A 267,912-nucleotide genomic window follows, 5' to 3' on the forward strand; every position below is an offset into this window, starting at 1 on the left:
CCCCACTTTTACTTTATAGTGTTTCTAAACATCGTTTGCCATCTTTTCATGGAATACAACTGGCAGGACCCCTTGAATTATGTGTTGTGTGTCTTTATAGTTTTAATTTGCTGTCCTTTTGCTCTTTCTCTTTAAGCTACTTTTTTTTTTGATCTACAAAGTAATGTATAAATGTCTGCACTAGCAGGACATAAATTGGAATTTGGAAGAACTAGACTGGCTGATTCCTATTTGCTATGTGACTATCACATTTGTTCTTTTTAACTGATTTAGTAGGTACTAGAGTATATTTTATTTTGTTGCATCAGCTACTAATGAATTCTTTGATAGTGGCTTTTTGTCATATACATCTTTCTTGGTTTAGGGAGCCTAACCTGTTGGAATATTCTGTTGAAGAGTTTGCTTTTATATCTAGGGACATTTATCATTATCTAAGGCCAGCTGCCTGACTTCTCTTCAGTGCTCTGTTTATGGGGTTTGAACATCTATAAATGGAAACACTAGCTAACCAGAAATTATCGCTAGGGCTTTCTGATAGTGTCCTAGGTTCTCACAACTTGGAATGTCCTGTAATATCTAACATGTAAGCAGGTCAAATCATTTTCTAGACAGAATCTGAGCCTCTGTGTCTCTCAGTCTCTCTCTCTCTCTCATTCTCTTTCAACATGGAATTTGAAAAGCATGAAAAAGGAAGCGTATTAAACAAGAATTTAGAGGAGAAACTGACGGTAAGACTTGTGAGATTTAGCACACACAGATTTATAATGAAATTGGCAGGGTAAAAGAGCAGCTGTCACAGATTGGAAAAGTTGTACTAGGCAGCCCATGTTTCCATGTTTGCTGGTCAACAAACTTGAAATAAATGAGTTCCATGGGCTTTCCTGAAAACAATGTAATAAAGTTACACGTAAAATTTCATCGCTATTATGTGGGTAAATTTGGTTAGTTAAATGATGTGGTTTACCTTCATTTTTAGAAACTGGAATCTATTTATTCTGAGCCCTTCTTGTGATTGTCTCAATACTGGAAGATTATTTTATTTATTAATATGAAGCTTAGCAAGTGTTCAAAGTCCAATTTCTCTTGCAGATACCAGAAATATGTGTCAAGGAAAATATATAAGTATCATAGAATATTTTAGTGTGTTATGAAGTAAGTTTAATGAAATTCTGTTATTAGGATAACGTTTACTCTTCAGAAAGTTTCTTTTATTTGTTTTTGCTGTAGAAGTTGTGGAAGTAACTTTGCCTTGATGCTAAACAAATAAATGTCAGTAAATAATAATGGTAACTTCTATTTGCTTGAACACAAAACGTACTATAATCTTGAGTAGAATGTGCTGTCCGTGGCTCATCTAATGGGTATAGGTGGCTAATTATGTTTGTAAATGTACTGTGATGACAGAGTTAACATTAGAACAGGGTATGACTAATTTTAATAGCAGTTCAAGTGGCAAAAGTAAAACTGTATTGACTATAAGACTGAACTCATGGGAATGCATTGTTCTGGATGTCTAAAGTGGAGGTTTATGTACTATTAATGATATCATAACTTGAAAAATGTAAAAATGAATCATACCAGGTTTAAAACACCTGAATATATTAGAATCTTGAGGTCTTAGAGAAATACATTGGATAAAATATAACCTTTTCTTAAAGGATTCAGGTCATCATTTTGACTATCAACTGTGGACTTCTGCTCTAGGTGATTGTCCAAACATGTAATGCCCACAGACTATTTTGCTTTTTGGCTGTTTTAAAAGGCCGTGTGTCACTGTAGAGCTAACCAAGGATTTTGAGTCAGACAGATCTTGGTGAAAATTCTCACTTTACAACTGCTAAACATAAGACTATAGGATTTTGTTTAGCCTTTCTGAGTCTATGTTAACTAATTTGTAAGATGGGGGATAGTGATACCTCATTTGAAGGCTTTTGTGAAGATTAAAAGCTATAATGCATGTGATGCCCCTAGCCTGAGCCTGTTTTCAAACTGGTTTTGGCCTGTTTTACTTAAAAAGGAAATACCCAAAGGATAATAAGAGAGAAAGAGAAAGTTGAAATGCATTTCGAAGTAAAAGGAAAACTCGGATATGCTAAGCATAGAGGCTGAGTTGTCATAAAACCTTTGTGGAACCAGATAGGGAATAAATAAATACACGAATGAAGAGTTGCTGTGAATTAGTGTGAAATTCAACCCTGAGTTTCCTGGCAATATTACAGGAAGTTTTGCAAGGAAACATAGTAGACACGGGGCAAGTGTGCAAAGTGAAGATGGTTTCTTATTGTTTGAAGTGATGTGATGTATTAACATTTCACTTTCTGGAAAGTCACTCATTCTGCATGCATGACTCTACCTTTAACACAGCTATACATCTAGAAGTGAGCAAAAACCTCTTAGGGGAGATAGGTGTCACAAAACTCAGGCACAGTGCTCTGTAGCAGAGGCCTAAGGGCAGCCTCTGTGGTCTGGAAGATTAGGGGAAAATGTGGTGGCAGATCAGAAGGCATAAGAACATCCGACTTACATTGAGAAGAGACCATTCTCAGTGAGGGAACACAGATTTTACGGGCAAATAGAGCACTGTAACTCACACCCTTTCACACAGGAGTTCTGATGATGCTGTGTTATCAAGAAAAGGTTAGCTTATGCTCAGTCTTTTCTATTTAAGAGAGCTGGAAAATATATATCTTTGAGAGTTTCCAGTAAAAATTATTTTAGTTAAACATGTTGGCTATTTATGTGAATAAGTATTCAAAAACTTCAATTCACAGAGCATTGTGTTTCACATTAATACCAATGAAATATAGTATGACTGGCTAGGTTGCTGAAGACCATTTAAAATGTATTTTTGTGGAATTCATTGTGTTCTGAAAATTATTCAATTTACTTATCATAAATAGTAAAGTTTGTAAAAGTATGATTTTTAAAAGAAGACAAAAATTTTAAATATGTGTACATTATGGTATTACCAAATTATAATATGTATGTTGTTCAAAATTAAAACTGCATTTCTCATAAGAATCTTTATAATGAACAGTGTTACAATATATGTCACAAAATGAAAGCAATACGCATGATTGGCTTTATTTGAAAAACATTTCTAAGGTAAGATCTATAGCAGACAAGAAAATCAACAGTCTGCAGAATTTTGAAATTCATCAGTTTATTCTGCCCAAAGAGAAAGACAAAAGTAAAATAGGATTCTTTGCTACACATCCAGTATAAATCTTACCTTACCCTGGCTGAGGGAATTGCTACTTTTAAGTATTGATTTTTTTGTGCTGAACTTTTTGGTGTTTGCTGATTAAAAGTAAAGATTCCTGGGTGCTCACCAGTTGAAGGTGCCTCTTGTATGTACATCTATTCATCATGAGATAATTAGAAAAAAAGAGTGACACTAAAATCCTTCAAAATTTCTTAAATCTACTAATGCCAAATGAAATTTCTCATAAGTTGGTTGATATGATCCCAATTTTTCAAACACAAAAAAGAAAAATGAACTAGCATGGACTTCAAAGGACATTTCCACCCCGTGAAAAACCAGCTATTAAGCCAGGTTGAATAGCTTAGTCATTGATTCTAAAAAACCAGATAATATAAAAGCTAATTTTTGTAGAAAGTAGTAGGGAGTGGAGGAAGGGAAGGAATAATTTTGTATAAGATATATTAGTTTGATTTGTTCCACAATAATTGGTGTCGAGATGAATCTTTTATTTTTCCTGTCATGTGTTTCCCAAACTATGTTCCTAGGAACTTCTGATTTTCGGAACTGCTCCACAAAAGTGGTTTCTGGTCTGTCTCTAGAACATTCAGGAAACACTGCACAGGGGATGCAGTAAGCAGTATATTATATTTCCCCTTGAAGACTCATATTAGTATTTTAACATACTGAAGGTTAATCTAGGGTTTCTTAAACTTACCTACCAATGCAATGCTTTTTAATGTGTGTGTGGCAACAGTGAGCATTCTAACCAACTAGTATTCTCTGGAACATATTTTAGGAAATGATGTGTTAACATATGAACTAATAGTCTGATTTTATTTATGAGTTACATTTTCAGACTAATGATACACAGAACAATAAATTCAAGCTGGTTGTCATTTGTATCTATAACATGAGGTTACTTCTGGAATAGTTTAAGAAATAAGTACTAGGTTCTATTTAGTATGTCGTAATAAATAAGTATTAATGAAACTAAGGCAACAAATCCTGACTACTTTTTAAACTACTTCTCTTTTAGATTATTAAATGCTTCAACAAAGAATTTCACATATATTTATCTTCAACTGAAATTTGATAATAAAAAGAAACAACTCATGTTAATACAGCAAAATGGTCATGTACCTCAGGACATTCTGGTATAAAAATAGTTGCTTTCTTGAAGAGATAAGAACGGACCTCATGCATAAATCTAATTATTTCTATTGCATTAGTATAATATGTCTCAAGAGACAATTTTATCTTTCCAAATAATGAATGTTTAATAATATAATAATAATAATAATAACAAGAAGGATATGTGATCCAACTGATTTTATATTAAAGCTTGGTAGAATCAAATCAACACAGTAGTCAATTTCTGAAAGTCATAAATATTGCTTCCTTGAGTAAAAGTAACTGAGATTGAGGAAGAGCATAGGTCATCTGACAATGAGTTGTTTTTTTTTTTTTTTTTTTTTTGAGACAGAGTGTCACTTTGTTGCCCGGGCTAGAGTGAGTGCTGTGGCGTCAGCCTAGCTCACAGCAACCTCAAACTCCTGGGCTTAAGCAATCCTCCTGCCTCAGCCTCCCGAGTAGCTGGGACTACAAGCATGTGCCACCATGCCCGGCTAATTTTTTCTATATATATTTTAGTTGGCCAGCTAATTTGTTTCTATTTTTAGTAGAGACGGAGTCTCGCTCTTGCTCAGGCTGGTCTCGAACTCCTGACCTTAAGCGATCCACCTGCCTCGGCCTTCCAGAGTGCTAGGATTACAGGCGTGAGCCACCTCGCCCGGCCGACAATGAGTTTTTTAACAGAAGTATCTGATGTAAGGAGCTGAAAACTTATATTTTATATAATTTAAATTATACTTTTTATATTAAATTGATTTTATGTTTTTTGAATTTGAGGATGAAAGACTTACCCAAGCATATGTAAATCTATTTGTGATTTCACAACAAAGCATTCTTCTCAATTTCAGAAAAAAAGTTTCATTCTGCTTATTTTTAAAAATAATAAAATAGAAAAGAGATTGAAAAAACCATTGGTAAAGCATAAAAATACAAAAATTGTACATTTTAAAATTCCATGATAATTCAGTGAAGGGTAGCTCTTTAAATAAGGTTAAATTAGTTATTAATTCATAGATTCATTAGTACATATAAAATTATTTACTTTCTAAGAAGAAATCTGTTGCAAACAGAAAACATGGGATTAGTGTTTGGTTGTGATTCCTGATGTCATTATTTGATGACAAGTTTGAGTTTTGGTGGTGAGCATCTTCAGAGATGCAACCTAGTGTCTATTAGGTAGAAATGTACACAGAAAAAACAAAAAGAGAATTTCAAATCAACACACTTTCTGAACACCTGTTTTGAACAAGATAGAGTACTGAAGACTGTAGTGGAAACACACATAGTGAAGAAAGCCCTAGCCTGAATGCAATTATTATGCTTTGATTATTTTTAAGAACTTTATAGAATAATAATAATAAGTTTTAATAGCTCAGAAATATCTAAGTATAAAAACCATACACATACCAATTTCTCACATAGACTATGGTGGCAAATCTATAATTACTCATCCAAATGTCTTGATAGGAATAATTGTAAAGCATTTTATGCAGTGACATATTTCATTCCATCATAATATCTACATATCTATTTAATATTTATTTTTCTTTCTAAGTATGCTTAACTTGAGTCATTGGTAACAGGCACTCTGTAGGCCCTGACAGACGTGAAAAAAAATTTATCCTGCTGATGTTTCTGATGTGTTATCTAGGTATTATTTTCAGTATGGCTTGAATATTGTTTCTGATCTATACATCTTTCCTTGTAAGGCAACTTCATATAATAAGTAACAAATTTAAGATAAATTTAATAATTGGTAAATGTCTGGAGGTAAAGTACTAGGTCTATGTATCTTTATAGCATAACTGATTGCATCAATTTTTAATAAGCTAATTTTGGTGATGATCAAAATGAATGAGAGATGAAAGCAAACAATAATATTTCATTTTCTTTGGCATTGGATTATTTATTTTGGAAACCTCCTTCCATTTTTATGCTGCTTGTAGAGTTGACCAATGACTCTTGTTGTGTTCTGGATTTGACTGGTAAAGTTGCCTTGTATGTTCTTTCTGTCTGAGTGATAATGTTGATAGTAGAGGAGGTGAGTTACTTTGCCTCCAAACCTTAACTCCCCTATTCTGCTGGCTCATGTTTGATTTTATGGATGACACTATCATGGGCAAAGGTAGGCTCTCCAGAATTTTTAAGAATACAGTTGTTCTCCCTGACATGTTTGTGTTGCCTGCTGTACATCATACCCCTCTACCTGGCACATTTCTCAAGGTGACCCATTCATCATTAGTTTATTTTAGATTTATTACCCACTTTTCTTCAGAGAGGACCAGAGTTCTCTAATAAGCTGACATCCAAAATACTCTGTGGAAGTTTCAAAAAAACAAATGGGGGGTAGAGAACAAAATTTTATGATAAGTTTCTCAGTAAGTATCCCTAAACTGGAAGGCAAATGGAGAGAATTCAGGATTCCCTGAATTTCTGAGCTCAGCGTCACTTCTGAATTTTTAGTAAGATTAATTAATTTATACCCATTTCTTAGGGAGACAAGAACTTTCTGAGAAGTCAATAAAGAAGTTGTAGGATCGATCTTTCTGTGCCAGATATTAGAGAGTTTACTGATTAAGACGATGTTTTCCAAAGAACTGAGACTTCTGTTAAGCATTACAAATAATAAAAAAAAATCTGGTTTGACCCCAGGTGAAGATGTATGGTTGTAAACAGGAACCATGAATCCTGATCGTTTGGCAAGCCAAAGTGAAAAGCTAAATAGTTGCTCTTAAATGCCTTTTGCATAAGAAATAATTCTACCCTAACCTCTTTCTGGCCTCCTCTCCATTGAGCCAGGAATTCCTGAAGAATCTGTAGCATGAAATAGAAAACTAAAGGAGAAGGGCGGTGAGATGCTGTAATGGTGGTGGACCATGGGGATCAATGGGAAATTACTAAGCAGTGAGAATTGAAGTCCTAATGCACATCGTTGTAGAATGAGGTGAGACTGGAAAAATGAATCAGGGGAGATGAGTGCATACAGGTGTTCTGAGTACCATCCTAAAATACCTATCAAAATCAAAATGAAAGATCTGTGTCTTTGGGGTGTGTGTGTGTGTTGATAGTGATGAAGACTCCTTATTCTAAAGAAGAGGCTTTCTCTCTCTAAGTGCCATCTAGTGTGGTGAAGAGCATGTTGGATCTGAGACCACTATTAAAGTTGTGTTTGTGTGGCCTTTGACAAATCACTTAACCTTTGGCTTCCTTTTATACAAAGTGAGAAGTTGGATTGGGTTTGCAAAGATTGCTATGTTCTCTAGCATTTTATAAGTCTACGAAAAATGTCCTCTGGCCGCAGATTTATTTAATCCCTTCCTTACCAAACGATGCCTATTTATTCAAACATTAGGAACCTTGAAATAGTTTATATTTTTATATCATCACTGATCAGATGTAAAACAGAAGTCTTTGTTATTAGATGAAACTTTCCTGTTACTATAGAAAATTCACAGTTTAGTACCTCAGGAATTAAATTGTATATTTTTTTCTACGTTTTCACTGAGAAACAAAGATTCAGGAGTTGGATCATGGGTGAAAATTGTGGAATAGTTTAAGAAAGTAGCATGTAAGTGCCTCAATATTAGTATCAAAATGTCAAAATAGCACATTCTATTTTCTTATAATATTACGTAAAATGAAGTGGGTGCCGTGGTTTCATTAGGAATAAAAATTAATATATGTATATACGTAAGATCTGTGTTTTTAATGTTCTCTCTAAAATGGTTTCTTCAGCTCTCATTCATTCCTTTTTGTAGTTCTTACCACTCTCTGCAACATACCTGACACAGATATCTTAGTCCCTTTGCAACCTTAATTTTAGCACTTTGGCATCATTGAAAGGTTGAGGAAAAAGTGGACGCAGGTGGATGGCAAAATTCTAGCCACCATTTTCATTTTCTTTCTTCCTTTAAGAAAAATGCGGGCTGTGTCAATTAGAACCCAGGGAAAGGGGCTGAGAGTTCAGAACTGAAACTGATAAAGATTCAGATTTCTACTTTACGGTTGAAATGAAGTTCTTGAAGCCATCCGGTCCTTTGAAAACCACTGCTAATTAAAGCAAGGGCTGCTGATAATGTGAGTCTGAGATGCACTGTTTGAATAGATCTTTTGATACAGCTTTGTGTGCTGGTGAATAACAGAAGGGAGATAGATGGATTGCAGGCTTTAACCGAGCCGTGCGTTCACAGTGACATTTATAACACACTACGTGCGGCGAAATATTGTCTAGGTTCTCATTGTGGGAATTACAATTACATAGCTAGTCTCTCTGTCCCAAGTACGGCTCCCCTAAGGGAATGACAAATAGACTGTTGTATTAGTGATGGAATTACATTAGAGCGTCATCTGCTTTCTTTTGCTGTGTGACCTTCCTAAAAATAAGGAGATGATTTTAAGAGAAAATGGTTACAGGATGTTTGTGGTTTAATTGGCGGTCTTTTGTTATTATTTATAATGTAAAAATTTCTCAAGGGTCCCTTCATCAATTTTCTTCTCAGTTAATGGTGTCTTCTTGCACGTGTAGCATCTGGGGAAGACATCACTCCCAGGTTGTTCTCCAAAATAGACCTAGCACCCTTGTGGCTGTCAGAATGTAGCAATTCAGAGACCACCTTGTGATTTTAAATACTAACTTGATGACATTCATCTTGAGAGCAGGTGAGAGAGCCCGTAGGATTGCTTTCCTGAACCTGTTATAATTTCTCTGGGGATATCAGGTTGCAGTGGGAGGCTGAAGGGAGAAAATGTCAGCATGAATTAATAAGCTTATCCAGAGAGTGGGGCGTTCTTTCAGAATGTGTGAAGGCAATATGGGAAATAAAAACTTTTTCATTCCTCTTTTGCTTTTCCAGTTGCACTCAGTTTTCAGTGTGGGAATTCCTGCATGTTTTATTGTTCCATCTGCTTCTGCTCGTTCATTCATTCATCCACCCGTTCAGCCTGGGAGTCCTCTGCATGCGGCTTGTTAACCCGGCTGCTGGAACTCCATTGAGTGGGGTGGGGAGGGAGAAGAAGGAGCTGGTTCTAAAGAGACTTTCAATGCATTCCCTTCTTTTCTGTCCCGCTTCACAGTCATGCCTTTGTGGAATTTGACTTCCTTGACTCTGGCCCTCTGTGCTTTGGAAAGGCATTTATTAGGGTCTCTTCCTGGCAGCTTGGCTTCATTTGGCAATCTACCTCCATCTCCTTTTCATCTTCCAGAAATTTACAAAGTACTTTTTCATACTGATTTTCCTCCCATGGGCAGATCTTTTATTATTGTGGGTTTATTCTTTGAATTCCTTTACTCTCATTTTAATGGGGTCAAGGGAAGAATAGGAGAGAAACATGAGTGTTCCATCAGCCATCTTGAACCAGAAGCCCCTCAGTTTATTTTTAAAGCTCTCCCTCCATGCTCTGTTTGTGTCGGAAAATCTTTTCAATAGGTGATGAGTGCTGTGGAGCATCGTTTATTCTTTGTTGAGAGATGCTACGGTCTGAATGTGTCCCTTAAAATTTATATACTGAAACTTAATCATCAGTGTGATAGTATTAAGAGGTGAGCTTTTAAAAGGTGATCAGTCGTGAGATTGGAGCCCTATTGGATGAGATTAGGGCCCTTATGAAAGGACTTGAGAAAGTAGGTTCATTCTCTTCTGCCCTTGTGCCTTGTGAGGACACACCATTCCTCCCCTTTTTGCTTTCTGTCACTTCCACCATGTGAAGACTCCTGGAAGGCACCATCTATGAGAAATGAGCCTTCACAGGACCCCAAAGCTGCTGGTACCTTCATCTTGGACTTCCCAGACATCTCCAGAACTGTAAGGGAATAAATATATGTTCTTTACAAATTATCCAGTCTCAGGTAGTTTATTATAGCACATGAATGGACCAAGACAAGATACAAATGGCACTATGTGAAGCTGTTGCATAAGCTATTTTACATGGCATGCCAAAAATTTTAATCACATAACTAATATTATGCCCTTTCTAAAGGTTTGAAAATTGTAGCCTGTCTGACAGTTGTAGTCTTTACTCTCTTTCTTTGTGCCATAGTGATTTTAGTGGTTAAAAGCAGGGGCTCTGGGTTCAGGATTCAAATCTTGCCTCTTCGGTGCTCAACCTAAATGAGCTGTAGTTTCCTCATCTGTAAAATGGGCTATGACTTGCCCCACAGAGCTGTCACATGGACTAAAAATGTGGAAATATTTGAAAAGCACCTATGCAGTTAGCACTCAATGAGTGGTAGCCATTAGAGAAATGAGAATCACAGTGGTGTACAAGTTGCTGCTTCTGTCTCTACAAACTCTGGGCTTATGACTGGGGATTGTTTTCTTCAGACAGAACCACGTGTGATTTCAAACTAACTGTTAAACCAGGGACAATGCTTACTTTCCCACTAGGAAGTGTGCCGTCATCGAAACTTTATCAAATTGTAATTTTATCTCTGTCCTGTGAAGAGTGACAAAGTTTCAAATATAAGAATGTGTAAAACGTGTCTATTTGGAATGACATTCTGGCCTAGTCCTAGTGGAGACTAATTATATTACACGAATGCAAGTATTATATAGAGATAAGAATAAATGGCTACATTGTGAGGTGCAAATAATGAGGGCCATGGCTAATATGCAGCTCATACAATTAATGAAAAACAAACAAACAAACCCAAAGCTGCTAGACTTAACAAGGTTGGATATTTGTAGCTCAGGAAGAATTTAAGTAAGTAAAGGAGAGTTAAGGAAAGCATACTGATGCATGTGTATGCCCATGGAATATTCAAAAGAAGAATATAAATAGTTATAACTATTAATGTAAATATAACAGCATGGTCTGATTCAAAGAAGTTCTAACCCCCAAACTATTTATTCTGCTCAGGATAGAATATATGCCTCTTACCTTCATCTGGCATTTTTATGCCTTGCACATCAGATATTTTCCTGGGAAAGCAGCACTCCTAGTAGTTAATTTTTTTATTTAAGAATTTTTCTATAAAATATAGTCTCATCTATTGCAGGTAGGGCTTACAAAGTGGTACAGATTTTCTGGAGTATAATATGTGTTGAGGCCTTAACTATTTACAGACCTACTGGCCAGGTAACTTTAAGAATTTCTAGGAAGCAAAGAATATACAAATATTTTGTTATAATGATTTTTATTGCAATATTTCTCATAAAATTAAAAAATAGTACACAGTAAGGGAATTAGTTACTAATATGATAACATGATATAAGGAAATTTAAAGGCATCGTATGATGGACAATGCATTGTTTATTTTTTTTTCCCTACAAAAGCACAGATGTTATGCAAAGTGGAATGGATCAGGCATGTGAGTAGAACATTAACATGTAAATCAGTGAATATATTTGTGCAGCATATCCCTATTAGTCACATCCTAGAATTTTAATAGCCCCAATAAAGGTAAAAATACTATGGGTTGAATTCTATTTTTCAGTTTTACCAAAATTTCAAATTGCTCAGAGTAATTTTTTTGTTTTGCAATACTGTAACCTCACATTTTTATGATCTTGGTGACTTGATGAGATTGGGTCAGAGAAGAATGCAATGTCGTCTGTTATTTGGTGCTTTATTCTTCATCTGAGAGCAGGTTTATGAAAACCGTGGCTGATTTCAACCTTTTACCTATTCAGTCTTGGTTGCCAGCCGATTGCAAGTTCCTTAAGGATCTGCATGGTTTTGGCACCTAGTGAGCCTGATATGTGGAAAGTGGCCCTCGACAAACCTTGTTTGAGCTGCATAGGTGTGTGGCTTTTATGCGTCTGAGTGTGTGTGTGTACACATGCATGTGTCATGCACTTTATCTGATTTGCTAAGTGTCAGAGATTCCAAGCTAAGCCTAAGCTGAATTCACCTTAGGATTTGGCCACATCTAGAGAGTTGGTATCATAGTTTGGCACTCTGCCAGGACTGTTTTCAAGAGACAAGCAAAGAGCCTCTCAGAAAGAAACTCATTCTGAGGGTATAGCCAGAGCATGTTCCAAGTTCTGAGAAGCATATAAAGCAACGTCCTTGCAGTTTTCACCACACCTCTAGGAGGCAGATGACACCATTCCCATTTTGCAGTTGAAGAAACTAAATCTTAAGTCAGTTGCCCAGGACACAGAGCGAGGAAGTGGAAGAGTTTGGCTTCAGGCCAGTGTAAGTCCAGATCCGCTCTCCTAACGGCACCTATACCCCTCTCATGGTAGACCTAGAACCTCAACTCCCCAGCACCCCTTCGTGATGATTTCCTGTTCCCTTGGAGCAAACACGTAGTTTGTGTTTACTCTGACATATAATCAAAGCTGACATTTACCTCATGAGGCCTTTATCATTTTATTCTTGAAAGATTAGACTAATGTTTAGCCATAGTGAAGTAGAATAAAATATTACTACTATATATACTAAATAAGTAATAGTACTTTAATATTCTCCTAAATTTACTTAATATAAGTTAAAACAATCTCCCTTTAAATATGGAAATATATTTGAATAACATATTGAAATTTCATTAGAAATACAATTAGGTGATAACTTTTATATCACAAGAAACTGTCAGCAAAATTTTGGGTACTTTTTTGGGGACCTAATCATTGGTCAACTATTACTGTCTGGTCTTAAATGCAAATCAAAAAACAAAAAAAGAGGATATCTAAAATAATTTCTATTCAGCTAATGTTAAATTGTGTTCTTTCAGATTTCTATTAGTGTATAAGCTCAGAGAATCATTTTGAAGCTTTTTTAAAAAACTTCAAAGGGTGCTGAATACATTTACATGTACTTAGTTGCCATCCATATATCTTTTTTGGTGAACTGTCTGTTCAGATCTTTTGTCCATTTTCAATTGGGTTGTTTGTGTTCTTCTGCTGAGTTTTAAGAGATTTAAAAAAATTTATTCTACACACTTGTTCTTTGTTGTATATGTGGCTTGCAAATATTTTCTTCCAGTTTGTAGCTGGTCTTTCATCCTTTTACAACAGGATCTTTTGCAGAAAAAAGTTTTTCATTTTGCTGAGGTCCAATTTATCATTTTTTATTATGAATCATGGTTTTGGTATCAAATACAATAACTCTTAACTTAGTCCTAGGTCTTAAAATATTCTCCTATTTTTTAAAGCTTTACTGCTTGTCATTGTACATTTAAGTTCATGATCCAGAATCCTCATCTATGAAATGAAGATAATAATAGTATCTATGTCAAAGGGTTGTTGTGAGAAATAACAAGTTAAAATCTTGACATTTTCTTTTCCTATAATTGCAGTCAGTCATCAAAGTTTTAATGGAAAAAATATTGGGATAATTGACTTGTATTTATGGAGTAGTCTAAAATGCTCCAAATATATTCACTTAGTTTAATAAATATCTATTTTTCTTTCACACAATAGCTATGGAAAGTTTCAGATTAGCCATGGAATGGGGAATGAGGGAAATAAGGTCTAGAATAGGTTCTACTCAGTAGCTACAAAGTGGAAATCAATACTTTGCTGCAGAGATATTGGGGTTAGGGGAGAAACACATATACCTTCTTGGGAACTTACAGACAATGCCAGGATGTAAGAAATGTTTCTTTAATATTATCCTTTGAGAGTCACACAAATACAGATGTTTGTGATATTTATTGATCTTGTCCTTGGTTGACACCTGGGACTATGAATAGTCAGTGTTTGGGCTGCCGGAAGGGAGTCTCTAATAGGTTGAATTTTTTTTTCCCATATCATTGACTACTTTTGTACTTTTTTGATTGATGATTCTGTGTATGCTCTGAAAAGGATTGGTGATAATGCTCATAATGCTTCTGTGATCCTAAGAAGCCGAGGACATGTCATACAGCTCTGGCTCCACATGCATAGATTGTACATACTTGGTATCTGGACTCTTGCCAATCTTCTGTGACTTTCCTGTATTAACCCTGTAACCCAGCATGATTAAGTGGGGACATATAGGGGATTTCATATTGAAGGATATTTACAAGACACCAAAACTGAGTGGATGCTTGTGTTTGCGCATGCGTGTGTGCACGTGTGTGTGATAGCAAGAGAGAGAGGGATGTCTAAAGAATGATGAAAGAGGCCTGGAAAGGTGTCTCCAAACAATAATATTGTCCTCTACTATAGTTTTGGGTAAAGGCATTGCTGTTGTAAAGTGGAGATATGTATTAAAAGGGGAGGAGTCGTCTGCATATCCTTGGAAGGTGTTGGTAAATTTGCAGAAGTTTATCAGATTTGTTGAGAAAGCAAAGGTCAGCAACCTAGAGTTACATTTTTATAGGAGAAAGATTATTCTGAAAAAGAGATACCTGGTCCTCACAGAGGAGGGTTGTGGGTAATGGTCAAAACCAAGTCACCAGTGCCAAGTGCTTAAAACATCATGTTTCATTCCATCTAAGATTGAATTCCAGTTCTGATACCTTCCAGCTATGGAGTTGTCTTTGGCAATTTGTTTTCAGTAATCCTCAGATTTGTTGTATTGTACTTGAGAATTGTAATTAATATCTACTGACAATATTTTTGTGATTTAATGTGAGATTAAATAATGAAATCACCTAGATCAGTACATTTGAGGTTCAGAAAATGCTTGCTCACACTTCACCTCACTCCTCAGTCCCCTCAGAGTTGCACCAGAGGTCAGCTCTGGTTCTAACGCGTGGTGTGAGGACCCATAAAAGTAACCTGAGTAAGGGGACATACTAGACTATTCCATGTGCCCTCTGATAACCCATCAGTGGACATTTGTTCTCTGATCTGACTCCGGTTTAAATTAAGGTTATTAGTTTTATAATGACGGTTCCTTTTACCTATGATTAGAAGACTTAAAATTCCTTGGAAAGAGATCTTTTAAGACAGAGAAAGCAGGTCTCAGAAGCGCCTTGTTCATTCATGGTGTTCTCTAGAAGACTGGATGCCAAAAATGGTTTGTGGGTTAGTGCTTGTTTGTGACAAGGTTTTACTCACTCTAGAGTAAATGAGAAAAATAAGAACAATGTATGTTTTTAATAAAATAATTTATGTTTATTTAATTTAGTAAAAGGACTGTCCTTTTTTGATATTATATACTTCCTCATGTTTTTAGTTTTAAAATTTCTTTTATATTTATGAGATTTTGATAATTCCTTAAAAACAATTACTGATCCATGAAGTCCAAAAGTCTGGAAAACTGCTCTTTCTGACATTTTGGTCTTTGCTTTCAGATGTTCTTTAGAAGCTCTACTGAACTTTTCTTTGTTCATTATCAACTGATTTCTTAGCATGTATTATATCTCATTTTCTTTTGCTTTTTTTAGGATCCTAATTTTATTATCCAGCAAACAAATCAGTTTTTGATATACACAATAATTCAAATTAAAATTGTTTTCCATTTTAGCATTTTTGTCACATGTGTAAATAAGTACATTTACTTTTCACATAAGGAAATTAGACTAAAAACTAGCAAAGATTTTGATCACATACCCACAAGAGACAAGCAGTCCCATCATCAAATTAATAGATGTAGAGTTTACTATTGGGAAATTTTTCTCTGGCTAGAGCAAAAGGCATATAATAACCATAAAAATCTATATAACCAGTTTAAATAATTTCTTAAGATTGATATCCTTTGGATCCTCACACAATAAAAGCTTCATTAATAAAAGATATGAGCAAAACTATAAGATCTTTGAAAATTGGTATTTCCAGTAATTTTAGATCATGTTATATAAAAAACCTTAAGTAATTTAAATTTCACTTTCATCTTGGTTTCCTGGGCAATTTGTTAGAGAAAGTGAAAATTGTGATGACATTTTATGAACTTTAAATCATTCTTCTCTGAAAATCATGCTGGGAGCTGCCATTTAAAAACAAACAAACACAAATAACTCAAGAGGAATAAATATGTTGGATTTAAAATGGGTGAATGTTGTTGAAGTGTATTAATGGCCAAGACTGATCTCAAAGCCAGAGCTCACTTGTCTTTCAAAATGAAAGATATCATGCACCTTTGGCATAGTGCAAATGTGGGCAATTTTGTCTCTCAGATTTAAAGATTGAATGAAATGAACATTGGCAACTAAAGCACAAATTAGAAAAGATTCTTAGGCATGGTGCTAAACTGTGAATCTGATTTCAAGTGAGTGAATAGGTGCTAGCTTCACGTGTGAAATTGTGTAATGTTTATTTACTCAGCGACCTAAACAAGCAAGTTATCAAATTAAGAACAACACTGTAGGTTAATTCTGCCCTAAAATCATTCAATATCTCTTGATCTTTTGAATCTATAAAATGAAGTTGAAAGAAATAGTGGTATATAATATGTGCAGAAAGCATCAACTATGTCTCTTTGCATGTGTTCTGTTTGTAGTGAGCTGTATGCTGAACTGTTCAGCCATGCTAAAATGTTAAACATCTTTAGATCAACACTGAATAATAGATAGCTAGAGCATTTAAAAGTCAGAAAATGCCTGCTTAGTAGACAGTTACTATGACTATGCAAACATAATACATTTGGCCTGAAAGAGGATTTGAAAACCCAGGTATTTTTTAACAAGTTGTATTTTTGTGATGAATATAATACAATCATAGAGGTTTAGAGATTGCCTCTCAGTTTTGAGCACTTAATGTGCATAAGGCTATTTACTTTCATTCATTAGTATTCTTTCATCTATTAGAAAATATCTTTTGAGCATCTACCATAGATCAGACATTATTCTAGGTGCTGAGGATATAGGAGTGGACATGACCAAGTAGATCACAGTCGTTGTGGGACCAGCATTAACGTGGGGGGTACTGAGAGGGCTCAGGATAATCCATTCAACAAATGAATAAACAAGGTAATTTCAGGTAACTGTAAACGTAAAAAGAAAATAAAACAGGATGAAGGAGTAGAGATTGATAGAGGTGAGAGAGTAAACAGTGACTACTCAAGAGTGTTCAGGAAAGCCTCTCTTTGGAGGTGATGTGTGATTAGGAGGAGACAGAGAAGAGCCTTTGCTGAAGAAAAGCATGCATGAAGGCTATTCAGCATCTTATTTTTACGTATGTCTCAATTTGCAAAGGAGGAACAAATTGTGCAAGGTCAACTTGTCCAAAGTAACACAGTGAGAAACCAGCACATTCTTTTCTTGAAGTCATGATTGACTAAGAGCTTATGTTTTTAGCTTTCATGTTATATTGCTTAGTGGAGACAGACTGTTGACTAGAGCTCTACTTACTTGATCTGGACGAACAAACAATTTTTTAAAAATTTAGTTCAAGGAATCTTTTGATTTCCCCTTAATTTCCTCCTTGACTCAATAATCGTTCAGCAGTAGGTTGTTTAATTTCCATGACTTTGTGTAGAATTGAGTATTTCTGTCGAAGTTGATTTCTAATTTTATTCCACTATGATCTGAGAAGATATATGGTATAATTTCTATTTTTTTGAATTAGATGAGACATGTTTTGTGGCCTAAGCATGTGATCTATTTTAGAGAATGTTCCATGTGCTGATGAAAAGAATGTATATTCAGTAGTTTTTGGGTAGAATGTTCTGTAAATGTCTGTTAGGCCCATTTGCTCTAGAGTCTCTTTTAAGTCCAGTGTTTATTTATTTTCTGCTTGGAGGATCTGTCCAGTTTTGTCAGTGGGGTGTTGAAGTCTCCAGCAATTACAATGTTGCTATTTATTGCTTTGTTTAAATCTAGTACAGTTTGCTTTATGAATCTGGGTGCACCTGTGTTAGGTGCATAAATATTTAGAATTGTTACGTCTTCTTGATGAGTTGCTTCCTTTACCATTATATAACATCCATCTTCGTCTTTCTTTAGTATTGTTGATTTGAAGTCTGTATTATCTGATATGAGAATGGCTATACCTGCCTTCTTTTGATTTCCATTTGCATGGAATATTTTTGTCCATCCCTTCACCTTGAGTCTGAATGAGTCCTTATGGGTTAGATGCATTCCCTGGAGACAGCAGATACTTGGCTTGTATTTTTTTATCCATTCAGCCAGCCTATGTCTCTCGAGTGGGAGATTCAAGCCATTCACACAGTAGACCTACCATGTGATCTGGCCATCTCACTACTGGGTATTAATCCAAAGGAAAAAGGTCATTTTATCAAAAAGACCCTTGCAATAGAATGTTTATTGTAGCACAATTCACAATCACAAAGATGTGGAATCAACCCAAGTGCCCATTAATGCATGAGTGGATTAATAAAATGTGGTATATGTACACCATGGAGTACTACTCAGGCATAAAAAATGAATTAATACCTTTTGCAACAATCTGGATGGAACTGGAGACCATCCTCTTAAGTGAAGTATCTCAGGAATGGAAAAACAAACACCACATGTACTCACTATTAAATTGAAACTAACCGATCAACACTCATGTGTTCACATGGAAGTAAAACTCAACGGAAATCATGAAGGCGGTGGGGTAGGGGAGGGTGAAATCATACCTAACGGGTACACTGTACACTATCTGGGTGATAGGCACACTTATAACTTTGACTCAAGCAGTACAAAAGCAATCCATGTAAACAAAACGTTTGTGCCCCCATTATATTCTGAAATAAAAAAAATAAAAAAATTTTTACTCTATTAAAATATTAGAATTAATTTAATTACAATAAGTCATCAATGATATGTTACTCATTGGAAAAAAGACATAAAAATCCCATTTTTATTAAAAATAAAAACAAAACATACATTTCAATATGTACTTGACATAAAGTGAAGCTTATTGTGAGGTGATTCTCCAGTTTTCTGAAGAGACACCCTAAATATTTTTTTGTGGCTAAGTTGAATTATGTAAATCTTTAGGAATATAGATAAAATAATCAACAGTCTAATCATAAACTATTCCTTTAGCTAAACATATATATTGCTTTCTCCAGCTTTATTGAAGTATAATTAACAAGTAGAAATTGTATATATTTAAGGCATGCAACATAACATTTTAATATACATATAGACTGTGGAATGATTACCATAATTAAGCTAATTAATATATCCATCACCTCACATCATTACCAATTTTTGTGTGTGTGTGGTGTGTGTGTTGTGAAAACATTTAAGATCTACATTCTCAGCAAATTTTAACTATGCAATAGAATATTGTTAGTTATAAGCACTATGCTGTATAGTGGATTTTCACAACTTATTCATCTTGCATAAGTGAAACTTTGTACACTTGGCCAAACATCTTTCCATTTCTCCCATTCCTCAGCCCCCAACAATCACAATTCTACTCTCTCTTTCTATGAACTTGACTTTTTTAGATTGCACGTATAAATGGGTTCATACAGTATTTGTCTTTCTGTGCCTGGCTTATTTCACTTAACATAGTTTCTTCCAGGTTCATTCATTTTCACAAATGAAAATATTTCCCTTTTAAAGGCTGAATAGTATTCCACTGTGTATATATGTACTATGTTTTCTTTGCCTATTTGTCTGTCCATGGACACTTATCTTGGCTATTGTAAATAATGCTACAATGAATGGGGGAGTGCATATATCTCTTTGACATACTGAATTCATTTCCTTTGGATATATACCCAGAAGTGGGATTGCTGGATCATCTGGTAGTTCTACTGTTAATTTTTTGAGGAACCTCCATACTGTTTTCTATATTGGCTGTATAAATTTACATTCCTACCACCAGTATACAAGGGTTCCCTTTTCTGCACATTCTCACCAACACTTGTTATCTTTTGTCTTTTTGATAATAACCATTCTAATGTGTGGGTATGTGGGATATCTCATTATGGTTTTGATTTGCATTTCCCTAATGATTAGTGATGTCGGGCACCTTTCCCTGTCCCTGTTTGCCTTTGTCTTCTCTTGAGAAATGTCTGTTTGGGTCCTTTGCCCATTTTTATATTGTTATTTGTTTTCTTGCTATTGAATTTTTTGAATTCTTCCTATATTTTGGATATTAGCCCCTTATCATGTGTGTGGTTTACACATATTTTCTCCTATTTTATAGGTTGTCTCTTCACTTTGTTAATTGTTTCCCTTGCTGTGCAGAAGCTTTTTAGCTTGATGCAATCCTATTTATCTATTTTTGCTTTTTTGCCTGTGCTTTTGGGAGCATATCTAATAAGTCATTCCCAGACCAATACCAAAAAGCTTTTCCCTTATGTTTTTTCCTAGTATTTTTACAGTTTAAGATCATATGTTTAAGTCTTTAATTTATTTTGAGTTGATTTTTATATATCTGTGAGATAGGGTTCAATTTCTTCTTGCGCATATCCACCTTTCTCAACACCATTTGCGTCTCACTTGATCGTGGTGTATGATCTTTTTAATGTGCTGTTAAATTCCATTTGCTACTATTTTGCTGAAGATTTTTGCATCTGTGTTCATCAGGGATATTGGCTTGTAATTTGCTTTTCCTGTGGTGTCCTTATCTGGCTTGGTATCAGGGTAATGCCAGCATTGCAAAAATGAGTTTGGAAGCATTCCCTCTTCAATTTTTTGGAAGTGTTTGAGAAACATGACATTAATTTTTCTTTAAATATTTAATAAAATTCTCCAGGGAAGCCATCAGCTCCTGAGATTTTCTTTGATGGGAGACTTTTTTTATTATATATTTAATCTTCTTACTTGTTATTGATCTGTTTAGATTTTCTATTTCCTCATGATTCATTTTTAGTAAGTTCTGTATCTACTGTAGGTTTTTTTCTACTACAGGTTTTTAAAATGTATTTACTACAGATTTTTTTCTGGGTCTGAGGAGACTGGTCTGAAGCCTGGATTCACAGAGGCTGACCCAAAGCCTGGGGCTATGAGGGCTGGCCTGGCACTATGGGGTTTGGCCTGGTGTTGGGTTTCACTGGGACAAGCCTGATGCTGGGGTCTGTGACAAAGTCAGGTTTTTACCTCATTTTCATTTCTGCATTGTGAGGGGTATCTCTCTGCATGCTGTGTTGCCTGGGCTTGGAGGCTGGGAGAGTGACATGGGTAATGTGAACCTTACTTTCCTACCTTCTTCAGTATGTCTTTTCTTTTTGTACTCCATTCAGGTGCTATAATCTCTCACCTGGATTCCTCAGCTCTTGTGGAGGTATTTTTGTGCACGGAAGGTTGTTCAAATTGATATTTTTGTGAGAGGAAAAGTACTGGAAACTCCTATTTTGCCATCTTGCTGATATCACTCTAAACATGTGTATTTGAAATCACATATATAAGATAATATTAACTTAGATTTATTTTTTCTACTCTTGCAGTTTATGACATATTATTCAAATCCTTGATATGTTATATATTACTTGAGATTATTTTATGCTAATACTTCTTCTCCTCAAAAACTGTTCATCTAAATAAACTTAGTGAATCAGTTTTAGTAGTTGAAAGACACTACAAAGGTATGGAATCTCCAGATGTTTTCAAGCAGTGGTATAGAAAAATCTGAGAGAGCATGGTTGCAGACTTTAAAGAAAAATAAAATCATTTCATGTCTGCATTCTACTGTGTTCAGTCAGGTCCATAAATTATATATATTCAGTATTTATATATGCATAAAAATATTTGGGAAGATATAAGCCAAGCTTATATCCAAGATTATAGTGGTTTCCCTGGGAGTTGGATTAGTTGTGGTTTCTTTGCTTGTGTATGTGTTTCACCACTTAGGTTTATTTTATACTTCTCTATCGTTGGACTGTGTTGCTATGTTGCATGGGCAAATACTACTTCTGTAGTATCAATAGTGTTAACTAGATAAAAAAATGAAAAATTCTGTCAGTCCTTCAAGATCCAGGCTTCCTTTTACTTGTGTACTCATTGTTCTAATCCAGAAATGACTTCTTCTACTCACATCTCCCAGTGGATTTTTCTGTCTCTCTTTTATGCACTATTACTTTTGAATAGATGCCCTTATCCTTTACTGAACAACTTTAATTTGTTCCTGACAACCCTGCCACAAAATGAAAAGCTTTTGAATTTATAGCTCCTGTAACTTTCTTATTTTAATTTTACTTTAAAGTTAATATACAGAATAGTCAACTGTTTTGTGCACAGTTCTATAAGTTTTAACACATATATAGGTTCATATAACGACCACTCTAATCAAGATACGCAATAGTTCAATCATGTTAAAAAATTCCCTTACGGATACAGAATGTACAATTTCAAAGCAAGTCTTTTTTAGTTACATCTTCTCCCACCTCCTAAGTCCTGGCAGCCACTGATTTGCTCTCCGAAACTATAGTTATGTCTTTTAGGGAGATCTCATCTATAGAATCATAAGTATGTAACTTTTGGAGAGTGGCTTCTTTCACTCAGCTTAATGCTTTTTAGATCCATCCAAGTTGTTGCATGCCTCAATAGATCAACACTTTGTTCCTTTATTGCTGAGGAGTTAATTCATTGTATGGATGTTCTACAGTTTGTCTAACCATTCACTCACTGAAGAACATTTGAGTTGTTTCCAGTTTTTGGCTGCTATTAATAGAGCTATTACACACACTAGTGTGTATAGGATTTTGTGTGAAGGTAAGCCTTCTTTTTTATAGGGTACATAACTAGGAGAGGGCTTTCTGGGTCATGTAATATATGTTTAACTTTATAAGAAACTGCCAAAACTCTGAAAACTGTTTTTCCAGAGTGATGAAAGCATTTTGTATTCCCACCACAATGTGTGAGTGTGTGAGTAAAGATGTTCTACATCTTTTACCCTCACTTGATATTTTCAGTATTTTTTATTATAGCTGTCCTAATAGGTGTGTGCTGGTATCTCATCATGGTTTGAATTTGCATCCCTAATGGCTAACAATGTTGAACATCTTTCATGTGCAGATTTGGCCTTTGTATATCATTGGTTAAGTATCTATTCAAGAATTTCTGCCATTGCCAGAGTATTTTGCCGTTGATTAGTTTAGACTAATGTTTTCCAACAAGCCCACCCTTGGTATTTTGGCTAGTACAATTCCTGGTTATAAAGGATGTCCTATTCATTGAAGCTTGTTTAGCTTCTGGGACCTCACGCACTAAATGCTCAAAGCATCTGTCACTGTGATGACCCAAAGTGCCCTCCCATATGTCCAAAACTCCATGAGGAGATGGAACCACCTAGTGAGAACCAGGTGGAAATTAGGACTTTTCCCTGTTACTGGGATCAGGTCAATTTTCCCCAATTCATGTAGAGTTTGTAGAGGTAGGGTGGATCCCTTAACAATATCAGGTTTTTCTACAGAAGAAGGGGAATAAATTCTAATCAGGCAAATGAGCAGCATCCACTCGAATTTAACTGTACTTCTTTCCCAACAGTCTATGCATTTTTTGGCTTTTATTCATTGCCTTTCTGTGAATAAAGAACTGACAGCACCATCCGTAGAGGTAATAAGTGTTGTCGGGACCGAGTCACTCCCATTACCTAAGGTGTTTCTTGTGACTTTCTAGCCAGAACAGGTAGAAGAGGGCTGTGACAGTTTCTATCTGCTTTATTCTTTTCTTCCTCCTCCTCCTCCTACTCCCTCCTCCTTTTTTGATTTTAATAAATATATTTGTGGATTTATGGCTGAGTTGTCAGCTTGTTTCCCTAGCAACTGATTTTAGGATCCTGAGCAAACTATTTTTTTAAGTCATGATTCTATGACAACAGAAGGTATAAAATTGAACCACTAGGATAACTGACGTTATCACTAGAAAGTCACAGTCTAATTGGAACAAATTGTGAAATTATATAAGACCATTTACAAAACATCTGTAAGCCAGTATTCTGTGATATATGCTAAACATGTTGAGGAAACAAAGGACAGGGAAGTTGTAGGCAAAGTCTTACTGGGAAAGGGCAGCAGATCTGAAGTCACAAGACTATCATCACCAGGAACAATTTACCTAATCTCTCTCTCTCTCAGTTTCCACATGTGTAAACTAGGAATAAATTTCCTCCTTTATAAATCTGACATGATCACTGCTAACGTCAATTGGATGATGCATATCGCAATGCCTTGAGATCTGAAAATGTAGGAATCTATTCACAGCACCACCATCATCAGCCCTTAGTAATGAATTTTTTGATGACTTGGGAGGTAGAGAAGGGACCATGAATAGGAAAGGAGACATAAATATAAAGGTGGTTAAGGTGACATCTGGGAACATTTGGACTCAGTTATATCTGTTTAGTGTAAACTGCAGGCAAAAGTCTCAAGACACTTGAGATTTTCTACCAGTGTGCTCTGAGATTTCTGCCATCATAGCACCTCACCACACTGCTACAATATCCTGAAAGACCCAGTGCTGCCCTCTTTGAGATGGGCAGAGGAGCAGAAACAAGTATTCCCAAAAGACTTTGGTATAACCTAATGCTATCTTCTCCAACCTGGACATTTTTAGAGAATGTCCTCATTTTATCTTAACAAATGAATATAGATTTTGTGTTTTACTCCATGCTATGTTTATATTTGTTTTAAAGTAAAAATGATGTTTTAAATTATAAGAACACTTTTTACCTATTCCCCTGTGACTAGCCAAGATGTAATGAACTGAAATGATCCATTTGAAAAACTGAGCTGAATTGAAGAAGCTAACACAGCATGTCAACTATGTAATTTCTCTTCTTGGTATTTGGGTTTATTCTAGATGTTTTTATTCTTGTCCACCCTCGACCCTCTCTAAGGAAGGCTACTCCCTATGATTTTTATATTTTGTGCCAAGTATGTTCTCTACTCAGCTCTATGTAAAGCTCACTGAGCCAGGGGAATCGGCCCACCCAGAGCAAGCACTGTGAATTATGTCTGGTGCAGAGAGGAGCTGGGCCCTCTTTTAGGATTAGGGAACAGGATGCCCATTAACGAGGGGAGTCAGGATGTACAAAGAAGGGAGGAGTCATGTGGGAAAGCACACCTTGGGTAAATAGTGGAAGCCCACAGTCTTAACTAATTTAAGGGAAAGTCAAGTGACCAAAATACTAAAGAGACATTGTAGAAAATTTGGCATGACAACAGTGTGTGAAATGGATCAAAAATGAGGAGAAAAGGAAAGCAGGGAGCAAGATGGAGCCTCTCTCAGCCCAAAAGTGTGAGGTGAAGTTGGACTGGAATGGGGTGTTGACCACGGAACCAAGATGGTTTAGATCTATGGGACGTTGTGGTTTGCTACTTTATCTTAAAGAGTTACCAAAGAGATGCTGATTTTAGTGCTTCTTTCTTCCTTTGCAAGTAGAGTAAAAGCCAAATTTCTCACATTTAAAAAAAAAAAACATATCATCATTCTGTTGCCAGTGCAGATTCAGTGATTCACAGCAAACACAGTTAACAGTCTGGTCATTTAAAATATTTAGTCCTTAAATTTGACAAATGTGCCAATTATCTTGATCTCTGCTTCCTGGTTCAAGAATTAAAAGCCACAATCAATTTTAAAAGCTGCCACAGTTCTTTAAGAGAGAATGAAAACAGAATGTCAAGCAGTCGTCCTTCACCAATTTGCCTTGAGTTGCCATCTCTAAACGTGATGGATTGGATGCTATTTGTGTGACGGGGAAGCACATGCTTTCCCCATAGAAGTCTGATTGATCTGGCTCAAATGGGACCAGGATCTTTCAATACTGTTTAAAAAATACACCTGAGCCTTTTAGTTTTAGTTTTTGCTTTTTTTTTTTGAAATACTGCAATGTTTAGGAAATATTTTAATCAAATAGGCCTGTGTTCATTATTGTTCAAACATGTAGGTAGGTCAAACACCTGGATACTTTTGCCAACTTTTAGATGTTTGAAAGTGATCTATTCCATTAGTGGTAGGCTTTTTTTTTTTCAATATCATATTATTTCAAACGAAGACCTTACGGTTTATTCTAAAACCATTACTCAATTTATTTCTACTATGAAGACTTAGAAGGTACTGAGTCAGTGAAATTAATGCCACATGTGTTAGGAGAGAAATAGCGGGATCTGACCAATGGAAAAGACTTGGGGAACCAAGAATTCTTACCTGAAAAGTTTTTCTAAAAGTTTTTCTCTAGCACACCTGAGGTGCATCAGCTTGCTTCCAGTCTGTAATAGGCAAGAACAGAGTAAAATTTCATATCAATGTTGCATAACAGGAAATAGTTTGTGGGATTACACATGCTATTTCACATATAGGAAATTCTAGATTTTTATTTATAAATGTTATATTTACTTTAAACATAGTTATTTTAAACTTGGATTCAAATTGTTGAATGATACTTCCCTCATTAGGAATTCATGAGGAAGAGTCGTACACTGTGCATGATCAAATTTTGAAAGATTTAAACTTCTCCAGGAATATGCTAGTGGCAAAAAATATAAATTTTATTTCCTTGTGAGTCATAATGGCCTGTTTTATTATGCAGGTAGAATTGCCATGGATGTTGAGAGAATAACAGCAAATTTGGCAGAAGCCTCTAATTTTTCATTCCTTTAAGGTCAGTTGTTTCTGGTGGCAGTTTCTGTCTGGGCAAGACTATTAAGTAGGAAGCTGGTATTTTTACCCTCCACTTTATTTGACCAGCCAAGTCACTGGTGACTATATTTTTCCTAGTTCTAGTATCTTCAGAAACACATATTTCCTCTTTTTTAAGGGTCTATCAAAATAGGCTTTCCATAAATGTTGAACAACCTAATTTATATTAACTTTAAATATTGACCAATAAAAGCTATCCTTAAAAGCATAGTTATTACTTTTGGACTATGTATAATATTAAGAAAACTCTTTTTCCCGTTTTGCAATTTAATACATTTTCATTGTAAAACATATAGAAAATACAGTTAAGCAAAAGAAAAAAATTCCCATGATTTCATCTAAGACTACCTCTGCTAATCTTGATGTAAAAAATTTAAATCATCCTGTGTACAAGTTTCAAACTGTATCTTTTCTCTTAATTTATATTTTCTATATCTTTAAACATACTGATAAGCCATATTTAATATTTCCATGGTTTTGCAATACATGACTGTCCCTTAAGTTATTTGAATAATTTACTATTACTTGGCATTAAGATTATGTTTATTACTTCACTATTATAAGTTGTCAGGATTAATATTCTTTTGTTGATTTCTTCAAATACCATCAGGATCACAGGAGTAATAAACTTTGCTGTGACATCTCATTGCCAGTGATCCAGGGACAAAGAAATTTCTTCTTCCTTAAAATCATACCTAGTTATTCAGAATTTTCTCTGCTTGTTGCTGAGGATAGCCTGGTTTGTCAGCACTTGGAAGTTAAAACTGAGCTAATTTGTCACTCACAAAGGGAGAAAAGTAATAGCAAATGGTTGAAAATTTGGAAGTGCTTTATATTAGGTTGAAAACAAAAAAGTAAATTATCTGACCCATATTCAACCCAAATAACACTGATATTTGGGAATATAGTGATAAAACCTAGTTTCCAGCATTTACAGTTAGATGCAGAACCTTTCATATGCAAGTTATTCATGGCTAAGATATTCCTGATTCTAGAGTGGTTTCTCTGAAGCTGTAATTCTTGGTCAGTGTCAAAGTTACCTGGTAGGTGGAGCAGAAGCTTTGCTTGAAACAAGTGCTGAGGAATTGGATAGAGAAAAGCACAGTGAATGGAAAGGAGATGGGTGTTACAGAGGCAAAATTTGTGGGTTTTGACACAATTGTCTACTAGGAGAGGGAGATGGGGAAGGGGATGCTACGCTATAAGCCTGGAGGTGGGAGGATGATTTTGTCATTTGCTGTACAGGAGCAAGTCCTGTGGACATGGGGAAAATTCTATTGCAGGCATTTAGCCGGAAATTCTGCCAATTTAACCATGTAAAGATATCCCAGCAGGGAATTGGAAATGCAAAATCAGAGCTAGAACAGTAAGTGTGTACGATGAATAGTTTAAAGCAACAGAAGTAACAAGTGCCCCTACAGAAAAAGAATGCCTATGTTTGAAAGAGGAGGAGGAGAGGGCAGTGTCAGGAGGGGCCCAGGAAGGATGGCCCTTTGGAGACAGATGGGGATTGAGACCTGCTGACCTATTGACTTGGTGTCACTGTAGAATTCTCCTGAGCAGATCCAAATGCATGTGGGTGCAGAAGCCAGATAATAATGAAAATTAATACCAACAGTAAGAAACTGTAACATGTATTAAGATTTACTATGTGACAGTAAGTTGATGCTAAACACATCAATTATATTATATCATTTAGTACTCGCAGCAATGGCTGTGAAGTAGAGGTTTTCATTGTCCCCCTTTTCTACAAAGTCTACAGAGATGAAATAAAATATTCTTTCTACGATCATGCAATGTACTATAGGTAGGACACAAACCCAGGACTGTGCTCTTAACTTCTCTACTGACTTTAATTATCTACACAGCCTCCAAGGGATAATATCATAAATGGTTGGTGAGAGAGTGGGGAGAGCACAAGGGACCCCTCTTTCAGGAAGCTTTGCTCTTTATTGAAGAAAACCACAAGAGAGTCCTGCAGGAAGAAAGGAGGTGGTAATGTAGAAGAGGTATTTCTAGATTTAGGCATTGAAAAAAAGCTGTTCCCAGGGAGAGTCCAAAGTATAGCGATGTCTGTCACTAGGTGGCTGAAGTACAGTGGAAATAAAAGCTATTTTTGCAACAAAGGTCATGTCCTACTTTGAGGCCAGGGTTCTGGAAAGGTTATCGGAATCAATACTAAAGGGACATAGAAGGGAATGGGTTGAGAAATAAGATGCTGACGTCATCACGGATAATGGCGATGTCCTGTGGCCAGGCGGTGACAGATCTGGGGCTGGGAAGAGGCAGTGCCTGGGGTGAATGTGCACTTTGAGGGAACAGAGGTTATTAAGAGATGGCAGAAAACAACGGTTGGAAAGGGTGGGATTGACGGGTGCTTTGACACGCTTCCAGTTTCCAGTGGGTGCGCTCCTGAAGGAGCGTGAGAGCTGCTGGGTTTTGTGCACTCTGTTAGAGAGATGTTTAAGGGAAAGGCCATGAGGGGACGGGGCAGCCTTCAGTAATTGGGGAGGAGGTAAAAGGAGTGATCAAGGCACAATCTGAGTCTATTTTCCCCTTCAAGAGAAGCGTGGTTCCATAGTGAAGGCTCTGGGCTGGGCCTCTGGTGGCCTTATTATGTGTGAAGTGTTTGTGGGTAGGAGATGGGAATAGACTGGTGACACCTGTTAGTGACAGGGAGCCAGTAGGAGGGGGAGGAGTCTTGTATTGGCTGAGTTTTAGACTGCAGGCTCCTCGCCGCAATTTCTAAGTGGGGTTGAATTTTTGGTGTTTGCAACCTGCTCTTCAACAGGAAGGACCCAATACTGAGGGCCTCTCCTAAGAGAAAGTCAGAGACAGGGAGGAAGGGTGAGGAGGCACACTGGAAATGGAAAACTGATCATCTGGGTGGTTTAGACTTTCCTTGAAAGTCTGTGAAATAAAATTACAAAATTTGTTAAGAGAAAAAGAAGACATTCATGCCTAAAATGTGGGTTTACATAGTTCTAACACTGAGTCAGGGTTCTCAAACTTGGCTATAGGCTAGAATCCTCTGGGGATGTTCAGGAAATACCCAGGGCCCCCCAAAGATCAGTGGAAAGCTAATCTCTGTGGGTGGGGCCCTGTTATTGATAGTTGAACAATATTCGTCAGGTGCTTCTGATGAACAGTGAAGGCTGAAAGCATCTGCTCTATGCAAAGAGCAGAAGACCGGGAGCACAGCCGAACAGCCCTTTCGTAAATGGGAACCCACCTCCCTGTGCACACACTTCTGCTGGGTCAGTGGTCCAGTGTCACTAGTAAGTCTTGGTGTCACTTACTGCTGGCTCATTATTAAGCTGCAGAAATACTGACACACATGCTGGGTTGGCGCTGGTAGTGTTTGTTTTACAATCAATATTACTCTATCTTTCATCTCCTACAAAGATAAATGTTAAGCGAAAGGAAGCAAATTGGGAAACGCCCTGTTTACTTGTGGTGAAAGGGTAAGGCGTGATGAAAATACAGGTGGCACACAGACAAGATTTTTACCCTATAAGACTAGATTCTGTAGTGCTTAGCTAAATATCACCACTCAACTAAGCCCTACCTTTAGGGCATTATTCAAATTTATGTAAATTGAGCTCTTTCATCATTTACATCTTACATATAATTAATAATTTAATGTAAATTATTTGTGGTTTCAATGAGGCCACCATCAAATAGTTTGGGAGTGTCATTGGGAGGTGACGTTCAAAAGAAATGGAAGAGTTTAATCCCTTCTTCCAGTTATTTAAAAAATATGTTGTGTGAAATGTTATTATGCTGAAATTCAACATTGCATGTATTCTGATTGAAATGTTGGTGATAGCTTAAGAATTGCCGCAGAATTAAACAAATAAATTTAAGTTTGATTAAAGGATTTGATTAAATTGCATAGTGGGTAGAGAGGCCTTTTCACATGGGAGCTCTTGTTTCAGACAAAGAGAGCATTCACTCATTGATTTATTCATTTTCTTTTTGGGTAAACATCTGAAGCCTAGTGTCTACTTTAAATTCACTTTCCCCCAGGTAAAGAATTAAGCCTTGTACATACATAAGTATATACATATACACATACATTTTTATTTTGCAAGAGTAACATACTTTCTGTAGTAAAATTTTAAAGCTCAAATAAGCAAAGGGTAGAAAATAGAAACACATAATATTTTTTACCTTATCATCTGGCAATAACCCTGGCTAGTGCCTTAGAGTATAATCTTCTTGCTTTACACACATGCACACACACATACACATACACATAAGGGGTTAATTCCTTATATAGTGTTTAGTACCTTTTTTCTCCCACTTAACAGCATATTTGAACATTATTGTACTCATTAAATATTCTTTTACCATGTGGACTTATCTGGATAGTATGCTGGTTTGGATATTATAATTTATTTGATAATCTGCTCCTAGACATTTAGATTGTTTATAATTTGGGTTTTTTCCTTTTTTTTAAATTTCCATCTTTCCTAATATAAACAGTGCTGGATTGAATACCTTTATAGTCAAATTCAAAGTTTGTAATGCTACAACATAAAATAGTGGAAGAGAAAGTTGTTTTGCCCTGATTGGTTAAAATAGGCATTGGAGTGCATTTTTCTGTATTCTGGCAAGTTGTATGGGCATGGTGGTATTATTCTCTGAAACTGAGATGCTGAGAATTCCGAAAGCCTATTGAAGACAGTAAGGTCTTCTCCTGATATTCCTCACCTAACACTCACTATTTTTATACACTTATCTCTCACATGAACTCATAGATCCATCTGTGCTTACGAAATATACGCTGAACTTTCTGTCCTCACACTGTTTACTGTGTCTGGAATGTTTTTGTCCTCCACATTTCCAATGCAGCCTTTTGAAATCCAGCGCTTCAGCAAAGCCAGCTCAGAGGGCACTTTTTCAAGGAAGTCTCCCCAGGTCCTCCAGGAATGATTTGTCTCCAATTTCTTGTGTTCCTTGCTCCACTCCCCTTCTCCCCACTCACACTCAGCCACCCTGTTGGGCCTAGTGCAGTCTACTCAGCAGAAATATTCCAAGAGCTATATCACGCAGCATGTTTTAGTCATGTTTGCTTTGTTTGTAATACATCTTGCGGTGCTTTTGGGTGCTCGAGATCAATGCACATTCTTTGAATTGAGTTGTTTAATAATTTTAATTTAAATAAGCCACTTTAAATATTGAATTATTTTCTTCTCTGTTTCATTGCAATGAAAAAGCAGGCCATGGGTAGTAATAACATAAACAGAAAATCCAAATTTACCGATTATTACCTTAATTTTGCCTGGAAAAAACTACAAAACCCAAAATGTACAAAATGCCCCTACACTCAGCTTAAAAGCAGGCTGTTCATTTTTTTCTCTTTCACTGTGCCTGAGATCTTTTTATGTCCCTCCTAGGCCTTAATTAATTCTGATAGTATCTATATTGTAGACAATTTTTTGGGAATATAACATGTAGGAGAAAGAAAATCTGGATTCTTATCCTATGTGCAAAATAAAGAGCAACTTGTGAGAAACACTTTAACCACCGGGGTCTCAGTTTCTCTAGGAAGTGAGGGAACAGGAATTGAAGAGTTTTATGACCTCATCTAACCATAAAAGTCTATTTTTTTAAAACACAGTTGAGTTATAAATATTAATAAAATTTGGAGCAATTATTATGAACTGGCATTATGCCAAGCATTTTATGTTTTTTGGTTGTAGGTAACAGAAATTCAACTGAAATTGATTTTAATACAAAGGAATTTATTGGTTGGGATAAGTAGAGGACCAAGAGTATATAGACATCAGGCACAGCTGAATTCAGGGCCTCAAATGATATAATCAGGGTTATGACTCTCTGTTTCATTGCTCTTCTGCTTTTCTTTCTCATCATCTTCTGGCTTCTCTGTGTTGGCCTCACTCTTAGACAGGCTCATGGATATGATGGAAAAGATGAATGGGGGCAGCCTTGAGCCAGAAAATTATGGGTGAGGACTCCAATTTGCTGAGTTTAGATCATAGGCATCACCCTTTGCCCAATTACTAGGTCTCGGGGAAAAAATATATGATCATCCTAGGCTGAGATGAATGTCTAAGTGGGTGGTTATGAGACAACTGTGATAAATAGGACCAAGACCAGTGAAATGAAGAAGGGGATAAAGGAAAAATGGCATCAGGAATGCATATTAAGCTCCTATCAAAATTATGGAACTCCTAGTGCAGAAGGAAACTTAAAAGTTCATCTTCTTTTGAAAAACTTCTGTTCATGTCTTTTGCCCACTTTTTGATAAGGTTTTTTGGGTTTTTTTGCTGATTTGTTTGAGTTCTTTGTACATTCTGGATATCAATCCCTTGTCAGATGTATAGCTGTGAATATTTTCTCTCATTCTTTAGGTTGTTTATTCACTCGATTGAATGTAAATTAAAACTACAATGAGATACCACCTTATCCCCATAAGAATGCTATTATTACAAAGTCAAAAAACAATAGATGATGACATGGATGCAGAGAGAAAGGAATGCTTATACACTGTTCGTGGGACTACAAATTAGTACAACCTCTATGGAAAACAGTGTACAGATTCCTCAAGGAAATAAATGTAGACCTATCATTTGATCTAGCAATCCCACTGCTGGGTATCTACTCAAAGGAAATGAAGTCATTATCAATAAGATACCGGCACTTGAATGTTTACCACAATACAATTCACAATTGCAAAGATGTGAAATTGACCTAAGTGCCCTTCTATTTATGAGTGGATAAAGAAAATATATAACACTATGGAGTACTACTCAGGCATAAAAAGGAATGAAGTAATGTCATTTTCAGCAACAGGAACAGGAGACCATTATCCTAAGTGAGGTATCTCAGGAATGGAAAACCAAATACCATATGTTCTCACTAATAAGTGGGAGCTAATAGATGGGTACACACATGCACAAAACAATACAGGGGACATGAGAAAGGGGGAGGTGAGAGGGTTGGTGTGGGATAAAAACTTACCTGTTGTGTACAACGAACTCTATTCTGGTAATCGGTACAGCAAAAGCCCTGACTTAAGCATTATACAAAATATCCTTGTAACAAAAACACTTGTACCCCCTTAATTAATACTTTGAAATAAAAATATAAATAAAAAAAATAAAGGCATTCCTCAAACACTAAAAAAAAAAAAGTTCATCTATCCATTGTTCAGCCATCCACTGAGAAAGCCTGTATTCATTCTGCAACTTTGGCAAGAAAAGATTTAGGTTATGTTTAATAACACTGATTTTAGAGAATTAATTAGCATTTTTGTTTTCAGCCAAAGTTCTAAAAGACACAGATAGATATCTATTTTTCTTTTATGCAAAATAACTGAAACAGTAAATAATTGTCTACATAAAAATAAACATTGTCAGAAATGTTTATATTAATATAATGTGCTAACAATCCCTGAGTTATAATCACATAATCATGAATGCTTTTCATTTGCTGTTTCTTTAGAGATAAATTATAAGGAAAAATTATACTTCATCCTGAAAAGGGGAGAGTGTGGTCTGAGATAGAAATATGAGAAAACATTGTAACAAATTGCAAGTAAAAAATTCTAGAATGAGGGAATAAATTAGAGTGCAGAACTGAATCTTTATTGTTTTCTATAGTAAGTCTGACATTTAATTTATGGAAAAAGGAAGAGTTGTGAAATGAGGGCTCATATTAATTGCTGTTCTACTTTGACTTAAAAGGTGATACAAGAGGAAGGTATGTGGATTGGGGGACTTGACTGATGGCTCAGTTTGAAAGTAAATGCCCACTGGGTATGTACCCAAAGGCAAAAAAGTTATTTTATCAAAAAGACACTTTCACTAGAATGTTTTTTGCAGTACAATTCACAATCACAAAGATGTGGAATCAACTCAAGTGTCCATCAATTCATGAGTGGATTAATAAAATGCGGTATATGTACACCATGGAGTACTACTCAGGCATAAAAAGTGAATTAATACCTTTTGCAACAATCTGGATGGAACTGGGGACCATCCTCCTAAGTGAAGTATGGCAAGAATGGAAAAACAGGCACCACATGTACTCACTATTAAATTGGAACTAACTGATCAGCGCTTATGTGCACAGATGGAAGTAAAACTCAATGGCAATCATGCAGGAGGGAGGGGGGATGGGAGATGGGTGACAATCATACCTAATGGGTACAATGTACACTATCTGGGTAATGGCTACACTTATAACTTTGACTCAAGCAGTACAAAAGCAATCCATATAACCTCTGCAATTAAAAAAAATAAAATTAAAATAAAATCCTGGGTTAAAGTAAAAAAAATTAATAAAAAAGAAAATAAATGAATGATATATATAGTGGTCATTTCAGAGCATTGTTGGCTGCTGACTATGGGACCAGTGCTCTAGTAAGTGCTCTGTGTACATCATCATCTTACAAAAGTGAGCACTTTTATTAGCTCCATTTTACAATGAAAGGATCTATGACTAAGAGGAACAATAATACGCCAAGGTCACAGAGATAGAAAGTAGCAGTAGCAGAACTTGAATCTAGGTCCACTTGGCTCTCTGATGTCCATACCTTAAGCATCGCTGTATTAGTTAATAGGTTGAACCATGTGGAATTTCCATTTTCATGATTCAAAACAATCAAATATTTGCTATTTCATAAGGTAAAAGAATATGCACAGCACCAGATTTTTTGAATGTTAAAGAGATGATCTATTTTTCTACCTTTAAAAACCTCATGTGAGAACGATGAGCATTCATGATGTCTCTTCTTTCATAGTTTAGAGAAATCATCTTTCTTTTCTCCTAATTCTCATTCCAGGCAAATCAATATAAAGTTTGAATTAATAGTCTTATTTACCATAGGCAGGGACTTGCACAGAAATCTCATTATAAAGTTCAAGTGACATACTAGGTTCTTGATTTACCATAGCAGGTGGTTGTGAAATCAAAATGAAATGAAGTAATGCCAAATTGCAGAATGCTATCACAATTACTAGTTTTGTGACCATAGGCAAGTAACTGTACATAATTTATTCATAATAATCTAATATACCTTGTAGAGTTATTGCAAAAATTAAATTAGAAAATACATGTAAAGGGCTTAGCACAGTGCCTAGCTGAGTAAATTTTCCCTGTCATTTTATTTCCAAATTTTTAAGTGTATATTTGAGAATGGTATGCATTAGGGATATTTGGCTAATACAAATGCACTAGTTGCTAATATAATAATACAGGAATGACTTGAAATGAAGAATATGCAAACACTCCCAAGCTGTTTAGACCTTAGTCTGCTATCTATGCCTATGGTGCTATTTATGGCCAAAGTTTAATCCAGAGTTTGAGTTTTCTTTAATGGAAACCATCCAACTTTGTTTTCTGAGCTGAAGGGAGAAATTTACCCATGTGTCACTCACTGATGCTCAGGAATGTTGCCTGTCTACAAGTTTGTTCTTTTCCACAAAAAGACCTAAGTGGTGGAAGTTCTTAGCAGTCATAGCAACCCATTAAAAGGCTCTCTTTCCTTCCCTTGCTGAAAGACTCCTTTATCAGCGCTTTCGCAAGAATTCACATCCCACTGTGAGTCACGCAGTAAGTTTAGTGCTTCCCGACAAGCAGCTTAGCGTCAAGTTCTGCAGCTATTCTTAGCTGCTCCACACCCTGTAATGGATGGAAGATACTGGATGAACTTGCAAATGACACATTGTACCGATGACAGACAGAGTGGATTGTGTCAGATTGAGCTTCTGAGTCTCTGCTTTCTTTGGTGTATTTAGGACAGTGGGAAAAAAAAAGATAAAAAAAAAATGATGGGTCTTCTTGAGATTTCACTACCGTAGCAGATACAGCACCATGTAATGGAATATGCACTGAAAGCAGAAGCAGACTTTTTTGCAATTCTCTGGATTTTCACACTGTTCCTATTCGTATTCAGGGCTAAAGATATCAAAGCACTAATAACCTATATTTCACTTGCAAGATCTCACTGTGATCATGAATAATATAGAAATTGGGGCTTTGCTTTTGAATGGTAAGAAGAAAATTGCATCATCACATGCATCACCAGAACATTTTCCCTGACAGCTTGATCATTAACAGTGTGCACATAGAAAGCACCTTTTCTCTAATGAGATAACTGTTTCCACCTTTTCCTACCCATTTCTCAAGAAGCCAGACCTTTCCTAAAGCAGAAGGAACCGACATTTGTATATCTGTTACAGTGCTTATTGTATTTTTATCATTGCTATCTTTTTAATGTTTGTTTCCTGAATATGCTTTTTCCCTCTATGTGTCCCCAGTATGTAACATGATCCCAGGCACACAGCAGGGATTATGTATCAACATGAATATATAAATATGTGTATATAAATAGAAAATGAGATTGTATTATATACATTTTCTCATATGACTTTCAAAATCTAACAAATGTGGTGGAAATTTTACATGCTATTGAATGCAGTCATGCATATTTTTAATATATTTCATTTCATGAAAGTATCATAATCTATTTACCCAGTCCCCTCTTATTGAACACATAGTTTGTAATTATTAGGAAAAAACTATATTTAAGTGTGATTGTTCGTGTTTTAATTAAGTCAACAAATATTAGTTGCCTTCTCTGTTTCATGTCCTGTTTAAACTCTGGGAATACAAAGCAAATCAACATTTGAGTGAGAGGAGAGAGACAATAAACAAAATAAACAAAAAATATACATATACATAATGTGGAATAAAGGTAATCACACATTTGCTACTTTTCTTAATGTATTCATATGGGGCACATGAATAAACGAAATTATTAAAAAATATATATACATGTTCAAAGGTGATCAGTACTATGGAGAAAATTAAATGGGAATTGTGGGAGGGAAATTTAAAGTAGAGTGATCAGGGACTGCCTGAGAAGGTGACATTTGAGTGAAGACGTGAAGGAGGAGTCCCCACTAAGCTCCTGAAGGGCAGGGATTGTGCTTCTCTCGCTTCGCCTTATGTGGAGATTCCTACTTTCCTGGAGCTTAGAATCTAAGGTCTAATGTTATGTGGTTTATCTGTAAATTGTGATACCTGGCTGGTTTTTGCACTTTATATATTTATGTATATTAATATATTTGACATTTCTTTCCTTTTTAATTTCAGCATATTATGGGGGTACAAAGGTTTAGATTACATATATTATTGCCTTTGCCCCATCAGGGTCAGAGCTTCAAGCGTGTTCATCCCCCAAGCATATGCCACTTTTATAATTTAAAAAATGATGTCTTAATTTAAAAACTATTTGCTTAAATAATTTTGTTAGAGTCATCGTGCTATGGACACATTGTGTATTTTAAAGCAACCTACCTCTCTCAGCCTTTGTATGTGAAATATTTGAACTAAGACTTATCTATCATGCACGTAGGCAATCATTTCTTTGACCTAAGTACAAGACTTTGCATTTGCATCCTTAAGTTTTGGCTCTAATTTGCCAAGTTTGGGGAATTGTAAAATTTCATTGAAACCTTGAAATAGGACAGACTGTACAGCAGCATGAACGTGAAAGGTCAAGCAGACCTTTGAGAGCAATTCATACAGCCTTCTGCTCATCTCTTCTATCTTCTCTCCCCAATTTTTGGGAAGAGGTTGCTTTCTCTTTTTGTTGGAGGTCATTCTGCTCTCTGCACCTTTGATAGATTGCTCTATGAATTGATGCACTAGGGAATACTTGCTGAAGTAAACAGTAGGAGACCTAGCAGTGAGAGACTTCTACTTCGGAGAAAATGCATTTACATTTTTGTGTAGTGTGTTTTTAGTTCACTCTCTATACTGAAAAAGCCCCAGTCTTCAATATGTAGAAAAATGCTGAAACCCATCTCTGGAAGCTTGCCTACAAGAATGCCTTTATTTCTACAGCTATTGTCTACGTTGATGTACAATTCCTAGCTCTTTTTAGTAAAAACATTTCTTTTACAGAGTGAAGAAGAAAGTTTAAACAGTACTTTCAGTTGAAGGAAGGAAGGAAGGAAAAGATTTCCTTAGCAGTTCATAATGAGTTTTATTTACTACTGGTATTTGTATATCTCTCCTGTAATTTTCACAATACTCTAAGGTAGTAGGGTTATTTTTGCTTTATAAATGAGAAAACTAAGACACAGAAAAGAAAAGAAAATTGCCTGCAGGCATAGGGTTAGCATTTATTGAGTGCTTACTTGTGTCAGGTATGGTTCTAAGTGCTTTATATGTAGTTATTCATTTACTCCTCAGAATTGCCCAGATGACTTTGGTATTATTTCTATCCCAATTTTTCAGATCAGGAGATAAGGCACTAAGAAGTTAAATGACTTGCCTAAGGATATGCACAGCCAGAGATGGCATTTATCCTCACCAAATCCTGGTTCTAACCCAGGACACTTAAAACACTATTCTGTGTGGCTTCTCCACTGCATAGATGGGAAACTGGCGTTGTAATCATAGAACCCAAGCTCTGAGAGTTCAGTGATTGTAACTGTGTTATGACTACTGCCTCAGGATGCAGAAGGAAACCCAACTTGTCTCAGGATATTCGTAACTGTTACAGTGAACTCACAACAAAATATATTTCTAACAATTCTATTGCATTCTTGTATCTACAAAGGATAATAAATTAATAAAATGCCTGCACATTTGCATTCAGGGAAATGACAGTTGCTTTTCTGTAGCAGAACCTGTATTCTTAGGAAATACTAAGAATACAGAACTCCTCAAACTTTTCTCCTTTGCAAAAATCTCCTTATAACATTCATGACAAACAGTAACCCATTCCTGCTTGATCATGTCCAGTCATGGCAAGTTCACTAACTTTTTGAGACAGTTTGTTCTATCTGGAATAACTACTTGTTGGGAATTTCTTTTCTTTTTCTTTTGAAATATTGGATTCCAATTTATTTCCTGAATGCAATATTATATTTTGCTTTAAGAATTCCAAGGCACAGTATGAAATCTCTGTGGTTACATAGAACTCCGGTTTTACCGAGGGAATGCAAGAGACCTTTACAAACTGTTCGGGTCAGGGAGGCAAAAATAGAGACTAAAGGTTTAACAAATATATTAATAGTATTTAACAGGAGAAGAAAATCTGACCTGTAATAATACACCATGTTAACTTGTTTAGTTTCTTCCACTTTACTTCTGAAACTTTCATTCTAAAATGAGGTTATAGTAGTCACACTAAGTAAATAATTTTGGATCACACAGGCTTAGAAAAAAAATTACACTGTGTGTGTATGTGCATATTTTAAGGAGGATAGAAAAGAAAAATGTAGGAAAATAAATTGGGCAAATCAATTGAAAAGCTGTATTTATAGTTGAGTCTTTCCAGTGTCAAAATTTTCAGTATCAAAATTCAATTTGATAAAGAATTATTAAGAATTTTCCAGGTGCTAGACTTTGTGTTAAGTAGTGGGGATACAGTGGTAAAAGCACAGAAGTGATCTCTGCCTAGGGGGCATGGTGTGGGGTTGTGCATGTTCACTGCCAAGAACTTGAGTGGGAATGAAATGCAGGCAGCATTCCACTTGATAAGCTGTGCACCGTGGTGCAGGGTTGCATCTGCCTGGGGAAAGGGTAACCTTTATCTAACCAGCACTGATGTGCTGCATGAGCTTATGGCCATCTTCTTACTTTTATAGGGCTCACATTCTAACAAGAAAGGCAGTCTTTAAACAAGTAGCTATGTGGTTAGTGTTACAAAAGGAAAGTGTAAGACAAAAAGTAATTTAGGTCAAAAGGCCTGGAAAAGCCTTCTTGAGAAAGTGCCATTTGAGACAAGCACTAAGCAAACAATGTCACTAGGAATTGAAGCCACATTGTTCCAAATGAAAACCAGCTCCCTTCTCGATGCCTCCTATAAGAAGTTGTTAGTGACAGTGGACCCTCAAACAAATATCAAATATCAACTCAAAGACTATTGTAATTCAAAGTTAGTGGGGGTAGGAACCAAATATATAGGGGGAGGATAAAGACAAACAGAGGGAGGAAAAGGAGGGGTTTCCGAGAAACTGACATGGACATTGACTTCCCTCCTTCTCCCGCTGCAGTAAATTCAAGTTTAAAGCTCTGTAGTTGAACCTGGATAGTTTTAACAACCACGTTAATCCTATAAGTCCATAAGGGTAGATCTGCTATACTATCAGTTAGAAACTGATACATTAGTTTGATATATGTTTTTAAGGCAGAGAAGAGAGAGAGAGAGAGAGAGAGAGAGAGATTGGCTTGAGATTTGAATCGGTATACTTAGGAGACCTTACTTAGGGAGCTGCCAAGCTTGCTTGCTTTTCTTTCTTCCCTACATTCCTTTCCACCCAAATGTGCTGATTCTACTTTTTTTGGTAAAGTAAAATATTATACTTAGGCCTCAAATTAATTCAGGCTTTTAATCAAAGCCTTTCACTGGGGAAGCTGGTGCTTGGGTAGTTATTAATAAAATGTTACTTTGATTTGTTTTTTGTGTGTGGATCTCTGAAAACTCCTGGAGTTGAGGTGACTGGCGAAACTCGGGCATTCCTGTGTGCCTCGCCATAATCCTATTACAGTACTGCTGCTAATTCCCCTTAATATTTCCATTTTATTCTCAAAATCAAGAGGGTGGAAGCTACTTGAGTAAATAGGACATGAATTAAAATTTGATAGCAGTTTGTAAAATTTTGGAATATGAGGATCAGAGGGAAATAATCATCTCCAAATTTCTCATTTTAGCAGAATGATATAGATATGGAGATACAAAACTCATACAGTTAATGAATATTGCTTTTCATATCCTGCTGATATAAATAACAAGGTTAGTATTATTGGCACATCTAAAAGCTAGCATTTTTTTTAATAGTGTTTGGTTATTTAGTTAATGGACATTTAGAGAATAAAAGCAGTGAATATGTCTAACTTTCCCTGTTATCTATTACTTTAGTTTATGAACAGAATAATCACTCCATTAGAATGGCTAAACTTAGTTTCATTTTTCCAATGGTTACTTCCTTTCTAGCTCTTAAAATGTTCTGAACCTTGATTGAAAATGAGATCTATTTCACTCTTAAGGGTGTGTATTGATTTGCCCCCAAATTTTGTCCATAAAAGTAGATTTTCGTTTAAAGATTTTTAAGACTGTAAATTTAATGCTCCTGTATAATATGATTGCACTCACTTTATAAATATATAGAGTAGTGGAAAAGTGGAAATGACAAATTACCGTGTGTCTGGAGAAATCTTATGTAGCTTCAAGTATTCTCCCTGAAACGCCTAGATACCTTCAGAGCTGCTGAAAGCTATAGTTATCACTCTTCTATTTAAAGATGACAATGCTATGTCTTAAATATATGGCATTCTTGCCAAAATTCTAAAGCGCTTCACACTTAAATGACATTTTTCTGAATCATAGTTATTTTAGCAACTCTTTCTTCTTAACAAGTTCAACTGAGATGTAAGAAACCTTAGCAGAGAAGTTATTTACCAGTGCTGTAATTTGGCCTTTCACTGTTAAAACCAATATTTCTAAATGTCTCCAAAGGGCCAGGTCAGAGAAAACAGGAAACAGATCTCAGCTGGGTGAGAATGTTTCTTGGCTACATGCTTAGTGATTACGTGCAGAGGTTAGAGTTGTAGGACGGGACTCCTACTGTGTATTCTGATGTAAGCTACGCTATCTCATTTATGATGCCTCCTGTCATTCAGCTAATACATATATCAATAATATTTAGATATCTTTAGATGAAAATGAAAATCTATAGAATGGGAATGGGAAATATTTTTACTATCAAAGGCAACAAATCAGTCAAGGGCTATATAAGGAATAATTGTTCTAATTTCTTATTTTAGGAACTAGATAACTGCAAAACAGAATAGAGAATAAAAAGTTTACATAGGAAAATAAATTGGCAAGAAGGGAGTTAGAAATGATAGAAAGAAGGAAGATCAATTGTAGTATGAGCATGGAAAACAGACAATAGAGAAAAATTTATATATATGTGTGTGTGTGTGTGTGTGTGTGTGTGTGTGTGTGTATATATATATAGCTATATATATATCTGATAAAGAAGACACGCAGAGACCAATGTTTACCTAACAACAATGCCTAGGTTGGAAATCAGATGGAAGCAAATAGGAAAGAGGTCCAGGGACCTTGATTAGGGACACAACAGAGGCTTTGACTTTTACCGATTTTTTGGCTAAAAATATTAAATCTGTGTTTCACAAGTCTAGTCATTATTGATGCAGACAATGGTGGAAAGCTTACAAAAGCTCCAAAGGGATTGCTGAGATATTTGGGAGATGTGTCCAGGATCCTAGAAGCTGTAGCCAACAATTTGTTAATTTCACTCATCTGAGCAGTTTTCCTGATTTGCTTTTGCTTGGTCGGTATCTCACCACGGTAGAAACACAACCGGCTCAGGAAGGGGATAGAAGCAAGAAAATGGAGATGGCTAGGTTCACCAAATGACTTTTCTTGAGGTCAAGGACCAGATCAGCAGTGGACAAAACTGTACCAGGGGAAAGCTGAGGGCTAGACCGTACTAACCAGCTATGTAGTCCTGAGATGGTTCTTTAAATTGTGAGCTCGTTTCCTTATCCACAAATGCAAATAAAACCTTGGTTCACTGTGTTGCTTTGAAGATTAAATGCAGTAGTGTATGTTCTTTCCTAACTGTAAAGTGGGTAAAATAAGCAAATAACCACTATTACTATTATTCCATTATGCTCAAGTCTTTATAGTAGGCACCAGGCTCCAAACTTTGAAGAATTTATATAATTCCAGAGGTAAAACATACAAATTGAATTTAAATGGTATTGAGTAAATGAGACCACTTAGGTATTAAACACTGTGCCAATGTTGAGATGCAACAATGAATATATTACCGATGCCCTCAGGGAGTTTACACCGAAGAGGGATTAGATTAAAAATGCATGCAAATTGTATTATAATAATATTAACAACGCAGATGTGAAAGACTAAAGAACGTATGAGGGTGTTATAGGATTTGACAGGAAAAATCTTAGAAAGGGTGAGGCGATAAAGCAAAGGTTAGTTTAGAAGTCTTAGTTGGGTTGTAGCTCCAGGGTTGCCTAGGGATTTGTGTCAATCCCATTACTTTCTCAAGTTGGTTATATATTTTTTTAAACTACTGCCTTTAAGTCTTTGCTTTGAAATGTACTTATTTTCGCTCTACACATTTTAAACATTTCATTTTAGGAGATTTCTGAAATCTTTTCCAGCTGACCTGATTTTACACTAGACACCTTCATGATCAAAAAGGTATTAGCGTACGGAGACGTAAATTCTAATCCTTCCCCCTCAAAGTGACAGGGGCAAAAGGACCAAAGCAGAGAGTCACTTATTTTCAATATTAGAACTATGTATTTTCTTTTTGTAGAGTTCCCTACTTCAGGTCCAAACTGTAATCCTAATTTATTATTTCTCCCCAAATGAGCTGTTCTTCCTTTCTTTTTGTGTTCAGGAAACCCTTCTTATCCCAATCTCAATGTTCCCTTTTCGCGTTTTCCTAGCTCTCACTTCCCCTATTGTTAAGTTCTGACAAAGCTTTCTGTAATGTGTTGTTTAAATTCAATTTATCTACTCTCCACACTAATATTTTGGGATATTTTGAGGGCCTTTTGCCAAGTATTCTCTGCATTCCCCTATGCATGTTATAGCCAGGTCAACAGCCCTCAAAACACCTTTGCAATAAATCAGGCTATTTCCTTATCTGAAAAGTTTCCAGGATCTCCTCCATGATTACGTCAAAACTCCTGTAGACTTGAACACTGTCTATAGTCCAGGCTAGTCTCTAATTGCTCACTCTTCTGAACTCTTTGCAATAATCTGATTTACTCACCTCTCCCATAAAGGAGGGCTCTGGCATTTTCTGTTCCCAGGAGTGTTGGAGGCTGAAGGGGAAAGAAGAGCGAGGTGAAGAACAGGAGATAATGAGGTGGTACTTACTCATCCCTCAACAGAATTCTGCCCTTAGCCTCTGTTAATCCTGGCTTAACTTTAGTATCTATTTTGTAGTTTTTTAAAAATAAAAAAAAAGAAAATTATCCATGGTTGTTGGAAAACAAAAGAAGAGAAGGAAAAAGTCAATTTTAAGATAGCCTTTTCATATATATTTTGAACAGAGACCAGGTCATGTGCCTACCACCTAGTTGCTGCTCAATAAATGTTTGTTGAATGAATAAATGAATGTGAAAGGCTACAATGAAAATGGGCAAATTGTAAGGTCTTTTTCTTCTTTTCCAGATCTCACAGTTCCTCTCCCTTTCCCCCATTACCTTGATCCTCTTTTAACCTGAGAACTCCTAATACTCTCTGCACCAGTGTGTGTGTGTTGTTGGGGGGAGTCTATGTGTACTTTTAAAAATTAATTGGAGAAAAAATTCCATTTGAAGCTCACTCATTTTGTAATATTTATAGGAAATATTTGCATTTGGTAAAGATTTATGACTGGCATATTTAACAATGGCATGCTAACTCTATACATATGATTAATTTTCTTGCTTATCATTTAAGTATAAATGTACCACAAATAGGCATTAAGCAATTTAAACCATTTGGTTTATCAGGTCAAATATGATTATGGTAAGTAAATTTGCTCAAGGTAAATTCATTCTAAAAAGTCTAAGCTTTTAAAAAATAGACATGATTAGATGGGATGGAATGGGGAGAGGCAGAACTAGGGCAATGGTGTATGTGTGTGTGTGTGTGTGTGTGTGTGTGTGTGTGTGTGTGTGTGTGTGTATTGGCTTTCTTATATGTAGTAATGAAAATCTGGTTCCCAATTGTATTTTGCTCAAGGCAGATATTTGTGGTTAGTGAATCCATTGTGTGCTTTTAGAATTCTATGCTGAAGTTAATTGGTACAATCTAAAGAGTTAGAAAGGACACTTATGATTTCAAATTAAATAATTTGTTTTATCAAAAACTTTCAATTAGTATTTAATTGAAAACAAGTTAAACCTGCTTGAGCAATTGTCCTTGTTTGGCCTTCCCTTGCTTGAGATTATAGTATTGATCAGCTCTGATTTTCCAACTACTAAAATTTGTTGGCTTTAATTTGGAAATAATTCAGATGTGTGGGGATAATTCTGATTTACAAGAATAGACAATCACGTAATAAAATAAGAAACTGAGAAATAATGGTGGATCCTGCTTAATTTTTTACTTATATGTCTGTTTTGTGTGTTTGGTTCCAATCAATCCCCAGGGCTAAGAGTTAACAAGGTACACATTTATTTGTAACCCAAGGCATGTGATTAGATTTATTCCATTCTGGGGAAAGGTGCATTAGAAGCTTGAAGGTTTTCCTAGTATTAGGCCACTGGCTGTTGATGATTAAAATATAGCAGCCTGGAGGTTTGTCGCCCTTCAACTTGCTCCCCTGAACCAGCAATGCCTGCAATATGCATGTTTAATTTATCAGTGCTGTAAGGAAGACTGTATGATATAAGAATTTTGAGACTCAAACATTCGGGTACAGGTGTCTTTTTTATAGAATGACTTTTGTTCCTCTGGGTAGATGCCCAATAATGGGATTGCTGGATCGAATGGTAGGTCTACTTGAATCTGTTTAAGGTATCTCCATAATGCTTTCCATAGGGGTTGCACTAGTTTGCAGTCCCACCAGCAGTGTATGAGTCAAAAGTCTTTTTCATAAGCCCCCCCCCCCCAAACTTTGGTAACTATAAGATAAACATATTTCCTCCTGTGTGAGTCAAGGTCAGCTTGCAGGCTTTTTTTTGAAAAAGGAATTTGAGGAAAAAGGCAATTCAGGAGAACCTAAGACAAAAGAGTTAATTTACACTAAGCCAAGTAGCTCATCTCCACCAGCTGATAACTTTTGAAGCATTAGGGAGTTTAATTGTGTACATGTACCATATTGTCACTTCTGAGTTCAGGTTTGGGAGAGTCTCGAATTACCAAGCAGCTGCTGAACAGGGAAGAATCTCCCTTAATATATATATCCAATGTTCCTAAGACTCATGATTTTAAAATTTCAGTATTTAAATTTTATAGTTCTCCTGGTTTTCAGTATAAGACTCATGAGTTTTTGACAGGAAGCAGTTGAGGGCTGGAGAGAGGCAGTATTGAATGTGACTGAGCGGCTCTTAATTTAGATAGTTGGTCTAAATCTCTGCTAGAACTACGTTGTAAAATCTTGGGCAATGAACTTCTTTGCCCCTTGGTTTCCTTACCTAAATAGGAGAAAAAACTACCTAAATCATGGTTGTTTTATGGCTAAAGTCAATTGTTCCATGCTAAACACCCAGAATGGTGCCCAATAAACGCATGTATTATGTGCTTACTCGTTATTAGGACTAAATTATAAAGAATTATCATTTCTGATTGCATTGAAGCCACCTCTAATTAAAAGGAATCAAGAATAGCTCTCACGAGGACTTCCAATACTATGTTGAAAAGTAATGGGGACAGTGGGCAGCCTTCTCTGGTTCCGGTTCTGAGTGGGAATGCTTTCAATTTCTCCCCATTCAGTATGATGTTGGCTGTGGGTTTGTCATATATGGCTTGTATCATTTTTAGGTAGGTCCCGTCTATGCCTATTTTATTAAGCATTCTTATCATAAAAGGGTGTTGAGTTTTGTCAAATGCTTTTTCTACATCTATTGAGAGGATCATATGGTCTTTATTTTTGCTTCTATTTATGTGGTGAATTAGCAATGTACACTGTCTGGGGAACGGACATGCTTGAAATTCTGACTTGAGGGGGACGATGGGGGAGGGGATGGGTGTGAACCTACATAATGAGTGCAATGTGCGCTGTCTGGGGAATGGACACGCTTGAAGCTCAGACTCGGGCGGATGGGGGGGCATGGGCAATATATATAACCAGAACTTTTGTACCCCCATAATAAGCTGAAATAAAAAAAAAAGAATCAAGAATAGAGTTCTTTTCTTTTAAAGAGGATTTAGATACATATTGAAAGATACTGCTAAATGTATAAAGGGATTTGCACCAAGGATAAATGCTAACTAAATAATTATTTCTACAGAACAGCAATTTACAAAAGTCTTAAATAGCAGGATAAAGGCATTTGAGAAAATATGAAGAAGAATATATCAGTGAGACTTATGATTAATTCTAAATGAGGTTATGAAATCTTTTCCTGTAAAGAAGATTCTTGCCTCTCTGGGATGCTTCAGGTGGGTCAACCTTGGACAGCATCTGCAATGATTTGGTGGACTGTGGTGCCCTCCACGCTCCTGTTTCCAGTCTTCCTCCCACAGGCCACCCAAGCCACCCTTGGAACATCAGCCTGGGCCACCCCTGACTTACCTAGTCAATCTAAATGTTCATTCAACTCCCCTTATGTCAAATTTTTTGTGGATTTAATAGTTTTTACTCACTTAAATTGTCTTTTCAATGGCAGCAAATGGATTTCTGACTATGATAACTGTATATGTCGTCATTTTTTGACAATCTATTTCAGTTTTCATGCAAATGAAATCGTATGTAGTTGTAATCAAAATGTATATATATTATATTTTATTTTGTCCACTCAACATCATTTTATCCTTTTTACATTTACCTTAGCTAGAATCATTCATCAAATTGCTGCATAAATCTTGTTGAGCAATTTTCCTATTATTGACTATTTAGATTGTTTTAATATTTTCTTTTCATATACTGTTATGACTGTTATGAATGTCTTTGAATTTTTTTAATTTTTCAAATTATTTACTTAGAATAAATTCCAAAATTTGAATTTTATTGGCTAAAAGACTTAAACATTTCTATGTATCAGGATACTCATGAGCATGCATGTGCACGCACATAGCCCGGGTGTCCTCAAAATAACAGGAAAATTTCTATTTCTATCAGCATTAAATATGTGCTGCGTTTTTCTCTCATAAAACCCTTATTATCCTAATTCCTGAGGCTCTAGGAAGTACATAATTTGAGTAAAGCGACTCAAATTGATGTACAAACAGCTGATGGACTTTTCCTTCCTCATTTTGGAAAGCAATTCTAAGCAGTAACCTTCTGAATCCGTGGGAGCAATTGGACTGTTTCTGGTATTTAGATCACACCGTATAACACAAAGCTAAATTTGCTTACTTAGGGAAGACAGTTTAAGCAGAGTTTAGGTAGATACTGACTGAGGGAAGGCAATGGATGTTTCTTCCAGCACTCTATTATTATAATTTAATGAGAAATAGAATGGTTTCACAGGTGATTTGTTTCTTCCACAAACACTAGGTGTAAGACACTCAGTGAGTTGCTGTGGCAGCTACAGGAATACATGAACCACACTCACAGTCCGCGTCCAGTCTAGTAAGGGAAATAACACATGACCACAAATCAATCTAATACTAACGAGAAAGTGATATTTCATCCAAAAAATAATATGGGAGATAAGTGGAAAACGAGATTACTTTGATGAAGTGATGATTTAGTTCAAACCAAACAAAATCATTATTCAACATGAGTAATATCCAAAGGAAAAAGTTCCATTTGCATTTCCATTTTAAGACCATGAGACTTACTTTCAAAAATAATTGCGTGAGCTATTTTGCCTTTATCAGTGACACTGACACACGAAAATATTTGGGAAACCTTATGAAATTCCAACACCCTTGTGGAAAGCAAACACACTGTAATTTATGGAAGGCATTTATTTCTCAAGGCATAAACTGTTCTGGAGAAGAAGGAGGTTGAGATTAATAGGAGAACTATCATGAATTTTTTAAAATTCATGAGTTGGCATTTGATCTTTAGCATGACACTAAGATTAATTCAGGATATTGTATGTATTTGCAGCTGAATTAATCAAATACACTGAAATTGATAAAAAGAAGACAGAAATTGACTTTGACGTTTTTTTTGATAGTTGCCATTAATTAAATGTCCAACAAGTTCAATAAAATATACACTCAGTGCAGAAATAAAACAAAGGGGAAAATCCAAAATTGACACTTTAATTCTTTCTTTTAGAAGTGTCCCTAATTAACCTTCTGCAGCTTCTGCAGAATCCTTAAAGTAGCATATTCTTTAGAAATAGACATAAAAGTTTCTCTTCTGTAAAATCATCAGTTCATTTCAATTCACTTTCCAGAATTAAATTTGATAACTTTCTCCAAGTTCTCCTAAATTTTACTGCTCTTTTCTAAACAGGCAGTCAGCATTTTGAGATTCTCTTAGGTTGAAGGGTTCATAGCCTGAAGTAAATTCTGTATTTTAATATTCACAGCACAAAGGCAGGGAACTTAAAAGCTGTCCTGTGTATACCTTGAACATTGTAGGTGGAGACTGAGGAAATCTAGAATCCAGAATGCCACAAAACTGCAGATGTCTTTGCCGTAGTAATCAGGACAGGGTGCAAATGAAAGGGATCAAACTTTATATACTTTCGGCTCAAACAGTGTTTACTAACACACACATCTAAGCCCCGATGGAAAATCCAGACCTCAGCTGAGCTAGGAATGTACAGACCTTCAGGAGCATTTGCAGCTGGGATTTAAAGCAGGCAGGTTATTCCTCAGAACCCATCTTTGCTTCTTTCTTCATGTCAGCTTCCTTCTTTCCCACTGAAAACCAGGGTTGCCATGCGGCTGAGAACAGGCTGCCATGGTTCTGAATTTTATGTTTTAACACATTGCCATCCAAAGGGGATGGGTTTCAACAATCCATTCTCCAATTTAAAAATCCGAAAGAAAGTTGTCATCGGTCCAGCTTAGGTCAGATGTTAATCCTGAACATGGACTAAGGAAATAATTAATGGAGCACTTCCTGTCAGACACAGTCTTCAACATTTCAAATGTGTTTTTAAACTTGTTTCTCACAATAACTTTTGAGATGGGAACTATAACTTTTATTTGATACATGATATAATTGAGACTTAAAGAGTTAGTTAACTTGCCCAGCTTCACCAGCTAGTAAATCTCAGAGCCAGGACTTGGACTCAGGATTTGATTCTGGGTCTCTCTTATTCCAGGGCCCCACCATCCTCCACTGTCTATTTCTGTGATTAATCACACCTGGGCCAGGTGTGCTTCTACCAGTGTGTTGCCAGGTGGAGGAGCTATGAAGGAACATCAACTCTCAGAGTAGTCAGGTGGGAAGACATCCTAGGAAAGAAGACAATGTTACAGGTGTGCTCTACATTCATACCACCACCTACAGAGATGTTGGTGGTATTTGTTACCCAGCTAGCGTCGATTGCCCTGACTAATACGGGGACTCTTCAGAAGGTCACCTCATTCATGTCCAATGGTGCTCTATGTGTCCTAACAGTTCTTGCTGTGTCTTCAGGTCTGCAATTCAGAGTTGCAACTTCACTTAAAGTTCATTTTATTTTTTAAACTATTGTATTTATTCACTTACTAATAGATCTAGGAGATATATTTATTTCTTCTTAATATAAATTTGAGATTATTCAGAGAATATTATCCTTTTCTTCCCAATTAAATGGATTAATCTTTCTTATTGGAAAGTTTACAGGTAACAAATAGAACAAATATATTAATATATACACGTTCAGCTGGAGACCTTTACAATTGCTTGATGATCAAAATAGTGCTTCTTATCTCAAAACTAAAGTACAGTCATCCCTTGGTATTTGTGGGGGATTGGTTCCAGGACCTCCTGTGGATACCAAAATCTGCAGATGTTCAACTCCTTTATATAAAATGGCATAGTATTTGCATATAATCTATGTGCATCCTCCTCTATACATTAAATCATCTCTAGATTACTTATAATACCTAATACAATGCAAACATTATGCAAAGAGTTGTTATACTGTATTGTTTAGGTAATAATGACAAGAAAGAAGGCTTGTATATGTGTAATACAGACACAATTTTTTTTTCAAATATTTTTAATCTGTAGTTGGTTGAATCCAGGGATGTGAAACTCATGGCTATGGATGGCCAACTTTACTGAAAAATTTAAGAAAATACGTCTTTGTAAAAAAAGCTCATATCAGCTAGATTTTTATTTCAGGCATAATATACTGAACCACAAAGCAAGCTTAAACCATTTCTTATTTCTCTTTGGTACTGTAATGTTTTATCAACATAATTCTTTGAAAGTTAAGGTGGAAAAACCTGGCAAAGTGTGAGGAGGTTATTTTGAGTAAGCTAAAGGTGATTCCTTTTGGTTTACTCAACAATCTGTTTTGCTAAGGATTTTTTTAATCTTTGTGACAATGTTTCCACTATACAGTTTCTCCCTTTGTTCCATTTTTCCCCCGTCTCTGTTACTTTTTGGGTTAAACTGTTAGGTAGATAGTGTCTCCGGCTCTTCTTGGGATAACGGTTCCCTGCTTTGGTGCTGTCTCAAGCAATTGCTCCACCTGGAAGGAAGGCTCAGGGTGAGCACTCGATTCTGGTGTTGCCCCACCCTTAATGCTGTCCTGAGCAACTGCTACACCTGGGCAAGGAGGGAATGCTTTATTACTCAGGTAATTCCCCAGCCCAGGTATGATAGGATTTAGAAAGTGACCTAGAGTAACCTAAGGGTAATTATTATGCCATTAGCTTGAATCTGCATTGTGGTTCATCCTCCCAAGTTGGCTTTCGGAGAGGGAGAGGGAGCTAGCTCGTGTATACCCAGATGGAATTTTGAGGACACCTGTTCATCATTTGATAACATCTCACAGCTCCTGAGAGCTGGGCTAATAAAAGGAAACAATCTGAGCATTCAGAGAAAGAGAGAGAAGAGAGAGAGAGAGGATGAGTGAGTGAGTCTGTCTGTCTGTCTCCCTTCACTTGTGGAGACAGATTCGTTTTGTTCTACAATAAAGAGCTGCTCGAATGAAACTGCTTCCTGCCTGGGGTTACTACAGAATATTGGTCCTGCTGGTGATTTTTCCAAGGTAATAGTTTGGACTTGACACTTTGGTGTGTCTGATCATTCTTTGGCCAAGAGCACACCAAGAACCCAGGGCAGACTGCCACACCAAATAATTGCTCTCTTTAGTGTGAAGTGTTAAAGCATGGGCTGTTCCTGATACCCATGCACAACTGCTTTGCTGCTTACTAAGACAGTTATCAACTTATCCCATAGCCAGTCTCTCTGCCTCACTCCTAATTTTTGTTGTTCCTCCTTCAATTTCGCGGTGACTTAGTATCATGCTGAATCTAGCACAGTTTGATACTATGTTAGATTTTTCATTTTTTTTTTCTTCCTCTCTCCCATGGTTAATATCCTAGATAATGCTAAATTGTTAAACTAGATTGCTTTAAGCATAGATTTTCTGCTTACGTTTTGGCCACAGAGACATACAACGTGTATCCAGCTAATAATTTCCAAACTTACAGCTTATGCAAGATGCCTCTAGAACCATGTTGCTGCTTTTGCTTCTGGAAAAGGTAGGATGTGTCCAATTTATTACATGCACAATTTGCCTTCTAACCTTGAGGAAAATTTTTCACAGATGTAATGGTATCCTGTGATTCTTTTGCTGCCCTGGTCATAGAGAAAATCAGTATAATAAATTAACTCATTATATAAGGCAAGGGTTCCTAACATTTTTTGAGCCTGAGATATTTAAAAAAATCATGATATAAGAATATGTGCTTTTTCATTCATGCATTAAAACAGCAAGATTCAGAAATAGTTCTAAGATTGTGATTTCAAAGCAGTGATAAAAACAAGTGATATTTTTCTATACCTGCAATACTTGTAGTGTGATATAAAATATCTTTGATTTTCATAGATATCAAAGTCACAGATAGTGCTAATTCTATAGAAGTTGGTTGATTGTATTTGTAATTGAAGGAAACATTAAATTTCAATGAGAGATTAATCAAAACAAAACTTAATATATTGTTTTTATGTACCCCTTGAATTCTATTCATGAACTCCTTAGATGGAATTAAGATGAACACTTTGGATAGAGTTAAGAGCCACTGCTATAAAATGTAGGTGACAATGTATTGTTTCTCTCCTGGGTATTTGTATTTTTATAAAAGACCTTGAGGGAGAAAGACATAATTTATACAAAATAATAAATTTATAATATTGAAATTTCAAGGACTGTATGGTCTTTTATGAGGATATATCTGCTTTGCTGTAACAGTTGTGTATGTTTTAATGAACATGACAGACTTGAATATGCACAAATGCTATCTCCCTTGAAATTGTTACCTTCATAAGCTGTAGTCATATTTGCATGGTATTGCTACTTCCAAAAACTTCTTGGAGAAGAACGTTTCATCTATTTTTTCCATATCTAGGGTCTTAATCTTTTAAGTCTATAATGAATCATTGTCTTTCAATAGAGAATGTTATTTTTAGAAAGAGTTAAAGGTAATAATGAGTTAACCTGCTTAGGATTTTTGAAAAGGTGTAAATTTAAGGCAATGGAACACATTTTTAAAATATAAATTGGGTTTAATTTATATAAATTTAGGTTAATTCCACAAGAGAAATTTCAAAAATATTTTGAAGGAATGGCAGAAACTTTAAATAGACATATAGACTCCCCAAGGTATCATCTTTGTAGGTGACAACATTCATATGAATATATGTTTGTTTTTTAAAATATCTTACTTCATGAGCTATGTTTCATAATTTGGAAGTGGAGGAACCTTCCCACTGAACTTCCAACCCCATGATTTAGGCATCTGCCTTTTCTGTTTCAGAATGAAGTTAGTTCTAGCTGCTTTAGACTCTGCCACATTGTGAATTAAATGAGGCGCTGTTTATGGTAGTGTCCATTCATATAAACAATAGTTTTCTGGAGTTTCCTAAGATTCTGCTGTTGAAGCATACTGTGGTTTTACATTGCGATACCTTTGAGACTTATTAAGCAGAGTAGAAACATGAAGACTTGTCTGAATCTGTCATCAGAAATAATCTTGCTCTCCTTCCTTCTGTGAATATTTTGTGTAAGTGTTTTGAGTCATCGATCAACTAAAGCTCTTCAGATTTCATTCTTCCCCGATTATACATGACAGAGGAACAAACAGTCCATAGATGCAAATAGATGCTTTTCAAACATTCCTTTTTTTTCTTTGTCAGCTTCTGCTGGGAACCAGTAGCCTTGAAATCCCTGGAGATTTTTGCCACCCTCTTCCCTCAACATGGCCCCACATTATCACAGGTCCAATGGTACCTGTCATCATTCACTCTCTTCTCCTGCCAGGCAGAACCCATTCTCAGCAACCCTTCCCCTGCATCCTCGCCCGACTTCCAAACTCTTCTGCACCAGTGGGGTTGGCCTGACAGTGGGGGTAGGAGGGGTGGGGGTGGGACTTAGGGTACCTTTTTGCAGTAGCAAGCTGAGCCTTCCTACATCTTAGTCATCCCCACGTTATCAGCTCTCAGGCTTCCATAGTTACCTTTTCCGGAAGGATGTTCTGTTAGGATACCTGTTAAATAGTGTTTTTTAGTATGATAGTTCTAATTTTATAAGTTGAATTGGCTTTGTGAATTAGACTGGGAATTTCAGTACCTTCATTTAGTATATTCTTATGGAAAAACAGCAACAAAATATTTTTCCAGTAAACTTTGAGTTTCTGCAAGTTGTGAATCGTAATTCACTTTTCCTTTAGTTAGTCCCGGATGCATGTATTTTTAACCAATTCTTGTAAACTAGGTCACTAAGTTTATGGATCCTAGAACAGTGGTTGTCAGATTTTAGAATTTCCTAAAGGCTTGTTAAAACTTAATCTCCTGGGCCCCACTTCCAGAGTTCTTGATTTAGCAAGTCTGGGGTAGGGCCTGGGAATTTGCAAGTCCAACGAATTCCCAGGTAATGCCATGCTGCTGTCCGGAAGCAGATTTTAAAAACCATTAGCCTAGAGGACAGGCCACAGATCTAAAATTACTGTTAATCTCTGCAATTCTGAATGTAATTTGAATCTCAAATTTTCACAAGAATGTGAATTTAAATTCCTCTAGTAAAGACACAGCTAAATGGAGGTGTATCCACATTCACTTATTTATATTTAATTACTTATTTTCAGGCTTGCTATTAGCTATTCATAGTTTATAATAAAAAAAATTCTTACAAGCTGGCAAGGAATGGACTAGTAATCATGAATTCACATTTTTAATCTGTGCTAAACCAACCCAAGTACATTTTTGTGATTGATTTTCCCTCCAGCCATTTGCTTTTGAGCCACACTTTCTTGGGTAATGCTTATCGACAGTTTTAAAAACTAAATTCCCACCAAGTTTGCTATCGTTTTAGGTTTGAAATTGACAAGGTTTTTTTTTTTTTTGAAGCACTATTGATGAATGGCTTCCAGTATGTTCCTGCTGCGATAGGTAGAAATATGTAATTGATTTTACAGTAGTGCTGAGTGTTCAGCTCTGGAACCCGCCTACACTTTGCAGATGTGTGAATTGAATTGGAATAGGAGGATTCCGTTGCTAAACACCAGAAGCCCCAACACTTGGTTTGGGAGCTGAATGAGCATGCGATCGCTTTGCCTTTCTTGAGGAAAAATGAAATCGAAGCCATAACATATTTTTTTCTGTTGGTTCCCATATTCTCATTTAAAAAAATAAATATCTTTTGATTATAGTGCAGGTATCTTAGAAGTGAAAATAGCCAGGGTTTGGGTTAATTTATGCAAATGAATGGGTATGTCTTCTTGTCCCAGTGTTTATACTGGAAACTTCTGCATACTACAAAACATTCACACAGCTGGGGAGGCAGAGTGGCATCAAAAATTAAACCAACCATGCGGTTATCACTCTTGAGTTCAAAGCACAAGTGTGTCATCTGTGAGTTATGCTATCTTGGGCAAAATATTCAGTCTCCACATCTATAAAATGGGGGAAATAATCTAATGCCTGCAGGCCTATGAGGTATTAGAGACACTAGATGTAAAACCCCAGGGACACTGAAAGCAACCGATTAATCGAAGTTATTATTATAGAGACAGAAATTCTTAAATTTGCTAATAAATCCCAAATTTTCTAACTTCTTCATTTGCAAAGGATCACCTACTATTTTTGTTTGAGAAAAAAAATTCCTTAAACCCTGAATAATAATGAAGGAAATGTCTATGTGCCTCATGCTGAATTTTTATTCAAGGTGATTTTATTCTTATTTGCCCTTGTATTTGTCTACTGTGGATTTTGTCCAGGTGGATTTGTGATTGGTTAGTTGCATTTTAATAACCACATGAGGACTTTTACCAATGTGATCAAATTCTTCAAAACAACTTTGAAATGTGCAATAATTACAAATAAGGTTGCTATTACGAGTCTGGTAAATGTCGAAAAGCCTTACCAATGCTGCCTAGCACACACCAATAAATACTAGTGATTATTGTAACTAATATTTAGAGATTCCATCACGCATCCTTCCAGATTGTAAATGTTCTAAAAAAGTGAAAGTACAGTTGTTTTTCTGACCACCACTTATATAGGTCTGTAGTCAAGATGCAAGTTAAGATACCATCTCAGAGATATCTCATATCTCACAAAAAGCAGTTTCCTATTATGCCATATTGTCTCCTCGTCTCTCCGGCCACCAAGGTAGTTTTCCTAATGACAGTGTCCAGCACCAAAGGAGCTGCTTACAAGGAACTTTCTTACTCTTCCAGGTAACACCCTCAAAGGTCAGTCCACAAAGCCAACCCCAGACTTGCATTTGTTGCTCAAATTTTGCTGCACTTAAAAGAGGATTTTGAATATGTAATATGTATATTTTATCATTACAGAGCCATTTTGTTTTCTTTTTATGGCTGACAAATGGTACAAAGAGCATGAAGAAGTTAAATTGGATCCCAATTAAGGCTGCTGTTCAATATTATGGTGAAACATTTCACTGGTTTTGAGCCTACTAAAGCCTAATGCTCTGGTGAGGATTAGAATGACAGATTTCTGATCTCTCTGGAGAAGCATTGGCCTCTCCCTGCAACACCTGCCCATTCCTTTTCCCAAGAACTTGGAATCAATGCATGTACCAAGGAGTGTGTTAGGATGAGGAAACCTAAGGTTCCTTACCATGATCTTCATTAACCTTCATAAAGCCTCCCCAAAGGTGCATAAATCTAACTAAAACTCATATGCTGAAAGTGCAAACATTGGCAATGTGTAGACAACGTGTAGGCCCAGTTCAAACCAGATCGAAGTCTCTAGGCTCTGTCTAAATAGAGTGAGCAGCATTTGTAGCCTTCGCCGCTCCTCCTTCCACAACGGTAGTGGGGAAGAGTCCGGACCTATAATTTGGAAAGGCTATTGGACCCGTTTCTGAACAAAAGTACCTCTAGGGGGCTGCAAGTAGGGCTTAATTAATAGAAATGCAATGTAATACACACATTTTCTGAAAGGTAGCATGCCTGTGGCCAATGTTTGCAGTGTTTCCTGTTGGAAATGGAGAGCAGCCCAGTAGATTGCCTCTGGATGGCTAAATTTTGCACGGCCTCCTGGAGGCACCACCAAAATCGAAGCCTGAATATGATTTCATCTGAAAAGACTTGCATAAAAAATATGTATCTTTTGTATGCCCAGGATGAAAGTGTACCAACTGACCATGGAGACTAGTTGGTATTGTTTCTAAGCTTGATTTAGGTTAGTGTTTTCTAGGGGAGGAATTTGGCTAGAGGCTAGAACTTTAAAGGATTTTTAGTTTAAAAAAGAAGAAGAAAAAAAATCAAACTGGATCATTATCCTGATTCTTATAGGAACTGGATAACTATTTTCTTGCTCTGGTCTAGGAGCAAAGGACTGAGGCGAATGATCCACTGAGAGTATCTTTTGTGTTAGAATGAATGAGAGAGCTCCTTTCATCCAATTTACTTTTTTTCATGTTGCTTTGCCAGACATTTTCCCATTTTTTCAGTGTTAGACTTTATCTCTCTGTGCTATACAAAGCCTAAATTATCACGGCTGCCATACTATCCTAAATATATCCAAACCAGCCCCAGGGGAGTAATCAGTCCCCTTGACTGTTAGTAAATATCTATTTAGACCAGAGGTTGGCAAATCTTTTGTATAAAGGGTCAGATAGTTGATATTTTAGGTTTTGTTGGCTATAACTACTCAACCTTGCTGTTGTAGCAAAAGGTAATATAAAAATGAAAGGGTGTAGCTGTGTTTCAGTAAAATTTCATTTCCAAAAATAGGTGGCAGGCCAACATTGGTCTTGAGCCTTAGTTGAACGCCCCTGATTTAGACCATTACTGGCAAATCTATAAAAAATAGACTCCGTTCAATGCTTCAATATTAAAAAATAATTATTATGTGTGATTTTGCTTAAAAAAATACCAAACTCACTTTTTTTCCCCTTAAAAAATTAAAAAGGGCAGGAGGATTTTGAAACTATACCCTCTATAGCAGTTGGAAAGTGTATATCTTATTAACATTAGAAAAAGGCAAATGCCGTATGTCAATATGGGCTGGGACTAATAGCTGCATAAACTTAGAACATCTACTGATCTTGGCATACAATTTATAAAGTTTGCAAGCAAGCACATGCTTTAAGAAGCAGATGATAAAACTCAGTCAAGAGCATTTATCTTCAAAACACATGGCTCAGGACATATGTTTTCCTGCTAGACATATAGTTGAATTATTTAGACTATTATTGAGGATTATGGGGCATCTTTTTTTTCATTGATGAGATAAATAGCTTTACATGCAGGTCAAAATTAAAAGCTTCCATATCTTGAATCCACTTTGCTGTGGTTCAGGCTGTTCTCACTTTCACTCAGTAATTTAACAGAAAAATGGAATGATGACCTGAATAGGTTGTATGCCCACAAGACCTACTGTCATTTTGACAGAAATGTTTCAACTGGCCCCATTTACCTCTCCTGACAGGCAGGGAGTTCACCTAGTGCTTACTGCCGCTGATTAGGTTAACAGTGTTTAAAAATGGGTTGGTAATCAATTCATTTTCTTTATTTTCTACCTAAAAATTTATGCTCATAAAACAAAACACAGGTATTAAGTAGTCTAAGTAGTTCTCTAGCACTTGTGACAGTCTTAGGACAAGGCCCAGAAATAGCATTGCCAGATTTAGCACATAAAAATATAGGAGGCCCAATTAAACTTGAATTTCAGATAAAGAACAAATAACTTTTCAGTGTAAGTATGTTGCACAAACTATTTGGGACATACTTATACTAAAATATTTATCCCAAATAGTTGATGAAAAATAATTACACTAAACACGTATTTGGTGTTTATCTGAAGTTAAAATTTAACTAGGCACCCTAACATACTGAAGCATGCTTTAGTAAATGGAGTTTTCGCTAGATAATGATATTTTATATTGGGTATGACTAGAATTTAATGCAAATGCTTCTAGTAGACAGTCCTCGTGGGTGAATCTGTCTGGGTTGAATGCCTGCTCCCATGCTACGTTGCTAGCTGGGTGAGATTTGGGTTAAGCAGGTAAAGCATCTCTTTAATGCAAGTATGGGAAGGATGCTTTCTTTCACTGTGGGGGTATGTTTTCTTAATTCATGACAGGTGGGAAAAATTTAAAATGATTGCTTGAGTTTATTCTCTATTTTAATGATGTTTGTTTTTTGGTTTTCATTCTAAGCTTTATAGTATATTATTTGGAAATTAGGGGGAAAAAAAGAAAGAAAAGAAAGAAAGATACTCATCCATACTTTCATAATCCAGAGAAAACCTATGGAAATATTTTGAGGTTTATTGGTCCAGCCTTTTACATATATTAATATAATAAGTAGAGCAGATCAGATGTCTTTAATGTTCTAAAACACTTTATCTCTGAAATGTCATCTTTACCTTTAATTTCCAGATAAACGGGCTTGATTCTTCCCTCTCCCCCCATATTATGGGAAGTTCAGGGCTCCCAGAATATTTTAAAAGATCCCCCAAAGCAGAAGCAATCTCAGTTTTGTACAACCTCTTGCTCCCCATTCCTCCTTTACTGGATCCTCAGTCAGCCTCCAGTTGTCTCACTTCCTCTTTTCATGTTTTTTTAAAATCTCATATTAGCAATTGACCCACGTACTGCATTCCTCCAAATACCACTAACACCAAACCGTGCTGTGGGGTTGACTTTTACTGAAGGTTAGAGAGTTAGCGGAGGTGGGTTGCCGCATAGCACAGGATGGGAAGTAACAGAGTGCGGAGTCTAGAACTTTCTTAGAACTTTCCCTGGCATCACCCGCAGTGGAGCTTTTTCACTTGGGCTCTGGCCACCTGCCATCCCGTAATTCCAAGCCCCAATCCCCTTCCCCAGGAGCTCTCCCCCGGCCCCTCTTCTCCTTATTTCAGACCACCAACATATCCTTCCTGGGTGCCTTTGCTTCCCTCACCTTCTCCAGGTTTAAACCTGAAAATTTATATTCCTTTATTATTCAGAAGTGTAGATTCTTTGTTTAACCTCCTTTCCTGCTTTGGGCTTTCCCAGAAGTCTTAGACTTTCTCAGATGGAAAATTTGTATGTTTATATAAATATGTAAACTCCACATTCTCCCCCCAAATTCCAGGAAACCCTAAACTTTCTTCCCTCATCACAGAAAATGAGATTGGCAACTGATCAGACCTCAATCATTTTATACTGTGATAAGCTCTTTGAATGTGTATATTCTTATTTTTAAATCATGACATTTTGTATTTAATGCCAGTAGACTAAGTCAGATTCAAACAATAATTGTAAATGATCGTATTCAGTATTATACAGCAAAACAGTTTTGTATTTACAGGTAAATATACTCACATGATAAAAAGATATATAATTAACCTTTTTTATATATATGGAATTTAAATTTATGTATGTATAATTTATATATAAATATACACATTTTTATATGTATATAAAATATGTATATAGCCAACTACCCAAAGAACCAGAAGAAACTTTGAAAGTACAGTTTTGTTTTTTTTTTTAACTTGAGCCAGACTGATTCTTGGGCAAGAAAGACTTCCTGTGGGTGAAAGAACATTTGTTCTGCTCCTTTTATACCCCCTCCCCCAACCTTCCTCACCCTGACCTCACAGAATGTTCTCTAATAAGCTGTATTTCAACTCTTAAGATTCATGATTTTGTGATTTGGCCTGAAGTGCCCTTCAAGACTCAAGCCAAGAGCTGTTTTATTTTATCTTGCTTTATTTTTCAGATCAGCCTTCTCACCATTCCATTTCCCCTGGTACCCGCTGGCACTGGTATATCCTTCTGTTCTGCCCTGTGTAGTCACTAGTCACCCTGGGCGCTTCCTAGCGAGACCCTGGGGGAGGTGCTACCTTCCTAATCCTAAAACACCCAGGTCTCCATGGTGGCAGTGAAAAGGGGAGACTTCAATGCCTGTGTAAATTGCATAGACCATCTGAGATTAGCAACTGGGTTCAGTTAAGAAGTTCAGTTGAAAGGCAATGAGCAGAAAAGCTAAGTGGAACCTAATAATCGGTACTGGGGTCTGCATATTTTCATCAGGAAATTCTAAGACCCTGATTCTTCCCTGGCAGATGTTTTGCTACCCATGGTCACTCATAGTCATTTTATTCATTTTAATGTCAATGTGGTTTATCTTTAAGCAGGACTGATTTTTCCTTTACCCGTGCTTTTGTTGCATGTTTGAGCTCATTTAACTGGTATTTTAAAATATTTTGGACACATGACCAAGAGAAATAATGAACTTCCAATGTTAATTGAAACTTCTGTGTACCTCTCCCTATCTTAATCTCCTCAACTTTGGCCAGAGTTTAGTATGCCAGATTTAGTGTTTCTAACTCTCATGTGCATTTTATATTAATACGATGTATGTCAGCATCTATAAAATTCTACATAGTTACTTTTGCATTTCTTGAAACATTTTTCATTATGACATTGTATAGTTATTTTTGTGTAATTTGATTATTTTTCCAATATTATGTTTCTGAGTTAAAGATATGTTTTTTTTTTTTTTTTATTTCAGCTCATCATGGGGGTACATAAGTTTAGGTCATATACACTGTCCATGTCCCGCCCATCCCCCCGAGTCAGAGTCCCAAGTGCGTCCATGTTGATACATATAATTCTAGGTAATTCATTGCTTTGTATTATTACATATTTATTCTGTTGATGGGTATTTAGATCATTTTCTTGTTTTCTCTCTTTTCCTAATGCAAAGCATAAATTAAATATTCAGGGACGTGATTTCTTGGGCCAGGTGGAGGAGTTTCTCTAGGGTACATACCTAGGGATTTTTTGGGTCATAGGACACACCCACATTCACCTTTTCTGCAATATTGCCAAACTGCTTTCCAAAGTGGATTTACCAATTTATTCTCTCCCTTTAGCTACATGTCACATTAACTGTTGCTCCACATTCTTGCCAGCATTTGGTATTGTCAATTTGATGAGTAGGAAATGAAATTTTACTATGTTTTTAATTTGCATATTCCTGGTTACTAGTAAGACTGAATATCTTTCATGGTTGGTTTTAATTTTTTTTTTTTTTTGCCATTCACATTTCTGTGAATTTTCTCCTCATATAATTTGCTAATTATTTTATTGTTTTTAAAAAGTGAATTTTAGAGCACAAATATACTTTTGGCTTGCTAATCTTTTCTTGATTTTGTGTCCTGCAAATATCTTCTCCCCATCTGTAGATTAGTATAGCATTTTTTCATATATCACTAGGACAGCAGTTAGCTCATTGTGTATGTTTTGTGTTTGTCTATCTCTCTTTCTCATAAGCTTATGAGTAAGAACAGAAACAGACTTTTTCATTTTCATTCCCTCAGTTCCTGCCACAGAGATGACATTTACCAAAATTGCTTAAATTAATTTGAGAATGCTGCTTAACTTACTGTAGAAGCTATGGTAAATTTGAGTTTTTTACTTAAGGCTTTCAACTTGAAGGCATTTCTGTCAACCCTTAGTCATGCAATATGTACATATATTAGTATACATATGCATAGATATACATATCTATATCACTTGCAAGAGTGACATACTTTTGTAACCAAGTCAGATTAGGCACTTTTATTAACTTTTAAAATAGGGCTTCCCTCAATTTCCAGGCAGAGTTTCTCTTAGAACACTGTTAAGGTCGAGATAGGTTAATATATTCAGATGGGATTGAAATAACAGATGCATTGCTATTTCCAGTCCAGAGTTGTTGGGGAAGCAGGGAGGAAGGAGGGCATATTTTGTGCAGTGCTTTGTCATCTTTGCAGCTCATCAATATCAGCAGCTGACACAGGCAAGTGTTTGTCAATGAGTTCTATTGGCTGAGACTGACCTTGCTGTTACAACCACTGCTTTCTTGACATCTGCTGGTCTGACACGTGGCACTGGCCTCCGTGTGCAGCTGGTACCTTGGACTTGAACGTACTGTGAGTTCTGTGACATTGTTAGTTCAATTCCTTGATATTGTCACCACACTGGGTGGCAATCAACAGTAGCTGGGTACTGTCTTTGTGTTTCTTATTTCCTATCGCAGTAGTTATGTTTTCGGTGATGTGGCTGTTTATTATGGTAGTGGATAATAGATGTTAAAGTAGCTACAGACTGATGCATGCTCAACTTTGGAATCGCTCCAAGAAAAGTTGATCTTACTATAACTTTACATTGCATACTGAGAAATTGTGGGTAGGAGTGAGCATCAAGAATTTGAAGAATTGCTTTCCATTTAAGCCGTAACTTTTTAAGACTAAATTTGAGATTACATATTTTTTAAATATTTTTAAATTTAAGTAGGAAGGACTTGGGAATGTAAAAATGTATCATGATTTAAATGATTTGATCTTTAAATAGGTTTCAAAATGTAATTCTAACTTCTTAACGTATTTTTAGTTATGCATTGTGCTTACAAAATCAGAAGCCACAGTTCCACTTTTTCCCTTTGTCCTTCCTTGAGCCTCTCTCTCTCTCTCTGTCTCTCTCTCTCTCTGTCTCTCTCTCTCTCTCTCTCTCTCTCGTCCTCCTCTCCCTCCTTCTCTCTCCTCCTTCCTAACTTGGCACCTAAATATTTGTACACTTTTCAGGAAAAGCTTAGGACTCCACATGTGAAATTTCATTACATGTTTTTCCCCCCCAGTAATGTCCCTTAAAACTAAGAATTATCCACAGTACTAACTGAAAGATACAATGTTGTTTATGGTGTTGTACATAATTACATTTGCTGTTGGGCGTGTCAAGCCTAGATGATGGAATAATAAATGGGTACTGAACGTTCCTGTAGCTTTTATTTGCCACGCATTGCTCTTGCAATCAGGGTCATATTACCTAGATGTAAGTGAAATTAGACAGGGAGAAGAGGATTTATCTAATCCACTATGAATGAATTCCAGAGTGATTTAATTGTTTTTCTATACTTTCCAGCAGGTAGGATACGTGTACCTGTGCAAAGCTGGGAACCTTTTTTAGATTTGGGCTAACAAGGAGAGAAAAGCACCCTTTGATTTGCAAATTCAGGCTTTTTTTCCCCTTCTTCTCGAATTCCTCAAGTGGGAAGATTAGTATATTTCATTGCTTTTTCTGCTTGTTTCCCCAGGGTAGCACAACTTTGTTCCTAACATATCCTGGTTATTGTAAAGGCCTTTTAATCTCAGAGTCAAGGGAGCAGATGAGTAGTGAATAACAGTTCCAAAAATTCAGCCATTGTGAATTTCTGCAAATTTTTCTCTGCCTCATTTACTTTCTGTCTAAAAGTTATATATGTCAAGACTTGAAGGTTCTTTGAGATGATGCCAGGAGTTACTCTAGAAATGTGTTCTGATCTTGTAGCAAACACCCACTTCTCAGAAGACTCAGTGGCATGGATAGATCCAATTTCACATCCTCTGTGCTTATCCTGCAGACAGCTTTTCACCAAGAATTGCATCTGTGGAAGACTTTTCACCTTTAGCAAATTATAGGCTCTAAATGAGAGTTCCTTAGATGGATAACTGAGGCACATGGCTGGGTTAAGTGACAGTTATGACTCTATCCTACTCCTCTTCCCTGACTCCAGCCCCACAGTTCTGAGAAACACTGTGTGATAATGATGAAGATCACAGTGCTCTGGGGTCAGAAAGACCCGTGTCTGAGTGCTAGATCTATTTGCTTGGTGTATGACCTTGGGGAAATTATTTAACCATTTTTGAGTATCAGAATTCCCACTTATTAAATAGGGATGATAATAGTACCTATTTCATAGAGTTTTTGTGAAGACTAAATGAGAAAGCAATTAATTAACGTTTGGCACACAGTAAGCATTAGATACATATTAGCTTCTAATTTCATATTTCTCATGATGTCACAATCGTCATCTTTATCTCTGGTCATGTCAAAATTCCATGGGGATTATTTGAGGAGATCAGGTTTCTCCTTTGTAGCTAGGATACAGATAAACAAGAGGAATCAATGAGATTAAAGGGTGGAAGCCCAGCAGAGTGAGTCTTAACAGTTGTACGAGTACAGCTGCAGTGACCTGCGGGAAGCCTTCAGCTTGCCAAGTGGAGATCCATTCCATGGAAAAGGTCATTGTGTAAGGAGCTGCCTACTAGTGGTTGTCCACACACAAGCATGTATTCATGCTTGTTTTTGTATTCATGCCCCATAGTTCTAGCCTCATCTTAAGACCTTTATTTTTTTTCTCAGAGCATTGCTGTCTCATCAGCTGACGAAGCTTCCGGTTGCTTTACACTGATGATTGCTGATATAGTTTGTATATTTGTCCCCTCCAAATCTCATGTTGAAAAGTTGATCCCTAGTGTTGGAGCCTGGTGGAAGTTGTATTGGTCATGGGACTGGATGGATCCCTCGTGAATGGCTTGGTGCCCTCCTCTCAGGAATGAGTGAGTTCTCACTCCGTTTGTTCCCACCAGAACTGATTGTTAAACAGTGTCCGGCACCTCTCTCCCCTCCCTCTTGCTTTTCTCTTGCCATGTGGTCCACACACTTCAGCTCCCCTTACCTTTCCACCATGCGTGGAAGCTTCCTGAAGCTCTCCCCAGAGCAGATGCCGGCCCAGAGCTCTTTGTACAGCTTGCAGAACCATGAGCCAAATAAACCTCTTTTCTTCATAAATTACTTAGTCCCAGGTATTCCTTTATAGCAACACAAAACAGACTAAGTCTACATCTGCTGCTCTCACTTCTTCTGAATTCTACAGTGAAGTTTCCTTAGGCTGCATTCCTGACCTTCTGTGTTCTTTCCAGACCTGCCCCCCAGGTCTACTGCTCACATTCATGTGTCCTAAGTCCTAGAAAAATTGAACTATTGTCTGTCTTCTGTGAACACTCCATATTCCTCAGCCTTCATCCTCCTCACATTTCTCACTTTTCCATGTTTGCTCATTTGTTTTCCATCTGCATTTACTCCTTGGTTAGGTGACGTAATTCAATCTCAAGGCTTTAAGAGCTCTCTCTATCTTGGTAACATCCACATTTGCCTCTTCAGACGAGACCTTGCATTCCAACTCTGGGCTCATAAATCCATGTCCTTACCATGCATCTTGACTTGGACTTCTGAAAGACCTCCCCAGCCTAACATGTCCAAAATTGGACTCCTATTCCTTCTCTCTTTATCTCACCTATTTATGTGCATAGGTGTAATTTTTAGTATTACCTTGTGCTTTTCTTGACTCAACTTTAGAATGAGCCATTTTTCCAAAGAGTCCTGGTTTGTTTTAGGAGGTTGTGGCACATAGGAACCAAGATTTGGGTGCTTAATATGATGACTAATATGTTCATTGCTTCTGGGGAGTGAGATTATGTTACTGCTTTGCTGTGACTGTTTTCATAGTTTTCCGTATTACTCGGAATACAAGCCGAAGTCTGTACAGTGGCTCACAGGCCCTAGCAATCTGCCCCCATTCTCATTCCCTCTTGCTTCTTCCCCTGTGGCTTTTCCCCAGGATCCTCTGCTCAGCCACAACAGCTTCTGTCCCTCCACTATGCCAGATATCCTCCCACCTTTGCGTCTTGGTTTCGATGTTCCCTTTTCCTGGAATATTTTCACCTAGATTATCTGCGTGGTTTATGTCCTCACTTCCTTCAAGCCTCTTCTTAAAAGTCACCTTCAAGGAAGCCTCCTCTGTCCAATCTATTTAAATCTGTTGTACTCCCACCTCCACTTCTGGTACTCCCTATTCGTGTCTTCCATGCTTATTTTGTTTCTCAGCACAATCACATTCTAATATGTTATGTAGCTTAATTATTTTATTTGTCATCTGTCTTCCTCTTCTAAAATAGAGGCTACAGGAGGGCAGGGATTTTTGAATGTTTAATTCACTGCTGTATTCCCAGGATCTAGAATAATGCCTGGTTTCTAGCTAGTGTACAGTCAACATTTATTGAACAAAAATGAGTAAATGAACCTGGTTGAGTGGATAGAAGCAGAGAATAGTCTCTGGAAGGCCCACACTTATATGGTGTCAAAGCCAAAACAACATCCTCCAGCTGTGACTCTTCTGTGAGTGTGTAGGCTGACAGGGTGCTACAAAATCTGCCTTAGGTGTGTAAACTGCTGAGGAGGTGGGAGTTCTAAATTTATAGCAAATAGCCTTGGGGTTCAGATTGTTTATCTACTAATAGGAATGAGTCTGTTCTAATGACTCAGTGACTAAATTGAGGTAAGTGGTTTCATAGAGGGAAAGTGTTTCAAGAAAAACAAATGCTCCATGGTATACATATACCACAGTTTACGAATCCATTCGTGGATTGATGGGCATTTGGGTTGTTTCCACATCTTTGCAATTGTGAATTGTGCTGCTATAAACATTCGGGTACAGGTGTCTTTGTTATAGAATGACTTTTGTTCTTCTGGGTAGATGCCCAATAATGGAAAATACAAAAGGAAATCAGGAAGAATAAAATAAGAGCAAAGAGGGATGAATCTAATTAAAAAGGCCAAGAAATTTCAGATAACTAAGGACACCTTTGAAAGCTCTTGGTGAGTTCTCAGGAGCACACCTACTTCTGCCCCCTGGGGCACCTGCCCTCCGCAGTGTGGGAGCAATGAGAAGGAAGAGGGTCTGAGCTCTGGACCTGCATGGGTTGTGAGGACTTTACTTTGCCTAAATAAAATAAAACAGACTTGGTCTGGGGGATGCTGCCATTTACTGAACTGATTAAGAAAAGTTTTAAAAAGCACAAGATATTTTCAGATGCTTGTGGAAAAAAATACCTTTCTTGAACTCCTCCAGTGTGTAAGATTCTTGCCCTTTGCCAGAGGGACTGTCTGCCAGCTGGGAACCAGACTCTGCAGAGCCCGAAGCTCTACTTGGGGAATGTGTCCAAAGGGAGAACACCTGGGTGGGCTGGACTTACTCATTATTTCACTCAACTTGTTGAGCTTAGCAGTTCCCTTCTGGAGTCTTCAGAAAGGGCCATGGTATTATTTTTAATTTAGCTCTTGTTCCAAAGAGGAAATGTGCATATTCTTATGCTAATGTGTTTTCCAAACTCCCTACATTTAGTTTATAAAAGGTGGTTTTAAAATTGAAGTAGAATAGTCTGTCTTTTCCAAAGAAAATCCAAGGGAAAGAGAGAAAATTCTGCTAGGTCCCTGAAGCACCAAACTTCCTGAGTATGTCAAAAGTCAGATGCTAGAGATTCAGGGAAGGAAGAGGTGAGAATCTGACCTAAGTGGGAGATCCAAGGGACAAGGCAAGGGCCATAAATATAGAACTTACAAAATTATTGATTTATTTCACCTTTTTTTGCTTTCCCTGGAGTTCTGTAGTAGATGAGACAATCTTGGTACCAGAGTTGAAAGAGGTCAAAGAATGTGACCAGCTACAAAGACTGTGTAATTATTATACCTTATACATGAAGATAAATGCCCCTCATCCCTAACATCTCTATCCCATTCTTTTAATTACAGAAGTTTCAAAGAATGTCTCCCAAAACACATCTGTGTCTCAGATGTGAGGGCAGACTGGCTTCTCAACATGGGTGGGTATTGTTTCCTAGTTCTGTAAAATCAGCCACTGTGCTCGAATAGCTTAAGCTATACCCCTTGCAGTCATATTGTAATTGGTAAGCACATCTCCATGGTTGTGCTAGGTAATCCCCCAGGGCCATGGGGAAAGTTATTAACCTATTTTTATTTTCACTAATTTAAGTTTCATTTAGGTGCATGTTTTACATTATATGTTTGTCCAGGAGTACATGTGCATAATAAATAGACAAACAGATATTCATATCATGGAAATATGTACTAAAATTATTTTATTGATTAGCCTATACTCCAGAAACCTTGGAGATGACTGTTTTTCTCCCAAAGTAAACATTTTTTTGAGGCCTGTAGCAAAGAATTTGAACTATTTTTAGTGGAACCTGAAAAAAAAGGGAATAAAATATTTAAATTTTATTATGGTGGATTTAAAAAAAAAAACACACTTGTTCTGATAACAAAAGTACAACAAAAGCCTCCTTTTTTCCCAAAGAAACCTGTTTTTTTTTTGGTATGGGTTTTAGTTGAATTAAAAAATTGACTAAGGATTTAAAAGACAAACATGAATTTGCAGAGATTCTCTACATATGTAGCCATGCTGAGTTCCATGACATTAATTATTAATAAGAAAAGTCCTTCCGCAATAATAATATTTCAACAAGGCTAAAATACCTACTTTCAGGAGATAAATACTATTGGGAATTACCTTAGCTAAACTTGAATTTTGGGCAGGCTGGTATTATATATTACCTGATCAGTTTTATATTCCAAGGCCACAGGATAATTTTACTCCTAGAACTCAAAGCTGCACCTTCTCTTTTAATGGAGTGCAGCACGTGATTGAATCTACATTTTGGTTTTGAGCAATGAGAGGTTAACTGAAAGACCTTTGGTTTTAGGACAGTTTTATTTCTGATGGCTGGCTCATATTACATAGCTGTAACTCTCAGATTACCCCTTTTACAAAATATTTATTCCAGACCCTTTGAGTCTTTCAGAAACAAGAATCAGAATCCATCTCAAAAACAAAGTAAAAGGAAACAAAACACTACAGCCCATAATATCATGTAAATTAGGTCATTAAATATGAAATGTCCGATTTTGAGTCAGTAGTGTAGTTTATTATATCTCAAACAAGAAGCAGTGCAATTAATCAAAGTATACACCCTAACTATTGACACAGTTTTGCCATCTTAATGGTAGCTTGCTTATGCGAGCAGCAAAGAAGCCTGGAGAGCAATTAGAGATGAAATTGTGAAAGACATTTTCTACAGCTTGTTGAGAATTGAATATTTTTCCTTGCAAGAAGTTGTCCAAAGCCTGGAAGAAGTGGTGGTCAGTTGGTGTAAGGTCTGGTGAATATGGTGGATGAAAGAGAGTTCCTAAGTCCAACTTCTGTAATTGTTTGTGTGACAGCATTGTCTGGCAAGAGGATTGGTCTTTCTCTATTGACCAGTCTTGGCTGCTTTATCACAAGCATCCTCATTGTGTCCTCCAATTGGTTGCAGTAGACATGTGCTGTAATCAAGCGACCAGGTTTCATGAAGCTATAGTGGATAATACCAGTGCTGGACCACCAAACAGACACTATTAGCTTTCTCTGATGAATATTCAGTTTTGGACTGTGTTTTAGCACTTGATCTTTATCCAACCATTGTACTGAATGCTTGTAATTGTTAAAAAGAATCCATTTTTCATCACATATAACAATATGGTGTACAAATGGGTTGCCTTTATGTTGTGATGGCAAAGAAAGGCAAGCTTCGAGATGATTTCTCTTCCAACACTCATTTAATTCATGCAGAACCCACCTATCCAGCTTCTTTATCTTGCCCATTTGTTTTACATGGTCCAATATTGTTGGAATAGTAATGCCAAACCTTGCTGCTAATTCACATATAGGCTGAGATGGACTCACTTCTGCTACAGCTTTCAGCTCATCATTATATACGTTGGTCTCAGGTCACCCATATGGCTCATTTTCAAGACTAAAGTCACCAGAATAGAACTCCTCAAACCATCCACACATTGTACATTCATTAGCCACATCCTTCCCAAACACTTTGTTGATATTTAGAGCTGTCTGTGCTCCATTGGTTCCACTATGGAACCATATTCAAAGCAACACAAACTTTTGACTTATTCATGGTTTCACAAAAATTGCTCTGAAATTTTTTTTGAAAGATAATCACAGGCCGAACTGGGTGTTTGAAAGAATGAGGATGTACCTTCACAGTTAACAACAACAACAAAAAAAAGAACAGAAAAGCAAGAAGTGTCAAAGTGACATGTCAGGGATATCAACTGTCAAACTTAGTACTTAAGGAAATCGGACATTTCATGCTTAGTAACCTAATACTTAAAGAATTTGCTAAGGCCTGAATTAAGCCCAAATATTAAGTTTATTTTTTAAACTAAAGTCTGTACCGAACATACTTCAGAATGTTTTTAAAGTATCTAGTTTGAACGGCTGCCAAACTTGAACATTTTCAAAACTATGGTACTATAACAAAACTAGGCCATCAATATATTCTTTGAATGAAATTGATCCAGTTCCTTTGTCTTAAGTCCCTGAATTGAACCTCCTCACAGCAGTGGGGGTCCTGACGGCACGCATACTACCACACCCAATTTTCTGTCTTTGTTGACAATACATCTCCCCATTTTAAATAACCTCATCTCTAATTTGGAAGCATCATTCTTACAGAAATTTAAATGAATCAAATGATCTGTGAGTTTTTTTTTCATTTTCTCACTTCTTTATGTCTTTTCTTATGCTGTTGGATATTAAAAATGTGTGAGGAAACATAAGTAGCAATTCTCAAAATTTGCCTTTCCACCATCAGAAGGAATCTAATTCTTGCGAGATTTAAGCTTTCTGCTTAAACTTTTCCATTGGTGAGAATCCTCCCATGACTCTTCCAACAGAGAAAGCTCAGATAGCTGTATGAAGTGCATCATGTTATAAGGATGTCTTGAAGATATAAAAGTTATGCACAACAATTGAAGATACGTATTCTCTGTTGGAGTCAAATATACTTAAAAATTCCTCAGTCCTTCCCAGGAAGATATTCTACATCCATAGGCAGTTAGCACGTTTGACAGTCTTATTCTGGGTTTTCCATTTTAATTTGTTATTTTCGGTTTCTATCCAGAGCAATTTCAGTTGACCATTAGGAAATTAATCCTTCTGAGTCTAAGACCGTCCGTCATTTTGACCCTCTTTATGTCAACAATGGTTGGTATGGGAACCAGTCTTCATACTGTAATGAGCGTCAGTTGTGTGCAGGGCATTCTGTGTCAAGTACTGTACATGTATGTGTGATAGAGAAAGAGAGAAAGGGTCACACACACACACAATGAGATAGTACAGTGGATTTTGACATGCATAACTTTAAAATTTTCAAGCAGTCCTTAAGTTCCAAATCATGGACACATGAAGTGATTTGGTAATTTTGCTGAGCATGAATTTGAATCCCACTTATTTGAGGCTAATGTAAGGGAGCAAGTCACTTTACTAGTGATGAAGTCAGTGATTAAGGCCAAGATGCAGCATTGTTCCAATCATTTTTTTTTTCTTTTCTTTTCTTTTTTTTTTTTTAGGTGGGGGAAATGTTGTAGAGCAGTGTTTCTCAACCTTAACAATACTGACATTTGGGCTAGGTAAATCTTTGTTGTTGGGGACTATCCCGTGCATCATACGATGTTTAGAAACATCCCTAGCCTCTACCCTCTAGATGCCAGGAGCACACCTCTCCCTCTTTTGTGACAACCCAAAATGTCATTTCCAAATGTATCATGTTGGGCATCACCTGAGATTGAGAACCACTTCTGTAGAGGAAACCCTCAGTTGATAAGTGAGAGTTGAGCCATCATAAATTGTGCCCATGTTTCCTATCGATGTGTTGTTAGACATTGGGATTCTATTCCTGAGAACCCATGCCATTCATACAATTACAAATTGATTTAGATTTTTGTGTTCTTAAAGCACTTATTAGATATGGAAAACTAAATACCATGAAATCTATATTCCTTTTAAGTGGGACATGTGATAGCTAGGTCTCTTAAAATCTTATTTCAGTGAAATTTGGACTGAATACTACCTTTTTTCCTATTGAATGTCAGTGTATCCAACATGGCATTCTTCTTCAACATTGTCTGAAAGAAATTGTTTAGCAATTAAATATGGGATGAAATGGTGAATGGGAAAATTTTATTCAAGGAATCTGGCCAGGAGATTTTTGGATCAGCCTTGCCTAGATAGGAGGAAGGGTATATTTTCAAGATCTTGTGGAAGAAAAATCACTGACTTTCAAAAGTGGTTATATTATTGTCAAAGGCATCCAACAATCCCCCAATTGCAGTGGAGAGCATACAATGACTTGATCCTTAGTGTCTGGCAACAGCTCCTTGAGCTCAGCCATTGCTCTTAGGACCAACTGTGATCCTTCTAAGCCCTAGGCCTCTAGTCATAGATCTTTTAAAATTGTACTCACACCTGTTGTTTGAGAACTCGTAAACATTTAGCACATTTAAAAATTCTTATTTATTGCCTCACTTTCTGTACTAAACTAATTTTGTGATTTCAGCTTTTAATCCTTTAGTTTTCAGAGTCATTTCTCTACTCAAAAAGATTGGCTCTAAACTGAGCTTGTGTTTCTGAATACTAATTCATGAAGATAGTTTCCAGAAGGGAAATTGCAGCTAAGTGAAGCGCTGATAATTTGTCAACCTGGATACTTTGTACAACATGACTTGACTAGGATCTGGAATTAAATACCCAAGAGAGAGGATTAAAAATAGAATGGGTTTCAATTTCAGAAAGTGAATTCTTAAAGTGTCTTTCCTGTCCTTTTCATTCAATTTATTACACACACCGGCACTACCGTTTTTACAAATGAGCAGTATTTCCTCTAGGGCTTCCAGATTAAAATGGAACCAAAAGGGCTGAGTTCTTTTGGTTGGCTTGTTCTATATATTGGTGAATTGCAATGTTAATGCAAATCATAATTATCGGCCTAGCAATAGCATATGCTATAACCTCCCAATGAAAACAAGAACTAGAGAGTTTTGGCCTTTTTATATATCTTGGTACAAGTTCAAATCATTTCAAAATGGTCCCATATTTGACAGGCTATGAACATCTTATTTGATCTTGTTTTATTAATATATATAGGTGGGCAAGTAGTACCACAAAAGTTAGGTGAGTTTTGCAGAACTTATTTCATTATTGATCATATTTTCCCAATCAAAATATATTTAAATATAGATATAATTATACATCTAATATAACAAAATATCATTACTATTAATATACTAATAGTATTATAATTATAATAATAATATAAATAGGGTTATAATAAAATTCATAACATAAGAATAATAGAATGATTTTAAACAGTTTCTCAATAATTGCAAGACTTCGGGGTGCTGAGAGGATTTACAAGAATTACAGTCCTATTGACTTTCTATCACTTTGGTTAGTGGTTTGAGTGGTTCTACTGTGGTGAGAGTGGGTTATAGAGTTGTTGAGTCTTAAAGCTGCACAGAGCTCTCAGATCACCTGGTCCAGTGGCTTTCAAATTTGTGAACCACAGAAACAGAGTCTCTGAAATAGTGCTTATTCAGATATAGTCTATTACATTTGATTCTGTTCCTTTCTATTCTTCTCCTTTCGAATTCATTTTTAACATTGGCAAACAGGACTCACTCACAGTCATGACTTGTGGTCTGCAAAACACGGATGTAGGCCAGCAGGTGTGTTTTACAGATGGACAATCTGTGGTCTGGCAACATGAAGTATTGAGTCTAAGGTCAAATAGCTCATTAGCTGCTAAAATGAGTGGTCTTTTAAAAACACATGTGGAATTTCAAATGCAAGTCATTTAGCATTTGGTGCTTACAAAATGATTTACGGTTAGCCCAGAAAGTCCTTTCAAATTGCTCTGATGGAAATCAAGAGGTGAGTGGGCCCACTCCTGCTGTGCATGCTCATAGGTGCGCTAACTCTCTGTTACTGGCCCTGGTACACACTGGGCTGAAAGTTGTATTGGAACACAGGCACACCCATTTATCTGCATATTTTCTATGCCTGCTTTTGCCCTACAGTGGCAGAGCTGAATAGTTGTGATAGAGACAATATGGTCCACAAAGCCTAAAATATTTACTGCTGGGCCTTTTACAGAAAAAAATTGCCAACTCCTAAGAATTATCTGATAATAAATGTAAATAATTTCTTGCAAATGATAAATGCCCAAAGAAAAGTAGCTATTTTTACTACATAGCAGTAATGGTGATTAAAATGACAAGAATTATAATGACTATGTTTGTGATGATAATGAAAATAATAAGTTATGATGGTGTTAATAATGATAATGATGACAATAACAATAATAATAAATATTTTATTTTATTTTAATTTCAATAGATTTAGGGGATACACCCCTCCTTACCCTTCTTCCATCTTCCTTCCACCATCCCTCCTTCCAAGTCTCCAAAGTCCCTATACCACTCTGTGTGACCATGTACACCCATTGTTCAGCTCCCACTTACAAGTGAGTACAAGCAGTATTTGTTTTTCCATTCCTGAGATACTTCACTTAGGGTTATAGCTTCCACTTCCATCCAAAATTGCTGTGGAAGACATTATTTCATTCTTTGTCATGGCTGAGTAGTATTTCATGGTATAAACACACACACACACACACACACATTTTTCTTTATCCACTCTTCAGTTAATGGGCACTTAGATTGACTCCATATCTACAGTAAACATATGAATACATAGGTTTTTTTTTTTAATGTAATGACTTCTTTTCCTTTGGATAGATACTCAGGAGTAGAATTGCTGGATTGAATGGTAGGTGTACTTTTAACTCTTTGAGGAATCTCCATACTGTTTTCCATAAAAATTCTATTAATTTACATTCCCACCAACAGTGAATAAGCATTCCCTTTTCACTGTATCTACATCAATATTTTTTGTTTTCCGACAATAATGAGCATTCTGATAGGGGGAAAATGGTATCTCATTGTGATTTTAATTTGCAGTTTCCTGATGATTAGTGATGTTGAGTAGTTTTTCATAATTGTTGGCCATTTGTATCTCTTCTTTTGAAAAATGTCTGTTATGTTTTTTGCCCACTTTTTAATGGGATTATTTGGTTTTCTTTTGCTGATTTATTTGAGTTCCCAGTAGATTCTGGATATTAGTCCTTTGTTAAATGTATAGTTTATGAATATTTTCTCCCACTGTGTAGGTTGTCTATTTTTTTTGCTGTGCAGAAATTTTTTAGTTTAATTAAGTCCTATTTTATTTATTTTTGGTTTTGTTGTATTTGCTTTTGGGGTCTTACTCATAAATTCTTTGCCAAGGCCAATGTCCAGAAGAGTTTTTCCTAAGTTTGTTTTCTTCTAGAATTTTTACAGTTTCAGGTCTTACATTTAAGTCTTTAATCCATCTTGAGTTCATTTTTGTGTATGTTGAGAGATGATAGGGAACCAGATTCATTCTTTTGGCTGTGGCTCTCCAAGTTTCCCAGTATCATTTATTGAATAGGATGGCCTTTCCCCAGTGTATGTTTTTTTTGGTTTGTGGAAGATCAGTTGATTGTAGGTGTTTGGTTTTATTTCTGGGTTCTCTATTCTGTTCCATTTATCTGTATGTCTACTTTTATACCAGTACCCTGCTGTTTTGCTTACTATAGCCCTGTAGTATAATTTGAAGTCAGGTAATGTGATGCCTCCAGATTCATTCTTTGTGCTTAGGATTGTTTTGACTATTCAGGCTCTTTTTATTCCATATGAAATTTAGGATTGTTTTTTCTAATTCTGTGAAAAATGACATTGGTATTTTTATGGTAGTGAATCTATAAATCACTTTGGGCAGTAAGGACATTTTAACAATATTGATTCTTCCAATCTATGGGCATGGGATGCTTTTCCCTTTGTTTGTGTCATCATCAATTTCTTTCATCAGTGCTTTGTAGTTTTTCTCATGGAGATCTTTCACCTCCTTGGTTAAGTATACTCCTAGATATTTTTTTTTCTTTTCAGCTATTGTAAATGGTATTGAGTTCTTATTTGGTTCTCAGCTTAGGTGTTATTAGTGCATAGAAATGCTATTGATTTGTTGTGTATGTTAATTTTGTAACCTGAGGCTTTGCTGAATTTATGTATCAATTTTAGGAGTCTTTTGGAGGAGTCTTTAAGGTTTTCTAGATATAAGATCATGTCATTGGCAAACAGGGAGAGTTTGACCTACTTTTTTCCAATTTAGATGCCCTGTATTTTTTTCTCTTGAGTGATTTCTGATTGAGCTTATTTGAATCTTCTATCTTATTTTTTTGGTTAATTTGCTAGTGATTTGTCAATTTTGTGTATCTTTTCAATGTACATATTTTTTGTTTCATTGATCCTTTGTATTGTTTTTTTTTTGTTTCCCTTTCATTTAGTTCTACTCTGATCTTTGTTATTTCTTGTCTTCTGCTGGCTTTGGGTTTGGTTTGTTTCTCTAGTTCCCTGAGGTGTACCATTAGGATACTATTGTGATCTTTCTATCTTTTTAATGTAGGCATTTAGTGCTATGAACTTCCCTCTTAGTACCGCTTTTACTATACCCCAGAGATTTTGGTAGCTTGTGTCGTCATTGTCATTCAATTAAAAACATTTTTGATTTCTATCTTGGCTTTGTCATTGATCCAAAGATTGTTCAGCAGCAGGTTGTTTAATTTCCACATATTTGTATAGTTCTGAGAGTTTCTCCTGGACTTGACTTCTAGTTTTATTCCACTGTGGTCTGAGAAGATACATGTTATGATTTCAAGTTTTTAAAATTTGCTGAGACTTGTTTTGTGGCCTAATATATGCTCTATATTGGCAAATGTTCCATGTGCTGATGAGAAGAAGGTATGTTCTGCAGTTTGGGGATAAAATGTTCTATAAATATCTGTTAGGTCCATTTGTTCCAGAGTCCTGTTTAAGTCCAAAGTTTCTTTGTTGATTTTCTCCCTCAATGATCTGCCTAGTTCTGCCAGTAAGTGTTGAAATGCCCTACTGTTACTATGTTGCTGTTTAGTTCATTTCTTAGGTCTAGTACTATTTGTTTTATGAATCTGGGAGCTCCAGTGTTAGGTGCATATATATATAGGATTGTTGCATCTTATTGTTGAATTGATTCCTTCATTATATAATGACCACATTTGCCTTTTTGTACTGATGTTAATTTAAAGTCTGTTTTATCTGATGTAAGACTATATACTCCTGCTTGCTTTCAGTTTCCATTTGCATGTAATGCTTTTTCACACCCCTTTACCTTGAGTCTATGAGACTCTTCATGAGTCAAATAGGTTTTTTGGAGACAGCAGACATTTGGGTTGTGTGTGTGTGTGTTTTTTTTTAATCCATTATATCAATCTATATCTTTTAAGTGAGGTATTTAGACTAATTATTACAATGTTAAAATTGATAAGTGAGCTACTTCTCCAATCATCCTGTTGATTGTTACCTAGTTGCTTTGTCATCTCCCTTGTGTTACTGGGAGTTGTTATAAGATTACAAGAGTTGTTATTATAAGAGTTGTTATAAGTTAAAAGACCTGTGAGTTTTTACTTTCTAGTGTTTTTACCATGTTGAATATAGACAGTTTGTTGGTTAGGGCACTTTTGAGCATTTCTTGTAGAGCAGGTCTAGTGACGACAAATTCCCTTAATGTTTGCTTGTATGGGAAAGATTTTATTTCTCCTTCACTGTGAAACTTAGTTTTCCAGGACATAAAATTCTTGGCTGACAGTTATTCTGTTTAAGAGCACTAAAGATAGGACCCACTTCCCTTCTGGCTTGTAAGGTTTCTGCTGAGAAGTCTGCTATTAGGGTATTCCTTTGTAAATTACTTGATGCTTTCATATTGCAGCTTATGGGCTTTTATCTTTCACTTTGACTTTGGCCAGACTGATGACTGTGTGCCTTGGTGATGTTCTATTTGCAATAAATCTTCCAGGAGTTTGATGACCTTCTTGAATATGGATGTCTAAATCTCTAGCAAGACCAGGGAAGTTTCCCTTCATTATTCCCTCAGATAGGTTTTCCATGTTTTTTGCTTTTTCTTCTTTTCCCTCCATGGATACCTATGATTCTTATGCTCTGGCATTTTACATAATCCCATATTTCTCAGAGACTTTCTTCATTTATCTTGATCCTTTCATTCTCACAGCCAGTGCCTCAACCCAGGTAGCCTTGAAAGCAAGTTTGCCAGGTTGGTCTCAGTCTGGTCCCCTCCAGATTCAAGCATGCTATCCAGGGGCCCAGCAACTGAGGATCATCTAACCTAATCCACCTCTACTGGCACCTGAACACTCTCCCAGGGGTCTGAGGTCCAACTGGCCCAAATTGCCAGCAACACCATGGTGGGTACCTGCTTGCACAAGCCAAAAGGCAGTGTACCTCTCCCTCTCTACACTGAGCAGCAGCCTTCCTGGTAGAGGAGAACAGCTGAACCCCAAAGCTATCTGTTTTGAGCTGAGGGAAGAGGTTTCCTGTAAAAAAGACCTGCATAAGAACTCTAGCAATGGAAAAAAAGCAAAGTGTCTCAATAACCCCAAAGGATATCAATAGCTCTTCGGTGATAGACTCCAACCAAAAGGAAATTTTTGAAATGTCACATAGGGAATTCAAAATATGGATTGTAAATAAGCTCAATGGGACTAATGAAACAGTTGAAAACCAACACAAAGTAACTAAAAAAAAATTATGACATAAATAAAAAATGCACTAAAGAGATTGATACTTAAAAAAAATAACAGAATATCTAAAAATGAAGGAATCATTTAGGGAATTTCAAAATACAGTGGAAAGTTTTAAGAACAGACTGGACCAAGCAGGAGAAAGAATTTCAGAGGTTGAAGACAAGGCATTTGAATTAATCCAGTTCATCAGAAATAAAGAGAAATAAATAATAAATCTTTTCTTTGGCTACCAGCTTTGCATTTTTTTAATCCTATTGTAGAAACCACTCCTGATATTGCCCAGATATCTAATACTTATAATTTTGCCTTTCCCCTGGTATCAAAATTTACTCTCAGGAAAGTATCTGAAACTGGCTGTAAGACAAAAAAAAGAATCTCTAGATGTTTTAGGCTTGATCAACAGGTGTGGGGAGGTATTTTGAGAGGAAACTCAGGCCTTCTCTTTTTCCATTTTTGCATAAAATAGTCTCTGATTTCTTCATAATTATTTTTTATAGTCTGGAAAACTCCTTTGAAAATATTTGTGGGGTATTCACAGGGATTTCAGTTTCTTCCTAAGATCGCGTCATCAGTGCCTGGCAGTAGCTGTCACCTGTGTGGGGCTTGGTGGTGAGTCCTGATCATTTTCCTGGATTCCACAAATGATCTTGGAAAACACATTTGCCTTGCCTCTGGATTTTTTTTTTTTATTTACAAAGCTAATAAGAAAAAAGAATGTCTTGTTTTGTTTTGTATTCATAATAGCTGGGCTACAGTAAGATTTCCTGTAAATTGAATAATTTTGCTATGTTTATGGCTTAAAAAATGTAACTCTCATTCTTGCCATCCATGGGCCCCAAGTGTGTTTCAAAGCAAGTTAGACTTACTTAGAAACTTAGTATCTATTTCTTCTCTCAGTTATAAATTCACAAATAGGATCTGTTTCTCCTTTTAAAGTGGTTTCCCTAGCAACTAAGACACCCTTATATGATCAGAGCAGTTTGTCACTTTTGAAGTTTGACTTGCTGACAAGAATTTCTGGCTCCAGGAGATGCAGAAAACAACATCTAAACACAAACATTTCGAAAACACTCAAGTGGTGAATGACAAATGGAAACTACGCTGGGGTGACTTTTCTGTGGCTCGTGTGTCAGCCCCATCACCGCCACCCTCCATAGCCCACCAGCAAGGAGAGCCCTCTCTGGAATAGCTATCTTCACGGCAGAGAACAGATGGGAGTGATTCTTAAAGTGGCTAAATTACCATAAAGATATATTTTGGGAAGCAGCGGGTAGACAGAGATATGGGAAGATTTGCAGCAGGCAGCTGCACAAAGTGAACTTACCTTGGGATTGCCCCGTCTTGTTTATCACTAGGCTAAAATAAACGTGTTGGTCAGATACATCGTGGGGAAGACAGACTTTTGCTCCCTCTGCTCATAAGGACAAAGTGAGAAGAAGGGGGGTCTTATCTAATCCTCAGAGTGGCTTTTCATTTATTTTCATTATCTCTAAAATAATAAGAAGAAGAACAATTATTACTATTTATCTCTGGTGCTTTCCCCACGTTGCTGTTTTATTCTACAATGACCAGAGTCAGGACCTCATTCAATTCTGGGTTTCCTTCCCCTCCGCAGTCCTATTCCAGCTCCTGCTGCAATTATATCCCAATTGGGGGGTAGATAAGGTGAGAGTGATTGGGATAGGAAAGAAGGGGACAGTAAACAGGATAATCATCTCCTTTCTTATGTCATTTTCAACTGACTCTGTAACAAAAGGGAGAGAGAGAAATTCATGAGACTTGTAGAAATTTATGAGATCTGTAAATCTGTAACGACCTCTAAATGAGCTTAGAGTGAAAGAGCATACGAGAGAATGAAAACAGCAGTGGAAGTCTAAGCAGAGTTTTCTCATGATGAATTTGCTTTCCTGATCTCAAGATAAACAGCAAGTTTTCTTCCTTAGAAGATCGTCCCCAAGAACACAGTGTTTCTCTTAATAAGCAAGTCAAATAGGCAGCTCTCTCCAACTTCCTGGTATTTCAGGTGGAGTGTGTCTGGAGGCCCTAGCAACATCTAGCATGGTGGTAAGTGTTCCATGGAGTCAAATGAGAAAGGTATGTTTTACACAATAAGGAACTTAAATCTTATGCAAAGGGAATACAAATTCCAGGAAGCAGAAGGGAAATGTTTTGAAAAGATTTTTTCTTATAAAGAAACTTTTTACTACCTTTTTTGAGGGCCTAAGGGAATTCACCTCCTAAAATTTATACAGATTATATTTTTTACACTGGTCATAGAATAAATTGAAATGAAGGGTTCTGTAAATATTTACCAAACACCTACTGTAGGCTTAGGATTAAAATTGGTATTTTTGAAAGAGAAGCATAAAATGTAGACACAGTGTTGCAGATGCAGAGATGTGGTGCCCAGGTCTCTTTGTGAGAACAGTCTTGCTCTCAAGCTATGGGAAGGGTGGTTAGCAGACAGAGTCCAACTGTCACCTGCCACATCTGCAGAGATGCTTCACTGAGGTCACGTCTTCCCAGGGCAGCCCACAGTAGGTGAAGCCTTGGCCGCTTTGACTGAATATGGAATGCTGCCATGGGCAATGCTTCCTAATAGCAAGTATCCGGGGACTCCGGAGATTCTTACCCCGTTAGGTCGAGCTCTGTTGGGTCTGCATCACAGCTCTTCTCCCTCTGCCCAGTTATGCCTCTTCCTCTTACTTCTCACCAATGTTGATCTCTCATAAATATCTGACACCCGGAAATTTTTTTCTGAATCTGTTTCCAGAGAGCCCAACCCATAACACCAGTTTATAATGATTTTACAAATAATTTAAGAGATAAGACTATCCTGTGTGGATGAGTGATGATGTGGAACAGAATATGAATGCTACAGTGCATTCCGATGAGAGGGAGAGTTGGATACTTTAAAAATCAGAGATGGCTCCTGGTAGACCTGAACCTCTTTGGTTGGGCAGAGCCAAGATACTGATGAGTGAGAAGAGAGGACAGGCAAATGAAATACACTGAGTGAAAGCAAGGAATGAGACTGTGAGGAGACTGGCCTGGCGAGAAAGAAGGCATGTTCAGGAAGAGTTAGACATTGAATTGTTGTGAATTCACTTAAGATTAGATCTGGCTGTGTAAGAGAGAGAAAATGCCAAGATAGATGTTTACTTCTTTCTCACATTAAAAAAGAAGTTCAGAAGTTGTTAGTTCTGATCTTGTTTGGGTCTTTTCCTGTAAATTCATTCATCATTTTGTTGTGTCTAGAGTGAAACCCTTACCATCAAGATCTAACCATGGCTGCTACAGATCCAGCCATTACATCCAAATTCCACCCAGCAGGATAAAGGGTGAGGTAAAGAAGGGCATGCCACATCATTTTAAGGAGACCTACTTCTAATTACATTTCACTGGTCACAGCTTGGTTACATGGCCTTGTAAAGGAGGCTGCAGAATAACCCTTAAACTAGGCAGCAACATACCCAGTATAAAATTTTTATTGTTTGTTTTTATTACAATTGAAATATATTAGCATATTTTTTCAGATGATGGAAACAAGTGAGACAAAAATAGTAAAAAGCTAAAATCGGGTGTTTTGAAAATGATGGTGCCAGCAAAACATTTCTAGAAATTACAGGAAAGAAGAGTTATTTTATATATGTGTGTGGAATTATTTTGGACATATCTAATTGGAAATTAATAGTAATAATCATTTAACATATTTTGAGTGTTTTCTTTGTACCAGACACTATGTCAAATGTTTTACATCTTTCATATTATAATATTTGATGGAGCTTAGGACAAAAGTTTTCTGCATGATCTATTATATATGAGGAAATGGAGATTTTGAAAAATGAAAAAAATTGATCAAGGCCACACCACTTGGCCTCAAACTCATGTGTGTCAATGCCGCCAATCCAACCAAGTGGTGCCATATCAAAGAGGACCAGGAGACAGAATTTCTCAAAGTTGAAAGGGACCAACAATATCTTCAACACAGAAATTCAGAAAAAAAAAAAAGTAAACAATTTGGATAACGAGAGGTCATGCATTGATCATCTTTAAAAAGTGTGGAAACTAGGGTGTGGGAAGGTAAGAAATACTGGATGAACTGTTGAAAGCATGTATGGTAATCCTATTTCTAATAATAGCTGATATGAACAGTTAATATTTGTGGAATGCTTGCAACATGCCAGGTACCGTTCCCAGGGTTTATGTGCACGGACACATATAACCACAACCCTATGAGGTAGCTGCTTTTGTTATCCCTATTTTACAGATGAGAAAATCGAGGCAGTGAGAGGGTAAGTAGTCTGTCCAAGGTCACACTGCGATTAAGTGGTGCAGCTGGCATTGAAGCCCAGGCAGTCTGGCTGCTGAGCTCATGCTTAGGCATCTAGAAAGACCAAAGGTTTCTGTACAAAGTAATGAATTGACAAAAGTCCACAGACTTTTTTCTGAAATAAAATCTCAGGTACATTTTTATGGGAAATGTTAAATGTACCTAATAATTATCTATTCTTCCTTCCCTAAAAAAAATCATATTGTGAAGAGGGACTACTTTTCTTTTATTTTTTTCGCATGTCATTTTTTAAAGGAGATACAATTATTACTTTTTAAAATTAAGAAAAATTTGAAATCCTGAAGGAAAATATGTTGCATTTTTACTAATGAGCTTATTGAGAGAATTGAAATGATACATTATGAACCTTAGTAAATGTCTCTGGAAAGAAAGAAGGCATTCTATCTTTATAGCAAAACATTTCAATAACTATGCACAAGAACAATGATTTTTTTGTGTCTCAAATTCCTTTATGCCTACAGGCTGCTCAATTGAATGTCATTAGAATCTCTACAAGTTATTTGCACATAGTTTGAAGGCTCCCTCATCTCCTACACAGTCACATGTTGATTAAAAAAAATATGTATATATAGTTGTGCATGATACGGTATGGGCAGCGTATTGGAATCTAAGGCTTACAGATTTCCAGATTGCTGGGCATTCCTGACCCTTTTCAGGTAACCAGATTTATTAATGCCAATATGTGCTTTCAAAAGACTGAGTCTGAGAAAGGATTCTTAAAATATTTCCACCAGAAACAGTGCAAATGGATTTTTGAATAAAATAGTACTGTGATGTTCAAAAATAAAGACTTCTTGAAAAGTGTTTATGTTTAGAACTTGGTGGTAATTAGAACAGGCAGATTTAAAGGGAACAGGTTTGCTTTCTGTGTGGACTTATCAAGTAACATAATCATAAGTGAAGAGTTTCATTATATACAGAGATGTAAGGGCATAATATAAAGGCAAGGAAAAATAATATTTAATATAAGTTCACCAGGAAAAAAGGGAAGTTGAAATACTGACTTTAAAGAAAAGCACTTTGGAGTATATTTAGTAGCGATATTTTTATGAAATGTCAAAATGATGATTATGTCATTAGTATGTATTGATTTTAAATATATACTTAATGTTAGATTGCTAGTTATCTTGGGAAACTCAGGATAATAATATACAGCTATAACAACAATAACTAATCATTTTTAAAAGCTTACCACAGGGAAGGCATCATGTTGGGAACATCCCATATATAATTTTATTTAATTCTCACAAGATCCTTAAGTGTTAGATAATCTAGTTTGTTTATGGAAATGATGAAGAAGCCATTTTTTGTAGTGTCTTTATTTTTATGTATGAGCAAATTTGTTAAGTACATCCAGTGTTTTTTCAGACAAGATGGTTGCTCTTTCAGTTTCCCTTTCATGATGTACAAAATACCTTTAAATAATGTGTTATTTTATTAACTTGAAATGTTCCCTTCTTACATCCTGCATTATTGCTTTATTACACACTGTGAGAAGAAAATTAAAAAGTGTTTTCCCCATATTATCTTTTATATTGCTTCTTAATATCTCATCTTTGAAACTGTAGCCATTTCTGACCTAGGAAGCTTTGTACCATCTGATGTGGTTAGTAAGAGAAGTATCAGTGGAGGGTTGTATTGTAGTTGCAGCTACTGATTTACCACTAACTAGGGTGAATCCTGGGGAAAAATACTTTGTCCTTTATCTTCTATTCCTTTGTACTTGACCCATAGCACCATTGTTTCTTACCTCTTATTTTCTCTGGGGTAGGCATACACTATTCATTCATTCAACAAACGAATGTATATTGAGCATCTACTAAATTTAAGCACTGGGATACAGTGGGATCCAAAAAGGTATCATAACTCCTGTCTTCATGGAAGGTTTCACAGTGTTGGTCCCTAAGACACCTCCCATTCTGTGGGAACACATTAGCATACCGTAGCCATCAACTTGTTTCTTTGTCCCTAGATGAAAATTACTAAGTGTCAAACACAAAACAAAAGAAAAGACCATCCCAATGTAATTTTATTCACAATCTTACCCACTCAATTAATCTTTTAGAAATACATATGTATTTTCATTCAAAACAATCTTTCAGTCTAAAGAGTGGTTGATTCCAGAGGATACGGAGCAAATACTAGATCTATTAAGTTGCCCTTGATTATTGTGTAACTCCTCATCCATCATATTTTTAGCTATTGTAGGAAAGAGTCATAGGATTTATAAAAATTGTTTTGGATGATAATAGGCAAGAGCCAAGGTTCTTAAAATCTGCCTTTCTGTTTTATTTTGGAGTGAAAACATTAGTGGGAGAAGAGGGGGGACACTGTGTAAGTAAATGTGGCAATATTATGATACTCATATCAATTAGAGATTTTCATTAAACCTCATACATTTAATCTATCCTAAAAAGAAAGAGAGAAATGAGTATTTACTCGGTATCAACTATGTGCCAGGCCATACACTAGGGGTCTTATGTGTCATCTCATTTAATTTGCACATCATCCTATAAGGTTTGAATGCCTTATGATGTCCATTTTGCAAATGAAGAAACTAAAGTTCATGGAATGTAAGTAACTTATATGGGATCATCAGTTAATAACAGGTAGATTTATGAATTGTATCTGACTCTGACTCCAAATTCCATTGTTTCCATTAGTAGAATTAATAAATTGATGGGATGAAACATCATCACACGTTACCTCAGATATTTTTGAAGATAAATATTGTTTACTAACTACTTATTGTAACCATATGTAGACATTCAACAATATTTTCTTATGCCTATGTTGTACTATTCATATTGAAAGTTACGTAGCTTTCGCACTCATACCAGTGACAATATAATTGTATTCTTTGTTGATATCTCATTTCCATTTTAAAGTTATGTTCCAAAATAGCCATGAGTTGCTTTTATAGGTAGAAGTGGCATAGAGACAGTAAGAGAGTAACAGTTATGAGAGGCAGAAAAGTCAAAGTGTATAGCTATATTTTGAGAACAAATACTGGAGGCTTGGGAAAAGTGTTCATCAGAGCCCAATTCTCCTGAGTAGGAACCGTGTTAAAAATGAAATTCTTGCTGGCTACTGCATTGTACCATAACCTTTCTTATGACTTTTCTATAAATGTGTATTTCTAAGGTAAGGTTGGAAGGAGTAGGGGCAAATCAGAGGCAACATTAGCCTGGGTTATAACCTGGAAAACCCGAGTTCAAATCCAATTGCATCATGTGCTTGTTGAACAAGTTATTTAATCTCCCTGAGTCTCATTTTTCTTCTTTGTCTAATGGATGTAATTAACTCTCTCACTGGCTTGTGAGAAATACAAAAGATGCTATATTAAGTATAGAGACCAGCATCATGGAAACTTGTATTTTGCATATAAAATGATATTTATATGTATTGTATGTAGGATAAAATCTGTTCTTGGGAGGAGTGGGTTAAGTATTTGAGGTAGCCAGGGTGACAGACCACAGATGCCAAGAGTGGGAGGAATGATCTAAACCAGAGATTTTCCCATCTTTCTTCATGTACCCTGGCCCCTCACACGCCCCTCTGATGCTGGTTTCTTTCATATATTCCTAAAACATTCAAAGCTTTGGCATTCACTGTGAGTTGCTATTTTTATATGTGTTATATCTTCAAAGTGACAAAATTATCTAGTGATTAAATTGTTCTCATTTCTCTATAGACCCTGACACTAAAATCCTTAAACCAGAAATCCCTCCTGTTCTTTGTGAATCTTCCATACATCTAGTATAAATGCATGTAATTGTTCATTTATTTAATAAGCATATATGAATCTACTATTTGACAGGCACTACACTAGGTGCTGGGGGTATAGCAGGAAACAAAACAAAAATTTCTCCGTGTCCTGGTGCTTATGTTCCAACTGTGAAGCCAGATACTAAAGAATTCGTTACATAATAATGGAATTTTAAGGCAGCAAATACTGTGTAAAAGTACAAGGTGCTAAGAGAATGTACAACAGGAGGTTTACATAACCTATGGAGTCAGGGAAGCCTTTCAGGTAGTGATTTTATGAAGTTTGTTGTGTGTTAGAACCTGTGTTACCCACATGATGTAATTGCAAATGTTCATGGAATCTTTTGAGTTTCTTAGAGCTTAGCTGAGTGAAGAGGAATTAACTAGGGAGAGGGTTACAGGAGAGCATTCCAAGCAGAGGGAGTAGCATGTTGGTCATTCCTCATGCTCCATTTTTTTTTTTTATTTTAGGATATTATGGGGGTACAAACATTTTGGTTACATGTTATGACTTTGCCTCACCCAAACCATGATTTGAGGCGTGCCTTTTCCCCCCTACAATGCTCACCGCATCCGTTAGTTGTGAGTTTATTCACCCCCAACCCCCAACCCTCAGTGAATATTACTATCATGTGAGCACCTTAGTGTTGATCAGTTGGTGCCAATTTGATGGCAAGTACATGTGGTGCTTATTCTTCCATTTTGTGGTACCTCCCTTCGGAGGATGGGCTCAAGCTCTATCCCATTTTTTGGTAGATAACACGATAAGTCCTTCATCTTGTCCCAACTTCCCAACAATACCCAATTTCCATGTATGAGGAGGGGGAAATAACTGTTATTGAACACATGGCTGTGTCAGACTTCCTATATAGCACATTATGTCATGACGTTTTAACCGTCACAAAATTTTGAAATATTACAAATAAGTAGGCTAGTTATGTCTTAGTTTGCTGAACATGGTTCTCTTTTATGCCTGTTGTCCCAGGGCAATTATTAATAGTGTCTCTCTTTTTACTCTCCTGAGTGTTTCAGTTTGTATGATAAATTCTATCATCATAAAGGGATGAAGGGTTTGCCTTGGGCCACACAGCTAGCAAGTGCAAAGGGTGGTGGGATACCACACCAGTACTCTCTGATCTAAAGCCCATGTTCTCTCCACTATACTGTGGTCACAGTTTGTTGGCTTTTCTCTTGTTCTCTATTCCAATCAAGGTTAGGGGGTCTAAGACAAAACTGACAAAAACTAGCTTTCTGACATCAGCCTTCTTTAATTCTGCTGAGTCATGTATTTCTATAAAGTACAAATGAAAAGAAATGATGGATTAAGATCAAAAATAAAATACATGTAGTAAGTAGTAGTTCTTTTCTTGGTATATATTGTCTTTATGGCTATATTTAGCCTATTCTTTTGGTTGCCCAAGTATGAGGAAGCTAATTTAAAATGCAAATGCTTCTGGAAGTCAAGATGTGACTCTTATGACAAAACGTTGGTTGTCATTGTTTTTTCTATGATATGATACCCCTGGGCTGGGGAGGTTCATGACTTGCCCTGATGAACAGAGCCTGAATATAAAGACCTTATAGTTTCCTAAACAATCAGTTAAACGCTTTTATGTTTGAGCCATTTTAATAATGTATTTTGAATGCAGTTTTTATCTTGGTTAAAACTGAGTAATACAGATAAAACTTTTTCTGTGGAATGTGATGAAAGCTTTCTGAAGGCTTTCCTTGTATGTAAATATATCAGAAACATGAAACAGGATTCTATTGCCTTCCTTTTTTATTTTAAATAAACATCAGATTATACTGACATCATACTGGAAATGAATATTAGATTGCTCATGATCCTTTATGCAATTATAAAGTCACCTCAAAAGATGCTGGTATCACTCTATCCATTTAGAAACAAGATTTTATGATGTTTCTAGTATATGATGTCAGAATTTAAGTTTCCCTTATGACGTATATAGAAATGATGAACTATGGAATCCCTGAGCATTTCTATTAAGTAATATGCTTTACTCCCAACTTTTTGCTACATGCATTATTAGCACCTTTTTGGATATATTTCAATTTATCATTTGTTTATTTGATTCATATTCCTCTGCCACTGAATATGTTGTTTGTGACCTGCTGTTGGCACAACTGGAGTTATTGTTGGTAGACCTGAGATATATACCATCTCCCTTCCTTTCTACTCAGAAAACACCTGCTTATCCCCATCTATCTCACTGTACTCTCTTTCCAGCTCAGACCACGAATAGCATTTCATGTAGTGACTTTGTGGAGACTCTTTTTGTTTTTTGCCAAAGTATCTTCTTTTCATACATTCACCAAATATCACAGTAGAAAGAAGATGAGAGTGGGATGAGAGTGTGCATTATGGGGGCAAAGGGTTCCGTGGCCAAATAAATATGGGAAACTGTGGGCTAAACAGGGCTTAAAGGGCCTCTTAACTATGAGACTCCTCCAGATGTAGAATATAGGATGTACTGAGTTCTTTATTTGTTTGATCAGAGAAACCCTTTGTTACCATTTTTCTTGCAAGAATGGAATGCTAAGGAGTACACTGATGTCGAATCTCATTTTATAAACAAATTGCCCCTGAGACATTAAGTGACTCACCTAAGACCTCACAGCTATTTGGTGGAAAATCTAAGACCAGAATTTATTTTGTCTTCTTCTGACCTAGATGGTTTGACGTTCTATGGCTGGAACTGAGGGAGCAAAGGGGAGGGTGGTAGGGACCAGATTATGAGGACTAATGCTCTGGGTGACAAAGGAAGCCATTGGAGGGTTTCGCACAGAGTAGTGACATGGTCTGACTTATGTTTTAAATGGCTCAATCTTGTTACTGTTTAAGAGGTGTGACAGATTGGGTTCCTAGGAAGCAGACTTTGAGATGGAGATTAGCATGCAGAAAGCTTGTCAGGGAGTGTTCTGAGGAGCAACACCTGCAATGGGGGTCTCAAAACCTAACCAACTTCATGAGGAGCTCTGAAACTGGGGTTACCCTTTAAAGTTTTCCCAAATTGGAGTGAGGGTGCCAGGCCTTTATGCAGACGTGTTGGCTAGACATTGGATGCCCCTGAGAAGGGGGAGTGGCTTTGGGCAAAGAGCTTTATTCAGCTGGGAGGAACTTCTGGAGAGGACTGATAGCTGAGCACAGTTACAGCACTCCCAGCAGCTGGGGTGTAAGTCCTCAGCCCAAAGGAGATACAGATGGTTTATCAGAGCATCCTCTCTGGAGGCAAAGTGGAAGCAGGGAGAAGAGTTAGGAGGCAATGAATCAGAAAGGAGATGATGGTAGATTCTGCTACTAGGATGTTAGAAGTAGAAGTAGTGAAATATATTCATTTTCTGGATTTATTCTGAAGGGAGAGCCAACAGTATATACTAATATATTGATTAATATATCTATGAGACACTAAGAAAAATCAGTATCAACCCATGATTTTCATCCTAAGGAACTAGGACTAGGTAGAAACTATATGCAGAGGTGGGGAAATTTTGGGGGTGGGGCGAGGGAAAAATTCCATTAGAAATGCAATTAATTCAGCTTCAGATGTATTTATTAGTTTTCAGATATCTAAGAGATATCCAAATGGAGATGTTACTTGTATGAATGAAGCCATCCAGGGAGGCCATCCAGGCTGGGGAAATATCTTCGGAACTCATTGGCTTATAAACACTAGTTAAAGCTAAGGAACTAGATGTGATCACCCAAGGAGTGACTTTTGAGCTACTTCAAAGCTTAAGGGTTAGATGGCACAAAGCAGACAGAGAAGGAGCGTCTGGGGGATAGGAAAAGAACCAGGAGGAAATGGTGTGCCAGAGGCCAACAAAAGAGAGTGAACCATATGTATTCATTCCTGATGGATAATTGTTTCTCATCGTCATCTCTGTTCCTCTTTCAAATTCTACCACGTATAGGGCTTGTCATTTCTTCAGAATATTTAATTAGGTCAAACAGTCTAACTTAGGTGTTAGATTTTCTTCAATGCTTTGAAGCTTCTGGTTTACTTTAACTAGGAGGACTATTAGTATCTTTTTTAACTAGGAGGGTATACCCCAAGGAGAAGATAATCTGTTAGCAGCAATAACAGAAGTAGAAGGAATCCAGATGAGGCCAATCCAGATGGCTAATCCAGAGGAGTCCAAATTTAGGCTATGATGGAATCTCATGTACCTTTGGTCAGATGTCACTTTAAATACTGTACGCCCGGTTCTGAGTCTGTGAAGTGGGTTAGTCCTGATTGGGATCCTTGAGATCATTTCAACTCCCAACTCCAAATTAGGATCCCAATTCCTGGTGATTCCTGTCTTCAGAGGAAAAGCACCACCCAGGGCTGAACCAGAATAAGTGCCCCCATGTTGGTCACCAGAAACAGGACCTGAGAGTGCAGCGGCTAAGATGTGAGATCTCCCTGGGAACAGCCTGAGACCCATTCCTCATGCAGCCTGCTTTCTGCATATCACTTTTCACTCTCCTGCAACTTCATTCACTGCTGGTGTCACTTGTGAAAGTGTCTCCTTAATGAGCATAGAAGCCACGTTAAGAACAGGCTCCAAGCTTTTATCTTTATGTCTTCATAGCTTAGAATCATGCCTGGCACCCAGCAGATGTTTATTGAGGTAAATAAATGAGACTTCTCGTACCTTCTGTTATCAAACACAAAGGCATTAAAACAGACAAATGGATGTCTGAATAGCCTCGGCAACTGGATCTGCTTAATCACTTGCATGTTTCTTGGTAAACTTTAGTGGACTAATCTGTTTTGTTCCTCAAATTTGTTTCTCAAGTCAGGAAGAAAGGCCATTTGTTTTCTTTTTTTTATTATTTTATTTTTTGTATGACTCAGTGGTTTGTAACTTTTTATTTATTTTTTATTTCAGCATATTATGGAGGTACAAATGTTTAGGTACATTTATTTTAAAAGCATTATCTTAAGAATCTTTTCGCTCCAAGGTATTACAATAATATCTGTTTAGTAGTAAGGGCAAAGGATACCTGCTTTAAAAGCCATTGATAATGCCAGATTTCAAAGAGAGTTTTGCATTGTATTCATCTGTTGAAAACTTTGATAAACTTTATTTTCTTTTGAAAAATGATTATTCAACAGAGCATTTTATGTTCCTTAGTGGGAGAGAGATCATTAAAAGGTTTTGTTTATAAAATGCTTAAGGGTCTTGGGCAGACCCTAGGTGACTCTTCTTGTCCGTAGGAAAAGTGGTTGTAATTGGAGGATAGGCTCTCCTTTCCTCCCAGTCCCAAGTAATTTGCATGCTCTTTTGTCATCCAAGACTAAGACTTGTTTTTTGACCAGGTGCCATCACTTTTAATTTAAATATAGAATGGTTTCCATAGAAATTATCTTAAATACATGTGCTCTTTGAGACTGAGTGTGGTTACTAACCAGATGGTTGAAGCCTGCTGTTACAACGCATGACCATTATGTGTTTTTATTTTAAGTAAAAGATTATGACTTCTACCATTATAAGAAATAGTCTATAACAGCAACAATTATTAGTGAATAAAACAGGGGAAAAATGATTACAGAAAAGTTGCCAATAAGACACTGAGAAAAATAGCAGAATATAAAACTAATGGATAAATTTAATTGGTTCTCATGTTGTAAAAAGATTCAAGGGAGAATTTGAGCAGGGCAAAGGGTAAGGGCTGAATGATTTCCTCTTCCAAATTTGATTGTGCCAACTGGTCTAAATATTGTTTGTGTTTGCATGAGGGAATGAGAGAAAGAAAATATCGGAGGGGAAAGGTCAGAATGAGATATAGGAGAAGAGCTTTGTAGCTATTTAAATTCACTTAGAATAAACTAATTGACCATTGACAAAGGACTGGACTGTCACTTCCCCTTGGGTAGCCACACTAGAACTTGGAGATAGAAGTGGTCCATAAGATTCATTGACATTACCCTTTGATGTTTTGATTCATATATATGAATATCTCCATTCCTGTTCCTCACTGAATAAAGTTAAAACCTCTTGATTCAAGACCTGGGGTCAGACGTGCTACTGTTGCGCCACGCGGTCCCATTTCAAGATCTTTGATGATCTAGATTCTACCTGCTTTTCTTGTCTCATTTGCCTTTTTTCTCATTTATGTAGTTTATAAAACCAAAAAGCGACAGTATGAACAGCAGTAACACATATATTAAGTATTTCCCTGGCACAGAGCAAAGGACATTACAGGCTGAATTTAATTGTAATCCTCACAAGAACCCTATGAAGTAAATACTATTCTTATCCACATTTTATAGGTGAGAGGACAGAGTCTTTAAGAGGTTCAGTAACTTGGCTAAGGTCCCACAGCCAGCAAATGATCTGATCCCCGGGTTCAGATGTGCTTTATGACTATTCCTGCTACTTACTGTCCTTGCTGTGCTGGTAGGTGCCTGCACTCAAGCTTCTCTCTCTGCTTGGAGTAAGTGCTATCCCATCCCACCTTCAGGGGCCCCCACGCCCCCATCCTTGTACATGCAGCCCAAATGACATCTTTTTAAATTATTCCACTCCAGGTGGCTGTGATCTCATCACCCTCTGAAATTCCTCTAAGTATTTTATTTTACTTTTAATTTTTATGGGTACCTAATAGTTGTATATATTTATGGGATACAGATCTCAATTAGAAGCTACATTTTAAAAGATCCTCAAAAGATTTATATGTGCAGTAAAGTGTGAGAAAAGCTGCAATATGGGACTTTTTCTTTTTCCAGTTTGTATCTTTGCTGTTTGTATACCTGCTTTATTTTTTAATTTTTTTAATTTTTAATTTTCTTTTAAATTTCAGGATATTATGGGGGTACAAATGTGTTGGTTACATGGATTGCTTTTGCACTGCTTGAGTCAAAGTTATAAGTGTGCCCATCACTCAGATAATGTACATTGTACCCATTAGGTATGATTCCACCCATCCTCTCCTCCCCACCCTCCCACCTGCATGATTTCCTTTGAGTTTTACTTCCATTTGTACACATGAGTGCTGATAGGTTAGTTCCAATTTACTAGAGAGTACATGTGGTATTTGTTTTTCAATTCTTTAGCTATTTCACTTAGGAGAATGGTCTCCAGTTCTATCCAGATTATTGCAGATGTTATCAATTCATTTTTTATGACTGAGTAGTACTCCATGGTATACATATACCACATTTTATTAATCTGCTTATGAACTGATGGGTACTTTGGTTGATTCCACACCTTTGTGATTGTGAATTGTGCTGCAATAAACATTCTAGTACAGGTGTCTTTTTGAAAAAATGACTTTTTTTCCTTTGGGTAAATACCCAGTAGTGGGATTGCTGGATCAAATATTAGATTCTTTGAGGAATCTCCATACTATTTTCCATAGAGGTTGCACTAGTTTGCAGTCCCACCAACAGTGTATAAGTGTTTCTATCTCTCTGCATCCATGTCAGCATCTATTATTTTGGGACTTTTTGATAAACACTATTCTCACTGGGGTTAGGTGATATCTCATTGTGGTTTTGATTTGCATTTCTCTGATGATTAGTGACATTGAGCATTTTTCACGTGTTTGTTGATCATTTGTCTACCTTCTTTTGAAAAGCTTCTGTTCATATCTTTTGCCCACTTTTACATAGTGTCGTTAGATTTTTTTCTTGCTGATTTGCTTGAATTATTTGTAGATTCTGGTTATTAGCCATTTATTGAATGTATAGCTTATGAATATTTCCTCCCATTCTGTAGGTTGTCTGTTTTCTCTGTTGATTGTTTCCTCAGCTGTGCAGAAGCTTTTTAATTTAATCAAGTCCTATTTATTTATTTTTGTTGTGGCTGTGATTGTTTTTGGAGTCTTCTTCATAAATTCTTTGCCTAGGTCAATATCTAGAAGAGCTTTTCTAACATTTTCTTCTAGAATTCTTATGGTTTCATGTCTTAGATTTAAGTCTGTGATCCATCTTGAATTAATTTTTGTGAGTGGTGAGAGATATGGATCCTGTTTCAGTCTTCTACCTGTGACTATCCAATTTTCCCAGCACCATTTAATGAATAGGGATTCTTTTCTCCAGTGTATATTGCTATCTACTTTGTCAAGACCAGATGGCAGTATGTAGATGCTTTTCGATCTGGGTTCTCTGTTTTGTTCCATTTGTTCTATGTCTCTATTTTAGTGCCAGTACCATCCTGTTTTGGTTACTATAGCCTTGTAGTATAGCTTAACGTCTGGTAAAGTGATACGTCCACATTTGTTCCTTTTGCTTAAGGTTGCTTTGGCTATTGGGGTTTTTCTGGTTCTAAATGAAGTGTAGAATTATTTTTTCTAGATTTGTGAAAAGTGATGTAGATATTTTGATAGGGGTTGCATTGAATCTGTAAATTGCTTTGGGTAGTATGGACATTGTATACATGCTTTATATTCTCAATTGTACTGTAAGCTTTTTGAAGGCAAAAGGGTATTATATTCTCTTTTGGGTACCTATAAATATATATAACATAGACGAAGGCACATAGTTTGTTCAGTGATATAACACAACACTTACATTCAAACATTTAGATCATATTCTACATCAAAATGTGCTATGTAGTTTAGAATAGTTTTTCACACTGTGCTGAGAGACTCACTTTTAACAATTATTTTACACATAAGGTTATATAAATTCAGGCTTCTGATAACATTGAAAATGTTAAGAGGCATAATCTAGGTTTCTAAAATAAAATTCAGTCTTCCCATCTTCTTTGGTTTATACCTAGTTTTTTGGATATAACATCTTTCACTGCTAAGGTACAAATACAGATATTAAAGATTTGGAGAAAAATCAATACTTAGAAAATAGAAATACTGAAAGCTGAAGATGCCAATCAATTTCATGTGTGAAGTTTTGAGGTTTGTCTATCTGCAGTCAGGATACTCACTATCTTCCAGGAATCTTGGAATGGGGTTTTGTTTTGACAGCTATTTGGTTCCGAGCTTTATTTTAGAGCTAATTTTGTTAATATCAAAATTTCAGTCACTACAGATGCTCCTGTATCATTGCTTGCAATTTATACATCAAGAACCGATAAAATTATTGATTTTCTGAAATGATCACTGTGTGTTTTCTAGGTTTTTATTTAGACACAGTGTTTGCATGTATTTACCCTTCAGAATGTTCTCTGTGAGTGTGACCAGCTGATCGTTGAGATTGGCAGATGCTTGGGCCCTTCAATCAGCTTCCCTTGCTGCACAATCTGGCTTCTCTCTTCCTTTCACAGAATATATAATTGGAATGCATGTATGAAAAGAAATGAGGGCAAACACACATAGGTGGTAATTTTTCACTTTTACTGATTACATTTCAGCAGTCACTGTGACCTCTCATGAAGTTCCAGATCTAAAAATTGTTGGAACATAAATCTATTCTTTGGAGCTGACAAAATTCTTCAGTTCAGGAAAGATTCTGCTTTACCTCTTTTTAGAATTCATTTTTTTTTTTCTGTGTGAATGTGTGTGTGTGTGTTGTTTTAGTAAGAGGCTCCCTTCCCACCTCAGTCATTGGTTTGCTCATTCCCTTATGTGATGAATCAATGCTTTCAGAACAGGGGCTTCTGAGTGGCTGCGAGAACAATTACTTCCAAATGAACTCGTGCATCTTAGCAGGGAGCATTCAGACCATACCCCAGGTAAAAGAAAGTCTTTGCTTAATGCTTTCAGTAACTTTTAAAAACAGTGCACTGTGCTGGTGGTGTTTGCTGCTAGGGTGTGAGGGAGAGCTACCCGGGTGCAGATACATTTTTCTGTATATGGAAGTGAAATGTTATCTACGGTTAGAGCTGATAAAGACAAAACTGCTCATTGGGCAAAGAAAATGCTTAGGTTTGCCCTTGGCATAGTGTTAATGCTAATATGCCCTGTAATGCCTTAAGAGGAGGCTACTGGCCATCTGTGTGTGTGGGTGTCAACATCTGAAGGAAGAGAACTTTTAGGGAAACGTAAAAAAGGAAGGCATTACAGCCCGAAACTAAGCAAAGAAACAATTAGCCTGCAGAGTGTGGGGGAAAACAATCTCCCATATTATTAGGCTGTCCGATGAGAAGGTGACAGTCTTAGAGATTTTAAGCTATTCAAAATATATTTAGGAAAAGATTTTGATTTTTTTTAGCTCGTATTTCTATTATTAAAATAATTTCCCAAGGATAGGAGCTAAGATGTTTAAATGGCATTGACAACTGAAAGTGTTAATTGGCAATTACCAAGTGCAATGCTATTAACATACATCTGTTGCTGCTTTGTGTGGAAAATGATTTTTCATCACCATAGCAATTCATTTTGGGGCTCCATTGGACCTTGGCCACAGTGTGCAGTAAACAGCAAATATATATTTTTCTTTCCCTAAACAAGGGACTTAATAGTCTACTGGCTAACATGTGGCTCTTCATCTGAATGTTGCATAGCATGGTCAACGTAATTTCGAATTCTTTTCCAACTGAAATTCTTTGCCAATGAATATTAGATCCTTGGTAAGACGAGAGGATGCTAGGGAGAGGCAGTGAAAAGAACCCCATGCTAACATTGTACTGCTAGCTTAAAAGCGAATACCAAACAATCGCCCTTTTTGTGATTGTTCTTTGGAAGATAGGTGTTTAGGCAGGAATTCATCTTTGATGTTGTTATTCTCCACCAGTAACCCAGGAAGATGAATAAGTCCTTAGTGCTATTTGATTTCCTGTTTCTATGTTTTCTGGAATGACATCATGTATCGGTTCAACTAAAACAAAGACTCGTTTTCCTACACTGGTGAAAAAATTTTATATAGGATATGATGTTTCCGGAGAAAAATATAACAATAAATTAGAAAGAAATAATTTTACTTCTTTTCAGTTGTCTTTTTTGTCAGCATGTGATTACATTTAGAAATTCCTTTGAGGGTGTTGTTATAAAAGCACACCTATTGACGAAAGCATCAGTTTTCATTTATACTTTGTTTCCGCTTTGTTCACTAAAAATTTTAGGTGTCAACCTTTAAAAAAGTCTGTTGTCTGTGATGCATCAATTGTGGAACTCTGTTTGTATTTTAGACACTTAAGTTGCATTGAATTATATAAATTATGCGAGGTATTTGGAGAAGTAAATTTTCATTATCGTACATGCTTTAGAATGTAAAACTACTTACTGTTTATAATGGTTGTATGTATTTTGTAAACATGAGGTGCTTGTGCTGAAGCCTTTCATACATCAGTATTTAAGTGTCATTTGGGCAGAACCGAAGATAGATCTATAGTCATGTGGGAAGATAAAGGAAGGCCTACCTACAGAACCTGGGGTCAAGGTCACATTGTACCTCTTCTTCCTTGACTCCTAAAGGATTGTCTTTATTTTTCACCCAAATTACGTTCTAGGATGGATTATTTGAAATACCCTCAGTAGCAATACCTTTTGCCACAACCGCTCTCCATTCCATCATGATATTGGTGAGATTAGCCATGTAAGGAAACTGTCCTAGAAAATAATACATCTGGAAAGTCTGTTGTATTATGTATTGCTAATCAGACAAGTGGGTTCCCCAAATCTCACAAGGGATCTAATGTTCCTGCCTATACAGGAACGCAGTGATTTATTATTTTCTGATGATAAGCTGCCACGCAGGAATTGTGACTTGACTATAATGAGGAAATAATGACAAACACCTTTAAAGGCAAAAAAGAACATTCAAAAATAAAAGTTGGCTCAGAAGGGTTTGTCTGTATATTTTATCCGCTGAAAGCATATGCATTGTTTCTACAAGGTGTAGGTGTTTAAGTTACCAGAATGTTATATCCTGTAGTAAGTTGCCTGGGGTTAGTTCATTAGGCCCTTCCAGAACTTGAGGGTGAAATCCTACAAGGATATCTGGTTAATGTTGTTTGATTTCATGCTTACAAAGCAAATCTCTAATTAATAATCTGGTGTCCCACATAGCCTCTTCCAGGGACCCTCCTAACCCCAGCTTCACATTTATTTAAGATTGTGCCACCATGTTATCAGTCTCGCACTCCAGCCCAATCTTGCCACCACTCAGAATGGCTCTTCTTTTCATAGGGATGGCCCTGTCCACATTCTTTTCTCACAGATCCTTGTTCTTTATGAGATCAGTGAGATTTCTCTCAGATGTTCCATGTCTCAAGGCCAACACCTTCGACTCAATAATTGTCTAGAATTACCATACTTCTAATTATTAAACTCTCAAATATGAGTCCAAGCCATTCTCTCAGTCACCATTGTATCCCTTCTGTTTTCTGAACCACAAAGACCTCTAGTTCCTTGAACTTGAGGGCCCTTCCTCCTTATCTATCCAAACTGAATTCCATGGTTGATCATTTGCTATACTTTTACCAGTACCCTCAATTTTCTTATACTCACAATATCCTTCTGCCAAAACCACCTCCAAACATTAACTATAAATGCTATAATTCACTTTCTCTTTTCCTGGAATAGGCAGGTCAGCATCCCTTGAGGGACGATCAAATAGCCAGGCAAATCGCTTTACTACAAATTCATGGACTTGCATTTGGGTTGGGCCTTCAGTATAGTCTGTCAATACTTTTGTTTCTGGTCAGACCTCTTTCCCATTCTGTCTGTGACGTTCCAGGCTTTTTTATCTTCCTTAAAACTCCCAGGTCACTAGAGTTTTCCTCAGCGCCTGCATCACTCAGTGTTAGAGTCTGTAGGGTTCATCCTTGGACCTCTTTTTCTATCTGTGTATACTCCCTTGGTGATCTCATCTGGTCTCCTGGTTTTACATACCATCTATAGGTTAACAACCCTAACAATTTTATCTCCAGCACAGACTTTCCTCTAAACTTGACTTACATGCCCACATTTCCACTTATTTATGTATGTATGTAGGGCATATCAAATTTGATTTTTATCCTTAAACCAGCTCAACTGTTGTCTTCCCCATTTCGATGAGTAATTTCTCACTTCATATAGCTATTCAAGTCAAAATTTTGTACTAGCTTGACTCTTATCTATGTCTCAGGCTCCACCTTCAATTTGTCAGCAAATTTTAAGTTTTTCTTTTAAAATATAGCCAGAATCTTAACATTTCTTTTCACTGTTACTGCAGCAACCTAAGTTCAATCCACCATTTTCTCCACCATGAGTTATTTCAATAGCATTATAGCAAGTCTTCATAGTGCTTATGGAGCCAGTACTATATGTTTTGCATACTTATTTATTTACTGCCTCCCTCCCCTAGAATGTAAAGTTCATGAGAATAGGGATTTTTGTTCACTGTTATAGCACCAACCTCTGGAATAGCATCTAGAATTTAGTTGGCATTTCATAAGACCTTGTTGAATAAATGAAAGTAAGTATAAAAGAGTGGAATTGGAATGTTCCTAAAACAAAGAATAATAAATACTTGAGCTGATGGATGATTTGATTAATTCACATTGTATGTCTGTATCAAAACATCACATGTACCCTATAAATATATGCAACTATTATGTACCCATAATGATTAAAAATAAAAAAAATTTTAAAAAAGAAAGTAAATAGAAGGCAAAGTGTTCAAGTGAGAGTTGGTTTTAGTAAGAACATAGTAGCAGAACTGAAAGCCATGGGAAAATAAAAGAAATGCAGGTGGCTGTGTAGATGTGGTGTTGGGGACCTTGGAAGTTCTCTTTGGATGGCTTCAGTTATCTCAGTGAAATGGGAAACAAAGTCTTCAGTGCAGACTGAGGATGGAGAAGAGATGTCAGGGGTTTGAAGGAAGGGGAAAAGGTGTGAACGAGTTTTCTGGGCCAGTGGGAGAAGCAATGGGCTATGGAATTATGGTATGGTTGTGGGGCATCAGGGAAGAGCCTTCCTGAGGCTCAGAGATGTAAACTTGAAATGAGACAAGTAAGCATGGTTGTGTGATTTCTCCCAGCCATGTTTACCTCCATGGTGCAGGAGTAGAGCAGTTAGGAGGTTAGATTTAGCGAGGACTATAATTCACCCAAATAGGGATGATGATGGAAGGAAGGGCAATGCATTTGAGGGGTACCCAAGGGAGTAATTGTGGTTAACTTTATTTTTGAAGCTGGTTAAGAAGACAAATGTGGGAAAACATAATGTTTGAAGATTCAGCAGATTTTAATCCTGTTAAAGTTGGAATACTGGAGGGAGTGGGATGGAGAGAAAGGAAAGGGTGGCCAGAGAATAAAAAAACTTAAATTATGGAGGGTTTGCAGTTATTGATCTAGGCTAGGGATGTGACAGGAAGAAAGAGCAGAGATCAAGGAAATATAATATTATAAAAATTCCCATTGGGATATGATATGGGTATGTTAAAAGCATAGTGTTAGAAAGAGTGGTATCAATCAAAGAGCTAAATCTTTAAGAAAAGAAGTGTTCAATTTGAGTGTGGGCAGATGGCTGCAAACTAGGAGAGGTAGTGAATGGTCTAGACTGATGACATGAGATTCAAAGCTGGAAGTTTTTTGGGTAAGAAAGAAGAATAGTCTGGAAACAGTAAAGAAGAGCAAGGACACTTATCCTACTTCCAGGCCCAGTGGTGCAGGTGTGTGAGAGAAACCAGCTGCCATTGAAAGAGCTTCTTAGGGAACAGAGTCCTTCAGCCAGAACGATGTTTTAGTTAGAAAGGTGAAGAGAATATTTAGAGAAGAAGATAAGGATATAGAAGACTTTATAATGGCTTACTAAATTCCAGAAAGTGTACAGTGAAAAGATTTCAAGGGTTGGATCAGGGAGCAAGATGGGAACAAAACTAGGAATGTGCATCTCTCAGGATTGAGAGATGACTCAGAACCCTGGGTTTATCATGGGCTCTGACATGAACTGGGTTATGACCCATAAGGCGATGAATTAGGTCTGTGGGGTCCAAAGCCTAGAAAGGTGGCACAGTGAGAGGGAGTGGGGGTCTTGCCAGGGCACATGATATTTCTTCTGACAGAAGCATGGGGGTAGCAAAGCGGCAATATTATTCTCACTAAATGGGAATAATTTTATCATGAACATTAATTATATCAATAGTGATCAATGAAATAAAGATATTTGAAAAGATAAACAAAATCAACAAACATTTAGCTAGGCTAAGAAAAATGAGAGAAGACTCAAATGCATAAAACCAGAGATGAAAAAGGAGACATCACAACTTATGCCATAGAAATACAAAGGATCATAAAAGACTAGTATAGACAATTATATACCAACAAATCAGATAAGCTAGAAAAAATGAATAAATTCCTGGACACATACAACTGATCAAGATTGAAGTATAAAGAAATAGAAAATAGAACAGACTAGTAACAAGTAAGGAAATTGAAACAGTAACAAAAATTCTGTGATCAAAGAAATCTCCAGGACCCGATGGCTTCACTTTTGAATTCTACCAAACATTTAAAGAAGGACTAAGACCAATTCTTCTCAAACTATTCTAAGAAATTGAAGAAGAGGGAATACTTTCAAACTCATTCTACAAAGCCAGCATTACCATAATGACCAAACCAGACAAGGACAAAACAAAAAAAGAAAACTACAGGCTAATAGCCTTGATGAACATAGATGCAAAAATTTTCAATGAAATACTAGTAAACTGAATTCAACAGGACATTAAAAAGATCAGTAGCCATGATCAAGTGAGATTCATCCCACGGCTGCAAATCAATAAGCTTGATACAGCATATTAACAGAATGAAAAGCAAAAACCATATGATCATTTCAATAGATATAGAAAAAACATTTGACAAAATTTGACATTTCTTCATAATGAAAGCTCTCAACAAATTAGGTGTAGAAGGAAAGTACCTCAACATAATAAAGGCCCTATATGCCTTATGTGACAGACCCACAGCTAAAATCATATTGAGCAGGGAAAGTTGAAAGCTTTTTCTCTAATATCTGGAGAATGACAAGGATGCCCACTCTCCACCACCTCTATTCAATATGGGGACTGGAAGTCCTAGCCAGAGGACTGTTTAGAGGTTCTTAAAATATTAAAAATAGAACTACTAGGTGATTCAGCAATCCTACTACTGGGTGTATATCCAAACGAAATGAAATCAGTATGTCAAAGAGATATTTGTACTCCCAGGTTTACTGCAGCACTATTTACAGTAACCAAGATATGGAATCAACCTAAGCATCCATTAATGATGAATGGATAAAGAAAATATGATATATATACACAATGGAATATTATTCAGACATAAAAAGAACAAAATTCTGTCATTTGTGACAATGTGGATGAACCTGGAAAACATTATACTAAGTGAAGCAAGCCAGGCACAGAAAGACAAATGCTGCGTGATTTTACTCATGAGGAATCTGAAACAGTTGATCTCATAGATGTAGAGAGTAAAATGGTGGTTACCAGGTACAAGGGTGGTTGGGGAAGAGTGGGGGAGATGTCAAAGGATATATAATTACACTTAGAAGGAATAAGTTCAGGAAATCTAATGTATAGTACAGTGACTGTAGTTGATGATATACTGTATTCTTTTTTTTTTTTTTTATATATATATTTTTTATTTCAGCTCATCATGGGGGTACATAAGTTTAGGTTATATACATTTTCCATGTCCCACCCATCCCCCCGAGTCAGAGTCCCAAGCGCGTCCGTTCTCATTCTCCAGACAGTGCACCTGGCACTCATCATGTAGTCATACCTCCATCCCCTCCCCCCCCCCACCTCCCCGGGTCTGCACCTTCAAGCATGACCATTCCCCAGAGGGTGTGCAATGCACTCATCATGTAGGCATACACCCATCCCCTCCCCCGACCCCCCATCCCAGTCTGATATCCAATTGGTATCCTTCCCTGATGTACATTTAGGTGATGATCAGGGAAACCAGTTTTCTGGTGAGTACATGTGATGCTTGTTTTTCCATTCTTTGGATACTTCACTTAGAATAATGGGTTCCAGCTCTCTCCAGGAGAACCAAAGAGATGTCGTATCATTGTTATTTCTTATAGCTGAGTAGTACTCCATGGTATACATATACCACAGTTTACTAATCCATTCGTGGATTGATGGGCACTTGGGTTGTTTCCACATCCTTGCGATTGTAAATTGTGCTGCTATAAACATTCGGGTACAGGTGTCTTTGTTAAAGAATGACTTTTGTTCTTCTGGGTATATGCCCAATAATGGGATTGCTGGATCAAATGGTAGGTCTACTTGAATCTGTTGAAGGTATCTCCATATTGCTTTCCATAGGGGTTGCACTAGTTTGCATTCCCACCAGCAGTGTATGAGTGTTCCTGTCTCTCCGCATCCACGCCAACATGTGTTGTTTTGGGATTTTTTGATAAAGGCCATTCTCACCGGAGTTAAGTGGTATCTCATTGTGGTTTTGATTTGCATTTCCCTGATGATTAGGGATGTTGAGCATTTTTTGATATGTTTTTTGGCCATTCTTATGTCTTCTTTTGAAAAATTTCTATTCATGTCCTTTGCCCATTTTTTGATAGGATTGTTTGATTTTTTCCTGCTGATTTTCCTGAGTTCTAAATAGATTCTTGTTATCAGTCTTTTATCTGATGTGTAGTATGCGAAAATTTTTTCCCATTCTGTAGGCTGTCTGTTTATTTTCATGACTGTTTCTTTGGCTGCGCAGAAGCTTTTTAATTTAATCAGGTCCCAGTCGTTTATTTTTGTTGTTGCTGCGATTGCCTTAGGGGTTTTCTTCATAAATTCTTTGCCTAGACCAATGTCTGTAAGAGTCTTTCCTACATTTTCTTCTAGAATTCTAATTGTTTCCCATTTAAGGTTTAAATCTGTTATCCACCGTGATTTGATTTTTGTGAGAGGTGAAATCTGTGGGTCCTGTTTCAGTCTTCTACATGTGGCTATCCAGTTTTCCCAGCACCATTTATTGAATAGGGACTCTTGTCCCCAGAGTATGTTTTTGTCTATTTTGTCAAAGATTAGATAGTTATATGAGGATGGTTTTATATTTGGGTTTTCTGTTCTGTTCCACTGGTCTGTGTCCCTGCCCTTGTGCCAATACCAAGCAGTTTTAAGAACCACAGCTTTGTAGTATAGTTTGAAGTCTGGCAAATCAATACCTCCCATTTTGTTTTTATTGCTTAAGATTGCTTTTGCTATACGGGGTCTTCTCTGATTCCATACAAAGTGTATAATTATTTTTTCTAAATCTGTGAAAAATGATGTTGGTATTTTAATAGGAATTGCATTGAATCTATAGATTACTTTGGGTAGTATAGACATTTTAACGATGTTAATTCTTCCAATCCATGAGCATGGTATGGATTTCCACTTATTTACGTGTTCTGCAATTTCCTTCCTTAGCGTTTCATAGTTCTCTTTATAGAGGTCCTTTACCTCTTTAGTTAAATATATTCCTAGATATTTTATTTTCTTTGTTGCTATTTTGAAAGGTATTGAGTCCTTAATTTGGTTCTCCGATTGAATGGTATTGGCATATATGAATGCCTCTGATTTGTGTGTATTGACTTTGTAACCTGAGACATTACTGAATTCGTTAATTAATTCCAGGAGTCTCTTGGTTGAGTCCTTGGGGTTTTCCAGATACAACATCATGTCATCAGCAAAGAGTGAGAGTTTGATCTCTTCTGTCCCTATTTGGACACCTTTGATTCTGCTCTCTTGTCTGATAGCTCTCGCAAGGACTTCCAATACTATGTTGAAAAGTAATGGGGACAGTGGGCAGCCTTGTCTGGTTCCAGTTCTGAGTGGGAATGCTTTCAGTTTTTCCCCATTCAGTATGATGTTGGCTGTGGGTTTGTCATATATGGCTTGTATTATTTTTAGGTAGGTCCCATTTATGCCTATGTTGTTAAGTGTTTTTATCATAAAAGGGTGTTGAATTTTGTCAAATGCTTTTTCTGCATCTATTGAGAGGATCATATGGTCTTTATTTTTGCTTCTATTTACGTGGTTAATTACATTTATAGATTTTCGTATGTTAAACCACCCCTGCATCTCTGGGATGAAGCCTACTTGGTCATGATGAATTATTTTTTTAATCAGCACTTGGATACGATTTGCTAGGATTTTATTGAGAATTTTTGCGTCTACGTTCATGAGAGAAATTGGTCTGTAGTTTTCTTTTTTTGTTGCATCCTTTCCTGGTTTTGGTATTAATGTTATATTGGCTTGGTAGAATGTGTTGGGGAGAATTCCATCCTTCTCAATATTGAAGAATAGTTTATGTAGGATGGGCACCAGTTCATCTTTGTATGTATGGTAAAATTCAGGTGTGAACCCATCTGGACCAGGGCTTTTCTTTTTGGGAAGGTTTTTTATTGCTGTTTCAATTTCAGTTGTTGATATTGGTCTATTCAGGAATTCTATTTCTTCCTGATTGAGCTTGGGAAGGCTGTGTGATTCTAAAAATTTGTCCATTTCCTCCTCATTCTCCAATTTGTGTGCATAAAGATTTTTGTAATATTCATAGATAATGTCACGTATCTCTGTGGCTTCAGTTGTGATTTCTCCTTTCATGTTCCTGATGGAAGTTATTAAAGATTTTTCTTTTCTGCTCTTGGTTAGTCTAGCCAGTGGTGTGTCTATTTTATTTATCTTTTCAAAGAACCAACTTTTTGTTTTATTAATTTCCCTTATAGTATTTTTGTTGTCTTTTTCATTTAATTCTGATTTGATCTTAATAATTTCTCGCCTTCTGCTGGGTTTGGGGTCAGTCTGTTCTTCTTTCTCCAGCTCTTTGAGTCTATTCATTAAGTTGTCTAGTTGTAAATTGTCTGTCTTTTTGAAATAGGCATTTATGGAAATGAATTTTCCTCTCAGGACTGCTTTAGCTGCATCCCATAGATTTTGATAAGTTGTGTCACCTTTGTCATTTAATTCAAAGAATGTTTTGATTTCTGACTTAATTTCTTCCTTTACAAAATTGTTATTCAGGAGAAGGTTGTTTAGCTTCCATGACTTTGAGTAGGAATGAGAGTTCCTGTTAAGGTTCATTATTATTTTTATTCCATTGTGATCTGAGAAGATGCAGGGTATGATTTCTATTTTTTTAATTTTTTTAAGACTTGCTTTATGACCTAGGATATGGTCAATCTTAGAGAATGTCCCGTGAGCTGATGAGAAGAATGTATATTCAGTGGTTTTCAGGTAGAATGTCCTGTAGATGTCAGTCAGGCCCATTTGTTCTAGCATTCTGTTTAAGTCTACTATGTCTTTGCTTATTTTCTGCTTGGAGGATCTGTCCTGTGCTGTCAGTGGGGTATTAAAATCTCCAACTATTAAAGTGTTGTTGTCTATGATTTGGTTTAGATCGAGTAGGATTTGCTTTATGAATCTGGGTGCACCTAGATTGGGTGCATATATATTAAGTATGGTTATGTCTTCTTGTTGAATTGTGCCTTTCACCAGTATGTAGTAACCGTCTTTGTCTTTTATTACTTTTGTTGGTTTGAAGACTAAGTTATTGGAAATTAAAACTGCCACACCAGCTTTCTTTTGGCTACCATTTGCTTGAAATATCAGGTTCCATCCTTTTATTTTCAGTCTAAATGCATCTTTGCCGGTTAAGTGAGTTTCCTGAAGGCAGCAGACACTTGGTTTGTGTTTTTTTATCCATTGGCCCAGTCTATGTCTCTTGAGTGGGGAATTCAGGCCATTGACATTTAGTGAGAGAACTGATAATTGGGATAGATTTCTGTTTATCTTATTGGGTAGAACTTCATTGCTATGTTTTCTCTCTTGAGCCATTGTGGTGGCTAGAATTTGATCTTTAGCTCTTGGGTGGTTTTACATTCGTGGGTCTTTGTTGTGATGATCCATGTTTAACTCTCTTTTGAGTACTTCTTGGAGGGGTGGTCTTGTCTTGGTGAATTCCCTCAGTCTTTGTTTATCCGAGAATGTCTTAATTTCTCCTTCATATAGAAAGCTTAGCTTAGCTGGGTACAAGATTCTAGGCTGGGCGTTATTCTGTTTCAGAAGAGTGAGAATGGGGCCCCAACTTCTTCTTGCTTGTAAAGTTTCAGTTGAGAAATCTGGCGTAATTCTAATGGGCCTCCCTTTGTATGTTACTTGTTTCTTTCTCCTTACAGCTCGAAGAAGGGTCTCTTTAGTGGATATTTTGGTCAGTCTGATGACTACGTGGCGTGGTGTTTTCCTATTTGCTATGAATCTACCAGGGGTTCTTTGAGCTTCTTGAACCTGTATATCTAAAGTTTTAGCAAGGCCTGGGAAATTTTCTTCTATTATGTCTTCAAATAGTTTATCCAGCCCTTGCTTATTATCTTCTTCACCTTCAGGGATGCCTATAACTCTCACGTTAGGTTTCTTCACATAATCCCACATTTCTTGAAGACTCTGGTCTTTTTTCTTATTTCTTTGCTCTATCTCTGTGACTGTCTTATTTAATTGGAAAGAGTTATCTTCGATTTCTGAGATTCTGTCTTCTATTTGATCTACCGGATGTTCTTGAGACTTGAGACTTTCCACTGTGTTTTGTAGCTCCCTGAATAAATCCCTCATTTCTAGGAGTTCAGTTTGGTTTTTTTTCAATACGTCTATTTCTTTAGTGAATTTTTCTTCCAAATCCTGGAATTTTTTTGCGGTTTCTTTGCGGTGGATATCAATTTTTTCTTGTATATCATTCAGCTTATTTATAACCCAAGACTGAAATTCTTCTGGTAACATGTTGGTATTCTGAAACTGGCTTGTGCCAATTGGAGGAGAGTTGGTATTTCTCTTTGGGGGCGAGGTTTCCGTTTGGTTTTTTGTGCTCCCCATATTTTTCCGCTGAGCCCTTCCCATCTGGCTCTATCGTTAGATCTTTTCTCACAGCTTTAGTCTAGTTAACAGCACGTCTTGTACTCTGTTCTTAGGCTGTGGAACAGTCTAGGAATGTTGCTTCCTTTATCTATAGGGGGAGACTGTTGTGTGCTGTTTAGAGTTTCTTTTTTCTATCTCAGTTGGGGGACTGCTTCTGATGGGTCCACCCCCAGAGGGTTGGCTTGACCTAAGACCAGTTTGGCAAGTTAAATCATTGTGTTGCGGACTTTCAGTTAGTAGGCAGGATTCCCACGATTTGCAAGCAGAAAGCCTCTTCTCCCTCTCTTTTTTTTCCCCCCCCCTGGCTTTTTGGTTCTTCCTCTGGATGTGTGGTTTCTGTCTCCTTCAGCAGGAGAGACACTGGCTAGGCCGAGGAGGCAGTGCCCTCACTCCCTCAGTGCCCCAGCTGCTGCAGCTCCCACGGGCAAAGGTCTACACTGTCCCAGTGTTCCCAAGGTCCGGGCTCCACACTCTTGCGTCTGGGGAAGCACTCAGTGTTCACACCTGGGAAGGGGACCTGGAGAGGGTCTATGGATCAGGGGATGGAGCCTCCTGAGGAGTCGCCTGGCACCCTATGGCTCTGCAGCAATTAGACCTTGGCCCGCACAATTGTTCCTGCCCACCCGCAGATCACTGGCACTGGGGGGTAATTTTCAGGGTCCGATAGGAATCACAGCTGGGGGTCTGGAGCACTCAGGAGTTTACAGTAGCTCCTGGGCTGGAGGGACACCGGAAAGGAGAAAAGAAAAAGAAAGGAAAAAAGAAAAGAAAAAAAAAAAAAAAAGGAGAGAAACAATATGAATAACAAGAAGAAGAAAGAGAAAACAAGAAAGAAAAGAGAAAGAAAGAAAGAGAGAGATAAAAAGAAAAAAAGAAAAAAAAATCCCACTTTAATATTTCAGGCTCGGGGCCCCTCGCCTCGGTGCAGGTCCGCGTCTGTCCCTTTAAGAGATAGGGCTCTGGCACCGCGGAGGCCTGCCAGAGTTCAAGGTCCTTTCCGCTTAGCTGTGGGAACCGAGATGGCCACCGCGCGTCTGTCGGTCGCAGGCGCCAGGGGAGAGCGTTCAGAGCTCGGCAGGCGCCAGGGCCCACAGCGGCTCCCCAGCCGGAGAGCTGCCGTACGGGAAGAGAAAAGCAAAAAAGTCCCGCTTTAATATTTCACGCTCGCGGCCCCTCGCCTCGGTGCAGGTCCGCGTCTGTCCCTTTCAGAGATAGGGCACCACGGAGACCCGCCCGAGTCCAAGCTCTCTCCCGCCTATGTCACCTGTCCTCGGAGCTCCACGTCTCCCGCGGTGATTCTGCACCAATTTCAGCCAGATCCCTGACCGAGTGGATATGGGGGTCAGTGGGGAGATCAAGCCGCTCTGCTGTGGGGCTGTACCCGCCCCACTCGCCGGTGAGGCAGGCACGGCCGTCCCGCACTCTGCTGTCTGTTTTCCGTCCCGCACTCTCCAAATTATCTCGGTCTGATTTCTCACTCGCCTCTGTTTTTTCCTGTTCCCCGTGTCCCACGGTGATTCTCCGTGGGTTCACACCACCGTTCCTGTGGAGAAGCAATCCTCCAGTGTTGTGGCAGGTGGAGATCCACGCCTTCCTCTCCGGGAGCACAATTCCAGGAGGTCACCTCCACTCCGCCATCTTCTGATCTATACTGTATTCTTAAAAAATGCAAAGATAATAGATAAGTGTTCTCACCACAAAAATAACGCGTGAGGTTATGCATTTGTTAATTAGCTAGATTTAACTATTCCACAATGTATATATATTTCAAAACATGTTGTACAAGGTAAATACATACAATTTTACCTATAAAAAAGTGATTTTTATCACCTTCCCACTTCCCCCCACTTCACCACATTCATCAACTTTTCTACATCTTAGTTCATTTTCTTCAGTCTCAGAGGAGACCATTATCCTTCTCTTGTTTCCTTATTTCTCCTGTTTCCTCTAAGTTCTTGCTCCCCTTTCCTTCTCTACCATCTCCGCCACCCAGTCCATAGATATAATCAAGTTTACTTCATTTCAACACCAACAAAGGCACCTCATTGACTCCACTTTCCTTCAATGACTCTCAACCTCTCCTTTTACTTCCCAACCAAACTTTCTGAAAGAGAAGTCTACAGTACCATCCTCTCTTTCTCCTCTCCCATTTAGTCCTCAATTTATTATGTTTGGCTTTTTGTCCTTGTCTCTAGTCTTGTGACTTTTAAAACCAGATTTCTCTATCTGAAATTCTAGTATGACTGTGTCATTTCTTAATCAACAATGCTGTAATAGTTCTTGGTTGTCAACAGAACAAAGTCCAAGTTTGATACACTTCCCACTGATGCTTTTTTCCACACCTTTACTCATCTCATTTTCTCAGCCTGGTATATCCTTACCCTCCTCTTGTCCTGGATTTAAATTTCAGGTGTTGCCTTTTATGGTGCTTCCCAGGTTGGGTAGACACCCCCCATCACTGTTGCCTTAGTATTCTGTGCATATCCTTCTTCTACCTCTGGGTAGTTTGTTCACTGTTTCCTATTCAGCACTGTTTCCCTAGCTCCTGAGTGCTGCCACACATAAAATACTTGATAAAATTATTTTTGAATGAATTAAGAAAAAATGAAGCAGAAGGTATATCCTTAAGAGCTGGCATTGGTGTTCTGGTAGGCATACTTTCAATTTTAAATCCATATTTTAGCATTCTTGTTAATGATAAATGTTGGAATTTTCTTGCATGCTTATTGATCATGAGTCAATAAATTGAGCTTGCTAACCCAGGGTTAAATGGCTAAAAGCCAATTTTGAAACTGAGACCAGATGCGGAATTTGCAATGATCCCACTGAGGTAAAGATGCCCTGTAAGATCCCAGCTGATCAGCTTGCCAACCTGCTGTTTTAGTGCTATTCCCCACATCAGGATCTGCCTGGGTTTACGTTGCTCTGGTAAAGGATACCATAAAGAAGGCTCTGATACACTATGACTGTTTTTATAACTGTTTACTTTGAAGCCACATACATATATGATCACAGGACAATAGGCAATTTATAAAAATAAATGAGACAAATATCATGGTATATAGAGAATAAAGTAAGGATAAACCTTTGACAAGAGTGAAAGTTTAATTTATTACATATCTCATAGGTCTCTTCTGGTGACTGTGAAGCCAAACCTTTGAGCTTCACATTTGTCCCCACTGTCAGAAGACTACCAACCCACACTCAGTTGGCTGACACCTCTAAATTCCTTGTTAAAATTCCAGAAGAACCAAGTGCTAAGAATCCAGAAACTGTAAATAAGGTGGGATCATTTTATTTTTTTTATTTCAAACAATTATATTAAATTGTTTATAGTAATGACTTGGAAATTTGTATCAATGTCTGTTTCCTGTGGCTGACTTGACCATGAATCTAAGGTTGACTAAAATTACAATAATACAATAGGAGACTCAGTGTTATCAAATCCGATGTTTTCACTAATGCCATTGTTCTCAACTCTTTTGAGTTGACATCCTATTGTTTGCTATTCACATGACAAATTTTGCCTCCTGGTACCTTTTCCCAAATGTATCTTATGAAATAGAAACAAAATTTAAAAAGGATTCAATTTATCTCAAAAAAGTACAGTATAAAACTGTGAGATGTTATAATTTGCATGTAATAAATCGGCATCATTAAGATATGTAATATCCAATGTTGAGGGACTTGTGGAAATATTGGCATGCTCAAACTTTGATGCTAGCTTTGTAAATTTGTACAATTTTGGTGGAAGCTCTTTATTCATAGTCATAAAACTGTTCATAACTAATAATCTAACTATTGGAAATGTATCCCAAGAAAATAGTACAAAAGAAGGAAAATGTTACCTAGAAAAACAATAATGGTAAAATAAAAACAGATTAATATCTAACAATCAGAGAAAATTAAGAATAGATGATACATCATCTTGGTAAAGTTATAATTATGGTAATTATGTAATTCCATGGAAATATTAACCTATAATATTAGGTGATAAAACAGGCTATAACATTGTATTCATACCCTGATTATATCTGTCTAAGATCAGACCAAGATTTGAAATGCAATTAAACAAATAAAAAAAAAGTTGAAAATGATTTGTGTTAGAGTAATAAAATTTCGAGTAAATTTTTTCCCTTTAAAATGTTTTTACATTGTTTTATTATAAGTAAAATGAGATTAGGGGACTTTGTTATCTCGAGACAACTGGAAAGACATAAAATAATCAGATTCACCTTGACTATATGAAAACATCTTATCTAGAAGGTAGTTACATATCTGTGATCTTGGAGTTTTCAATGCTGCTATTTTATTTCAAGGACTAATGGGGTCAAATTATTTCAGAGAAATTCTGAATACTATATATGGCACTTCTGGGAAGTTTCTCTCTAACAGCACTCATTTACATGCAATATATTAGTGGGATCCTTTGTTAATTAGGCCCTATGAGTGGTGTGAAAATGTAGCTATATAAACCAATCTTGGTTGCAAACTTCCAGAGCTTCCTAAGATGATAATATTCATCTGCTGATTGCAATGAATAATATATAAACAATCCCATCTTTAAAAGATTAAACATTTTTCATCCTCTTTTAAAACAGTTCAATATAGGTGTAGGGTAAGTAATTCCTCATTCATTTATATACTTAACTGTTTACTGAACATATACTATGCTCTTGGTGCTTGGATTCCAAGTGAATAAAGACAACTTATATGGCTTATTTGTTTTTGGGAAGGCATACAGTGAAAAAAAAAAGAAAAGTATATAATAAAATCCCAGGTAGTGATAAATACTATGAAAAGAAGTACATCAGAGTAAAGAAATAGAGAAAGATGGACAGAGAAATCCTAATCAGAGGCAATTTGTGTTTTATCCTGACCATATCATCATCATCTACTGGATAGTGTGGAATGGGTATATAAAATCAACTCTTTGATTGTAATTAATCAGTGATTTGATTTCTATTTTCACATATATTAGGACACATTAAATTGACCACCATTGTTGAAATTAGCTTTATTTTGAAATAGTTTTAAACTTACAGAAAAATTACAGAGAAAAGAATAATAACTGTAGTATAGTTATCAAAATGAGAAAATTAACTAGAGTCTTTTAAACAGTCTCAGTGTACATGGCTGTTATCGTTTTAGAAAAAGTTTGGTAGTTTGATAAAGCCCTGGTCTTGTAAACCTTCTATGTATTCAAAGAAGATTGGATGGGAAAAGATTTGGAATTAAGAATCCAAAATAAAATAGCAAAAAATAATTTGTACTAAAAATATATACATCTTTTTTGGTGTCTTATTCATGAGTTCCTACCAATTAGTTTCAGTTGTTTTGCCTGACTATTTATGGATTTTGTTCCAATTTTATTTTTCCTCTCAGACTTTTAGAAAGATTTTGTATTATTTTAGAAAATTTAAATGGGATTTCCTTCCTTCCTTGGTTTTTAATGGATATACATGTTGCTTGACCGTCAACTAAGCTCTTGATCAATCCCCATTTGTTTCATGAAAGTCTTTTTGAAAAGTATGCACATTCTCTCTCTCTTTCTCTCTCTCCCTGCCCTCAAAAATATCATATCATGATTTACTTGAAAACAATTAGGTTTGCTTATTGATGTTGATTCTGAGCCTTACGTTGTTTGGGCTTAGACCAGGACAAATAGGTGGGCTCGTAAAAGTAAACCATTAATTTCAACCCAATCTCTCTTAGGCCAACCTAATTTAATACATTCATAAAAATTTTTTATAAGCATAGTAAGCTTTTCAGTGTACATGCAGAAAAAAAGCACCATTTATTAAACTAATGCCAATGCTTTTATCTCTCTACGTCTATTACAGTCTAATTCTGATGACTACTTGACCTTGAATGCTGGGAGCCAACAAGAGAGAGACCAAGGGACATTGACTTACTCTTCAGAGGTCAGTAGAACAATTTCACAAGAAAGGGAATTGAAAGCAAACGAACTTCAAGGAATGCAGCAAAGTGACATCTTCAAAGCTGAGTATGTCTTTATTGTGGACTCTGAAGGAGAAGATGAAGCTACAAGCAGAAAAGGTGAACAAGGCCCTACAGTGGGGACAGGCACCACTCCCGCCCGGCCCAAGTCTCTAGCAATCTCTTCCAGTCTGGTCTCTGATGCGGTGCGTCCCAAAACACGGGGGACTGAACTCAAGGCCTCATCACATCCTGAAATGCCTCATGGGATGGCCCCTCAGCAAAAGCACGGGCAGGTAGGTTTTTGTCTTCTTGCCATATAAAAAAGAAAGAAAATTTAAATATTTATGTACTCTTTGTCCTGGGCTGTCTGCAAAGGCCTTCCTGTTCAAGGTATATAAAACTCTCAAAGAAAACCATATTAAAAAACCCAAATCCCAAGACCATAAATCATCACAGTATAAACATAGATAATAAATTTATAAGATAAAAAGGATTAAGTGATTATACTATGAATTTGCTAAGGAGAAAATGTAGCACATCTAGCTGGAATAGATTTGGACAAATACTACCTCTTCCTTTTGAACAATTTTTGGAGAAGGTTGATATTGGGAGTTTCTTTAGCCAAGAGAGAGTGCTTGGTGAGCTGGGTACATCAAGAAGGATTATTGCACATATAAAAAAGATCTAGTGAGAAGTCATTGATTGAATATTAGATGTAGATACATTGCTTTTAAACTAGTAGAAGAGAAGTAAAACGATAAACTAGGAAGTAAGAGTGTGTAAGGAAAATAATTTTCCCCTGTGTGTCTTAAGGAAAATATCTCTTGTCCACCTGAAAGCCACCAGGGTGGGGGCTGACCTCAGTGAAATGGAGAGAATATCCCACCCCAAAACTTAGCAGCAAGATTGAATAGTTGCTTTAAGGTAGATAGCCCATGGTGCAAGAGGAGAAGACCAACATCTGTGATGGCAGGAAAGAAAGGGGATGGATAGGGAGGGATTTTGAAGGAAAAAAATAGTAAGATTTTTCCATTGACTGGATATTCAGTATCATGAAGACATAAGATGATTTCCACAGGGCGTACTTATTAGAGAATGTTAGGAATGCAGAGGCTGGCCTTGACAGCAGGTAGTGGATGAGAAGCTCTAACTTCTTGACAATGAACAGGAGTTGGTACCAAGATGCCCTGCTTAGGATCTACTAGACCAGGCATTTGCAATCAACTCAAAGTAGTCTGAAGAACATTTTTATTGATGTGTTGGTCTTTTTGTGCTACTAACCTACTAACATAAGTCCTAAGCTATGCAAAACAGTAGAACACGTATTTTATTTTTGGTGCCATCTCATCTTTCTTTTTGCAGCCTTCACTGACTTTCTAATGCTGAATTTTTGTTATCTTTAATTATCTAGTATCTATATTGCCTTTTGGTAATGGAAGACTCACTGTGGTAAATATCACCCCCCATGCCCCCACACACATAGGTCTACTGGACTAAAGCATTTATTTCTTCTTGAAGTTTATTCTCAGCTAGGTTTTGGAATAAAATATTATAATCATATAATTAAAGGTATTCTCAAGCTGTGATAGGCTTAAATATTTTTTTCTTGTATCAGGAAAGATGATGAAATAACCAGATTGCAGATGTGGGGATTTCCATTTTCAGTGGAGAGTAATTTTGTGCGGCTTCTTTGGGAAGCAAATGTAGGTGTGATGATACCAAATATTAATAAAGAAGAATATTAAAGCAATTTTTCAGTTTTTGATTTACTCTTTTCCCCAACTGATATTTCTTTTCCTGGGTTGGCCATTTATTTTTATTTTTGTGTGGCCAAATATACAGAAATCAAATTAGAGGCTGAATTCATACTTTAAAACCTTTTTGCCCAAAAAGGTTATTTAGGAGTAGGTTATAGTTCATGTTATCAAAGCTCCAAATAAAAAGACTAAGCTCAACTTAATTTATTAATTGTAGCTGAAATTATGACTACCAGCAATGGGATACTGGATCCTGAAATGTTTGGGAATACCCATTGTTGTAGTTTCCATTTCCTGTGTTAATCCATCTGAGTGATAAATAGTAGGTTATTGTGAAAGAAAAATAAGATGACTGTCACCACATATGTTAACTAAGGAGAAGTGACCAGAGCACCAAAGAAGGCAGTCTGGGGAGTTTAATGCAGTCAATATTGCATGATTGGGCTACTTGGTGCCAATAACATCAAGTTTTCAATCAGAAATGCAGTCAAGTAAGTGAATTTCTGGTCTACCTGGTAAAAATGAATCTATGTATAGAATTGCCTATCAGCACTATTGGCTAATCAGCTATAAGCTATTCTTAAAATATGCCTTCAGTTCTTAAAATAGCCTTTAACCTTTCCACAACCTAGCTTAGAAGTCTTTTTTTTAATCCACATTTTATACCTCTCCTCCTCAACTCTCCTAAACTGTCTCACCAAGGTATCTTCCCATCCCTGAGCCCGAGGTCCCTCTATGTAGGGTGCTTCTTTCTTCCCCCAACCCACCCCCATTTGCCCCGGGCTGCTTGATGCTCTAAGCTTAGCCCAAGTAGCATCTCTTCTTAGAGACATTTCCTTTGAAGAGGAGTTAGTGCTTCTCCTCCCTCTTTGTGATTGTCTTTTGTATTTTGTAGCTTTTATTTTTTTGATAAAATCTCCATTATAATTCCTTTTCACCCTGCTGTAATAATTGATTTTACCTTTTTTTTTCACTGACTGAAAACAACTTGAAATCAAGTTCTGTCTCTTCTTCATTTCTATATTCCTAGCACCTAGTGCAGCGCTTTCCACATAAGTGGGGCTCATTAAGGTGGGTGATAAGAATAAATATTAAAAAGTTCACATTCTGCTCATCTTTGAAGTCCTTGCTCAGATATTGGCTCCTTCATGAAGTCTGCTTTGGTTCCCCCAGTGAAAGCAAACTTTCCCTCAATATAGTTCTGACAGCTTTTTTTCTGTACCTCTTTTATAATGATTATATTTCTAGCATGTATTATAACTATTTAGGTACATGCCTTATCTCCCCTCACAGATTGTAAAGTCTCGAAAGGTAAAGCCCGTGGTAAATTCATTTTTATTAAACATTTTATTCCTTACAGTGGTTAACATATTATCTTGAACACAGTCAATATAAAAAGTGGGTGGAATGTATATATGCCCCAAATGCTTTCTTTGAAGTGGCATGTTTAAATAAAAGTATGTTATATTGAAAAAAATCACTCAATAATTTTAAAGTGAAAACCAAAGTAAAAATGCCATATCAAATAAGCAGTTGAATCAAAATTCTCTTAAGTAAAATTTAGAAGAGAAAGAGACTAGGATGTTCACATAAAAGTGTAAGAATTATCTTACTTAGTAGTAGTAGTAGAGTTAAAAGAGAGGTGAATACATACAACACACAGTGGTTTGTCTGAGAGACCTGTGATAAAGCTTGGAGCTAAGGCAGTGACAGTGGGAATATAAGGAGAACCCTATGGGGGTTGAATCAGCTAGACTTGCTCATTGACAATATATAGGAAAACTAAGCATGAATGAAGTTTATTTCCAAGGAAATTGGGTGAATGTTGGCATCATTAATTGAGGAAAGAATATCCAGGTCTTGGGAGGGGTGAGAAGAGATTAGACACCTGATGTTGAGTTCAAGATGCTTTGGTGGCACTGCATGGTGACATCTAGAAAGAATCTGGAAGTGTGAATCTGGAACACAGGAGGGAGATGGGAGACTGGAGATATTTGCTATATAAGTTGGAGTGATGGGAGTGGAGATATTTACTCAGGGAAAGAATGTAGAACAAGACTATGTAGAACTCAAGCCAGGAAATAGCAAAATATAAAGGACTTGTGAGAGGTGGTGCATGCCTGTAGTCCCAGCTTCTTGGGAGGCTGAGATGGAAGGACCCCTTGAGCCCAGGAGTTTCAGGCACTGGAGTAGCTATGATTGTGCCACTGCACTCCAGCCTGGGCAACAGAGTGAGACCTCATCACTAGAAAAATAAAAATGAAATTAAAAAAATAAAGAACCCATAAAAGAAGAGACTCCAATGAAAAAGACAGAAAGGGGACAAAAGAAGTTGAGAAGAATAGTTTCATGTAATGAAAGCTAAAAAAACTTTCAACAAAAAGAGGAATCTACAGTGGAAATGCAAAATAAGGTCAAATAAAGTAGGGCCCCCAAGCCCATTAAATCGGGAAATTAGGAGGTCATTTGAGTGGGGTGATGGGGACAGAAATTAAGTTGAGAAATGCTTGGGAGGTGAGGACAGGGAAGTCCTGCATTAGAGAACTGATATGGGAAAACAAAAGAAGATGGGCAGCTGAGTGACCATGCTCCTCTGGACAAGTCACTGAAATCATAACCCTCAGTTTCCTCATTTGAAAATATATTAACATTTCTTATGAAGATTCAATGAGATGATCCATGCAAATTGCCTAGAATAGTGCCTGGCCAGTGGTAGGTTCTCAAGAAATGATTTTCTGTATTTAAGAAGTTTGAGATGGCAGCATGTTTGAGGCACAGAGTAAGGAACATGTGGAGGGGCCGAGGTTTTATCCATTTGTTCAAATGTAGCTCAGATGTAAGAACCAGGGAAAGGACATGAGATATGGAAAATGAGATCAAAAAATTGACCAGGGTCATATAAAAGAGGTTCTTATGTGAAATTTTGGGGAATTTGGATAGTAGCACATATATTTATTAAATAACTAGATTTCATGCATCCATGGAAAAGGGATTACAACAAATTATTTGGATGGGAGATTAGATGTAGAAACCTTCCTTATACCTCCAGGCTTCAACTTTATTTATAATGAAGTGCCCTGTTCATACCAGCACACTGTATAACAGTAGCCTTTATGTGTCTCTTTCACTTCACTAGATTCCTGAGCCCTTGTAACTTGACAAAAAAATCTTTTTCTCACCTCTGGTTCCCATGGTTTCACATGACCCTGTGATTACATAGAGATTATAGATTACGTGAACTCTCTTAGTGAGCATTCATAGTTAAGGGAACACTATAATAGAGTATGGAGGAGAGCCTAGGACTCCTGCCTTACAGTTAGTGCTGTTGCTCCATATTTTCCTTCCTAAAGCAAATAATCTACAGCTTTTGACCTCAGAGATTTAGAGGCTGAAAACCTTGAACGAAGCTGAAAGGTTAAACTTCCATGTTGGATTCTGCTAACTGCTGGGAAGGCTAGCTTGGAATGCCACAGGTAGTTCCTGAAACATGGCATGTTTATATTGAGATGCCAGGAGGTAATGTGGACAGCTGGACAACTCTTTAACTGCAGTCAGAACAGAGCCACCTGGGGACAGTAAAGAAAACCGACCTTGCACAAGGGGGTGAGAGATGATCCAAGCAGTCACTCAGATTGTAGGTGGCCCTCCTGATCGTATGCTTGCCTTGAGCAGTTGGGGAGGATTATAAATCTAGAGGCCTTCATTCTTTTAATTGATGGACAAATCCCTAACTAATTTTATTTTTTTTAAATCAAACTTTCTCTAGTGATCTCTCACTGCCACGTCCCCATTTCCCTTCTTCTTAGGGTGTCGCCTTCCATGGTGAGTTACACTGGACACACTTCGGAGAAATTTTTCTGCATCAGTGAGAGGCCACAAACTCTGCTCTGATGCTGGCAGAATCCTTGCAGTCCCTGAATGATTGTTTCCTCTCAGTAGGTTAATTTGTATAATTAGCTAGGTACAAAGGAAGTACACATATGGGAAATTAAGTTGCTTGGACAATTCCAGAAGAAAGATGATGGAGCCTCTTAAGAGAAAGGTCTCCTGACTTGTTGATGTTAGAACTTGAGTCTTCCTCTGGCTGGAGAGGTAGAGACTGAATCAGAGGTCAGAGGCAGTATTCTCCGCAGCGCCTGCCCATCCTTACTGCCCAGAGTCTAAAGCAGAGTAAGAGGGGCAGTTGCAGAGGGGAGTGATGAATCTCTCTTCAAGGAGACACTATGTCTCTGCTTCTGTGTCCTTTTGTTCCTGCATCTACTAGACATTTTATTTTTTTCATCCCTGCATGAAGGTAACAGGCTAGGTACTAGACACTAGGCATACAAAATTTAAAAGGCATAGGATTTGGCTTCAAGAAACTTGAAAAGCAGATGCACCTGAAAACAATGACAAGGACAGGTAGCAGGTTCAGAAAACATGGGGAGCCTACAGGGAGGATGCCTAAGAGGGCCTGAACCATCAGCAAGGGTTCACAGAGGCAATATTGTCTGACCCGAACTTGAAGGATAAATACAAGTTTTTTGGGCATTCTAGACATGGCAATAGGCAAGGCAGTACCAACATATAAAAAAGAGTGGAAGAAGGGAAAAATATGGAAAGGATTCATCAAAAGATAGAAAATAAACTAGCAGAGAGTAATGAAATAGAGGCCACAGATAAAATAGTTTTAAAAAGGAGGGACAGATTAGAAGAGTCAGAATCTATAAAGAAATCAGAAAAGATAAGGGATTCAAGTGCCTGTTGGATTTAGGAAAAAATAAATCATTGTAGATCTCCGGATAATAGTTTCTATGGAAAAGTGTGTGTATGGGGCAGAAACTTAAGAAGTTGGTTTTGTATTGATTTTTCTCGTGCATAATGGATTACCACAAAATTTTTTTTTTTTTTTTGAGACAGAGTCTCACTCTGTTGCCTGGGTTAGAGTGTCAGCCTAGCTCACAGCAACCTCAAACTCCTGGGCTCAAGCGATCCTCCTGCCTCAGCCTCCCAAGTAGCTGGGACTACAGGCATGTGCCCCCATGCCCGGCTAATTTTTCTATATATATATTTTTAGCTGTCCATATAATTTCTTTCTATTTTTAGTAGAGATGGGGTCTCTCTCTTGCTCAGGCTGGTCTCGAACTCCTGAGCTCAAACTATCCACCCGCCTCGGCCTCCCAGAGTGCTAGGATTACAGGCGTGAGCCACCGCACCCGGCCCCACAAATTTAATAGCTTAAAAATTTACCTATTTCTCTTGGTTTCTGTAGATCAGAGGTCTGGGCATGGCTGAGCCAGGTTTTTTGCTCAGGACCTCATAAGGTTAAAACCAAGGTGCTGGTCAGATTGCATTCTCTCTGGAGGCTCAATCAGGGAAGGAGCCTCTTTTAAGTTACTTCATGTTTTTGGCAGAATTAATTTCCTTGAGGCTGTAGAATTCATGGATGATTGCTTCTTAAAGCCAGCAACAGAGAAAAAGAGTCTCTGCTGCTTTGAGTTTCTAACTCAAAAGACCTTTTTTTAAAGAGCTCACTTGATTAGGTCAAACCCACACAGGATAATCTCCCTTTTAATTAACTTAAAGGCACCTGATTAGGGACCTTAATTACATCTGAAAATCCCTTCACCTGTGTCACGTTCTATTGGATAGAAGCAAGTCACAATTTCCACCCACATTCAAAAGGAAGGGATAATACAAGGCTGTCACTCTGGGAGGTCATTTCAGGGTGTGCTGGCTACAAGAAGTAAGGAAATCAATACAGTAATTGTTTAGTATTGACTTGACTGAGAAGAGAACAACGTGGGCCTGTAACTATGAGAAATGCAGGCCCCATGAAGATCTTGGTGTGCGTGTGTGCATGCATATGCTTTTATCTGTTAGCTTTTGCTGCTTAACAAAGCACACCAATGTTTAATGTTTTCAAACATGATCATTTATTTTGCTCAAAAATTTGCAGGTCAATAATTTGGGTTGCATTCAGCCAGGTGGTTCTGCAGATACGGGTCAGACTCAACTGATCTTTGCTGTGGCTTACTCATGTGTCTATAACTGGCTGCTGGGTTGGCTGGCGGCTGGTGGGCTGTCTGGTGGCTGCTTAGTTGTCTGCCGAGATGTGGTCTTACTGCCTCCGGTAGACTAGCCTGGGCTCATTAACATTATAGCAGTGTTCTGCACCCAGCAAGCCAGTAAGACCCAATTCACAAGAGCTTTTCAAGCCACTGCTTCTTTTTTTTTTTTATTTCAGCATATTACAGGGGTACAAATGTTTGGGTTACATATATTGCCTTTGCCCCACTCAAGTCAGAGCTTCAAGCGTGTCCATCCCCCAGATGGTGCTCACTGCCTGCACCCATTAGGTATGAATATACCCATCCGCTCCAGCTCCCTTCCACCTGCCAGACACCTGATGAATGTTACTACTATATGTGCACATAACTGCTTCTTGTGTTGCATTTATATTGTCCCATTGTCCAAAACAAGTCATTTGGCCACCCCTGATTGAAGGGTGGGGAAAAGGACTTTGTTGTTACTATGGAAAGAATAGAGAATTATGGGTATTTTCACCATCTGCCACAATGATATTTATTTGTATATTTTTAAAAAGACTTAGAAAATTTCTGCTTTATGTATATATTAGGATGAGGGAGCTAGTAAAAAATAAGGAGGATAAATGTAATACATAGGCTATGGAGGATAACCGGTGAAATGAGATCTCTAAGAAGGCAAGAGCTCCTGAATTCAGGGAGAATTCACCTTTTAGAAAGCAGAGGTCATCACTTTTCCTTAGAATGAAGGAAAGGGAATGAAAGTGAATCTAGAAAAATTCGACTTCCTGGTAACCTCAATTTTCTTTGGAGAAAAGAAATGGAGGTCATCTGTTGAGTATAATGGGGGCAGTGGTGGGTTAAGGGTTTGTGGAGAATGTTAACTTTTTAGAAGAGCTGTTGAGCAGAACAGGAGAGGAAGCCAAGGTCCAAACAAAAGAAAGAAACAAAACAACCAACAAAAAAGCTGAGAGGCACAGGGCCCAACTGGGACTACAGACATTGGTCTTGTGTTTTCACTAACCCAAGTGCCTCACCCAGCCCATATGTGAATTCAGAAAGTTGCCTTCTCTGCACACAAATGCAGGGGATTTCAGCCCTACTCTCAACTGGGGCCCTTGCATTGGACACAGTTTATAAATCAAGTGCAGTGATGCTGCCAATTGACAAGGTGGTGCCAATTTTTTCTTACAGCAACTTTATGTAGACTGGGTCTAGGAACATAATGGCAATTGCTGGGGTTGATTTGAGAATGAGGATTTGCAAAGCAGACTGGCAAGAGTCCAACACAGATAGCATGTTGACTATGTTGGCAAGAAAGTTGAGATTGAACCAAGTATTACTGAAACCTAGAATGAAAAATAGAAGATTTGGGAGATGAGACTGGGTGGCAACATAAGGGCACCATCATGAAGGAAAGATCTTTAGTTCATGGTAGACACAAGGAAAGCACTGAAAAAATCATAAGTGTAGGTGATCAGATTTTAAATGGTCAATCTGGTGATAGAACTAGAAGTAGGGATATCGGAAAAGATTATTTATTTAATTTGATAAGGAAAGAAAGGCTGAGAATCTGTCCTATAGCATTGAATATCCATCGGAAAGAAGAGGACCAATCACTTGGCAAATTTAGGAGGCCAAGCTGCAAACAATGTAATGACTGTTATGTGAGGAAATGGGAAATCTAGGGTTCCTGCCTTGCACAGCTGTAGAGATTCAGGAGGAAGAGCACTATATGACACCAACATCTGGTGCTGTCAAAATCTCAGGAACTATTCAAAATATCAGGTAGTAGATCAATCATTTCAGCTTTTATGCAGATGCTCTGAGATCTCATAGACATATTAGGGAAAATTGAATATATGAAGGAGCAGTTAATATTAAATTTACTGAAATTACAAGGCAGCTCTACAATAGAGATTAGCTGTTAAAATAACTGATGGCCTCTATTATGCAGGATTTGAGGGTGGATTTATGACTAGGATCATCTAACTAAAGAGAGCAGCACATTGCAAGCATCTTCTGTTCCTGAGATTATTGTGAATGTATCCAGAGTTCAGGATAGTCTTCCCAGGAGAAGAGAGCTTTGAGAATGACTCTGGGGGAAGTGTGAGGTGAGGGGGCTCGAGGAACCAGAAGAGTTCTGGGGACTGGAGAACATAGGCGTGGGTAGTTCTAGAGAGAGGTTTGAGGCATAGGAATCCATAAAGATGAGATAAGAAGTAAATGGTGGGGAAGGTAGAGAACAGTATTGAGGCAGAAGGAATTAGAGCATCAGTGACAAACCTAGAGAATAACATAAGGGGTTATTAGTGAGAGAGGAAGAAGGCATGGAACTAACTTGTAGACATCAATGGAGAAGTTTGGCATCACTGGTAAGGGATTGACAAGGAGCAGGTAAAATTAAGGACTGATTGTGACCTGTTGACTGAGAATTCAACAGGTGCTCATTCCTTCTTTCTGTATAAAATTATTCATATCTTTATCCCCTCTTTTTAAACTTATTAATGAGAGGAACTCAAAAAAATGAATCTTTTATTAAAAAATGAACCCTTCACCCATGAGAATTTTCTAAAAATATGGTTCCACATTTTTATATTGGTATAAATTAGGATGACATCATGTTGTATTTGCAAGTTAGCAATATATTGAAAATACTTGCTAATACATTGAATAGGAATATATAATAAAAATTATGTGAAGATTAATATAAACATTTTTAGACTTTTCAGAGTTTTTCTCTTAGAAGTTCCTCAACAATCAACTTTTCAATTGTATTAAGAAGTACAATAAAATTCCTTGTTATTTATATTAGGTAAAATATTACTTAATGTAGTAGAATGTTCGGTAACTAGAAGGTATAACTGAGAAAGTTGGATAAGACTTCTCAAATTTACAAATCTATGGCCTAAAAAATACTGGTAATTTGGAGAATAATCAAGATAAATTAATGAGTTTGTTATATATAAGGTTGGTGCAAAAGTAACTGAAGTTTCAGACTGTGAATTTTAAATCATTATGACTAGGCTCAAACACATCTTTATTCATCAAAATAGGAACCATTATAATCAACACATTTTTGCCAACGAGAAATAAGTTTGTTTATTCCTGTAGTGTAAAGATCCATGCTTTGGGATTTGATGAACTCTTGGAAAGCATTTTCTGCTTTCTGCTGGTTGTGGAAGTGTTTTCCCTGCAAAAAGTTTTAGAGATGCTTGAAGAAGTGGTAGTGGGTTGGCAAGAGGTCAGGTGAATATGGCGGATGAGGCAAAACTTCATAGCCCAATTCGTTCCACTTTTGAAGTGTTGGTTGTGCAACGTGCAGTCAGGCGTTGTGGTGGAGAAGAATTGGGCCCTTTCTGTTGACCAATGCTGGCTGCAGGCATTGCAGTTTTCGGTGCATCTCATCAATTTACTGAGCATACTTCTCAGATGTAATGGTTTCACCAGGATTCAGAAAGCTGTGGTGGATCAGACCGGCAGCAGACCACCAAACAGTGACCAGGACCTTTTTTTTGGTGCATGTTTGGCTTTGGGAAGTGCTTTGGAGCTTCTTCTTGGTCCATCCACCAAGCTGGTCATTGCTGGTTGTCCACATTTCATCACATGTCACAATCTGATTGAAAAATGGTTTGTTGTTGTGTACAAGAAGGGAAGATAACACTTCAAAACAAAGATATTTTTGATTTTTGGTCAGCTCATGAGGCACCCACTTCTTGAGCTTTTTCACCTTTCCAATTTGCTTCAAATGCCGAATGATGTGTTGAGTTCTTGGGCAACTTCTTGTGTAATTGTGAGAGGATCAGCTTTGATGATTGCTCTCAATTGGTCCTTGTCAACTTCCAATGGCCGGCCACTGCCCTCTTCATCTTCAAGTCTCTCGTCTCCTTTGCAAAACTTCTTGAACTACCACTGTACTGTACATTCATTAGCAGTTCCTGGGCCAAATGCGTTGTTGATGTTGTCTCCCCTGCTTTACGACCGATTTTGAACTAGAATAAGAAAATTGCTCCAATTTGCTTTTTGTCTAACATCAATTCCATGGTCTAAACTAAATATAAAATAAATAGCAAGTAATGAGTCCTTAGCAAAAAAAAACATAAAGCGAGAAATGAATTTAAAATGATGTACAGCATAACCACATTTAAGAATGTATTGCAATATCAAATGACAAATTTCAACAATGCTAAAACTGAAATTACTTTTGCACCAGCCTAATATTTTCAGTGACTGATATTCCCTAAATTCTTTATTAGACATGCATATTTATCCTTTCTCTTATATACTAATAGAATCAAACCAATAATTTTGAAGGGAAGTCTCTGTTTAAAAGGTTTAGAATCATTTATGACTTCAGTACTTATCTGAAAGTACTGGATGATTTTTAGAATGGCACAAGAATGCATACACCCAGGTGTTTCACAGGCTGTCTCTAGCTTCTCTTGTAAAATGATATATCGTTTATTCCCTTTTTATTTGGTGTGAGATTTGTGGGTTGTGTTGTTTCAAGTGGATTGTATTTGTAAAGTGCTCTGGCTTCTTTTGATATGAAAGAAAGCCTATTTCTTCCAGCATAATCCAAATCATTTGTTAAATGCTCATTAAATGTTCATGTTAAGTGTTCATTCTGGCAAGTAGTATAATTAGTGAAAATAAACTAAAGTTTATGTCCTCTCTATTTTGGACTTTGCTTTCACTCTCCCAATTTATTATTCTGTGTTGATGTTGGGTTGGGTGCTTCATCTTTTGAATTCTGAACACTTTATCAGGTTATGTAGGAGTAAGTAGTCCAAGTTTTTAAAATTTTAATAACATGGTAGAAGTACGTTAATTTTTTTACAGGATTGTAGTCCTTATTATCATATGATCAAAGAAAATATATTTCATTTTCCAAAGTGAATTTTGAAATTTATACCGATGGTAATTTAAATCTTTTCCAATCACACCATTCAAAATTAAGATAACTATTTTAGATGTTATCAATGATTATTTTCCAAATGGAAACATGCAAAGCAATTTTATATTGATTTTCATTCTGGGAAATAAATAAGGTAGAGGATATAGTACTTCACAGCTTATGTATATCTCATTTCAAACTTAAAGCAATGCCTTATTAGCAAAACAGAATTTCCTGCATTTTTATGGAGGTTTAAGGTGTCTCCTTTTGTGCAAACTAGTAGAAGGGCTGTTTGCATGATCACACAAATGACAAGAATATTTTGAGCGTTTCACAAATAATGTCCTGTTTCAATCTGTCTATTTCTCTTTCCTCTAGTTAACTTCTTCTCCCACTACCTCTGAGCAGCTTGCCTGTAAACCACCTGCTTTCTCCTTTGTTTCTCCAACTAATCAGAGCACACCACTCGACCCAGCTAACCTCGACGGAGCCTCTGTCCTAGAGGAGTTCCACACTAGGAGGCTGGATGTCAGTGGGGCGGTGGTGGAAGAATCAGCTACGTATTTTCAAACTACCGCCCACTCTTCACCCTTTTCTGCACCGAAGGGCACCTCCTCGACGTTACCGTTTCCCCATTCCACTCAGCTACCAGGGTCTAATTTATTCAGTCCGAGCGCAGCAGAGCCAAAGCCTGGACTGACACCCGAAGCTCCGAAGAAGACTTTAACCTCGCCTGTCCTTAGTCGCGGAGAAAGTCCGAGAACCTCTTCTCCTCCAGCATCCGCGTGTGCACCTGCGAAGTCGAATGCAGCGTTGTACATACCTGTCCGCATTGTCACGCACTCACTCTCTCCAAGTCCGAAACCGTTCACCTCCTCTTTCCACGGCTCTTCCTCCACCATCTGTAGCCAAATGTCATCCAGCGGAAATCTTTCCAAGTCAGGTGTAAAATCCCCGGTGCCCTCTCGGCTTTCCCTCCTCACCGCCATCCTCAAGTCAAAGCCTTCTCACCAAAGACCCTTTTCCCCCGCATCCTGCCCCACCTTCTCTCTCAACTCCCTGGCCTCGTCCACGCTCACACTCGATCAAAAGCCAAAGCAGACCCCGCCCACGCCTAAAAAGTCTCTCTCCAGTTGCTCCCTGAGAGCCAGGTCTCCGGATCCAGGGGAGCGCCAGGATTCTGAGCTGACCCAGCGATCCTTTCACGTCCCTTTTTCTGCCCCGTCTGCTCCCGTTTCTCAGCTGCCCTCCCACTCCCCTGCAACACGTGTTAGTAGCGGTCTTGTTTCTTTGAACGTAGAGAAAGCACCATCACCCACTTTGAAGAGCAATACCGTGCTCTCCCTGCTGCAAACCGACACATCGGCAGGTCTTCCTCCTGTTCCACCGAGCCCTTCTATTTCTTCTGGGAAGGGCAAACAGGATGGTGACCTCAGGGGTCCAGAAAAGGCGAGAAATATTTATACACACCCTTCTACCTTAGCCTCCCCTGCGTTATCTTCTTTATCTCCTCCTAGTAATCAAAGAGCCACACTCCCCCCTCCGGAGAAATGTTTCCATCCTTCCCCAGCTCTTTCAAACCTGATACACAGGTCCCAAAGAGCATCACCCCAACTCTCTGGCCAGCAGCTGAATCCTTCAGCTCTTCCCTCACTCCCTGTCTCCAGCGCTAGCTCTGCCCCTCTTGCCAAGGCGGGGTCCTCCTCTTTCCCTTGTGCTAATCTGCCCAGCCAGGCGCTCCAGCTCAGTCCCCCAGCCCTGCACCCACATGGTGGCAGTGGTACCTTGCCTTCAAGACTTGGGAAATCTGAAAGCAGGTCACCTGTTTCAACCCCATCACTTCCCGTATCTCTAACAAGAACTGAGGAGCTGATTTCACCTTGTGCATTGTCCATGTCAACAGGCCCTGAAAATAAGAAACCCAAGGTATTTTTTGCACGTTGCATGGTGCATGCTTACTTTGAGATAGGGAAGAAACTTTTTCTTTTCCCCCCGGGGAAAATCAATAATTATAATGTTCATTATGCTCCTACAGGGAGGTAGAGAAAGTGCAAGGGGGATGGGACTAGGATTTGTTATATTTGAATGTGGAGATGAATTATGATCTGTCTAAAATTACATGTTTCAGTCAAATCTTCTGATGTTGCAGGTAGTTCTCCTAAGGTTACTTCTTATATCTATGACACCAAGGGCATTTTTTTCCCCCAAACATAATATGAGTTATGCCATTGGTTCTAATTACAGAATCAAAAGCAGCTGGTTGAGATTTGGGACTATAATACATTTCTGATCACTTAATAACAGGGACCCTATTATCCATCAACATTTTCTGTATTTATAGAATAGTAGGCAGGATTAGTATGAAATGGAATTCTAGGTCCATAACATCTATTTCCCTTGCCCAAATCATTTATTATTATTAATTTCCTCCCCACCAGGTTGATTTCTTTATTACTCCCCATACCATAAGCTAAGTCAATATGACTTTAGCTATATACATGTAGGACAAAAAGGAATAGAAATTTTCCTTATGTGTAAAAATTATTTGATGTATTATAAGCACTAAATACTTGGCAATTATGAGATCCAGAAAGGATGGACAAGCTGTGTACAGGGAAATAGATTTAAGAGAAGAGAAATACTGGTTTTATATGTGCTGAAGCAACCCACTGAATAAGGATGTGAAAATAGCATTTCTTTTACTACAAGAAGGGATTTGGAAGAATAACACATAGTTCAGTTCTCCTGGTGGTTGGCAACTCTGCTGTGGGGCATTCCAGCTTACCAACTATTCTCAAATAATTCAGAATGTGGATTTATATACCCAGAATTTGATAGCTGTTATATAAATAAAATTAAATTATGAAGGTGCCTGTATTAGGAGGGGTGGGGATTTTCAATTCTGTATATTGAAATAATATAGTTTTGGAGCTTACAAATATCATAGAGAGTGTGTTTTAACTCTGTCACTTATAAAATGAATGTAAGGTTGAAGTGTTGAAGTGGCCCTCATGATGATTAAGGATGTTGCAATACAACTGAACTTAAAGAGCATATATTGAACACCTACTGTATGCCCATCACTATACTAGCTTCCTTTGGAGTGTGTGTGGTTTTTCTAAAGGGAACTAGAGGTAATTCTTTGTTTTTTTTAAAAAATTCAATTTTATTCAGCAGAAAAAATATACGTATACATGATGTGGAGAGGCTGTGTAGAGTTCTTAAATCTACAGTACAGCTAGAAAACAAGTGTCAGGCAAGATTAATGTTGTATAAGTCAGATTATAAATAGGATAATTAATGACTGAATTCAATAAAATGGGAATATTAATTATGGGATATGGTTAGCACGGGAAGTTATCGAAAATGTCAGCCCTGTTGGAAATGTTTAGGATTTAACCTAATGAATAGGAGAAGAGTTGGCATTTGAGAAATGGGTAACAACCTAACCAAATATATAGAAGATGAACTCAGAAGACTATATGTGGAGACATGGGAAGATTGGCCTTATAATCAAATAGTAATAATAGTAACGATATCAAATGCTTTGGGTGAGTCAAGAACTATGCTAGTAGTTATACAAAATGATTGAATGATTAACTAAGATGGACTATGTCAGTTAATTTTTCTATCCATATGAGGTTGGTAATATTATTATTATTATTATCCTTATTTTGCACAGTAAGAAACTATAGTTAAGTGAATAGCTTGTCCAGGTCAGATATCTGGTACAGAGCTGACAGTTATATTAATTTAAGTCTGTTGATTCTTGAAGCCATGCTATTTATTACTATGATTTATTGCTACAAAGTAATAACTCATATTAATTACCAATTTAGCCTGACTATAATTCTCATGAAGAAAATTATTATTATGGAATAATGACCAAAATTTTCAATTTATATAATATTTGAGTCATTTTCAAGTGTACTAGAGATTATTTAGTTCTTATATTTTAAACTTTCAAAGCAAATGAGGGGAATAATATTTAATTTTTTCTATGATTCTAAATTTAAAATTCCCATTTATTTGAGGTAAACTGACATGGTTATTATCTTTTCAACACATATGTGGTGTGATTATAAAATTTGTTTGTGGTGTATTAAAAAAAACCCTGGCAATCTAATCATTACTGTTTTCTGAATTTATTAACTGTCATTTCTTAAACCATGCTGCCATACTCTTAAATTATTAATTACCTTTGTGAAAAGTGATTTTACTCCAAAAGCTTCTTCAAAGTGTTTCTATTTGTGGTTCACTGTGCTTTGTTTATGTTTTGTCTGCTTTGGATATAGTGAGAGAGTTGAAAAAGGGTGAGCCCGGAAGGGCTTTTGATAAATTAAAGGCCTGTTTATTGAGGATCTATTTTTCCTGACCTCTCTTCCTTTTGCCAACAATGAAAATTTTTCAGCATTTGCTTTTTTTTTTTCCTTTGTTTTATTTTCAAGTTAAGAAAAATTCAGGCTTATAGAAATACATGATTAATTTGATGAACATGCAAATAAGAAGAATGATTATATTTTACCTACCAGTAAAAATTTGTTTTACAACTTCTGCAAAAACAATTGCTCTTTGAGACATGCTGTGCTTTTTCATATTTTTCTCACATTTTGCTATACTATCTCTCTAGCTAAAAATCAGAAATTTTTTTATTACAAACTATATTTTCAGAAATTTGAGCATAAAAATTCATTAAAATTGATGCTGGGATACATAAATCTTATCCCAATTTCTTTTGACATTTGACTAATGTTGTTTAAATTGGTAAGATGCTTTCATGGGTTGTTTCTTGTCTTGCTCCTTTCAGTGTGATGCTAATCTAAGCACAGGACTCTTTTTGAAGTCAAAGAGCTTCAGATTTAGGTCAGCTTCATTCACTCCAGATCCCAAAAGGTTAGGGGTCCTAGAACACAGAACGCCATCAAATTAAACACAAATGGTTGAAGAATATTAGTTCAAAGTCTGAGTCCTACTGTTCTTTGATATTAAAATAAAATGGATCAGCTAGAGTATGCTGAGCTAAATTCAGATATAAAGCATGTTTGCTGTTTCTTTTTCATAGAATCTTACAGTTCTGAATCTGTTTGCATTAGTATGATATAATTGATATGACATGTTAATTTCAGATGTACTTTTAAAGTATTATTTCACATTATAATCAGGGCGCTAGACTGGATGGGCATCATCCTGAATGTTTCTCGGGCTACTTTTTGAGCATTTATATTGTCTGAAACTTCTTTTTCCTTTGGGTAAGACTGGGTATCACAAAATTCACTGATGGGATTGTTTTGGTTTCTAGTGTATTTTGCCTTTATTCATAAATGAGTTTAAATTTTTCTGCTAGTGAGTTATCATGGTCTTCCATATAAAAATTGGGGTGACTACATCAAAACTTCACATAGTCTGCTATTCACTGAAGACGGTCTGAAGATCTATCCCAACTATGAGGGCCTTCAGTGAAGGGCCAGCCCTGGCCTTAAAGCTATTTGAACACATAGCTTGTTTAGGGAATGAGTTGGAAGCTTTTTGATATCTGATGAAAATTTATAACTGGTGTTTTATTTGTAAAATTCTCAATCCTTTTAGGCATCAAAACATTTCCAAGTATATCACACTAAAAACTTGGTGGCAGCAGTTTGTATGTGATTTTCTCCACTTGTGCAGAACCACATGTTATTTGGGAAATGAGCAATATGCAATGTGTCTCTATTAGCTAAAATAGTTAATCTGGGTTCCAATAAATTATTCATTCAATAAATATGTGATGAGTACCTAATATGTGCTTTTCAAAGCTGTGAGGATATTGCAACAAATAAAATATCCAACAATGACTATCAAAGAAAGTTTATATTCTACCATGGAAGAAGAACAATCAACAATAACCCCTCCAAATAAGTAGTTTATCTTGTGTATGTTAGAAGTTTGTAAGTCGTATAAAAGTATAGTTGTGTAAGGAGAATAAAGAAGCTACGGTGCCACAAGTTTATGTTGGGTGGTTAGGAAAGGTTTCTTTGAGAAACTGACATCCAAGGAGGTGATGCTCCTTAGGATGGCATAGTGAGGAAAAAAATCCTGAGGCCAGAGAATGCTTGAAGGGTACAAAGAACAGATTTGGGGCCAGGTTGTGACAGTAGAATGAGTGACAGGACCTTGAGGTTGTCAGAGGGAAATGTAGCTGGGGGCTGGATCCTGTGGGGTCCTGAAGTTCACTCTTTAGTCTTTGATATTTTTCTTTGAGTAATCCAGGAAGCCATTGGAGAGTTCTGAATAGATAAGTGAGTCCATATTATCCACCCGGCTGCTGTGTTAAGAATAGACCTTAAGAGGGGGGAGAGTAGAAGTTGGGAGAGCTTAGAAGGCTATTGCAACAATTTAGGTGAGTGCTGGTGGTGCCTCTGGTCAGGTTAAGGCAGTAAAGGCGAAGATAAGATTTCTCTATATATTTTGTAGGTAGAGTAACAAACATTCACTAACCATCAGAGTCACTATACAAAATGTGCCCTTCTTGTTTTCCTTTTCTTCTTTTTATCTCATTGTTTTTTACTCCACTCCCTTCACAAAGTTCTTGGTACCTTTCTGGGAATTCTTGACTTCCAAAGATTCTCCCACCCCTGCTGTCAGTCACTTCTGCCCCTACACTAACCAGTTCTGTGTACAATTCTCTTTACTTCTTTCCAGCTAGCCTCTCTGAATTGATCTTAGTGATGATTCACACTCAGGTGTCAATGATTGAAAAAAGTGTCACCTTTACCCCTAGGGGAGTATTTGCATTTTAATAGGGGGAGGGCTATACAGTTTAATTTACAAGAGATTTTTCAAAGGAAAAAAAAAGCAACAACCAGGGATTCAAAGTCAGAAGTTTAAATCTTGCAAGTTCACTGCATGAAGGAAGATCAGTTCAGAAACTTACTGTGTTAAAAATGCCCTCAGGGTATGCTTGGATGTTGGATAGGGGAGAAGATGGTCTCTAATCATCCAGACTTGTCTAGGACTTGAACCATAGAACTAAAAATTGTGGGTTTTTTTTATATCCTCTGAATCTTATTGTAATCTTCAATAAATATTTCAATTCAAATCAACAAATATTTGCTGAACATCTCTTCTCTGCCGGGTTGGCATTAAGTGTTGAAAATAAAAGGAGAAATAATATAAAATTTGTCCTCTAAAAGACCTAGCAGGAGGATAGGGACAGCAAAATATTATAATATAATGAAATAAATATTATATATTTGGGGTGCTAGAAACACAAGCAGATAAATCAGGGTGGAGAGGAGGCCTGGGAAGGAAGTTGTCCAGGGAAGTTTTCTCAGTACCTAACTCTCCCATCTGCTTTGTCAGGCCATGGTCTACGGCCAGTCTTTGACAGTTAGTTTTATCCCCACATCAATCCTTCCATCATCAAGACGATTATAGATTGGCTCGCCAGTACTCCAGGTGTTAGGGAGGTGTCTGGGAGATCTCCTGTGGATTGGATCAGGGCTGGGCTTGGGCTTTCATCTCAGGGCTGATATCAGGGAGATTCTGACTCAGGCAGTACAGACATGGTCATTGACGAGCAAGAAGCATACCTTTAGAGTGATGCTTTCATCTCTGCTCATGGATGCTTCTGGAAGAAGTTGACCACAGTGGTAGGGAGGCTCTTCACCAGGTTTCTCTCATCTTGTTGTTTATGTAATCTAAGGCTCTTTCATTTACCTGCACTTAAAGTGAGGTAAATGAGTCTAAATCCCCAATTCTCAAGGCACCTAACATAGTTATTTTGAAACATCATGGATCTTTATTACTGGAGGCTGTGGTGGCATTTTAGGTATCCGCAATAGCGGGTAGGAGAGTGCTAGAAAATATTTTCTGAAAAGGCAGAATGTACTCCTGCTATCCTCACCTTCAAACATGGAATTTAAATTGTAGTAAAAAGCACTGCTTGTAAATAGGATTAGCTCTGATAAACTTAAGTACAGAAATGCCATTTTCTTTTCTAAACTCAAACTTTGCCCTGCATCAGTGGATATTTAAGAAATACTTATGGAATGTTAACTGAAAACATAGATTACAAATTAAGGAGATGTAATTTGCCAGATTCAAGTTTAGGCTGGCCATTTTTACCTTCTATGATTAGTGGTGATACTAGCTTGTAATACCGCAAGCTGTAAATCAAGTTACCCAGAATTACCTTGACTAGAACAATTTATAATTTTGTGCCAAAAAGCAAATCTCATGAACTTGGTTTAGCACCTGGAAGCCTTGGCATGCTGGAGAAGAAATACGTCCCAAATTAGAATAACACACTTCATATTTGGATTGAGTGTGTATATCATTAAGAGAACCTAGAAGAAAAACAGTGGGCCCAAAAAGTGTCTTTTGTGGCAACAACTGTGATTTTTAGACTGAAGAGGAAAGAGTACTTATATATCTTAGAGTCGTAGAGGAGTAGTGCATGTCATCTAGTATATAGTCAATAAATATTTCTTGAATAAATCCATTAGTTGAACTGCCATATCCAAATAGATTTACAGGATGGATTAATGTCCACCATGTTGGGAGAACTCAGTGACGAGAACTTCCTGTCCTTAGTATAGGATTTGAATGAAGATTAAAATGACATACCTAACAAAATAGATCATGAACTAGTGTAAACATTCTTATCTTCAGAGTTTACAATGACAAAACAAATCTAATCAGATGAAATTGGACAGAGATAATACCTAAAGTCCCATTTTGCGTCTAGGGAAAAACTGCATAAATACAGGATGGAGTTTATCAGCAAATGTTTGAAAAAAGATGAAAGCATTAAGAATTTTAGGTGATAACATACTCAGTGTGATTCAACAATATGAAATGGCTCTGAGCTACTCTCCTTTATATTTTAAACTCTACATAAAACGTAAGGAGATGATCCCAATTATCATCATCTTCATTGCATTAATTGAGTTTATTGTCAATATTATGGAGATGATGATTACATTCTACTTTGTATTACAAACACATCTAAACACATACCTTTTCAAAATTTAAAGGAATATTGTTAGGGGAGAGTGATGAAGATAGTAGAATTCTTCACTTGAGCATTAGGAAGTTGGTGAAGGCAGCAATATAACTATCACACAGAAGAGAGCTCTTAGCATGAGTCATGATTTCAAGGGGCAGAAAGAAATAGGACCAATGGGGTAAGTTAACAGGAAGCATATTTTGGCTCGATATAAGGGAAAATTTTGCACCAGTTCTAACAGTTAGACCTGAATGTACTACATTGGGAGGTAGGCAAGTGTTCATGTGGCTACTGAACAGAGAGATTCGTGTCTCCGATCTGGGGGTTGAACCAGATGACTTTCAATATCTCTTCTGAATGTAAGATTCTATGATATTATGTGTGCAATAATAAGATATCTCTCTATACAGACTTTTGCAGCCATATTCTTCAGAGAAATTGAGGATAGGAGAAGAAATATTTTAAATGTTTACCCATCCTGAAATGAAAGGGAAGAGTGTATGTAGGAACATGCAAGAGTTGAGCCAGAAAGCCTGTGTCCAAATCCCAGCTTTGACTTGCTAGCTGGTGACCTTGTATAAGTTATTTAACATTTACATACCCTAGTTTACTCATATAAAATGTGTATAATATGGTATTTACCTAATAGATTTGTTGTGACAATTGAGTGAGATAATTGACATAAAGCTATTAGAATGGTACCTGGCCCATAGTGATTGTTAGGTATTATTATTATTACAACTATTATTATAATTAAATATCAATAAAACCATCATAGAATATGAATAGTATATTTTATTATACATTATGGGTATGTTTACATATTCTTTGGAAGAAAATATTGTCTTATAGAGAAAGTGTGGTTATTGGATCCAGGTAGACTATGGGCTGTACGGTCTTGGAAAAGTCACTTGACCTCTGCTTTCCTAATAACTCTTTAGTTACAGGGCATCTATAAAATTAAATGAGTCAATGTATGTTATTTATTTAGAAATAATTGTCACCTCCTATTGCCCATGAAGAGATGGCATTTCAATTTTAATCCTTATCTAAATACATTGTCGTCTGGAGACCATAGCAGTACAGAGTCGATGTAGAAACTTAGGGCTTGAGAGACCTGAAACATCTTTCAGTAATTGCCTCTCATGTAGAGATGGGAGTGCAGGACCCACAAGAGTTGAGAGACCTGTAGAAGGCCACACAGCTGCTTCTTATGAGGGAGAAGAGCTATTTGGAGGAGAGAAGTGGAAAATAAGTAAACATTCGGAATACATACATATATTTTTTGGAAAAAAGTATGTAGTTTCTGAGATCATGTGCATATTTTTCTGAGTATGTGTTTGTGTATGAGTGTGTGTGTATATGTGTGTGTACCCATAGGTGACTACATGGGAATTTGTGTGTTTGCATATGATATATGCATATGTTTGTGTGTATGAGTGTGAGTGTGTATAAGCGAGCATGTGTTTTGTGGATGAGTGTGATTGTCTGGCTATGGTGGGTTTCTATGTCACCTACTGGCATCCAGGCCTCAGGTTGCTAATTGCTTTTTATTCTCTCTAACTCACTCGACTGAGAGAAAAAGAAAAAAAGTAAAAAGAGAGAACATGTTCTGCTTTTAGCTGGACAATGACTTTCTTCTAGGTCTGGTACTTTGATTCCTTGCTAATTCAGCCTGCCAGCCTCTTACCCTTATCACACCAGTTTGATAAAGTTTACTTTATTACATCTCTAAAATCCAAAGTTTAGTTTTATTTGACTACCCTGTCTTCTTCTGCAGACCCTTTGGTTTGTTTTCCAAGGGCCTGAGACAGCCTGGAGCTCTGTGCCAATTTCCTGCTATCTCTGGGCTACTGAAGAAGCTTCCTGAGCCAAGGGAATTTGAAATGATAGGAGCCTTGAACTTTAGTTAAACAGCTGAGATTCAGAGCGGTATCAAAGCTGGGCTTTTGAGGCTTTCTTGATTAGGCAGATCTAAGGAAGGAAGGGTGCCTCGCAGATGCCCATGTTCTTTGACTCAGTCATTTCAGCACAGAGAAAATATCCTGCCGTAGCTTTGTAGTCAAGTGCAGTTTTGTTTGTTCATTTGTTTCATTTTGTTTTCGGGATAGGAGATGTTCATCCTTGCTTTGAGAATGACTCTTGTGTGTAAGCAGTATGTTGCATAATCACAACCCATGTGATCTGATTGCAAAAAAAAAAAAAAAACCAAAAAAACTGGGCATTTGATTGTGCATTTTATCCTGATTTCTACAACGTCCTTATGCTCACCCCTCTCCTCTAAATCCTCCACAAAACTGAACTGTATTACTCTGAGTTGTACTTAAAACTCAGGACATTTTTATCATTTGTTTCATTGACTTCACTGTATTAGAAAGTGTGGGAGAGCATGATGAGGTTAAAAAAATGAGTTTAAGATCAAGCGCTTACACTGCTCGTTTTTCCATATGGAGTTAAATTGCTGATATTATTTACATTCAAATTATTGACTACATTGCTGCTTCTTAAAATTGCTGAATTTTATGTATTCTGAACTTTGTTTTTGTGCATGATGCAAGAGAATGTATCAAGAGCTCAATTAAATTTATATGCATAATATTTGTTAATTATGGCACTATAAAAAAGAAACATTCCTTTGAGGATCGAGCAGAAGCCGCCCCCCCCCACTCATGTATAAAATAGTGCTGCTCTGAGGGAGTACTGCTAATGAGAAACTTATATGTAATTTTGTGAAATGGATGTTTTTAAGCTCTGAAACAGAATAGCATATAATTGCCTATAATCTCTGGGCTGATATTTTACTGTAGTATTTCTTTGCTTCTTGCTCTAATAAAATATTAACATGGTAAGCTAACTTTTTTCTGTCAGAAGCAAGTTGTTCAGCATAATAACTCTTTTCTTCATTTGATAACATGTCCTTTAACTTAGTAGAACTGTCTAAAATTATGTCATATTCTTCACCCTTTTCATCTCTACTCTTGCTTTCTGGTTACCCATTCTAGCAATACAAGACCAAGTCAAGCTACAAGGCTTTTGCAGCAATCCCTACAAACACATTGCTTTTGGAACAGAAGGTCAGTGTTGGCTCAAAAGCAAAGTGAATTTTATGTTTCTGATTTCTGATGTCATTTTTGTTGGATTTTCTGAAATTGCTTTTGGGGAGATTTCTGTTTTAAAGTTCTGCCTTTACTGAAATATTAATAAAGTGCTGTTCTTAGTTTAGGATGATGTGATAAAAGCATTTTGATGAATATAATTAGAGACATCATTGATTTATTACTACAGGTTGGATATAAGCCTAGAGATATCTAGTCCACTGTCAAGCATCCTTCAAAAGCTTGGTTCAGGTTTGGATAGATACCTGTCCTTTGGAATTTTAAATAATTGTTATATTCAAGAACTTCCAGCTTTATCTATATTGATCAAAAGAATGGAGGTGAAATGGGATGACACGTGGGCAACTGTCCCCCTTGGTCATTGACTAGTCAAGACTTGGTGATTAGTAGTGACTTCTACCACTACAATATAATGATACAGTCCTACAGATCCAAGCATGGGCTAAACCTTTTCATTCACTCTTGCCAGCCACTGATCCTACCTCCATGGGTGGAAGGGAGGTTTGAGAAGACTCTTAATGGCTCAGTGGCTTTCACATGGCTCTAGGGAATTTTGGCTTTGCTATTAAGAGTTATTAATTATAAAATTACAGGTTGTTACTTCAGTAAGTAAATTAAATGAAAGCTTCTTGTTTAATAAGTGCATTACATATGCTCAAATGAAGGCCAAAGAGAGAATCAGATCATGAATCAAAGTGTAATCAGTTACCAGGTCTGTGAAATTATTTGTTTCATATACTATTTTTATGATGATTTATTTAGACAATTTATCTCTTAGTGCATTAAGCCCATTTTTTTCCTGTGTAATTATAGTGTTTCAAATACCGTTACTATCATTTGTCAAGATTTTAGTGTTTGTCAACCAGGTGGCATTTTGATCACTGGTTATCTACAATCTTTCTCCGTTAGCATGAGCTAGAGAATAAAGCTTTTGTATGATATCTTGTCTAAAAAGTAGGAAGTGTCCATGAGAAATGTTAAGTAGTATATAGCATGGACAGCATCTCTTATAGTACATACCTCTGATAATAATTCCAAATTATATCTAAATGCTTTGAACTGGAGGGTCACTAGGCTTCAGGGAAATCTGCAGCTTTTTCTCTAGCTTCTCTCCTGAATTTCTACTTTTTACAGCTTATTAAAAGATGAGATGGGCCTAAAACACTGATTTCAGGAGGCTTCAGGAGAACGTGGGAAGTGACACTTTCCCCGTTGCCCCTTACCCCACTCTCTGGGGCCATCATGGTGAGTGAAGGTGGCAGTGTTTTCATACCATAGATTCTCTGCCTATTTAGGATGGACATTTCTGGAATCTGGTCACAAGTGCCTGTCTTCACAGATACAGGAGAATCACTGTCCATCGGTAATGAGGCAAAGAGATTAGGAGCCTGCGAGGTCAGGGTGGGTGTCCTTCCCTCATGCTTGTCTCACTAACCTAGGCACATTGTCCTGGAACTGTGTGGTGCTGCTATATTAATTTTATATTTAGAAAAATGACAGTTAATTCTTCTCGACAGTCTTCTGTGAGAGATTGTCAGTATTGGTTCCAGAATCTCTGTCCACCGGTCCTCTTCTCTTTCAATTAACTGGATTATAGAGTTTATAATTTATTCACTAGCCATTAAAAATAAAGAATAATAAGTTTAAGTTCCAATTTTATTACAAACTCATTTCAAAAATGTGTATAGTGGTAGTGATGTATATTCAACCTAATACAAGTTTATAGGGAATAAGCTCTGTGTTTTTAATTTTAAATAATTACTATTTTTATTTTTCATACAACAAAATGCAAATATCATGATATTTAATTTAAAATAATTTCATTCTAGGGAAGAATGGGTTATTGTATAAGTACTAGTGTAGGTAATTGTCTCTTGGCCAAAGTAAATTGTTTTGGGATGATAAATATTTGACTTATACAAAGGTCACAAGATATGATGTGAATTTTTTTTTCTTATTTAGATACTTTGAATAATTCTACCTATTTTCTGCTGGCTTTCCCATATTATGTGTTCTTCAATGGAAAAATTTTAAATTTGTAAGAATTTTTAAACATCAAAGGCTTTTCTAAAGATTTTATGAGCTTACTTTCATTTTCAATAATATTTCTTGAATCATATTATGCTGCTCCTTTCAGTGTTGTAGTTTTTTAAAAATAAATCTGGTAATTTAGTCCTTTATACCCATCTGTTTATACAATAGAATTCATCTTATGCCATTGAAATCAAAGGGATTTATTTCTGAATTGAGTGGAAAGATTAGGACTATAATCTTCACAAACTCATCTATTTTAGGAAGAATCAAAATTTTGGAATATGTTAAACCACAGAAGCTTTTCTGAGATCCCTTTTATATCACACAGAATACCACAATTAAGGGGTAGGGTGATGCTGCAGACTCATTTTAATACTTGGGTAGCATCCATTCTGTGGAATGCCTTGAAGATAGAAGTAACATAAATAATTCAAGTCTTAAATATTTTGAAAGTTAATTCTCTTCTCAACCAGATTATACCCACAGTGGTTATCTTACACCACATTCTATTCTATAGCATATAGTATACTTAATGAGAAACCAGACTTACTTTTTGAAAATAGTGCTATTTTTAAAAGCAAGATTTTCTCCGAATTGAAATACAGGCATCCCTTGCAATGAGACATTAAGCTGTCATTGAATCACTGGATTGGTTTCAGCTTTAATTGTCCCTGGATGAAGCTCATCATTTTGAAAAGAGTACACTTTGTTGGAAGGGGACATGAGATTTCTGGTACTTCTGTTATATAATTTTTGTCTTCATCAAAAGTTAAATTTATAGCTTATTCCATATTCTATTATGTTTTTCCCTGTGAACATTTAGGAAGGAAGTATTTTTAGCTGAGTCTTAACTAAGGATTTATAGGAAGAGGAGATAGATGTAAGGTATCATATTTTAATGTGTTGGCTTCAGAGTCTTTGGCTTAATCTCCTGCCAATAAGCATCATCTTCTCCAAGAATGACATGAGAATGAAATACAAATGATTATAAAGTAATCAGATCAGCTTGTATTTGTGACTGTCCATGGACTTTATGTTCAACAATATATAAGGTACATAGTCAAAATAACTTTGATGTGGACATTATTTTTAGTCTCAATGTGTGTATTGCTGTCTTTTTCAGAGAATATTAAAGGTCTGTCTCTCTCATTGACTAGTTTTTATTCTTATCATCTGAGTCTAATAGCAATAGGTAAAAAGCTAAAATTAAACTGTTTGGGACATATTAATATTATAAGTAAATGGATTATTATTTTTATTGTACAGTTGTATTAAGGAAAGGAAAGACGAAGGAATATTTCCATGAAATCAAATAATATGCATCTTTATTGTCTCAAGAATGATTAATATTTTTCCATGAAAGTATGCATTTTTTTAAAAGCAATTTCAATTCTCTGTTCCATTCTTCACAAGTATTCCTCAGGATAAAATTAAGGTTAAGGTTAGTTACAAAGTTTCTAACAAATGGCATTACTATCTACCATTTTCAAGATATGTTTAATTCATTAAGCATGTGTGTGTTTGACTGAAGAATTCTGGAGCAGGTCAATTTTATATATAGCAAATACAAATTACAGGATTAATTCCTTAAATGAAAAGTTATAGAATAAAAATCCTTTTTTTGGTGGAAGGAATATAAAAATAGCTATTTTAAAGATAACAATAAAATATGTTATAAAAATAGAAAGAAAAAGATTTGATGTATCTTGTCAGTTGTCAAATCAATTTATTCTAAGTTGCCTGTTTAATTTTTTAAAGCATGAGTTGGTAAACACCAATCTGATTAAACATATGTCCCTGGGTGAGAGTATTTTAAGATCTCTGCATGTCTTAAAAATTTCACAAAACCTGGTTTCTAATTTAGCACATGACCTATATTAAAGGGACATCACTTAATTTAGATTAGTGCAAGAGATGTGTTCCCAATTTCTTTAACAATGCAGAAGTGTCCAGGACTTAAATCCATGCTGACTGGTTCTTCTCAGGTTATTGTCTACTCTGTGGATATCTTTTTTTAAACACTTACCAAACCACATTTAATTATGCATACTTATTTGATTTCTTTTTCTACCATAAACTTTTTGAGGGAATATAGGTCTTTTTAAAATTTTTTTTGTTAAGTGTTCATTAAATGAATGAATTTAGTTTGGGGCTAGATAGGTTTCTAAAATTTCCAATTTTATCTTAAGGCAAATTTTTGTTCTTGAGAGTATGAAAGTAAAGGGGGGCAAGTGTGTGACAATTGAACCAACAATAATAAGGAGTCTTTCTTTAAGATAGAATAAGTGTCATCAGTTCTACTTCCATGGAAAAACCATGAAAGGCCTTCTGCTTGAAGGGGAGTAAGTTGGTTTTAAACTTGGCACCTTTTGAAGATTAGACAATACACTCAGAATGGCTGCCATACTGAGTACTTGAGTGTATCAGACACTAAGCTAAATGCTTTACCATCTTCACAGCTCTGTGAAGAATTCGATGCTCAAAGAAACCAAGTAAATTCCCCAAGCAGCAGGGCTGGTAAGTTGCTGCATTGGACCTCAAAGAAGACCTGATTGTCCCCCAGCCTTTCCCTGCTCACTGTGCAGCAGTAATGCCAGCTAGCTAGAGTGAAATATTGAGCAAGAGATGATGATTTTGGATCCCTTTCTATAACGCTTTTTCCCCTTACTTGCTAAAACATATTTAAGTCCTCACTAAATCAGAGTAACGAAAGTATTTTGTTTTCATGAGGAACAATCAAAGGGAATCAGAAACACTTTCGTTCTGAGAAGACTTGGGAGAGTGAGGGATTACAAAGTAGCCCAATGCTTTGAACTGCTGAAAGAGATGAGGCCAAGCACACTGAAGGAGGTGCTGGCTGGAAATAGGGAACACCCTTCTGATGACCTTAATCAAATGAAGGAAAAGCATGGCTCCTCTTGTCATTGAGCCCTCATGGAATGGGGTTGAAACTGGTTGTGATGGTTTGCAAAAAGTCCCTTCTGTGTGGGGGGAACGGATATTTAACTCTCTAAAGCTCTTGGGACTGAAAACACCAAGTAGAATCCCTCAGTTCTTGAAAATTTTAAACCAATTATGTAAACATAATCTGGTAAATATTCCTAGATCTTTAAAAATAACTTGTACTTTTATATATCTGCTAACTGCTTTGTCTTGCAGTGTCTTCTTCCCCAGTTCTTCAGAGCTGAATGTTTATTCAGACCTGGATAACCAACTTAGATAATCAGAGATTTGTTTTTCTCAGAATATCTCCGATCCTACAAATGGTTTTCTATTAATTTATTTCACCAAATAGCTGGTCAGAGTAATAAAGCAGAGGAGCATTTAGGCTTAGCATAAATCATTTGAGGGGAGTTATTTGATCATTACTAAAATGCAGTAACTCATGTATGAAATTTTTGAAATTCAATCCAGTAGATAATCTGGACATAAAAAGTTTACAAGTCTTTTCATATTACTCTCCCTTTGGAGGCAGCTTATTTTCCAACTCCATTTAGAGTACAACTAATTCATTCCATCTTCAGATTTCTGGAACTTAATCCTATTTCTGAGGGAGCAGGTTAGACCAATTCAATATATCTGACTAAAAGTCTTTGCAATTCCATCAGAAGATGCTCCTGTTAACTGGGGAATACCTATTACAGTTTATTGGCATAATTTCATGTAAGGACATTGATTTACAATGCTTGTTCATAGTCCTTGGCTTTCAGTTATAATGTAGAGTTAAATTCAAAAGCCATTTTCTGCTAAAAGTTAGATTTATTAGGTCTCTTTTCAAAAGCTGGACCTCAAAGTCGATTGTTCTGAGCAACATACAAACAATTTTGATAATTTATATTAGTTAAGAATCTTTAAAAATGAGATTCAATGAAATATCCCATTTATGCCTCAATTGCTATTGTTCATTTTGATGGAAAACATGTTTTTAATAACAAAAATTTATTGGATAATATTTTAAGAAACTTTCACTGAAAATAAATAAATCTAGAGAAAAATTAATGCAATCCTGCTGGCTAACTGGTCAAAAAGCAATATATGGTCAGACTTCTTATTAATGGAGGTTTCAAATATGTTGTTTTTATTTTGGACAACAGAAAAAAAGCAACTTTTTATGGCTCTTAGAAACAGTGAATCAAGATGATACATTTGACACATAACTCCTAGATAATTAAAAAATCGATTCTAGTAAATTTCAAAGCCACTTTAAGCTCAAAATAAGCTCCCTACCATACTTTTTCTAACATAGCCTGAGTATTTGTCCCATTTCAAAATTTTAGCTTTAGTAAACTGGCACCTTTCTTAGTTTTCCAAGGGACCTGAGTAATTTTGTAATTCTTTGAATGAATTTTAATATTTCAAATAGCCTATTTAAAGTTCTGTTTCCCTGAAGTAAATTCCCACATACTAATTAAAATATCAACTTTATTTGCTTTTAGCTGAAAAAAATCACCTTATTGTACTAACATTGATTATATGATTAGATCTTTGATGGTAAACAAATTTAATTGTAATACAGGAAAAGAAATAGTTTGTTAATCTAAATACTCAAAAAGTTTAAACTACTTCTCTAGAGCATTTTACTGGAAACCATTAAAGTCATATTATTTCTATGATTCATGTGTTCATTTGTTCATTGGTTTATGTAACTCCGTTTGTTCATTGGTTTACCTTGTAATCCAACCTGGAGTTCTTTACTGAGCACCTGTTATGTTCTCTATCCTGGAGCTGCAGAGACAAATACCATATTTCCTTGAGCTTCATAGGACAAATCATCCACTAGGGTAGAGATACAGTTTAAAAAGTAATTATGATACAATATGCTTATGGTATGTGCAAAGTGGTATGGTGCCCCAACCAGAGAATGGCCATTTTGTGAGGTCCAAGAAAGACATTCTAAAGAAGTATGATTTGTAACTTCAGGATGAATAGGAATTCTCTGAGCAAACTGAAAGTGGAGGCAGGATGATCTAAGGAGAATTCGTAATGTGTAGTACAAAAGATCAGCACAAATTCAAAGAACTCAAGCAATTCTTTGTGGTTAAAGAGCAGCAGGAAAGTGAGGAGCAGATGGAAGGCATTGTTGGAAAGGAGAGCAAGGACCAGAACAAAATTCTCTCCTGAGGAGTTTGTTCTTAGTCCTGGTTTTTCATTTCTGACCTTTGCCTTCTCCATAATTATCAATATAGGAGACATCAAGTGTGGTGTAAGGCCTAAAATTAAGTCCCAGTGTTGTGTGCTACCGTGACATATGGTGACACTGGGAGATCCTCAAATGGCCCAGCTGCACATGTCCTCCTCATTCTGTGCCTGCAGATAGGGTCCCCTAGCCAAACAACAACTCTCCTTGTCAAATTGACCAGGTTCAGTCCTGCTTGTGCCTTGGCAGTAGGTGCCAGTTCCTGGGGAATATCTCAAACAAGCCAACCACATCCTTCAGACTGGGGGCACACCACTTTCTTGATACCCACAGCCCCTGGCTTTTCACTCTATTCCTTAGTGCAACCCTGTGTGACCCTGCATGGTGTGTGGTGCCCTCCTCCCCTGCACTGTGAATAAATGTGACTAATAAATTGTGGTGGATTTTATCTGTCCAGCATCAGGAGTCATGTAATCATCCATCCTTATAACACTAGGGAAAGAACCTCTTCCCCAATCAACAAGGCAAATAGGAAGTGATGAAAACACCACGTCAGGAAAAAAGTAAACCATCTGAACACCAGAGAGCAGTTATTTTTATAAAGTTTTCTGTTCCTTGCCAACCATTTTTCATGGTTAATCATAATTTTAAAGGATGAAGGAAGAAAGCATAACATAGATTTTTTTTTATGGTAAGACAGAGGGAGTCTTAAGTGTTTTTCTTAGGTTATTATAGCCAATCTTCCAAATATTGTTATTTAATACAGAGAAGTGGATTTTGGAAACAAAAATTTCCAGGCAATATTTTTCTTTGTGAGATATTAAAATGATGTATAGATGATGATATCTTATCTTTTAGATGTCACTTTTTTGAATTCTTATGGGTATAACCTATGCCAACGTGACAGCTCTAGCATCTGAACATAGTACCTGTTGGAAAAGGCTAATACTTCTGGATCTGTTATTTCTGTGGCTCTGTTAAAAGGAGGAAAATAGATTCTGATGAGCAATGGATTCCATGGTTTCATGGCTGGTATAACACCTTGTAGTTAGCATATACCTATAAAATGATGTTAATAACGAAATGAGTGGTAGGAAGTAAATCTAAATAAGAGGACAGGACAGTGTATAATTCTAAAAAGTTATATAAGACATGACAACAGAGAACCAAGCCTTTTGTTTGTCTGTTTACAAATTTACCATAACATATATATTCAAGTGATCATTTTTCTTTTGAAAGTAACTGCCTTGATGAACCAACCACTTGCTCTAATTAGTCTGCAATTACTTATCACATTGTTGGCAACCTCTTTTGTAATTGTCTTTAGAAGTCATAGAACATACTTTTTGAAAAACCATAAGAGTGGGAGTATGCCAAACTTTGAAAGTGAATTGGTACTGGTAGCTTGAAAAAAATGCATTAAAAATAGTTGAATGACATGAAATTGCCATCTTGGCATGTCATTGTTAGCTTGAAGATTGGCAACTTCATGTGGTTCAACCCAATATAAAGCTCAGCTAATAAAAAATAAGGGGAAATCTCCAAGGGTCAAATACCAAAAACAGGATGAAAATCAGGGTGGTGATGCTTTCTTTGGTTGTTCTGAACGTATTAAGCTCATGAACCATAGAATTGAGATTTACTGTCAACTCGGCAAGAGGAGGGAAAGACTTGGGCTGAGTGAGACAGAGAACTGGAATTGGATCCCCATCACATAGAAAGGATTTTTGAAGGGTTATACTCTCAATTACAAGAAGGATAAGAAAAAAAAATCTGCAAAGGGAAATGACAGACATAATTTCTTATATCAATCTGGGCTCAGGGTAGGAAAAAATAACCTTTAAGCACAAGCCTACCCTGAGGCAGGTTTGAGATGTGAATTTATACAATCTCTGTGATAAAGAAAATGTCTGCTAAAAAATTGAAATTAAAATGAAATTTAAATTAGTTTGCCTCATTCTGCTTCTGGAAATAAAGGAGTAGTTTATATTAGACCAACTGTTTTTCAGGTAACAATAATACACTCTGATCAACATATAAAAAAGAACTGTCTGAAGGTACTGGGACATAACCCAGAGCAGATAGAAACTGCAGTAGAATGAATGCTTGTAAGAAGGAAATTGCATTGGGTCTTTTCTAGATTTTATAGTTGTTTTTTTTTTTTAACCTTATAGGTAGGCCCTTGTCTGCTCACCATGAAGTAGTGAAATCTCAGTAAGAAACCTGAAGGGTACTGGTTGAGGAATCAGAGAGCAGAGTGTTAGGTCACACAAGAACTGGAAAGTGAGGAGAGAATCCAGGACATGAAAGAATCATAGAAAGGGAGCGCCAAATGCTCTATAAAAACTCTGCCCCAATCTTTGGACGATTATTCAACGTGCCCATTAACCCCAGCAAAGAATAAAACAATGAAATAAAGATTTCAGCTTATGCCCATTTTGGAGCCAAATTAACTGCATGTTAAAACTAAACAATAATAATAATAATACCCTTTAGGTTACCATAACAGAATTCAGAGTCCTTGCAACATATCGTTGAAAATATTCTAGCTATAATCCTAAATTTTTAGACATACAAAGAAATAGAATAATGTAACTCATACTCAAGGTAAAATATAATTCATAGAGATCAACTTAAAGTGTTCCAGATGTTGTAATTACTTGTCAAGGCTTTTAAAGCTGTTATTATAAATACACTCAAGGATATAAAGGAAAATATGCTCATAATAAATTAGCACATAAGAATTCTCAGCACAAAAATAGAAACTATAATAAAAAGATATCAAGTGGAAATTCTAGAACTGAAAAACAACATATTCTAAATAAAAAATTCACTGTATTGGTTTAAGAAAAACCTGGAGATAACAAAAGAGTCAGTGAACTTGAAGATGTATTAATGGACATTACCTGATTTGAAAAATAAAGGGAAAAGTATGGAATAATTGAACAGAGCTCCAGTGACTTGTGGGATAATATAAAAATGTAATTGGAGTCCCAGAAGGAGAGAAGAAGGAGAATGGAATGACAAAAAAATTTGAAAAACTAATAGCCAAAATTTTTCCAAACTTGGTGGAAGATATGAATGTATACTTTCAAGAAGCGCATATAATTCTAAGAATGTTTAATTAAAAAAGTCTACCTGCATCATAATCAAACTGCTAAAAATAACATATATAGACAAAATCCTGAAAGCAGCAGAGAAAATAATTTACTACATACAGAGGAACAGAAATACAATAGCTAACTTCTCATTAGACACAATGGAGGCCAAAGAGAATGGAATGACACCTTTAAAACGGTGAGAGAGAAAAAGAAACCCTATATTCTATGTCCAGGAATAATTCCTTCAAGAAAAAAGACAAAGTAAGGATATTCTCAGCTAAAAGAAAACTAAGAGAATTCTTGATAGCAGACTTGCACTATAGAAAGACCTAAGGAAGTTTTTCAGGTTGAAGGGAAATCATGGCAAATACAAACACAGAACTTCAGGGAGGAAGTCCGAGCATGGGGAAATGATGAATATGTGGGGAAATGATGAATATGTGGGTAACTATAAAATATTATTTCATTAAAATCTCTTTATAGTCATATAGCTGTTTAAAGCAAAACTTACAACATAATAATATGTTTAGAACATATTTAAATATAGTTAATTGGCAATTAGAACATAAAAACAAGGAGGAGTGAATTGAATTGTACATTTCGAGATCCTTACATATTATGTGAAGTGTTCTAAGATTTTGTATTGCTTGGGTTAGACTTTGGTATGAATGGAAAAATTTTAAGGCTAATTTCGAAAAATATATAGCCTACGGTGCCTGTATTAGTCAGGGTAAGCAGCATTAACTGTCACAACAGACAAAACCTGACATTTCAGTGGTTTAATGCGATCAACATTTCTTTCCTTCCTTCATCCTAGTTTAATGTAGCTCAGCTTAGCTCTCCCACATGGCTCTTCTCTAATAATGACTCAGTAACATTGTTTCCTTCTGTCTTGCCTCTTAGTTATCTGAAGATGAGAGAGAGAACAATGAAAACTCATATTGATGCTTAACTGCATTGCACTAGAAGTTCCACATCACTTTAGATTGCATTCCACAAAAAGTCAGTCACAAGTCCACGTGCAAATTCTTGAGGCCAAGAAAATGTTGTACAACTGTGCTCAAGAAAATAAAAATATCTGATGAACACCTAGCATTGTCTCTGCCACATGTCCGAATTAGTGAATAAAAAAAGAATAAGAAAACAACTCCACCTTTAATCAATTAAAAATTCAAAAATTAAAGAAAAAATTAAATGGAAAAATTGGGACAAAAGTAAAACAAAAAAATCCTCAACTTTTTTTCATTATTGTAAAATGGAGATAGTATTGGACATATTCATTTCATGGGACCAACTGAACAAATGTGGAAAATGCCTTCCAGAATAGCTCATTGAATGGTTCAGATTTTTTCTTAAAAATATTGATATATACAGGGCTTTGAAAAGTCTATGCAGAGGCTTTTCTACTGCATTTATATTTGACCAGAAACCTCATATGAGAACTATTTCATTTATCACTAGGCACTAGATGAACCAGCCAAGACTGAAAGTGTCTCCAAGGACAACCCGTTAGATCTACCTGTGGAGGTAATAACTTCAAATTTCCCCTGCTTTAGGTATGCAATCCCAAAACTCATTCTAACCCAGTACCTGGTTTCAATTCTTCCAGTTGTGTTCCCCTGCACAGCTCAGGCAGCAAACTGAAGAGCTCTGTGCTACCATTGATAAGGTCTTACAGGATTCCTTGTCTATGGTAATGCCTTAGAGTAGAATGTGCAATTCAAATATTTGCTTTGCTTCTCTTCATTTTCCTCTACTTTAGTATGATACCTTACAGGCTTGTCCTTTTCTTTTTCTTTCCTTCTTTCTTTCTTTTTTTTCAGTATTCCTCTGATTCTCCTTCAAGGTCCCCACAGACATTGTTGGGTTCTGACACAATCAAAGTATGTATATATTTTAATATAATTTACTGAATCATAAGATTTACTAGATCAATGATTTTCAAATTGCAAATCAAAGCTCACTAGTGAATTGGGAAATTAATTTAGTTAATAGCAATAATTTTTTTTAGCACTCATATTTTTTTTTTATTTCAATAGATTTAGCGGGTACAAGTGGTTTTTTATTACATGGATGAATTGTATAGTAATGAAGTCAGGTCTTTTAGTGTACCAGTTACCCAAATAGAATATATTATACTCAATAGGTAGTTTTTGATCTCTCCCTGCTTCTTGCCCCTTTCCCCTGGCTTGAGTCTCCAAATTCCATTATACCACTCGGTATGACCATGTACACCCATCGTTTAGCTCCCACTTATAAGTGAGTACATGCAGTAGTTGTTTTTCTGTTCCTGAAGATATTTCAGTTAGGATAATGGCATTCAGTTCCATCCAAGTTGCTGTGAAAGACATTGTTTCATTCTTTGTTATGGCTGAGTAGTATTCTATGGTGTGTGTGTGTGGACACACACACACACACACACACACACACACATATATATGTATATATACACACATATATATATATACCAGATTTTTTTAATTCACTCATCAGTTGATGGGCACTTAGGATGATTCCATATCTTTGTAATTATGAATTGTGCTGCTATAAACATATGAGGGCCATTACAATTTTTTAAATAGTAAAGTATTAGACTTTATTCTTTTTTTAAAATTTTTTTTATTTCAGCATATTATAGGGGTACAAATGTTTAGGTTACATATATTGCCTTTGCCCTACCTGAGTAAGAGCTTCAAGCATGTCCATTGCCCAGATGGTGCACACTGCACCCATTCAGTGTGTATATACCCTTTCCCTCCTCCCCCCTCCCATCTGCCTGACACCCGATGAATATTATTACTATATGTGCACTTAAGTGTTGATCAGTTAATACCAACTTGACGGTGAGTACATGTGGTGCTTGTTTTTCCATTCTTGTGATACTTCACTTAGTAGAATGGGCTCCAGCTCTACTCAGGATAATACAAGAGGTGCTAGATCACCATTGTTTTTTTGTGGCTGAGCAGAATGCCATGGTATACATATACCACATTTTATTAATCCACTCATGTACTGATGAGCACTTGGGTTGTTTCCACATCTTTGCAATTGTGAATTGTGCTGCTGTAAACATTCAAGTGCAGAGGTCTTTTTTATAGAATGTCTTTTGTTCTTTTGTGTAGATGCCCAGTAATGGGATTGCTAGATCAAGTGGTAGTTCTACTTGTATCTCTTTGAGATATCTCCATATTGCTTTCCACAGAAGTTGTACTAGTTTGCACTTCCACCAGCAGTGTATGAGTGTTCCTATCTCTCCGCATCCATGACAACATTTATTGTTTTGGGACCTTTTGATAAAGGCCATTCTCACTGGAGATAACTGATATTTGATTGTGGTTTTGATTTGCATTTCCCTGATGATTAGAGATGTTGAGCATTTTTTCATATGTTTTTTGGCCATTCGTCTTTTTTTTTTTTTTAAATCTTTTATACCTTCTTGTCTAATTTTCTTCAAAACAGCTTATTTCTGGATATCACTTTTATATTCAGTCAGATTCTGTTTATTGGGAACCTTAAACCATTTATAATTTTTGTAATTCTTGTTATATTATGACTAAGTTTTGCTATTTTATTTCATGCTTTCTATTTAAACTGTGTTGTTTTCTTTTTGTCTTTCCTGCTTCCCTTTGGATATTTTGACATGTACTGGTTTAAAAATTTTATTTTATATTTTGTTGCTTTTGATAGCTATACATGCATTATTAAAGACAATGATTATATTTGTTTTTCTATCAATTTTAAAACTTACAGATGCCTTTTTCTAAAATTTTATAAGTACTATAACACTTTTCACTTTCTAGCTGTTTTTAATCAGCTATACAAACACCACACAGAAGCACACACACATATAATTTATTAGCATTTTTTGAATTTTTGTCTGAATTTATATGTTTGTACTTTTTCTTGATGTTTAGAGACTTATTCTTTACTTAGATCCTTATTTCATGCACATTGATAGCTTTCTCCTAGACTTATTATTTTCTATTCAGAATCTTACTGAAAATTGTATTCAACAAGGACTTTTTATGTAGATTTTGTGGTCTATGTCCACATTAATATCTTTATTTTGTCTTTTGATTTAAATTATAGTTCTGTTGGACATAAAATTATAGGTCTTTTCTCTTCAACCTTTTTGCCCCAGGTTCTTTTTCTTCAACAGCATACTTATGAAGTGCTTTGTCCACATGATATTTGTCTCTCTGCTGTAAACTGATCATTTGCAGAGTAGCTCTGCAAGCTTTTGAAATTTTGCCTTTATATATGATCTTACTGATTTTCCTTATAATGTGTCTAGGTGTGCATTTTTTTTCTTAGGTATCTTGATCGGTACTCTGATTTTTCATCTGAAGTCTTCAATCTTTTCTTCTCCTTACATTCTGGATAATTTTTAGACATTATGTTTTCAAATATTTCTTTTCCCCTGGGACTCTTATAATTCTGATTTTGTCACTTTTGATTCCATGCTCCATGTCTCTTATTCTTCATATTTTTCTTCCATTAATTACTTTCTAATTTCTTTGAGTATTCCTTGATCTGATAGTCCAGTTCAAGAATTTGTTCAGTGTCTATTCTGTTCTTCAATTCCTATATTATGTTATTTGTTGTAGCATACATAGTTTTTTTCTTTTAAAGTTAAGTTTATTGAAGTATAATTTAATCACTGTAAAATTCAACCTTTTAGGGTACAGTTCTATGAAGTTACAAAGAATCCAATTGTGTAACCACCACCACATTCAAGATACAAAATATTTCCTTCAACTGAAGAAGTTCCCTTGTGCTCCTTCTTGGTATATCCTTCCCTCCAACCTAAGTACTGGGAAAACACTGGTCTTTTAATCTGTCCCTATACTTTTGACTTTTCAAGAATATCATATAGTACGTTGTCTTTTGACTCTCTGTTTAGTTGAAGGCATTCAAGATTTATCCATATCATTGCATGGATCAGTAGTTCATTTCTTTTTATTACTGAGTGGTATTCCATTGTATGGATATCTTTTATTTATCTGTTCACCAGTTGATGGATGATTGGATCATTTCTAATTTGGAGCTATTACTAATAGTGCTGTTAAAAAACATTTGTAAACAAGACTTTGTATGGACATATACTTTCATCTATCCTGGGTAAATACCTAGGAGTGGAATGGCTGAACCATTCTTTTCTTTTATAGCATTTACATTTTTCAAATGTTTTATTATTTTTCCATGGAAACTCATATTTCCTTGTGTATATCAGCTAACTTAGCTGTAGGTATGCCTGGTGCCTGGGGTGACAGACACTAAAGCCCAGGTCCTAGAATTTGCCAATTCTGCTGAGGTTTATTTATTTTTTGAAATAGTAGGAGAAAATACCTCAGAATGGAGCAGCACCAAAGTATCAACCAGTTCCCACTTGCTACCTTTTCCTCACCCTGGTGACCCTGACCCTCTCTTCTGCCTACCTGCACCTCTGCTTATGGTATACATCTCTTCCAATAGCTGTCCCAGTTGTTATCACTGAGGAAGGGATCAGGGGACTCAACAGAAGCTGGCAGTTGTCCAAGCCTGAAGTTAACCATTCTCTTCTCCCCCACTAGGCTGAAGGACCACCTTGACAATATCTTCATAGTTACTTCTTTTTGCTATCCTTAAATTTCACTCCCTTATTTCACCCCATTGTTCTCCTTATCTCTGACGTTGAAAAATGTCATGACATGAGAAAGCAGGGACAAAAAACTATTTGAAATGTTAGGATGTAAATGGGAGAAGGAAATTAGGCCGGTAATGGGGTAAAGGAAGAATTTTTTGTTTGCTTTTTGAAGCTGGGAGTGACAAGATAAAGTTTGTATACTGGTGGGATTGGTCTCAGTAGAGAGAGAGGTACTGATCCTACAGAGGAAAGGGAAATACCAAAGGACAAAATTCCTTCAGAACTGCATAGAACCTGGAGCCTAATTCAAATAGGTATCTGATATGGTCTGAATGTTTGTGTCCCCCCCAGAATTCATATCTTGTAATAATCACCAATGTGAAGGTATTAGAAGGTGGGGCCATAGAGAGACGATTGGGTCAGGAAGATGGAGTCCTCATGAATGGGATTAGTACCCTGAGAAAAGAGTCCCAAGAGAGGGAGACTCTTGGCTCTTCCACCTTGTGAGAATACAGCAAGAAGAAACCATCTATGAACCAGAAAATGTGTCCTCACCAGACACTGAAACTGCCAGTACCTTGATCTTGGACTTCTCAGCCTCCAGACTGCAAAATAAATTTATGTTGTTTATAAGCTACCCAGTCTATGGTATTTTGTTATCATAGCCCAAATGGACTGAGACCCTTTGATAAGAAGTTGGAAATATCTATCTTTCATTGTAACAGGACAGAAAATAAAGGACATGACAGGTACAGATATAAGAATGTTTGTAGGCTGGCAGTGGGAAAATGAAGAATTTTATAACTAATATCTCTAGTTAATTATTTCATAGCTAATACTTTTCAAGGAAGTAAGTTCTAAGATCAGTAACTTAGATTAAGGGGAGAAGGTGTGTTGCTCTACATACTTGCCAATAAATAAATAAATAAATTTAAAAAGAAAAGGTGTGATGGGAAAGAATTTGAAAAGGAAAAAGTTGAAAAAAGTTATATATTTTGTTTTCAATTCTTCTTCTCTAGTTTCCTCTATAAGTCCTTTATTTTAACACTGTCCAAACCATATTTTCCAAAGTCCTTGAGGTCCTACCCATTCTAAATGCTCACTCCTGATCTGAGATGACATAGCAACAGTCCTCTTAAATGCCTTCTTTTCACACTGCCCAAATCATTTTTTTCCAAGGTTCCTAAAGTCCTACCCATTACTATCAGTGCAGTCCTGATCTGAGATGACGTAGTAACAGAATTTGAGACAGGTGATCACTCTCTCCTCTTTGGTATACTTTCCTCTAGTGCCTTTTAGAACATCATTCTCTGTCAGTTTTTCTCCTGCCTCACTTTTCATTATTGTTTTTTAGCCTCCTTTCCTGGCTCATGTTCTTCTTCCCAAACTACTTATGTTGTAATGCTCTAACGATCAATTCTCGGACTTCTCATTTCTCTCTCTGTTCATTCTATTGGTGTTCTTGCCCAGTTGCAAGTTTTGAAAATGAAGTATATATATGCTGACAACTCTCAAATTTATATCTCTAGTCCAGGATTCTCTCCGAAACTCCAGATTTCCGACTACCTACTCTTAATTTCCATTTAGATTTCTAACAAATGTCTCAAACTCAGTATGTGTAAAAATAAAGTCTAGATTTCCTCCCACAAAAACGATTCCATATGCTGCTGTCCAATCTTCATTGATAGAATTTCAATCTTTCATTGGCTCAAGGCCAGAAACTTTGACATCAAATCATACTCTTCTCTTTATCTTCCATTCCACATCTCTTTTGTTGGAGATCCTACTGCTACAGCTTCAAAATATGTGGAATATGATTATTTCTTGCCTTTTGCACTGCCAAGCCATCATCATGCTTTACTAAATAGTACAATGGTTTTGGCCCTATCCACTTGCCTCACTATAATCCATTACTAACACATCAAACAGAGAGATCTTTTTAAAGCATAAGACCCCAACAATTCCATGATCTGCTCTCCTCTGACCCTCTCCTTTACCCACCCCAGGCCTGTAGCCTCCTTGCTATGCCTTGCATATGCCAAGCATGCTCCTGTCTTAGCACTTTTATTTAATAGTTCATTTTCAAATGAATTATATCATATTTTACAGTTTCTCATTTTCTGTAAAAATTGGCAAGTTTAACATTTACCTCTAAAATCATGATTAAGAATGGTTGTTTTCAGTCTGGTTCTGAAAAAAAAGAATTCTGGATTCTCTATGGGTCTTTTTTGGTTGTTTATTATTTCTCCTCATTCTCCCTTACATTATCTTGCCTCTTTGTGTATCTGAATCTGATTGTGTGCTGGATATTCTATTTGAAAATTTGTTTATAGAAATTATTTGAGACCTCAGATGACATTATCTTCCTATAGAAAGTCTTTTCTTTGCTTCTGCCGAACACTTGGAGAACTAGCAAAAGATTACCTTTTAATTTAAAGTTTTGAGATTTTTTTTTTCTAGCCAATCATTTTCAGATGATTTGAGACCAGGCTAAAGATCATGTGAGGTCTTCTGGATCACTCTTACTCCTGGGGCTCAATTCATTCTTGGCAAGTCCTGGTCTCTGACTTTTATCTCCCTATACCTATGAAATATCAGAAGTTTGGGTCAGTGTTTCTCAAGCAACTCATTATTATCTGCAAACATCCCCAGGGCAGAAGCTAGACTTTTAGATTCCCATCCTCGCCTGATCTTGCCCATTAATTAATCACTATTCTTTTAGCTTATTGATATCTTTGATAAGATATTTTTTAATATTTTGTTCAACCTATTTATTGTCCCTTATAGGATTACTTCTAGTTCTCTGTCATTCTCAGAAGATAAAACCCACCTCTGGAGCTTCTCACTTGTTCCCTCTTCTTAGAATGCTCTTTGTCTAGAATCCACAAGGCCAACTCACTCACCTCCCTCAAGTTTGTGCTCAAATGTCACCTTCACTACATTGATCATCCTATTCAAAATTGCAAGTCCCCAGCACTTTTGACCTCTTTAACATCTGGGTGGTCCAGAAAAACACAAGGTGTTTGGAAGAAGCAAAGAAAATTTCCTCTGGGAGAATATATTGTCCTAGGCTGCAACTTTTTTCTGCTCTTTTTCATTGCATTTATCACATTCTAACATATGATATAATTTACTTATTTATTATCTTATTGCCTATTTTCTCTCTTTCTAGAAAGTAAGCTCCCCAAGGGCAGGACATCTTCATCTGTTTTGTTCACTGATAATTTTCAAGGGTGTGGAACAGTGTCTGACACACAGTAGATACAAAATAAATATTTGTCGAATGAATCAAATAGCCATTTCATCTCAGAAAATGGGCCCACAAGAGAAAAATCAGGGGCTCACCAGGAGTGCACATTTGAAGTTGATAGTGATTAATTTAAAATAAAATCAATTAGTTTGGTTAAGTTTCCCCAGCAATGTTTTGCTTCTCAGATGCGTACGAAGCAAAATGGATAATAACTCCCATCTAGAATTTTTTTCCCTTTTTTGTAAGTGAATTTATTACAAGAAGACTGGGAGGTAAGAAAATGAAAGTATTAAAATTATTGAGAATATGAAATATATGTATGCTAAGAGATAGGTAATAAAGCCAGAATGAAGGTGGTTAGGCTCTGTGCTTTGGAAGTCCCATTGAAGCGGATGTTGCATTGGTGGTTACTGGAGAAATGAAATGGTGGATAGGAGGAAAATTGCTGACAGTGGGACATTTGAAAGTAAAATTTCAGAGTTTTTCCATTTTATTGGTGGAGGTAAAGTCCAGGAATGGTCCTGGGAGTGAGTGATTGAAATGGAGTCGATGAGAATATCTTGGGAATTGAGCAGTTCAAAGAATTGAGAGAATAGATAGAAATTTCTATATGAATTTTGAAATAGCCAAAAATTATGGATGTCGTGTGATGTAGGAACTATCATGATCCATGAATTAGCATCATCAGTAATTATATAAGAGAAAATTACCAGAAAGCTGATATATAAAAACAATAAAAAGAATAATAAAGTGATACAATTTAATAAAATAATTTTCAAAAAAGATTTTGGATAGAAAAGAGAAAGTGATGTTTAGAATGTTTAGAAAAAACTGAACACATCCCAGAAGTTGAATCTTTTATTACTTACTTGATTATTTCAGAAGTATAATTATTTTTATTTTCATACAGACTCCTGCAACTCTTCCAAGAGCAGCTGGTCGAGAAACAAAATATGTAAGTACCTTTATAATTATACATACTGCTTTTTTAATGGGTGCCTGTATATGCTTTGGAAGGAATACAATTATATAGTCACTTAAATTGAATTAATTGACTTTTTTTATAAGTGGAGAAAGGTAGGATGGTATGATTGGTCCAGATATGGAAAACCAGCTTATGTCAGGGACAGAGCATCAGGTAAGTTTATCAAATAAATTCCTTCTTAAGCGAGGTCTAGTTTGGTAAGTTTAGCTAAATAAAAGAGAACAGCAATACCTGCTTTCCGTCTAATTATGAAACCTTAGATGCCATTTTAGTTTTTGCAATGCTTTACTGTGTTTGTAAAATAGTCAACTCATATACTTGAAAAATTAAGATTTGTCAGATTTTAATGTGCTTTTTAGTTTAATTCATTATTTGTTGCTTTGCTGCACTTAAATTATCATCAACTAAACAAATTTCCAGTTATGAACAAAAATAGATTAATAATGGATGTGTAGATATGAACTCACACTTAGTTCAAATAATTATGGGGAGCTGGCTCTGAGTTGGTCACACACACACACACACACACACACACACACACACACACAGCCTCACCCCATTCCTGCTGTTCACTCACTTAATAATTGCATTTTCCGTCATGTAGTTAACTTCTGCTTCTGACCAAACATGTTCTAGTAGAAGATTTTCCCCTAAGCAAATGTTCAGTTTTAAGTATAAAACCAACCAGTAAACTATTCCTTTCAATTGCACATTATACTTTTAATATGTAGTTTTTATCATCATCGTTATCAAGAGTAAATAGTTATTAAATGTGTATTTTGTGCCATGTCATCATTGCAATTTATGTATTTCTGTCTTTGTTTGAATCTTCCTAAGTGAAGTAATAAACTGGGTGAAATTAATAAATTTTACCACATTCAGAAAATTATGTTTAGAGGATATGAGTAGGAACACAGCTTACGGCATTTTCTGGAAGTTTTCACTGTTATTTTTCATCATTATTGGAAGGCATTTGGAGTAATACTTAAAAAGAGTGGAGGCATTTAGTGGACTAGACCCAAGTTTAAATCACAGTGTTGCTTCTAGATAACTGTCTGATCCTGGGAAAATCACTCTCATTTTACCTTTCTGTGTCTGGTTTTCATCTATAGAATGGGGATATTAAGTAATTTTCTTATTTGGTTGATGTAAGGTTTACATTAGTGAGTGCATGAAAACCCTTAAAGCTGTCCTACACATAGGAATTGCTCAATAACTAACAGTTCTTCCCTTCCTTTCCCCTTTTTTCCTTTACTTTTGCCTTTATTCACACCTCCTTTCTTCTCTTCCTTCCACCTATCTTTGGATGACTAGAAGCACCATGATTTAATCAAGTTCCTTGATTCTTTAGTGGGTACAAGAAAGTTCCCTAGAAATTTTTCTATACTATTTGTGACTAATACATTATATAAGAGCCAGACATAAGAAAAAGTAGCTAGAAGTTTTTGTTCTCTCACCTTCTTCTCTCATCTGCCCCTGCTTTTCAGCAAAATGCCTCTGATTAGACTAGTTTTCAATAGGTTTAGAGAGCTGATGTCTCCACTTCCCACCCCCACCCCCATGGTGGTTAATTTCATAGCAATTGAAATAATTCTGGAGCAGCTGCTTCAATCTCTGTAGTAAGAGATGACTTTAAATTATTCTTTATTTTCGATCAATTATCAGACTTCATTAAAGTAGGTTAACTTTCAGATCCATAAATTTGTGAGAGCATTTATTTGAGTCATTCAAAGTTAACACTGAATCATCAAACAGATTTAGTATAGACTAGAAAAATATAAACTCTGATTCAGACATGATTCTTGACATGATTAAATTTTGTTTCTTGAGTGAGAAGCTTAGTTTTTACTTTCTCCTACAACATGGCATTTGAATTGTTGTGGTGCTTCAAATATGTTCACATCTTTCGGAAGATCATAGGGATCATTTTAAGATGGGAGGTAAAAACCAATTTTTTGGTGCCAACCCATAGATAGGTTGCATTTTTAAATACTCAGGTGTGGTTATTTACTAAGTGATGTCCAATACATTTATTTAGAGAAGAAAAAATGAAATTTTAGAAAATAAGTCTACTTTAGCTATAAGCCTTTATCTTATGTGAACCATCTGTCTTAAATGCAGCATGTTCTGATTTTTAAAAAAGAATGGAATTATAATATTTTCTTTTAGAAATTCCAATATGCATATTGACTGAGCTATGGGATGCCTTACCTTAAGTATGAGTTTAATAGCTTTCCCTTATTGAATTTATGTCTCACTATATTTTTCTCCCTTCTGTCATGGAAAATCAAAAGCAACTGAGAAGTCTATGGACTTTAACATTTCAATATTTCACCATCTCTCTTCAAAACTTTGGAGAAAGTGGGCATCTTCAGAGTATATACCTGCTGGGATTTGGTATGTCATTGACTTTGTAGAGATTCTTAGATTAAATTCAAAAGCAGGGATCACACAGCTTACCAACTCCTGCACCAAAGAGGAGGCTGAACAAAAGGAAGACTTAAATTAGAACCAAGAAAAATAGTTTTGATACACTTGAGGATATCATGAACAAATTAATACTGACCACCTAAAATCCCTATTTCTGGAGGCTCTTTAAAAGTGTAGTATATAATCTATGGATTGTGAATGATTAGAAAAAATAGTCACTATTTTCTAGCTGTCTTATTCAATTTTCCACTTTTGTTCGTGGATCCAACAAATACTTATTGAATGTCTGCCACGTACTAGTCACTGAGGAGTCACTGGGGTGAGAGGAATGAGCACAATGACAAGGTCCCAATTTCTGAAGTTTATATTCCAATAAAAGCGACAGACAGCAAACAATTAAAATAGTAAATGAACAAGATACTTTCTTGCAGAAATAGAGGACAGCTGCTGGCCAGAGAACCCATTGATGTTAAAACCAACTTACAGAGCTGTTAGTATTCAATGGATTAGTATATTCATAGGATTTCCAATCTTCCTGGGATAATTATAATGATTTAATTAGATTGTATGACTAATTCCTCTTTATGGGCCTTTGGTGAAAGGTTGTCTTCTCCCAAAAAGAAAATAAAAAGAAAATCAATGCAAAATAATGTTTCTTTATTTGGTTATTTATTGCACATATTATGATACTTCACACAGTCTGTTTTTTAGGATGACCCAGGCACACTAACAGCAACATTAATTTAGACTAATTCAAGGTTTTTTAAATTTATGGTGTGCTTGAATTGCAAGCTATTTTAAAGTAATTTAATTGATATTCTCATAAGTGCCACAGAATTGAAACTAACCTAACATGTAGGTAATAATCCTTAGGTTACTTGCAGGGTTGATTAATTTATCACTGATATTTCACTTTATTCTTTTCAGTAGATACTAAGTTCAGCAATAAAAATAATTAATATTTTGAGTTCTTACTTTGCAAATAAGTCTTAACTATCTCATTTAAACAATACACCAACCGTATGAGGTGTATATTATTATTACAAAATCTCCATTTTACAGAGAGGCAAAATCCAACCCAGGTTTACTTCATGTCAAAGCCTCTGCCATTAATACTTGCGTGCACTTATAGAAGCTAGAAATAGTGTGTGTTCTTTAAATATTTTACCATTAGTATTTATACTCTAGGTCTAAACTTTGAAAGGATTATTTCATATTTGGTCACATTTACATCTAAAATGATAATTTTTTACTATTTCCAAGGCTTTCAATCACTTGCTTAAATGTAAATTAACTCATAATTTATCAGATAATATATGAGAGATGATTTCTCATGACACTTATTTTTAAATAGAGTTTCTTTTCCTCTATGTAAAGAAATGAATTTTCTGTTAAAATTTCTATTTCATTCTATCAACTTTGGAGGGGAATTTTTTTTTCTTTGTATTATGCTTGCTTTTGTGCATATTTATTATTTTTCATTAACTGCTACTAGCATAAATTCATTTCACTTGTATAATTCAAAACCACAGTATACTTATAAAGAATAATATCAGAAAATAGAGCAATTATTTGGGCCCATTATTAATGCATCAAAAAACTTTTAGTTGAAATCACACTATTGATAACAACTTATTTCATAAATTCTCTACATTTCATGAATTACTTTTAAGTGTGGGGGAAATAACCGAGACAGGCTTATTAAATATTAGATAGCATCCAGCTAAGATCTCATTTTAATGAGCTTGGGAGACAGAAAAATGTCGTTACAATGGAAGTATATTGCTTCCAAAATATCACATTGTTATTAAAAAATATGTCAAATTTTATTAAGAATATATCCCACCTATATATAGATATTCAAATAAAGGTCATCTTCTCCAATTTAGCCAGCTCACACACTCCTCTTGTTGCTATGCTTGGCAATGTTGCTATGCTGGAGTGTTTCAGAGGTGATGTGCAAGAATGCAGTCATAGGTCTTAGGGTAAGAGGTGACTTAAATCTAACTCCAGGTCCAGATCTGCTTCTGTAGGATGAGGCCAGAGATTTGATGAATTATAGGAGGGATTATGAACAATTTAAGCAAGAAATTCCACTCTATTGATCATTCTCATTTATTTCCTTTTTAATGGTTCATAAATGTTTTTGAAGTGTATGTGTGTGTGAAAGGGTTGAGGAGGGAATGGAAGATAACCATCTGGGTTCTGCTACCTGAGGAGGCAGAGGAGATTAAATGAGACACGCTTCTGCCTTGTGTCCTTTTCACTTGCATTTTAGACTTCATCAAGTGTGAAAGTGCCCTATTGCAGACAGACTTCCCTGTTGATCTGATCTTTTATGTTTAAATTTGCACATAAATCCATGCTGTCACTTGTCACCTATTCCCACTTATTCTGTCTACTGATTATGTTCATGACAATTTGGAATCATTTCCTATCTTAAGGAGTCAAACTTTTAAAATATATTGAAATCTACTTTTTATATTTAGATATTGTGGGGGTTATATTACTAGCTTAGAAAATGGTCTTTAGTGAGAAATTCATACAGGGCAAGATCTACAGATAGTGTGACGCGAGGAAGACATAATGTGTCATAATATACCTGGCCCTGGTGCATAACACTCATACCATGGGTTTTATTCTTTTGAGTAGTGTCTTATGCATAAATAACAAGAACACTCTCCAGGTAAGACAGTGTCTTATCATTGTGTAATTTTTTATGTCCTTAATGCCAAGTTTAACATTCAGTGATTATTGCCCAATTAATATTGTCTTTCTGCTTACCTGTGCATCAGTCTTGACTGGGAGAAATAACATAATTTAATTAGAACATTATCACTGATTAGAGTTCTTTGAGCTTTGAGTAAAGAGACTCAGGAGAGTTGGAGTCAACAGAGAAAAAGGGGAAGAGAAACATCTTGAAGATATAAAACCTATGTTATATTCAGGTGGGAGGGACGTGATTGCTGAAAAGGAAAAAAACATGCCCAAAGTAGAGTAACAGAGTACATATGGAAGAAGCAACTGCTTAACATTTCTTATCTAACCCAACTTGATTTTTTGTGCCAGTCCCTGAAGAAGGTGTCTGCTAGACTGATGCCAGACAAAAGGACACGTGTTGTGAATGGGGAAAGCTGCAGATTGCAAGAAATGGCAACCCTAGACAATGACTAAAGAGCTTGGTTGTTCTTTGTGTGTCTCTGGCATCAAGTCTTTGGGTAACAAAAATGGTTTCTCCAAAGCTGGCTTGGTACAAGTGGTTCCTTGTGTGGTAATTTGTTTTTCAATGGATTTCAAATCCTTACTTCTTTCCTTAGTCTTTGACTCTTTTCATTCCCAGGCACCCTAATTCTTTAATAGAGTTTTTTGAAACAAGAAATTTTGACTTTCATAATTTTTTGAGTGCTCTATTTGTTTTTAAATTTTTTAACATGATGATACAATGGCGAAAATGCCATCTCTCTTTCTCTTTTCTTTTTTGTTCTTCTGTAATTAAAATGCTGCCAAAGGCTGTAGAATATAGATCATGAATTTTGTTTCACATGAGAGCCATTCTTACACATATCTCAAATATTGTTCTTCACAGTTAGCATTAACATGGATAAATATGAATGACCAAAACTTTAATGTGGTTCAAATCTGGTTTCAAGTTTATTTTTAGGTATCTCACATTGCTTCTCTACCTTTATGTAAGTGACTGATTGGCAGTTGTTCAGATGTAGCAGCCTCCTTCCACTACCTACTGCTCCAATCTCAACTCTCCAAACATAATTTTTCCTTACTTTTTGGAAAAAAATTGCTACAATATTGATAACATAACTATTGCTACAACATTTAATAAACAGTATTAACCTATAGTAGGCATGCACAGGGAGACTTCTCAAAGAGTTGGACATGATTGAGTTCATTGATACAAGCTGGTTATCTTAGTGATAATACATATAAGTCATTATACTTCCTCTTTGGCGAGTGAGATCTACATTTACTTTATACATATCCACTCTACCCTGAGATTTACATTTAATTTTGCTCTTTCTCTGAAAAGTTTCTCATAGCAGTGATATGGAGGCCATAATACTAGATGAAATAAAAATGCCTGGGGATGTCTAAAGCATCTTATAGTTATGTCATGATTCCCAGTGAAAGAATTTTTGGAACTTATGGAGATTGGATGTTTAGATTTTTCCCAATTTAGTTATTATGTTGTTTGAGCATTTTACATTTTGTCCTATAATAATTTGTACTATTTAGTACAATATACTGAAAAATGTTAGTACTACAGTCAAATTGTGTGCAAATACTTTATTGTTAATGTATAACCTCTCCTTTCCTATATTTCCTGTACATTTTTATATTGAGATAAAAATTTAACCACGTTTTGTTTTAGTCAATATATTCACATTTAATTCAGTATGTTTCACAGAAGCTATTCATTTAGCTTAGGGTATCCATAGACATTGCTCTTATTATTACTATAAGAAAAAAGTTGTTAAAGGGAAAAAATCTAAGATTTTAGGAGAAATCATTATTATTACCCATATTCCATTATGAGATTAAGAATGAAATGTTAGCTGAACTGAAGAAACACCATGATGGAAATTCTGAAGGGCAATTTTTATAAACCTTAGTGCACACTAACCTGACTCATAGCAATTAGAGTTGGGAACACTTAGCCAAGACACCCTGCTGCCATAAAGCACCAGGAATGGCAGCAAGCAGTGACAGTCTTTACAAAGAATAGCATGAGTCAAAAGGCAGAAAACAAACAATGTTGGATACAGTGTGCAAAGAACTTCAGGTGCCTTGTCATTATGTTTGGTGATTCATATTCCTACATACTTGGCAATACCATAAGAACCACTAAGCTTTCAGTTTTCAGTTATTGTTCATCTCTCAGCGAGTGAAAACAATAATGATACATCTGTAATAATCTCTGAAATAATTGCAATTTCACAAAAATAGAACTGTTTCAGAAACACAACTTCATCTTGTATTTGCCAAGTATATTTATAAGTATGCATCTGTCTGTCGACCCCTTCTTCCCAAGGTTCAATGCTAAACTGATGTGGAAGTTTAACCTCCCATCTAAATGCATAAATAGTTGATAAAACATAACTGCTAAAAAATACATAACTGAACCTAAAAGAAAGAGAAAGCTCTGGATGCCATAAATGAAATGGTAGCTCTAAGTGGGACTATTAAGAAGAAGCTAAAGCTCTGGTAGAACACAAGTACATCAGAACCTAGGTTCTAAGAGCCAGGAGCTTAGCTTTTAACTTCTGTGATATAGCAAGTCTAAGACTTGTAAATGAATCCTTTGTGCACATTCTAGAGCCTAGAAGGCCACATTGACCATGAAGCATGAAAGGGAAAAAAGATAAATTCTTTTCGCCATACCTATCCTACACTCTTAAGTGGTAAAAAGAGTCACCCATGAGAAAATGAGAACCTAAACCTATGAAACATGAGGATGTGGGGATCTGCCACTCTTGAGGTTTAGGAACATTAGGATGAGGCAATAAAATGGTAAGTAGTCCAGAGCCAGTGCAACTAACTCCCAGGGCCCCACAGGGGCAAATGTACTGTAGGGATGGTTTTCCAACCAGGGCTTCTTGGGTATCTAAAGAAGTCATTACCAAAATTACTCTGACTGAAGATGAGCTCAAAATAAAAAATGAAAAATGACTAAAGGACATCATCGGGAGAGATATGAGGGAGAATCAACCAATATAAGCAACAGGAAATTTAGCAAGGAGGAACTATAACATGTCTGGAAAAACATGGAAAAATATTTAAAATGTTAAAAAAATAAAGTCATTTAAATATCAAATTCAATTGCTATGTTAAATATACTAATATACAATTGAAGAAATTAGTTAATGCTCAGAATTTTATGCAAAAACCACCCAAGATACAGAATAAAGAGACAAAAATATGAAAAAGAGTTTGGGAGATATAGGGGGAGAATTGAGAAGGCCCAACATACAGTCATGTGTCATTTAATGAGAGGGGTATGTTCTGAGAAATGTGTCATTAGATGATTTTATCATGGTATGAACATCAGAGTGTACTTACAAAGCTGGATGGCATAGCCTACAACACACATCTGGGCTATATGGTATGGCCCGTTGCTCCTAGGCTATAGCTGTCTAGCATATTACTGTATTGAATACTGTAGGCAGTTGTAACAAAATGGTAAGTAAGTATTTGTGTATCTAAACATGGAAAATATATAGTAAAAATATGGTATGAAAGATAAAAAATGGTACACTTGTTTAGGGCACTTATCATGAATGGAGGTTTCAGGACTAGAAGTTGATCTGGATGAGTCAGTCAGTGAGTGGTGAGTGAATGTGAAGGCCTAGGACATTGCTATACACTATGGTAGAATTTAGTCTACACTAAATGTGTAAAATTTTTTTTCTTTAATAATAAGTTAATCTTAGCTTGCTGTAACTTTTTTTACTTTAAAAACTTTTGAAGTTTTTGAGCTTTTTGACTCTTGTACTTAGCTTAAAACACAAACACATTGTACAGCTATACAAAAATATTTTATTTCTTTATATCCTTCTATAAGCTATTTTATATTTTTACAATTGTATTTATTTATTTTTTTACTTTTTAATTTTTTTTGTTAAAACTAAGACACAAGCACACACTTTATCTTAGGCTTACACAGAGTCAGGATCATCAAGACATCACTAGGCAATAGGAATTTTTCAACTCCATTGTGATCTTTTGGGACCATTGTCATATATGTGGTCTGTCATTGACCAAAACATTGTTATGTGGTGCATGACTGTATATTTAATAGAAGCTTCATAAAAAGAAATTAGATGCAATGGGAGAAAGACAATGTTTGAACAGATAGTCATGCAGGATTTTCCAGAAAATATGCATCTTCAGAATGAAGGAACACACGAAGTCCCAAAAAGGATTAATAAAAAGAAATCTACCCCCAAGCCACATCATAGTGAAATTACAGAATGTCATCGAGAATAATGTTAAATACCAACCAAATGTGAAGACAGATGATCCTCCAATTGTAACATTTAGACTTATATTCACAGCAGAAGCCAGAGTCAGTAGGGTAGTATCTTCAAAAGGCTGAGAGATACTATCAGACGCTAGAATTCTATGTTCAGTTGAACTCTCACTCAAGAATGAGAACAAAATAAAAACATTTTAAGACACCATCCAAGATAGTAAAGTCTCCAAAACTACGAAAGCATTTACTTCAGTAAGAAGGAAACTAGGGAGGAGGGGGAAATGGGAAGTTATTATACTAATCGACAGAAATAAAGTTTTAATTAAACATGATAAGTAAGTTCTAGAGATCTGCTATATAACATTGCATCTATTGTCAACAATACTGTATTGTGCACTTAAAAATGTGTTAAAAGGGTAGATTTCTTGTTAAATGTTTTTTCCACAATAAAATAAAATTTATAAAAGGAAGGAAACTAAATTCAGATGGAAGGAGTGAATTATGTAAACAAATGATGAAGAGACAGTATTAAACTACTCTTTTCTTTAAACAATATTAAACACAAAATCATTTTCATTCCCAAATCATAAAAACTTTGATATGCTTTTATTTTAATATAAAGATACTTTAAGGAAATATTTTATTTGTTTCAATTTCCTATAAGTAAATATAAATATTAATAATGCCGGTATAAGTAAAATATGTAGTATACAAAAATGAAATATATAACCTTGAAGAATTTGTTTTTAATTTCAGAATATTATGGGGGCACAAACACTTTGCTACATATATTACCTTTGCACTACTTGAGTCAGAACTACAAGTGTGCCTACTCCCCAGAAAGTATACACTGCACCCATTAGCTGTGAATTTACCCATCCCCTCCTCCCATCTCTCACCTGCCTGACATCCGATGAATGTTACTTCCATGTGTGCACTTAAGTGTTGATAAATTAAGGCTAATTTAATGGTGAGTACATGTGATACTTGTTTTTCCATTCTTGTGATACTTCACTTCGAAGAATGGGCTCCACCTCCATCCAGGATAATACAAGAGGTATTAGATCACCATTGTTTTTTATGGCTGAGTAGTACTACATAGTTTACATATACCACATTTTATTAATCCACTCATGTGTTAATGTTCACTTGGGTTGTTTCCACATCTTTGCAATCATGAATTGTGCTGCTATAAACATTCTAGTGCAGATGTTTTTATCATAGAATGTCTTTTTTCCTTTAGTTAAATGCCTAGTAGTGGGATTGCTGGATCAATTGGTAGTTGTACTTTTAGTTCTTTGAGATATCTCCATATTACTTTTGATAGAGGTTGTACTAGTTTGCAGTTCCACCAGCAGTGTATGAGTGTTCCTATGTCTCTGTATCCACACCAAAATTTATTGTTTGGGACTTTTTGATAAAGGCCATTCTGACTGGAGATAAGTGATATCTCATTGTGGTTTTGATTTGCATTTCCCTGATATTGGAGATATTGAACATTTTTTCATATGTTTATTGGCCATTGGTCTATCTTCTTTTGAGAACTTTCTTTTTATGTCCCTTGATAGGGTTGTTTGATTTTTTTCTTGATGATTTTCCTGAGTTTTATGTAATTCTAATTATCAGCCCTTTATTGGATGTATAGCATGCAAATATTTTCTCCCATTCTGTAGACTGTCTGCTCTCATGATGGTTTCCGTGGCTGTGCAGAAGCTTTTTAATTTGATTAGGTCCCATTTAGTTGTTTTTGTTGTTGCTGTGATTGCCTTTGGGGTCTTTTTCATAAATTCTTCCCCTAGGCCAGTGTCTATTGGAGTTTTTCCAACATTTTCTTCTAGAATTCTTATAGTTTCATGCCTTAGGATTAAGTCTATTATCCACCGTGAGTTGATTTTTGTGAGAGGTGAAAGGTGTGGATCCTGTTTCAGTCTTCTACATGTGGCTATTCAATTTTCATAGAACCATTTATTGAATAAGGATTCATTTCCCCAGTGTATGTTTTTGTCTGCTTTGTCAAAAATTAGATGGCTATATGAGAATGATTTTATATCTGGGCTCTCAGTTTGTTCCATTCATCTATGTCTCTGTTCTCATGCCGGTACCATGCTATAATAGTTACTATAGCCTTGTAGGGTAGCTTGAAGTCTGGTAAATTGGTGCCTCCCAGTTTGTTCTTTCTGCTCAAAGATTGCTTTTGCTATATGGGGTCTTCTTTGCTTCCATACAAAGCATAAAATTATTTTTTCTAGATCTGTGAAAAATGATCTTGGTATTTTAATAGGAATTGCATTGAATCTGTAGATCACTTTAGGTAGTATAGACATTTTAACAATATTGATTCTGGTGATCCATGAGCAAGGAAGGCATGGTTTTCCATCTGTTTACATCCCCTGAAATTTCTTTTCTCAGTGTTTCATAGTTCTTCCTATGTAAGTCTCTCACTTCCTTCGTTAAATATATTCCTAAACACTTTATTTTCTTTAATGCTACTGTGAAAGGTATTATGTTTTTGATTTGATTCTCAGCTTGACTGTTATTGGCATATACGAAAGCTACTGATTTGTGTGTAATGATTTTGTATACTGAGACTTTGCTGAATTCATTTTTCAATTCCTGGAGTCTCTTGGTTGAATCTTTGGGGTTTTCAAGATATAATGTCATATCATCAGCAAAGAGTGATAGTTTAATCTCTTTTGCCCTCATTTTGATACTTCTGATTTCCTTCTCTTGTCTGATTTCTCTGGCAAAGACTTCCAGCATAATGTTGAATAGAAGTGGAGATAGAGGGTAACCTTGTCTGGTTCCAGTTCTAAACAGGAATGCTTCCCATTTTTCCCCGTTCAGTATGATGTTAGTTGTGGGTTTGTCATAAATGGCTTTTATCATTTAGAGGTATGTCCCATCTATACCTATTACATTAAGCATTCTTATCATAAAATGGTATTGAACTTTGTCAAGTGCCTTTTCTGCATCTATTGAGAGGATCTTATGGTCTTTGGTTTTGCTTTTATTTACATGGTGCTTTCCTTTTTAGGTTTCCTGCTGTTTTCACCTTTCTGCTCATAGGAATGCCTCTTTCATGTTTACTTTGGCCAGCCTAATGACTGACTATGTGACATGGTGATTGCCTTTTCAAATTGAATCTCCCAGGAATCCTGTATGTTTCTTGTACCTGGTTATCTAGATTTTTAGCTAGGCCAGGGATATTTCCTTCAATTATTATCTCAAGTAAATTATCCAACGCTTGTGTATTATTTTCTTTGCCTTCAGAGATGCCTATGATTCTTATGTTTGGCCTCTTTATATAATCCTACATTTCTTATATGCTTTGTTCATGCCTATTGCTTCTGTATTCTTTCTCTTTGACTGATTTGTTTAGCTGATAGGTGTTATCATCAAGCTCTGAGATTCTTTCTTCTGTATTAGCCAGCCTATTTAAGGCTTTCTGCTGTGTTTTATAATTCTTTGAATGCATTTTTGATTTCCAGAATTTCTGTTTGGCTTTTCCTTAATACTTCAATTTCTTTAGAGAATTTTTCATTCAATTCCTACATTGTTTTTGTGGCTTCTTTGTGTTGGGTTTCTATTTTCTCCTGAATTTAATTTAGCATTCTTATAATCCATATTTGAAATTCTTCATTTGTCATTTTAACTGTTTTGTTTAAGTTGGTATCTGTTGCTGAGGAGCTATTTATTTCTTTTGGGGGTGACTTTTCACTCTGATTTTTCATGTTTCCAGAGTTCTTTCACTTGCCTCTTTCACTTGCCAGAGTTCTCATCTGGCCTCTTGATCAAGGGCCGGGGGTGCTAGGGCTGGTTTATAGCCCCGTCTCCATGTCCCCAAGGATTGTTCCCTGACCACGTCTGGGAGATGAGCGCTGGTCCTGAATTGTCTTTGGGGTGCTTTAGCAGGTTTGATGTTCATGCATCATGCTCTTGGGTTACCTCTGATCTTTTGTCTTGACCTCTTCCCAAGAGTCCTCCAGCTTAAGCTCCAAGCTGGTGGATTGTACTTGTGGATATGAATCCATTGCTCCCTAACAGCTTGAGATGGAAGGCACTATGTTTATCTATGGTGTTGTTCCTGCTGTGATTGATTATAGTTTGCATTGAGGAGCCAGTTACTGAGGTCATCTATTGTGCCTGTGGTAGGCTTTGGTCTCACATGGCTATGAGTGGCTTGAGCCAAAATTACTTCCTGAGATACCAGGAGTGGAGGAGGTGCAGACTAGAAGGCATCCAGATGCAGGAATGCCAGCTCTCTGGTTCCTCGTGGCACTGCCCCATGGAATGACAGCCCTGTGTCCCGTTGCAGGCCTGAGTCATCCAGGTTGGGGAGTGGAGGAAAAACCCTTACCCTTTCCTTGGGCTCTAGAACTTCCTTGATTTGGTTTGTGCCAATTTCTCCCTTTTATCCTTTTCTCTGTCAGCTGCTCAGTTCCTCCTGGCGATGTCCCTGGATTCCACTGGTGTCAGTCCCTGTTGTCCACTCCCAATCAGCTATCACCCTCTGCTCCCCTCAGTCCAACCCTCAATTCCTCTGCCAGGAAGGTCTGACAAGCCTTGACTCTAGTCAGCCACCTTGAAGTCCCCTTCCAAGAATTTTTGTTACCATGTTATAGTGGCTATATTAAGATGATAAGAAGGAAAGCAACATATAAAATATCATATTCACTATTATGTGAGCTGAATAAAAATGCACAGAAAAAAATTATAAGGTAATATACCAAAAATGTTAAAAATCATATTTTTGGTGGCATAATGGTATTTATGCTTTATGCTTTCCAAAATCCTACAATGGACATATATTACTTTAATAATAAAAGAACTTCAAAATACTTAAAAAATATATTGTTTTACTAAATTATGAATTTCACTAAATAAACACCATGTCTATATTTTGCAGGCAAATCTCTCCTCACCGTCTTCTACAATATCTGAGAGTCAACTGGTATGTATCTTCTTGCTAAATCACAGATCTATTTCTGAAAATTCTGATCTCTTAAGACAGCTTTATTGGAGTAAATGTGAATAGAGAATAAATTTACTACATATAAATTTATTCACTTACTTATCTAATAAAAGCTTACTGAAACTTTACTAAAGCTCTATGGTGGTTGTTTTGGATGTGACAAGCACACATAAAATTATATACAGACCCCATCTGTCAGCAACTTACACCCTAGTAGTGGCATTAGAAGAGATTGGGTCAAAAGAAAGATGCTATTGGAATTTAGAAAGGAAATCTTACTTCTTGTTGGGAGAGATCCAAACAGGGATCAAGGGTCATGATTAATAATATAGGGTAGTTTCTGAATTTGAGGAAATGAGAAATGAGATATTTCATATGGGAGAGTTAGCATATGAATGATTTAACAGTGCTGAGCAATAGAAATATGTGAATAACAAAAGCAAGCCACATAGTGATTTTAAATTTTCTAGTAGCCACATTAAAAAGTAAAATGAAACAAGTAATGTTAATTTTAATAATCTAGTTTATTTAATGCTACATAAATATTATCATTCCTACTGATAGTTTGTATAAAAATTGAGATTTTTTTTTTTACATTACTTTTTTGGGTGAAAATCTTTGAAATCTTGTGTATTTTACACTTATAGCACATCTCAATTCAGACTAGTCACAAAGGCTAAACAGTGGGGCTAGGGGCTATATTAGGCAGCACAGATCTGGACTCTAGAATCTGTTATTTATAGATAAAAATTTGATTAAATAAGAGAATTACTTTTTCTTATAGTGTTTTGTATTTCTTTTTTAAATAATGTTTAGCAAATTGAAGCCATAACATAAATTTCCTAGATATCACTGGTTAAAGATTTTCTTTATATCTTTGAAACTTTATTGTCTAAAATTATAAATTCCTGAACAATAGACATCTTCAATAAAATTAGTGGGAATTTCTAGTAAAGCATTTAAAGACATTAAGACAAAATCACTGTTTAATACCGATTCCTCTCCTGCTTTTTAAGCAATTGTTTTTGTGTCCTATATTCACAGCCAACAAGTCATCTTGCCATTATCATGCCCAAAAGACAACAATATTTTTATTTGTAATACTTTGAAATCATAAAAAGCATAGTTTGTTAAAATAGCTTGATTCAATCAAACCACTGGAGTATACTGTTTATGTATATAATGCATATATGGCGTGTGTTTGAGTGTGTGTGTGCAATTTTAGTGCCAATTGGTTAGAACAGTGGAAATTGTGTAGTTTACTTGAAAGAATGCTGGAATCAGTGTCAGAAGACCTACCTTGTACTTCCTGCTCTAACATTAACTAATAGGCTGACGGCATAAGTCACAAATCTGAGACTCTGGAGTTCAATTTCCTAATTGAACAATGAGAGCATTCTATTACATACTTTCCAAGCCCTTCCAGTGCTGTGAATCTAGGGTTACCAAGACAGTGAAGTTGAAGGAGTTGCCATGGAAACAAGCACTGCAATAACAATGAAGTTGAACAGTGATTTCTCACTTTAGATATGGAAATATTACTGTAACTATTTTAATATTTAAAATAGTGATATATTTATTTCTTGAGAGTAATATATGGAAATCAAGAATGTTTTGAACATTCTCATATACAATTTCAGTCAACATCATGTACAAAATACAAATTTTAGATGTTGGTTAACTAACTATACACATGTGTATGTGTATATGTGTATTTTTTACATATTTCAGTTCTGGTTTAATTTCTAAAGAAATTATTTCAAAGGGGCAAATATATATATAATGCTTTTATAAAATGAGACATAGTAAAAACAACTCATTATGAATGTAATAAAAATACTCTTTTGACTAATTAAATAATCCTGTGTTTGTGTTCTCTAGGGGGAAAAATACAAAGCATTACTTTGACTGACCTTGATAGGTTCTTTGCATTTACTTGAGACCTTTCTTAAGGATTTCAAGGCATATCTTAACCAATTTTTAAATTAACTTTTAATCTCAAAATGCCCTTGAGATATAGGTAGGTTTGGGAAGGGTTTATTATCATGCAAGCTTATCACAAAAAAAGGAGTATCTCTTAGATGGATATAATTATTCAATTCAATCACTTTGCTTTCTATTTCATGACATTAACCCTATATTTACACTACCTAAGAGTGGAATAATCAGAGTGGAAATAATTGTATGCAAGGGCTGTTATATGGCATTTACTTCTTTAAGGAATTGGAATATTTTTACTCCTAAGTAATATAATTTATGAGTAAAGCTATATATTTTTTCATTTTTATGAATGAATTTTCAATGTTTTCCATAATGAACTCTCTTCAGGATTAATTTATGAATAATATGAGTAACTATGCCTTTAAAAATTATGATATATATTTATATTTTATATATACATATAGATGCCACATGTCAGGTAGTTCTGATTATTTTTATATATATATACATATATATATTTGTTCTTATATGTATATATATATATATAGCATGTAAAAGCAAAGTTATTGAGAATGTATGATATATGATAGTTAAATTATACAAATATATATTTTATGCTTTGTATAAAATATAAAATATGCAGTAAATTAAAATTATTTGGCTCCTATTTTGTAGGGGAAATGTAGCAAACTGGTTGAAGAGAAAGTAATGACAAATTGCTATGGTACCCCAACTTAATACAAATCTTAAATTGTTTTTGAGATTTGACTTTTAAACAATGTATCATTTTTTCATGCTTTTTTTTTTTTTTTTTACCTTGGCTTACCTATTTGCTTGTTTTCATTGCAACTGTGCTAGTTCAACATTGGAAGGAAAAAAGAAATAGGACCACGATCCTTACTCTTAAAATATTTCTGTTGTTTATTGTTTACTCTGAAAGCCAGTGATTACGGTTGGGCTTGGGAGACTATTTTGGAGGCTTATGAAGCTTATGAAGCTAGTTCACCAATCTTAGTTTCTCCCCTTCTATGAAATAGCATTGCTGGAGAACAGTACTGGAAAACGACTTAGAAATGAGGGTACTGGAAATACCCATCTATAAACTGGAGAGTGGAATGACTACTCCGTCAATCTGAAGTGGTTATTGTGAGGCTCATGTATCATAATATGTGGAGTTCTCAATATAGTCCTATAGACAGAGGAGGTATTATTATTGCACATAAAATCTCTGAATTATCAAGAGACAATATGAGTAGCCCTTGTTAAAGACAAAGAAACAGAGAATCATAAAGTTTAGATAGATTATCTAAGATCACAATGTTAGTGTTCCTTATTCTGTGTAGCTTTCAAAAAGGAGTCGTCGTTATTGACTTTAGATAATTCAAGGAGAAAAAGAAAAGATTAATAAAGGAGTTGGGAAATTAGGCCTCTGTGGAAGTTTTACTTTCATTAGGCACCTCCTGTGTCTGGCTCTGCCTGGTGTTTCTGCATTGTCTGAAAAATGTGATTACTTACTGAATAGGAGACAGGGTAGAATCAGAGAGTTAAGGTTTTCATACCTGTGGATAGTGCTTCCTCTATCATATTAAAAGGAGTAAGAGGAAAGGAAAGATCCAGGATTTAGGTTAAGCCTTCACAAAACTTTCCTAATTTTTGAGCTGAATCATCACAGAGGTATTAACAAAGGCTGATGGGTCTCTTTTCTCTGCAAAGGAAAATTTAGTCTCCACAGGATGGGTAAGAATTGGTCTTCCATGGCATTAGGGGAGCCTGGTTTAGATGACATTTGACTTTTGCTTTTAGAAATTCATGCCATTACAAAATGTTCAGTGCTGTCCAGGATGGAATACTGAATTTAGAGAGTACCAAAACAATAGATTTAAAAAAATCAGCCACATGGCAATATATAGGTAAAAGCAAAATGGAAATTACTGGAACACTATAAAGAAGAGTGCTTAAACTTGTAGATACTTTGTTCCTAGTTCTGGATGCCAGCTGATGAGTCAGCGGTGTATGATTCATCTTTCTGAGGGCCCTTGAGGTCTCTGTTGTTCAGAAAATGCAGCCCTGAAAGCTTTCGTGTGGAACTGATGTCTTCTTCAAGCTCAAAGGCAGTTTCTACTTGACCAGATTTTCCCTGACATAACATACTTAAGTGTTACAGCATTTATCATGTACGCCTCCTCAGGTTTGAGTCATGCTATTGTCTTTTCTTTAACCACTGAAATATTTCAATCTGGCCAATCTGTACTGTGTATCTTCCACAAAATGTTTTTTGAGCTATGGGAGGTGGCTTATAATTATTGAAGTTCTATGTATGTTTAGTTGTATACAACTATTATAGTAATTATAAAACATTTTTTAGAAAAATATATCAAGAAGGTACTTTCCTGATTTGTCTAAATCATTAAGAATCAACACTCTATATTTACAAAAGTAAAATATATATTCTTTTTTTTCTTTCAAACTTCTTTTATGCCGTTTTTTCTTTACAAAGTTCTGTCATACTTATTATTCATTAGATTCTCACAATCACCTTGTGAGTTAGTATGGCAGGAATTGTTATTTCCATTATTTTGATGAAAAGCTGAAGTTCAGATACCTAGAATGCCATGTCAACAGTCCCCTCATAATGACTAATACAAAAGTCTGTTTTGTTTTTTCCAATATTGGGAGCTTTACCCTGTGCCATAGTGTTTTGAGATTTGAGATAGTTGTTTGAGGGAGGAAAAAAAGCTTAAATATTTGCTTCAAGCATATGATATTGTTTTTTTAAAAAATAATTAGAGCCAATAAACATGTATTAATTGAATGAGTAAATCAGAAAAATAATTTACAGAATATTGCTCTTGTCCACAATCTTGCCTGGTAGAATACTTTTGAGTTTGTACAGGTTTTTTTGTCATGGAAATACTAAAGGGAAAAAGAAAGCACTGGAAAATGAAGACAAAACCAAATGGGTAAAAGAAACAACCACAGCACTTCATAAACTCTTTGGATCCATGAAATTAATATTATTTCTAACCTGACTCACAGAATTTACTATATGCTATTTTATTTCTTGCTGTTTTGTTACGCATCTTATCTCTCCTGAAATATTAAAATAAACTCTTGGAAGCTGGGACCCTGTCCTTTATTTCTTTTGGTGCTCTATTACATCACCCCAGAGCCTACTACTGTAGTCAAAGGCAATTAAAAAACATCAATCCACTAGTTGAAATTACTAATTTAAGAAAGATGTTGCTTTAAGAAGCCATTATTTTAAAATATTGGTAATGGATTCTCTAGGTCAGTGCAGGCAGTTAATCTTCAACTTTGGTCTCCAGCCAGAGGCCGTACCAACTTGCTGTCATACAATTATGATTAGAAGTTCCAAAGGATGAAAACATTGTCTATTTTTATAGTGCCCCAAGTGACAATGTTCAAGTATAAGTGTATACTTGATGGATTACAAACACAAATGAATAGCGGGCTTAGACTAGTGTCTTACAACCCATTAAAATCTCCCACTGGGCCCCGGCAACTCTACGTACTCTGTCCTTTGGACCTTTTCTCCCCTCAAAACTAACAATAGAATCAGATGTGATTCCTTAGCTCTACCTCATTCCCAGCTCTTGAATTCTTAAAAAAAAAAAATGACTTCATTGTCTTTTGGTGTTAAGAGTTTTACTGCTTATCACCATGAGCAAAGAAAGGAAGAACAACGACTTTTTTTTTTTAAATAGAGAGGGTTAAAATCTTGTGAAGTCCCTAAGGAAGTGGTCTCTGTCCTTGACTTTCTGTATCCCTCAGAGATGATAACTTTAGCCTTCTGCTCTTACCTTTGAGGGCGGAATTCATCATACTACTTTCCCGCACAGTTTCCTCTTCCTGGGTTATACTGTGATCAAAAAGTCAGTCAATCCAGAAGAAATGACGGGAGATCCTAAGCAGTCAGTGCTCCTCTTATGGCCTCCATATTGGATTATAGCCAGCATACTGGGCTTCTGCCTGCCAATTAACTTACTCATTCTGCAGATATTTATCAAGCACCAATTAGAAAGAGGGTGGATGTGTGGATGTGTGTATACATATATATATATATATGTCAGGAACAGAAAACATTGGGTCTTTGAGTGTTCTGGGAATATTGACTCAGAATGAGGTAACAATGGCCAAAATCAAGGATGTTGCAGTTGACAGTGGAAATAAAACAGAAGCAATGAATTTAAAATGAATAAAAATAAATTAAAACACCCCTAGGATTTTGTTACTGCTTGGACAGGGGAAGTTACGTAGAGATAGATGTTTAACAATGATTTCAAGTTTCCATGTGTTCTATGCTCTCTCTCTCTCTTCTCTGGAATAGGCAAAGAAGTAATTAAAATCATAGGCTTAATGATCAGAGCAGACTTAGATTTAAACTTTAACTTCACATATTAACTGTATGACTTTGGCATATGACTTATCACCTTTAAACCCCTCACAGAGTTTATAAGGAATTTATGAGATTATCTATCTAAAATATTGAGTACAGTTCTTGCTTCTATATTCATAAAATATGGAATCTGGGGTCTATGGAACAATGATGGTGTCATTAGTAGCATTGGGTCCTCAAGGGTTTTGGAGCTGGTTTTGAAACATGTGTAAAGACATAAGAAAGATGCAGAGACTGCCATGTGTATGATTTGTTGATGTACTGTGGTTTGTGGAGAGTGCATGAGGTTCAGAATCAGGCCATTAGAATTAGATTTCCAGCCAGACCAATACTGAGAGACAATTGCATTTGGAGGGTATGGTTAGAGGTCATAGAATGGGATTCACAACCCCAAATGTGACCAATGTCAAAGGAAAGCTATGTCTAATCTTCTTTTGCTTAGAGTTGGCTTTTATGCCTATGAAATACTGACTACTGGGGTCAACAAGTTAAGGTGCAGGAGCAAAAAACAGGACTAAAGGAAAAGTCAGTTATATACAATGTAAGAATCAGGGAAACCACAGGAAGACCAAGTAAGGAAAGATAATGAGAAAGACTCAGAGACTTCACACAGACCAAGCCTGGGAACACAGAGTCCAAGAAAAGAAGGCAGAAAATCTGATAGAGTAGAAGAAATAGGGCAAAAGTCATTGTCTCATTGTCAGACAGCCATCAAATCTAGGAAACTTATAGGAACTAAGGAGCATAAGAGCTGGTAGAGAAACAAATACAAAGCATCAGACTGATTCTAATACTGAATGTATCTGATATCCAACCAATCAGAAGAGTCTCTTTTCTGATGTCACCCTGGAGGGGGCTGACTGCAAGACTGATGATCTGGGTAAGAGGCCAGGATAACCCAAAATATGTGCCTGCTGGCAATAAAGGGACCAGGCAGTCATGTTTCTTTGGCAGGGAGATTCTCCTAGCATATCAAGTGCTCCTGGTCAGATTTCTTCTGTCTGCCTTTGCCTTTCTGCATACTGACACCAAGCTCAGCCTCTAAAGTTCCATGTTGGTTTTAGAGCCTTGCAGGCCCTGAGTAGTGGAGTTATATTGATTTCCTGCCTCACAAAGAAGTACAAGAGAAGGATAAGGAGCAGGAGTAGGAGCAGAAGAAAGGAGAAATGAAGCAGGAAGTCAAGTGAAAAAGAGGGAGAGGAGATCTGGACAAGTTAGGACCGTGGCTCAGACGTCAGGCACCACCCTTATTACAGTGGCTGTAGAAAACAGTAACTGCTTTGGCTTTGTTCCTGTGCTGCACTTACTGGAGGAATATTGCTCTCATCTGTATACTCAACGGCATGATTTCATGCATAATTGGATGTTACTTGCTCATTTTTTCCCCTTGAGAGAAATCAAAGTTTCTTACGTGGGAAATATTTCTTAGCCTGGGGAAAATAGAGACTTTTCTCAATCTGTATTTCCCCAGTTGTCATAGACATGAAAGACAACTGGGAAAATACCTATTGAAAAAACTATTGCAGGGCAACATTTATTCAAGTCTCAAAATATATGAGGTGCTTTATAGAGCAGAGAGATAGATGTAGTCCCTTAAGGCTTAACTTGCAAGCATCAGCATTGAGGGAGGAAAGCTAATTTACTATTTTCTGAAAGGAAATGGAGTTGAGAAGAATAATTGCAGCAAATGCTTAAACAGAAAGAGTGTCACAACTTTTTATTGAATTCTGGTTTGGGATGTTTTTGCAAACTTATCAATCATTTTGTGACATTTTACAGTGTAACAAGATTTTTGGTGTTTGTGAAACATCATTTTGAAATTGCCCCAAACTAGAGCACGTGCTCTCTTTTTTTGTCACGCCAATATTGAGTACAAGTTTTGGAATCTTGAATGAGTGATGTATTTGCTAAAACTCTTGATTGCAAGTTACAGAAGTAAACTTGAGTTAGAAAAAAAGGAATCTAGTGTAAAAGAAAAGGAAAGTCTTAGGGAACTTCAGGATAGGAAATCCACCTAGGCACCAGGAATGTTTTGGGACCTGATTCTGGAAAACCCTCAGGTGTCTCTTCTCTCTGGGCTGCCTTTCCACACATTTTGCTCTATTCTTCTCGATCTCAGCAGATATGATTTTGAGGTCAAATGAAGGCTTTCCCACAGCTTCCACATTGACATATTATGATTTCACTCTCCCAAAGTAACTGCAGAGCAGTTTAAATTCCTATTTCACATTCCTGGGAGAGAAAATCTATTTGCTACCCACTCCTCACCCCTTTAGGTCAGAAAGCCACCCTGGTCCCATGGTACATAATATGAACATGGTTTCTGGGGGCCCAGGTCTGTGGATATTGGGGCACAGAGATTTCCAGAAAAAGAAGGTTGTTGTGGGTTTGGTGGATGTGCCTAAGTAATCTATCCTATCATGCCCAGAATGCCACCTGGCACAGGGACTATTCTCCATAAGTATTTATTAAATGAAATATTGGTTGACTGAATGCACTAGCAAGGGTAGAACGTGCTTGCATAGATAAATAAAGACATTTTTGCATTTTAAATGTCACAATAGTAGATCTTTAGGAATTGATTGCTGTAATAGTTAACATCAAACTAAAGTTATGTTAGTTAAAAATCATTTGATTTCTGGGCTGTTTTTATGCATTTGTAAATTTTTGTGGGAACAATATTTGGATGACTTAATCCATGTAGTTATTCATTTTAATAGTGTTTATTTCCCTGTTTCTTTAAAATTTATTTGACATTCATGAAGACCAAGCCTGGAGTAATTCGGCCAGTACCTGTAAAATCCAAAATATTACTGAGAAAAGAGGAGGAGGTCTATGAACCCAACCCTTTCAGTAAATACCTGGAAGATAACAGTGACCTCTTTTCTGAACAGGTGAGCATACCCATGAGAAAATATTTGATACTTTTATAAATGACTGTATAAAATGCCTCTGTGAATTTAGTATGTGCAAGAAAATGTTTGTTTGATTGGAGTATCCTTGGTGATAAAAAAAGATAATTTTTGCATGATAAATAGGAATCCTTATATAATTCCAGGATGATATTTTGAAGCATTTCAATGGATTTTTTTCTGAAATGTTTCTGAAATATTGGTGTTGTTTTGGGGACCAAGATATTACTCTCCATAAAGACATCATGAAATCACTGTTTGTGTGGGTTACATAGGTGTTACATTCCTATTTCTAAAATCTTGCTTTCTTTTGAAGAGATGTGATACTTTAGATTTGGTATATCAGAGTCAACAAAAGTCCTATTGTTTGTATTCATATCAAAATAGAGATGGTGCAGTCTCCTAGATTGAGTAGTACTAGTTACGGGATAGGGGCTCAAACCATTTTGAGGATTTATTGTTCATTTTGTTTGTGTGTGAAAAATGTATACTATATTTCCCTTATATATCCTATATGTTGGAGGAGGTATAAGGGAAAGTTGCCAATGGTGCTTTATGAGATATTTTAGAAAAATATGAAAATACACATTTATACAGTATCAAACTTCATAAATAATATCAAAGACAAACTTTTCATCTTTGTCTTATTAAAATGCAAAAAATAAGCATGGACTATATATTTTATATTTTAAATATTATTAAATGGGTAAGCAATGTAAGACATTCAGAAAACTTTCTGGATACAATCAGGACATGTAAGATCATCACATTTTAAATCTATTAAAATAGATTTATAAAGGAATATAAGGTGATAGGGTCTTTTAAAGTTTTTGTTTGAAAACAATAACCTACAATATTCTTGAAAATATAAATTACATTTATGTTTATAAAACATAAAGAATATCTTATCTGCCACATGTTGGCTCTATAACCCTGGGCAAGTGGTTTCATCTCTCTAAGTTTTGGTTTCTGTTTTATTCCAATACATTTAGGGGGTACGAGAGTTTTTTTGTTGTTGTTGCATCGAATAATGCTGAAGGCAGAGCTTTTAGTGTACCTATAACAGAATAATGTACATTGTACCAGATAGGTAGATTTTTATCCCTCACCACCCTTCCACCCACTCCACCTAGTTTTCAATGTGTATTACACAACTTTATGACATATATACCCCTTGTTTTTCTCCCACATATAAGTAAGAACATGTGGTATTTGTTTTTCCATTCCTGAGATATTTCACTTAGGATAATGATCTCCAGCTCCATCCAAGTTACTGCATAAGACATTATTTCATTCCTTTTTATGGCTGAGTAGTCCTCCATGGTATACACCACATTTCTTTATCCACTCATCTGTTGATGGGCACTTAGGTTCATTCCATATCTTTGCAATTGTGACTTGTGCTGTGATAAACATTCAGGTACAGTTATCTTTTATAAAATGACTTCCTTTGGGGATTGCTGAATCAAATGGTAGGTCTACTTTTGGCTCTTTGAGAAATCTCCATACTGTTTTCCATAGAGGTTGTACTAGTTTACATTCCTATCATCAGTATATAAGCATTCCCTTTTTACCACATCCATGCCAACAACTATTGTTTTTGACTTTTTAATGGCCATTCTGACAGGGGTAAGGTAGTATCTCATTGTGGTTTTGATTTGCATTTCCTTGATAATTAGTAATACTGAGCATTTTTTCGTATGTTTCTTGGCCATTTGTCTGTCTTTTTTGGAAAAAAAAAAAACTCTGTTGTCTTTCACCCACTTTTTGTTATTTGTCTTTTTGTTACTGATTTGTTTGAGTTCATTGTAGATTCTGGATATTAGTACTTTGTTGGATGTACAGTTTGTGACTATTTTCTGCCATTCCATAAGTTGTCTCTTTGTTGATTATTTCCTTTGCTGTGAAGAAACTTTTTAGTTTAATTAAGCCCAATTTTTTTTGTTGTCATTGTTGATACTGTATTTGCTTTTGGGTTTTTCATCATAAATACATTGCCTCAACCAATGTCCAGAAGAGTTTTTCCTATGCTTTCTGGAATTTTTATGTTTTCAGCTCTTACGTTTAAGTCTTTAATCCATCTTGAGTTAATTTTATATATGATAAGATATAGGGATCCAATTTATTCTTCTGTATGGTCCTATCAAATTTTCCCAGCACTATCTATTGAATAGGTACCCTTTTCTCATTGTATGTTTTTGTCTGCTTTGTTGAAAATCAGTTGGGTATAGATGTACGTCTTTATTTCTGGGTTCTCTATTTTGTTGTATCTACCTTTATACTAGTACCAGGTAGTTTGGTTACTATAGCCTTATAGTGTAATTTAAAGTCAGATAATGTGATGCCTACAGATTTGTTATTTTTGCTTAGGATTTCTTAGGCTATTCAGGCCCTTTTTTGGTTCCATATGAAGTTTGTTTTTTCAAGATCTGTTAAAAATGACATCAGTATTTTGATGGGAATTGCATTGAATCTGTAAATCACTTTGGGTAGTATGGACATTTTAACAATGTTGATTCTTCCAATCTGTGAGCATGGGATATTTATGCATTTGTTTGTGTCATCTATGATTTATCTCATTAGTGTTTTGTAGTTCTCCTTGTAGAGATGTTTCACCTCCTTAGTTAAGTATATTCCTAAGTATTTTATTGTCTTTGCAGCTATTGTAAATGGTATTGAGTTCTTGATTTTACTCTTAGCTTGACTTTTACTAGTGTATAGAAATGCTACTGATTTGTGTGCATTGATTTTGTGTGATTAACCCTAATTGGATCTGAAATCCCTATTTAGCCTTGAAAAAGTTCAGTATAAATATTTTCTTGTGATTAACTACAGTTTTTATTTATAAAATGAATATGAAAATATTTTCCATTGATTTATGTATACATTATGAGAGTGCTATGATTTTGATGTTTGAATTTTTAGAAGGCACTAATATATTTGAAAATTATAATTATAAGCAATTATTTTCATTTGTGGAATAAAATGTCATCCTCAAATTAAATTAAATAGAGAAATCTTAATAATATATGTTTGTCTTCACTAATTCCACACATAGCAGAAATAGCAATTCCTGTTAGGAAAGCATAGTTCCATCATCATCAAAAACATTTATAAAATATCCATTGTTTGCAATGTATGAATACTCTAGGGGCTTAATGTGAAGTTTTAAACCATACAAAATCATTATAAAAAGTTTACAAATATAGTTTAGTGATTATATGCAAAACATACTTCCAACAATTGAAATAAATTTCACACATGATCCATCTAACCTACATTGTTCAAAATATCATCTAATGTTGTAAAATAATAATCTTATTATTTTATGTGTGTATAATTTTAAATTTGTGCATTTTATTTCACTCAAGATTCCTGTAGAATATGAAGTTAATCTATCTGTAATTTATCACATGTACTATCTTCTGAAATAATAAATTCCATTTTTAAGTGCAGGAAATTCATATCATTAAAAGGAATTTCTATTTCTTTCATTGCTTTTTCTGACTATCAAGTAAGTTTAAAGCTTTGTTTATGTTACAACGTAAATCCATTTCCAAATATTTGGCTGCATATTTGACCTCTTTTGCAAATATTAAGTTGCCACAAACATAATCTTATCTGTATTTTCTTTCAACCAATTTGTTTTTGTTTGTATCCCCACTTGAATGTGAAACATTAAAAGTAATAGCAGACAGTGAACTGTCAGAGCTGAAGGAAGCCTAGCATACTACTAAAAATGAATTCCAAACATCTCCTGGTCGTATTCATTGACCTTGCATGAGAGGGAAAGGTATGATAGAACCTTGGAGCACTGCACACCCAGGAAACTGTGTATGCTATCAATTGACCTTTTTATGCTGAACTCTAATTACCCTGTCATTGTGTCCAGAATCTACAGTGGAGGCAGATACTAAGGACAGCTCACAAGTGTAGATGCTTATGTCTACTTAAAAATAAATTAAATAATAACAATTTATAATCTTGGCATTGCTACTTCATCAGAACTACAATAGAAGAAAGCAGACTCAAATTCAATTTTAGCCACTATTGTGTTCTCTTACACTGTTGCTGCAGAATAAATTGAATGGTTCCAAGCTCAGTTGATCTCACCCACCCATGTAATGGAAAATTCTTTAGCCAGACAGTTGGGCCAAAATGAAGCAGCTCACATTCACTAATCTGCCTTGTATTGGGGAGAGTTCCACATGACAGGAGATGTTGGATGGGATTGTTAAGTCAATAAATTTATCCTAGCAGCTTCACTGCCATAAAATATGATTTCAAAACTCTGTTACAAAATGTCAGACACTAAAGATGATGAGACTAGACAGAAATGTATTTACTGTAGCTCAAAAAGGCACAGCTAGGCAGCCTTTTGAACTGATCATGAACTGAAAATTTGCCTAGGAACAGCCTTTGAGTGCTAACAGCAAAGTTTGAAACCAAAGCATAATTAAGTAATTGAGACTTTTTAATCACCGACTTTTAGATCAAAATGCCATAGGCCAGAAAGCATCATTCTGTATTAGATGCGTTTATATTTTAACAAAACCTTTTCAGAATGAAGACTATGCTTTTCTGAAAATATCTTCAAATCCATTATCGTGTCAATATGTGGTCATTTTGCATTATTTCAAAATATCCTTCCACATCACCCTAAATCTATGGATTTAAAACTATGGTAATGTGTTTTGAAGCATATTTCTATTGATAATTAAAGATAGAGTTGGAAAATAATTATCAGAATTGATTGGACAAATGGGTATCCAGAAGATATAGAAAGTCAGAAAATCGATTCGTTAATGAGAATAAAGATACTAAAGAGCCGGATGGTTTTTAATTTATTCTACTTAGGACTTTATAAAATATATTGATTATTTTCTGATAATTTAATGTACCTAATTAGATAAATTAGTGATTTCTTCACTGAAGATTTTCAATTTAATATAAAAAGCAATAGCTAACCTCAGTTACACAAAGTGCTATGTAAAATATTCTCTTTCTTTCCTTATAAATTAATAATTCAACCCATGATATTAGATATTTCATTACTTTCTTAAAGCCTGAGAGAAATGTATAAAAAAAGTTTGGGATAGAATTAAAGAGAGAATATTGTTTCATCTGGTTTTCCCAGAAATACTTTCCTTTTTATTCTTTATGACAAACAACACTTTCCACCATGTATGCCTCTTAAAATTTATTTTTCTTCTAATCTGTTTCACTGAGGGAAAGAACATGTTTTTGTATGAACATGACCATTGAGAGAATTTCCTCCACACTGCCTCACAGAGAACATAAAAGGGCAATTATAGGGAGTTTTCTTCATTGTAGTATTTTCATTCTTTCTTTTCTTCTGATTTTTCTTAGACATCTGACTTGCCTCTCTTCCCCACCGAATTGTCTCTGACATTTAACTCTGATGATTATGTGCGTTACTTTCAGCTTTCTATCTAATGATTCATCAAGCTCTATTTCAATTGTGACCTTCAACTTCCCTTCTTTCTGTCACCTATGTGTTAATATTCCAGGGCAAATACCTTTGTCATAGGTGAGACTGACAATACTGCCTTTTATTCTGAATGACTCCAGCTTTGCCACAAATTACCGCTTTTTCAATATTTGTTTTTCAATCAAGATGGCTCATTTTCTTCTGTCATGAAATTATCTTTTATCATTGCTAACTTTTTATTAAAATATTCTTAGGTAAAATGTTTAAATGAACATTTTTAGTCCTATGAATGATTAAGTGGGTTGCTGGATTGTTTTAAAGAAAGAAAAACTGAAATTCCTTACAGTGTCACATTTCTTTTGGAAGTTTTAAGAACAGAGATTTGGCTTCTGTAAGTTTTGCCATGTTGTTTTTGCTTGTTTAAGTAATGAGATCTTTCTGAGCTTTGCTCTACTTCTCTGCCTGTCTGCCTTGCTTGCTTCCTTCCTTCCTCTGTGTGTAAAAGGTAATCGACAACTTACCATGAACAGGTTGTATATTATATGTAATAGGCAAACCATCATCAACACAATAAACTAATTTCTTAGTTTGTATCTTTAAAAAAAACTGTCCTTTTGAGACAATGTTTACCATTCACTCCAGTATATAATCAGGTAGGCTAACTGCTTGCTTCATACTTATCGATTCCATCTTTCCACCTCATTTTTGATTGACATGAGGTTTCTTTTGATCTTGTGTACACATTAAAGTTCGAAGATTGTAGCTAAAGCATTACAATATTCTGTTGTAGTTATCTATGTTAAAGGAGATTTCTTTTCCTGCCCTTCCTCACCTGCCTTATGTAGGAGTAAAACTTTGAAACAGATTTTTACTTGCTTAAAAAATAGGAAACACACAAAGAAGACCTATTCGCCATTTCTGTCTTAATGATTTCTGGAGCATTAGTTGCTTAACAGACAAACAGTTGGTGGATATGTAGTGTCTGACTATACACCAATCTGCTGGGAAACAATGACATTTTGAAATGAGTCCTTCTATGTTTTGTTAACACATCATGTCCTTACATATCTTTATTCAGGGGAGATTGTTCATTGTCATATTTAGAACCTCTCATGTAAAGTATACTCGAATTTTAAAATAAGCCTTGTTAAATAGAATTTAAAAATTCTATATTGGTTTTATCTGAAAAGTATTAAACAATACAATTTCAAAAGGGAGAGGTCACTTATGTAAAAATAATTTTAAATAGTACCCCAAATAAATATTATTTAGAGGTTAGAAAGTTAAAAATTTTATGTGTTGGTAAGACAAAAGATGTATTCTTATGTTTGACTTCACATGAATCTCTATCTCAAACCTTCTCCTTCTCCTTGAACTTTATGTCAAGGCCAATCTGTGAATAGAGCTGTAGATGGTAACAGTCACATGCCTTTGGCATAGTTTTGTCTTACGGTATATAGAGCATTTTGGGTAGAACTAGTGCCCATTTTCCCGGACATTGTCTACAAAAATCCCTACCCACCTTCCCTCCGCACACAGTTTCAATTGCACAACTGTCTTAGAATGATTTGTGTGATCGTTGTTAATAAATATACTTAGGAAATGCAATCAGAGTCAGGGGCTTGTGTGTTTTTGTTCTGTATTGCATATTTTCTTTGACTCATAAAAAGTGCAATCAAGGTAGAATGCGTAGAGGAGGACAGAATCAAAACTGGAGGTATTCTTTGAGTATGAATGCTAAGATTGATTTGTTTGAAACACATTTTATAATCTCTAAACATTGTAGAGATTGGTACATATTTTAAAATATGTGTAAGATTAGACAGATTTTTGAATGATGACAAATATAAAGTTCACAGCAAGATATGCAAGTCGAAGATGAATTATATGAAGAGAGTTGGGAACTTTGTTTTCCTCTCTGTGATCCAAGGTAAAATAACTTAAAGTAGGTAATTTATGCAGGGAAAACAATAAATTTAAATGAGAATAGCAGCCAAAACAATACACAGGAGAAGAAAAGAGCAAAAACTAGTAATTAAATGTTTTTTTGAATTCCATTAAAAAACAAACAAAAGGCGGATGGACTGAGAATTCCAATCTATGGAGAAGAAGAATTCAGGCTAGCAAAACAGTTTATTTAAAATAAATATATTAAAAAAAGAAAATAGGATTAAAAAATGAAATGTACTTTTGTCTGTTTCAAAGACTGCTTGGGAAGGAAGATCTACAGTAAGTTTGTAAATTCAAAATTGGTGATTCCTTAAAAATGGGAGAGCTGGCAGATTTTTAGAGTTTTTAAAAATAATGTTCTAATCTCCAAATATGGGCATCCTAAGTGAAATTTAATCTATTGTAGCTCAGTTATCCAAATATTAACTTTTCTTATGAACCATATGATCTTTAATATTTTTATTGTCTTAACTTTGCCTTGAAAATAGAAAACTACATTTGGTTAAAAAATATATATGTATACACACACACACACACATATATGTATATATCTTACGTGGAACTGGCTTGTCAGTTATCTTTATCTAGTAACCTTGAAGGCTTAGCATATTTTATTTGCTTAAGTAAAAGCAAATATATATGGCATTTATTTATTATATTGAGAGGCTTAGCATATTTTATTTGCTTAAGTAAAAGCAAATATATATGGTATTTATTTATTATGTTGGGTAAGTTCAGAAAGATAGAGGTGCTTCCTCCATTTTAGGCTTAGTTTTCCATGAATTGCATGTGGTTGAAGACTGGCCTGCTGCAGGGTGTTGCAGAGTTAGGCCAGTTTCATCCCTCCATTGCAGAAACCACATTCAGGCAGGATTTGATGACCTTATTCATTCTGATGTGTGATAGAACCAAAGGAAAACTAGGGCAGCTTGGTTTTGCAGTAAGAGCTCTGGAGTGTGGGTTCTGGCTGTGACAGTGTGGTTACCATTCTCTGCCTGGTGTATTTGTGAAATCTGAACCTCATCAGTGAAATGAGGGGACTGGACTAGGTCAGTGGTTCTCAACTGGGGACGATTTTGCCCCATATATTATGGGTTGTTATGACTGGAGAGGTGGGGTCCTACTACCTTCTAGTACGTAGAGGTCAGGGTTGCTGCTAAACATCCTGCAATGCACAGTACATTCCCCACAACAAAAAATTATCCAGCCCCAGGTGACAATAATGCTGGGGTTGAGAAATCCTAGACTACAGCATCTCTTGGCTCACTGTCAGCTCCAATACTGTGACTAATGAAGCTCATTACTTTCTCCTTGCCAAAGGCAATTTAGTTCAACCAACATTGATTAGGTGCCTTCTTTTTGTGTTTTAACTAAGAGCTTTTCATTATGTGATGTACAAAAGGGAGATAAACTTCCATATATGGAATGCCCCAAATTCCAAATATTGTCCCATGTAGCCTCTACTCATAATGGCCCTGTTTGATAAGGCACACACTTTTTCATTGATTCTATCAGCAAAATTATGGTTTTCCCTCCTTGCTAGACATTTCTCCCTTCTTCTTTTATTTCTCCAGTTGCTAGGTATCCAGATAATCAGCTAAAAGAAACATTTTAAACAGCCAGGCAGTCTGTATGATAGCTCTTACAATGTGTGCTGTTGGATTAAGTCATTCCTGATGCTGGAACTTGTTATCTTCACCTGCAAAGTGAGAGTGGTGAAAAAGGGCTATAGAAGGTGCCCTTGTATTGTGAAATTCCGTGTTTATGTCTTTAAATATTATTGGAGCTCTCTTGACATTTGATGATTACATGACTCAAAAAAGGTGAGGGGGGGACAAGTGTTACTTAAGTCATGAGATTGGAGAGGTGGAAAGTCTTAATTGATTAGGTTAAAATCATGACAAATAATATCCATGCCCATAGAGTTTATTATGGTGTGTGTGTACTTTCCTCCCCTGATTTGGATTGAACTATTTTGGGTGGGGAATCTTTTTAATTTTGACTTCTTCCTTTAAAAATAACTTCCTATTTATATTGAAAAATCATAAATATGATTTATTGGCACTATTTCTCTTTGAATAACTATAATTTTGTTTTGCTTTGTCTCAAATTAAAACCTTTAGGAGAGATAATTTATTTTCAAAATTATGTGTCTATATGTGTGTATATGCAAAAGACTATTAAATACACACACATGTATACTTAGTAGTCTTTTTAAAAAATCCTTGTATTTGCTACTTATGTTACTTTTTTCTTTTTTTTTTTTACATTGGCAAACTTGCCAGCTATTTCTGCTACAAACATCCTGAATACGAAGGCTAAGTAGGCAACCTAAAACTTTGATGGAGACACTTTTTATAATGAAAGTAAAGATTCCTTTGCAAGTCTTTCCTGTTTTTGGATTTACTGTCTCAGCATTCTTTAAGTGCAGAAGACATTATACTTTCATTCATTTCATAATTACAAAAGGCTCTGGGCTAATCCTTGCACTAAACTTTGGGAATCATTTTTGCTTTTGAAATCTCTCTGGAAAATCATGTGAGACTATGTGACAGGCTCTGTATAAGAAACATAATTTAGTTGCAGAACATCAACTTTTTTGCTTAAATCCCTTGTTAAGACAATGGTGGATTCAAAAGAAGAAAACTTCAGTATATTAAAACCTGTAAGATTATTTAAAAATGTAATACTCAACATGAACAACGCAAGTGCTTCATTTAATGCATCTAAATACACAAATTTTATAACATAAAGAAGTTTGTAATGCTGTAATATAAAGCAAATCTTTTATGTGCACATTCTGCTCAGAATTGTAAAAAAGTAAAAGTAATTTTTTTTCTTTTTTAAATTTGAAGATATCTAAATGCTTTTAGAATCAATAAAGTAGAAATTAGCTGATATTTGTGTGCAGGGTATTTTAGCTTTAACATGTTACACCAAAATAATAACACTACGGTTTATTCCTTGTTATCCTAACAAAGATAGGGTATTTCTTCAAGTAAGTACTGAATGACATAAGAGTCAAGAAGGGCACAGCAATTTATTTGTTATGTGCTTTTGTAAAGATAGTCTTATCTCCTCACAGTGAGTCATAGATCTGCAGGCATCAGTCAAGTAACTAATTTGTAAGCAACTTCTTTTATTTATATACTTAGCATAAGTTAAAAAATACATTCGCCGAAATGGGATAGTTCATGTGCTCAAAGAATGCCTTATAGTTTTAAAATCTAGCTAGTTTTAAAAATCTCCTTTTACTCTCAAAATGACATCTGTCTGAGTCCTCTCCCTCCAATTTTAAAAGGGCTTTTCTGTCTAGACAGACCCAGCAGCCATTTCTAAAGATGATTTCCGTATCAGACTAGACAAGTGAGACCTTGTGAATCCTGTCATTTGTTCCAATTTTACTTTGTATTCCATAAATCATCTCTAATCTCTGATTCCCCAAATTCATCAGGGATTCCTTTACCACTTCTACCCCAGAGCCTAGCCCAGTTCTGACAACGGAGCAGAGTCCCATGCTGGGGCTTCTGAGCTCCCAGCTTCTCCCTCCTCCTCTCCCCGTCATCTCCTCCCCTCCGTCCATGCACACTTCAGACATTTTCACTGTGATTAATTATGTTTTCTTCCAGGGCTTTGATGTCCCAGGTCCTAGAGACTATTGAAATCCCAAAGCTTTCTTTCTCAAAGTACTACCTCTGCCATGGGTTTCCAAAATCTATTTTGAAACTCAAAATGCAAAAAATGACTTGTTCCTTTCTCTTTGCAGTTCTGCTTTAACATTCCTTCCCAGAGACATGATGACGGAATTAATCTTTAGTTGCCTGGGTTGATGGAAGGAATATAGAGCACAGGACTATGTGAAAGAAAGAACTGAAAATGTCCTCTGGCCTGTGGTCTCTGCGACACAGAGTCATGCTGTGGTTTCACGATGGATGCTGTTCCTACTTCCCTCCATACTCACTCCTTTTCCCCCTACACTTAATATTCAGCCTTTCAACATGTATGGCAGGCTCTGCAACAGGCATCAGGTGATTCCCAGGCAATAAAGCAGACACTGTCCCTGACCCATGGAGCTTAGATTCTAGTCAGTTCTAAATATTCTGAACCTTGGTCTCGGTCTCATTTCTCTATCTGTAACCTTTTCTGCACCCTCTGTACTTCCTCACTCTAAACTGCCCACCTTACACTCAGGCTGAACATTCTTTGGCTTCCTCCTGCAGCAACAGGTGACAAGCCCCGTCCTTTGGTCCTTTAATCCATTAAGGGACTCTGTCCTAGCTGCTGTCGCCTTTGACTTTCCTGCTTCCTGAAAAAGAGAAAAAAACGATCGAATGCAATGGCAAGAACATGGGCTCTGTGTGATTAAAAATACCAATCCTCACTGAACTTCAGTTTCCCCCTAGAAAAATGGTGCTACTAATCACCATGTCTAAGGGAACCCATAGTAATATGCATTCATGGTTTTTTCTAAAAGTATAATTTATTTTTAAGAAATCTTCTCCAAGTTCTTTTTCCAGCTTTATTGAGGTATAATTGACAAATAAAATGTATGTATTTAAGGTGTACAATGTGATCATTTAATATATGTGTGCTTTGTGTAATGATGACCACAATTAGAGTAATCAACACATCTATTACCACACATAGTTATTCCATGTTGATATGGGGGCAGGGATGAGAACACTTAAAACCTACTCTCAGCAAATTTCAAGTACACAATACAATATTAGTAACTATAGTCACCATGAAGATACTGTATGTTAGATTTTCAGAACTTATTCCTATTTTAATAGAAAGTTTATACCCTTTAACATATTTCCATTTCCCCCATGTTTCAGCCCCTGGCAACCACCATTCTACTCTCTGTTTCTGTAAGTTTCACTATTTGGATTTCACATATCAGTGAGATCACACAGAACTTGTCCTTCTGTGACAGGCTTATTTCAATTTGCATACTGTCCTCCAGGTTTATCCATGTTATAGAAAATGGCAAGATTTCTTTCTTTTTTAAGGCTAAATAATATTCTGTTGTTTATGTACCGCTTTTCTTTATCTATTCATCCATTAGCAGACACTTAGATCATTTCCATATCTAGGCTGTTGTGAATAATGTTGCAATGATTAAGTGAAATAGCCACTATGAAAAGGGTCTGAACACTTTAAAGGGAGAGCAATTTTTAAATATTTCCTCTTATTATCACTTTCTTTGGAATCACTGTAATTTTGGAAGAAAGGGGTTGACTTCTTGCTAAAGGGTCAACCAAATACATCCTCTTCCTTTCCCCTTCCATTATGAGAAATCATAGAAGTTTCTATGTTGTTTTCTGACTTCTATTTAAATTGCTTCTTTCCTCCAAATACATCCAGGTGGGTAATGAAAGACAGGAATTAAACTGTATGTACAGAAAAATACAAAACGCAGCACTTTAACCCTCTACTTCCCAGTGTGATTGATTATGAAATATTTTCTCTTTCATTTCCCTTGAGTGTGCCCTCCATCAAATGTTTTCATGCTGATCCATGCCATCTGCTTTGTGAAACTTGCTGACAGACAACCATATACTTTAAGCACTAAATTATCCAAAGTCTATCTTGAAAATTATGTTGTAATTATTAAAAAAACCCATTTTTTTTTGGTAGAGAGAATTTGAAATAGCTAAGCATATGCTAAATTTTTTCACACTTCACAAGTTCAAATCAGGATTCAAAATAGATGTGTTGTTTTAAATATGTGTAGTTCTAAAGTGCATATGGATTCTTCAAAGCTAGGGTTTATGAGCAAGAAGTTAAGCCATATGTTCAAAACCTAATTTATATTGGCTTGATCTTAATGAAATGTAGATAATCAGAATCTCTTATTTCTTCGTAATTTGGGGTTTCTGTGATGGTATCTGTAAAATGTTGATACATCTTTGGATAAAGGAGTAACTTTTTAAGAATACATTATAAATGTTCTTGACTTTATTAACAAAGTGTTGCTTTAAATTAAAGTTGTAGCAAAAATGCTATGATTCTGATTTTAAATTGTTAAGTTCCAGATAGCAAAGGAAAGCTGCAAATAAGCACTACATTTAAAAATAAATATTGCTTTACCAAAGAGGTGGGAAGATGAGAGAGAGGATGAAGTTAAAGGCTTCTGTAATTTTACCCATAGTACTCTGAGATTACAGAGGTGTCTTGTACTCAGACAGAAAACTGCACATAGTTTGAAGAGGGGACAGCGTAAGTGAAGAGAAAGTGGATTTTCACCCTTCACTCCCAAACCACAGGAAAGGATATGACTTTAAAATGCCAGGAGAGAAAAAAAGAATCTCGGATGTGCAGGCTTTAATGAGAAGAGCTCAAAATGCCTTAAAATGCCCTTTGGTGTTGCAATGAAAATAGCTTTTGAAGTTTGACTTGTGGTTGAGTAAAAAGTGGTGTTTTGTTTTTTTTTTCTAGAGCAGTGACTGCATCAGATATGGCTGTAGCATTAATTTTCTGATGCCTCTGTCAATTAGGCAGAACTGAATTAATTTATTTGCTGCATATTTGTCTCCTAATTTCTCTCTAATGAACAAAGATATTATTTGCTTCAAAAATTCTTGTCTTCTTGAAGTTTTACAGGATATGATACTATAATCAACCAACATAATTAGTTCCTTTTTAAAAATTAAACTCCCCTGTAAAGCCCAATTTTTTGAAAGATTAGTTCCACATATATGTATATTGAAGAAGACAATTCTCAAGTCATTGTAAAGTGGTTTAAAGCATTTTATCAGAAATAACTATATTACCTATCTCACTGATAGAAACATGTCCAAGACTATTTTATGATTCCTGCCCTTCCCTCAAAAACTAAAACATTAAAAGATTCATATATTGAATGATGGAGCAGGATAGAATGATGGTCATTTTCAGGAATCATTTAGAAGAGCGATATCTAAAGTATTATGTTCTAACCTCAAGATAATTTACTGAGGTGGAAGTAGGGTACATGTTAGACATGATAGAGATTTTATTAGTGTGTTTTTTTTTTAAAAAAAATCTAAAGCAGACATCACGAACTATAACCTGTGGGCCAAATCTGGTTCAACAATGTTTTTATAAATAAGAAGTTTTACTGAAACACAGCCATGCCTATTTAAAATCATGTGGTTGCTTAACAATTGAGATATATTCTGACAAATGCATTGTTAGGTGATTTTGTTGTTGTGCAAACAGCAGAGTGTACTGACGTCAGACACACCTAGATGGCGTAGCTCACTACCCATCTGAGCTACATGATGTGCCATATTGTTGCTAGGCTACAAACCTGTGCAGCATATTACTGTACTAAATACTGTAGACAATTGTAACACAATGGCAAGTATTTGTGTATCTAAACGTGGAAAAGGTACAGTAAAAATACGGTATAAAAGATAAAAAATGGTACACCTGTTTAGGGCACTTACCATGAATGGAGCTTACAGGACTTGAAGTTGCTCTGGGTGAGTCAGTGAGTGAGTGGTGAGTGAATGTGAAGGCCTGGGGCATTACTGTACACTGCTGTAGACTTAATAAATACTGTATACTTAGATTACACTAAATTCATAAAAATATGAATTTTTTAATGATAAATTAACCTTAGCTTACTTTAACTTTTTTACTTTATATGCTTTTAATTTTTTTTAAACTTTTTGACTCTGGTAATAACACTTAAAACACATATTGTACAGCTGTACAAAGACATGTTATTTCTCTACATCTTTATTCTATAGCCTTTTTTCTATTTTAAAATTTTCTATTTTTTTCAAGTTTTTAACATTTTTGTTGAAAACTAAGACATAAACACACACATTAGCCTAGGTCTACACAGGGTCAGGATCATCAAGATGTCACTAGACAATAGGAATTTTTCAGCTCCATTATAAAATCATGGGACCATCATTGTATATGGGGTCCAGTGTTGACCAAAACATTGCTATGTGGTGCATGACCATATTTACGTATTGTCTAAGGCTACTTTCATACTCTCATGGCAAGATTGAGTAATTGTGACAGATGCGTGGTTTGTAAAGGCTGCAATATTTATTAACTGGACCTTTACAGAAAAAAATTGCCAACTCCTAATCTCAAATAATAAGAAAAGTTTTGAGCTTTGCTGATTTATATGGGTTTACATAGGTCTCCTGTGTAAGTCTGAGTGCCAGGCAGTTACAACTCATGCATATCCTAACTGAAATTCCCTGGGAAAATGCCGGAGCTCTCTAACTTGGGGTAACGGAAAGTGAGCCCTCAGTTGCTTGTTTCTTTTTTTTTTTTTATTTTATTTTATTTTTATTTATTTATTTTTTTGAGACAGAGTCTCACTCTGTTGCCCAGGCTAGAGTGAGTGCCATGGCGTCAGCCTAGCTCACAGCAACCTCAAAATCCTTGGCTCAAGCAATCCTACTGCCTCAGCCTCCCGAGTAGCTGGGACTACAGGCATGTGCCACCATGCCCGGCTCAATTTTTTTTTTTTTTTTTTTTATTTCAGCTCATCATGGTGGTACATAAGTTCAGGTTATATACAATATCCATGTCCCGCCCATCCCCCCGAGTCAGAGCCTCAAGCGTGTCCATTCACCAGACAGTGCGCCTGGCACTCACCATGTAGTCATACCTCCATCCCCTCCCCTCACCCCTCACCTCCCACCTCCCCAAGTCAGCACCCTCAAGCATGACCATTCCCCAGACGGTGCGCATCGCACTCATCATGTAGGCATACACCCATCCCCTCCCCCCACCCCCCATCTCAATCTAATAACTAATTGGTACCCTTCCCCGATGTGCATTTAGGTGATGGTCAGGGAAACCAATTTTCTGGTGAGTACATGTGATGCTTGTTTATCCATTCTTTGGATACATCACTTAATATAATGGGTTCCAACTCCCTCCAGGAGAACCAAAGAGATGTTGTATCACCATTATTTCTTATAGCTGAGTAATACTCCATGGTATACATATACCACAGTTTACTAATCCATTCGTGGATTGATGGGCATTTGGGTTTCTATATATATATATATGTTTTTAGCTGTCTGTATAATTTCTTTTTTCTATTTTTAGTAGAGATGAGGTCTCGCTCTTGCTCAGGCTGCTCTCGAACTCCTGAGCTCAAACAATCCTCCCGCCTCGGCCTCCCAGAGGGCTAGGATTACAGGCATGAGCCACTGCGCCTGGCCTAGTTGCCTGTTTCTTAAGGCTGTTATACCTTATTGCAGTTCGTGTGCTCTCTTAGCTAGACATATTGTTCATCATTTTAATTATTTTTAACCAAAATAACCCTCATAAAATGAGCAAATGACTATAAAAAAACACCAACAAAACTCCTACAGAATAATCTAGATTGAATATACCATGACTGATGTAAGCGTAAGCAACAAGAAATAGCAGAATTGACACAATATCTGTGTCTAGTATAAGCTTGTCCTCAGACATAAATATCAGTTTTAAACACTGATAATCTACTTGAATTTGACAGGAAGTAGTGCAGTTTTGGGGAAATTGTTAAAACTATTTGAAACATAGTTTTACATCTACTTACATTATGAATATACCTGGCCCTAAGTTTATATTTCTACATTGAGTTTTAACCAATAATTGTATAGTGACATCATAATTAGTTACACATTCACAAAGTAGGCATCCAAGGATATGAAAATGTGCAATTTTTTGTATTGTTTAAAGTCATAAAGTACTCAATTTATAATGTTTAAAGTTTTGCTGAAGTAAATGATAAAATTCTCTTTTGAGGAATCTTAATAGAGAAAAAATTAAAAATCCAATTTAATTGGGATGCATTTGTTCTTCCTGCTGCAGTAAATATTGCAGAATAATACATAGGAAACAAAAGAATGATGAAGTGAAATTTATTTCTTTATTATCAAATACCATTAGAAAATGCATACAAATACTTCTGATAATTTGAAAAAGCAAATAATGAGCAAATTACACTATATTGGAGTTTTATTATGCAGTTGGATCAAGGTATAGATTTTAAAATATTCTCACTGTATAGCTTTTGCGTTCTGAATATGAAATATACAAACAGTGACATTTTGAGACTTAATGGAAAAATAAATCAGGGAAAATTTTTTTAAAGTAAGTGACTTCTTTAATAAAATCACTGTTTATGAGAAAAATGTGGAGGTATATCAATAGAGTATATTAAAAAAGAGTATATTATGATGTTGCAGTTATATCAAAATCTATAGATAAGCTATGATGACAAAGATGTAGATACATACACACACGCACACAAACACACACACACACACACACACACACACACACACACACACACATGCTACTCTTTGCAATAATAAGATGGAGAAGGACCATGAAAATCTTTTGGATTATTCGAGGGTTATCATGTTATTTCATGGCAAAATATTTTTTAAAGTTCAAACTTCAAGATGCATCATATTTGTTTTTGAAAAATAAAAGGTGAGCTTTCTGGTTTAACAAGACAATTACAAAATCAGCAATTAATTACATTTTATCATCTTGATATTGTCTGAAAGCAAAAAGTAGTAACAAGAACAGAAATTATTATTAAACCATAAACAAATAATTCAGTGACAAGGAAACTGCAGACCACAGGATAAATGGAAGGACTGCTAAAATCAGTGAAGAGAATGAACAGATGTGTGTTTGGGAGGAAATGGAGCAAGGATACAGCGACTGTGGAGTCCAGAACCAGCAAGCACTCTTCTGGAAAGTTGGGATACACCTTAATATGCAAACCCCAAGTCCTCGTCTTTGCAGGGGGACATATTTTGGCAACAGAAGTTGCCCTGACCTGATTTTATTCTGAGAAGCAGAGGAGATGGGCCCATACATTGAATCACAGAGCAAATCATATTTGTAGAATGCTCTCTCTCTCTTATTCTGTGGCATCCTGGACAACAACAAGTTGCTATGCAAAGTACTGTACAACTCATAGTCTTTATTGTTTGAGGAGAAGTAAAGGCTCAACCAACTCACACCCCAAACCCTGGGGCACAAAGATAACCCCAGGTAACAGTCTCTTCCCCACATGAACCTTTTGTAGAAACATCTGGTCCAGGAAAGATTCATTTGCTAGGGAAATAAATGAAATAAAAAAGAAAAAGCCCTATAGATTGGATAACAAACAAAATTTATCTTTAAAATGAGGTGAGAGCAGTTGAAAATAACAAAGTGCTCCAGGTACCACAAATAAAAAGAAAGGAGAGGTTATAATCTTCATAATGGGCAGGTTGAATTCAGGCCAAAAATTCCTTAAGCAAGACAAATAACTCCTCCTTGTAACATTAGAAGTGAAATTTACAAGTAAAATAATATCATTAATGTATTTAAATGTCAAAATATAATAACATTCACAAGGCAAAAGCAAGAGATAGGATGAGAAAAAAGTGGAAATATTTTAATGGTAAAATAGTACCACATTTTTTAGTTTATGATAGATTAAGTGTAAAAAGTATGTAAAGATAGATCATCTAAAGTAAATCTAATTAATATATATATTTGGAGTCTATCCTGCAAACAAAACAAAACAAAATAGATTTCTATTTTTTTAAAAGATCTGCAGAACCCTCACAAGAACTGACTAGCTTTTGTGTTCTAAATGCGAAATATACAATATATTAGGTCAAAAAGGGAAATAATTAAATGCCAAGGTGGAAATGTTACATACAAATTTATCTAATTATGAAAGATTTATAAATTAATAACAAACTTAGAAAACAACAAAAGTGTCTGCCATATGTTGCTTTTTAATAAATATTTGATCAAAGAGAAAATCCAAAATAAAATTTCCTTTTTTCCATCTTTTTTACCCAGCTTTATTGAGGAATAATTGTCAACTAAAAATTGTTTCTATTTAAGGCACACAACTTGATGTTTTGATATATGTATATATTATAAAATGATCACCACAATCAAGCTAATATATATCCATCACCTCACACAGTTACCATTATTATTATTTTTTACCTGCTTCTTTTTAAAAAATATATATTTCTTGTTTTATTTCAGAATATTATGAGGGTAAAAAAATTTTGGTTATGTAAATTTTGTACCATTTGAGTGAAAGTTATAAGTGTACCCATCCCCCAGATAGTGTGCATTATACCCGTTAGGTATGAATTTACCCATCCCCTCCTCCCCCCCTCCCACCTGCTTAATTTCAGATAAATGTTATTTCCATACGTGCACGTAAGTGTTGATTGATTGGTTCCAATTTAATTGCGAATACATGTGGTGTTTGTTTTTCCATTCTTGTGATACTTCACTTAGAAGAATGGGCTCCAGCTCCACCCAGGAAAATACAAGAGGTGCTATGTCACCATTGTTTTTTATAGCTGAGTAGTACTCCATGGTATATACATATAACACATTTTATTAATCCAGTCATGTATTGATGGGCACTTGGGTTGATCCCACATCTTTACAATTGTGAATTGTACTGCTATAAACATTCGAGCGCATTTGAGTGTCTTTTTTATAGAATGTCTTTTTTTCCTTTGGGTAAATACCCAGTAGTGGGATTGCTGGATCAAATGGTACTTCTACTTTTAGTTTTTTGAGGTATTTCCTTACTACTTTCCATAGAGGTTGTACTAGTTTGCAGTTCCACCAGCAGTGTGTGAGTGTATCTATCTCTCCACATCCATGCCAACATTTGTTGCTTGGGTACTTTTTGATAAAAGCCATTCTCACTGGAGTTAAGTGATATCTCATTGTGGTTTTTATTTGGATTTCCCAGATAATTAGAGATGTTGAGCATTTTTTCATATGTTTGCTGGCCATTAGTCTATGTTCTTTTGAAAAGTTTCTGTTCATGTCTTTTTTATAGAATGTCTTTTTTTTCCCACTTTTTAATGGGGTTGTCTGATTTTTTCTTGCTGATTTGCTTGAGTTCTTTATAGATTCTAGTTATTAGCTCTTTGTCAGATGTATAACATGCAAATATTTTCTCCCATTCTTTAGGTTGTCTATTCGCTCTAATGATTGTTTCCTTGCCTATGCAGAAGTCTTTTAATTTGATCAGGTCCCGTTTATTTATTTTTGTTGTTTCTGTGATTGCTTATGATCTTTGACAAAGTAGACAAAAATATACATGGGGGAAAAATCGCTATTCAATAAATGGTGCTGGGAAAATTGGATAGCCACATGTAGAAGACTGAAACAGAATCTGCACCTCTCATCACTCACAAAAATCAACTCACAGTGGATAACAGACTTAAACCTAAGGCATGAAACTGTAAGAATTCTAGAAGAAAATGTTGGAAAAACCTTATAGACATCGGCCTAGGCATTATTATTATTGTTATTATTGCTGTGGTGGTGGTAGGAAACCAAGACAAAGTAAGACATGGGATATTGGCAACAGGAGATTGAACACGAGAGAGAGACAAAGGAAATTCTCAGGATGATGGGGAAGAGAGAGTCATAGGATAAGAAGTTACACAAAGCATAGAAGACAACTGGCCCAGATTGAAACGGGCACTTTAAGTGACATGCATGTTGAAGCTGTTACCAGGAATCTTTTCACCTTTGTACTCTGTTATCAATCTGCCAATGCTCAAGTGAGCCTGGCCAAAATTCTTAGATCTCCTTTGTCTGGCCAAGTGCTGATAAAATTCTGTTCTCCCTTCCTGCCCAGCTGCCTGAATAAACTGAGGATGCCACCTGATCCTATAGAAGTGTTCAGGTTTGACCTAATCCTGAGAGCTGGAGATGGGCCACAGTGAGCTTAGAAGTAGCATGCCCTCTCTGAACATTGTCCTTCTGATCAGATAGAACCTGACCCCCACCAGATTACCCCATATGGCAAGCCCTTTGCTACCCGTTGATCACCATAGGCTTGCCTCCTGACATCCTGAGAATGGATTCTTGAACTCTCCAAGAAAAACTGAAGCTTGACTATAAACCAGAGACTCTGTTTAGATCACCTTTTTCTAAGCACCTTCAGCTATCAATAACAATGCTACCCTTTTCCTACACTGCTAGTCTTGTGTTTGCTACTCAGTTTTCATATTGATCACTGTTCACACTGATTAAGAATTGTAATTAGCTGATAAAATAATGAAACATTTGATGGAGAAATAAAACAAGATTAGAATATGTTTCAATCTAAAAACCAGCATCATCTTTAATGGACAAGTACTACATGTGTTCCATTAAAGCTGCCCATTAATATGACTATTATTTAACAATGTTGTAGGTATTAGCCAATGAAATTAGACAAAGGAAACAAACGAAAAGTATAATAACTATCAAAGAAGAGATTACTTATCACTATGTTAGGTGATTTGATATTTTAGGTGATACACTTGAAATTTCCAAGGAGGTTAACGGAATGACATTAGAATCAGTAAGATAACTCAGTAATGTGTCTTGGTAGAAAATCAATAGCTTTCATGTACTGACATAGAAATATTCCAAAATTGTTGTAAAATTGTTGCCAAAGGAAAAAAATCACAAATAAGACAGAATATTGTAAAGAAGATGCTATCTTTTTTTTTATACTAGGTGAATGCTTGTGCCGTGTATATGAAACAAGAATATATGTTTGTATTTGCTTGATTTGTAAAAGATACATACATATATGTAGACTCTTTTTGCAATTTTTCTTTGTATGCTCAGATTTCTCACTCTTGTGATTTCCTTGCTTCCTTCATATAATTCATGGCTGTGTTTGGTAGTTTCTACTTCCTTAAAGTCATTGCATTAATCCCCATTCCATGTTAAAGACCCACCTTAGCCACTTCAGTTAAGGCCTCCTAACCTCTCCTCTTTACAGTTGAACTCCTCTAATTTTTGGACCACCAGTTTCACAAGACAACGCACCGCCTAGAGTTGAAGACTTAATTCATTCTTTCCAGACTCACTTCTCCCTGGTTCCTCATCCATGCCAAGCTCAACTCTAAAACTTACTGTGCCATGAGCTATACCTAGCCCTTTTGCCTCTCTGCTCAAATGTTGATAGCCTCTGCAATGCCTTCCCCTTGACCCCCCACATTCTTCCAAACCAAATCACAAACATCCTTACATTAATTTCCACTGCCACCTACCTTTTCCATGAAGATTTTTCTGACCCCAGCCCACCCCCTTGGGATGGGCTCTCTCCTTCCTTATACATTTCTTCTCTCGATACTTTTAAAAATAAACTTTGCATCCTTCAGTACACAGTCTGCAGGCACTTGTTTTGCTCTGCAGGAAAGGGTGGAGGTAGGGACTGAAAGCAATTAGTGAAAGAGACAATATAATGTGAAAGCAGGTGTCTTGTGAAGGACACCTCCTCATGAGAAGAGGTTTTCTTCTTACTAGTAAGAGATTCTGTCCTTTAGGTAGACCTAATTCCAAGTGTGCTTTACTTTTGTACACTAACATCTTTTTTATGCCTTTCTTCTTCCCAGGATGAGACAGTCCCTCCCAAGGCTGTTTCACTCCATCCTTTATATCAAACTAAACTCTATCCTCCTGCTAAGTCCCTGCTGCATCCACAGGCCCTCTCGCATGCTGATTGTCTTGCCCCAGGACCCTTCAGCCACCTGTCCTCCTTCTCACTGAGTGATGAACAGGAGGATTCTCACACACTCTCTAGTCACAACGCATTTATTAAGGTGAGAATTTCCCACTCAAATGGGAATGAGTCTGTGCTGTGAACTTTCATTATACTTAACTTTTAATACTTAAATGTGGAGGATTTAGATATCAAATTTAATAGATTAAGAATATTTAAATATTTAATATTTAATGTATCAAAATATTAAATATTTGTGCTAAAGTACATTACTTTACAAACAGATAATAATTGATCTTGGGAAATAATAAAAATCTATTTTTTTCCCGAAGTCACTTCATGATCTGTGTTTCTCATTGTTTCATGTTCTAATCCCATTGTGGAAATTCCAGGACATTTTTCAAAACCTTACAAGATGCCATTATTCATTTATATTCTAGTCTTAGTTTGATGTTCCTAAAAAGCTACTTTAAATTACAGTTCCTTGATGAGGAGGCATTTATAATTACAATCAGTGGGCAAAAAAATAATTAGTATTACTGCAGGTATCTGCAAAATAGTATTAACATTTTATTTTAAAATGTGCCTATCTGCCTCATAGTGTATACTAATGGGATATGTAAAAAATAATGAAGTGTCCAGTCCCTAGCATGTGTGTGTGTGTGTGTGTGTGTGTGTGTGTGTGTGTGTGCATGATACAAAACAAGTAAAAAATATTTACAGTTGGCTTTTGACCACACTTTTGGGGAGCATTTACTAAAACAATCTTATAGTTGCAGATCCTTCTTGTCCTTTTGAGATGTTATATATCTCCTACAACTCAGAGGTGTCTTTCCAAAGGACATGAAAGCTATTCCTTTGAAAATGTGATCATCACAAAGGAGGCCAGGAACGCCCCTGCCTCCCAGTCTCTATGGGAGGATAGAGTCCTGACTTTGATATAACCCGCTAGCAGATGCAGCTAGCCTAATCAGCATTTACACTGACCTGACCAACCCTTTGTGATTTTTCTCTTCCCTGACTCTTCTAAGCCTCCACTCACCCCTCGCTACTCCCTCATTCTCCGTTCTCACTTTAAAATGCCTACTCACTTCTGCACAAATCAAAGTTGAGTTCAGTCTACTCTGGATCCTCTTCCTTATTGCAACAATTATTATGAATTAAAATCTGTCCTTACCACTTTAAGAAAATATATTTATAGTTGGCTTTGGAATGCAATTATAAATATTTACTAGAAGCAAGCAGTCCTACCACATGGGGCTTATGTGTAAGTTCCATTTGTTCTTCTCAGTATTACCATAAGGATATCCTGGCTAATACAGACTCTCAGACCCTGAAAATTTCCTGAAAGAATTGACTGGTCAAACTCAAACATCAATTAAATCTTTTTATAAAATTCTAATTACAAATTCTCTATACTCAGTGAAATATATCTCTATATTTGAAAATCAATCAAGGCCATCTTTCAGAATGTACTTAAACAATATTCGTTGGGCCACGGGACTTCTCGAATTTTTTTTAGCAAAAATGTTCAAAAAGTTAGTCTAAACATAAACAATCATCTAAACTATGAACAATGTTTTGTAAGGAAGAATTAGCTTTTTATATTTAGTATCATCTATGACATCTGAATGGTTAATCCTGAATTAAAAAACATTTAAATTTTTCTGCCAACAGAATGTTTTTGGGCAAAGTTGAAAATGATCTTCATGATCTTTGGTTGCTTCTTATTCTTGGTCTAGAAAAAAGTTTTATATTAGGGAAAGTATAATATTTTAAAAATGTTTTTATATTATTTGAAATTCTCCCTGATTTAATACTTGGTAACATCTGTGAAATCCATTTAGTTATTAGAGTTAATAATTCTGATAATGTAGCCATTTTCTTATAAATTGCCATCTATGATAGGGTTATGATTTATTTTATAGACTTCAATTACATGAAATATCTCATTCTTTTGCTATTTTGATGATGGTGTTTTCTGGAACTCTTCAGTATGGATAGACTGAGCATTTCATCCATTTTGTAGCCTTTGCTTGCTTAGCCTGTGAAGAACAATATATAAAAGCCATGTGAGGTTGGACAACTATTTTCTGTCCATACAACCTTCATAATAGATTTTGTCTCTCAGAGTCTAAGACTTATTGATATTGAATAAAGAGCCATTCATAACCAAAATAATAATAGTAATAGTAATAATAATAACATATTAAATAGTAATACAATATTTCTTAATAGAAGATTTTTTTCATCTTATATCTTTATTGCTAGATTAAAATATGTGAATTGCCACAAACTTTGTGTTGTAGATATTGGTATAATAGCATATTAATTTATCAATAATTTTATTTTTTACTTGAAATAATAGCTCCATTACTAGAATTGTAAAACATAATCTGCCATCTAAATTAACTTTTCTCCAATACCCTGACATTGTTCCCAAGTCTAACCTTACTGCTCTGCCTACTGGGCTTGCCTCCAAACTCAAATCTTCCCAGCCTACCCTCTGGAGAGCCATGCTGAACTTGACTTATTGATCTTTAGAATCCCTCTTCAGTTGGGGCTGCACTAGATGTTCAACAGGTTTTATTCTACTTCTGTTGAGTCTGCAGTATGCTCTCTTCTCTTCTAAATCTTTGCCAAACTCCTCATGTCCTAAGTATTCACTCCAATCCGTTCCCCCTTTTCTTAATTTCAAGATAGAACTCTACAATAGGATGTCACATCATATCTTATAAGTACGATCAGGTACTTTCCTTTCATCTTGGAATAAACCAGTATACCCAACTTCTTTTCTTTTTGACTATTAATAAAAATATCTTTATTATAATGAAAAACATAAATTACAAAGCAAAACCACCAAAGGGAAGACTGCAATCAAATGGTTGAGGGAATTTATCCACCTTCTTTCCTTTTCTGCAGTCTCATAAAGAAATCATTCCTTTCGTTTCCTTCTTTAATCCTTGAAAGTCATGTAGCCCAGTGGATAAAAGCATGATGCCTCTAGTCAGTTGTCTGAGTTTATTTCGTGATCCAACCCCTTCAAGATGCTGATATTGGGCAAGTCATTTAGCCTCTACATACCTCCATTTGCTCATCTTTTAAATGGAGATCATAATACCCACCTTGTTAGAATATTATGAGGTTAAGATGGACTAATGTGTAAAGCACTTAGAACAGTGCCTGAGACATAACAAGAGCCATATAAAGGTGAGATCTTATCGGCACTAATCCTTTCAGGATTGTCATTCCTATTGCTCTCTTAAATCTTCATTCATTCTTTCTCTACGGATGACTCCCCTTTGCATATAGAACCTCAAAAAAATGAGCACTTCCCCATCCTTTTCCTTGATGATGCTGCAAATCTATCAATTTCAAAATTTTCTTCTTTCAAAGTGTTCAATAGCCACTATCTCCATTCCGTTTCTATAAACTCACACTTTAGCCCATTCTTAAAAGCATTCTGACACTCTATTGAAATTGTTCTTTTAACGGTAAACTTCTCGTCAGCACATTCAACTGCATGTTCTCAATCCTCTATCTCTTTTGTCCCTCTGTAGCAATTGACAAAGTTCATCATTCACTCTTGAATTTCTCTCCTCCCTCTGCTCTTGGGATAGTATGTACATTCCAACTCCCTGACTGCTCCTTCTTTGTTTTCCTTGTGCACACTTCTTGCTCCTCCACCTCTTCTTTCTAATTGCCTCACTTCAGATATTCACCCACTCACAGGCCTTCATGATTATCTTAGTACTGATAAGTCTCAAATCCACATTTCCAATTCTGCTTCTCCACTGAGATTCAGTTTAATATCTTTAGCTGCTTGCTTATCATTTCCCTTAGGATATCATGCTGTCACCTCACACTCATCATTCATTTTGCCTCAAACTAGTTCTGCACTGGTTTCCCTACTTCTGTCATTAATACCACAATTCTCAGTCCCCAAACTCAAAGCCTGATTCATCTATTATGCTTTTTCTACTTTGTCCTTATAGCTAGTCACTCAAAAACTTGAATGGATTCTTCTTTTGCTATGCCTGTCATATTATCTCACACAATTCTTTATTATTATTTTACTTTACTTAAACCTATCTACTTACTTTCCTCTAGGCATGCCTTGGGAGTTTCTTACTGTTCAACTTGTTCAGACATTCTCCCCATATAAAATACTCTCCTGTACTCTCCTTACTCATATAAGCCATTTTAAATTATCCTTCCTCTTCTGGGAAGTTTCTTCATGCATCAACATTCAAAGTGATTTTCTTTCTCCTTTCAATTTCTATAATCCTTGCCTGTGCCAAAGCATCTCAAATGAATACAAGATGACCTAAAATATAGGGTGTTCTCATTTCTGTTTGTTGTACAATCATCAGTTGTATAATCCATGGCTACATCCTTCTTTCTTCACCTGCATGTCATGCCCTCATCAGCTACAGGTCAGCTACTTCTGCGCCCCTACAGCACACATGGGAGAACATTGTTATGTGTTTGCTGGGAGCAGATAAACTCTGTGAGGTTATCTCAGAACCATCATTTTAGAAGCCCAATATATCCTTCTCTGCTCTTCTCTTCCTGCCTTCTTTGCCATAGGAAACTCCACAGTTGTGAGTTCACTTACTCACTAAAATTTACTTGTAACTCTAAGTCAATACTTGCTCTTCTTACTCCTGTAGTCATTTGTGGACATTCACAGAACAGAAAGAAATTTGAGTTCCCTATGCACGTGATCCCAGCTTAGGTTGAACAAGGCAACATTCTGTTTTCTTGTTTCAGGTGTAGAGCTGTAAACAATTGTCTTTTTTTGTGATCCACCTAGTACTGTTTTTTGCATTTTTTTTTCAATTTATTGGTGATTTTGCTGTTTAAAATGGCCTCTAAACACAGTGTTGAAGGGTTATCTAGTGTTCCTAAGCATAAGAAGGCTGAGATGTGTCCTATAGAGAAAATAAACATGACAGGTAAGCTTCCTTTAGGCTTAAGTTATAGTATGTTGGCCATGAGTTCAGTGTTAATGAATTAATAATATATAGAATAAGTGTCTTTAAACAGAAACACCCATAAAACAGGTTATTTATTAATTGGTTGATGAAAATGTGACCAGAGACTTGCAAGAACCCAATCCAGTATTTCCCCTAGGAGCAATGGTTCAGAATTTACTAATTCCATGTTCACAGTGACTTTTAGGCCTTAATTATGTTGAATAATGAGAACGATTATATCTTTGGGTTTCTCTACGAAGAGAAGTCACGTATGATTTGGGGAGGTGGTTGCCGGAAATAACCAGTTAGAGGGGTGGGGACTGAGATAAGGAGGAGAACATGTCTGAAAAAGGGTGTGCTAGCAAGCATGTCACCACTGGGGGGAACTGGAGCTTGATCTCATTGGGAAACTCTGAGTGCATATGGAGGACACACAGCTCAGAGCCCTACTATCTGAGGGGTGCGGGAAGCAAGTCCTGGTAGTCATTAGTTGAGGGCTGTGCCTGCAGGAGGGGCAACACTAATCTCCCAGAAAGACCCCTGAGGCAAAGAAAAGCAGAGGCAGGTAGTTTGAAGTTCAGAGGCTGATTGGTGCTAAAATGTTAATGTCTGAGATGACATAAATGGGTCAATGATATACATATAAACACAAAATCTTATGTTTATGATCTAAATTTGAAGTTCAGGCTCCTGCAGGTCAAAACTTTGGCTCTCAAAACTTTATTTTTAATGGGCTATGAGTACTGCTGAAACAATAAAAAGATACAAAGGAATTATGTATCTGGGTGTGTAGAATTACTATCTTAAAATTGTATCTCATCTGTAATCATTTTGCCAATTTTTTCTCCATTTTGCAATGCATTTAAAAGTTTTTAACCTTCAAAGGTAGCAAAGTACCATGCACAACATATCTGTTTATATCTAGATTAAGACCTAATCTTGTCTAGAGTCCACTTTCTATTTTAAAAAATTCATTAGTTTAGAAAGAATATTATTCCTAAGCACCACAAATATCTTGCCATGTGTACCTCAACTACTGTCTTGGGCCTCAAGTGAGAAAACTAACATGTACATAAATAGAAAGTTTATCATTCTCCATAACTTTTATTTTTTTCTCCATCCATCCTCTGCCTCATTTCTTCTATCTTCTACTCTCATAATCTCCGAGGTATACCTGTCTTTTTAAATCAACATAAAATTCTAATTCTTTTGGCCTACTTTCAACATTCCAACTCACTCAGTTTTATGCACTTGATTCTCCTTTTTTATCCCAACTACGTTTTCTCCTTTTTATTTAGCACAACTACCCGCCATGTAGACAGGGTGTTCTCTCTTATTGTTGTCTCCCTTGAGTCTCTACTCTGCCAATTCGCACTAGCAACAAATGAGAAAACACATGGCCAGACTATGAATAGAATCCAGAGGAGTGAGGACTAAGCCTTCGCAGTCAGGATGACTTCTGATCTGCTGGCAGGAGAGAGGCTGAGATTTCCTAAGCAAGAAGGCTCTATTTACAGTGAAAGCGTGAGAGGTTTTATAAGCAAAAATAGGATCTTTATAGACAGAGAGACAGCTTTGAAGGCCCAGGAGAAAATTCACTGCCATCTTGAGGATATAGTCTCTTTCAGTTTTCTAAAAATATATTATTTTGGTGCCTACTTTGTGACCATGCAGCCATTTTGTTTCACTTTTTAGTTTTCTTAAAATGCATTACCTTTGTGCCTTGTTTCACCATACACCATTTTATTCCGAGTCTGCTTCTGTCCAATGAAAGAGATAAATAAGTATGGTGGATTTCTTTATATTATATATATGGCAGATTCTCCCATTGGTTCCACTGCTATTAAATTCTACTGTATGTTTTTTATGCAAGGGCTAGTTCTAGCTTTCCCTAGCATTTCAATTTGAATATCTCAGTGCTTATCTCTGGAGTAACCGCTTGAAAAATCCCTTCCACTGTAGCTTTCAGTTCATGGCCACAGAGAGTGTTCATTTCCCACCTCTATTCTTCTTGCCCAGAACCCCTCATACCCCCGACCACTCTCACTTGCAGACCCCTAGACTGCCATTATTGCTTCAGGTCAAGGCAAGACTTTAAGATTTCTCATATAGACGGTAAAACGCATATTCCTAGTGTTATGAGCTTATGTCCTGATCAGTGTGGGCCTTTTAAAAAATGTGTACATACTAATATGTGTTTTTCTATGTTTTGAAAAATATTACTTTTAAAAATAGTTCTTTAAAGAACTATTTTATGTCTACCGCTGTAATAAACCAGTCAATAAATATTTTTATAATCATACGATTTTAATTATTTTTAGTGCCACCCTTATTAACAGAAGCATCCTGATTTGATCAATAAATATAGTTACTTATAGTGAAATGTAAACTAAAATTCATCTGCAGAGTCTATTATGATAAGACTCCAGTTGCTGAATTTCTTTTGTTGAATCAATGAATTGTTTTATGCCTATATTTGAAAAAGTAATTCAAACTCGTGTTTTAGCTTTCTTATTTGTAAAATGGCAAAAAAAAAAAAATGGAATCTCTATCATAGGATTGTTACCAGGATGAAGTGATATATGCAAGTAAAATTTTCATGTTTCAACTTAAGCACTCAGTTTATACATTTTTCAGCATCTAGCTATTGTTAGCAGAATTTTGGTGTTGGAGTGAAGAAACAATCCATCATCCTAACTCGTAAGACATTACTCTCATCTTAAATACTTTTCCCTTTTATTACAACATATTTGTTCCTTTAATGCTTTCTTACTTATCCACATATATATTCCCTTTAATTCCCATTTCTCACTTTTCTTTCCTTTCTGCCCCTAGAGAACTATGTGTTGTGTATTTGTGCATTTTTTCTCAAAAGCTGTATTGTTATTTTGTGCACATATGATTTAATTTGCATAAATGCTATTGTGCCACACACTTCATTCTTTTTCTGTGAGTTTCTTTCTTCCTAGGTGTAAAATAGTAGGACATTGTGTTTGGTTTCAAAACTCTAAGTCTAGGACTCAGACTGGGCTGATTACATCAGAGTTACCTGGGAGCTTTAGAAAAATGCAAATTCCTGAGCTACCCCTAAAACTTCTAAATTCAAAACTTCCATGGACTGGGTGACCTCAACATTTTTACCTCATGAAAAACTCTATACTTCCCCTATGATAACAGACATTTCCTCTTTTACCCTTTAAATTCTCTAATGATTCAATAAGGAAATGAACTTCATTATGAAAAATAAATTTAAAGGAAAACTATATTGACATACTTATAAGTGCTAGATCATAATTCATTTTTTTCCTCATAAAACCCCTGGTAAATAAAAGGTAACACAACTGCTAAACAGTATATATTATATATTAACTTAGGTAGCAGAATTTTTTTATTACAGTAAGTTATAAAATGTTGGGTTGAGTTCATAATCAAAATTGTCTCTATGTTCTTGTAACATTTACAATGGGGATCAAGTGTTTACACATCCAGTATTCATGGACTTATTGAACCAAAGTTACATTTTTTTTTTCTGATGTGCTAGTTCAATTATTAAGTCATTTCTCTTTGAAAAGAATACCAAGCTGCCAACATGTATTTCATATGATTTACTTTTTAAAAACTTAAAGTGCCTTTTTCATAAAAAGAGATTTTAAATTATTACAATCCTTTATATTAGAATTATGTTTTTGCTGAGAAAAATGAAGCATTTTACTTGAAATGTATTTTACCTTTGTGATATATCAACAGAATATTTACTAATCAGTTTTTCTTAGCCTCTTTTCTAAGCAGCGGCTCTTGAGATTGTAGATGAAGGACAAAAAGGAAATTTAAGTTTTACGCAATGAAAAAGTGGGAGGAGAGTGAGCAAAATGAAGGCATTTTTTCAGTCCAATTCCATCCATTATTTCTGTCTTTTCTATGTAAAGAACACTCCACTTATAATAAGCCAGGGCTGAATCATCTTCATTAGAACAGTGAAGGAAACTACTTAGCAAAATGTATTCTGAATGATAAATACACAATTTGGGGAATAGGAGAAATAAAAAACAATAGCAATAGACCCCTAACTTCTTTTGTTTTCACATCATGGAGGTTTAGGGGTTGGTACATCTACCCTGGAGCCTCCGATGGGTTTTCACGGTGGTATACGGTTGTGTGAGAGAGGTAGGACTGAAGAAAGGACAGAAACTTTCATATCCAGGATGGGTAGGTGGGAAATGTCCCTTGACAAACTGGTTTTAGCTAGCTTCCTAGGCCACAGTATCCTTTCCTTAAAGTCTTTGGATATTTCACCCCATAACTGTTGACTTTCCTCATTCACTTCCTTTTCCTCCATTTTTTTCTTCTACCTATTTACTTTCAAATTCAGTACATTTGTAAAATTTATATTGTTAACATTATCGAGAACATCTTAACTGGTATTATCTTTGCATTGCTAACCAGAGAATTGACTTTGTGAATTTACAGACATCCAATAAAAGAACTGAAATGTTAATATTATAGGCATATTTCCAAGCATGGGTTAATTTTTTTAGGAGTTCGTTTGAAAGGAGATTTCTTTTCTGAGGTTTCTTCTGATATTTTAACAAAGATCAATCAACAGAAGTTAAAGCAGATTATGACATATCTGGAGAGAGAAAACTCTAAAGTAATTCTAACCTTCACCTACTGGTTCAAAAGCTGAGGGGGCTTTGAAATCACAATTTACTTTTTCTAATGTAAGCTGTAAATATTTAGATCTAAAGATGTGAAAAATCTTTTATGAGTATATTTTAAGAATAAAGCAACACCCCTTTGAGATAACCTGCGTACAATTATAGGTAGCTTCAAATGAGAAAATGAATACTAATTAGGTGATTTGGTTCAAGGTTACAAAAACCTTGTCTAAGTCATAGCCTAATTTCCTACAAAAACGAAGAGTATAGACTTTGCCACTTTCTTATTCCAACATGAAGTCTAGGAACCCTGGAGTCTGGAAGTTGACGAAACATAATTATTTATTCATTTCCTAAAGTTTTACTGAGTACTAGTTAGTTGCAAAGCACTGTGTCTGTGCTGGCCATGCACTGGAGAGCCAGCAGATGGAGATATGAAGAGCCTTTGCCAGGTACTTATTTTTTTACACAGGAAAAACAAAAATTAAAGAAAAAAAAATTCATCGCTTAGTAACAATTGTGACAACTGCCACACAGAAGACCTTTAGGCAGCTATGAGTACGTGTAACAGAGGTCCTGATCTAGTCTGCTGAATCAGGAAAGACTTAGTGATGTCTGATCTGAGATCTGAAAAGAAGTAAAAGTTGGGAGTGGGCCGGGTGTTCCAGTCGGAGGGGACAGCAAGCATGGGGGAAGATTTCAAGGCAGGAAAGAAAAGAAACAGGGCAAACTTGAGAAAACGAAAGCAGGCCAGAGCATGGAAGAAGCAATGAAAATCAAGAACTACAATGTGGAGTTAGCAAGAGTTAAGACTGCTAGATAGCTCCCATATTCCTGGGCACAATGGGTTATCTGAACCAGGGAGAAGAAATGGAGAATGAGGTAGGGGTGGGGGTGCTCCTTATTTTGTAAGAAAGAAACTATTAATAATATTAAGAAACAGTATACAATAGGCTACTTACTTTACAAACAGTATTATATTTACATTTTCAAACAATCACAAAGTAAGTTTTCTTCCCTTTCTTTTGCATATGAAGAAACTGAGGTTCAGAAAGTGCCAATAATTTGTGCAGGATTCCACAGAACAGCTTAAAAGCTATTGCTTGGTGAATTTTTCTTAAGAGACTCTCCCATAAAACCTGTCAGTGAAACAGCATCACCCTTCACCGTCACCACCCTGGAATCACACACAGGCTTCCCTCTGGCCAAATGCAGTGCCCTATATGTAACTCAGGACTGGAACTAACTGCTGAGGTCACTTGGCTTCTTTCTTAGTTTACATATAAGAAAACTGAAGGCCAAAGATGCAAAGTGACACACCCAGGCATGTTATTGGCAGACCCTGAGTTTATCATGAACCCCACAATGTTTTTCACATTTAATTCCCAGGCTCCAACTTTCTTTGGGCAGCCACAGTTCCAAAGGCTAGTGGCTCAGAAAACCTCCATATATCTAATACCTTGACCAAAATGTACTGAGGCAGCTACACTTACTGAAATAAATCATCTTGAATTTGGAGGCAAAAACCTCTTTCTGATCTCCTCATTAATAATGTTTGTGTTCTAACTGTATATAGGATTAGAAATCTTTCTGTCTGAATAAACCAAGGTAATTTATTTTCCATTTTCATGGAGATGTTATAGCTTTACTCTCAATTCTAAAACTTTTCTGACAATGTTTAAACATAGGAAGAGGATAAGTATTAAGATGCTTTTAAAGCAAAAATCTTTGAGGTGAGTGAAATAGGAAAAAAAAAACTTTATGAAACTTAAAATGGGTTTTTAATGTTTTAAGATTTTTCGGGGAACAAAATCATGTTCACCATTTGATGATGCCAAATTGTTTTCAAAATGGATGAATTTGTAATACATTCATAAAGATCATTCTGTTCAAAATGGATAAATGCCAATTAATTGGACATTTAACATTAAAAAATGAATGCCAGTGAGCAGGTATTTTAAAAGCAGCAGTTCTGCAAAATAAGCATCAATCATATTTAGTTAGGTTCTCCACTAGAGGGCAAACAGAACATTTCAACACAGTAGATGCCTTAATGACAGGCTGGCATTTGAGACTGGACATGTTTCAGGTTATCTAATTGGCAATCATCATTCCTAAAATGTACATAATTTAATCACAAAACAGTTGACTTTTAAATTTTTTCCAGGAAACTGAGAACAATCAATTTTGTATTCATTTTTCTCTTTTTGGCTTAATCTTGGTGACAAAAACATTAGTCCCTGAGCTCATGTGTTGTTTGGCATTGAACATATAGGATCTAGCTGAAATTTTTCATTGTGACATTTTTAATAAAAAAATCCTTTTAAAAATTAAGAATTTCTTCATTGGGAAGAGATGTGGTTAGAGGCAAGAAGGATGGCATTTTTAGTGAGAAAAAGCATACTTTGAGAAAGACGATTTTTAAAGCTCTTATAAAATAACATGCTGGCCCCTTGGAATTTATTGACTATGCTTGTGTTCTATGGACACAGAGAAAATAAAGTGCCATCAGTTTGCACCTCATTTAGATGGAGGCACTGAGAAAAAATGAGCTTCCTGTATTTTGTAGCACACAGCTGCCACCTGCCCCTTCTCCTTTGCATGGTCTTTTAGATCAGGTTCCTTAAAAGGAGAGCCTGGGACAGTGGTTCAGGTATTTGTAATTTATTGAGCTAGTGTGCTCTTTGGAAAAGTGTCCTGCAAGGGTGGGAGTGGATCCAAACTGAGAAGGACAAAGTGAAGAGCAAATGTATTTTCAAGTAAAGGCCAGTCTAGGCCTAATTCACAGGGAGAGAGCTTTAGAGTATAAATTACAGTTATCTACACCTGATGCAAAGGAGCTACCTTTTTATACCCTTTATCCGTCAGTCATTGTCTGGGAGTCTTCAGGTGGGGAGACAGTGAAGTGACTCAGGGTTAGGATACTGTTCTCAGCTGAGGGAATGTACTGGAGAAGGAGGTAGCTGTGAGCTACCCTGAAATATAATGAAAACTACGATGGAGGTGTTTTATCTTTGCAAATCGAGTCTTTAAAATATGTATCGTTAGTTTACCTTTGAACACAATTGCTTGTCTAAACTTCCTGAAATGCTATCATTTATTTTTTTAAAGTATCTCTTACATTAGGTTGAACTCCATGAAATTGTCATTATTCAGCAGTTCTTGGCCTACAAAAACATGAAGTTTCATCAGTTTCATCTCGTTCAACCTAATTGTCTCATTGCCTTAATTTATTTTGTTATCCTTTTACTGACTCCATGCAACAGAAGCTGTATATACCATGCGGTATTTGCACAGTCAAGGAGTCTCTTATTTTGAAACTTCAGGGTGAAATTTTCCTAAGTTATTTTAGCTTGCTTAATGTGACCACTGTTTTACTCCTTTCACAAAAATATGAACATATTTACGCTTGTTCAGTGGGAAGCAAAAAATATGAACATAAAATTCTTTCAGATAGCTAAATTTGTTGATGTTTACCCAGGTGTGACTGATGAAGGCATAACTCAGACACGTCATTGACAGCCATCAAATAATGATACCCATTTGACCTCATATAAGCCACGTTCCGTATGTTCTGTGAATTCAATGGAAATCTCTTTTGAGAAAGAAAGAGAGGTTGGGCCCTTCCTCAGATTTTATGAATATATTTATTTAGCTCCCTTTGGACATTAAACACTTTTGTAGCTCTATTTAAAGGCATTCAAATGAAGTGTAAGGCTCCACATTGCTCTCAAAGTGTTAGAAGTCAAGTATTAGAAAATCTTACTATTTTGAAGCTGTATTTTTAGGCATGTATGTGCATGATGGTCAAATATTCTTATTCATTGATTTTTTTTTACCAGTATTTAATGTCTTTTTTCTGTCCCTTACAATATTTCTTCTTGAATTCCATTTTTAAGATAATGATATTGCTATTCCAGTTTTATTTTGGTTCATATTGAAGAGATATTTTTTCCTCCTTTGATTTTCAACACTTTATGACTTTTGTTTGCATGTTTTTCTCTTTTTGGCCACATTTTTCTGATCTTTATCTTTTTTATCTTGAGTGATTTCTCTTAATACATGATTCCTCCTTATATGATCTTAATTCTACCATATAATTTTACATTTCCCATAACTGTTACATCTTTCTTCTTTCTAGTTTTCCATTGGAGATATATGGTTTTAATTTACTGGTTTAAAATTTATTCATTCTATTTTGGTGTTGATTGTCCTTAACTTAGGGTCCATATTCATGTTTATATACCTTTATCAATATCTGTATCTTCTGGTAAGACAAGTCCATTTGACCCCTTCTTTACCACCCGTAATATTGATATTGCCCAATTCTAGATGTTTATTTCTGGCATGTTATGGTTACAGTTGTTCTTTCTTTTTCATGATATTTCATGGTTTGTTTTTGTTTTGTTTTGTTTTTATAGCAACCACACACTTAACAAGTTGTCTTATTACACTTCCTTCCTATATTTCTCATGGTATTTTTCAATATTTCTTTTTCTTTTTAAGTCTGTGACCCAAGAAAGTTTCTAATATGGGTCTTTATTTGGCAAATATTCTGAGGTCTTGCATACCTGAGAATATGTTTAGGATCCCACATTGGAATGACACTGTAACAGTTTATAAAATTCTAGATGATGCCTTAGACAAATTTGGTAGCATTATGAACATTGTAATCCTAATTTTCAAAAGATCTCACTCTTTAGAATGGCTGACACTTACGAACAGTATATATATTTTTGCTATGGGCTTCATAGCAATTAGTAAATACCCTACCTACTTTATGGTTTGAAGTTTTTATAAATAGTTAGAGCAAGGAGTGGAAGGAGAATGAAAACATTAGGTATACTAACAGTTTAAAGGTATATAAAAGAGTTGATAACAGTGTTAGGAAAAGCTTACATAATTTTGAAGTAAAGTAGAATAATAGGAAGATGTGGGAATGGAGGAATACAGCCTAACACCAGGAAGACGGGGCTGGCAGGCATCATTTAGGAGGAGGCCTTCCAGTTACTATAGACATAGAGTCCTAAACTCATCTGCCTGCAGACCAACCACACACCCTCTCCCTCCTCAAACAACCCCCGCCACCCCCACATCCCCAGTGATGCTGTTGGGGATGCAGTGTTAGGAGAGAGCAGAGTGGGGTCTGTCTGGTAGGGGGTATCTGGGGCACCAGGGTTTGACCCTATCACAGTCATACCTATTCCTCTCCTTAAATACTCTTCCAAATCCTTATGACACATCAGTTAACAGCTGTTGACACGCTCCTGGGCTTTGGGATAGGTTTCCTGAAACTTGGAGGTAGTTGGTTGTAAATTTAAAAAGCTGCTGTGGAAATAAAGCAAGAATAGGAGTCCAAAAATACAACGTTGACAGTATTAATATCAAGCTATTGATTTTCTATTACATGTCACATTGGAATAAAATGACTAACACTCCTTACATTCTGTAGAAGATAAAGAATAGAGGGAGAAAAAAATTCCACCAGCATTATCTTTTGTAAAGGAGTAGACATTTGGTTTATGGTTGTACTAGACCGGTACAGCATTGAAAAGAATTGAAAATGATGTTTTTCTTGTAGTACCAAGCAACTAATTGTCCCCCTAAAGGATAGACAAAAGCAAACAACAAATATACTTCTTTGTCAATTCCAATTTCAATTTCTGGAATTTATTTTTAGTCCTAAAGTGGTGTTAGAATATATATTTGGCTCTGTTTTCAATACAACCTGGGAGCTGTGCACTGAAAAAAGTGAATGTTGTAGCTAGTCCCCTTAGGGAGGTGGTTTTTCTAGTTGAGAAAGAAACAACTCTAGATGAAAAATGTGAGTACACAAAAGGATGGGGTATTTGTTTTCAAACAAGCTGAACATACAGGGGATATTAAAAAATTCCATTACACTCTCCTTTAGAAAGTGTTCTTTGGAGGAAGGAATTCTACCATGGCCCAAGTCTCTGCCTCCTGGGATGGATGAGGAAAGTCCAAGAATATAAATAGTATAATTTGGGAATTTTCAGCCATATCTCAGATCTATTACAAAGATAAGAGCAGAAAATTCTTTTGTTTTCTTACTGGTGTTCTTAGAATCGAAACTCTAATCTAACAACAATAATGGCTAGCACTCAACAGTGAATGTTCTGTGAGCTTATAAAACAATTTATGTGCATTTCAACTGATATATATCAATTAATATGTATTATCAACTGAACATGTAACACTCAGGGAATGCACAAAGGAATGTTGTGAAACTTAATAGTGTTTATAAAAGTTCATGTCAGGAAAAAGTTAGAAGAACTAAGAACTGATGTTAAGGATCCCAGCTAAGATTCTCTGGGGAGTTTATTTTTCCCATCAGCATAGGCATAACTTCTACCTCGGCTGTGGATCAGTACAGGAGACAAGAACTTTTTGTTTTCTGAAGCAGCATTATTATCAATAAATAGGTTTTTTTTTTTTTTTGCTTGAGCATCAAAGAACCAATGAATTATTCAAGTAGAAGAGGAACTGAAACTCATCTAGTTAAGGCCCAGACTTTAAAGATGAGGAAACTGAGGCCCAGACATGAAGTGATTTTCCCCCAGTCACCTAGGAAATTAGTGAGATAGACAAACTTGTAAACCTTTGGGCATCACCAAAAATAGATGCCGTCCTTTTAAATTCTAAATATAAGTATTTTAGCTACTGATGTTTTCCTGTGATATCTTTTAAATATTTGGGCTAATGCAGATTAAACTCTTTAAGACATACAGTCAATTGTCTTTTTGATAGGAGTATCCTGTTTCTATCATAGAAAGCAGCTTTTTTCTCATAGCACATATCATGAACTGGCCTCATTAGAGAAAAACCCAGAGCACTGTCTATGTTTTATTCCAAGGCATAGGATCTTGGAGCAATGAAATCAATCAGCTAGTGTTTGGTGCACAACATCTAGGATATGAGGAGCCTTATCCTCAAGCAGCTTGTAGTCTTTTGGGGAAATGAAACAAACTCATGTTTTACAGTGTTCATTCAGTTAATAAGCATTTGCAAGGGCTTACTTCTTTGAATCTCAAGTAGAGTTGATGCATGAAAATACCTACACAGTAATTCTCTGGCCTCAGCTCCTGACATGCTCTGTCTCTCTTGCTCATTTTGCCCATTCACTCTGAATTTTCTCCCCATATACACTCTTCATACCCATTAGCTCTGTTAGGTAATACTTTTTGGATTTCAGCTCTTTCAGAAAATACGCCTTCATCCTTCTAGACTAGGTCAGATTTATCTGTTATGAAAACTTGTAGTACTCAGGACTTTTATTTCCTGATGCACTGTTTTGTGTTTGTATCTCTTTATTCCTGATCATGTAATTAATATCTGTCTCTCCCACTAGATGATACAGTCTCCAATGGTGGGGACAATAATGTCTGTTTTTCCACTGTTATATTCCTAACATCTGGCAAAGTGCCTGATGCATTAGCAGGTACTTAATAAACAGATCTGTAGTAAATTATGTAATTCTACAACTGCAGTACAACTTAATTGAGTAGGACATTTTGCATATAGTTAATTTCAGTTGTGAATAGATAGATGTTTGAAACATATCAATGCCATCAACTCATGCAAAGATATTGGCTATGCCTTCACGGCTCAACCTGTGGTAGTGTCAGCATCATCTGAGATGAGAACCTGTTAGAAATGCAGAATCTCACATTCCTCCCAACACCTACTACACCAGCATCTAAAATTGGCAAGATTTCCTGGGTGCTTCCAGGGCACTATGGTTTGTTGGAAATCAGGGATTAAAAACTCAAATACCTTGTTGGGCCAGGCAGATCTCCAGAATGAATGCAGCAAGCGGATATATATGTACAATCGTGACAATAGATGACTGTTGGCCTCCTCCTACTAGGCATGGTGGGGACTGTGTTGACATGGTGATGTTTAGCTTTTTCTAAAAGGGTCAGGCTGCTACCCAGATCCAGATAATTCAGAGGTTAGTGTTGCAAGATCTTTGAATAGTTCAAGAGAAACCAGAAATACAAACCTTCAGGTGGAATCTGTGGACTTAAACACTGATAACTGAATTTAATTATTTTTTAAAGCAAAAGAATTATGAGGATCAAACAGAACTCCCTTATACAATAGTTCTACCTGAAGGATTTCTAGTTTGCAAAGTCTCATAAAAATGAGGATACCTTGAGGAATGCAGTAAATATTAATACTTCCTAATTCTTGAGTAATTCAGAATTCTTTAATTTTACAAGTCAAAAAACTCTCTTTCTTTTCTCTAACCATTTCATTCATTGTTTCTTTCATTCATTTATTCGCTCAGTACTCATTTAGTGTCTACTCTGTGCTAGGTGGGCCCTGTGCCAGGTACAGAAAACCTAAAAATGAGTAACACACAATCCATGACTTCTGATGGCTTCTATTCTCATAGTGATAATATTATCCTTATGAAACAGACAGTATTTAATGATGTGGGTATTGCTATAATAATTTGTCATGTCTACTTCTGAGAGACATTCCTAAGAAGGTTGCATTCCAACTTGAGTAGTTCATAAATCTAAGTGCAGAGACAGAAGTAGAAGGAACAGATTCCTGAAGACAAATGGCATGAAGGGGATTTGCAAGAGAATGTGATTGAACAAAGAAACAGTTCCAAAGAAGTGAATTCTGGACAGAATATGGAGCACCCTTGGTGATTTTAAAATGTTAAAACTTCCTGCAACACTTTGTAAGTTTCATAATTTCTGGCAGTTAAGAAAACCTACTTTATCTTCATGCAAGAAGAGAGAACTGTTTCACCGAAGCTAGAGTTTTGAATTCCATTCCCCACGTACATTAAAGGTCTGGTTAACGGACTTAACCACATTTTTCATATTTTCTTTTTTTTCTAGTTGTTGGGTTCTTATTTCTCTGGTTGGTGTGAGGGTATTTGATCTCTTTGTCTTCGTTGGCATAGTTTATATTACCTCTGGAGAAGCAGTGACATTTATGACAAAGGCCCACACTGCTAACAAACATTCACAGGCTTTATGTTAGTTTAGTGACAGCGGTGATCAAGAGTGGAATAAAAATCAACAGAATGTTTTTATAAACAAGAACAATCAACAAGCGGTGAGTGAGCAAAATTCTAATTAATATGTCATACAATGTCTAGGACTGGACTCTCCATCCAGGATGAAAGTATGTTTGGTCTCATTTTGCCTGAGCTTTCCACTTCATTCATCCTTCTATATTGAATAATGCTCTGATGACAAAGGTAGTAACTTCTCAGTTTTTTTTTTCCTTTGAGGCAAAATGGGTAATTTGTTTTCCAGAACACTTAGCACTAAAGAAACTGGCTTAGATGACTCTCTCTGTCCTTCAGTATTCACCTACTCTCTGGAGAGCAAGCCATTCCCCTATGGAGAACTTATTTTAATATTTTAATTTCACTGTTTCCATTCTGACTGGCAGGATTTTCTTACCATGTTTTATTGTTCTCCCCACTTAACATCTGTAGTCCCTACGCATTACAACATCTCTGCATTCAGCAGAGACTATTTAGCATTCAACGTTGTATCTCCCGAACGTCTCCCAATTTTTCTTTTTTAATCAAGAAAATATCAATATGTCTCCCTGCTGCTTCTTTGCTCATCCTAGAGAGTAGGAGGGCTAAAGTCACTCTGAAACCTTGAGTCTATTCTAATTTCTGAGACAATATTTTCATTTAAACCTTCTTCTTATTATGCTTCTTGCTTCCCTCCCTTCCTTGCTTCCTTCCTTCTCCCATACTCCCAACCTCTGTGTCCCTCATGGCTCACTTAAATATCTTCCAGCTCCCACCCCTCCTCCTTGCCCGCCATCCCTATGTTGCACATCAGCTGCAGTAACATTTTTTGAAATAAAAATTTGACCACACATGCCCCTTCTTGCTTAAAGTACTTCAGTGAATTCTCACTCCCTAGGAGAATAAAGCTCAGATGTGGCATGTGCCATTTGAGTTCCACTGCATTGTGTCTCCTGTGTGACCTCCCATAGCTACACCAGCCACCCCTGAACTGCTTCTGGTCTCTGAATAAGATGCTCTTGACCTTAGTGCATGGTTTTTCCCTTTGCTAAATGTCATACTTCACTCCTTTCCTCTGTGTCTCTGCTCATCTTCCCTTCTCTCTTTTCCTGCGTATCTTCCTAGGGGCACATTACCACCTCACACTTGCTCTGAGAGCACAATCTCTTGAAACTGGAACCCCACATTCCAACACGGCTCTTTCCCTTACTAGTTTTGGATCTTGAACAAGTTATTCTACCTCCCTGTGCCTTAGTTTCCTCATCTGTGAAACAGGGCAGTATTAGTGCTCACCTTGCCAGGTGTTGTGAAAACTAAAAGAACAAATGCATACAAAGAATTTGTCATGTGCATGCATAATAAATTATTATGGCCGAGCCCATAAATCCTCACAAGATATCAATATTGCACTTTCAGTCAGCTTCATAATAAGAAAAAAGCATACCTACTGTGCTAAAAGTTTATAAACAAAAGAAAGCATTCCAAAGCCAAATGTAAATGACTTAGTGATCACTAATTAATTAGGATCAATTACTTTCTGTTCTCTTTTGTTAATTAAGATAATCAATACATAGTTTTTGAAATTCAAGATTAAAATGAAATGGGTTAAAATTAATGGATTAAAATTACCTATATTGGAGAGAAGGAATGGAATGTAAAATTAAACATCACATAATGACTCAATTGCTTTTCCAATTTCAGCTAAATATTTTATTGGGGTATTACCAAGATTTTAAAAATTCTAGATAATTCTTCTTGCCTATTTTAGGAGATTGGGAGAATGGAAATTTGACATTGTACAAACCCTGACAATTCTTCTAAATATTGTATCACTTAACCTAAGTGTACTAAAGTATCTGCCATCTCCAAGACCAATTGCCTGGGTTTAAAGTTTGAAGCAGTATTTAGGGTCCAATTCTAAGCCACGCTTAGGATCTCAGGAGACTCTGATGAATAGGAGAAATAGGTGCTTCTTGTTGCTTTCTGGGAACCAGAAACTAGATCTCTAGTTGGTTCTGGGACCAGATTATGCTTCTGTTAAAAGCAGTGGTCTCAGGCAGCTAGAAGGAGTCCTGATGTTATGATACCGAGAGGTTTTCATAGTTGGGAACAGAGTGTAAGAGTCAGGATTTAGTGAAGCTATAATTTTAAATGAAAGCAGTCTCCATTCTTAGAAGTCTGCTGGGACAGAGGGAAGCCTGAGGAAATGTCAGGTGGAGACCTCCTTGGCTTCCTTAGCAGCCAGAGCTGGAGTCCTTCCTGGGCCAGGCTAAATTACTGGGCTCCTCCAGATCGCTCTGGAGGATTAGGATTTGGTCAGTGTCCCGTTGATTTATTGCCCAACTCAGGACCCTGTTGAGCATGAAAGAGTTCCAATCATTTCAGTAGCTCTGATTTGCCCAGGGCAATAGCGGAAATAAGGAATGTTCCTAGTAACTGGGTCCGTGGTTACCTTAATGTGGGAGTGAGGAAAGATGGTGAATACCAGAAAGGGGTAAACAGATTTCATTACAAACGATTGATCTCCCCTCCTCTTGGTGTGTATCCCCTAGTCTGTTTCTCTTTCCTGCATATTGATGACTTTCTTCTATCTTAATAAGTTTAAGTGTATGTATAGTAGAGCTCACAAGGCCCATGCAATAATAAAAATTCCCACATAAAAGAAATTCCCTTCTGTTTAAATGTCACTGTGTTGTAAATTACATTATAATAACATCATCTGGTGAGACTGCAATGTTTATGAAGTCCCTGTGTATTGAGATTATTAATATTCACAACAATGCACACTATTTTACATTCCCAGTAAGTATTGACTATCTGTGGATGCATCTACATTTACTGTGGATCTGAATATGATTTGTTGCTTTTGCCTTAGAGCTTTTCATTAGAGGCCTATGTGTGAGGGTTGAAACACATAAGTTTAATTTTGTTTCCTGTCTGTGAAATCTATCAGTATATTTTGACAATTCATTCCTTCAATAGATAATTAATGATGGTCTGTGTTAAGCACTGTTAGAGTTTATGTGTGACACACAAATAAATAAGATATGGCCTTATGCTCAAAGTAAATATCTTCCTTTGTTTTTTAATGACAATCAAATCTTAATGTTTACCCTTGGTAGAATCTACTATTATCTGCAACAATATACTTATGTCGTTGTCTAATTATCTATTTAAATAAAATTTAAACATTTATTTCTCCTCACTTCTACTCCTGATTATATCCTGGGCACCTTTTCTGTGAAGCTGAGTCATCCAATGGTGGCTATTCCTGAACATGAAACTCTCGATTCCAAAGAGGTAAATGTAAGATACAATTGGGGATGTAGTTTTCTGTTTCTCCATTTCCATGTGATATTAGATTGTAAAAATAAACCAATCTTATTTTTTTAAATGTTAATAAAATCATGCTTTGGTTTTTTATTTTTTTTAGAGACAGTGTCTCACTCTGTCAGCCAGGCTGGGGAGCAATGGTGTGATCACAGCTCACCGTTTCCTCGAATTCTTTGGGCTCACGTGATCCTCCCACCTCAGCCTCCTGAGTAGCTAGGACTACGGGCTTATGCCACCAATCCCCAGCTATCATGCTTTGTTTCTAAAGAATTACGACTAACTGGTCCACTCTGTGTTAGTCAGAAGGATTTGATAGTGAAATAAATGAATTCTTGCTACCTCTCAGTGTGGAGGGTGGCACTAGAGTTCCCCATGTGTGTTGCATCTTAACCACAAACCAACTCCTTCTGTCCCTAGTGTCTGTCTTTGTGATTTTTTCTTTGAGTTCATATGTAAAATCACTGTTGTCTTCTTTCTCTAGAGAGTCAATGGGTGTCTCATAATCCATATGGTATGTTTTTTGGGTCAGAGTCACAGTATGTCATGGTATCTCAGTTTCAGTTCATTGGAGGATGACTGCTCAGCTCACGGAGCACCTCCCCACCTTCACCAACTGAATTTTGCATATGGAGTGCAACACATAGACAAAAGCATACCAGCTCAAAGCCAAGCATGGTGGCTCACGCCTGTAATCCTAGCACTCTGGGAAGCCGAGGTGGGAGGATCACTTGGGGTCAGGAGTTCGAGACCAAAGCATACCAGCTCAATCATGGACTCGGAATTTCATGTAAATATTTACCCACTTTCATGTTTTGAGCTAACAAAAAGTAAATGAAAAAAAGAGCCCTCCTTTTATTTTTATAAATGCCATACCATAGAGATAAAGAAAAAATTCTTTAAAGAAATATTCCCTCTATAGTTTAATTTTGTGTTCATCAAAAGCAAGAATAATTGAACAATTTTTTTTTCTTCTACATCCTCTAAGATAAAGCGGAAAAATGAGAGAAAAAAATGATTTTAAAAAACTTATCCTTAAGAAGGGAATGCGTGAGCTTACACATTCATTTTAGATACCCTCACATACGAAGTATGCTTAATTTTGCAGCCTCCAAGTTTAGAAAAAACAAGTATAATACACAAGAGAAGTAGGAACAAGAAAATTTCAAATAAAATCTGAATTTTATTTTTCAAAGCATATTTTCCACAACTTAGGACATACTATCCACTATTCATAAATTGATATTCCTATCTGCAAATTTAAAACCTCTATCATATAAAATGAATGTGGCTTTCTACTATAACATTAGTCATCAAAATATAAAGGTGTATTATGAATAGGTATGTATTTCTACCCTTACCCACATCTTTGATTACTTTTTAAGATACTATTTCAAAAATAGGATTATTGAGTCTACGAGTATGGACGTATGGAAGACTTTTGACACATACAGGCAATTTGCTGTCCTGAAAAATTACAGCAATTCACTCTATCAAGAGTGTGTTATAATACCTGCCTCCATGTACTCTTGCCAGCACTGAGAATTATTATAATTACAAATTTATTGAGAAGTTACTATATGTTAGAAACAGTGCAATGCATTTTATCTTACTGTACCTTCACAAAACATGATCAGTTAAAGACTATTATTATTCATGTTACAGATGAGGAAACTGGAGATAAGGGAAATCAGTCTATTGCTTGAAGTGAAGTAGCTGGAAAGTGTCTGCACAATCAGAAATTGACTCCAGATCTGACTGCCTAGAGCTGTGAGCACGTCAGCACTCTACTCCAGCTAATATCTAAATTAATCTAAATTAGTAAGATTTTTAATTTAGATAAAGATACTTATCTAAATTTCTATCTATATAATCCAAATATTTATCTCTTTTAAAATCATATTTTAAATTTTTTGCCAATTTAAAAGGGGAAGTCTTTTTTCATATTAACTTGCATTTTAAAAGTTCTGTATTTCTTCTGTTGGTTTTGTGTTTATTTTTATCTATTTTGTTTATGCATTATCTTATGCATTTATCCACTGGTATGGTGCTATTTTTCTTATTGAGTAGTACTCTTCCCTGGTTGATTTCCACTGAATGTTACTCCCCTTTGTGAACATGTGTGCTCATCAGTTAGTTCCAATTTAATAGTGAGTACATGTGATGTTTGTTTTTCCATTCTTGAGATACTTCACTTAGGAGAATGGTCTCCAGTTCCACCCAAATTGCTGCAAAATGCATTAATTCATCTTTTTTTATGGGTAAGGAGGACCCCATGGTATGCATATACCATATTTTATTAATCTACTCATGAATTGATGGGCACTTGGGTTGATTCCAAATCTTTGCAATTGTGAATTGTGCTACAATAGACATTTGGGTACAGGTGCCTTTTTGATGAAAAGTCTTCTTTTCCTTTGGGTAGGTATCCAATAGTGGATTGCTGGATTGAGTGGTAGGTCTACTTTTAGTTCTTTGAGGAATCTCCATACTGATTTTCATAGGGGTTGTACTAATTTGCAGTTCCACCAACAGCATTCCTTTCTCTGCATCCATGCCAGCATCTGTTTTTGGACTTTTTAATAAAAGCCATTCTAACTGGGGTAAAGTGATATCTCATTGTGGTTTTAATTTGCATTTCCTTGATGATTACTGATGCTGAGTATTTTTTCATATGTTTATTTTCCATTTGTCTTTCTTCTTTTTAGAAGCTTCTGTTCATTCTCACTTTTTTTTTTCTTGCTCACTTGCTTGAGTTCTTTGTAAAATCTAGATATTAGCCATTTTTTGGATGAATAGCTTGCAAATATTTTCTCCCATTCTGTAAGTTGTTTGTTTGCTTTGTTGATTGTTTCCTTAGCTGTGCCGAGAAGCCTTCTAGCTTAATCAAATCCCATTTATTAATTTTTGTTGTACCCGTGATTGCCATTGGGTCTTAGTCATAAATTCTTTGCTTAGGCCAATATCTAAAAGAACTTTTTCTACATTTACCTCTAGAATTCTTATGGTTTCATGACTTAGATTTATGTCTTTTATCCATCTTGAATTAATTTTTGTGAGTGGTGAGAGGTAGGGGTTCTGTTTCATTCTTCTTCATGTGGTTATCCAATTTACACAGCAATATTTATTGAATAAGGTTTCTTAGTCCCAGTGTATGCTGTTTTCTACTTTGTGAAAGATCAGCTACTTGTAGGTAGATGGTTTTATATCTGGGTTCTCTTTTCTGTTCCATTGGCCTGTGTGTCTATTTTTGTGCCTATACCATGCTGTTTTGGTTACTATAGCTTTGTAGTATAAAGTCTGATAATGTGGTGCTTCTAGATTTGTTCTTTCTGTTTAAGATAGCTTTGGCCATTCGGGCTATTTTCTGGTTTCAAATGAAGCACAGAATTATTTTTTCTAGATCTGTGAAGTAAGACATTGGTAATTTGATGAGGATTACATTGAATTTGTGAATCACTTTGGGTAGTGTGGAGATTTTGACAATGTTGATTCTACCTATTTATGAGCCTATGTTTTTACATATGCTTGTATCCTCTGTGATTTCTTTCCTCAGAGTTTTATAGTTCTCTTTGTAGAGATCTTTCACCTTCTTGGTTAAGTTATTCCGAGGTATTTTATTTTCTTTGTAGCTATTATGAGTGGTATTGAGTCTCTGAATTAACTCTTGGCTTGATTGTTATGGTATATAGAAATACTACTGATTTGTATACATTGATTTTTGTATTCTGAGACTTTGCTGAATTTATTTATCAATCCCGAAGACTCTTGGTGGAATCTTTGGGGTTTTCTAGATAAAAGATCATATCATCAGTGAAGAGTGATAGTTTGACTTCCTCTTTCCTGATTTGAACACTATTTCTTTCTCTTGCCTAATTTTTCTGGCTAGGACTTCCAGTACTATTTTGAATAGAAGTGGTGACAGCAGGCATCCTTGTCTTGCTGCAGCTCTTAGTGGGAGTGCTTTCAACTTTTCCCCATTCAATATGATGTTGGCTGTGGGTTTGTCATATGTGGCTTCTATACTTTAAATCAAATGGACCTAATAGACATTTACAGAACATTCTACCCCAAAACTACAGAATACACATTCTTCTCAGCAGCACATGGGACATTCTCCAATATTGGTCATATCTTAGGTCAAAAAACAGGTCTCAACAAATTCAAAAAAGTAGAAATCCTATCATGTACCTTCTCACACCACAGCCAGATAAAACCAGAAATCAATCACAAGAGGAATACTCAAACATACACCAAGTCATGGGAATTACACAACCTGCTGCTGAACAGATTATTGGGTCAAAAGTGAAATCAAGATGGAAATCAAAAAGTTCTTTGAACTGAATGACAGAAGGGACACAAACTATCAACATCTATGAGACACAACAAAAGCATTCCTCAGGGGAAAATTCATAGCCTTAAATGCCTACATCCGAAAGACAGAAAGATCACAAATTAATAACCTAATGTCATACCTCAAAGAGCTCAAAAAAGAAGAACAAATCAAACTCAAATCCAGCAGAAGAAAATAAATAACAAAGCTCAGAGCAGAACTAAATGAATTGGAAAACAAAACAAAATACAAAGGATTAACAAAACAAAAATTGGTTCTTTGAAAAGATAAAGTTGATAGACCTCTTGCCTGATTAACCAAGAAGAGAAGGGAAGAGAAAGGACCCAAATAAACTCAATCAGAAAAGAAAAAGATGACATTACAACTGATACCAAAGAAATAGCGAACGTCATTCATGAATACTATGTAAATCTCTATGCACATAAACTAGAGAATGTAGAGGAAATGGACAAGTTCCTGGAAACACACAACCTCCCAGGACTCAGCCAGGAAGAAATAGAACTCCTGAACAGACCAATAATGAACACTGAGATTGAAACAGTAATAAAAAATCTCCAAACAAAAGAAAAAGTCCTGGACTAGATTGCTTCACAACTGATTCTATCAGACCTATAAGGAAGACCTGGTACACATAATACAGAAATAATTCCATAATATTATAAAGGAGAGAATCCTCCCCAACTCATTCTATGATGCCAGTATCACCTTGACACCAAAGCCAGGAAAGGACATGACAAAAAAACTATAGACCAATATCCCTTATGAATGTAGACGCAAACATCCTCAGAATACTAGCAAACTGAATTCAATAGCACATCACAAAAATAATCCACCAGGACCAAGTGGGCTTCATCCCAGGGATGCGGGGATGGTTCAACATATGTAAATCAATAAATGTGATTTGCCACACAAACAAAAGCAAAAACAAAGACCATATGATCATCTCAATAGATGCAGAAAAGGCATTCAACAAAATCCAGCACCCTCTCATGATGCAAACCCTCAACAAACGAGGCATAGGAGGAGCATATCTCAGAATTGTAGTGACTTTTAAAACACACCAATAGCAAGAATCCACTCCAGGAAACTTAAATCAAGAGTCTCTGGAGGTGGGCAAAGACATTGGTATGCTTTAAAATCTCTCCCGGTGATTCAAATGTGCACCAAGAGTTGAGATCCTCAAATTATAGCTCCTTCATTGGCAGTCTAGGAAAGCCAATCCAATCAGTTATTAAACTCTGAAAACAAAAAATAGAAAGTAAAAGCAAGAGGCTGGTAAAATATTTTATTTTAGTGAATGCTCTTAGTTAATAAAAATTTGGTTTGCAAATTTCTGTCCAGTGGCATAAAGGAATAATATGTGCTTTAACTTGTCATAGATTAATTTTGAGAGATCTGTTCTATGGTGAGAGTCACTATAATTTCCTTAGTAAAACCTAATACTTTATTTCAATTTTCCTAGACATTCCACACAAGGTTTGGAAACTGTTTAGACCGGGGCTAGGCACAGCATTTGGTACAAGTTGAGTCTGGGGAATTAGCGTATGCCTTCAATGTTTTATGTGTACTTTATATGATACTTAAAATATATGGCCACTGGTGAACCCTCGTATAAGCAGATGAGATCCCTAAATAATCTATTTGACCATTGCATCAGCTTGCTAATCAATTTTTAATGAACAGCACTTTCATATATTTTCACTGTTCACAGCAACGCAGTAATCTCCAGGTAGGTGAATAATTAAGCATACTCCCTGCCTGAGATAAATGATTTCTGCATTGAATTACTTAGAGGAAAATTAAATTCTAATAGCAACAATTATTTCTGATTATATTTTTCATGTCTTGTGGGTTCAGCAACTCTTTTATCCACAACCGTTCTATAACTCACTTCTATTTCTGTAGGCTTAATTGCAAAAGTCATATTGGAGAATGAGATATAAACAGACTTGCTGCTCTGCATCACCTGACACTCTGCATCACCTGACACTCTTTGAATCACCTGCTACATGCAGCCCTACGACTACTGTATTTTAGTTTCAGCTTGAGGGCCAGTTGATTTCCAAGAATATGATTAGATGCATTTGATTCTGACCTTTAAGATTCACTTGTTATTAGCACAACTGGAGAGCTAATCATTCACTAGCTGCCTATAAAACACACACTAGGCAAATTCTTCTGTTTTCTTATTCCTTCTCTTTGTAGATTTTTGATAAACATTTAAGGGTTGGCAAGGTAACAATTCACCTAGCAAGGTGACTATGACTGATTTGCTACTTTAGTGGTATATAAGCTTTTTGTGTACATTTTATCTTAAATTTCAGAAACTCTACTGATGCCTATGGTTCTAACCTTATAAATCAAGCATCCCATTCCTCTACTTTTATTCTTCAGTAGAGAACATAGAAAAGAGAAAATAAGTGACTTGTTCATGGTAGCTACTCTTATTTTCTGGTTTGATTCGAGGCTAAAAATAAAATTATGAAGAGAAATAGTCCCACTCTAGTCCCTTCAGACAATTTCCCAAAAATATTATTTCTCAAAATCAAGCCTTGATAAATCTGGGATTGCTGAGAGTTCAAGGTTATAATCACAGGCAAGAACTTGGAATCTGGATATTTATTATCTGCTAATTAAAAGAAGATTTATATGTTTTGATAGACAACTGGCTACAGGGCCAGAGTAAATTTGTCTTATAAAAATAAAGACACCTAATACAGACACCTGAATGGATAGCCACCTTCCCCAGGCACCCAGGTGGGCAAGGAAATAACAAAGGGAAGGACATTTCTACCCCCAGATTTGGCAGCAATGAACCCATCAAAACGACTCTCCTGTGTTGTAAGCCCCAGCCTGTGTTGGGGAAATGCAATTAAAAAATATCGTTTTGCCAACCCAAGAATCCTCTTTACAAAGGTAGTGGTGAAATAAAAAACTTTTATAATTGAATAAACATTAAACCAGAATGTGATGTATATCACAGGCAAACTGCTAAGAAATTGCAAAGACAGGAAGAAATCTCACTCTTCATATAGCCAAGCAGGTACAACACATTATACACAAGTTCTCAAGATAAACAATAATTAAATTTGTCCTCAAGTAAGAAAAATTGACAGCACCATTTATTACACATAGCTTATCCTAAATTCACCTGGAATTTGGGGTGAGCATCCATATCTGGCTTTACACGAAGGAAAAATAAACTCGTATCTTTAGGACCAGAGATGGTTTTACAACTTGGAGCCAGCCAGGTATCAGCTAAAGTTAGGGTCTTTTACTCCCTGGAAACTAGGAGATAGGGATGCTGTCTTCCTTGGTTGTTTACATTCAAAGGAGATTGTGCCCAAGTCCTTGAGAAAGACTTTCCTGTGTTGACAAAGAGCCCACCTAGTTTTCAAAAGGATTTATATATTTCAGAGAGAGGAGAATGTACTTACAATGACAAATTTTCTAAAGCAAAAGCTCTAAGAAAAAGGAGGGGGAGGGAAATCTCTTTCCCTTTATTCAACAGGGAGAATTAAGCCTCTTATTTTTAATTTCCATTTGTTCTTATACTTGGTTGGCAAGTATCAGAACTAAAATTTGAGAGTCTGATTCTGAAGTAGCCAATAAAAAGAAAGAGGTCTCATTTTCTTTTCTAGGAACTCAATTAGATCTACTATAGGAGAGGTGGGGGTTTGATAATTTTGGAGTCTTTCTTTCAAGGTCATCTCAATAGATTATAGGTGGGTTCTGTATTGCAGGGAGTCATTGTAAAGCTGAGCAGAAGTCAGGAATTAGAAGGATTTACAACTCCTCTGTGTGGTGGCTTGGGAAGACTATTTCTAATTTTTCAAGAGAAACAAACAAAACAGTAAGATTGGGGTTAATAATTATGTGGAACTCAGGTCATCCAGATGTCACGTGGTTTTAACCCTACATTCAAGGGTCTACTCTCTAGAGTCCTTTATACCTGCATTCTTTATCACGGTACCTTTACAGGACCTTAATTACTGAATGTTTTATAGCTTCTGGCTTATGGATAATAAATTCTTATACCAGATTTTGTGTTTTTATACTAAGGTTAATAGTTACATAAATGTATAAAACACATTAAAAATCTTTCAGAAAAAATTAATATGTAGCATTTAATAATATTATGATGATATACATTTTTTAGAAATGGCTTTTTGTTCTGGATACACAAAGTGTGGTTTTATATTTATAAGAATATATATGTCGATAATTTTGCTTTCATTTTGGAGGAAAGAGTATGCATATTTGGTTTTGCACTAAAAGGAACTGAAAAACCGATTTACACAGCACATTCTTTAAAAAAAATAGCTGTCTGTAACATTGGCTTAAAGTTTCACAAGACTACATCACTTATTACCCAAAGTTAACTCTAAATAACAGTAAAAAAATTTAAATTTTACTCTGTTCAGAATTAAGATTTTCAAAGTATCTTAAGTTCTTTCTTACTTATATCTAAAATAAGTATGTTATTCAATTGGCAATACGATAAAATACAGAAACTTAACTGCCAGGATTCTAGCTGAAAATAAAATTTGTTTATTTATCGAATGATCCCCATCTTTCTTAAATGTTCACCTTTGCTTTGCCCAAGTTATTTAGCTCCTCACCTGTATACTGAGATTGGCAAAGCAAAGCAAAAACTTCACAAAATGTCTAAAATGATGGCTCTACCTGTCATAGAATAATATATCATTTCCAAGCAGCTGCTAAATTGTGGTGCCAAACATTACTTTGATCTGCCAGTGGGTTCAGGAAGAGCTGAGAAATAGTGCCGAAGTTTGCCAGCATGATGCCAGGGGATGAACTACCTTATCCTCCTCAAGCTGACTTAATTATCCATGTAATTATAAAATTTTATATCTGAAAGGAAACTTAGAGGGCATTTAGCTCCATATTTTATTTAATGTGATAATCCTGTCTATGACATGTATGCTTATATATCTTCTGTTTAAACTCTTCTGGTGTCAGAGACTTTACCATCTCACAAACCAGACTCAACATATGTTTTAGTACGACTAAGATAAATACGTAATGCCTCCGTGAACAACAAAAACAAATAGAAAACACTGAATGACCTGGGATTTAATTTGGAGTAACGTAGCCTTGAGTGTGATCCTTAATCTTCCTGAGTCTTAATTTCATTCTCTGCTAAATGGGATCCAAGCATTATGGTGACAATCTGACAATTTCTTTAAATTTCTTATAATTTTAACTAGTAAATGTTAGTACTTTCAGGAAAATCAAATTCATGGTAGTTTTTATTTGTTGGAAAAGTTAAGGAGGAGATGTAATTGAGTCATTTTCTCCCTTTAATCTAAAGCTTCAGAGAATTCCAGATGATGGAAACTACAGCTTACTTCTTATTTTATGATTATTGATTTTCTAAGGCCAGTAATGGAGCTACCCCCTTGTCTTAGTGCATTTTGTCTGTCTCCTCTTTCTAGTCTAAAAGTGCACTTTCTCCTATAATGCAGAATGTGTCCGTGTTTCACAATCCTGCTTAGCTGCTTGGCCTTGCCATGCCCCTTTCGTATAGGAGCCAGCTCTAAGCCATGGCTCTCTCAGACCACTGCTTCTTCACCCCATGATCTGGCCCAGGCAAAAGCAGGCAGAGTTACAGAATAGCAGCAGATCTCCTTTATTTCCCATTTTGGAATGCTCCTTTGTCAGCCATGAGTTGGCATCTGGAAATGAAAAGTTCTGGTCATTTCCTCCATTGGTATCATTCTATCACATTGTTCTATCAGAGTCAGGTATTAGAACTAAATTTCTCGTCTTGCTTCATCTCTGATGCTTTCTTTTATACTTTCCTTTGTATTATCTGCCTTCATAGTTGCTAACACCCATCTCTATTCTGTTGGGTTTATCTTATCTGTTCCAGACAGTCTAACCCTATCACATAGGAACACACAGAGATTGAATGGATAAAGAAGTTATTGGAATCACTCCCCTAGCACATAGCAACATTACAAAGCCAAGGGAATCAATAGGTGAAGAAAAAGCAAGAGATTCTTTGCTGTCTCTGTCTTTTGTAATGTTCCATTTTGCGGAAGTTTGGACTGAATCCAGTCCCTATTCACTTTGCCTCCTTGTTTTAGATGCTACGATGCTAAAGTTAAGGTAAAGCAGCAGCAAAGTAACTGAAGGGCGAAGGGTGTGTGTGTGATATAGCAGTGCTGTTTCTTAAGGCTGCACCAGCCTCTCAAAACCATCTTGACTCCTTGTAGGAAGCCACTCTGCTCTGCTGAGCTCTCAAGAGATCGGAGTGTGATGTGAAGGTATAGCTGCATGTCTTTATCATGCCATTGATAATGCAGAAAGGAAGCAGTTACTGAGGGAAAAAAACAAATTTTTCCTATTACAGTATAAACCATTTCTTTTTTGCATAAGATTCTATGCCCAAATATTAATGGATAATTTTAAGGCATTTTTTTCTGAATTTATTCATCTCAGTCAACCTACTGTTTTCTCTTATTTTGCAGCAATGAAGCTGGAGCAGAAGCTGAAAACATCGTCTGCTGAAGTTTTTGGGAATGCTGGTGCTAACCATTGCTAGATTTAACTTTTGTTTTTTCCAGAATGAGTGATCCCTTTGTAAACTGCAATGCAGCAGAACTCAAATAACGTTTGCTACAGTCATATAGCATCACAATACTCTAACACCCAGCATAGGAGAGATTTACCTACAGCTTCTTGCACCACTGTTCAAGCCTTTAATGCCTTCTATTAAGCTGACAGCAATACTAACGTGCCCCCTATATTTAGCAGCCAAATAAAGAAGAATCATGGGTAAATAAAAGAATGGCTGTGACTGTGTTTCAATACTAGTTTTATTTAATGCGTACATTACTAACTGAATCAGGTTTTATTTCCCTTTTGCTTCACTTTTTTACATGTAAAAGACCCCACAACTTTAAAAAAAGTTGCCCGCTTGCAGGGGATGCTGATATTCAGAGGTTCACTAGGGAGATCTCACACATGAGAAAGTTGGTATTTCTTCTAGCACACATTGCCTTCTTGTACTGATGGGGTTCTGAGATGCTGGGACAGACTGTGTGCCAGACACAGCTTGTAAGGATGAGCATTGTGTTACTGGAGTATCTCGGATCCCACTGTCTCTCTGATGATCCCCATATGATCCTAGTGAAAGCTACTTCAGAGTCAGTTTCTACCCATAATTTTGGGAAAAGCAGAGACCATAGAACAATGCCACACTGTGCTGACAGTCCTGGAAGCCCATCAGAGGCACGCCCTATACCTGCCATATTGGTCATGTCCACTTTGTTTCCCATCTGTCATCCCCAGCAGTCTGTTCTAGTCTCCTCCATGTGGTTTCCTTCTTCTGCCTATCTGAGAAGCCTAGGACAACACACATTAAGGAAGAATCCACAGTGGTTCTGGATAGTGAACTCCTGGTGGTGAAGGAGGCTTTGTAAAGGCTGCTTACCTTACCCCTTGTATATAGCCCATGTTCCCCTTGGGGGCAGTTCTGAGCCACAGCTCCTTCAAATCACCGTTTTATCACCCCAATACCAGGGCAAAGTAGGGAGAGTTGCCTACAGAAGAGCAACTGGGCTCTTTTATTCTCCAACAGCCACTTTAGAATGTTCTGTTACCAGGCATCAGTTGGCAATGGGAAATATAAAGTTCTCATCATTTCCTCCATTGGTATTAGAGGACAAAAGAGCCTCAGTAAGTCTCTCTACTTATCTCTCCTCCCCCAAACAAAAACCACTTCCCCACCAATCTGCTAAGTTGTGTGAAGCATCACTTTAGATTATTAATAATGATTTCCAGCATTCACTGTGCTCTTATCATGAGCCAGGCACCACACCAAGTGCTTTACATGAATTTAATTTAACCTTCACAATAAGCCTATGAGGTAAGCAATGTTATTACCCATATTTCATGTTTGTGAGAATAGGCTCTTCCAAATGGTTAAATCAAGCTAGTAAGTCGTAGAAGTAGAATTCAAATCTGGGTAATCTGATTCTAAGATCAAGCCATTTACTCAATCATTTTTCCTGTAGGTCATTCATATATTCATTTTTGAACCTCAGCTGTGAAAGGCTGGCTTGGTTACACTCCCCAGCTCATAATTTTGGGCGAGCCCCTCTTGTGCATACTTGGTTGCTGATTGCTCATTGTTTATGACAATTTCTATCTTCCCTTCCCCTGCTATAGGCACACATTGTTTTGTGTTTAATGTATATCTTTTGCTCATGTATGTTTTGAAGATATGCATTGTTTTATCTGCATATATATTTAATAAATATAAATGGTATTGCTTGTATCTTGTTTCCTTTTGTCCTACTCAGCACTATGTTTTTAAGCTCTATACACATTGCTCTGTAGATGTCTAGAGGATTATTTCCTCATGGCTTCATGGTGGGGGTGCATCATGTTTTGCCTACTCACCCACTTGGCCTTGGTCTCTCAGGTTGTCTCCTCTCCCTATACCACCAGCTTGTGATAAACATCCTTGCATGTGCCTCCTGCAGACTTCTATAAGAATTTTGCTGGACATGGTGAGTGCCAAGCACACTGTCTGGAGAATGGACACGCTTGAGGCTCTGACTCAGGGGGATGGGTGGGACATGGACAATGTATGTAACCTGAGCTTTTGTACCCCCATGATGAGCTGAAATAAAAAAAAAAAAAAGAATTTTGCTGGAATATATAATATATACCCAGGGCTATAATTATTTAATCCTAAAGTGTGCATGTACTTAATTGGCCTAAATCCTCCCAGATTGCTCTCTAGAATGAGTGCACCCATTCTTATTCCCACCATAAATACCTTAGGGCTCTTATTTCCCCAAGGCCCTCTCTACCTTTGAAGATCCGAGCTTTGAAACATTATGCTATACTGTTAATTAAGGCAACTTTTAAAATGTGAAGGCTGTTTGAATGTGGTATCCTATTCATCCTAAGTTTTCCAATTCTGAAAGACTTTTATACTCTTTAACTCATTGCAGATGTCAGCTAAGTATAATTGTCTTTATTTCATTTGTCAACCTAAATAACAAAGAGAAAAACTCTAAAAGATATTTATTTGGGAATAGAACATTGCAATGGGAATATGTCTATCACAGTAAATTGTGCGCATATTCAGAAAGGTAAAGCAATACAAATATTTTTAAAGGAAAAAATGAGGAGGATTGCATAGTTGTTTTGAAATAATTGTCTTCTTTGGCTACAAAGATCAATAAGAAGGGTGACACCAAGGTTGGACAGGCAGTTGCTGGGAAGATGTCCTTGCAGAAATATTTTTTGTGTAAGATTGTGATGGCCTTCATGCAAGGTTGTGTTTCTTGCAGAGCCTTTGTGATAGATTTTGTTATCAGGCATATAGGCATGAGAACTCTCTTGGCCTTGCCCAGCATGTAAGTTTCTTTCTTTTTTTTTTTTTTAACCTTAAGTGACTCCATTTTGACTCCGGCAACTTTCACAATGGTGAAAAACTTGAGCCTGAAGGGTTACTTGACTGAGGTCATCAAATTAGTGAATGATAAATCCAGCACAAGGTCTTTTGATTCTCCTACTGTGTTATTTCTACAAAAACAAGCTGCACCTGAACATCATGGTCTAATTAACTTGTTCAGCTTCTCAGCAAAGATGAAAGACTTAAAAGCTTGAACACAGGAGGGGATAGCATTGGCTGGGGGGAGAACATGGAGAATTGGCTGCTTTTTGGGTTAGTGGGTATAGCATTCAGTGCTCTAAGGAGGTTGGGAGCACAACGTATGTTTCTGAGGAGGAAGGAGAGGGGAGCAGATGATAAGGAATAGACTGATATTGAGGCTGCATCTTTATTTGGGTTCCCCTGGAAGCTGACTCTAAGGTAAGGATTTAGTATAAGGAGTTAATTTGGGAGGTGATCACTGGAAACAATAATAAGGAAGTGAAGAAATAAGCTAGGGAAGGGAAGGAACCAATAAAGAATTCATTATCATGCCAGTTGCTACAATGGGAAACTGGAGCTTATTTCCACTGAGGAATTCAAGGACAAAAGGTTGAACAGTTCTGAGTTAATTCAATTTAGAAGAATGGAAACTGGGGTAGTTATTCTAAAGCTTGATTATTAATCTTTACATAGTTGTGACTCCCCTTTGTGTAAAGATTTTGTTTTTTATTTTTTTTTGACTTTTCATTATGCAACCCCAATGAGAACCTTTATTTTCTAGTTAAATTTTAATTTGGGGAAAATGGGAAGTCTATTGAATATGGCTCTTTATAGTCTCTGAATTACAGGAAGAAAGCTTAATTGAAAGCTTAAATAACAACAGAATATTCTCAGAATTTTATCTATTGGGCAAACAGAGAATTCTGCTATTAAGACCAAGAACAAAAATCCTTCTTTAACTAGACTGCTGTGGATTTCCACATTTGAAACCTTTATTGATTAGAAATTAAATCAACTGAGTGAGAGGATAACTTGATTTGTAAGAAGGAAAGGTTGTTTTGCTTAGAGGGAACCCAGAGGCCTTAGAATAATAAACTAGTAATTAAAAAATATTTCTGAATTTATTCAATGAATATATTACATTTGGGAGACTTCACATATTCCTGTGGTATGTTATAAAATTAAATATTATATTCCCCTCATGCTTTAGAATGTATTATTCTCAATTTATTTGACAGAAATAGATTTTTCTTTATTTTATACTTTAATAAACATACTTTAATTTCCTTTATAAAGGTTTTCTAATGGATTTATATGCAATTGCTCAGCATTACTTAAGCACCTGAGTCCGTATTTTTCTTAACAGAAAACTCTGCAGATCAATTCAAAAAATAAAACTATGCAACAAGTAGAGGAAGCTTCATAAATAATTAAAAAAAAAAAGAAAGAGAAAAAATTTCCCAGGGGGCTACAGATTGTCACTCAAAAATATTTGAACAGAATATCTAAAATAAAAAAATGTAGAAGACTCAACTTAAAAAAAAATTCTGTGCAATATTTAGCCAGGAGCATGTTCTGTGTAAGTGCTTACAGAGAGACAAAAAGTTCAGATAATAATGTGAATGAGATGGGAAAATATTTCTCAGGAGGTTTAGAAGACTTTTCAAATTTGAACTGAGTTAAATCACTCAAGGAAGTAGGAATTCCCGAGATTTTGCCAACTCTGTTTTTGGGTCACAGTTCAGAATCTTTTTTTTTTCTTTAAATCAATATTAATTTAGGTAAGAATAGCAGAAATTGTGTAAAAATTAAAGTTATCAGTTTATATCTCTTTTATGATGAACCAATAAAGTTCATGTAAAACCTTTTACTTGAGTCATTCAAGATTGGAGAAAGAAGTAGATTTTGAAGACTATATGGTAGGCCATGCTCTGAATTTTCTTAAATTGGTCCTCAGTTATAAATGCATTAAGTAAGTTCAACAGAATTTGGAAAAGTATACCACTAAGGACTCAAGCTTCTGTCAATTGTTATATTCTAAGTCAGTAATCCTAGGGAAAAAATTGTCTTTTCCAAGATTTCTTTTTGCACAAGACTAATGACATTTTCCTAAAAGGGAGAACATTAGAACATGTATGTTTTCTTGAGTTTCCAGTCTCACCACTAATCATGTATTTTTCTTGAATTATTGCCCCAGTAATATTGAGACGGAGATTAAATCCCAATGCTAGGATGCAGCACTGTATTTGAATTTTGGTCTTTTTTGCCTCAAAGTTCTTTTCATTCTACAAGGGTTTTTATATTTTCCTCCTGCTACATGGCAAATAGTTAAAACTCTCTTGGAAAGCGCATCCCCTTCTGTAAGGGTATTCAGTAGACCTAGTGAATGAATGGAGAGCATGACGGGTAAAGCCTCTCTACCAGCTCAGGCTGCAAATAGCTTCAAGCCTTTTATTTTTCAAATTAATAGCTTGTCTCCTCTTGTGCTACAGCAGAAAATCTGAACGATTACCTCTGGATGTTGTCCTCTGGATCCCCTTGCCCAAGACCTCGTTTAGGTGAGATAAAACACCCCTTTGGGAGCTAAGTGGCACTTCTCCCAGCCAATCGCGATGGGTATCATACTACTCAAGCAATTCTTCCGAAATTAAAAAATCTGCTTCAAGGTGATTTATTTCTTGAACTATGGACATAGTCCTGTATTTTTTTTTTTTTTCTGTTTTTAAAAACTCTGCCTTCCTTGGCACTCCATCATGACAGAGCAGGATTTAGAGATTACGTGCATGTCAGTGGTATGCCAGCTGTCCTTCACCTTTTCTTCTCTACACGTTAGCACTCCAGCAGTCTGATACTGAAAACTTCTGTTATATCACACTGTTCTCTGGAGAGTTAAGAAAGCCTTGTGTGATTTTTTTCACTATTTCAGAACACACTTGCTAAATCACTCTCACTAAGTATATGTAGAATGCTGTCTCTGGTTAAGACTGGCTTGAACCCATACCTACTTGCTAAAAGAAATCCAATCACTTCTCCAAGATTTCTGTGAATTCCCCAAAACTTTTATTTTTCATAACCTCCTCTAGAACAAATTCCTAGCTTTTATGGAACATTCATGTTCTACTTTGAGTCTTGCTGACACATTCTTAGAGTGTCCTCAGGGTGGGTCACATTTCCTTCACTTGGTAACCCCCACCTACAAGTCCTTTCCAACAAGGTGTGGAGTAGACTTTTACTGGAGATTTGTGGGTTATGGTGAGGGGTGGGAGAGACAAGGACGTATTACATAATATCAAAGGGCAGACTACTTAAACTGGATTTTAGACTTCTCTGTTCTTAAAAGGGAATGAGCCATTTATGCCAAATTGGTGTCTTCAGTTTCCACTTTGGGGTCCTTCTCCTGTCTTCTCTCTCCTTAGCTCTATTCCATTCACAGATGGCTTCTTAACTTTTATGTAATTGTTTTAGGATCTCTTTCTCAGATCTTCTTCCTATCCATCCAAATGGCTTATTGACTTTCCTAAATAAAAATAGTTTGTTTTCTCAGATCCCTACCTAAAAGGTAAAATAATAATGCTATGGCATTGGTGCTCAGAAAATAGTGGCCAAAAATTTCAGCTAAAAATCTACCACAGCTTTTCCCTTCTTATATTACAGAAATATCACAAAACTTGAGCAAAGTGGAATCACCATAATTATAAAAAAATCCTAAAACCCAAACCCAAACCAAAACCAAAACCTATCGTATTGGTCTATTCTGGAGTTGCTTCCTCAGGCATCCTCTGGATACAGAGCTTATATGATAGCCTACTCTTCAGCCCCTTTCACCTACTCAGACCTTCTATCTTCTCAGCTCCTCTTGGTCAGTAACATGCTCTGACTTGCCCTCATTTCCAGGCCCCCTTCAGATCAGCAACTTGACTTTGGAATACCTTCTGGGCTCTGATCTGACACTCTACTGGAGGGCTGATCCCTTAGCCCTATGGTCCTCTATGCCATTCAGGTCTCTGGTGTGGCTGTTGGGACATCAGACCAGGGGGCTGACTTTTACAGGAAAGGGGTGGGAGCTTGTAAGGGTGGAACCATTTGGCAGTCTCAATTGACAGTCATGTATTGGTTAAAAAGCTATGGTGAAATTGATAAATGCTTTCCACTCTCTCTTAGAAGTAGATAGTAATATTAAGAGAAACACTGAAAAGTGCAATTTATTGAAAATATACTTGACTTTCTGGGAAAATGACCAGAAAAAAATTTCAGTTTCTATTGGTTAGCTATGTGAGAGTTTTACTTATTTTAGAGGATTTAAATGGAGCATAATATATGAGGCCAAGGTTGTATATCAGCTCTAAAACCCAAAGTCATTTTTGTTACATAAGACACCTTTTTAGGATTACGAAAAATTTATATGTCAGGCCGTTTCCTAAGTGAGTGCTTTATCTCTACAATTAATAGAAGATATAAATGGAAACCTGCAGCTGGCTGAATTGTCCTTTCAGCTCACATCCTATTTCCATTTATGCCTAGAGCCAGAACTTAACCAAGAAAATATGCTTCTTACACCTGATAAGCTTTTGCTTTGTTGGGCTTCCCTGGGGAAAGAGTTTCAGATATTTTCAACAAAGAGAACTTCCTTTTGCCATCAGGGCCAGTCCAGACACAACATCTGTGAAGGTTTTCCTGGCAGACACTTTCCAGCCAACTCCAGGGCATGACAGCTGATTAGGCAGTTAGCTCAGGCCTTTGGCTTTGGAAATGCCATAGCATGTTAGCACCTTCACTAGATTCAGCAATGAGGGCTGGGTGGGTAAGGAACAAAAGCAGATGAGTTGTCAAATCAGTCTTTCATTTTTAATCCAGTCACATTTCCCAGTCTCTGAGCTTCCCAACTTACTTTGCAATGCATACACAACACATGCACACACGCATACACTTTCTCCCTCACATACGTACACACTCACATAAATAGACATGTACCTGTACTTCATCACTACCAGTTGAATTGTAAGCATTCTTTTCTCATTCTGATGGCTTTAGAATAATCTAAACATCCCTTTGAATATTTTGGCACAGACTGACGTACACTGATCTGATGGTATATGAAAGCCTTTATACAAACCCAAGGTGTAAGGGCTTGAGACAACCCTTTCCAGCCAGGATCGCAAACATCTGACATCAGCCTCTCTAGTTTCCTATCCCATACTCATGGCAGAGTCCTTTCCTGATCATAGTCATCAGCTATGGTGTCTAGGTTTAGCTTCAGAATTCTCTACAGACTTCCAGACAGCCATAATCAAAAGGTTCTAGTTTATGTTCAAGATTAAATGTATTACCACCCCTGCCCTGAAGTGTTGAAAGTTAACCCTTTATCAATCCTTTCCTCTGTGTCCTTCCTTTTCCTCCCCATTTCCCATTTTCTCTGATTGTCTAAGGCAACTCAGATCCTCATTACTACTTTTATCCCCAGGCAAGTGGGGTTTATGGGTTCTGCACTTCAGGGGGCCCTGAGTCTTGAAGTACCTTCCTGAAAAGTGTCAAAACCCCTTTTTGATTACTGGAATGAGCCAGCATTGGCAGTGCCCTCTGAATGGGGGACCCCAATTTGGACAAGAAACTGCATGATGCCTAGTCCCCATTTCTCCCATGCAGAGTATCTTGACCCTGTATCCTTTACTTGGGTCAACCAGGTACTGTAAGATACTCAGAGACTCATGTCTAGAGATATGTCCCAAAGCCAACACCCCAGTTCCAGGAGAGTGGCCTGGTGAGCAGATCACTCCAGCTGCACTGTTTTATTTCTTTCAAAGAATCATTCTAGATTGGGCCTCCATTTGGTGCTGACATGCCAATTTTTGCTGACTCAAATTGCTTATATAGACAGAAATTTTACAGAACATAGTCTACCTGAAATGTTAACATCATTAATATTCTACTTATTTTTCCTTCCTACCAATTTCTCAAAACTCCTATTTCTCTTATTGTACAAAGAAAAAAATATTCTTACAATACTTTCAAAATTAAAATCTACTTGTACTAGGTCCTAGTGCCATTGGGAACCATTGTCATTTATTGGCTTAATAAAGGGGGAATGGACCTAATTTTGGTAAATGAGATTTAAGAGAAAGTTTACATAGGGGTTTCTAGGAAATGTTCTTTAGCTCTCAAAAAGAAATACAATAGGACAGTGACATTAGCAAGATGGTGTAATAGGAAGGCCCATATTCTTCTTTCTCCCATGGAAACCACAACATAACAACAAAACATGGACCAGTTCCCTTGAGAAATCAAGAAATCAGTTAATAGGCTTCTGTACCCAGGCAAGCATGACATCTGCTGCATCAAAGGTGGCAGGAAAATTGGTCACACTCTTTTGCCATAGTTTTCCCTCTATCCTAGCACCTTGCAATCAGTAGAAAATTGAGCTTCTATCTTATCCATAGTGAGTCAGAGAGAAGACTATATTTTATATACCATGTTCTGATTTTTTGTAGGGATATCCAAAGAGCAGATACGTGTCTTGCCTGTCTTCAAGCACTGGTGGGCATAATCTAGATATCTGAGGGGCCCTGAGAAAGAACAAAGAGCTGTGCAGTGTGCTGCCTCTCTAGAGGGCCTGTGACAGAGCAGACAGAGGCTGATATACCTTAGTGACCCTTCCCTCAGGGGAAAAGAAAAGAGTATATGTCCAATAGTCTAGTTTTTTGGAGAGCTGTCCAAGGAACTTATTTCTGTGTCTTCATCTCTCCTGTCTTGGAGCATAGATGGGACCTTTCTAACTTTAGATGCCGTGTGGACACAGAGAAAAAAAGAATTATGCAGCATGCTGCTGCTCCAGAGGGACTGCGATATAGCAGACAGACACCAAAGGGAACAAGAGATTATAAGCTCCTGAATAAAAGAAACTGGCAAATGCTTCCAATTAGGAATATACACACACAAATCAAGGAAAGACACATCTACAGAAAAAATTTGAGTAGCCCTCAGAATGTTTAGCTGTCATAATTGGTGAAGGTCTTTTCCTGTATGAAGCCAGTTTGTAAAGCCTGGGAGAGGCAGCTTTTTTCCCAGATATGTGGGTACCAATACAAAGTTACAAAGAACATGAAGAAATAGGGGAAAGTGGCCCAGTAAAAGGAACAAAATGAATCTCCAGAAACTGACCCTAAAGAAATGGAAGTATATAAATTACCTGAAAAATAAAAATAACATTCATAAAGGTGCTCAATGAACTCAGGAGAATAATGTATAAACAAAATTAGATAGAAAATGATAACACCACTCTTCGTTATCTAACTCTTTGTTAGATAACAAAGACATAGAAAATATAAGAATGGAGCAAATAGAAATTTTGCAATTGAAGCATTCAATAACTGAACTGAAAAATTCTTTAGAGGGGTTCAACAGCAGACTTGGTGAAACTAGAAGCCAATAACAGAAGAAAAACTGGAAAATTCATTAACATAGGGAAAAAAAAAACCTCTTAAACAACCAATAGGTCAAAGAAAAAAATCAAAAAGAAGATTAGAAAATATCTTGAGATAAATGAAAAAGAAAGCACAAAATAAAAACACTTATTGTTAATGTAAAGCAGTACTAAGAGGGAAGTGGCCCAGTAAAAGGAACAAAATGAATCTCCAGAAACTGACCCTAAAGAAATGGAAGTATATAAATTACCTGAAAAATAAAAATAACATTCATAAAGGTGCTCAATGAGCTCAGGAGAATAATGTATAAACAAAATTAGATAGAAAATGATAACACCACTCTTCGTTATCTAACTCTTTGTTAGATAACAAAGACATAGAAAATATAAGAATGGAGCAAATAGAAATTTTGCAATTGAAGCATTCAATAACTGAACTGAAAAATTCTTTAGAGGGGTTCAACAGCAGACTTGGTGAAACTAGAAGCCAATAACGGAAGAAAAACTGGAAAATTCACTAACATAGGGAAAAAAAAAACCTCTTAAACAACCAATAGGTCAAAGAAAAAAATCAAAAAGAAGATTAGAAAATATCTTGAGATAAATGGAAAAGAAAGCACAAAATAAAAACACTTATTGTTAATGTAAAGCAGTACTAAGAGGGAAGTTTATACTGATAAATGCCTACATTAATAAAGGACACATCTCAAATGATCTGACTTTACACCTCAGGGAACTGGAAAAAGAAGAACAAATTAAGTCCAAAATTAGCAGAAGGAAATAAATAATAAATATCAAAGCAGAAATAAAATATAGAATAGAAAAACAATAGGAGAAATTGATGAAACTGAGTTAATTTTTTAAAAAGATGAACATTGTCAAAACATTAGCTATACTAAAACAAAAAGAGAGAGAGAGAAGACTCATGTAAATAAAACCAGAAATGAAAGAGGAACTCTTGCAGTTGATACTACAGAAAAACAAAGGATTATAATATGAACAGTTCTATTATTAACAATTACATCCCAGCAAATTAGATAACCAAGAAGAAAAGGATAAATTCTTAAAAAAAAAAAAAGACCAAGATTCAATCCTGAAGAAATATAGACCTATAACTACTAAGGAGATTGAGTCAGTAATCAAAAATTTCCCAACAACAGAAAGCGTAGGATGAGATGGCTTCACTGTTTAATTTTACCAATCATTTAAAGAAGGATTGGCTGGTCTGAGTGCAGTGGTGTTCACAGCTAATTGATCACAACCAGTTACAGATTCCTTTGTTCGTTCTCCACTTCCACTGCTTCACTTGACTAGCCTTAAAAAAAAAGAAAAAAATAATAAAAAAGGAGGATTAATGACAATCATTCTCAAACATTTCCAAAAAGTTAAAGAAAAGGAAATACTTCCTAACTTATTTAATGAGGCCAGCATTACCCTGATGCCAAAGCCAGATAAAGACACTATAAGAAAAGAAAACTACAGGCCAATACCCCTAGTGTATATAGATGTAAAAATTCTCAACAAAAGGCTAGCACACTGAATTCAATGGCATATTAAAAGACTCATACACCATGGCCAAGTGCAATTTAAGACTGGATTGCAAGGCTGTTTCAACATACTCAATTCAACCAATGTGATAACATCACATTAATAGAAGGAAGACTAAAATTACATAATAATCTCAATAGATTCAGAGAAAGTATTTGATAAAATTCAGCACCTTTTCCTGATAAAAACATTCAACAAATAGAAGAAAAATGAAAATGCTCTGGAAATCTTCTGTACAAAATCGAGCTTACAGTTTACAATACTGTATTGTACACTTAAAAATTTGTTGAGAGTGAAGCTCATGCTACACGCATTTTTACCACAGTAAAAAAAGGGATACAACAAACTGATAACTCAATTTTTTTCCTTTTTATATTTTTATAAAAATACACCCTGAGCTACTGCAATCATTTTACAACATTGAGAAGTAAATGACAGAGTAGAAATATAGAGACTTTGATTATTGACAATGTCTTTAAGATGCTCAATTAACCAACTCTAAAGCCACCATATCTTTTACTGCTTAAGCCATTTTATGTTGAGCTTCTGTTACTTGCATCCCAACATTTCTTAACAGATAAATCATTTGTAATGATTTGTCCTTAGCTAATCACAGTTACTGCGCTGAAAAATGCCAGTAAATAAATTTAAAAATCATTTTTAAATTTTTAAATAATTTAAAAATCAAAAATAAATTAAGACAACATGTTAAACATAGAGTTAACATTTGATCCACAATTCCACTCCTATGTATATACCCAGGAGAAACGAAAACTTATGTCTACACAAAAGTTGTACGTGAACGTTAATAGTAGCAATATTGTAATACAATAGACAAAAGATGGAAACAATCTAAATATACATCAACTGATGTATGAATCAAAAAATTGCAGTATATCCATACATTAGAATATTATTTGGCAATAAAAAGTAATAAAGTACTTATATATGCTATAGCATAGATAAACCTTGAAATCATATTTAGTAAAAGAAGCCAATCTCAAAAAGCCCATATTGTATGATTTCATTTATATGAATCTGAAGACTAGGCAAATCCATAGAGATAGAAAGCAAATTAGTGGTTGCTAGGTATTCGAGGGAGGGGAGTGACTGCTAACGTGTATGGGGTCTCTTTTTGGGGTGACAAAAATATCCAAAAATTAAGTAATAATGATAGTTGTACAAATTTTGAATATACTAAAAAACCACTACTGAGTCATACTCTTTAAAGGAGTGAATTTTATTATATATGAATTAAATCTTAATAAAGCTGTAATAAATAAATAAAAACAACTCAAGGGAAAAGGCCCACCAAAAATCGCTTTGGATGTCAAGACAAGAAAAGCACATGGCTTATAAGGAAAAGGAAATTAGATTATCATCTGGGTTTTTAACATCAGTGTAGAAAATTCCAGAGTTCCAGAAGAAAATAGAGTACCGTATTTAAGATATGCAAGGAAAAGAAATGTTAAGTCAAGAAATTTATATTCAGCAAAACTGTCCTTGAAGTATAAATGGCACTTATAAACTGGTCGACATGCAAGAATTTAGGGAACATTGTTACCAGGAGCCTTTTTGAAAATGGAATGTGCTAGTGAATGAGCTTCAGATAGTCACAAATGACAAGAGTGACATGGGATTAGGAAGATGGAAGTGAATGGTAAGTATTACATACATATTTGATAGTTTATTGTAGAATTAAGACCAGATAAAGCTTGAAGTGGGAAAACATAGCATGCAGGCTATATGCTTTAACAGTACAGATCTAGTTAAACCATTTACAAAATGACAGGAGAATGGAGAGTGCCTGTGAAAAAAATTGTTTTAGCTATTTCTAATAATTATATTAGCTGTCATTAGTTTAAATGTTTTTAAAGATTTTTAGTAATCATATTATATAGATAGTAGCATTATTGGTATTGTTATTCTGAAACTGTTATCTGTGTGTAGACTGGGGTAAAGCAAATGAGTAGGTGTGGAATATCCTAATTTGATTATCTCCTGGATCTTAGAGAAACGAATTCTCAGTGTGAGAAGTAGGATACACAAATGCAATACAGAAAGCTAAAAACCCTGCAATCCTGAATTTGAATTGGGATATTAGTATGGATACCTAGCTTTGTTCCCTGAAGGTGCCAAGAAACAATGACTGACCCAATATCAGTGAATATCACTAGCACCCTGATTTTGGTTTCCAAATAGTATATCCCATCAAAGGAAACCAGAGGTTCTGGGACAAATGGCCAATGTACATTTTGAGACAGAAAATGTACAAGATGAGCAAGGAAACTATCACAGACCACCAGAGTCACGTCAGAAGGACGCAGGAGACAATTTGAAGAGGCTCTTGCAGGCCAAACATGGAAGAATTTAAGTCTCGATAAGGATAAAACTGAAAGGTACTGCAACCCATGCATTTATAATATTAAAAAGTAAATTCATCATTCTCAGAATTTCAGGAAACTAATTCATTATCTTGAAAATTGGGTAAATAATAGGAAAGAATCAAAGCTTTATTTCGGTTTTCCTATGTGAATTGTAGCATGGGTAACGAACTAGTAGATGAAGGGAATCATTTCCTTATGAAATTATTTCAGGTAATAAATGAAAGTAAAATAATAAAATAGTATCATTATGAAACCTCCAAGGAACTGAGGGGATCTAGGTATTGACCATCACTGGCTGCAAACATCAAAAACGAAGAAAATTTGGACATTATGTGCCTTCTGATTAACGAACACACCACAACCCTGGAGTCTTTTTGAATGCATTATAGCTGAGTCTGATCAAACTTCTGCCTCCAGCTGCCAATTTCCAGGCCAAAAAGTGGACAGAGGAATGAGTTGAATGGTCCTATGAGGATGGAATCAACCAAATGCAGACTGTGGGCAAGTGTACAGGACAAAAACCCCGAGCTCTTCGGCCAATACAATGTTTAAAAAAAAAAAAAAGACAGAGAAAGACATGGATGGAGGAGGAAACTGTAGATTAAAATAGACTGTAAACATTTATGAAAAAAAGACAAAGATAGGGCTTAGGGATGAATATTTGGGTGATAAAAACATTAAGAAACCCAAGGACGCAATGACTCTAGAGGTCAGATTGCTCTTGGAGGGAGCGAGACTGCCATGCTTGGGATAGAACATGGGGAGAGGATTCTAGTGTGGCCGGCCAAGTTCTGGTTTTTGACCTGGCTGTTTATAAGGGTGTTCACCTTATAATAATTCAGTAAGCTGAGCAAAAAAAGGATATGGAGCACATATTCGTAAATCCTAATTATATCACACATCTGTAAGAATAATTCCACTACTACCATAATAATGATAATAGTTAAACAACTAATGGAATTCTTATTGTGTGTGCCAAGCATTACTCTAAGTTATTCGTTTACTTATGTTATATCATGATTTACTATTGTTATTTTCACCTTCCAGGTAAGAAAACAGAGATGTTGAGTGCACCATGACTAAGTTCACACAGATGCTAACCTCCCCTGGAGTTGAATGTTATTCACCTAAAAAAGATTTCTGGCTCATTCAGGTAGCCAAAGTGGCTGTCAAGGGGAAATGGTGTAGAAAATGTGTTTGGTGTTTATTAGTGAATGGATTCATTCCATCATTTCACACATTTGTTGTCACTGTTGTGGAGCATCTACTCCGTGCAGGCACGGTGCTGCAGGGGGCAGGGGGCCTTCGCCAACGGTGACTCGTGCTGCCTTCACACTGCTGCCAGGTACCACCAGAGTGTTCAGAGGTGGGAATCAGGGTTGCAGGTTTATTGAGGAATGGTGGTTTATGCTGAGACCGAAGGATGAAGTACAGTTCTCCAGGCCGAGGAGGATAGAAGTACTAACACAGAGGAAACGGCCAGTGTAAAGGCCTTGGGTCACAGATGAGGAGGGTACCTGCTAGGAACGCAGAAAGGGTGTCTGAGTTTTTCCAGTATTTAAACCTCACCTCTGTTCACACAGATCCTATTTAAGGTCAAGTGGCATCAGAACAACCAAACCAAAACTAAATCCAAACATTTGCATCCAAAGTGAGCCTAGAATGAACTTTACAAGGAATGAATCAATCTCTCTCTCTCTCTCTCTCTCTCTCTCTCTCTCTCTCTCTCTCTCTCTCATTTTAACTGAACAACATGCAGAGTTAATACATTTAGGGAAGAGTGGGCAGGTGGCTCTGGACCAATTTGAACTAAAATTATCCCACACTGAGTCTTGTTTAGTGTGGAACTAGAGGGCTGAATTGGTGCCAGTGCGAGGGAGTTCATGGTGTCACGTCTTATTACATTACTAAAAGTTTCAGAAAACAGGGAAAATAAGTTTCCATCCTGGGAAGGGTTTGAGAGACTACGTCACCATATGGCAACAATCCCTGTGTTGAGGAGGAGATTGGCCTTGGTGAACTCAAAGATTCTTTCTAAGTGTTTTTTTTTCCTTAAAACAAGAACATTAAACTATTTTCAGAACAGAATGACTGCTGAATATGAATATTTCATTAGGTCTGAGCCCATCTGGAGGCTCTGAACTGTCTTTTGATAATTGTCTTTAAACTCAGAGAAGCTGACTGGAGGAAAGCACCCTCGAACCGCGTGGAGGCCCACAGGTCCAGGGAGCCCTCGCCTGCTGGGACAGGCTTGGCCTCTATTTGGGGCCATGCTGGCTCTGCCTTGAGCTCTGCCCTGACTGTGGCTGGGGCTCCTCTCCCAGCACTTGACAGCCTTGTTCCCTTCTCTCATAGTCATTTCCATTCTTGGGTCTCAGTTTTTTCATCTGTAAAATGAAGATACTTCCACTCCCTGCCAATGATATCTCAGGACTCCCCTGGCATTTATACTCTGAGATTCTCTTCTTAATATGTACCAACCAGTGTTTCACTGAACAAAAATGATTGAGTGAGGTCGTTAACCCTGACCTGTAGGCCCAGGGAATTGTGGTCAGAGCTTTAAAAAGTTCATTAACAAACTATTCATTAACCAGATCTCCAGGTCCTGAGTTACATAATATTATTTTCCTAGGCAATGGGCAATGGAACTTCTCAACTGTGAAAGAAGTTTATCTTCCAGATTTCATCAATGCACACAGTTACCTCTGTGATAAACCTTGCGTTTTCTCTCCTTGTTCATAAATGTTATTATCTAGAGTTTCTCCCTATTTTTCCTTTACCCAGATACCACTAATATTTTCTTCATGTATATAATTTACTGCATTATTTACATTTTCTATTTTGCCACCAAAATTCTTCTGAGCTTGAGTGTTGCTTTTTGTTTCTTTGCTTTCTTATTCTAAAATGCATTTTCTGTGGTAACAACAAAAGAGCACAGGCTTTGGAATAAGACAGATGGATTTAAATCCTCTTTTCTAATTATTAGGATTCATTTGGAGAAAGATGATATCTTTGACCCTCTGTTTTCATATCTGTCAAATGGAGATATAATAGCTACTTCCTAGTGTTGCAGAGAGGACTAAATGAGAGAATAAGTGAAAAGAGCTGTGCTTTCCTTCATATTACTAAGAATAAGTCCCAATACATGTCTTTGTTATTTTTCTTTTAGCCTTACTCATGCTCAGCCAAACCCTCTGGTTAGAGCTGTCCAAGTGAAGGAAGGAGTATATCAGGTATTAATATAGCCCACTCATGCTCAATTCAACTGGGTGTTGAGGTTGTGATTTAGGATACAGTTATTTTCTTTTGCCTTCAAAATCTATGATATACCCAGGCACGTTTGGGAAATTACAGCTATGCTTTCCTTCTTCCCTGTTTGAGGTGAACATCTAATAATTTATATCACACTCTTTTTTTCTTAGAAATTCCCCCAGCTGATCTACCTACACACTGAACCAACACTGTACATGATTATTGTGGGTGCCGTGGTGTATGTACAACTGTTATGTGGCCCACAGAATGAAACCCAAGCTCAAAAATCTATCCTGGTCCACATTTAATTGGTCACCATGGGCATATGACTCAGGCTGGACCAATAAATTTCCCGAGAAATTTGGATTTGATTTGACAGAATTAATTTAATCTCTCTATATAGGTGGCCGGATATTGAACAATCAATCTTAGAAGCTTTCAGAGTTATTTTCTACAGTGGATATAAGTAAACTGAGAAGTGTGATTTGCAATGAGGGAGACAAGTGAAGGAAATGCATGGCGAGAAGTGGAGATGAGAGGGCTTAACCTGAATTCTTCCTGGCCTTGTAGCCACTGATTCCATCGGTTTCAAAGGGCCACCTGCTTCCCTACCTTGAGGCACCCTTCCGATAAATGTCCCCGTTTTTGCTTTGTTACTTATAACCAAAAGGAGTTTAACAGACTGGTAGTGATATTAAAACTCACAGCCTGATAACCTGGATGGCCACTACAGCACTTTGAGACAAATAACTTCTTTGCAAGGATTTTATTGTGTTTATGTCTCCTGCAGCATTCTTTACTCCTGATAAGTTTGTCCACGTCCTAATGCTATTTATATAAGGGGTTTCCAATTCACTTTTAGCTCAGCAGAGACTTATGAACCAGGAGTGTGCTTCATTAGGGTAAATCAGAACATTTTATGGGAACCTCTGTTAACACATGCCCTAAGAAGAGTTTGTCTGGGTTTAAAGCAAAAGATTCCAGATGGTTTTAGAAACCAACTTAAAGTACTGGACTCAGGATCAATTTAAACAGCCTCAGCATGTGACAACCAGAACCCCTTCATCACATTGGAAAATTAGTGTGTATAGTAGAAAGAGTGCGTCAGAGTAATAACCAAAAAATCACTCAGTTATGGAAAGTAGGAAGTATTGTCCATAAGCAAAAATTTGAATTCTAGTTTAAACTTAGTTTGAGTCATGATTTTGACACTTAGCAGTTGTGTGATGTCGGACAAGTTATTTATACTCGTACCTCAGTTTCAAACCTGTAAAAAGGGAACAAAATTAGTAGTAATGTTGTAAGATGACGTGAAGCTTAAATGAAGTAGTACAAGTAAAATAAGTTGCCTGGCTCAGAGTAGCAAGTCAATAAATGTTGGCTCTTATTTTTATTATTACAGCTATGCAACCTTGGCTCGATTCAAAAAAAATTCTTTTGTGTCTCAGTCCCTAATTGGCATTCATACCCTGAAGTTATTTTACTTTTATATTTCTGCATGATGGTTAGAATTATGTTTTTAATTGTATACAGAGATTTTTATACAGGACAAATACAGGTGATAGAAGAGAAAAAAATTAATTTCCTGTCTTTAGAAGTTTAGAGTTCAGTGGAAGAGCTGGGACAACAGTTGAAGGGGATAAAAAATACTTAATAAACGTTAAAAAAAAGAAATCAGAATATATACCACAAGTCAAATTAATACTAAAACAACTGTATACTTACCATATGTATAAGGATTTAGCCCATTTTTCTTACAGTAAATACTCAAATGTGTGGATTACCAGTGAAAACAGGAAAGACAAATGTTTCAGGGAATGAATTTTAGTTGAAATTAAACGTGAGTAGAGGCACGAGTTTGAAGAGATGAACCAGGTGGAGCTCTTCAGGAGAGGAGAGGCATTAAAATAGACCTGGAGTAGGAGGTAGAGATATTCTGAATATCTTTCAACAAATAATGTTTGAACACCTGTTATGTGCCATGCAACTATATTAGTGGCTGAATTTGCAAGTATAAATAAAAATACTTAATACAGAAAACTTACACTCCAGAATGGCAGACACATGGATAGCTACAATGAGGAATGGGGGACGGTTCTTTGCAAATATTAAACCCACGTATTTTCATATTCTTTCTAAATGTGTTTTCTTGCAACCTTTTCCCAGGCTTTTTTTCCCCTAGGAAGGAGAAAAAAGGTGTTGCTTAGAAAAGAGGTCACTAATTGGTCTTAAATTTTAAAGCTGACTTTCTAGAACTTTTTAAGGAGTCAGTAGTTCTGAAAGAGGTCATGAGAGAAGAAATGATTTTCTTAATTACTTTATCTTCTCTAAGGGCATCAGGAGACAAGTGAAAGACTGGATAGAAGTAGACTCTGTATGCCAGGAGAAAAGAGATCTCAGGATACTGAGGGAGGACATGGAAAGCAAGCCAATAGCCTTGAGTTTGGTGAGCAAAGAGGACACAGAGATGTGACATGGGAGAAGATGAAGGCCCCTGGAAGAATCCTAGCTTTCAGCTTGTTTTCACATCCAAATGATCTCTACGTGGTGAGTGGAGGTACAGCTGAAAGAAGCCACGTAGCCCTCTGTCTCCCAAGGCCCAGGTTCAGAGTTCAGGTGAACCATAGGTTCTCAGGTCAATCAGAGGTGCTTATGAAGACAGAGAACAAGCAGAGGCCTAAGTTCAGAATAAAGAGGCTAAGTATTCTGGGCCTCAAGCCCGAGACAAATAACTGGGGTCACAGGTCTTAATGGTGCATCCATTGTACCACCCCAAATGCATTTTCATTGCATATCTGAAGGCATTCATGACTCTACGACACAGGGGATTACAGTTTGACAAGAAGAATGAATTGCTCATAGTTTGAGTAGGGATAGGGGGAGGAAGGATTTATATGTAGTACTTAATAAGGAGTAGATGAGAGGGCTTCCTTATTAATATGATGTTTAAGCCAAGTCCTAAAGGATAAGTCGGAATTACTAAAGTAACATTAGGAGTGTGGGAATGGCCTTCTAGGCCTCAGACACCACGTGTACAAATGTCTGTAAATGAAAAAAATGTTCCAGATGCTGTGTTCCAAATGGCTGCAGCACAGTTTGAGGCATATCTTAGCTTTCCCAAAAAACAGACGCTAGGACTGAGATTTCAGCGTAGGAGATTATCTCGAAATGCTGTCGATGACAACACTCATCAGGGAGTAAAGGAGACAGGATCTGTCAGTGGGAGACATTGGTCTGTGATGCAGTTACAACAGAGATCTCAAATGACCCCATTGTGCATTCTGGAGCTGGGATGGCCCTTCAAATTTGTCTCAAATTGAGCACGGAGAGGGCCCTTTTATCCTCCACTAACCTTGGATAAAAGTTCAGGGGTGAAGGAATAATCTTGGATGAGGCAGCTTCTTTTAGTTGAAGGCAATTCTCAGAAAAGGGTTTCAGCTGTGAGCTCTCAGCTGGCAACATCCCAGTGGCTGGAGAAATGAGTGACTCGGACGTGAAGGGGGATGTGGGTGGCTTGTCACAGCACCCGCTGCAGGGAGTGAATTGGCAATAGATGGAGTTAGAGAAATAGCACATAACAGGTAATATGGGGTCCTATAAATCACATTTCCAGGTCTGGGCATTTTTTAAAAAAGCAATAGGGAGTTACTGAAGGGTTTTAAATAGGAGGTTAAATCAATATGATCATGTTTGTAATTTTAAAAGATCACTACAGCTGCTGTGTAGAGAACTGATTTAAGGGAGAGAATAATGGAGGCAGTTGTTAGGAAGTTTTTTTTTCTTTCTCTTTACTTTTGTTAGGAAGTTTTTGCAGTCCTCAAAGAAAGAAATGTTGGGAGTTTGAATTTCTTAAGTGGAAATGAGAATGAAGAAAAATGAACTGATTAAGGAGATAATAGATAGAATAGAATTAATGGTATTTACTTACCAACTAATGGAATGTGAGTTGATGGAGAAAGGTGGATAAAACCATAGTTTCTGACCTGGGAATCTGAAATAGGAAATTTGGCCAAAGACAATAATATGTGTCTTTTGTTTTCTGTTCTTTCTTTCTGGCACATGGAAAACTATACTTGGCAATGCCCTTGAAGTTAGGAGGAACATGAAGTGTAAATGGAAGTGATGTATGTTACTTCTGGGATGAAGCAATAGAAACCCTTGTGCCATTCTCTAGTTCTTTTCTTCCTCTTTGGCAAGAAGCAGGGAGGCCATATGTTGAGATTGTAGAGCCACAGAATCAAAGCAGCTGGGAACCCTGAGTCACCTCATGGGGGACAGCTGCTTTGGATTGTTGCCTAGTCAAGAAAGGACCTTGTATGAGCTAGAAATAAACTGTAGATGTTATGTGTTTGAGATTTTGGAGTTGTTTGTTCCTGGAGAATAAAACTAGCCTATTCTGACAAATACTGGAACATAGAAGGAGTTTGTATGTGGGTCCTGTGTGTGTGTGTGTGTGTGTGTGTGTTTGTGTGTGTATGTATGTGGAGGGGGGCAGGGTTGGGGAGGAAAAAAGAGGGGAGTGGAAAGGGAAAAATGTGAATTTAGTTTTAGGAGTGTTGAATTTAAGATAACTAAAAAATATTTAAGTGGGCATGTCCAGTATGCAGTTAAAAATGGATGATGAAGACTTTGAAGCAAAATCTAGATGAGAGATATAGATTTTGAAAGGTGTCATGGCCAATAAGTTGAGCCATGTAAGGACACACTTTGATGTAGAATGATCTGAGAATATTCTTTTCTTGGTAATGGATTTTTTTGGTCCTTTTTAGAAAGCAATGGAATTCTAGGAAATTTTACCCTTTAATTCTAAAATTGCATTTACTATACAAGTCAATTTCAATATCACCATACATTATAAAGCAATTTTCAATTTTTCCTACCTCCTGATATTGTGAGGCATCAGGGTATCCTGCTTGAAAAGGAGAGGAGCCATCTTCAACCTCATAGAAGAGCAAACGAGCCAAATAACTATCATTAAAAATCTGCAGCTAGTTTCTATATCCCTTGAGGTCACATCTCAAACTCAAATTGGGAGCCATTTTGAAAAGTTATCTAAAGGGGCTCTTTGGTTTCACAAATATAAAATAAACCAACACATTATTGTTGATAGCTATAAAGTAATCTGAATGCTACTGTCTTAGACACAGAATCTGTGAAAGCTATTTGGTAATGTTAATTTTATATGATTAAACCAGACTTCATAGTGCTGCAGATTCTCTCACTTTTGGGGGACAGAAATATGACAGGATCTGATGTGAATTCGGCCTGTACTGTGCTTGAACTGTTGCCTCTTGTTATTCAGATGTATGTATTTAATACAAGTTCCTTCTTAACAGTTAGTTGTTAGATGCCTAAACTGAGACTCTGAGTTCAACAGCAAAATGTGCAGGCACAAGGCTTGCACCATGTTGCAAGAAGGGTAGAAACGAGGAAGTAGTTTGAGCTTGGCTCAGCCAAACGTGGCCTAAATTGTTGATGTCCTTCACACAAATAACCTAAATGTTATTCTGAAAGTATACTGAACTGGCATACTTATTATCATTTCACCCATGAATGGAGTCACAGAAAGATTAAGTGACCTCTACCAAAGGAATACACCAAAAGATAAGGCCAATACCAGAACCCACATTTGGTTATCTTTGATTCCAAATCCTAAATTCTCTCTTCCTTACCACACTGTTTTAAATGAGACCATTTCAGGTGTGTTATTTATATCCCTCTATATTGTGCAAAGGATGTGTTCCTTTAAAAAATATTGGTTCTTGGAGGTTTGAAACATTTTAGAAGGAGTATTAGTCTTTATTATCCGTTTTGTTTGTGATGATAGAAACACTTCCTTTTTCTCTGGTCTGGTGTTCACTAGAGCAGCTGCTCAAAATGTCTCCGCCTTTCCAGTTAGCTGTGGTTCCTGCCTCACAGTGGCAAGGAAAGGACCCCAACATAACGTCTCTGTAACAACTCGTCCAAAGGTGGCTACTGCTGGTGAGAAACAAGAGAGTCCTGTCCTTGTCTGGACCCATCATCCCTCCCTCAACCCATGTGCATGCGTCTCATTTGGTGTTTCATCTCATTTTCCTCGTTCTGTTCTGATTAAACATCGTCATTTTTGAATGGGCTGTTATCACCATCTCTGTGAGTAAATGGGATATGAATACCCTGAGGATTCCCACTCATGAATACAAACTCTTTTCTATTCTACAAAGGGAAGAAATACGATGGCTGAATATTAACAGCCCCCTAGAGATTAGCATTTAAGATTAGACAAGATCTGCTTAATGCATTTATTATTCAAAGGTGAATGATAGGAAAGGGAGGGGCAATCCAAGGAAATAATTTAGAGAGGAAACTAATATATATTGAGTGCCTATTATGTATCTGAAGGTTTTCAATTTATAAGTTTTCAATTTGTGAACTTCTCACTATTTGAACAAAATTACACTGCAAGTAAAAGCACCCACCACCAATAGATGGGGTTAGCAGTAATGTTAGGTCATATTAGTCATTTTTTATCTTGAGTCATAGGAAGTCTGCTATCCATCTGTTAATTTTGAGGTAATTTATCATCATGATTAACCCTATCGTGCCTGATAAGTACAAAATGAGGGCCAAAGGAAAAAACGTAGTGGGATGGAAAATAGAGATAATTTTTATAAATAAGAAGTGATGAGGAAATGGATAACTATTGCACAAGTACGTGAGATGATTTATGTTTCAATAAGAATGAATCCAGAGCCGGGTGCGGTGGTGTGCACCTGTAGTCCCAGCTACTCAGGAAGCTGAGGTGGGAGGATAGCTTGAACCCAAGAGTTTGAGATTGTGGTGAGCTATGATGGTGTCATTGCACTATAGCCCAGGCAAAAGAGCAAAACCCATCTTAAAAAAAAAAATGACAAATCATAAAATACATCAAGGCCCTGTGTCTATCCCACTGAAATTAATAGGTAAAAGAAAAGGAAAAAATGATTGGAAAAATGAAAGTTTGTGAGTGTGTGACTCCAGTAATTGTGTTTCAGCTGACTCTATCTTATTGTATACCAACAGAGTCATAATTTCTTAAGATGAGATATGAAAACTAGCTGAATTTTTTTTTTTTGTAATTTTTACTTAGCAAGTGATTCTAATCTGCAACCAGTGTGAAAACCACTGGATTAGGACTTCTGAAGTGTGACTAAGGGTTTGTAAATGAAAGGCTTTTAAGCATGAAGAGTGTGCTGGTGATGTAAATTTGGGATGATTTCCCAAGCTAGTGGTGATTCCATAGGCTCAAATCCCCTTCAAATCTGCACATTAAAACCAGTGATGAGATAGTGAATGATGATACCATATGCCAAGAGGTTCCCTTTCACCTGTGTAGAGATCATTGAGAAAGTGGCTGATCTTATTCATACATTTTTATAAAGATAAAGCAGTTGTATTTTGAAAAAGATTCCTAATTGAACATATTTAGTATATCAGCAAAGAGGAGAAAATTATGCTTGACGTAAGTCATTTTAGGGGAAATACATCTAGGGACCACACTTTGCTAAAACCTTCCAAGTCCTTTTGGGCTTTGAAACACATCAACTTAAGATCAGCCTTTTGCATACTAATTCTTTGCAACTGAAGGAAATCATGCCAAAATATGGCATTTTGATATGATGGGCTGACTGGAGAAGCCCCAAGGTCTCTCTGACTTTCCCCCACTCCACCACCATCAGCTGTCGCAAAATGTTGACCCTTTCTTTATCCACCTGAGATCCAGACCCACCTAGGAGAACACTTGTTCTTTTCTTCTTCTCTTCCCTGTAAGACCAGGAATGTGACTACACCTGAACAGACTCCTTAGCAAAATAATATCCCATCTCTCAGCTTCATTTAATTTACAAAGGGAACTATTTACCAGTTAATCCTTTTCCCCAATCCATTCATGCTCCCTAGTAATGCTTCATTGGCTATGAACAGAATTCCTCTTTTCTTTCCTCCTATATCCCGTTTTACCAGAAAGACATATAAGCTTCTGAACGCTGTTGGGGAGTTGCATCTTCATTTTCTGAGAGTTCTCGTGTATACACGTTAAAATAAATTTGATAGGTTTTCTTTTATTTATATGCTTTATTCTGAGTTGATTTTTCAACAAATCTTCACAAGTAAAGAAGCTTCTACGTGGTTCCAGTACTTTTTCATATATTATCTTATTTAATCCTCAGAGCAACTCTATAAGTTTGGTATTCTACTTCCTATTTTGATGTTTGAGTTAACCAAGCCAGTAAAAAGGTAACTAACTTGACCAATGTCATAGAGCTAATAAGGAATTCCAATCTCATTTTTATTTGAATCCAAAGCTAAGAATTGTTCTTTTATACCATGATGTTGCTCATAAAACTAATATATGAGGGACACTTGGAATTTCCATATACTTTATGAAAACAATTATTTAAAAATCCCAAGCTTCCAGTAGGACCCATGAAGTTCTAAAATAAAATTCTTTGCAGAAGACTTACAAATACATTTAAACTGTTCAAATATCTTACTGACAGAGTTGTGCTTCATTCCTGGCTGATTATGCAAAATACCATTCACTTCCATGGCTTTTACTGTCAACTATATGTTGATGGCTTCCACATCTACACTACAGCAAAGATAGAATCCAGTTGTTCATTAGGCACATCCATCTGGATAACACACCAGAAAATCAAACCTAATAGGCTTCAAACCGAGCTTATCTTTGCTCTAAACTGCTTCTCCTAACATAATGTTACTATCTATTCATTCATGCAAGAAATTCACCCTAGGCAACCCCTATTCCTTTATCCCCACAGCCTTAGTATCTCTCTTATTTAATTCTCTATTGTAGAACCACTTTCCAGGGTAAGTTCTTATTATCTTTTGCCTAGACTACTGCAGTAGTGTCCTGACTCATCTGCTAGCTTCCAATCTCAGCGTCATCTAATCTATACTCCATTCCACCAACATAATGATCTATCAAAAAATGACATTCTGGCCATATCCTTGTCTTGTAAATTTGGAATAAGTTTCTGTTTCAAGTATTCTTTGGTTACAAACAACAGACACAGACTCCAGTTAATTTAAGCCCCCCAAAAGGGGGGTTAATTTGTTAGAAGAATATTAGTATTACATTAACAGAAATTAAGGAAAAGCTAAATAACCAGGGATCTTTGTCTGTAACTCATGGTCAATGTGGGGAGTGTTAGTATCTGAATGACCCAGCTCTGTCTGCTTTGTATACCAGTCCTTTCACTCAAGATTCAGGAGCGAGTGCTTGGCTCAGCTTATGTCATGTGCAATATCTCTGGGAAGTGGTGTGGGTGAAGAGCTATAATTGATGGTCTCACTAGGACTTTGCAAATTGGGAGAAGAGTAGATCCCCCCAAAAAGACTATGTGCTGTTACTTAAAGAAAAAAGAATTGCTGGGAGAGCAAAAACAACTGACTCATATAGTCTGTTTCTCAGTCTAGAAATTCTGCTGTCTACTTTACATGGCAAATATGCTACTTACTGTTTAAGATTCAACTGAAATGGCATTTCCTTAGTGTTTTTTTCCCTTAATATCACCAGGAAGGATTGACTACTCCTTTCTTTGCTCCCTTGTTATACTTTCTACACATCCCAGTAATAACACTTATCAAGGCTTATTGCAATTATTTCTTTACACGTTGGCTTCTCTGGCTATACTGTGTTGGTCTTTAAGGATTAGGATCTCGTTTCATTAATCTATGTATCCTGAGAATATAGCACAGTGTCTGAAATACATTTTGAGTTGAACATACGTTTTCTTGAGTAAAAGAATGAGTGCATACAACTAACTTTCCTCAAAGCACTGTACTGCTAGAAGCACACTAAGAGATTGAGACAGTAGGCTTATTTCTTATTATTGAGTACCTCTTGTGAAATGAAGCACTAATTAAAATTTTTTATTTGCTCTAGAAAGAACTCTTTTGCATTTCCCATTGTTTCCTGTTTAAATGTATTGAAATTAGAATTCTGATGTGAAGAGAAAACTTTGTTCTTATATGTACAACTTTATCTCCCTAATAACTTTTTTCT

At 36.2% G+C, this 267,912-nt stretch overlaps 1 protein-coding gene across 11 annotated transcripts; it reads left to right on the top strand.

Moving 5' to 3' along the window:
* The first annotated feature begins 552 nt into the window (after window positions 1–552).
* On the top strand, window positions 553–240,668 carry LOC123632965 (muscular LMNA interacting protein). Of its 11 annotated transcripts, none has more exons than XM_045543764.1 (14): window positions 553–728; window positions 113,184–113,339; window positions 115,900–116,292; window positions 129,058–130,605; window positions 140,668–140,739; window positions 152,515–152,580; window positions 152,663–152,746; window positions 152,877–152,936; window positions 160,840–160,884; window positions 175,239–175,283; window positions 184,428–184,556; window positions 207,384–207,590; window positions 229,405–229,458; window positions 240,340–240,668. In XM_045543764.1, the coding sequence occupies exons 1-14, from the start codon at window positions 666–668 to the stop codon at window positions 240,343–240,345; spliced, it is 2,928 nt and encodes a 975-aa protein (XP_045399720.1). In that variant the 5' UTR covers window positions 553–665; the 3' UTR covers window positions 240,346–240,668. The 11 variants fall into 11 exon arrangements, with proteins under 11 accessions (XP_045399720.1, XP_045399721.1, XP_045399731.1 ...); XM_045543773.1 differs by lacking the exon at window positions 553–728 and adding an exon at window positions 85,144–85,210; XM_045543765.1 differs by lacking the exon at window positions 152,663–152,746 and having other exon boundaries at window positions 574–728.
* The last annotated feature ends 27,244 nt before the right edge of the window (window positions 240,669–267,912 follow it).

This window comes from Lemur catta, chromosome 2, assembly GCF_020740605.2.
Source record: "Lemur catta isolate mLemCat1 chromosome 2, mLemCat1.pri, whole genome shotgun sequence".
NCBI lineage: Eukaryota > Metazoa > Chordata > Mammalia > Primates > Lemuridae > Lemur > Lemur catta.

Bases quoted from the DNA above. Each gene is read 5' to 3' on its own strand.
- LOC123632965 (XM_045543764.1), top strand. From the start codon at position 666: ATGGAATTTGAAAAGCATGAAAAAGGAAGCGTATTAAACAAGAATTTA. The intron at 729-113,183 runs GTAAGACTTGTG...CATATCTCATAG, and splicing joins ATTTAGAGGAGAAACTGACG to GTCTCTTCTGGTGACTGTGA. The intron at 113,340-115,899 runs GTGGGATCATTT...CGTCTATTACAG, and splicing joins ATCCAGAAACTGTAAATAAG to TCTAATTCTGATGACTACTT.